This window comes from Filicampus tigris, chromosome 2, assembly GCF_054856515.1.
Source record: "Filicampus tigris isolate MCC_2025a chromosome 2, RoL_Ftig_1.0, whole genome shotgun sequence".
Taxonomy (NCBI): domain Eukaryota; kingdom Metazoa; phylum Chordata; class Actinopteri; order Syngnathiformes; family Syngnathidae; genus Filicampus; species Filicampus tigris.
The window spans coordinates 28936840-29225197 of NC_141218.1; the positions used below are offsets into that span (position 1 = coordinate 28936840).

Below are 288358 nucleotides of genomic sequence, written 5' to 3' on the forward strand. Positions count from 1 at the left end.
CTCTGGATCAGCGCGTTTATTAATGGTTAAGTCCCAAAAATTGGCCTTTGACTTCAAGTCATGATGCAAAGGTCCCCTTTGGTATAGGAGTACCTTAGGGTCATACAAAAAAATGTATCGTAAGACACAGAGCTGGGCATTTTACAAACATTTCCCGGTCCGTTTATCGTCATCCGTCTGGACCGTGGGTAGTACCCTTCCACCGTCCATTTATCCAATTTTTTGGTCCGGCCGGACGAAATAGTAATCCCCCATAGGCCGGTCCGACTATCATTTTAAACGGGCTTCCTTTCCGTCTACCAACTTTGACCAACTTCCAACTCCCCTCCCCACCCAACCACCGCTGAACGTTGTGTGAAACAAAAGGTTCACCGTGGTATGGAAGCATGAAAGCGCAGCTGGACTTAATACGGCTCCTTTTAGGACCCAGTAGCTTTCATAAAGCCACAGCCGCTGCCAATGGGAAACGGAAGCCTCATGGAAGCCATGTGTGTCAACTTCCACACCGCTTATCCTGTACAGGGTCGCAGGGAGGCGCGGGAGCCTATCCCAGCAGCAAAAGGCGGACTACACCCTGAACTGGTCGCTAGCCAGTCGCAGGGCACACACACAGATACAGTCACTGAGTGGGAGCCGATCCCACGCTGTGGAAGACACAAAAAAATGGGCTTTAAAATAGGCTGTCTGTTTTTTTTCAATTTCCCATCTGTCGTTTATCGCCTACAAAATGGGCTCTATCATGGTCCATCACAGAGGCAGAATTCCCATCTCTGGAAAGCAGGTATCCTAGATTGATGGGCGTCTCACACACACAGGCACATATATATGAATATATATATATCCAGCAACTCCCCGCGACCCTGTACAGGATAAGCGGTTTGGAAGATGACATGATGATGATATTTACATCCATTATCTCTCTCTCTCTCTCTCTCTCTCTCTCTCTCTCTCTCTCTCTCTATATATATATATATATATATATATATATATATATATATATATATATATATATATATATATATATATGTATATTTAGAGTGGCATAAAAAAGTGCCGATAAACAAGCGTTGAAAAGTGGCCAAAGTGGCAGGATGAATGGATGTGACCTTTGAACCCAGGATTTCTGCTTATTGACCTCATACAATACAACATGCCCTTCTTTGCGTGTTGTTTATCATTCAAAATCAATTGCGCTCTTGTCGGTTGACATTGTTTTGAAAGGCTCTCTCGGGCAACAGGGGATGCTACACTAATTCAGGAAGGCCTCTGATTAGCCACCCGCAAGGCGAGAAGGTTGCAGCTAAAAGCGAGGCATTAGGGATGAAGTAGAGAAAGACGAGGAGGTGGAGTAGAGAGAGAGAGCAAGAGAGAGCGAGAGAGAGAGAGAGAGAGTGTTGAGTCATGTGACCCGGTGGCACGTGTAAACCTTCTCCCTCTGCCTGTGCTTCCACTTGGATACAACAGACGCTCTGGACCAATCAGGGCGCGCCTTCTCTGTGTCACGGCGCTTAGCCGCCACCACCCCTCCACCCCCAATGTCACCCTCCAAGTGCCTTTAACCATATCATGCACAAGAAGTCTGACTGCATGGGCTCCAAACATTAATTATGCTCATGTGTAAAAACTGTTGATCAATGAATAAGCCCATTTAACAGCTTTCCATCAAACAGGGAGAAGCTTCATTTCATGCGCACAAGTTCCACTTTTCCATCCGCCCACACATTCTGTGGGAAGGGTTGCAGGTGTGCTAGAGCCGATCCCAGCTGACTTAGGGCGAGAAGCAGGGTACACCCTGAACTGGTTGCCAGCAAGTCGCAGAGATCCAGTTGTCCACAGCTTTAAGAAAATACCATTTTATGTATGTGAAATAATAATATATGCATACGCATATATGTATACCGTATATATATGCAAAGGCAAATTCACACACCATATTAGCTGTACGTCTTTGTTGTGTCGTTCAACTGTTGTATTTTACAATAAAATTGTATTCAAGGGTCAAAGAAAGCTATTAGAACAGACTTTGAATCAAAATATACTTTTTTCTTTTTTTCCACAGTAATAATCCATCCATCTATTATCTGAACCACTTATTCTCACAAGCCTAGCCCAGTCGACTTAGGGCAGTGGGCAGCTTACACCCTGAACTGCTTGCCAGCCGTAGACAAACAATCATTCACACTCATAGTAACAACTCAAGACAATATACTGTAGAGCATCCAATTTACGTACCACGCATGTGTTTGGAATGTGGGAGGAAACCGGAGTACGCGGAGAAAACACACGCAGGCGTGCGGAGAACATGCAAACTCCATACAGGAAGGCCGGAGCCCAGAATCGAACCCTCGACCTCGGCACTGTGAGGCAGATGTACGAACCAGTCACCTGTCACTTCTTTTCTGAAGCTGTGCCATGATTGTTTGTGAACTGAGCCCTGAGCAACTATGATGTCATCATCAGTCGACAGCAAGTGACAAAATGGCAGCCCCCTGAGATGGACAAAAATGTGTGGATTTTATTACTTAACTCAGATTCCACAACATATCATTTTAAAGACAATTTTGGGGTTGAGTTCCACTTTAACTTTGGTATTATTCAAGAAATACAAATACATATTATTGCTATTGTTTACGTTTGCTTTACATAGCATGACGCCATATCATTCTTCTTTTGATTGAAGAAACGCTGTTCCTTTCTGCTGTTCCTTTGTTCTGTTTTTAAAAAGAATGTCCTTTTTTCATCATTTGTCGTCATTTCTTGACACTATTGTCCCATCAAAAGTGTGCACCCGTATGTCTATTTTTATGTACACTGAACAGCTGAACATCTGTAGCGACTGGTCTCTGAACATGGATTGAGGTCTGTGCATCTGTCTTTCTGTTTGTCAACTTCCTCTGCGTCGTGCACGCCACGATGGCAAAGTCATGCTTAAGCTTCAGCAGATGGGAAGAAGGAGACCTCTCGGATACTCTGAACAGCTAAAAAGTATGTGTGTATGCGTGCGCGAGCGTGCGTGTGTGTGCAGGGGTGTGTGCGTGGGGTGTATGTGTGTGTGTGAGGACATGCACCACAAGACGATGACATCCCAGCTGTTTGTTTGTTTGTTTGCTGGTCAATGAATGCAGTGTGCAGTGTGACCTCATTCATATGAGTCATTGATCAGCACCCCCTCTGAAAACGCTAATACTACATCAATAACATGCACGTGTTCAACGTGTTCAACTTACTAAAGACACAACAGCATCAACAGCATGACTTTAACACTGGACAATATTATTTAAAAAAAACACAAACAAAACAAAAAAAAATTCTCGTGATTTTTATATAAGGAACACTCTATAGTACTAATACGCAGAGCTGGGCAGTCCATCGCGGGGGCGGAATGGTCCGTCCCTCCGTCCCGGATGGATGGCCATTTTCGGGATGGAGGACAGAGGACTAAGCAAGGGCAGAGGAGGATTTTAGTCGGGCCCAATAATCGTCCCTCATGTGTGTGACGTGGTCGTGAGGCGGCCAAAGTTCATCTCAACCTACTTAACCCAGAAGTGGGTGCTCATAAGGTAAGCGGATTTGAAAAGTCAATTAGCATCTCTTCCGCGGTATCATGCACGGACGCCTTTTTTTTAGGGTGGGTGAGGGCGGACGTAAGGACAGAACCGCTTTAAAAGGATGGGGTCGGAGGACAATAATTTTTATGAATAAGGCCCATGAGGGTACCGAGGTCCCGGACAGAGGATGGAGGACGGACCGGCAAAAAAGGGTCAGGTGCACAGCTCTGTTAGTGTGTGCTTTCATTTTCCAGGAGCAAAGGTAATTGTTTGACAATATTTATGCAACTTATGCTCATCATTTTGATTTTATTTAACAGTGTACATAATGATCACGATATCAAAGTGATTCAACACATTTGACTTACATTAGCATTACTGTGGCAGAAATGACAAACCCATTTTTTGTGTATATGGTGAGGGGCGGGCACCACGGTAAGGAGCGTTGCTGGCCGGCGTGGCGCATCAGGACGGCATGTGCCGCAACGGCAAGGCGCCTCAAATTGAAAAATGTTGTAATTGAGAGTGGTGGAGCCGTGTCATCAGACAAGAGCCTCCCATAAGAAAGGAGCTGGTGGAGTGATTGAGTGCTATTTTCCCTGAGTGATTTACATGTAACGGCATGAGGACAATGGAGGACACCTTGATAAATGCTAGCTCCACATATGTAAAAATTTGCTCTTCATTCCTGGCAACAAAAGGACTTTGTAACATCTATCCATCCATTATCGATACCGCTTATCCTCACAAGGGTTGCGGGCATACTGGAGCCTATCCCAGCTGTCATCGGGCAGTAGGCGGGGGACACCCTGAATTGGTTGCCAGCCAATCGCAGGGCACATAGAGACAAACAAACATACACACTCACAATAACACCTAGGAGCAATTTAGAGTGTCAAATTAACCTACCATACATGTCTTTGGAATGTGGAAGGAAACCGGAGTACCCGGAGAAAACCCACACAGGCACGGGGAGAACATGCGAACTCCACACAGGGAGGCCGGGGCCGGAATCAAACCCACAACCTCTGAACTGTGAGGCGGACGTACTAACCAATCGATCACCGTGCCGCCCGACTTTGTAAAATATAGTGTATATTTTTCTCATTGTACATACAGCTCACAGCATCAATTCCGAATTATTTTTGTAAGTTTGATCTTTATTTCATTTACCGTATGAAAATATAGGAGGAAAATGGCGCTGACTTGTCTCCTTCAAACTGGAGAAGTGCAGGTATGAAGGATGAGCTTAATTATATCTCTGCAGAGTCCATCTAACACTGTGATCAGCTCTGTGAAATAAGCCCTAGTCCTGACACAGTTTGACCCAGAAAATGTTAAAATGACACTTTTGGCGCTAAAGTCAAGTATTTAACACTGAAATTTTAACAGTTCCATTTTATCATTTGATCATGATTTATTGCTGCAATCACGTTCATTGTGCTGCTCCATCTGATGTGCCAGTCTTTGTCACTCAGTGGCACTATAATACAGTCATCCAAACACAAACAAAGAAGAGTAGGACTTCTACTGCTACTGTAAGTGCCTCAGTAAGATGTTGTAAAGTTAGTCATTTTTTGTAGAGGATAAAGACTATAGCGTCGATGTCCTGTAAAAAACACTTATCTCCAATTTAGGAAACTTTTTAAATTTTCACATTAATGCGATGTCTGTAACGCGGAAACACCATTCATGTAAAAATAAGAAAATGAAAAAAAATGGAAATAGGTGCTTTTCACATGACAGCGACAATATGCATGTGAGTATTGGTGGGTCTATTCGCGTTCAACATGCAGCCCTTTATCTCAAGTTTGCGCTTGCATGTCGAAGCAAAAGAAACAAAAAATCGTCCAAATTAGGGCTCAGACCACAAGAAATGTGTAAGTCGGGCGATCTCATATCTCAATCAGGTTTCCATCCAAAGTTAGGCTTTCAAAGTATGTAGGGTTTCAAGTCAAGCAAGAGCTAGGGTTTTACTTTCAATCACTAACCAAGATTTTACACCCTGTTTTGAAACCCACACTTGACAGTAGACCACAGAGCCTGGCAAAGTACGGCCGGGGGGGCCGCTCACAGTCTCTGACCCTGCTCTGACAGTGTCCATGAAGTCAAAGTAAAATGTAAAATATGCGCTGCTTTTTATTTAAAGTTGTGCGTTTTATGTACACACACACGTGTGGACGCTAGTACAAGCAAGATAGCAAACAAGAGCTATGACTCGTGTCTGAAGTGTTGCCAATTTAGCAATGTTTTTAATCTCTAGTATAGATTCTATACTGATTTGAAACTGTAATGCGAAACTTGAACGCTGGTTGGAAAACCTAACACAGACTTCAAACCCTATCTTGAAAACCCTAACCCAAAGATGAAATCAAACTTGAAATACTATCTTGAAACCCAAAGCCTGTCTTGAAACCATAATTTGAGTCCTATGAATGGATACCCTACTTTTAAACCCCAACCCAGAAACTTGTTACTTGAAACTCTACCACATGCTTGAAACCCTAACTTGAAAATGTATTTTGAAACCCAAAGCCTGGATTGAAACTCTAATTTGACACCCTATCCCTCTTTTGAAACCCTTACTCTGGATAAAAACCCTATTTTGAACTCTAAACCAAACTTGAAATTAATTTGAAATCCTCTCTTTAAACCCTATTGTTGGTTTAATATTACAGCTTCCATCCCCTCCTTTGGATAAAAAAGAAGCCATTATTGGAACCCTAATTTGAGGCCCTAATCCAGACTTGAAAGCCTAAATTGAAACACTTCCACATTCTTGAAACCCTAATCCTGTCTCTCCTTTGAAACTCAAAGCCTGGCTTGAAACACATATTTGAGACCCTACTGCTTGTTGGAAACCCTTATCTATATCTTCAAACCACATCACAGACTCAAAACTATATCCTGAAAACCTAATTAAGATTTAAAACCCTAACTCTGGATGGAAACCCTACTTTGAACCCCAAACCAGCACTTGACACAGTAACGTGAAACTCCTCCAGATGTCTCAAAAACCAACCCTTGCTTGAAACACAAACAAACCTAAACCCTACTTTGAAATTCAAAGCATGATTTGAACCCTTAATTTGAGACGTTAGCACTTTTTTGGAACCCTAATCACTTTCTTGAAACCCTAACCTAGACACACAACCCGAATAGAAAACCTGACCTGATTTAAAACCCTGTCCCTACCCCATACTTGAAACCCTAAAGGCTTAACGAAAGACTTCCAGATGCTTGAAAACCTAACCTTGTCTTAAAACCCAAACGTAAACCCAACTTTGAAACCCAGAGCACATCTTAAAACTGTAATATGAGACCCTAATGTTTGCTAGAAAGCCTAATTCCTGTCTTGAAACACTAAATCAGACTCAAAACCCTAATAGAATCCCAAACTTGAAATCCAGACCATGGCTTCAATTTTGACTTATTTTCTTATTGTCGAAGAATTACTTAAATTATTTAATAAGACAAATGTACAAAGTGTACATTTAAAATGAATAAATCATTTTCAATTTAATTGCTTTATGTTGCCCGTGGGCTATACTTTACCCCATCCCTGCTCTAAAGACAACATGTTGTGTCACATCAGCACGTCGCATCCTCTGCGGGCACCCACACTGCTGCTTTTCCTTTTTTTTCTCTCGCAGATGCTCAGGAAGCCTCGCGTTGCCCTCAACCCGACCTTCACATCTCATCGGCCAATGGGATGAGCTCAAACGAGCTGCACGACTTCACGTTTTCGCTTACTTTATGATTATCTCAGCAGTCTGCGCAGTGAAGCTGCTTCTACTCCTCGCTGGAGTGTTTTCTCCCCGGAATGTTGTGTTCAAGGTGCATCTGTCACGAAGGCGCTCGCTTTTATTTTTATTGTTGCAGTAAAAGAATAGAATTCTCAGTTTTCATCCACATCAAAGAGAATACAACCTGGTTTAAACTTTAAAATGCTGTAAACTGATGCTAACTAAGATAGCTACAGCGCTGTCAACCTATAGAAATTCAAACCCAGAACAATTTATCTGAATTTTCAAAATTCTCTCAAGAACATTACCATGCACACACACGCACACACAGCCAGACCAGGGACGACACGGATCCGAGCAGCAGCACGGCCACCGCAGGTAAACAAGCAGTGTCTGTCTGTTAAAATCCAAACCGAGACAGTTACATTTTTCTTTCACCAACTTTTAATCAGAAGGGTTCACTCTCTCTTGTGTGCTTGCTTGAAGCCGAACGCCCTCGGAGGAGATAATGTTAGAAAACAGGCGACTTTTCTGACATAACTTTTACTTTGAAGGGGGAATTGCAAACTTCCTGTTGAATTTAGCTGGGAATTGTCAATGTATGAAATGTAGGTTTTGGCAACTTGGTAAACAAGCCATCCTAGCTTGTTATTAGGATGCATGCATGCATCCAACTTTAGAAGCAATATTACGCTCTGCACTTACTGTGATACAAAATCTGTGGACTGTTAAGCTGAAACCTGTATTATCAAAATGTTTTTAAAATAATATTTGTGATCAATTTATGCTACACAATACTTACCATGGTGTTTTTGAAATCCTGCACACAAGTAAAACAATTTTGAAAAAACAAAACGAAACCAATACTAAAACGAAGTGTTTTTGATAAAACGACAACTAATAAAAAATAATAAAGCCACCATGAAAATCTCCTGCACAGTGGAGGGAAGAGGCATGGACGCTGGCCATCATGCGTCGAACGCCACCGCCAGTGGTGTGCGTGCGTGTGTGCGTGCGTGTGTGTGTAGTGGTGGTGGTGGGAATGGGGGGAGATGAGGGGCAGGAGGGGGAACGGCGGCCGTTACGTGCTGAAATGTGATCATTACTGCGGGGTTGGTTCACCATTCCTGAAATTGATGGGCCGTTCAAGAATCTCCGGAAATTTCACCATGACGCTTGTCCCACCATCTACTTACATCCATACATGTGGAAATATAGTTTCAATGAAAAGGCGATAAAATACTCTATCCGTATTTTGGCCCTATGGCCTCCATAATCTGTGCGAATGGCTGGGGTTTCCTTTGTTTTGGTGTTTAGTTAGAAGCGGGTGGTTTGCGCCGCTGTGGACCTGAACATAGTCTTCTAGCTTTGTGGCCAATGGAAGCGGCTGCTCTCATTCCCATTAAATTTGGTGTGTGAAGACAACACAGTCTTTGACACGATGGAAGCAGAAATTGTTTTGCAGGAGCCCATGCAGGAGATCAAACCATGTAAAGTACGCTTATAAGAAACTGCAAGCAGACCTCCAAGTTGGCCAGGGCTTCCCTGCTGTGAAGTGGGGGCGGGTTGTTGTTTAAAGGGAGTTAGAGAAGCCGATTGGCTGGGAAGCAAGTCAGCTGTGTTTACATCCACAATAGCACAAAGCGTCCGTTTATGACTGCACCGAGCTGCATGCATCTTCGAAAATACCAAAAGTAATGTAACCCGTCCATGTGCAGATTTACGCCACGCCGTGCACCGACTTGCGCTGGGCACGAATATAGAGCACTATCTGTCAGTGTATAACAGTACACAGGTATAACAATATATGACAGTGTGTGGAACGTATGCGATAAACAAGTGAAAGCAGACAACTGTATGTGACAGCTCGAAAGAGTCTGTATCATTCCGTAACAATGTCCAAGATACCAGTTGGATCTGGTACCAGTAACAGTACCGTGGTAGTATGTAACAGAATGGAGGCCAAACATATATAACATTGTATGTACAGTAAAAGCATGTAGCCGTATATAACAGTACGCAATCGAGGTTGTTTGCACTTCTGATTAACGAAACTGACACTGATGTTGACTAATTGCTGATGATGTCGCTGACATTTCTTCAGGACAGCATTGTGTTTTTTTTTGTTTTGGTTTTTTTTTATCACAGGAGAAGGGAATGCTATGTGTATTACGTAGCTGCGGCAGGATGCAACGAGTTGAGCTCGCTGCCAAGCAGGCTAAAGTTGAAGGTCGTCCTCCTGAGCCGCGGATTCAAGCATGGAGTGAGCGAGCGAGCAAGGGAGCCTTTAACTCACACAAGACGCATAAAGCTGGCGACGGTGCCCGACCATGTAAGTGTCCAAGCATGTTATTCATTTGTCCTGAATCTCCAGCTGCAGCCCATCAAGCGCAGCCATCAATCACAGCACCGGTGATTCACTCATAATCTCGATCTGCTTCCTCCCAGTGCAGCATCAGGACCACCACGCCCAAGACCCTGACAACGAGCGACACAGTCTGAAATGTGTCAAGGCCAAGCAGCACATTTTCATGCATCGAATGCATCTTTTTTTTTTTATAGGCCAAAATACATTTGGGTTGAGAATAGCTCACTTCAAATCAAATTAAATTTATATAGCGAGTATCATTAATTAAAAATGCAACACAACAACATATAAAAGCAAACACACCCATACGAACACACGCACTCGTACACCCCCCCACCCCACACACACACATAGCATATATCAAGTGATAGTGTAGGGCAGGGGGTCACCAACGTGGTGCCCGCAGGCTTCAGGTAGCCCCCAAGGACCACATGAGTAGCAAGCAGCAATGTTCTACAAAAAAGATGACCGATGATGGGACATTGTGGTTTCCTCGAAATGTTGTAGAAGTGATTTGAAAATGTTGAACATAGGCAGAGATTTATAGAGAAAATATTGCATATTGATATCTTTCCTAATTATTGGGAGAAATCATCATCAGCGTCTTCACATAAATGAACATCATACATTCTTAATCATAACATAGAATAATGTTATTAAAGGTCATTTGAGCACATTTTTTCTCAACGGATGCTTGCCTCAGTTGTACCTTCCGTTGCAGTTCTAAGGCAATTTGGCGAGTCCAGACTTTCAGTTCAGCGGTTAGTGCTCTGCGCTTCCAATCGATATGAACCGATATGAAATACTTTTATCATGCAATACCTTTAAGTCATATCACCCAGTTCTATCCCTTAATGTGACAGTAAATAGTGTTTTGGGGACATAGTATAGCATTTCAACATCACTAGCATTACCTTATCTCTTCTAGTAAACAAGTTGAGATGATATCATTCGTGAAAAGTGATCTCTTGGGCTCGTTGCCTTAGAATTCCGCTCCGATCTGCAGATTTATGGCGGCGAGGACGGGGTGTTCCCGGAGCGCCCCCTTTGCAGCGATGCGGGCTATGCAGCTGCCACGCATAGCGGCGAAGCTTAGTGACCGCTCGACCTCGCCGTTGTCGTGGTGGCGGGTGGGACGGCTAACAGCGAGAAGGTGACGTGAAGGCCAAACATCCAAATGTCAGTGTTCCAAGACTCACTCGCTCTCCATTTACAGCTGCTAGACTTGAAACAAAATCGCATGGGCTCAACCGCTCTTGCTCCCATACAACACTGCTGACTATTGTTGCCGCTGTTCACATTCACATCTCCATTAAATTCATTACATGACCACAAACGCATGCAAACCAATGTATCACCTTGGCCATCCTCCGATTGTTTAGGACACTGCATGTGCGTATGTGTCATAAATGTTCTTCACGGTTTTTCTCCGTCGGTTTGGCTCATTTCCTGAATCAGAGGTGACATTCTCAAAATAACTTGGACAAATCCACACACCACCTCGCAATCATTCACAACAGAATGTCATTTGTCATTGATGTCATCAAATTGAAAATCTCCTCGTACATGTCTCAAGTGTCTCAGAGCATCTTTGCGATGGTTTTGTACTTCATACAAGTAGCCTACAGTTAGCACACTGAGCGCACATTTCGCACATTTTCCAAATAAATAGATCTTTCTGATCTAAACCAATGGGTCGATTCTCAGTCTAATGGTTGTTCTCTCCAAAATATGACAGCATGATTTCATTGTGTAAGCCAATCGTCTGTTCAATTGTCAAAATTAGTCAAGAACATAATACCATGAACACTTTACTGTGTATCAGTTCCTCGGCACATTTGATAAATGTTCATAAAATGGCGCTACTACCACCGTACTCTCATTACCTCAATCTGGTTGCGGATGTTTGTTTTCCCAGTTAGAGGTGGAGAGTGTATGAACAACTCAAGACCAGAGGTCTCTGCTCCATGCAATGGATGCTCCGTGCGATGACATCACAGCGGATCGGTGTAGGGGATGGGTTGGGACATTTGCACCACACCTTGTAGCTGTTATGTCCTTGCTTGTGTTGTGTTTGCGGTTGCCTTGTGTATGATGTGTGCTGTATAAATGAAGCTGCTCTGCCTTGCCATGCCTAACAAGATCGGATTCAATAAACAGTCCGAATTGGGCATCGTGTCCTGCAGTGTGAACACAAGCTTAGGCTGACATAGTAGTAAAATAACTAGAAATGCATGTTCATAGACGATTACATTCTCCGATTGTTTACGATAATCTAAATATAAATGTGTCACATAAGAACTGAACAAAACAATCAAGTGTATGTTGGGCGGGTGATGATTGATGTACAACAGTAGTTAAATGACTAGAAACGCAACATATTATACAGTTGTTTTATTTTGGTAGTGTGTGCCATTATAATTGTCCTACAAAACAATCTGGTGCCCAGTGATGACTGTTTTAACAGCACTTTTACTATTCACCTGTCGTCAGACATGGCCGCTTCATTTGGGATAGCTTGTTCGTGTGCGTACGTGTGTGGGGTGTGCGTGTGTGTGTGCGCGCGCGTGTGCGTGCGTGTCGGCTCATGTAACACGAACTGCCACACATACACGCAAACACACAAACAGACAAACACACATTCTGGAAAGCGACAAGTGTCTATTATTTATTGCAAATGTTTGCAATGTTGCCATGTTTTATGGATGACAGAGGAGACGCATGCCGGTGCATGCAGGTGCAACATATACACACATGCACACACATTCACGTGCGCACTTGCACAGGCACGCATGCACACACTTAGCATTTGTGCTAAGGTCAGTAATGCCGGCCGGGCTTCGAACGACACGCTCCACTGTGGCCGTCACCTGTCTCAAAGTGTTAACCTTTTGTCTTTTGACACACACGCATGTACACGCACGCGCGCACACACACACACACACATATAACTCAGTCGACCTCTGCCAAGGCCCAACGAAAGTTGGGGAGAAGATAACTATGGGGGATGGTGACTCGAACAGAATGCTGCATTAATACAACTTTATTGAGTAGATAATCGCCAGACATTTTGCTCATTTCTGTTGTGCAAGGTAGCAGTTATTATGAACAACTGGTGAGGAACAATTGCATTACTCTAACTGTCATAGTGGGGGAACACTGCAATTCTGCTATTTGTTTGCTGCTATTTACTCTTTCACTATGCCAGTATGACTGTTGTAAAGACCCGTTTATATGCTGTAACTATTAAGATCATCAAATTATTCATGCCAAAATTTCCCCTCAGAAATTATGAACATATTTGTTTTGAGTTGCTTGCTCATGCTTGGCCGAGCATGTTGAAGCTTGTTCGACATTAGTATTAAGTTACACTTTAAGAAAAGCGACTTGTATTTTTTGCGGCCTAAAACAGCAATTTAAGTTGGAAACACTTAAAAGGTAATTGCTGACATTTATGACAACAATGTTAGCTTAATAAAGCAAGCAAGTTGTTTTTACTTATAGTTTTAAACCGTTCAGTGAACTCTATTGGTTTAGTAGGAAATGCAAGAAAGCCAATTTTCACAACACCAAAATTGAAAATATATAGTTGAATTGCCAAATTTAAAATGTTATCAAAGTTTGTTGCCTTGGAATTTTGTTTTTATGCAACATTTTCTTTTTTCTTTTTCACAGAGTAGCGGCTAATACTGCAGGGGAAACTATAAAATTATTAATATCAAAAGAGTCAGTTGTTAGTGGTGGTTAATATTCCTCTCCGGTTCAGTAGGTGAGGATACCTTTTATTTAAAGAAGATAAAAAGGCAAAAATTCCGTGCCAGCTGGTGATGATAATACATCCAGATTATACAAACACTGCTCCCAAACATTCCACAGCGTTGGTTGAGGCATGTCTACTGGAAAACGTGATCAACAAATTGATGATTCACATTTTGAGGAATGAGAAACAGGGAAGGAGTGGAGCTGGCTAGATCCATACAATGGGAAAAAGCAAGCCAAGTCAAGTTTATTTATGTAGCGCTTGATTACACAAGTAAAGGACTGAGAGAAAGGAACGTTTTTAATGTCTTTTCTTGTGACCACAACTCAGTAAAGACTCCATGTGTGCCATTTACTAGCAACTCATTCCGACATCCACATGTAGAAGTACATGTGTTAGCCATGTGTCATACTGTAGATCCTTTTTGAAGACCCGCCAACAGCCATACCCATAACTCCTTTGGGATTCCCAACTAGGAGTGTGCCCCCCAAATATCCGCTTCAAACCAAAGTGGTCTGTTCAAATCAGAGCCTGGCTTCTTGAGACATTTTTGTACGTCTTGTCATAAGAGACATGTCCATCCAATTTCATGTCCAACAACATGTAAAGCTGGTGTCAGGGGATGACTGGGTGCATTTTGGCGTATTGTGTTTGAGACCCCAAAAATACAACCATTTTCACCAAGACACAACATAAATCACATGGTTTAGGCTATTACAAGCTTTGGCATTACTCTAGTATCCGACCTGTCTAAGTTACCTGCTCCAGATTTGGTCTTATTTGGGGTGAACTCCCTGGAATCAGTTGCCACTTAAAAACCCAAATGACTGACTTCCTGTTTAATTTTGAATATGGGTCTTGAGACTTTTTGTGTGTCCACTTCTGATAGAAATGTCAACCAAATTCAGTTTATACTTAGTGAAGTGTTTATCTCAAACATGTACAGTACATGAAACCGAATGTCTATGAAATTGGTGCCAGCGGTGATTTTTTTTTTCAACTTTAAAGTCGTAAAATTCCCCTCAAATGGCCTCTTCAAACCACTTCCTCTGCAATTTTGTGCATGGGTCTTTGAGAATTTCATCATGCATCCTGTCACGACAGATAAATAAACTGAACTTCATGTTGATTGGTGAACCCGATGCTGAGGTCTGATTCAAATACGTGTGAATGGCCAAATTGACACTGGATAGGATGCTTTAAACAAAAATGGCTGACTTCCTGTTCAATTCTGGGTATGGGTGCTTGAGACTTTTTCGTGCATCCCATCATGACAGTCACGTCCACCTTTCATGTTGATCAACTCAACTAAAGACCGTTTCACACGGCAGGATTTTAAAATTGTCGACCGACTTCCAAACTCTGAGCGACCCCCACAAATAACTTGAAAAAAAAAAATCATGCGTATTACAGTTTTGAACGTACCATGTGTGGTGTGCAGCCACATGGCAAAATTGTCACTCATGAACCACATTCATTCACAGATACTCTCATGTCAGACGGAAAATCTCGCAAAACCCCTCGAGATTAAATGAAACTTCGGAGTGAACAAACGAGGCAGATGAAAAGGCAGAAGGGGTCTCAGGTCTTGTCTTGACGGTGGCGCTGGTTTGTGGATTATTTTTAGTGGGGAAAATTAACACAAATAGAAAATACGTTGGCCTCCGTTGTGCCATGACTGTTTTCATTTTGGATTCCCATCGCGCTTCTTCACCGCTCCGTCACCTCGCTTTCTGATTGACTGTCTATGTCCTCGGGGTACAGCAGACGCGGTGCAAAGTCGGGCCAAAAAAAATGAACATGTTGAATATCCCCGATTTGAGGTCGGAAGTCCTTGTGAGCGGCTGATATCATCCTGACCACACCACACACGACAGGATTATCTGATAAGATTATCTTTGGAGCCATTACGAGAGTCAGTGTTATGACTGGTTGTTATGTGATAGCTATGTGTAGCTATGCAGTTGCCATGATCCTTTTATGCTTGGTCCTTTATGATGTCATATATACATGAAGTCTTACAGTTTAAAAGTTTGAGTTACTCAGTGACATGTTGTTAGTACGTCACACCTTCTCCGAGTGACGATGCAAACCCTCTTCCGGTCCTGATCTCTGTTGTTACTTTCTATTTTTGTTGATAAAGACTTTTTACTCTTCAACTTCTGTGTCATGTCTGCGTATAGGTCCAAATCCTCATGTGACAGAACGTACTGACCAGTCGTGGACCCAGCAGACTCAGACGCAATCCCTCAAGCCGAAGACATCACCAACTGCTCCTAAACATCCCTCCACCTCCAATCAGGGAGTGATTGTCTCGGCGGGTGCTGCTTTGCCTTTTCACTGCAAACCTCTCATGTCGCTCCCCACGGTGGGTCGCAAGTCCCGGTCTGCCTCCAACCGCCCTCAGCCTGCCGACCACCCCCTAACCCTTCGTGTAAGTTCTGTCTTTTCTTTTACGTCTCTCTCATCTTTGCCATCTACTTGTTCTAGTTTTGCACATTCTCCTTCTAGTTTAACAGCCAATGTTTTGTTTTTAGACTCAGATTTTTCTGACTGTGAAGATGGCCATGATATAGTTAATCCCCTTTCTGATTCTGATTCTGACATTAATTTTGGGCTTCCTGTTTTTTAAGACCATGTCAGTTTTTGTCACATTTTTCCGATGATGAGCCCTTAGTTTCCAATTCAGATTTTGACACTGATTTTGGTTTTCCCTGCAACTCGTTCTCTGCGTACTTCTTCACATAGTTCCGTTCATCCCGTTTCCTCTAGTTTACCTTCCTCACTATCTGTACTCCCAACCCCTCGTGTCTCGTGTGCGTCCCAACCTCTATGGTTGCAAGCTGAGGCGGGGCCCCGTGCCGGCTCCCCGGCAGTGCCAGGCCCCCTTCCCGGTGCCTCAGCAAATGCAAGCCCCCGTCCCGGTGCATCGGCAGCACCGGGCCCCCTTCCCGGCATCTCAGCAACTACAGGCTCCCATGCCGGCTCCTCTGCACCCGGTACCTCGGCAGTGCCAGGCCCCCTTCCTGGCACCTTGGCAAATACAGGCTCCCATGCCGGCTCCTCTGAATGCCAGGCCCCCTTCCCGGCGCTTCAGCAAATGCAGGCCCCCGTCCCCATCCTTGCTCCTCAGCACCACCAGGCTCTGACTCTGCTCCGGCGGCGCAACCTCTGTGGCTGCCCTTGGATTCTGCTACGGCGGCGCAAGACCTTCGGCTGCCATCTGACTCTGCTCCGGCGGCACAAACTCTGCGGCTGCCCTTCATTTCTGCTACAGCGGCGCAAGGCTTTCTGCTGCCATCTGACACTGCTCCGGCGGCACAACCTCTGCGGCTGCCCTCTGACTCTGTTCCGGCAGTGCAACCTCTGCGGCTGCCCTTGGATTCTGCTACGGCGGTGCAAGGCCTTTGGCTTCCCTCTGAGTCTGGTCCGGCAGTGCAACCTCTGCGGCTTCCCTTGGATTCTGCTACGGCGGCGCAAGGCCTGAGGCTGCCTTCATTCCCTGTGTGTCCCTCTGGTCACCCACCTGACTGGCCCCGTCAAGCACCTCTCGTCTGGCCACTGGATTGGCCCTGCCAAGATTCTCTAGTCTGGCCTCCAGGTCACTCACCAGACTGGTCCTGGCAAGATCCTCTCGTCTGGCCTCCTGGACGCCCACCGGAATGGTTCCGCCAGGAACCTCTTATCTGGCCTTGTCCGATCTGTTGTTGATTTTGGTTTTGATTTAGAATTTAGTTTCATGTTTTCCTCATGATTCTTTTATACGTGTCTGTCTGGTTAGGTTATTGTGTCCACACCTGTGCTCGGTTACCAGATCCCTTGACGTACTCAATCAACTCCCTCTAACAATTTGTGTCTTGTCCAGGTGTTCCTCGTCTCATCTGTTTGTGTTTAATTCCTTGCTTTCCCTCAGTGTTTGTTGGTTAATTGTTTTTGTCACGTTTACCTGCTGTTTGTTTGCTGTTGTGATCAAGTACAACTGGTTTCCTAGTGTTTGTTTAATTTCTTTAATTCTTGTTGTTTTGTACTTAAGTTTATTTGGTGTTTTTGATTTTTTTTTTACTTTGTTTCTTTTGTTATTTTAGATTCTGGGCACCAGGTGGTGCCCCTCGAAGGGGGTGGGAGTACTGTTATGACTGGTTGTTACGTGATGTATCAGTTGCTATGCACTTGCTATGGTCCTTTTATGCTTTGTCCTTTCTGTTGTCATATAGGCCTGAAGTCTTACAGTTTAAAAGTTTGAGTTACTCAGTGACACGTCAGTACAGTACGTCAAACCTGGTTTGATTGAGGATGCAAACTCTCTTCTGGTCCTGATCTCTGTTGTTACTTTCTATTTTTGTTGATAAAGACTTTTTACTCTTCAACTTCTGTGTCATGTCTGCGTATGGGTCCAAATCCTGATCCTCACTTGACAGTCGGCCCCGACCTACGATTGCCGGGAGGGGAGATTCGGGGCTAAAATTGGGCCGATTATCCTGTCCCCGGGCTTTAGTGCGGGGGGCCATTTTTTTTTTTTATTCAATGGCACAATTTACTCTAAATGGATTGTGAAAAAAACAAAATGACTGACTTCCTGTTCATTTCCACGCATTGGTCCTTGAGACTTTCTCAAGCGTTTTGCCATGGCAGACTCGATTGGTGGAATTTGCCCTAAACGGCCTCTTCAAAGCGAAAATGACTACCTTCCTGTTGAATTTGGGGCATCCATTCTTGAGACTTTTGTCCTATCATGATGGACAGGTCCACCCAGTTTTGTGTCCAACTGTCTTATCAATGAATCTGGTATCAGGGGCTGATGTTTTATTTGTCCCCCACCAAAACTTTCCAATGGTTTCCACTCAATGACTTGGGGATGCTGTTTGGTACCCCTAATATACATACATTTTCAACCGGTTACACACAAACGTTTTCAAGGTTTGATTTAATTGTCAAATAATACGAATCAAAATAGATATTACATCAAATAGTATTAATCATATTTCACTTTCGTTGAGGTCTACTCCGCTCACTCTAATTAGTGTCTTAGGGGTGTTTGTTTTCATTTGGGATAGTCTAGTACAGGGGTGCCCATTACTCCGATCGCAATCGACCGGTCATCGCAAAGGTATTGTGGGTAGATCTCCACCCTATCATCCGTCCTCACTACTGTATTTCTACGTTCATGCTACGTTCACACCAACTGCTTTGGGAGCGTTTCTGGCGATGCGTTCGAATTGAAGTCAATGTAGTTCGCGCGGGTGGGCGCGGTTGCGTGCGGGGCGGCGCGAATGATGCGTTTGGAGTGGTGGGACGCGGAGCGAAGCACCGAAAATCTGCCCATTTGCTCCATTCGGCTTATAAAACAAGTCATCTTTTTTGCCATTTCGACTCGCGGCAGCCAATCAACATCGGGCATACTACGTTATACACAGCCACACAGCGTCCTGTTCACTCGGCTGCTTTTTTTTTTTTTTGACAGTTCCTGAACTTTAGGTGAAATGCGCCATCTCGACCAATCAAGTACGACGGATTTGGGCGGCTGAAGCGCAACCTCATTGGTTAACCTTGGTCGCCCATCGGGAGCGCGCAGAGCTTCATTTTGGTGTCTCTTACCGTTTTTTTTTTTTGTGCCATGCAGGGATATAATTGCATCTACCGCTGTGAAATACTGCGGTTATAGTACAACAATAGTCAATACGTGTACGATGGTCCCCTGTGTTGGTTAAAACATTTCTTAGATGAGTTAGCTGACCAACAAACGGCTAACATAGCGCTAACGTACGTGCGGTTCACAGGTGCACTCGGTAGTAATTACGGTGTGTGTGCATTGACTTTATATTCTTTATTTGCGTTATGTAGAAGGTTAAACGTGCACAACGTTGTAATCCCTATGTAATCGCATCACTGCAAAGTACTTGCTCTTAATTGTCGTATAGCGCAGGTGACTGCCATGAGGTGCACTCGACGTGAAATTAACATTAGAATTTAGCTTGGTAAGAAGAAAACCAAATGGGTCAACACCATTCCTCCTTCAGCCTAATTTTATTTATTTATTTTTTAACTCGGAGCACAGTGGCCCATCACCTGGAGTTTCAGGGGAGCAAGTTAAAAATTCTAGGGCCCATGCCGCAAACAGACTTCCATCCATCCATTATCCAAACCATTTATCCTAAAATTGAAAAGAAAAAAAAAGTCACTTTCTAAAATCTTAAGGGGGAAATGCCAACAGAGAATGTAGTCTTGTAGTCCTGCATTACTGGCAGACATAATTTCTACAATAACTACATAAGAGCAGTTGCTATTATTATGATTTGCAGAGTGGAAAATTTGCAGTACAGTACCACTACACTGAAGAAATGGTCTTGAGTCTACTCAATTTTATTTTGTCATTGCAAACAGTACATTGTGCACTATATAAATAAAGATGTACTGTATTGTATTATAGGAAATATGAGTAGTGTAAATGGCTATACGTGCATTTACCTGTAAGTGTGTGTTTGTGTATGTTTGCCAGTGAGCGTGATTCCATTGTAAACAAAAGCGCCCCCGTCGGCCGCAAGCGTCACTGCACCTATCCTTCTTTTACTCTGCCGCCTGGCTTCGCGGCGCTTCATTCACTAGAAGATGGCGGACTGCGCTCCACTATTAGATGAGGAACTCTCGTCCTTCGTCTTCAATTACCTGACAGAGAACCCCGACAGCCAGGTAAGACCTTCGGGTGGTGTGTGTTTGGGACTCGGCTTGGCTTTCCCCTCGGCTTCCTTCTTCGTCTTGGCTCGTCTCCACTTACACCATCACCACCACCGGTGCTCGGAGCGGCGAGAGGCCGCCTTGACAGAGCCCTTCGCCGGTTTGTCAGCAGCAACTCGCCGGCTAGGTGCTCCGCGGTGTCTTGACTTGCGGCGTTCACGTGGAGGAGGATATGTCATCATCTTCGGTTCGGAGGATTCGTGGCGGATAAATGTGTGGTTTTATGCTGTGGGGGTGTGCGTGAGGACGCCGAGGCCCCCCCTCTGCTGCAGCTGGGGGACTGCGGAGCCGCACTTCGGAAACTTTTTGACGCATTCTTCACGGGGGAAGTTAGCTGTCAGTGTACCCGGCGTGAACACGTGGTGGTACCTCCAACGCGTGCACTGAACCCCCGGCGGGTGCCCGCTGAACCCCCGGAAAGACTTTTTAGCGTCACTTTAAGTCATCACAACACACCTATTTGTACATTTGATTGCATATTTTTGTTGTTGAAGGCGCGTTGAGGACGGCGCGTATTGTGTGAAGCTGTTGCGTTGATGGTCCAAGGAGGGACTCTTCTTCCCGTAGACCGCCCGTTGCGCCTCCAAGTCGGGTCAACTGTCACGGTGCTCCGTGGCTGCGGGAGCCTCGCGGTTGTGACGAGACAACATTACTTGGCGTTTATTGGAAGCTTTAGTGGAAGCTGGCACAGTTTTTTTTTTTTTTTGCGTAATGGTTTGCGTAATATATTTTGTTGCAAAACGTACGACTGGCGTTCGTTTTGATTCATGCTATATATTGGCTATATGTGTGTGCACTGTTTCCCTGCCGCAATAAAATCACCTTTTAAGAGGATTTTCATGGTGCGTTTGTGCACCTTGCGGCTAAGCGCAACTTTTCCAAGATGAGACGTGGCACACAAATCCAACCCCGTATGGGATACTGCTGTGCGCCGATGTGTTCCGGAGGCCATCATCTGCGGTTTGGATGTAACACGTTGCGCAGAAACGTGCGGTAGTGAGAAGAAAGGGCGAAGCAAATCTTAAAGCCGGCCTCTTTCGGACGAAGCTGCGGCAGCGGGTGGCATATGACAGGACAGCGCGGCTAGGGATCAAGGCTCTAATCCCTCATCTTGCTCCTGGATGGACGCCGCGCTTCCTAAACACGCACAAACATGCTTACTTAGACCCCTAGTCCCTCCCCACCTCCATCTCATCACTCTCCAGGATGCTCCCCAAACCCATCCAGCCACCTTCCCTGATATAGCCACTGCATCACTGCTGTGTGACATTGGTGCCTGCATCATGTGTTCAGGCAGATTGGCACTTGAAGAAGGTTAAGTGTGGGTTTGTGTGTGCGTGTACATGCAGTGATCTATTTATAAAATGCTGTATTAACCTTTACATTGCATTGGATTGTGACATTGCAACATTCAGCATTTAATCCCCCCTCACACATACACATACTGGTTTATTTAGTGTGACCTTGCTCTTAATATACAGGCCTTGTGACCACATTGTTACGCTCCTGTGAGGAAAAACAAGCGTGACCAGTCCAATGTGTCAACTTCCAAATGAGGTCGACGTGCATGTAATGTTGCAGCAGGCCTCAAAAATGATCCGAAGTATGAATGATTCTGTACAAGCGTGTGTCTGAATTACAGGAATAACAGGTATCTGCTTTGAATCTTATCTTTTGCGTTAATATTTACTCTGGGTTATTAAACGGTGCTCTCTCACTCTCTGTCTCTCTCTGCCACTTTGTGCCTATGTTGCTCGCCCCCCTTGTAATACTAGTCCTCGTGATGTGTTACAGAACCGGGCTGCTGCAGTCATGTGAGTCGTAGTGGAGGAGGGAGGCAGGGAGGGAGGCGTTGACATGACGTAGACGGTGGCGCGCCTCCTCCTCGTCCTCCTCCTCTTTTTCCCTCCAGCATGTGACTCTTCCTCTTCTGTCTCTGGGCTGGCTGGCTGTCATTCCCCCTGTTGCACATTCACACACTTCCTTTTTGTTTTTTTGCCATCTTGAGCTACATTTGTCGCAGGAGGTGAGGTTTCAAAGGGGATATATAATATGGAAAATCGACTAATGTTTGTCCAAAGATAGTTGTGTCTAGAGTGACTGCCCACCATTCAAGTGTGAAATTAAACAACCTAGTACGCTTCGGATAGGGAGCCTCCTGCAAACTGTTGAAATATCCTTTACAATTTTCTGGAAAATAAACAAGGTTTTTCATTATTAATCAACAATACCAACACAAAATATGCGTGTGAGGCGCAGGTGTTTTTTTTGTCCACTTGGGGTCACCTTCCTCACATTCTGCACTGTCGTATCTGTGACTTTGAATGTGTGTGGCTTTTAAAATGCTGGACCTCGTATTGTGTGTGATATGAATGTGTGTACAGCTTGTTGATGTGAGCTCAGGTTAGCGGCTGGTTGTTAACTGGCAAACCATTAGCCAGCTTGTGCGTTGAGTCCTCGGGGGTCAGTTGTGGCTGTGCAGCTAGTATAGCAATGTGGTTGTTACATTTTTTTTGTTGTTTTTTTTGTTACTGTTTTTTTCAATAAAGTGAATGAAAGTGCACTGGCGGCTGTGTGTATCCTTGACCTCCTGTGGGGCGATACAATACATTCTAAGTAGTGGCGGTAGGCTATATTGTAGATGTGCTGATGAGTAAGACGGTTGCCCTTTATCTTTTTTAAGTGTGAAATGCTCCTAAACTTTGGACACTCCACTGTGTTTGACATACTCTTTCCTCTTGGCTCAGTGCCAACATGCCAACTTAGAGTCTGCAGTAGAATTAGTTCAGTAGAGATTTTGTCTTCACTTTTTGTTGTAATCAAATTAGTGGAGTTATTGGAATAATCGTTGCAGCACTGCTGAGAAATAAGGCGTTATACGACTTAGATTTTTTAAAATTCGACACTGTTGTAAGTTGAGTCAATGTCAACTTGTCGCTGATATCACTGATATTTTTTCAGCATAGTACTATAATTTTGGATCCGTCAAAATTAATCGTTTAACTGATAACTAATAGATGATCAAATTAATCAACAATTTTATTAATCACCGCATCATTCGGAGGCATTGTTTAACTTAAAATTGTCCAAATCTTGTGATTTCAGCCTCTCAGCAGTAATAATTACAATACAATACAGTACAATTTTATTTATATAGCGCACTTCATAACAGTCTGATTTCTGCAGTGCAGTAGACTGATTATCTTTTGTTTTTAATCAAAATATAATATTTGTATCTGCTTTTATACTTAGGAAAACAGTGACAGAACCAGTAACTGAATCCTTGTTTTAAAAAAATTGCTGAGTTGCTAAATTGTTGTTTAGGGATTTTTAATTTTTATTTATTTATTTATTTTTTTACTAAACAATACCAAATAGACAACAATATGTTAATTGACAGTAATTGGGGAAGAACTTTTTTTTAATACACTTAAATGCAAAATAAAATGTTTGCTGATTATTCCATTAATCAATGGAATGATCGATAGAATAATCGTTTCTGAAAATATTGGAAAAAGACGGTCCTCTATAATTTAGAAAAATCGCAGGAATTAAGTCAATTTAATTTAGTTAGCGTCAATTCCAAACAAAAGTCATCTAAAGAGACTTTCCACATTGAGCAGATCAAGAACCACACTCCTCATACATTGTCAGTTAGTCATGATAACAGCTGGAACACACAATAGAAATAAACAGAATGACTGGAAATACTCCACAACAAGGTCAGTCACAATGGACACGTTTGTGTTCTTTAATTCATGTGATGGCTCCTCTTGCCAGTTATTCATGCGAACCGCCACCTTGCACTGTAGACATAAAGTCACACAGAGTTACTTCCTGTCCACAAAGACATTTTAAGGTTACTTGTAATTCAAACTCGCGACCATTAAATGAACATCAAGTGACGAGCCATAGATTAGAAATAAGAAAAAAAAACACAGTGGGAGGTCAGAATAATTTGAAAACTTCGGTTAGCCGATGGCGACAAAGGACTTGCACTTTTTAAGATGACCAATCAAGCGCTGCGCAACCTTCATTTGCAAACTCTCAAACCACAAGTTCCAAATGGAAAAGTTAATAAAGCTTAAAGTCATTTCAGTGGAGGCCCCCTGCACTCCCACGCAATGTGAGTCAGCAATATAACCGGTGTGTGTGTATCATGTGACCATCTCAAATGTCAGTCCCTCACTGAGCACATTTATCCTGATGCTGCAGGTGCAACCAGGCACTGTTAAAATTAGGGTGACCAGATCCAAACTCACCAGATGTGGGACAGGGAGTATGCTTGTGGGGGACAATGTGGGACGCAGCTGACACTCGCGACGGACACCAAAAATGCATATGGCACAGTTTGTCAACTGTTCAGTAACATATTATATGATAAACTGCAACAAAATAACAATTATAGATAGACAAATAAAAACACAGAATTGCAGTTGAAATTATCTGCAGTTACAAAAATACAACACAAACTGCTAGTAAAAAGGTAAATATGAGGGACAATTATCAAAAGGAGCTCACAATGCTGTTGTTATCCTTTCGGCTTATCCCTAAAGGCTGAAATTAGTCTCATCATATCTTCAGGTAGATGCACTTTAACAATAGTCACACTCACACAATAGAACCTTGTCAAATCTCAAGTCAACATGTAGAGCATGAAGTGCAGTGACAATTTATTACAGTAACAGAGTTCCCTAAGTTCCCTAAGCAGCAAAATGCACTCGTTTTAGCCATCTCTTGGGGCAGCCATTTTTGTCTTCTGTCGACTGAAAATGACATCACAACTGCTCACAACGACCAATCACGGCTCAGATTCAGAGAACAGGTCAGCCGTGATTGGTCGTTGTTAGCAGCCTCTCACAGTCCCGCACACAGACAGTCACACCCGCCCGAACACCCCAACACACACACACACACACACACACACACACACACACACACACACACACACACACACACACACACACACACACACACAGACCGAGACCCGCCCCCATTATAGCCTCCGCCGTGTGTTATATGCTCTCCTCACACAGACGTTTAATAAAAAACAAGATTTTAGACGCACGTTTGAAAATTGGTGCCTGCCGATCAGACATGCGGGACATCGAGTCAATTTGCGGGACGCATCAAAAATTATTCAAATGCGGGACAGTCCCGCGCAAATCGGGACATATGGTCACCCTAGTTAAAATGCACCTGCATCTTAAAGTCACAGTATTAAATTGAAATAATAATAATTATAGTGTACTATTTTCAATTTTCATTGGAAGGGTCTTCTATGGTCTTAAATGAACTCGATTTCCACCGGGCAGCACAGTCAGTTCAATACATTTAGTTTTGGAAGAATGTAGTTTGATGAATAGCAATTTTTAGCAGCACTCAGCTGGACTGTAGTTAAGTTTGGTGGTTAGCGTTAGAGGATTATGATTAGGTTAGTGCTGATGAGTATTAGGATGTACCATACCAATACTCGATAATTATATAATAATTATATACAAATAACATCTTGCGAATATGACAAAAATGTGTTTTGTTTGTCCAACACACAGTACTGTTCAAAAATACTTTTGAGAGTAAAAACTAGTCATAGTGACATGTTAACATCCAAATGATTGTTTGTATAACAGTCTTGCGACACATTTCTCTTGAATGTATTTTGCAACACAAGGCATTTCAGTTATGCGGTGTCTCAGTTAAAACACTAGTGGCCTATGTAAAAGGAGTACAAGTGGACGGCCTGGTCCATATCCCCTGCCACTAGTGAAAATTGTTGAATAATGGTAATTGCATTAAAAAAATGTACTGTATTTTTATTTATTTTTTTAACCCCAAAATTATTCAGTGAGCAGGGATATACCGCCAATATGAAAAACGAGGGTTGGCTCCCCCACAAAATAAAGTAAAACAAATTTATATTTAAAAAAAAATATCGAAAACAAGTATGCAGGGTTCCACTATTCTTACAGTAGCTAAGAGAGGAGGAAGAATGTTGAGTCTGGTGGATAAACAAGTAGGGCAACAAATGCCATGTCCGTGTGCTAACTACAAAACAAAATGAGTACAAACAAATATAAAACTACTCCTTGCAAAGTGATACATGAAACTTTGACAGGACAACTGAACTGATACTTCATCAAGATATTAGTACGCTGTCGCTTACGTGTGTGTCCACGATTTTGCCATGCTGCAGCAGGTTGGTGATGGGAGCGTGACTGGCTTGGCCGAAATGAAACTGAGCTGATGATGAGGTTGGAGAACGTCTGTGCTTGGCAAAGGCCCGCTGCTGTCCATCCATAGATTTTTGACTGAGTTGACGTGACATCAGATCTCCAGGAGTGATTTTGCCGGCTAAAACATCACACTTGAGTAAGCCTGGTTTGTTCAAAAGCGATCAGGTGGAACGGCAACTGTGTGGGGCCTTCAGCACCAAAGTGTGCAGAGTCATTTGCGCTGGTTAAACTGCTTTGAAAAGTAATCTGACAGCTCTTGCCAGCCTGCATGGGGCACTCGAGTGCTGCTAGCCGCTAGCGCTGGAGTCGAGGCTAAACGCTGGCAACAGAAGCCGTACAATCCAGTGTCAGTGTAATTCGGTCGTTTGTTTTTTCCACCTAGCGATTGAATGTTATTTCAGGACGATGTTGTGTTGTTGACGTCGGTAGCAACAGTTTGTGGCGGCCCAAACACAGTCCGAAAGACGAGTCAAGTCAGCCTTTACGCCGCAACACGCTGCCGGGAACAACTTCAAAATAAAAGCAAACCAAGTCATTGATGTCCTTATATTTGGTACGCTAAGGTTTATTTTGAAATTGGACTCTCAATGCGTTAGAGGCGTGCTACTGTCATGTATAGCAGTAACCATTGTTGCTGCAGTCATCACGCAAATATGTAAATAAGCGAGTACCCAAGTCCGAAAACATGCCTCAAGAAATTTTTTGAACCGAGGTACCTTGATTACTCTCGGACTCGTTTCCGCCCTGATGTATGGCTGGTAAAGTGGTGTTGGTGTGTTAGTATTGGAGCTTGGTTTTTATTCCTTGTGCGTACATTGGTGCCTCTCCAGTGTTGTTTGTATTATTCTCCTTTAAGGTTGGTGTTATTACTAATCCGCTTTTGGGTTGTAGGTTGTGGTTATGTTTAGGGGCCTAGGTTTCATTTTAGAGGTTAAACATTAGTGGGGGTGTTTGAGAAACCTTCATCCTAGGCTCACTGAAGTCCCTAAATTTCCCACACATGTGATTGGCTGTGATTGGCTGTTTGTCTCTATGTGCCCTACGCTTGGCTGACGACCAGTCCATGTCAAACGTGGATTCCTTTTGATGCAAAATGTAGCTTTATTGCTATGCGAAAGAAGCTATTGCGAAGCCCTTTCAGAGCGCTAACGTTCGACGTGGGAGCGCCTGTGTGCTGGGAATACGCTCGCTTCCTCCCAAATCCTCAGAGGTTGGCGCGGCATCCGGCTCGGAGGCACGCCTTCCCCAAAGGAGAGCATCGTGTTTGCGCTCAATAATTCATCAGAGTGCTTACTCAGCTTCTGTTTCGCCTTTCGTGATAATAAAGTTGTGTGCGTTTGATTGATCATCCGTGGTTGCAGCACCAGGTTCGGCTTTGGAAATTTCAGTCCCTGAAGCCCGTTTCATTTATGTGGAGGTTGGTAGGCTAAATCCACAAAAAAGTCAAGGAGCCATGCCTGAAAAGGTACAGGAAGTCTGCAATTTTGCTTTGAAGCAGTCCAACTGATCCTTGCCAGTTTCACATAGCAACAAGAAATTTAATAGCAACATATATCGTGAGAATAACTACCAAAAAGTCTGATGAACCGTGCTCACAATCACACAGGAAGTCTGACATTTTGGTTTGAAGTTGTCATTTTCGGGTCATTTTCGCTGTTTCCAGGTTTGTCCTTGAATGTGAAATTTGGTGGTCACGTCTATCATGAATGCGTACACACCCTCACACACACGCACACACGCACGCCCCCCCCCCCCCACACACACACACATGTATACAGTACATATTATGAAGCTTTCATTTTTTGAGGAAATAACTAAAAATAGCAGCAAATGCTTTGTCAGGTGGACGAATGCAAGAAGACTCTTTGTGCTTTGGGGCGGGTGTGTGTGTGTGTGTGTGTGTTGTGGCTGTACATAATAAGTGCATGCTGACACTGCGCACACCAGTCTGTACCTGCCCATGGCACCTGGTTGCCACAGTGACAAAGCATGCTGGCACCTGCGTGTGTGTGTGTGTCCAATGGGAAATGGAAATTTCCTTCAACCTTTTCTCCATTTTATGTCTGTGCCCTTGAAAGTGTATACGCACGCGCGCACACCCAGATAAAGAAACCATCACAGTTGTGTTGTAACTACAAACCTTAGACTCAAGACCGCCAAAAACTGTTTAGTGGTGAATGTTGTGACATCATCCATCAATCAGGAAGTGGCTAACCCTAACATGAAGTGGCTGAACAAGTGGGTAAAATTCAGCTGTCATTTTTAGTAGTGTTTCAAAAACATGAGCAGCTTGGCTAGCGTGACCCCCTCCTGTGGTGGCATTTATCGAACTTCATTGCATTAACCATTTGATAGTTTATATGTGTTTGCACATTTGTTGATAGTTCAAACTGCTATCTTAGCTTGTTAGCAGCTCAGGTTTACTCTTTTGTATTCAGTGAGCTGATAACTCAGTGGTTATCATTTTAGCTATTAGCATAGCATGCAAACAGATCAGATTTAGGCATTGATTCTTCATTGTTTTAGGTGTTATCACCATCTCTACCACCTTGAGTTCACACTTTCATTGTTATGTTTGTTGGTTTAGAGTTCAGTTAGCCTGTTAGCAGGTCAAGTTTACATTTTCAGTTAGTTAGTTTGTTAGTCTTATGCTTCCTTGTCTTAACTGTTATCTTAGCATGTAGCCGCTTGGATTTAGACATTCACTTTCAGCTAGCCAACAACTCAATGCTCATTGTTTTTAGAAATTGGAAAAACCTGCCCTGCTAACACGCCTACCTAAGAGAGTTGTTTGACTAACTAAAAGAAATTTGTCAACTATGACGTTGGCACGTCTATTAGCAGCTTAACGTGATAGAATCATGGGTGTACATATGCACTGTATGTAATATGTAATTTCAGCGAGGCAACAACTCAAATCAAATGTCCATTGTTTATAGAACACATACTGTATAGGTAGTAGTAAAAAGTGGCATTTCACTTTATCACTTTAAAAGAGCTAATATGCTGCAATAATCAAACCAGTTTCTGTTTCATAAATCAAGGAAATCCAAGAAAATCTTTATAGTTAAATGTAATTGTAATTTTTTTTTGGGGGGGGGGATTTTAAGCACTTAAAAAAAGTCCAACAATTTCAAGTAAAAATAGTTGCAAGAATAACATTGATGTTGGGTTTTCAGGACAAATTTCTCCGTCATTGGTCTTGTTTGTTGCATATTCTGCTACGTGACCCTGTGTATGCCATTACCATGACGGCAGACAGTACTGCTCTAAATGCTAAGTGACTCTTTAGCGGTCCTCCTCGCTTCCTGCATGCGTCTTAGCAGCAGGTTGCTAACTTGACAGAGTGACATAACCCACCCACGCCCCCTTTAATCCCCCTAACCTCGTAGATCCCAAAGTCTTAATCACACACAATAATCCTGCTTGTGGATTACCTCCAGTGGAAACAACAAACTGGTGCATATACTGTACGTTGAACTTGTGCATGTGCGTGTATGTGTTCGTGCATGTGTGTTTCTGTTCGTGTGTGAGATTTTTGCAGCATTTGTGTGTTATAGTGTGTGTACTGTGTATGTATGGTAGCATGTCTCTGTGTGTATGTATACATGTGTGTTTGCATGTGTGTGTTGCTGTGTTCATATTAGCACGTGTGTGAGTTAGTTTATATATATTAGCATTTGTTTGTGTTGCATGTGTGAGCGTTTGTATATGTTAGTGTGTGTGTGTGTGTGTATTAGGCGTGTGCGATAGCATTAAGCTTTACACCACAAGTGTCAAACTCTGGTCCTCGAGGGCCACTAGCCTGAATGTTTTAGATCTTTCCCTCCTGCACCTGATACAAATGGTCAGGAACATCATCAGGCTCCTGCAGAGCTTGCTGATGAGCTGAAGTGATCTAATGAGTGGCCCTCGAGGACCGGAGTTTGATACCTGTGCTTTACATGATCAGGATTTTTGGGGCCGATCGCGAACACTGATTAGCGATTTTAAATAAACCCATTGCTGATCACCGATCCGATCACAAGATGTAGCAAAACAGTTTATCTATTTAAATAACTTGCTTATGTACTGTATATCAGGGGCGGAGCCATTGGTGGGCCTCGGTGTGCACAGGCCCACCCAGATTGACAGACTGCCCACCCAGTGAGAAAAATAAATACTTTTAAATTTTTTGTAAATTATTTAGAATTTTTTTTTTTAATTTGCGTTTCATTGTGTTTTTTATTTTATTGAATATTAAGAATAGTATATAGTTGTGGTTGTCTAAGGAAGATCTGAACTTCATATTACTCCCTTTGTCATTTTATTTAAATATACGATGTGTCGGGACAGGAAGATTGTGCTCAGTGAGAGAAATGTTCAGGCCCACCTTGATTTTTTTCCAGGCCAACCCAGTAGCCACGTTCTGGCTCCGCCACTGCTGTATATACAGTGGAACCTTGGGTTATGAACTTAATTTGTTTGTGGCCTCCATTTGTAACCCAAAATATTTGTAAATCAAAGTAATGTTTCCCATTGAAATGAATGGAAATGTGACGAGCCCATTGTCACCCCAAACATACTTAGTATCTTTTGTGTTATAGTGTGGTTAAAAATAACAATAGCGTAGGGGTGGGCGATATGACGATATTAGATCGTTAAGCGGTTTAACGTGTTCATGATCTCATAAAGCCGAAAGATCGTTTGATCGTCTACATGGCACATTCTAAACAGTTTAGCTCTCTGTAGGCGCAAAGCCGCTGACGCGTATACCCGACCAACCAATCACACCACACACAGTGCACCGTACGTGACACTCCCCACCTCCCTGTTTGTTTGTATAAAGCGGGGACCTATAGCGAAAAGTCACCACGAAGCAGAGTTGGCCCCAAAAAGAAACTCCATATCCACAGTGTCGATTTGGTTTGGCTTTTCCTCGGAGGAGAAAGTGCAAACCAGTTATTTGTAAAGTTTGCAGAGACTCGGTTCGGACGTCAGCGCCGACAGCCAAAGCAAACGGAGATCAGACGCATGGTAGCCAGAGGCAGCCGCTAGCTGCAAGCTAACGCAACCCACGGTAACACAGTCATTTAACGAGCACTCTATATGAGAAAACAAGCAAGGAGTGTGAAGAAGTAACTGAGGCAGTGACTTATTACCTTGCTGAAGACATGATTCCCATGAAAACAGTGGAAAACGAGGGCTTTAAAAGACTCTTCAAAGTACTAGACCTGCGTTACGAGCTGTGTTTTTATGTTTACATTATGTTAACTTTTTACATTCACTGCACATTTTGATAAAAATTGTCACTATTCAAATTAAAACCTGTTCAGAAAGCTTAGCTGACTTAAAGTCATTTTATTCCTTTTAGAGTTTTATACACACTTTAAATATGTTTTGTATGTTTAACATGAGGAAAATGGTCAGAAATGTGCAAATTAGTCTTAAAAAAATATGTTAAAAAAGAATCATGATAAAATCGTGATCGGGATTTTGTTTTTAAAAAATCGTGATATATTTTTTCCATATCGCCCACCCCTACAATAGCGTAGTATGTAAATGAGTGAAAACACACTATTATAAAGAAACAACACAATAAATATACAAGGTAACTGTTTATTGTTCAATAACTTTAACTAAGGAGGATAGGAAAGGGGAGGAGGACTGCAGCCCTTCATTGAAGAGGAAGGAGTCTTCTTCCATAAGAAATTCTGATTTGTGGTTTTTCATTTATTTTCTAATTCATTGGTTGAATTTGACACAACTAAACCTAGGAAAACTTGTTTTTTTCTGTTCAGGAAAAAAAAAAATCAAAAAGTGTGACTTTTTAGTCATAAAAGATGAATTGTCCTATTGGCCAATTTTCTGTACATTTGTTTTGTAAATTTATATCATTTTTTCATTGCCTCATTCACAATTTCTCAAGGGAGCACCTTCTAATTTTTGTCAGTCTAATAAAGGGCAAAAAACATGAACGACAAAGATGCAGTAGCCTACTCTACTTGGATTATGGGACTCACCAAGCCAATAATGGCTACACAACGAGAAAAGAAGCACAGCACAGATTTTCCCCCTCAACTCTGACAAGTACTTTCTAACACTGTTACAGTCTCCTCTTCTTAGGCGCCATTCTGGGGCTCCGGACAAAGATGGTAGTAGGACCAAAGTGGCGCCTCACTTGAAATTTTAGAGGCCCGAGCAGAAAATGTTGGGATGCACATGAATTACAAATTGCCTATTAGATTTGTAATAGGATGATCGAGAATTAAGAGGCGGAACCTGGGTCTACATGCGCACCAGCTTTCCGTTCACAAGTTTGTGAGTGTGTTGATCTCTTGTGACGTGCTTTGCTTGTTGGCCGCGTCAGGGCGAGCTCCAGTCAAAACACTGGCATCTTGTCAAGAGAGAGAGCAAAGGATCGAGAGTAACACTGTTTACGCCTGCGGCAGTCTCGCTTATTTTTTCTTCTTTTCTTTTATTGTTATTGCTGCGAAAATGAACACGAGCAATGAAGTGAGTGGTCTGCCTTAAGTGGGAGACACCAGGGAGATTTTAAGCTGTAACACAGCTGCAGGGAGAATCCAATTATTAGCAGCAGTAGCAATAAGGGACATTTTAAGCACAGACGACAAGGAGGAACGTCACTGGCAATAAAATACACTTAATAGAAACGGAAGCCTTGATGACTGTCATCCTAATTACGAGCTGCTCTCACGTGTCAGAAATATGTTAAATTCCATTTTCCGTGTTCATCATTTCATTTCTCCCACCTGTGGATAAATATTCTTGGGCCGAATTTTTGCCCCAGTATGTCCCTGGCTCAGTCAGACTTGTGCAATCCGCCTCTCGCCTCCTTTGGAAGTCTGCGTTTTGTGTGTGTTAAAAAAAGACATTTCCCTGGTGGAGGTCGCCAGCTTTCAAAGAAATAGGACAGCCAGCATGGAGGCTTGCAGCAAGCCTCTCTGGTGCTTCCTTTCACCGCCCTTGGATAACACTGAATCCACGTTACCTTTAACCGTCTGGCTGCAATACTAATACAGTTAATGTGTGTGTGTGTGTGTGTGTGCGCGCGTGGGTGTGCGTGCGTGTACATGTAGGTGTGCGACACTATCAATGTGACAAAGAGGGCCTGTAATGAATACACATGGCAGGAAAAGGTAAGAAACAGACACTCATGTCAACTTTGATTAGAGCAAGAATTTACTGTGCATGCTTAGCTTTTTTGCTGTTGACGTTTTAAAGACCTATGCACGCATACTGTAAATAAAGTTGCGTGAAATGATTGTCAAGTGGTCGCGTCGCCACGTTTCCTAGCTTGTTACCAAAGTGAGCTGTTGTTAATAACTGTGCTTAACTACTTTTTACCCTGAAATGCCATGAATATTATAAAATGAGAGGAGACAAATTTAAAATATTTAAACTACAAGAAAACTGTGCAAAAATGAAATAAAAAAATAATGAAATGAATGAAAATAAAAATGAAAAGAAAAACGTTTTTAATGAAGAAAAAAAACTAAAAATGAAATGAATAAATTAGTTATAAAAACAAATGCAGAAAAGAAAAAACAATGTATAGTAATAATAAATAAAAAAATATATTTAAAATAAAAAATAAAAAAAAGAATTTAAAATTAGGGATGCTCCGATCGATCGGGCACCGATAATGATCGGCCAATTTGAAAAAAAATGACGTGATCGGCACATTCGATCAAAGCCTTTTATTGCCGATCAAAGAATCCGATCACCCGCAGCTCGTGCGTTGACTATGGTGAGTTTAGGAGGCTCACTGCATTGAAGCAGCAGCAACAATGAAACGGCAGCTAACGCAGCCCATGCTGACCAACTCAAACCCATATCAGCGCGACGGGCAAAAGGCAACGCAAATAACCAGGAAAATAGTAACATTTATCGGACTTGATAAACAACCATTCTCGGTGGTGGAAGACACCGGATTCCGCCGTCTGCTCGCCAACTTCGAGCCTCGCTAGCTACACGATACCGGGACGCAAATACTTCACAGACGTAGCTATTTTACTTTTTGCATAGTTAAGTCTTTTGAGACTGCTGATTCTTTTGATCTGTAAAAAAATGTGTTACTATAAGCTGGTTTTTCAGTTATCTTTGCGACTGAGTAATTGTTGTATTGTGCCAGCAACCGTTTTGTATTTCTTCATGCTTTTGAAAATATATATAGGTTTTGGTCAAAATTACGGCAATAATATGGCTGTTTTTTTTTCCAGATGATATTGCATAATAGCAGTCACCATAAATAAATGGAAAAATATACCGGTATTCCATGTGATCGGAATCGGTATCGGTATTGGCCGATCTCACTCATCCATGATCGGTATCGGTGTCTTAAAACCTTATCGGAACATCCCTATTTAAAATCTATAATAAAGAACACAATGAAATGAAAATAATTAAAAATGGAAATAAACAAATGAGAATAAAAATAAATAGGTAAAAGAAAAAAATTATTAAAAATAGAAATTATAAATCAAAGTAAAAGAAAATAAACTAAATGAAATGCAATAAATAAAATAAAAATATAAAAACAATGCCAATACAAATAAATAAGAATACAAATAAGTAAAAAAGAAATGTTTTTAAATGAAAAAAATGTAAAAGTAAACAACACAACAAATAGGACAACTCATAAGGTAAAGAAAATGTACAAAATCAAATAAAAATAAGGGAAGCAAAATAAGAATAAAATGAAAACAATTTAATTAAAAAACTAAAAATGACAAAGAAAATGTACTTCCAATAAAATCAAAGAAAAACTCAAAAGAAAATTGATAATAAAAGTTGTCAAGCAATATTAATAAGCATTAAGAAGAAAAATTTAAAGTATTATTAAAATGTACACCTAAAAAAAAAAAGAGACAGAGAGAAAACAAAATAGTAAACTAAAAACACAAAAAGTAGTGTGTGGAAGATCTTGAAGCATGCTCGACACTCCACTGGAGAGCTCCAGTAACACTTCTAAGATTTGCATTATGCTTCAAGTGCAGTTTATGACACCAGGAACTCTGACCAACACCCCCCCAACACCCCACTCACTCCTCCACCGATCTGCCAAGATTAGTGTTGAACATAACCCCAGTGCTACTTCAAACATATCAGTTCAGTGCGGCCGGCGTTGCAATTAGCCACGATGGCTAATAAATGTCCCTGCGATTGGCTGGCAACCAGTTCAGGGTGTACCCGGCCTACTGCCTGATGACAGCTGGGATAAGCTCCAGCACGCCCGCGACCCTTGTGAGGATAAGCGGTATAGATAATGGTTGGATGGATAGATGGGCTAATAAATGGCAGCAGTGCGCCGACTAAGCCTCGGCCGGCCTGCTTTCGGAAAGCGGGCCAAAGGTCACTGGGCTGCAGTGCTGTGGGACATGCCGCAGACCAAATTCAAGAGGAGAGGAGATGTGATGGAGTTATATCAGTGAAACACTTCATATATATCAACCAATGAATTAGAAAATAAACTGACATAATAAAAAAGATTTGAAACAAAATGGCACCCATTCTTCATCTTTCCAGGTATGGCCCCTTGAGCCTCCGTTGTGGATGTACTCATGACAAACGTGCCAATTTTCATCTTAAGGAGTGAAACTGGCTATATAAAAACATTTTAAAGAATCCCGCAGGTTGCCAAAAATGGCCAAAGTAGTTATTTCTGACCAAAATGGCCGACTTCCTGTGTTTTTTCAGGCATGGCTCCTTGAGACTTTTTTGTGGGTCTACTCATGATGACATGGCTACCAAATTTCATGTCGCCAAGGGAAAATGGCAGTCCTGTGTTTTTTTCGGGCTGGGGTTCTTGCGACACAACACTATAATTAGTCTTAGTACAGCGTCGCCAAGTCGTTATCCGTTAGTGGCAGTTGATTGGCTCAGATGTGATGAGGTGAATGTGTGTGTGTCGCACTGCTGGCGCGCATGCACAAGCACGCTCACGCGTTGTCGTTGTGACGACCCTTAATGTAATAACACTGATTTATTCCCTCCTCGAATAATGTGTGATGACATTATAGTGTGTATTCATGAGGATAAACGCGCTGGGAGCGGCAGATTGGCAAAGCATAATGATGGAAAGTTTATAGCGTATGTGTGTGTGTGTGTGTGTGTGTATATATGTGTGTGGTGGCGCATGCGTGTGTTATATATGAGTATATAAGTACCTGCACACAGGATGAGCAGTGAGAAGCTTTTTGAGTCGTCCATCCAAGTCCAGTCATTTTTTGTGTATCTCAAGGAGCAATGCCTGAAGAGATGAAGTCTCAAAGTCCAAATGCCCATTTTAGGGGCATTTTGGCCATTTCCAGGGGTCCTTCAAAGGCAGAGTTGTTGTGTCTAGTATGTGTTCGGAACTTGAAATTTCCCCCTGATATCTATCATGAGCAGACCCACAAAAAAAGTGTCAAGAAGCCATGCCAGAGGAGACAAAACTGAGTCTGCTATTCTTGTACCAGGTAACCATTTTAGGGTCATTTTGGAGATCTCCAGGGTGTCCTTCATAAAAGAACTTGACCCAGCCTGCTTAATTTGAGCAGCATGTCAATCATGATTAGACCCACAAAACGTCTGAAGAAGCCATGCTGAAAGATTGATAAAATTCCGACCCTGAAGCCAGTTCCACTAAGCTACGTGAAATTTGGTAGGCATGTGCAAGAGTAGACCCACAAAAAGTTTCAAGAGCCAATGCTCTAAAACTACCTGGAAGTCTGCCGGATCTGGTTTAAAGCACCCATTTTTTCGGGATCTTGTCTTTGCCACAATGACAAACTCATCCTCGAGACTGTCTGATGCTACCGTTTTTAAACCTCCTACAGTACACCAGATAAATGAGTGGTGCAATATTGCAAAAAAAAAATTGAATTTGTGTCATTGTATATGAGAGCATGATGGCGATTTGACATCTTACTGTAATGTCTGAGTAGCACTCTTTCAAAGGAGTTAATATTTGCAATTATTGAGAGTTCATTTGTTGGCCTGCCTCATAATCTAAAGGACCACTTCCCGTTCTTTTCCTCTTCTTTTCTCTCTCCCTCACTATCTTTGAGCTTTTCTCTGCCTCGCTCGCTCATTGACCTACTTCCCAAAGGCCCGTTCAAGCTTGCGTGACCACAGAGCTGCAGCAGCATCACACCCCTCACTGCTTGCTGCTGTGTGATGCGTAGACCAGCACATTTACTACCACACATGCACACACAGACACACACACACACACACACACACACATTGTGCTGGAAGTGTGTTACCCGATGGAGGTGTGTTGAATTATTTGCTTGATGCCACTAACTGACTTACCAGACATGGGCAACTTGAGTCACATGACTTGACTCGAGTCAGAATTAAGTCAAACTTCCTGAGCTAAAACCTATGAAAGACTTGATAAATCTTGCCTGTTTATGTTTGAAAATCTACGTTTTAAAGGTAGAGCGCCATTTGTTTTGATTCTTAAAAGAGAAGTTCTTTGTTTCAGCGCGCAAACCCAAGTACTGTAACTTGACGTGTAGATGTGATTTGACTTGATCGATTTGTAAGAGACCTACTCCTACCACTATATGCCACCTTGTCACGCTAACCATGTTTTGGATGTTTTAACCCTAATCCTTTAGAGATATGGACTTGAACAAATAACATTGAATTTGATGACATAAAGCGCCATTTGTTTGTAATTGACTGCCAAAGACAGTGATATGGACAAAATTATAGGTACAGCTTCACTTTTTATGGCCTAAAAGTGTCCCACTATTTTTATCCATGTAGTGTCGTGGTAGCAGCAGCAGCAGTAGTAGTTGTAGTAGTCTTGTAGCGGTAGTGACACACCCACATAGTATGTACTTTTCCCTCTGCCAAGGGGATGGTGCGTCTGACAGCAGGAATGCCGTCGGCCACACTGATGCAATATAGTATGGGTAATGAGCCAAATTCTTGTTAAGTGAGTGTGTGTGTGTGTGTGTGTGTGTTCTCCTGAAGGATGCTAATAAAACATCTGGTATATTAGGGTATTTTGTCGGGTGTAAATATTTTTTACCTGTGATTTTTGTATAATTCAGAATTTTTGCTCTATCGAGGTTCCTCTGAACTTGACTTTTTGGCAGTAGCAGCTAGTCAATAGCGGGCACTAGGGCACCACCACACCACATGACTTCCCTTGAAGAAAATTTAAAAAAATTCTAAATATTGATTATAATAAAAATAGTTTTAAATGTATTTTTATCTATTTTTTTTAATCTATTTTATCTAAAATGATCGTTTTTGGTAGGCGTATCTTTAAAAACAACTATTGCCTGCATGTGCGCCCGGCTGTTTGATTGACAGCATACCCCTGCCTCTCACAGTCCCGCACACAGACAGTCACACCCGCCCGAACACCATAACACACACACACACACACACACAGACCGAGACCCGCCCCCATAATAGCCTTCACTGTGTGGTCTGCTCTCAGCACACAGGCGTTTAATAAAAAAATAAGATTTCAGACGCACGTTTGAAAATTAGTGCCTGCCGATCAGACATGCGGGACAGCGAGTCAATTCGCGGGACGCATCAAAAATCATTCAAATGCGGGACACTTGCGCGCAAATCGGGACATATGGCCACCCTAATCACGGCTCAGATTCAGAGAACAGGTCAGCCGTGATTGGTCGTTATGAGCAGTTGTGATGTCGACAGAAGACAAAATCAAATATCTAGTTGACCGATTAGAGCAACCATAAACAGCACAGGTGTTAACCATTTTTAGAAACACATAACAGACTTAGTGACTATTTTGCTTCTGTTATCTCACTCACTCGACCGCCTGCCCTCAGGCAGCATACAAATGTGACGTCACACAGTGGGGGGGTGATCTATTAAATCACTGAATATATTTTGGATGTAAAATGCTGCACCTTGCTGTATTACAAAAGTAATGTGAATAATTCATGTCTCACTCGCACCAGCACGAAGACATCTATGAAAATAGGCTGTTTATTCAACACACGTATTCTGTGTGTATATGTTCCTACTTCACAAGTGATGAGTTAAATATGAATAATTTTACATCCAGATGAGCCTGCAATTCTTTAGAATTACAAGAAAAAATGTTGCTTATATTTTGATTTTTTAAACAGTGAGGTATTTGTACAGTATCGGCATTGGCTGATACTGCACAGCCAGGTAGCGGAATCAGTATCGGAGCCAAAAAGTGGTATCGGAACAACACTAATAAGTAGTATGTTAAGGATGCGTAATGTTGTTTTGTTCATTCGTGTTCTTATTTTGTGACGTTCCGTTGTGGGGCGCACAAATCTTTTCCCATTGACTCTGGGAGAGAAAACTTAATCAGCTGCCATTGCTTTTTGGAATAAGAGGTAGGGCTGCTCGATTATGAAAAAAATATTAATCACAATTATTTTGGTAATAATTGAAATCACGATTATTTAAATGATTATTTGTTTTTTGCTACAAAACAAGAACAGGTTTAAACATGTAAAAAGTATTAAGACAAAATTCTTTGAAACGCTATAATAATTTAAGTTCGTTTTGGACCCAACAACATTTATTAAATTATTTTTAAATAAAAAATTTAAAGTGCAAATGTATAAATTCAAGTATAGTTTCCTTGTATAAACAAACGAGTTAACTTGCTATGAACTTATAAATTGCCAAAGTAGTAAACTGCTTGGAGTAAATTGCCAATTTTGACAGAATAACAGACATGCTATTCATCTATACATTTAGACCTTTGTCTGGAGCCTTTTTTGTTTTGTTTTTAAAGTAATATTTACACATAGTAAACAAAGATAAAGTAATTAGCTTCTGATAAATTATAAATTTAATATGCTGATTGGGTCAAACTAATTTAAATGTTGACTGTTACATACTAGTACGTAATCTATACAATACTTCTAAATTACAGTAGGCCATATATAAACTGTATTACAATATAATGATCAATAATATGTTTGCAAATTGCATTTGAAGCAATTTGAAACAAAAACGAACGCAAACATTTTGACTTCATATTATAGACTACACAAGAAATTTAACTTAAGTCACAGTAATAATGTTTAGCATGGTTTCTATTTTTGTGCTAGTAAAAGTAGTGTATATTTGCATAAGATATGTTATTTAAAATAAATCCCTCGTGCCGATGGCTGGCTAGCTAGCTAGCTTGGAGAAGGTGGCACGGCGGAGTAACTCGTGTGCGCATGGCTCAAAACAACTCAAAATTAGTATTAATCATTTTTTTAATGATTATGCCAATTTGTAATCGTGGAGTGTAATAATCGAAATCGTAATTGAATTTTGATTAATTGCACAGTCCTACCCACGCGGCAGACGGACAACGAATAACGGATGCTCAATTTTTAGTAAAATGCCCAGCTCTGTTTTCTTCAGTATTTTCCTAAATAAAAACAGCATATTTTTCCCACTGAGCACAGTCTAATTTATTTTCAAAGAAAATATTGAATATTTGGTACATTAAGAAACGTCTACCATGTATTATTTTGAAATATTTTGGTAGATAATTTTTTCTCATTTAACAAACTCATATTTTTAGAGAAAAATAAATACCCTACTACTGTTCTTTGTGATGTTAACATGTTTTCTATGCTAGCTAGCTCAATTAATATTTATTTCAGCAATGCAAGACACTAACTCGCAACTGTTGCAATTGTTTATTTGAAGACGCCGTTGTGTAAATACATTAATGTTACTTTGAATTTGTCAAACAGCGATGGGTAGTGCTCTTGTAAACGTGCCATCAAGTATTCCCTCCTTTGGCAGCCACTCTTATGAAGCATGTTTTGCAAGTGGGATAGCCTCCCTCCAAGCCACAGTCGCTGTCCTTTTTCGGTAGCCCCGAAAACTACCAACTGAGTCGTCTTTGTGCGTTTGTACGAGGGGAGTTTGATGGTTTCACCTCCTTCGGCCATCCTCAAGCTCGGTCACTGCTCTCGTCCTACCTTGAGCGAGTGCGACTCATAAAACGCTCTGTGATGTAAAGTAGTAGACCTTAACATGTTAGCCATGCTAGTTAGCCACCTTATCTACATTAATAATAGCCTTGGTCCTTATTTACACAGTATAATAAATTCCATGAAGCAGGAAGCGGCTGATTGGCCGCTGCAGCGATGGGAGGACTCACATGGGATTCACATGTGGCTGCATACTGCCGGTGCCGTTAGGCTGACGACTCAGGAGGTGGGGGGAAAGTACAACTTACTGCTTTCGGCAAGTTTGGGCGGTTTTAAAAAACGGTAATTTTAAAATTGTGGTATATCGTCAAAACGGTAATCATCCCATGCCTAATCGGGGCAGGCAAAAAGAAAACAAAATGAGGGTGAAGAAAACAAAAATGTGGACTGTGGAAAGTGTGCATGACTATCTGTCAAATGCTGTGATGCAATCGCCGAAGTTTACTGCACATTACTGGCAAACATTACTAGACGTTTGCCCGCACGTTTCATTTCTTTCGAACAAGACAAAATTGTTGGTGAACGTCTGGAGAACTTTTGGCAAAGTTTTTGCAACATTGAACTAACCCTGACGTGAACGCGCATTCGCTACCTTAGCCAACACTCGCAAACGCTCGCCCCTCAGTGGGATACGGGCTTAAAGCGGAAGTCAACCCAAACATATATTTTTGAAGCATATGTTCTACACACAGCATTCTGATTGATATGGTGTTTGTGGAATATGAGTTAAGCAACAAAATCCTCCCTTTTTTAGCCATCTCAGGGGTCGGCCATTTTGTCACGTCTGTCGACTGAAAATGACATCACACACCCAAAGGGCTCTGATAACGACCAATCATAACTCATCTTATAACTTAGAACTTCTTTCACCAAGACAAGCCAAAATAAAGCTAAGTCACCAGAACAAAACTCTTGTGAGCGACGTTGACATCACATATGACAGTTTGAATGGCCAATTTTGTTACTTTGGTGGCCTATTATTCTTGATGATTTGGGTAGAATTACGCATTTTGGTACTTCAGGTTCCTCTGAAATTCAAATTTTTGGAATAACAGTTTTTAAAAAAAAGCCTAAGAAAAAGCTAAATCTTTTTAAATTGAGCACTCCTGAGGTACGCAGTCAGGTGTCGACATTGTAAGTGACTTTAGTAGCGTATACTTCCCGATGATTTTGATTGTATTCAGATTTTGGTTGTTGTTGTTCTTCTGAGGGTCCTCTGACCATAACTTGAGTTGGAGCTTGACTTTGAGGATCTTTCTAAAGTGTCCGATAAGGCGTTCTACAGAGGCTAAGGTTCTACTGTACGTGTGCAATAATTAACATGCTATAGTTACTAAGTTACCCTGTCTGGCATTAGATTGTTAGCGTCAAGCTAATCTGTGATTTGCTCAGACTTCCACATGCTTGTCTTTTGGTGTTTTGTGTTTGCGGGGTGTGCCAAAGTCTCACGCGTGCACACACACGCACACCCCCACACCCGCACACCCTCGCCCACACACCCCTACACACACACACACACCTTTATTTAGTTATTCAAAGCGTTCCTGCTTGTCCTAACTAGCACTCACCCCTTTTCGCTTTTCTTGTATCTTTCCACTCGTCATCTATTTACTTGCACGCACACGCACACGCACGCACACACCCCAACACACCCACACACGCACACACACACACACAATGGTTTTGGACAGATTGGTTAGTCGATGCTGAGCAGGGCAGTACGTGAAGTGCCCAACTGGCCTAACTCGCTCTGATAGCTTATCGACTGTCCTGGAGGTGGTTTTTTATTTTATTTATTTATTTATTTTTTTAGGGGGGGGATGTGGTTCACAGGAAAAGAGAAAGTAGACAAAAGGATAAGCAGGCAAGTGAGAGAAGGAAGAGCAGGATGTTTTTAGCGCAAAAAAAAACCTACAACAACTTAACACCACTAGGTGGTGTTTAGTTTATACAGTCAGACTAATGTTGATGCTGTGATATTTAGACGATTGATATTGACTATTAATAATGGTGGGAATCACACAGTAACTGTGGAGGAATAGCACGGTAACTCATATTACTGCAATATTGTGACAATACTGAAAATACAGTGTTTAGGGGCGAGAACTGAGGAAGTAAGACAATAAGGGATGGCAGAATTTTGCCAATCATACCAATAATGTCGTGATTATGGGTGGGAATTGCACATCCACTCACGGTATTATTGCAAGATTTTGACAATACTGTAAAAAATAATGATGTAATACTGATAAAAATGATTACTTTCAAATTTTAAGGCATATTCATTATTCCTGAGGGGTCCATTTTTAGTAATTCACTGTGTTTTTTTTTTATATTATTATACATATTTTTGTACCGTTGAATAAAAATGTTTGAAATGAATGAAAAAAATGTTTTATGTTAATAAAATGTTGAATTACTCTATAATTATCTTTGTTGTCAGTACCAATGCTTTAAAACTGGCATTTTTAAAGCAATGGAAAAAAAAAAGACTTTCATAGGAGTCTGGTATGTACCTTAGGTGAAAACTAAGGTGATACATTACTTTATAAGCATTTTGTGTCTTTGCTAACCTGTGTGTAGCTCTGACTGCCTTTCAAGGTAAAAGTCTGCAGTTTTCATTGAATGGACTCATGGTGTTGTCGTGCTAAGCTAAGCTAAGCTTCGAGAAAATAGAAAAGTGGGAGACATTTGGGCTTGAAATATGTTCCATTTATGGCCTTGCCGTCTCCTGTGACTGAAACGAGGCTAATTAGGAAAAGGTGGGAGTGCTCTTGATGGACCTTTTAGGGTGAAGAAGAGCTCTACACAGCCTCCTCAACCTCATCCTCATCTTCATCCTCATCCTCGTCCTCGACCTCATCCTCGTCTTGCACTGCAGTGCAGGATAAAGGGCGCTCCGGTTCATTTAGCCTCCAGCAAGCCTTTTAGAACCATTCGCTGGATCGCAGTTGTCATGATTCAACTCTCCCGATTAGCACTTTAATAGCGACACATTCAACCCCAAGGCTACACGCTGCTACAAAGAGTCGGTTATGGAATCGAAAAGGCTACAAAATAGTACACATTTTGTTACTTACCATGTTATTTATTTTCATTGCTAATGTGTTCATGTCCAGTGTAACTTGGGTAATTTACATAGATGGGCGCGTCAGTAAATTTCACCGGTCCGTCATAATAATTTGCCAGCACCCGTCCATTATCATCAGTCCGTCTTTATTTCAAACTGAACCAAAACTGTCATCTCGATCCATAACTCTTTCATTGTTATTTTAACCACACTTTCGTCATCTCAAAATTAAATAGACTCTTACACTCTTCTAACTGACATTGTGAAGCATCATATTTTGTTGAATTTTGCCCATTCGGCAGCCATTGCAGCCTGGTCATCCTGGAAGAGGGATTCCCCCATCTGCTGCCCCTTCTCAAGGTTTCCCATTTTTCCCCAGATGGGATTTTGAGTTTTTACTTGCCCTTCTGTGGGGTTAAGATCAAGGGATGTCGCTAATATTTGTCAACTGTGGGCATGTCAAGCCCTTTAAATTAGAAGTCAACTCAAACATATTTTTTTCCCACTAGTTGAAACACAGCATTCTGGTTAATTTTGCGTTTGTAGAGTATAAGTTAAGCAGCAAAATGCACTTGTTTTTAGCCATGTCTGGGGGCGGCCATTCTGTCTTCTGTCGACTGAAAATGACATCACAACTGCTCACAACAACCAATCACGGCTGACCTGTTTTCTGAATCTGAGCCCCGATTGGTCGTTGTAAGCAGTTGTGATGTCATTTTCAGTCGACTGAAGAAAAAATGACAACAAAAATTTAAAAAAGAGACTATGGACCTGTTCCTGGATGGTGGGTGTCTAATTTTTAATTTTAATTTAAATTTAATTTTGTGGAATATAAATTAAGGCTGACCTGTTTTCTGAATCTGAGCCGTGATTGGACCTGTTCCTGGATGGTGGGTGTCTATTCTCCAAAAAGAACTTAAAGCGGAAGTAAACCCAAACATTTTTTTTTGCAAGAATATGTTCCCAGCAGGCCCTCTAGTTGAAACACGGCATTCTGATTTAATTTTGTGGAATATAAAGTAAGGCTGACCTGTTTTCTGAATCTGAGCCGTGATTGGTCGTTGTGAGCAGTTCTGATGTCATTTTCAGTCGACAGAAGACAAAATGGCCAGAGATGGCTATAAACGAGTGGATTAACACTTATTCCACAAACGCAATATTTATCAGAATATATAGAACATATTCTTGAAAAAAAAAAAATGTTTGCGTTGACTTCGACTTTAAGTCTCTTCTGTGATTAAGGGCTGTATGTTGCGTAAGCATACCATTCAGCCTGTTGTTGCCTCTATTCTATTTTTATTTTAAATTATTTTAAAAAATTCTATTTTTATTTTAAATTGTGTCATGGTCTGTGTTTTGAGTTTGGTTTTTGACTGTAGTTTCATGTTTTTCCTTGTGTTCCTTGTCTGTCTCTCGTTAAGTTGAGTCCACCTGTGCTTGTCATCCCGGTCCCTTGTCTTAACCAACCAGCTTCCTCCTACCCTCTGTGTTTTGTCCAGGTGTTCCTCATATCGTTAACTTGTTCGTATTTAGTTACCAGCTTTCTTTCAGCCCTTGTTGGTTCGTCTGTTCTATCCTGTCTTTGTAAGTCTTGTCAAAGTCCAGTCTCGTCATAGTCCTAGTGTTTGTTTTGTTCCTTGTTGTTTTTTGGAGACTTCAACATTTTGTTAGTTTATTATCCCTGTACCTTGTTTGCCTTTTGTTTTAAATTCACTAATTAATCTTGCACACAATTTTACTTCCTGCGTTTGTGTCCTCCTCCACAAAAACCTGACAAATTGTTCGTCATTTAAATTTTAAATGACATGTCTGTTCTTGGTGTTGGATTTTATCAAATACATTTCCCCCCCAAAATGCGACTTATTCTCCAGTGCGACTTATACTATGTTTTTTCCTTCTTTATTATGCATTTTATGGCTGGTGCGACTTGTACTCTGGAGCGACCTATAGTCCGGAAAATACGGTACAATGTGTCCCGCGACAAAAATGAGTTTGACACCCTTGCTCTAGCACATTACCATCTACCTGTGGTCAAACAGTGTTTGTGCCACTACCAACACGCCACAATAGAATCATATATCATACACATACACCGACTTTTAATGTCCTTCATCTTAACATTATCAACATATTTTATGCCAACTTGGAAGTGTCTATGTCTATTTTTAAATGGATGTATTCTACTGTTGAGATATGTGTGTGATATTATTAAGTGCTCAGGTGCTATAAGAGCTGTCAATCAAGCCAGAGAGCGTGGATGTGTTTTTGTCACACTCTCTAATCAGAGATGTCAAGTCTCTTTGCTTAGATGACTAAAGCTTGTGGAAGTGTGTCCTGCACACAAACGAATGGACAAACACTTTAACACACTGGACGTTTACGCTCAGGATGTTCATGCCCATCTCCAGCTAGGTCGAAGAGTTACTGACATGTTTTTTCATTGGTGGCAATAATAGACCCCACAGAAGAGCAACAACAAGGGAGGACACTACATATTTGTGGTTCAGGGAGTCGCATATTTCTTTTTTTTTTTGAGGGGGCAACCTAGCCCCTGTTATTTGCAGAACCCCCCCACCTATTTGTGGTATTCCTTACCTGATCCCCCGATTATTCATGTTTTTTTTTTTTCTTTTTGGAAAAGAACAGCAGACTAGTTATCTTTGTCATGAATCATATTTGGGGTATAATAAGAATTTCTGTGCATCAGTGTTAATTTTGACAAGATATTTTAATTTGTTTTTATTTCTCGTCTTTTGACTAAAATGAAAGTTTTAGTTATAGTCATCTGATTGTATTTTAGTTTTAGTCTAATGGTAGTCGACAAAAATAAAGGGCAATTTTAGTCGACTAAATGAATACCTATTTTGGACATTTTTTCCTTCATAATTCATTTCAACTTTTATACAGAAAGTATAACACACCGATTTGTAACTGTAATTTAACCCTCAAGACACACATTTAACACAACTGTGTCATTATTAAGCTTTGGTTCAATGAAAAATGTTGAAATGACAATATTATGCCATCTTAAAACTTGAAATTAGTTTTCGACTAATAAATGTAAAAAAAAAAAAAAGGGCTTGGGAAGCTATCATTGTCAACAGATCCAATGCTAATGGTGTCAAACTGCTGTAACTTACCACAGCGTAATTTGCACGCAATTATTTTCAGTTCTTCACAGTTTAATACTACAACAACGTCAGCAACGGCAGAAAATTTACCTTGGAGAACATCTCGCCGGGATGTACATTCTGTTGATTTTGCTTCAGTTCAAATTTGTCGTATTCTTCCTACGAACAACCGTTGCACATCATTTACACTTGGTCTTTTTTCTTCATCTTTGAAGTTGAAATGGGCCCAAAAATCCTTTTGTCGCTTTCGACCAGCATTATTATTATACAACGGACATAATGTCTGACTTTCATCATTGTATCTTGGTCAGACTCGAATAAATAGAAACACTCTTGTCTTATTGATTAAAGGTAAAGGATATTTATGATCAGAGTAAAATTCCTACAACACTCATATGTACCCACTAATGACATTCTACTCACAGCAAGGATGCTCAAAAAATAATCCAACTTTTAATTATGCTAAATCTCCGCTATGGGTTTTGCTTTTTTCTTGGGCTTTTTCTTTCCAACACCCCAGCGTCACCGTATACTGTCCATCATCTCTTAGTTAAGCTTTTACTTTCCACGATTTTCTATGAGAAAAAAATTGGAGGTCGCAGGAATGGAAAACTGGCAAACACACAGGATGGATAAGTAATGGGACACATTGTGACACTGAAAAGCTGAAGTGTATATTCACTAATTTGACAAAATGGCTGCCCGAAAACAATATTTTCAGAACGCTGAGGAAGTTCAAAGACCGCTTGACGGACGCACATGCACATGCACATTTCCCAAAACACGCAAGCACACGCACTGTCACACACATTCACGCGTGTTTTTGTAGTCGCCGCAGAGATTCTGCAATTTGTGCCGATAAACTTAGGGGAGGTCAAAGGTTATAGTTCAATGTCTCTATACTCTTTTATGTGTGTGCGCGTGAATGCGTGTGTGTGTGTGTGTGGGTGCGTGAGTGTGTGCGTATGGCTGTTGATGCCTAATAAGGAGCTGCTGGCTGACATGAGTCTGAGTGTCACGTGCACTGGAGTCCACTGCCAATCACGCCCATGCACGTACACACACATTCAAACACTTTCATTTTAGTTACTGTGGAGGTTATGTGTGTTTGCATGTGTGACCATAATCTCAAATAATCTTCCCACCTTTCTGGATTTTGTGCTGATTCATCGCTTTTTCAGTTTTTTTTGTCTTCGCCTCCTTTTCTTGTTTTCCTTTACTGCCTATGCTGTTTTCCTTTGTGTGTGTGTGTGTGTTTTTTAGCACACCTTAGCATACCTGTGCTGTGCATTCTACCGTAGTGATTGCAGTCTGCTGCACTTTTTCGTCAGTAAAATGACAGACAAAAGATGAATGGCTGACATGTAAACACATGATTGCGTGCCAATTTTAACTGGCTGCAAGGATAAATCTTGCACATTTTTTAGTCATATTTTCCTAAATTTGACAACTTTCAGGGCATGCGTTGCAATATTGTAACCACTTTCAGGGCATATTTTACAAAATGTGAGCCCTCTTGGGCATGTTTTACAAAATGTAGCCGTTTTCGGGACACATTTCCCCAAATTTGATCACTTGGGCCGGAAGTTCCCCTAATTTGATTACTTTCCAAACTGTAGCCGTTTTCGGTACACACTTCCCCAAATTTGATCACTTGGGCTGGAAGTTCCCCTAATTTGATTACTTTCAGGCCCTGATTTCCAAAATCCGATCACTTTCAGGGTTTAGTTCTTAAAATTGGAGTATTTTCTGTGAATATCTTCCAAATTTTGACCACTTCCAGGACATTGTTGCCAAAATCTTACCACTTTCTCAACCACTTTTGACATCTTTAGACTTATTTTTCAAAAAGGTTTTGCATACTTTGGGCAGGAAGGAACTAACTAAAAACAAGTAGAAGCCTCCGAGTGGAGCAATACAATACAAGCCAATATGTATATGCTGATACTGGATATACTTATTAATTCTTAGTATTGCCTTCCTTTAGGTGCCTTACTTTTTAATTCATTTTTTCCAGCACTCTAGGTTATTGATATTCAACCATAAGTCTATTTAGATTTTAAATGGAGAGGGGTCTATTACTGTTCCAGTTGTGTTAGAGGCAGCCAATGGATTTTCTCAGGTGTGTTTACCACGAAAATCGGACTAATTCTGAGCGTTGTGCGTTAAGCCACTTAGCCGTCGTTATCTTCTGGCATCGGGCTAAGCGGCCTAGTCGGCTGAGAGTCCGACTTGGACGCAGACATCTTTTTTTAATGATTGGCTCTGTCCCTCTCACTTCTGATGATGTCAGATGCTGTTAGAGATGCTTTTAAAAATGCTCTCATAGACATTTTTATGGTTGCTACTTACTCCAACGTAATGGCTAATGAAGTTCTAATTGCCCTCATGCAGTGGAAATAGAAATCATCTGTTCTTTTTTGTCAGTACAGGCACTGTTTAAAGTAATGTTTTTGTTTGTGTAAAGACATGTAATGGCCTGGTCACACTACATGACTTTTTTGTCATTCATGATGGTCAGACTACAAGATAATATCGTTCTGCGTCTTGGACCGGGCGAGACGTCACACTACAAGTCCGTCACCGACTCGACCCCGCCCAATCGTTGCGTACTTCTGTCCAGATTCTGTCCATCGACGCGCATCCTTCGGGGAGGCGGGACAAGCAGCTGTGTAGTCATGTCAAAGGGGGGCGTTATGTTCATGTGTGTTTGTCCTCTGCTCAGAAATGTAAAAAGAAAAAAAAAAATGTAAAAAAGAGACTATGGACCTGTTCCTGGATGGTGGGTGTCTATTCTCCAAAAAGAACTTAAAGCGGAAGTAAACCCAAACATTTTTTTTGCAAGAATATGTTCCCAGCAGGCCCAATAGTTGAAACACGACATTCTGATGTAATTTTGTGGAATATAAGTTAAGGCTGACCTGTTTTCTGAATCTGAGCCGTGATTGGTCGTTGTGAGCAGTTGTGGTGTCATTTTCAGTCGACAGAAGACAAGATGACCGCCCCCAGAGATGGCTATAAATGAGTGGATTAACACTTATTCCACAAACGCAATATTTATCAGAATGCCCTGTTTCACCGAGTGGGCTTGCATAGAACATCCATCCATCCATTATCTGTACCGCTTCTCCTCACAAGGGTCGCGGGGCGTGCTGGAGCCTATCCCAGCTGTCTTTGGGCAGTAGGCGGGGGACACCCTGAACTGGTTGCCAGCCAATCGCAGGGCACACAGAGACAAACATCCGCACTCACAATCACACCTAGGGGCAATTTAGAGTATCCAATCAACTTACCATGCATGTTTTTGGAATGTGGGAGGAAACCGGAGTGCCCGGAGAAAACCCACGCAGGCACGGGGAGAACATGCAAACTCCACACAGGGAGGCCGGAGCCGGGATCGAACCCACGACCTCTGAACTGTGAGGCGGACGTGCTAACCAGTCGACCACCGTGCCGCCCTGCATAGAACATATTCTTGAAAAAAAATATGTTTGCGTTGACTTCCACTTTAAGGTAACACATTTTTTGTTGAATGACACACGTACACCACGTTTGCTAATTAGCTACTGGATTTGCAGTTAGCAAACGTAGCATGAGTTGAAATGCTACGTTCCATTATTTTCCCCCTACTGTCCAGTCCTTTTTTCGCCATTTTGATTGTTTGTATTGCTACCTCGAATCTCTCATCATAAGTAGAAAGGCACTGTCTTTCTATTGGTCAATTCCGAAGAGCCAATTGAAGGATGACGTAGGACATGTCACACTATGCGCAAGACGAACAAAACTTCTGACATGCCAGACTTTCGTGGTGGTGGTCGTGAAGCGTCCCAGGCGCCAAACGACCAACAGCTGAGTGTGTCACACTACAAGGGCTATGATGCGTCAAGACAACTCAAAATCGACTACGAGACACTACGTTTGTCTGCGACACGTCTGTCGGCCCAAAATCGGGCTACATTCGTGTAGTCTGACATCGGCATTAGTCATTATACCATGAAACTTACATTTCAATAAATTACACAAACTGTCGTTCCATAGATAAAATGGCCACTTGACCCAAAATGGCTGACTCTGTGACTTCTTGAGACTTTTTTTTGTATACCCACGATAGAAATATTTTCCATATTTGACGTTGGTAAGGGAAATTCAACCTCAAAACGAACCTTCTTGTGACATGTCTGTCAAATCTCATGTTGCTAAGCGACATATAATCTCCGGTGGAAAATTATTATTATTATTTCCATTTTGGAATTTGCCTTTAAGGACCCCTAGAAATGGCCAAATTGACCATAAAATGTCCGCTTCCAAAATGGCAGACTTCCTGTGTCCTTTCAGAAATGGATTCTAAAGACTTTTTTTGGTGCGTCTCTTAATGACAGACGTCTCTACCCGATTTCTCTTTTCTGAGGGAAACTGGCTTTTGGGGCTGACATTATTTCTTGAGTTCATATGTGAAGGTCGTCTGTAAATGGCCAAATTGATCATAAAATGGGCACTTCCAAAACGAAATGGAAGGCTGTGTCTTTTCAGAGATAGCTTCTTGAGTATTTTTTGTGTGTCAAGTCATGATGGACATGTTTAAGAAATTTCATGATTCTGACGGAAGATTCAGGGGCTCATTATTATTATTATATATATATTTTTTTCTTAGATTTGGTCTTTGAAGGATCCCTGGAAATGACTACATTGACTATAGAGTGGCAGCTTCAACAAAAGAAACAGTGAAGTATTTTGGACATTAATATTTTAGATTACGGCAGATTTGTCTTGCATTACTTTCTTTGACTTCTTGAGGCCTATTTCCCAAAACATTTGACTAATTTTGGGTATTGTTTTTAAATTTTGACCACTTTTAGGTGTTTATTTTCTTAAGTTTTACTACTTTTGGGACATATTTTTAAAAATCTGACCACTTTCAGGTTATATTTCCAAAGTTTGACCACTCTGGGGATGTATTTGCCTATATTTGACCTCTTACAGTGCAATTTTCTAAAATGTGACCACTTTTAGGAGCGATTTTTGCAAAAATAATTAATACTTTAGGGTATTGTTTTTCAAAATTTTTATGTTTGAAATTTGACTACTTTTGGGGCATATTTTCCGAAATTCTACTCATTTCAGGACAAATTCTTCAATATTGCAACAATTTAGGGTTGCAAATTTGTAAGTTTTTGAAAATTTGGCTTCTTTCGCCCACTTTGGGTGTGTAAATACCGAAAGGTTACTATTTAGGGGCGTAATTTCCCAAATTTTGTGCAAATTTTGTACTATGTAAAAGAGTCAGGCTATAGAGGCGGCAGCATGATGGAGCACTTTGAGAAGGAGGCTCGGGTTGCAAAGGGCGCAAATGTTTGGCGTCGTTGCTCATATCTGTGTGAAATGTCAGGAAGTTGAGGGGAATTTTAATAGGGAACACGCAAGCACCCTTCCCTAATAATGTCACCACCATTGTGTGAGTATGGGGTGTGCATGTGTGTGTGTGTGTGTGTGTGTGTCAGCCCGACATACCTCACGTCTCAAGGACGGAGATGTTGATTACTCTGGCCTCCTTCCTGTACGTATTTGTGTGTGTAATGATGCATTAGCTACCACCTCCATATACCTACTATATGTGTGTACCTGTAAGTGTGCTTCAAGTGTGTGTGCATGCGTGTGTGTGTTGTCCTTGCATGTGTCAGGCGGCTGATATGTGGCACAGTGGGGGACTCAGAGGGGTGTTGGCCTATCGTTGGCTGATTGGTTTCTTCTGTGGGTCTCTATGTACAGTATGTGTGTGTGAAAGATTGGGTGTGTTTATAATCCATTGGTTGGGTTGATGTTTGATGAGGAATTGTTTTTGTTGTTGGGCACATTTCTTTTTGTGGAGCTGCAAAACGGGAAAATGCAACCAATGTGACCTGTGGGTTAACATGTTAAGAATAGGTCAAGTTTAGCATTACCTTGCATGGATGTGACCTATATACTGTACACACATGCATGCTTATATTCAGTGACAACATGACCTTGTGAATCTGAGTTATTGGAGTTTTGGGTTTGAGGGTGAGTGATCTAGAGATAAACTGATATGCTTTTTTCAGGGCCGATACGATACCGATTATTAGTAGTCAAGGGGGCCGATAACCGATATTTGGAGACGATATTCATTTTTAGTGAAAAGGAAAATATTGGCATCAAAATCTAAAGAAAAATGTACTCTTAACTTTGTTGTAATGTCTTTAAGCGGGTTTATTGAACAATGTTTCAGGTTTGCATAATGGTGATTTTTTTTTTAAAAAAGGCCAATGCCGATATTCGTCAAAAAGCCAAATATCAGTGCCGATAATCGGCCCGGCCGATAATCGGTCTATCCCTAGAGTGATCAAACTCAAATCCTAGACAATTTCACACAGTCTATGTTTCTATATTGCATGTTTCCAAGTTGGGGGTAATCAGACAAAATCTGTTTACCCCCAAATTTGGAACCAAAATGGCTGACTTTTTACCAATGTTTAGAAATCACATTCCTAAGTGAAACTGGCAATGACATGCCATTGGAGGACTCGGGATTACACCAAAGATAAGATTTTAAATGAAAATGGCTGACTTCCTGTGTGTTTCACAAAATGGGCTCATGAGAATTTTTTTTCTTTTTCTCTGATGCATGTGTACCAGATTTCATGGTGAAACTGATTTTGACATGGCTTTGAAGAACCCCTGGAAATTACCAAAAAGACCATAAAATGACCACTTTAAACCAGAATGGCAGAGTTCCTTTCACTTTCCAGGCATGGCTTCTCAATACTTTTTTTGTGAGTGTACTCATAAAAGACACGTATACCAAGTTTCATGCCTCTATGTGAAACTTACTAGGACAAGTCTTTGCATGGCCGCAGGAAATGGTCATTCAACCCCAAAATGTCCATTTTGATCCAAAATGGATTAATTCCTATACATTTTCATCCATTGTTTCTTGAAACGCTTTAGTGGGTCTTTTGATTAGAGACATGCCTACTGAATTTCATGTTGCTAAGTTTCAATTTTTGAGGCTTCTTTCATTGAAGTTCACTTAAAGGCATTCTTTTCACATGGCATTATTGGGGCTGAATGATAATCTAACCTACCAACCTAACCTTTTCCTGTGCGCTGCAGTGTTAAGATCTTCTGTGCGAGTCTGACAGTGATGGATCGACAGGGCTGCATGTGCTCACACTTGTGTATGTATTAGTAGCCGTGTGCGTGTGTGTGTGCGCGTGTGGGGGTTTGTGTGCGCGTGTGTATGTATACATGTGTTAAGTGTGCGTGCTAATTGCTAAAGTCCATTCTATTTCAGCCCGCCAGCAAAAACAGGCATATGATCTTTGAGACGGCCACCATTTTATTTTTAATCTGACCTTGTGAGACGTAGCGAACATCTCCCCTTGAGTTCTGTTATTTTTGGCTTGTCACCTAGCTTTAAAGTTATGACACTCTACGTCTTAGGCACGCGTACAATTATTTTTAAATCCACTTTGAGTCGCACGTGGAACTAGTTTCGGCTTGCCAACTTATGCAGCAACGCCTTGAAAACTTGTTAGCACATCTCAACAGCACCAACCCTATTGGTTAATAACATTTAAAACTTCAACCATGATGAATATAAGACACTTTATGGAGTGGTTAAGAATGAACAATTAACAGTTTTAACAATTCTAAACATTTTTTTAGTTTTAACAATCGATTATCGTTGTTTTTTTGATTCATTGATGAATCAGATACAAAAAATATTTACTTTAATTATTTCAAACTGACAGTGCAGAAAATGCACAAACACAAATGCATCACGATTCAGTTACTGGTTGCATGTCAGAAAATTGGTTTAAAATGTTGATCAAGTAAAAGCAGACGTTTGCAAAAAAACTTTGAAACAACAACACAAAGATAATCAGTCTGCTTTTGCGGAGGACAACAGAAAATGAACACTATTTGGTCTTGAGAGTACGGTTGTCACTATATAATCTTTTTAGAATTGATTATCCTACCGAATAACTGAATCATACAATTTGAATAATATTTTAGTGTCCACTCCAAACAATATTTCTGACAGTTAGCCAATTTGCATGGCTTCAAGTAGAGAAAACATGAGCCTACTAAAGTCTGGGTCCATATATGGCTTTGTAAGAACACAATGTGAGTAAACTCATGTAAATGAAATTTGAGCTACTGATGGTGCAAGCTTTCAAGGTCACTCATAGTTGGCTAACAGTGAATCCGATAGACAGATACTCAGCACAATAGCTCAGAGTAGAGCTATCATTAACCGCCTTTGGATTTAAAACATGAATTGTATTGCATATGGTTTTGTCACCTGGCTTTAACGAACGTTAGCCTTTCACCGCTAAGTCCGTTAGGCTGCTGCAGTTGTTGGTTAACGGCAGAATGTTTCCCGGGAGAGTGTGTGCGTGTGCGTTTGCGTGTGTGTTTTCCCAGAGGACAAAGTGCTGGTGTGGTAAAACTGGATCAAAGGTGCTTGAACAACACAAAAGGATGCAAAAGTTGTTTCTCTTGAGGAGTTGCACAGTCCATTACTGAGCAACCACTGTGTGTGTGTGTGTGTGTGTGTGTGTGTGTGTGTGTGTGTGTGTGTGTGTGTGTGTTTGTGTGTCAATGGAGAGGAGACCTTCAGCCGTCACTGGTTGGCTAGTACATGACAGCTTTTGTAACATAGAAGTGGAATCAAAGGACAGCGGTGTGTTTAGCTCCCTTTCTGCGACCAGTACTCAACAAAACAGCAAAATAAAGGTGGGCGATGCGACATTTTGAAAGCTTTTTAACACTTCTGTGCTTAACTATCAATTTGGCAGTTATGATTGCTATGAGTGAGACACACTAAAAAAATTCTCAAAAAGTCATGCTCAAACAGGCACGGGAAGTTGACATTTTCAATTGGTTCAATTGGCTCAGTTTTGCCCAATGGTATTAAAAATAAAGTTAGAAGTTTCACTTAGCAACATTCAATTTATTACCAATGTCTATCATGAGTTAATCCATAAAAAAAGTCTTAAGAATCCATACCTGGAAATTAAGACAAAGGAAGTTGAGCATTTTCTTTTTAAGTAGACATTTTAGGCTCAATTGGCTCAGTTGTGCCCAACTGGATTAAAAGAAACTCGTAAAAAACTGACCCCAAAGCCAGTTTCACTGAGCAACAAGAAATTTGGAAAAGACATTTCATTCATATTTGGACCCACAATAAAGTCTCAAGAAGCCATGCCCCAGAAGACACAGGAAGTTGGCTTTGGTTTTGTTTTTGTTTTGATATATCCATTTTGGGTCGACTGACCATTTCCCCTAAACACCACTCTTTAAATTTGTTCTATTGTAAATAGTGGTGCAACGGATCATCTTTGATCCGTAATCCGTATGGCTCACACATCACGGTTCGGGCCACACACGGCCCATGGATTGGTTGGTGAAAAAAAAAAAAAAATTGTGCGTGTTCATGTGAAGACATGACCAGTCCACATTCACTATAATAGTAGCAGAGGAACTTGAAAACCCTTGTTGATCATGTTAAGTCGCATGTATGGGAGCATTTTGGCAGCTGGGGGTGAAACGAGTACATGAGTAATTTGGGTACTTGCCCAAAAAAATGAAGGATTATTTTCTGCCTCGGGTAACAGTTTATTTGGTGTGCGCTATGATTAGACATGCCAGGAAATCTGCAAACATTGTGAGAATGTATCACACTGCCAATGCAAAGGCTAACTTCAAAATAAAATGTTGCCAATGCAATAGCCTCAGTAGGTTTTATTTTGAAGTTGGCTCATGTGGTGTTGTGACGGCTAGCTAGATTTATGTTTTTGGCATTTCGGCTTGCCTTGGACCAGAACCCCTCGCGATAGTTGAGAAAACGCAAAGTAGAGGTTGACTTATTATAATTATTATTATTTTAATTGTATATTATATTTATTTTAAAGTCGGTCGCTCTCGTGCCGGGAACCAATGTGTACCGTATTTTCCGGACTATAAGTAATACTTTTTTCCATAGTTTGGCAGGGGGTGCGACTTATACTCTGGAGCGATTTATGTGTGAAATTATTAACACTTTACTGTCATGGATTGTTAGTGCTGACTTGTGACTTGTGAGGGAGACAAAACATCATAAACACAAGTCAGCACTAACAAGCCATGACAATTACTTCTATATCATGTTATTGTAACCAACATAAAGAAACATAAGATACATCCTAAAAGCCATTCAAATGCATGAATAATTTAAACGGTTAAAGTCTAATGTTTTGTTAAACTAACAGGCCTTGCTAGTCGAGGAAGCCAGCTTATCCAAACAGCTAAACATTCACAAACAAACTCCACTGACTCCAAGTGTGCAGCGAAGTTGCCTGTTTACATTGTGAAACTGCACAAGAAACAGAAAATACTATCAATCTATGCTTTACATACACATGTATTTTCATAGACATGAACAAGATGAGCCTATGCTAACGATTAGCGATCGCGATCAGCATTAGCGATAGCGATTTGTATGTTGAGTCAACAACCTACAATCATCCACAATTCAGCTCGTATATAAATGTCATTACACACAATTGTCTAAGTTTGTTTCAGACGATGGTTGAACAGAGAGGAGAGGAAGACATAATTGCGACCGAATACATAAATACTTTTGGAGACTTGGAAACATTCTACATGGCCGGGGATGAATAAAAGACTTAAAAGACTTATTTAAGCGATCTACAATCGTTTAGATGAGTTTAAAGTTATCTTACCGTAATTTTCTTGTATGCTACATGTAGCATCGTAGCTCGGTGGAAATGATGTGTACTAAGCGCACAATTTCCCCCCAAAATGCGATTTATACTCCAGTGCGACTTATATGTTTTTTCCCCTTTATTGTGCATGGTGCGACTTATAGTCCGGAAAATACGGTATTTGTTTTATATGTATGTGTATATGTATGTATGTATGTTTTTTTTTTTTTTTTTTTTTGCTGACCCGTAAAAGTGTCCGTGACCCAAATCTGTGATCCGATCCGTACCGGAACGTTTTCAATCCGCTGCACCACCAAATGTCTACTCTTGAGCAATGTGGGGAGGACAGCGCCACCCTACACGAGTGAACTACACTTCTGCGACAACTAGCATACACTTCTGCGACAACTAGCATACTTGACACAATGGGAAAATGGGGAGATGCAGCATGCACACACAAACACACCCCCACGCACACACACAGGCATTTTTTGCATTTACGCCAGCATGTTGGCTGCTTCCCTGTCCTGCTGCATCTCCGTGGAGACTGATAATTGCGCAATCACACATGCACAGTGCACACACACACATTTACGCACACACGTACACACACATACAGACACTATCAATCATCTGTCATTCAGGTCTGTGAATTGTCTTCAATGTGATGGGGAGAGAGAGAGAGAGAGAGAGAGAGAGAGAGAGAGAGAGAGAGAGAGAGAGAGAGAGAAGAGAGAGAGAGAGAGAGAGAGAGAGAGAGAGAGAGACAGAGAGAGAGAGAGAGAGAGAGACAGAGAGAGAGAGAGAGAGAGAGAGAGAGAGAGAGAGAGAGACAGAGAGAGACAGAGACAGACTAAAATGTATCCTAGCACTTTGTTAGTTCAGTTAGTAACATAGCTGTTTGGATTTATCTGAATCGAAAATGTGCAAGCCATTAATGATTTGTTCATTTCATGTCACTACTGTTTGTGCTCATTGTTAGCATATTATAAGCCACTGTTTCCAAAACGTTATATAGCCAACTATTTCGCATTCAATATCAAATTATGTGTAACCCATTTGTTTTTTAAGGTCAATGTTGTAAAATTAGTTTGAAATGATAAGAAAGTGTTTTGGGATCAAGGTTTGTGGTTTAAACATTTACGCTTTACTTACTGTATCCATCTCTGACATTGAGCGGAATGTTTCCGACTTCCCAGCAGTCTCGAACGCATCGATACAGCTCAACTCATTCCTGTTTCTGGTGTTCCATCTCAAAGATGGCGTCTCTCTTCCTTCGCTACTTTCCACTGTTGCTGCCCTCGGGAGGTGGGAATGCAGTGTCTGCAGGCCGGTGTAAGGATGAGTGTCATGGAAACAGTGCAGCTATAAATACAGTGTGCATCATGCATGCTTCCGCCCTCAACTCGCGTATGAAGAACCCCAACGAAACACTGGAGGAAAGCACACTCCAGTCTTTCTTTATAGTTTTGGAGAGCGGTTCAGTAATTCATATTTGACACTTGCTATTTGGATGTGAAAACGACACATTGTGTTGTTTTAAGACGTCTATTGTTGGATTTAATTATAAAAGCACCCCATAATAAAAGTTCAATTGAATATGGTCATCTTGCGAGACGTGAATGAAGGATTACATTTTAATTATGTGCACTGTCAGTTTGTTCTTCAATTCATGTTAATGAGCAATTTCAATCCAATTGAAAGTGGATGTCTCCTTCAGTCTTTTTATATTATGGACGCCACATCCCAAGTGCATTTATGTTGGAATTACAGGTCAATTTGCTTGTTTTAAACCAAAATGACCGACTGCCTTTGTCTTTTCTGTTTTGGTTTCTTTACATTTTTTGTGGGTCTACTCAAGACAGACATGAATACCAAATTTCAAATTGCTCAGTGCAATTGGATTCAAGGGATGAATTTTTCTTGTGGCTATTAGAATTTACAGTAATGTTTTTTGGCCAGTCATCCAAACATTCCTTTCACACTCAGCCCACAATGTTGTGGTGGAAACTGAAATACAAACAATGGCAGACTTCCAGTGTTTTTTCGTGCTTGGCTTCTTGAGACTTTTTGTGGGTATATTCATGATGGCCATGCCTACCAAATTTCATGTTGTTTAGTGAAACTGACTTTGAAGGCTGAATTTTTAAAACGTTCTGGAGTGCGTCCCTTGGCAAACATCAAAAATTGTATTTACTGCTTTATGGCATAATTACTTCCAGACTCTTGTTATTGTATCAAATACATTATTGATTTTTTTGTTATTGATCTTCATAAGAGCTTTTGCACAAACATGCTCTTCAACTGTTCGTCACAAAAAGAATCTTAATACAAACAAATATTGGTAATACTAATAATATTACACAGTGGATGATCACATGATCTTCAAAAGCACCAAATTTATCTGGACTTTTATGGGAAGGAGTACTTGCATGTGTGCTGCTTGTGGAGAGTTAAACAATGGACTATTTTTAGCACTTCTTTGTGTGAGCTTGTGGGCTTCAGCGTTTGTGACATGCAAACATCAAAGTGGATGACAAAAAAAAACCACTTTGTATACAGTTAGCCCTCTAGAATGAAAATTCCAACATTCTTTTCAAGCTTAAATGCACCACTGTTAAAAAACACACAAATGAATAAAAAAACAGGAATTATAGAGGCACTATAATATGTTATATTTGCACATAACTCCAAATTAATCGTTGCTCACAAAGGCCCAGTTGTTCAGAAAATGTCATCTGGATCAAAATGATCCAGAATCGGAAATCCCATTTTTTGCTATCCAGGTTCAGGTGATCTGTCTTACTTGTATCCTTTTTTTTTCAAAGCAACAGTGGATTGATGATCAGTGATCACCCATACACCGTTTTTGAGATGACCAAAGTGCTCATGGGACAACATACCATAATGTGGGATAACAGCAATGTAGAGGATCCAACATGTGGTCCCGTTAAGTGTTTTTTTTTATTTTGTATTTTTTTTATTTTGAGACAAAACACACATAATATACACATCCACTTCTATATAGGATTTCTTTTATGAAAACTCATCTGAGCCACAACAAATAAAACATACACAGTACATTAAACAAATACATTATGGATATTTTGAAGATGTCTTAAATTAGTTGAGAAAAAAAAGACAAAATGTCCAATAGTTAAAATAAAGAATGTTGTTTCTTTGACATTAATATGCAGTGATGAATAACAGAAAAAATTATGATATCATTTTTGTTTGTTATGGAAATCTGTTTCAGGGTTTATTTCATGGGGACAAGATCGTTTTTATTTTAGTTTTACTTCACTATCCTGAAAGGATGAATTGGTAGCCTATATCTACTAAATGTACTTCATCACTGCAACAGCTGAACAAAGCCAGTGCAAACTATAAGTAAAAGTATATACACAAAATGATACAAATGTATTATTAGACCAATTGTAAAGTTTTGCTTCATTTTCTTGCAACAAACCTTGAAATCCTATCCCCTGGTGGAATAGATAATCCTGTTTTTTGGATCAAATTCATCCAGATGCTACTGAAATATTTTGAACAACACAAACAGAATCTTTCTATCCAGATTAAACTAGGATTGAAGTACATCATATAATCCGATTTTGGACAAACCATTTTCAAGATTTGATCCAATTCCATAGCCAAAATCTAGTCAGATTACTTTTTAACAACTGGCCCATAAATCTTAACATTAGTTAACCATTTGGACAAACCCAGATAAACATTACTGTAGCTCTGTTAGCAATCAAAGATAACACATATCCTTGTAAGTATATAACCCTTTATCAAATATTTTGGTACGTACAAGTGGCCAATAACCATATATCTAATTTGAACTAAAACTGCTTACATACAAAAATAAACACAGCTAGCAACAAGTAAAGATTAGTCATGCTAGCCTGGCAAGCCACACTCACTAAGAAAGTGGGTCTGGAGACCAAGCCCTTCGCCGCGGCGGGCCTCGGTTCACAATGAACCGTCCAATCGAATTCGTTTACTTGCTGTGACGTGTACTTTGTGAGTAACGTCACTCTACAGCGCCGGAAGTCCATTCTCATAACATTCAAAATGTTGCGTGGGAAAGACGACAGTTTGTTTTATTCAGCATTAAACTCAATTTTAAATGAGCAGAAACACAGTCATTAAAACCTCAGCAGCTGACGGGACTGGAAGCATTTCAAAAGATGTTTTTTTTTTTCAAACGTTATAGGTTCATTTCACTGTCTGTTTGGTCAGGTTTGCCGCACCTCAGAAATGCCTTGGTGTGACTCCCCACCAGACTCAAGTGAGTCTGGACTTCCAGATTATAGTCATGCAGCTAGCACTATCTAGCGCAGTGGTAGGGAATGCCGGTTCCTGCCTGTTTTGGATCTCTTCCTACTACAACACACCTGCCGTAAAAGTTTCAGACTTCTACCGAGCATGCTGATGAGCTGATCATTTGAATCAGGTGTGTTGTAGTAGGGAGAGAACCAAAATGGGCAGGCTATGGCTCTCAAGCTTTTTTCATTACAACGTTTTGCGTGTTGTGTTAAGTACTGGTCACAGAAGTACCGTTGCTGGGTAGATTTTTGGACAAATCTAGCTTGAATTATGAGTTGTTTGGGTAGACAAAGCCTTAAACAGTGTTAGTGTAGTCGAACAAGTAATCAAACACCTCACTCAAACTGTCGGAAGTTGAATTATTAATCTGTAACAGTCAGATTTGGCTGATTTTCTGTGTTTTAGCGAGAAGAGCAGACGGGGAGCGCTTAGCTGTGAATTGTTTGCGACGTGTCCATGTCCTCGTTAGTGTCATCTCACATTTGTCCACAGTTACGACAAAGTGCCTGTGAAAGTCATCACGTCGCTTGCTAACAGGGTCTCTTTTTTAAAACTTTATGAAAAAGAACAAGCAGGATTGGTACTTCTCCCTCTTATTTATAGACAGACAAACCTCTCTCGGTTGGAATTATGTAGTGTGTGTAAAGCTACTAAATCGAAGGATTAGGTCTTCCTTTTTTACTTAAAACTACCGTAAATTAGCATTCGCAGAACCCATCCAGACACAAAGCCAGTAAATGATGACCTGTGTTACAAGTCAAAGCTAACATACGGTTTGACAAGCTTAAAGCGAAACTTGGGTCGGGATGGCCATGTTTTCACCAACAAGTTCATTTTATATATTTTTTGATCAGGAAAATGGAAAGAGTTGTCATTTTCTATGTAATCTATTCATTTTGGAGAAATTAGGAAATAAGTGACGACATGAATAACCCCCTCTTGTTAATGAGGAGAACGGCCGCGCCCCCTACCGTTCTATCCTTGTTCGGTCGGAGTCACTGGAGGGACAGATTACACATTCTCCATTGGAAATCAGTGGACTTTCATTGCTTATAACGTCCTAAAACGTTGATCAATTGGCACCAAAATTCATGTGGACTTCCCTACCTATGACCACTTCAACATATCAAAAGGATTAACCTCTCCGTGGCTGATTCATATGAGAATGAGGAAATGTGGACGTGAGCAGAGCTACATAGATTTATGCTGGGACGAGCGCACACTGCTTCCTTGCTGATCACGGTTAGGACGGGCAAGGCATTAAACACCAGTCAGGATATTTACAGGGACTGAAGTGGGAATGAGTAGACGTGCACATTTATTTGGATGAGGAATGGCCCTGTTTTTTTACCTTTAACACTATAAACATTTTTTTTTTTACATTTTGTTACTATATTTATAGTTAAAGTGTAGTATATCGACTGCCTGTACAATAAAACTTATGCATATCTGTTTGAAGTTGTAATATATTTAAGGCTGTGTGTGTATTCTTTATCTATTATTCGTCAATTTATTACTTTTATGTATTATTAATCTATTTAACGTACTTGTCAATCATTTGTACTTGTTTATTACACCCCAAAATTATTATATGTTGTTTGTTCATACAATTCTGACATTCATTGCACATTACCATATTAATCTTTATCTAAGGAGGGTTAAAACAAATAATTCTTTACATACCAAATCTATCTCTGGCGTTGCCTGGTGGACAACAAATTTGTCATGCTGCTTTGTTGACTTCCACTATCTACTTTGGCAAGCGATATTACCTCGACCAATAACATAGGCGGATTCTGTATCGTCATACTCGTGTATGAATGCGTTGTCAGCTCATTGGTCAGAGAGCAGGGGAGGGCCTAGGACCGTTACCGTAAATTGTCATAGAAAGGGAACTGTTGTTCATTAATTCCATCAACATTTTACAGATCATTTTCTACTCTGACGATATTAAGGGACAAAGTGCGTCCCTTTACAACTCAATACGGGACGCTTGCTTACGTTCCTAAGTACGGGACGATTCCGTTTTTCAAGGGACGGTTGGCAACCCTATAGCTAACTAGACTTTTTGACAAACCTAGGCTAAACACTAGCAGTTAGCGACATGTGACTGGATGATTTGCTCTGCAAACAAAGCTAACCCATATTCTTGTACGTTTGCACTGGGCAGCTTTATAAAACCACTTAGCTGTACATGAAACCACAGATTGGTCACATAGAACCAAAACGTTTCACTGTGATGGAAGGCAACAATATGGCGGGAAACAAAAATTTGCTGACTTCGCAGCAGACGGCTCACTCGTCTGTCTGCGTATTAGTTGTATACACACATGCCCACACACGCATTATGTATTTTTTTGTTGTCTAATATTCACGTATGCCCAATTCCTCTTCGATACTAAGTCTGCCTGCATGTGTGTGTGCTTCCTCTTAGGCAGCAGGGAACATTGCTGACTCACACAATGCTCCAAAACACACACATACACCCTCACACAAGAAAAAGGATCTGTGAAGGCAATTGGTTTTTGATAAGAAATGATAGCATTCTTATTGCATTTGGATCCAAACAACACATTTGATCACGAAAACAATTGAACAAAATCAAACTCTGCTGGTGAAAAAAGTGTGCCGTATTTATGTAGTTCTGACGGCGTGCCCGTGTGTGTGGGTGCGTGGCCGTGTCCGTGTATGATGAAGGTTTTAGAATGCAAGATAAGACAAACATTTGACCAAAACAAATACTAGATTCATGAAAATGTTTTTTTAATAACTTAATGTATCAATTAGAAAATATATTAAACCTATTGCAATTCACAATGTTTAAATTAATTGTAAAAAAAAAAAAGATCAAACATAATGACTATAACATATCACTGTGTAACACACAAGATGTCATATACATAGGGCTGGTGGTATGGTTGAAAAGTGAAAAGTATCATGATATAAGTATTTCATATTAGTCGATATTGATATACTATATATACAGTATATATTGCCTGTATATATACTTACGAATGTCTCTTCATACGAAATTTTCAAGTTGCGAAACGCCTCAACAGGAAAATAGATAGATAATAGATAATAATAGATAATAGAAAAGTATGACAAAGGGATGCGTTTGGTTGATCACGCCAAAGAATATGACCGTAATGTATCGACAGTCGCCATGTTATTAAATCAGTTCTTTACAAAACGCCAGGCAAAAACCACTTCTTCACATTTTTTACTTGCCTGTGAAGTGCTACTCCGAGAGGGTCGGAGCTGGTTAACACCGGAGCTAACAAATTATTTAATTGTACGTCACACATCCACCCCAAGGTCTTGGCTCATGTTTGTATGCACCATACAATCTTATCGCAAGAGTTGCATTTATTTTAAAGAAAGTTAGAGCCACACTTTGATTCAGCCCCACACACGCATATCATAAAATGCAATTAATTATTTTACCTGATTTACAGGTATGAAATATTAGAACTTATTCACTGCTGGTTCAAAATGTTTTTTTTGTTTTGGAGCAGGCATTGCATTTATTGACATTTGGCTTCTTAAAACTTTTTCGTCAATGCACGTTAGCCGGATCACACAATTACGGCTTAATTGATTTTCACAAAAAATTGCGGAGGGGTCGGGATATGGTCTTTGCTACCTCTGCTATAACTTGTTTTCATCAATTGTCTCCCTGATCACACAATAATGCTGCCATTGGTTTTCAGGAAACTTTGTGAAGAGTTGAACACCATCCAAAGAATAACCCATAACATTTTGGCGCTGATCCAAATTGTAATTTTGAGTAGGTATTGTAATAATTGACGGCAACTTAAACGTTCCCAGTGTTTGTTAGCAGAATCACCCAAGAACAACTGAATCAGTTTTCACAAAACATTGTGGCTCCACAATCCAAAGAATAAACCATTAAATTTTGGCACTGTTGTGAGCAGCTATTGTAACTGTTGCTGTTGACTTAGTGACTTTATTTGGGAGCTTCATTGACAAGATTGTTTTTGTGAGCAGGTACTGTAGCGTTAAACGGAGATATGGAATGTTTTTCCTTCATTATTTTTAGCGGGATAACCAAAAAACTATTAGATTGATTTTTCACAAAACCTCACGCAGGTTTGGTCCAAGGGAGAAGCTATTACATTTTGGTGTTGATCCAAATTTTGTCAGAGAGCAGATATTGATGCTTACTTAGCCAGCTCCGCTGATGTTGTTTTCTTTGATATTTGTTAGCCGGAGCACACAAAAATGACTTAATTGACTTTCACAAAACTTTGTGAAGTTTCAGGGCATGGTCCAAAGAAGAAGCCATTAGGTTTGTGCTGATCCTGGATAATGTTGCAGATCCAGGCCAAAAAAGATTGCGAAAGAGTGCATTCGACCCCATTTCCAGTGAATAATGTATGAATCTTGATGACAAATTCCAACATGTAGGTATTGATCCAATTTGGATTTTTTTTGGAGTATCATTCCAGTTCTCATCTGATCGCTTCTTCAGGATAAACGACATTTGAATCATTAATATTTCCGCTTCACCCTGCGGGCTGAGAATGATCTTAATTGGACCCGAAGCGGCGCACTTAAGCACTAATGCAGGCTAACACTGTAGGAGTATTATGTATGTATTATGTAGATTGTAATTCCATTGGCATAGCGAGGCGAACCATGTATTGTGTGATGTCTTTAAGTATGCAGTATCTGTGCAACTGCAGCTGTAATCACCGCAGTGTGTGCATGTGTGGAGACATGTGGATGTGACAGCTGTGCTTGTTTTTGCTGTATTACGTCTCCACTGAGCCAAATGGTGAGGTGGTTGTGCAGAAACTGCGGATGGTGGCATGTGTTGTTGTGTAAAGTAGCAACGCCTCATTAAGGCATTGATTGAGCGAGCTGTCAATCTGCATCATCTGTCGTCTAGTAATTTTTCAGGAACGCACTAGTCGTCACACGTCGAGGATATGTGAAAAATCATGCAATGTGGATGCAGGCCACTAGTTGGCAATGTGTTACGAAGAAACAAAACACACACCAAAAAGTGTTGTGGAAACGGCACACAAACATTCGGATTATTTCAACATTTTGGTTGTTTTAAAGTGACTTTTTCCTTGGTATAGTACAATTGTCTTGTACGATTTTTTTTTTCTTCCTAATAATGCAACAACAAAGATAATGACTTTTTTTTACTAATATTGCAACTTCATTCTGCTGATATTGGGATTTGATTTACCTTAAATAATTAATTTTCTTTTAATTGGAGGTGCAACTAATGATTATTTTAATAATCAATTATTTTGTTGATGTTCGTAACATGTCAATAAATAGGCAAAAATGTTGATCACTTTATTCCAAAGTAAAAGCAAATGTTTCATTTTGATTCAACACAAAGGTAACAGTCTGCTTTCATGGAGGATTGCAGAAATTTGACAATATTTACTGTTGAGAATCTGAAATTCTGATGATTTGGACAATTTTAAATTTAAAAGGTCTATCTCAACGATTATCACAAAATAAATATGGATTAATTTGATAATTGATTGATGTTGAGTAATATGATCTAATATATTAATTGTTGCACCTATCCTCATAATATTGTGACTTTGATTTGGTAATATGATTTTATTACCAAAAAAAAACAGATTTGTATTCTTTTAATATTAATTTTATTCACCTTAAATAAGGATTTATTTATAAAACTGACTTTTTTCAATATTGTGGCTTTATTCTCATGATGTTGTGATTTTATTCTATACGTTTTAGCTTTATTCCTGTAATATAACTTAGTTCTTGTAAGATCATGACTTAAGATATTATTGTGACTTAAATGTGGTCATTTAGCGTTTTTTAAATAATATTTCAGGAGTGGACATCAAGCCTCGAGCCACCATGAGCCAAGTGGCCCTGTCGAAAGCAGTACTGGCCGCGTATATTCATCATGTCATACTTTGAGTTTTTTAGTGATTATTTCACATTTAGCGTTGTTATTTTAGTTGTTTCTGCCATTTTTTTTTCTTTTTTACATGGATGAATTAATTTTGTCGGTGGAGTGTGTGACGCTTGTGGGCATGTTGTGATCCAGTGACTTTGACAGTCGGTATGCCCCCCGAGGCCTCCATTCACTCGTGATATGTATGGGAAAAGACCGTCGCTGTTGTGAGTGTGTGACAGCTGTTTCACGCCACGTCCTTTTGACCTCCAGCCCGTCACCCCAACACATACACATACATGCACACACATTTTTAACAACACACATTTTGGCACCCCGGTCATCTCCAGAAGAGCTCCACCAGTCCTGGCTGTGATTGAGTTTCAAAACAAACCTACCCCCTCACTGCTTTTCTGGCACCATCTTTTCCCACCGCAATGGGGGTGAGGTGGCTGTTTATTGATAGTGACACCCCCAAATATCACACATGCACACTAGCGGTGAAGGATTAGATGAATTTTTCCCACACCTCGTCATCGGTCTTGTGTGCGCGTGTGTATCGAGATGGTTGTTGGGGGGGTTGTTGGTCTCTCTGATGTTTAGAAGTCTGGCGATGGTCTCGTGAGATGCTAGGGGGAGTGTGTGCCTCTGGAGGACCACGATGAAGGCTTCCAAAAGGAATTGCCATATTTAGATGCACAGCAAGGGGAAAATAAATAAAGAGTATCACTTGGTCTTGTGCTTTGACTAGAAGTATAAGTTTAGTACGCACAAGTATCCCAAGAATTCATCAAAATGGGACTTTGGCACGTCCCTGGTGGTGTTGATGCAGTCGTAGCGACTTCTCACATTTTGAACAATTAGATTTTCTACACATAAGATGCATTTGGAGAAGACATTCATAGTTAATCTTGGCTTTTTAAAATTACCTTAAAATAATATTTAAATGATAAATAATAATAATTTATTATTATTATTATTATTATTATTATTATTATTATTATTATTATTATTATTATTATATAAGGGCTGCAGCTATTGAATAATTGGCATTCCCCTAAAAAAATTGGTTATAAGTACAATGACAAAAAACACGTTGTCAAAAACCCCCCACAAAAGACAAGTACAAGACAAAAAAAAACATTATTAAATGTTTAAAATTTTAATTAATAAATTACATTTAATAATGAATGACCAACTGATTTTCATTTTTAGATATTCAACTATATTATTATATAGTTGTATTTTATACTTTTATACTATATACTTTTTATACTATATAATATTTTATACTTAAATTTAAACTGTGCATAGCAGCACACTATTTTCCTTTCTAGAAAAATTAGGAAGCTTTTAGACAAATCTCTCTACATGGAGATAGATTTTGGTCAATTAGACGGAAGTGATGTCAGAACAACAGTTTCGATTTTGCCTGATAAAACAATACACTTGAGTAAACCTGGCTTGTTAAAAAGTGACTGATTGGAACGGCAACTGTAACAAGCTGTCAGCATCAAAGTGTGCGGAGTCGTTTATGTCTACTGCCTTTGAAAAGTAATCTGACGGCTTTTGCCAGCCTGTATGGGGCACTTGAGCGCTGCTAGCATTTGCTTATACTTGCTAGCGCCGCTACCCTTTGCTAGTGCTGGAGCTCCCGCTAAACGCTAGCAAGATACGCCGTACAATACAGTGTCAGCGTAAGTAAGTCATCTTTAGCGCCCTTAATTAGTGACTCGATGTTATATCAGGACACTGTTGTGTTGTTGAAGACGAGAGCAACAGTTTGTGAGGGCAAATGCCCCCAAACAGAGTCAAGTCAGCCGTTATGCCATGACATTCGGCCGGGAACAACTCCATAGCTCGGCATTGATGCATTAATTGTTAAGACAAGGTTTATTTTGACGTTGGCATCGACGGCGTGTTACTCTCATGTGTAGCATGAACAATTGTTGCTGTGGTTAACTTTTCTCCTTCTTGGCAGTGTACAGTACACGTAAATAAGCGGGTACTCGAGGCAAAAAAAAACTTCTCCTCACGAGGGTCGCAGGCATGCCGGAGCCTCTCCCGGTTGTCTTCGGGCAGCAGGCAGGGTGCACCCTGAATTGGTTGCCAGCCAATGGCAGATGAATTAACATCTCCAATTCAAATGTTTTGGGCTTTTCTCCACAAGTGCACGAGACTTTCGATGCATGTGTGCTTGTTGATAAAATGGCAACATTGATAGACACCTTCGTTCCTTTTTCCTCCCTCCTCCCTGCTTGTTTTAAGAGTCGTGACCACACAGCTAGTTGCACACACGCACGCACAGACACACGCGGATGAAATGATGATAGGGAAGGAGAGGAGGGTGGAGCCTCACCTCCAAGACAGCCAGAGGAGGAAAGGAGGAAGGATGGAGAAGGAATGGAGGAAGAAATAGTGTGCACGTGTGTGTCCAGGCCATTTAGATTAGTCACTGTGATATAAATGCTTAATCTGCCCGGATACAGTCCGTTCCATGTTGTTTATATAGAACAGCAAAACGGCGGATTAAATGTTGCACCCCGTCATCCCGCCGCTGTGGAATACCTTTTCATGCAGGCGGTCACCGTCCCATCTCTGTTACGCTTTTGGTGTTATCTCCCTTATCGACTTCATCCCTCCGTTCCACATCGATTACATTTACCAGCATCCAGAAAAAAAGATGTTTGAACTTTGTTCATCACAAAATTCATACATATCGTAAATTGTACTGGAGGGTGTTGTCTATCTATGCCGATATACAATTTAATGCCGGAGGAGGTCTTCGTACCGGACTTTGCGTCCACTACAATCAGGAGCACTGCAGTGTTTTACTTTATCACTTATTGTGTAGCACATCAATTGGTTGGTTTGTTGGGACTGGCGACAAGGGGCTGATGCAAAATGTCAATTCTTGTTAAATCAGTCTTGTCCTCCACGTGTCGTGTTACTTATCTGTACATTTCCTAGAAATCCTACTCGACGACCTTGACTGCACAAACAGTGCATCGGTGTGTGTGCGTGTGTGTGTGTGTGTGTGAGAGAGAGTGTGTGTGATACGTGTTTTGTGTGCCGCAGGGCAGCTCACCGTATCACAGTGGAAACGAGACAAACACAATTTACTGGCACTTGTGATGTGTGGTTAGCATTATGATAACTGAACTATACTAAAGCTAGGACTGGCAAGGAAAATCCATGTTCATTTGGTTTATCCTTTAACCAGCGAATCTCGAATCAATGGGTTACTAATTGTACTTTTGTTGAAAAACACATCATTGTCCAAAAAAAGTAAAAAATCCAATTTTTATAATGATAAATTGTAACTCAAGTGTCCGTATATAACACTTTATCTACACCACAAACAAACATTGCACACCGACGTGCTAATGCAGCTGCGTCAACCTATGGAGAGATTTTCCTTTTTAGTTTAAAATAACTAAATATATAACTGAAACCTCCTGCATCTTTTGCCTGTACTGGCTATCGGCAAAACCCAGGGTGTTGTTTTTTGCCTTTTGCTTTTGGTAAAGTTTTGAATCCATCGAATTCTGTTGTGCCAGCTAGCTCACGTTAAGCTAACCACCTCCGGTCCAGCGTCCAAGTTTGCAAATTCCCTTCGTGCAACGACAGTATCAGAGGCCAATAGTGAAGTAACAACAAAGGCGTGGTTGATACAATGCCTACATGGGCTTCATTGGCTGATTGCTAAGCAGTTGAATTTGATGCTCATCAGCCGGCTTAATATTTCAAGACACGCACAAACGTTTCCGGGTTTCGTTCTTGAAGAGTGTGCTTCACACGACACTATGCATCCCCCATATACATACTGTACATACATACATCACACGTGTTGCCATTCAAACATTCCTAGTACACTAGTACACGTGACAATATGCTATGATTCATACTCATTTGCATTTGCTTTTAACGGCCAATTTACATCTCAATTCGGGTCACCACCGATTTGTGCACGGCCCTAGTACTGTATATACACTACTGTGTATGTATGGATGCAAAGGATATTCCCGTCCTTTGCTTTAATTTCTCAGTCAATAATGGATGAGTTATCAAACGCATATACATAACAAGATGATGTGCCCTTGGTTGAGGTCTCCGCTCCACTCAGTTAATATGTGACTCGGAGTCACACTGAGGCATTTACGGTAGTGACTTACTTTCGTCAACAAACACGACTCTTAAGATTTGTTCGTACTAAAATATTGGAACACAGCTCTGATTGATTCATCAGGGGTTCGAGTACTATAGTTAGCCTTTATTGTTCCCTAATGGGGGAGTATTGAATGTTTTTGTGTTTGTTTTTTGTCCTTAAAAACATTTACATTTTTTTTCTACCCCAATGTTTGTCAATGGGTATTGATTATAGACCCTACGTGTATTTTCACTTTCACGGGGCGGCCCGATCCCCCGCTAATGGTACCACTGGTTGCCCTGGTTACATAAATCACTAGTCTAGATCACGGGTGCTCAACCTTTTTTAACCCAAAATCTACTTTTCAAGTAGCCAAGATCCCGAGATTGACCACTTCAGTGTCAACATCGCAAACCCACACACAATTTCCAGCCTGCAGTAACTAACCTCCCAACACTTTTTCTTGTTGTCATACAATCACTAGACATCTCTCTGCGCCTCTCTCATCAGCACACACACGAGCATGCAGGCGCTACATACACACATGCACTCACGTATATACGACAATCTGCCTCATGAGTAATAGCCATAACGATGGGCGTAACCAGCCCATTTTTGGGGGTGCTCAAGCAATTCACGAGAATTTGAATAGAGACGATTTTTATCAAAATGTGCAGTGAATGTAAACATAAAAGGTAACGTAATGTAAACATAAAAACACAGCTCGTAGCGCACGTCTAGTACTTTGAAGAGTCTTTTGAACCCCTCGTTTTCCTCTGTTTTAATGGGAATCATGTCTTCAGCAAGGTAATAAGTCACTGCCTCAGTTACTTCTTTACACTGCTTGCTTGTTTTTTCATATGAAGTGCTCTTGTTACACAACTCTGTTCCCGTCGGTTGCGTTAGCTTGCAGCTAGCGGCTGCCTCTGGCTACCATGTGTCTGATCTCCGTTTGCTTTGGCTGTTGGCGTTGACGTCTGAACCGAGCCTCTGCAAACTTTGCAAATAACTGGTTTGCGCTTTCTCAGACGAGGAAAAGCCAAACCAAATCGACACTGTGGATGTGGAGTTTCTTTTCAGGACCAACTCTGCTTAGTGGTGACTTTTTGCTATTGCTGCCCGCTATACAAACAAACAGGGAGGCGGGGAGTGTCACGTACGGTGCACTTTGCGTGCTGTGATTGGTTGGTCGCGTATACGCGTCAGCGGCTTTGCACCGCCATAGAGCTAAACTGTTTAGAATGTGCCATGTAGACGATCAAACGATCTTTCGGCTTTATGAGATCGTGAACACCTCAAAACGCTTAACGATCTAATATCGTCATATCGCCCACCCCTAGTTGAAGGTAGGAAGGTAGGAAGTTACTTGACCCATTGTATTCAGTTTAATTCTTTGCACTTCAGTATTACTATTCCTTGAAAAGAAGTTGTACAACATATTTAGATTGGGTGTGTTTAATTTTTTATTTTTATCTTATTTTTATTTTTTATTGATTTGAATACATTTTACTCTGTGCTCTATACAAAATACATATGTATTTTATGAACAAATGAAAAAAGGATAATAGAATATTGCCATTCATTTCATGCAATTTTAAGGAAAAATTCTTTACTGGGAAATATTCTTTATATTCTATATTGCTGGTGTCGGTCCAAAGCCTTGTTCCTCCAAAATGATCACTTTCCAGGAGACCCCCAAAATGGCAAGTTTGTTCAGTTAGCATTGCATCGTGAAAGAGAGCAAGCCATTTTGGACTCTTTAAATTTGTCAATAATGTGTAAAATAACAAACCTATGACCGATAGTATAGATTTTTGAAAAAATATGAAATTCACCAAAATGTGACTTATGAGGTTTTGACCCGACGCTAGTGATATATTCTTTTAAATGAGCTGTACTAGGCTTTAGTCAAAATTGTATGTGTCAAAAATACTCATGGTATCGGTACTTGGTATTATTGGTGATTACTCAAGAGTTGAATACTCGTACTAATATCAGTTTGAAAAGAAGTGGTATCAAAAGTCCCTAATAATGTCATACTCCTAATACAGAAATGAATGTGTACAGCAGCAAGATTAGTCAGCAGCGTTGCATGTAGCAAAAGAACGATTATGACGGATGGACTACAAAACAAAGACATTTTTGGAGTCCTTTTGCACAAGGCCATCCTAAATTGTGTCATTTCATTTGATGTCCACGCGAGGCGGGACAATAAGAGTCACGCGCCACCCGCGGCATGTGACAGGAAGACCTGACAGAAAATGAGAAGCGTGGTGCCGTAGCGTGCACTTGGATGATGGAGCTTGTTCCCGTCGGTTGCCTCCTAATGAGCTTGTTCCCTCGCCGAAACTGATTGGGAGTGTTTGACCTACCAAGGACACTTTGTGTGCATTAATGCGGCAGTACTAGTGATATGTATGTAAGTGTTTCACCTCTACTATGCTAACGTGGATGCTAATGTCTTGCAGTAGAATGTATGTGGCAGCCTTAGCGCTAGTAGAACTCAAATTCTTGTAGGAAGCATCTGCTATATGTAAAGGCCTAGCCTCTGGTAAATGCGAAGGTTTTGTAGTCGTATACATGTAATTGCCTCACCTCCAGTAGATGCTAATGTATTGTACTTGTACAGTATATACGTAAAGGCTTCACCTCTAGTCAATGCTGACCTGTGGATTTAAAGGCCTCACTTCTAATACATAGTAATATTTTAAGGCCTCACCTATAGTTGAGTCTGACTTGTATGTAAAGGACTCACCTTCAGTAGATGCTCACTTTGTCATAGTATGCACACTGCACAGTATATAAAGACCAGAGGTGGGCATCGTCTATCTGTCACTAACTTCCTGTCTGTATTTCCGGCTGACCCACATGGTCCAAGTCCATCCCTCGAGTACAATCTTCACGTCACGAGCAGTCGCCACATGAGCAGACACGCCACCAGATAAAGAAAAATTCTCAAATAAAAACAACAGACGCACACACATCTTGTACTATGTACAGTAAAAGCCTCACCTTGAGTACGTCTCATTAAGGCCTCACATGCAGTAGATACCACAAAAACAGTTGGGTTAAAAATAACACAATTTTTAGTCAAAAATGGACCAACATTTGTTGTGTTACTTTGTATTAAAGTACCCATGATTTGAGTTGTTTTGTACAAAACTACCCATTTTGGGGGGTTTTCTGCAAAAGCAACCCAAAGGTTGGGTCAAATTGACCCAGGCAGTGGATCGATCCATTTTTGACCCCAAAATTTTTAACCCAACTGTTTTGGGAATGCAATGACTTGTAGTGTATAGATGCCTCACTTGTAGTTGATACTATTATTTTAAGGTCTCACCTCTAGTTGAATTATTTTTGTAGTTTGTGTGTAAAGTAAAGGACTCATCTTCAGTATAGATAGTCATGTCTTGTCGTAGTATGTACAGAATGTAAAGACCTCACCTTCTGTAGATAGTAGAATGTAAAGGCCTCACCTCTAGTCTATAACTTTGTCTTGTAGTAGTAATATCGTACATACAGTATATACTAATACAAGACATTGACATTTATGTACATATACAAACACAGATACAAAGAAATATATTACAGTAATAGTGTAACGAATTGGGTTATCTGTGTTCTTGTCGAATTTGTGTCTTGCCAAGTTGTTTTGTTTCCGAGGTTAATGAATGCATCGTGCTCGATGGGAGGGCGTGCGAGCGAGAGTAGCGGAGGACGAAGAGGAGAGCCGTTGCTCTTTTTTAACTGAACGGTTGTCGTACTGTATTGGCGTCGGAATGCGGCCCACAGTAGCCGGTTGTACTAATAAAAATGTGATAATTGAACTACATCTGTGTTCTAGGAAGACGCTACAATATATTTTAAAGCTCAACGTCATCGGCAGGCGCGAAGGACCCGATCACTTCTGCTACCCACACCGGCTTGCTGCGGGCCGGATCTAATAATAAAGCAGTATCATCCCAGGGGCCGTAGAAAACCTTCTAGCGGGCCGGATGTGGCCCGCGGGCCTTGACTTTGATATATGTTTACTACAGCATCTGCTGGAGGTGAGGTTTTGCATATCGTCGCTGTCCTGTGAAAGACACCTATGTCCATTTTTTTCATTTTTTATTTTTTTTTAGGTGAATGGGGTTTCCGCTTTGCAGGCATCCCATCGATGTGAAAATGTATAAAAAAAAATGACAAAATTGGACATGTGGTTTTAACAGGACAGTGATGTTGTACTTCTACAAGACATTAACATGTACTGGAGGCGAGTAAAGAAAAACACACTTTCCAGTCTTTATTAGGTCAGTGTCATGTAAACGCAACCTTAGACTCTTCATTTGAAATTTGAAACATGACGATTCCCATTGGCACACACACGTACATGCACATTGACATCAGTGTGCATGTGTGAGCGTGCGCGTGTGTGTGTGAGAGGTCATCTGTGTGTGGCAGACGCTTCTCAAGTCTGCGGCAGCCTGCCAAGAGCAAGTCATGAGACCCGTGCATGAGCTAAATATAGAACAACACTCACTCACGATGCAAGCCAATGAGGATTACGCTGGAGTCAATCATGTCCAATCACACACCAACGCTCCTTGTATATGTGTGTGCGTAAAATGTCAGCTTGTCTTTCTTATTACCGGCCTGCCGGCGGCTGCGTGCAGACTTACCAGTCGGCCAGTTTCCATTTCCTTTAAAGCTTATTCTCGTTTAATTGTTTTATCAGGTCATTTCTCTTGCTGGCAAGAAGTTTGTGTCGTTTGTTAAATCACACCTCTGTCCCGAAACGACAGCATTCCCTTTTACACTGATGCCGACCGTGATACTACCTCCAAAGCCTTGAAATTGCTCAGTTCCCTCAGTCCTCCCTTTCTGTGTTGGTGCCTTTCAAAGACAGCATGAAAGGCGCAGGGCATCCCGCAGTCAGCCTACTGGATGATGTCTAAAATTGCTGTCAATCAGCTTGCAGTTTAACAGGGCGGGAGAAGTGAGTGCCATGTGTTTAACTTCATACCCCTGTTCCGGAACTACCTTTCACACTAGTGCAGTCCTGTTTCTGATATTACCACTGAAGTCCGTAAATTGCTTGGTTGAAATCATCCCTTCATTCCGTGTCATTGCCATTCGCTACATATTTTGGTAGTGGAATAACACAGCTTTGAAGGGCAGTGTGAAAGGGGATATTGTTATTACCTGTTGTGGACTGGGACAACTGCTTTTAACACAGCAGGGTGGTCGAAGTCAGTGACGTGTTCAACTCTACACGCCTGTTGAAGCATTACCTCTCACACGGGCGTCATCCTGCCTCATATACGACCTCTGAATCCAGAAAATTGCTCATTCGACGTTAACCGTCCCTTCCATATTGATGCCTCTCACACAGAACAGAAGAAAAAGCAAAGGTAGAAGACAAGAAGGTAGGCAGTGTGGAAGGGGCTTTTGCGAGCAGCTTGATTTTATCCTCTTTTTGAATAGATCAGGAATTGATCCACTTGTACCTTTCAAACAGAATCTGGTGAAAGTGTTGGTGATTTTCACGCTGAACAAAAACACGGGTGGAAAAAGAGACAGTTGGGTGTTAAATTTCACATCGCTGTCTCCCGGCATTACCAGACACACTTCTGCCTCACATTCTACCCCCGAAACGTGGAAATTGCTTGGTCAACTTTGGATCCTCTATTCTGTGCTGATGCATTTCGCATTAAATAGACTACAGAGAAAAAGCATATCCAGAAGATAGGTAGCGTAAATCAGAGACGGTTAAGACGTTTATTTATCATTTGAGACGGTGCAATTTGAACGGAATGACTTTTGTCCGGCACCGTGACAGCTCGAGAAGACTGGAACGAGGGGTAGAACAATCCTGAGTGACAGATCCGTTGAGATGGCAGGGTGATAGGTTGGCGGGAGGGAAAAGCCGATTCAGGGCTCAGGAATAAGAGTGTTGCGGCTCGGCGGGTTGGTGACGTTTGCGAGGAAGGATGATCCATGACGATTGAGCCACGCGACAACCTGTCATTCACTTGCCGCTCAGTTGAAAAAGCAGGCCTACACCTGCACCAAAAAGTCATGGATTCCATCTTGGCATTTGAGTCGCACCTCCAATACATTTTATGGAAATGTACAAATCATTATTTTACGTAATGCCGCGACTTGACAAACAAGGGGATCTGTTTATTTATGTCAGGGAAAATAGTGGTCCTAAAGTCATCTTCTACAGGTTAAGTATTTACATACTGTATATGCTACTATGCGACATTGGTATTTACTGGTGTGAGGCCTTTATCAATATTGTACTACTCGACCTCACCTCCAGTAAATGCCTCATTGCCAGTAGATGCTGTCTTGTCGAATATAAAGGCCCCACCTCTAGTGGATGCCATATTCTTGTAGCCGTATAAAACTTGCCTCCAGTTAAGCCTGCTCGATTATGAAAAAAATATTGATCATGATTGTTTTGGTAATAATTGAAATCACGATTATTCAGGTTATCATTTATTTTTGTGAACAAAACAAAAAAATTTTTAAACCTAAAAAATATAAAAGACAAATACATTTCTTTGAAACACATTATGCAAGTTTCTTTTGGACCAAACAAAATGTATAATATTAGTTATTACAAAATAAAAAAAGGTGCGAATGTATAAATTCAAGTATGATTTCCTTGTGGAAATATAAATGCATAGTAATACTATTTTTTTTACGATTATGCCAATTTTGTAATTGTGGAGTGTAATAATCGTAATCGTAATTGAATGTTGATTAACTGCACAGCCCTACCTCTATAATATGTCTAATGATTAGCTGTCCACTATGTGTGTGTCTGTAGTCTGTGCTTGATGTTTCGAGTGTTGTTGTTGTTGTGTGTGTGTGTGTATGTGTAACGGGGGTGGGGGGGTGCGTGGGGGTGCGTGGGGGTGTGCGTGTGCATGCGTAAGTGCGGTCCCGATAATCGATAGTCCTTAGATGTCATGTTAAACCACTTCCTGTCAAAGTGACCTCCAAGAAAATAAGAAGGGTTGGGGAGTGGAGTGGGGTGTCATCGTTATTCGTCCATCTTCATGCGCTGCGAGGGTGTGAGGTAATTACAGTGAAGTTGCCTCCTCATCACCATTCCTCAACGTTTCACCTTCACACCGCGTGACACACTATCACTATACTCTATAAATGTGAGTGGATGTGAGTGTTTGTGCAGAATGTACTCCACTGGACACACTAATGGAAGGACTCCTATGTGCCAATTTAACTTAATTAACCACCAGACCAGGAAGCATATTAAACATGTTAATACTTTAAAACTAGGGCTAGGAGGTATTGCCTTTAAATATTTTTGTTCCTCACGCAAAAATCCAATTTTGCCTTTTTATTCAAATAAGGGGGTAAAATAACTTTAAAATTACTGTTTATAAATACGCAAATGATAGCGAATTAAAAAAAAAAAATTTATATTCGTTTTTTCCCTGTTCCCATATTTGCTTTCTTTCGCCTGATACTAAACATAAATAAAACACAGATGATTCTAGATAATGTGAATAAAAGTGTTTCCTCTTGGAAAAATGCCCCGCTCGTCAAAACTTGTATATTATATATTCAAATGTTTGGGAAGTGTATGCAGTATAGGCTATGTGAAAGACTGTATACATTTGGCATTCGATAGAGAGTTGACCTCATCAGACATTACGATCATGCTGGTTGATGACATCATCGTGTCTGCCTCAGGGGACAATGGCTTCAACAACCACATCTGACCAGGCGCTGCCGCCTGCCAGTAACCTGCATCCATGTCGAGCAGTCAACCACCCTCCCGGCTGCTCGGGAACTACCGGGAAACCCCAGACTATAAGCTAACTTGCGCCACTCCAGCGAAGAACTGGGTCTTGCGATTCGGTGAACGATTCTTTTGAACGGTTCTTTTTGATGAACTGATTCTACTGATTCAGTTCACTGAAAAGAACTTGTCATGCCCATCACTTCTGTACCAGCGATTGAGTCTGGTGCGTCGTCACATCAAGTGCATTTCTGAGGCGGGGCAAACATGAACAAATAGACAGAGAAATGAACCAATTAGCGAAGAGCGATCATCAGCTGCTGCGATGTTACTGACTATGTGTTTCTCCTCATTTAAAATCAGAGTTTATCGCTGAATGTCTCTACCACGTGGCATTTTGAATGTTATGAGAATACGCACATAAGGGATACGTCACAGCTAGTAAAATAATTTGATTGGATGGTTCGTTTTGAACCGAGGCCCAGCCGCGTTGAAGGGCTTGGTCTCCAGACCCACCTTCTTAGTGGGTGTGGCTTGCCAGCCTAGTACATTTGATCAGTGGGTGTTAGTTTATGTGCTCACACAGCAGCATCCACTGTAGCGACTGCTGCTCAACTATGTCATCAAGATTCGTGCATATCAGAAATTTTGAATAGCACTCTTTTGACATCAATAATTGTCCTCTGTAGTGTCTGATGCACAAAAAAACAAAAAAATCATCTACATATGGAATCAAACAGCTTTTGAACAATTGCTAAACCTAAAAATACCAAAATAGGCCTTATTGTACTGAGCAGTTACTGTCACATGCATTAGCAGAGTTATCTTGAATATGAGATGCCGTAATTTAAGCATGTTAGCTTAGCATCTAAATTGAACCTTCGTGAATAGTCGTCGTCATCTGGTCTTCGTCAAAGACAAGCGCCCCCTGGAGAAGAAAGCGTTTAAATTTAGCGACGTGGGACGTTGCAGAGAGGCCGGTCGGCTTTTCCACGCCGACACGCTTCTTTTAGCGCCGTAAGCGCTCCTACGTGCAGGCGGGAGCACTATAAATAGCTCGGCTTTCATGCGCCGTCATCCCGGCAGCCTCACTCTCACTCTCTCTCGCTCCCCCCACTGTTACCAAGAGCAGAGCTTGACCACACATGGAAGTCAAGACCATTTTGACTAATAATATACAGCAGCTATGAATGTCATAGGCAGTTTGAACCGCGGACTATATCTTTTACTCTGGCGTTTATTTCCAACAGCATGGTGGATCTAAATTGTCCATAAGTGTGATCGTGATTATGGTGAATGGTTGTTAGAGGCTGGCAACCAGTCCAAGATGTACCCGGCCTCTCTCCAAAAGTCAGCTGCCATAGGCTTCAGCTCACCCAAGACCCTAGTCGGCAGATAGAAAATGGAGTGATGAACAGATTTTTGTGGTCTTTTTCTTTATTTCTATTGTGCACGGTGGTTAGTGTGACTAACTGGCAAGCAACGATGGCATTTATTATATGCCATACTACAATGATGCCTTGAGATGCGAGAGACCCGACTTATGAATTTTTAGCGATACGAGCCGTCGTGTGGCCAATGTTTTGCTTTGGCTTGTGAGCAAAAATTGGAGATTTGAGCTTTGTGGTGGCAGTGAACTAAACTCAACTCATTTTCTCAACAGTAGTTTGGCAAATAATAGACAATTAATAATAAAAAAAAAATGCTTCAAGTTGTTTATTGCCTCCCACTTAAAGGTTATTATCAAATTAAACATATAACAAAGAGTTACATGTTATTTAAAACAACCACATAGCTTCATCTTAACTTAATGCTAACAAACGATGCAAAATGTCAGAAACGGGCTAACGAATAGCCAAAGCTGGGCAGCGACCCTCCCTCCCCGGTTTCCGTCCTGCATATTCAATCGACCCACATGGTCCCAGTCGGTCGGCCAACCGAACGGACTTTACCGATACAGCGTCACATGCAGGTGCCGCACTCCTGACACGCGGTCGAGTAAGGAAACAATAAAAAATAAAAGGGTACGGTGTACCTTGCGGTCCCACTGACGCAATGACATGTGTCCCATATTCTTTTTATTTCACCGCACAACGCTGTGCGTGTGTGTGTGTCAGTTGTTTTTGTTTGATATTTTTTCTTTGTTTGGCGGCGTGTCTGCTCGTGCGGCACCTGCGTGTGAGATAAGATTATGTAATCGACGCCGATTGGCCGTCGCCGGCAAAGGACAGGCCAGGACCACGTGGGTTGAATATGCGGGGACGGGAACCGGGGACGGTTGTGAAAAAACCCCGGCTACGCGTAGACAAGGCCTGAATGTCTGCATTATACTGCCCCCAGGCTGCCTAGGTGCGAACACTGGAAGGAGCAGCACATTGAATTGAAGCCCAAATGTGGCAAAACCTGATTAAATCTTTACATACTATTTAATGACATCAAAACAGTGTGCTTTTATGAAGTCTTTTATTTTTTTTCTTCTTAATAAAGAACAGAGAATTTTTTTATGCTGGAACGGGTTGAAGTCATTTCCATTCAATTGAGTATGGAAAGATGATATGAGTGTTATGATGTTATGGTCACGGAAGAAATTAAACTCGTATGTCAAGGCACCCCTATATCAGTCACTGAGTGTGCTGTGGACTATTTTCTGACGCTGTGGCTCATTTCTAGTCGTTCTGTTTATTTCTACCAGAGGTGGGCATCGTCTATCCGTCACTAATTTCCCGTCTGTATTTCCGGCTAACCCATGTGGTCCCAGTCCGTTCCTCGTCTGCAACAGTCAATGGGCATCGAGAACAGAATTTTCACGTCACACGCAGGTGCCACACGAGCAGACAGGCCGCCAAATAAAGGAAAAAATATCAAATAACAACAACAGACACACACACGCGCAGCAAATGGGGCACATGTCATTGCATCAGTGTGACCGCAAGACACACAACACTGTTTTATTTTGAATTTATAGCTAGCATGAATGACCGGCGAGGCGAATGACGGCATAAATTATCACACAATTGTGAGCTTGCATGTGACTCAGTGTTCCATGGAGTTTTTTTCTTTGTCTGCGTTATTTCTACCCGTCATGTTTATTGCTAATGGGAGTAGGAAAAGTTGATCAAACCTGAGTATGCATTCGAGCAACTCACCAAGTTGGCAGTGGGCCTAAGCATGGCATGGATTTCTTAATGTAAGTACACATACTTGTAAATTCCATAGTCCTTTTGGTAAATGTATAAACCTGCTGAACTCATTCTGAACTCAGATTTTCCCTGGAAGTGTTCCCTTTCAATAACATCAAAGGTATCAGTAGTCTCCCATATACTGTAATTTCATGCCCATTTTTTCCTTAATCTTAATCTGTCTTTTTTCCCTCTCTCCTAATGGCCTAGTTAAACCCTCATATCAGTAGCCAGAGACATACTCATGGATTCATTTAATGCCTGCTATTGTCTTTGTGGAAGACACTAAGGCCAGGAGAAATAACCCCAATTTTTTATTTGCATCTCGTTTTCGGCTTTTTTCAACCGCTCGCCGCAGGCAACTCGGGGTGCTCCTCGCCGCACCACCGGAATAATCACGGCATGAACTCTGACTGACCCTCTTTTGGCTGCATGAGAGAGCTCGCTTCCCGGGAAAAGAGATCCACTCCAGTCACGGCTGCTTTTGGATCGTTATACGTTCGTGTAGTGACTGATCCGCACCTTTGACATCAAGGGCCCTATTTTCATGGCCAGTCCAACCTTAGCGCAAAGTGCAGTTTAACTGACGTGCAGGAGATGGGTGAGCGCGGGGTACGTTTAAAAGGAACTGCAAGATCTCTACTTGTGGATGATGTAAAGTGGCCACTGTGAAGTGGACACCTGGAGAATGCCTTCCACCCCCAATTGTCACACCAGATACACCAATCCAACGTCGGAGGTCGTGAAGCGTCGTGGCGTCCGATTGCGCCGTCTGATTGGTGTAGTGACCGCCGTCGTAGTGTCGTAACCATCAGGAAAATTATCATAACCTGCTCAATACTACAGTAGATGTCACACTAACGGCTCTATAAACCTCTGTGCACATTTTCTACGAGTGATGTTTAAATAAATAAATGAATAAATAAATGTTTGCATTTAGCTTTCTTAAAGTATAATTTACATGTAGTCTATAAAATATAAATAATCAAGTATATATAGAAACTGTGTAATATATTTACTGTATGTCACTCCTTTGTGTGCAAATGTTCATAAATGTTTAACAATATTTAAAATGTTATTTTCTTTTCAAGCATATCCTAATTCAAAATAATAACACATTTTAAAACAAATTGAAGTTCTTTCGTCAGTTATAATCTTGCTGGTTTTGCTGATTTTAGACGTTTGTTGAGGTGCCATTTCGGTATCGGTATCGAGGTACTTTATGCAGGTATAGTATCGAAGTCAAAATTTTAGTGTCGTGACAACACTAGCCCACTGTAGTAACTGATGCAAAACTTTGACATCAACTCATATGCATATTGAGGGAAAACAGCTTTTAAATAGATGTCCGCTGTAGTGACTGATATGCAACACAAAACTAATGCATTTAAAAGAAAATTGTGTTTGAATAGTTGCTCACTGTTGTGACTGATAGTCAACACTGATATTCACAGTCCAATGCCAGTGAGTTTGTTTGTGCTAACTGCATAGAAAATCTGAAAACAAACAAACAAACAAACAAAGAACTCAATAATTCTCATAACAATTTGTGATTGGAGTGGAGGATGAACCAATTACATTTTGGTGCCAATCCTATTATGATTGCGGGGCCTTGGCGGAGATCTGCACTCCACTTTAGTGCTAGGATGCATGTTTCGTGAGATGAAAGAGAAGAAGGATGCGCCTAGCCAGCGAGCCGAGGGCACACGTGAGTGAGGGAGGATGTGATCAGCATTCTAAGAGAGTGTCAGACACATACACATGCACACACCTGCATGAGCAGCTGGTGGGAGATGAAGCAGTGGGAGGGTCTAATGGAGGGCGTCCTTTCCGCCACCATCCCTTCTTCCTCTTTTCTAGGGACCTGCTCATTCTTTTACCATGATAATGCAGATAAAAGATGTAAAGATATATTTTTATTGTTTTTTTTATTCTTTTTTAATCAAAATATGTCTTTGAAGGGCCGATGGAAATGGAAACCATGAAATGGTTGCTTCAAACTAAACTGGCCGGATTGTAGTGGGCATGGCTCCTTGAGACTTTTTTGTGGGTCTACTCCTGATAGAGATGCCTCCCAAATTTCCTGTTGCGTTGTGAAACCAATTTCGGGGGCTGAGTTTTCCTTAAAGGCAAATTCAACCCAAACATATTGTTTTCAAGGATATGTTCTATGCAGGCCTCACTAGTTGAAACATGCATTCTGATAAATATTGCGTTTGTGGATTAAGAGTTAATCCACCCGTTTTAGCCATCTCTGGGGTCGGCCATTTTGTCATTTCTGCCGACTGAAAATGACATCACAGTTGCTCAGGGCTCAGGTAACGACCAATCACGGCTCACCTGTTTTGTGATTATGAGCCGTGATTGGTCGTTACCTGAGCCCTGAGCATTTGTGGTGTCATTTTCAGTCAACAGAAGTGACAAGATGGCTGTCCCCTAAGATGGCTAACAAGGGGTGGATTTTGCTGCTTAACTCATATTCCACAAACGCAATATTAATCAGAATGCCTTGTTTCAAATAGTGGGCCTGCATAGAACATATTCTTGAAAAAAAATATGTTTGGGTTGATTTCTACTTTAAGGAGTTATTGGAGTTTTGAGTTATATGGCAAGACAGGCTCCTAAAATGGATGCCGCAAACCAAAATGGCTGACTAAATTCCCATTAGTCTGTAATTATAATAATAAGTAGCCAAATATGGTGATATCATGTTGACCCAAATAAACGCACACATAACGCACATACGTAGCAGTGGTTACCAAACTAAATCTCAATGACATGGCCATCATAATTAGCATATGCTAATCCATAATCACAGTTTGAAAGGCAAATAAACACTGATGGATGCAGAGATTAATGAATGTGATGAGCGAGAGCCGTTAATCTTTTCCAAATTAACGATGGTGTAAAAAAAAAAAAAAAAGGAAAGAAAGGCTTTTGTAGATATTGAGTACATAAAGCGTTTTTGCGAATTAGCAAATTAATAAATGCTAAATGAGTCATGGTGAGTGACTGGAAGTAGATTACAGATCAGATGTTGATATTTCCCACCGCTTTTTCATAATTTTAATTTAATTGATGAATGGAATGTTTATTAGGAAAGTAACATTTTTTACTTCCTTATAGAGTATATGTCAATTAGTGCCCATAGCAGTGACATTAGCAGCGTTTTTAAGAGTTAGCGAGGTCATTGTTGTTGTTGTCATTGTGCAAGCTTTTCTAGGTCAAATGTATGAACAAAAAATGAAAATATCTCAAAAAGCCATCTCTGATTAAAACTTGATGTTGACCAGTGTAATACAGTATTCACCGGATCAGCAACTTTAGCATTGTGCCAAACTGGCATTGTTGGCCACGTCAGCACATTTTGTAGCGGCCCCTTGGCTATACAAATGAAGATACAGAGGGTTTCAAATGAGTGTCGTGAATCTTTGATTTTTCAATGAGCAGCATAAGCAACTTCAACATCCTGCACTGTGAAAACTACAGACGAAACAAAACAATACAAATAGTTTCATAATTTCAAAAATAGTTCACATAATAATCATCTTTACATCACAATCATGTTTACCAAATACGAATATTTATGGAAAAATCTGAAATGAACTGTGTATGATGATATTGTGACAGTGTATCACATTTTTCCTTCAAATGAATCACAATACATTTCCAATACTTACACAATATATTGCTTCCATCCTAATGATGTAGTTTCACTGATAAAAAATGTACTGACATTCTCTTTCTTAAATATGTCATCCAACTAACAATAACTCAATTTACATTTCCTTACCTCTTTCCTTTCTCCAAGGGCGCTAAAGATTTCCACCCATCAGCTAGCATGACTTAGCTTGGTACACAGATCACAATTCAGAGCTACAACACAAAATAACGAGGTGAATCACAATGTTAAATATTTCCTAATAGAAATCAAACAAATGGATATGCTGTATAATTAGTGTGCTTATCGACAGTTATTACTGTTCTCCTGGCGACATATGAGCAAATGTTCCGAAGAGAAACAAACCCGAATGTTTAACATCGCAAAGACGTCAGAACAAAAAGAAATGTCTTGTCCACACACACAAACAAATCAGCAAAGGAGAACATCAGTGCACTTTATCGGGCACTTACACTTCCAACGTTAGCAACTTGGGTACAACTTATCGGCACGCTACATCAGTGTTGCCAGCCTCAATGCGGTTAGCGACATCAGTAACTTTCACAATGTTAGGGTCATTAGTAGGGGTGTAACGGTATACGTGGGTGTATTAACACGTTGCGGTATGGCATGTTCGGTTCGGTCCACCTTGCGTACCGTTTCTGATCAGTTTTTATTATTAGCACGAGCCTACGCACGGGCGCTATTGACTGTTGCACGCGGGAGCGGAAGGCCAGAAGCCGTGATAAATCATATATGCATGGATAAATGGCTTATTATGGCATTTGCAAACAAGCCAGAGCTTACAGGTCCCCCCTACACTGCGATCTCCTGTTTGGGAAAGGTACGTGGATAAGTCCCAAAGTTGCGTGCCGACATTGCTACATGAGATCGGCGGCTATGTTGCAGATACCACGTCTAACATAATAACGCACTTAAAACAGCTTCATTCTCCGCTGCTCCTCTCGCTAGCCGTACGATGCATTCAAGAACCTCGGAAACATCACAACTCAGCAAAACACAAATCCGACCACAAAAAGGATAACCCAATTTGTTACAATATGCTGTTGAACATTCTTTCAATGACTAAAGTGTATATAATTTCATAAAGACTTTTTAAAGTTATTGTATATGTTTTCATTATAAAAAGTTTTAATATAGATAGCAATAATTGTAACTGTTATTGTATGTATTTTTTTCATCGCAAAAAGTGTACACATGTACTGTAATGACAACTTGTCTTTAACTTGAATACTGAGATGTGTCATAAGCTGTTGCTGATGGGTGTTTAAAGATTTCAGTGTCTTAATAGTGTACAAAATTAAGAGATCTTTATTGTTCGTGATTTTTTTATTCTTAGAATGGTTAGCTTTTATTTATTTTTTCTAAAAAATGCACCGTTTACTTGTCATCTTTTCAAAATATTTTATTTTAAAAAAAATAAAAAATCATTTTTTTGTACCAAAAATATATCGAACCGAAGTTTCCAAGAAACGGAACCGAACCGAAATGTGATTACCGTTACACCCCTAGTCATTAGCCATTGTAATGAGCCACATCTTAGCATGTTATGCTGTGGTTTGTGATGTGAAGTCTCTATTAAAAGAACAGGTCCAACCACATGCATCAGTGTACCAGTTAGACATGTTCTCATCCAGAATACAATAGCACACTCATCTTTTTGTCAGTCTACAATGGAGACAATGTTTCACATGTAGTCTATACTCTGTGTTGTTATTCAACTGTTGTTACTTAACTACTTCCATTTTCATGATGTGTTATTCAATGTCTCCAGTGGAGCACACTTACTTCCTCCCACCGTGTCACACACTTTGCTTCCTTTTTTCACATTTTCACAATGACGTGGCTCAGTCTCTGTGTGTGGGCGCGTGTGTGTGCGTGTCTATGACTGTACACCACGAGGCTGTTAGCGTCCCATATGGAAAATCACTCCTGCTGCAACAGCAGATAACATTGATTCTTGTCGCTCTGTCATTATCCTGTTATGGCTGTGTGAAAGACAAAAGCGGATATATGAAGGGTCTTCAGTTTTATGGAATTTTTTTGCGGTCCACATGCAAACGGGGCGTTGATCTTTTTTGTAAATGACACCGACCCGGAATGGAAGTTTTGAAGTCAAAGGTCACCCATGTTAATTTCCTGCCTTCAAGCACGGGTTGCACCCCCCGACCCCCGGGGTAGTGAGACCTTTAGGTTTAGTGGTGGATGGTTAAGATCTTTAGCCCCATGTTGCTCGTCCATGTTAATGGTACAGACATGGACTTGGTGGTCGGGGTTGATGAGAACCGTCAAATTTCCTGGCTACAGAGGCCCTTTAAAGCTGTCTTTTCCCCATGCCACTGTTCTGTGTGAAAAGTACCAAGCCAGAATAGTGTTGTTAAATTTGACTCATGAATTTACAGGCATCCATGAAATATTTTATACATCAAACAAGATGCTGGTGCTGATGTCATCTGATTGACCTGAGACTCTCTTGTTTTTTCTCATCTTCAGTATGGGGAGGAGGAGGTGTGCTCAGACCGCCTGGACACCGACTTTGCCGACATTGACCTCTCGCAGCTGGACACCAGCGACTTTGACAGTGTCAATTGCCTTGGCGAGCTGCAGTGGTGCAGCGACCAGGCGGCGGATGCGTCGCCGGCCTCCATCCGATACAGCACACCTGACGAGCTTTTTGAGGTGCGCATCCATCTTGTCCTCATTTACAAACCAGAGTTTTGTGAGGCATGGTTGCTCTGTACATTTCACATCATCGGTTCTTCATTGTTTTTCGTTTGATTGATTTTTGACGCACTGTTGCCAGGCGCTAATATTTTTTAACATTCTATGGGCCGTTTCATGGTGAATCAAAAAAATTTGCCGCCAATCTCCGCCCACACTGAGGTGAAAACCTGCAATGCTCACACTTTATGGTCACCTATCTCTTACGTGCCTTGTGATACGAGTGACCTAGCTTAGGAGTTTTTTGAGATACGAGGCATCATTCGGACAATTTTTTTAAGTTTAGTTTAACAAGCACAAACATCAGATATGAGAGCTGTATGGGGTCGGTGAACTCATTTCAACTCGCTTCGTTATAAGGTGAACTTTGGCAAATAATAAATTCTTCAAAAAGAAGCTTCAAGCTATTCAATGCCATTCCTAATCAAAGTTTACTGTCAGACTAAATGTAAAACAAATAGATTTACACATTAAGTATTTAAAATAACCACATATATCTTTGCCTCAGGAAAGTTATCCTAACTTAATGTCTAAGAAACAATGCTAAACGCCAGTGACATGTTAATGTTGGCATCAATAATAACAGTCTCAACACAAATGGTGAAGAAGCACATGTCGACAGTTAATGAGTACTCACAGTCATAAACCCTTTATCCTCTCCTAAAGTTGACTAATATTACAGCATATTGCTAAGTAATTTAGGACTTTCAGTAGTGGTAGAAGAAGAAGTGTAATTCTTCTTCATTTGTGTCTGTTCGACTACTATTCTGCCTCCCATTGGCCAAGCGTGGCACACCAGAAGGAGCATCACAATGAATTGGATTGCAGCATCAAACCATGATGCACAAACTGTTTCATTCTTTACATTCTATTTAATTGTGGTATTACTGTTTTTATTTCGTTGGTTTTTTTGGAGACGGCACGGTGGTCGACTGGTTAGCACGTCCGCCTCACAGCTCAGAGGTCGTGGATTCAATCCCGGCTCCGGCCTACCGCTTTATTTCCCAGCATAGGGTCTTTATTGATGTTTTTACATCCAGCCATGATGAACGTGGTTGGCGGATTTTGATCGAATGGGAATCAATGATTGTTTACGTGATCGTGTTACAAGTTTAACAGGAAGGTCAAAAGTGTTTTCTGGCACCTTCCAGATTGAAGAGGAGAACGCGGCACTGCTGGCCGCTCTGACGGACAGCCTTGATGGCATGGTGGACGCGGAGGTGGGCGGTCTCTCCGTCTTCCCTGCTCTGGGGGAGGATGAGCCGGAGCGGGACGAGGACGACCAGGACCATCTTCATAATCTTTCTTTGGACGCAAACCACATCAAATGCTCGCAGGATACAGAGGACCCCTCTCTGGTAAGACCGCTTTCTGTTCTGCTCTCTCTACTTCCTGTCTGACTTTCTGTACATCCTGCTCTACTTTCTGTAGTTCCAGTTCTACTGTTTACTGTCAACTTCCTGTGCTGCTTTCTTTACTGTCTACTTCTTAGTGTACTTCCAGAATGACTTTTTCTACTTTGTGTGACTTTCTGTTCTACTTGCTAAACTTTTTTTGCTACCTTATTTACTTCCTGTTCCACCTCTTACTTCCTGCTTCACTTTTTCAAGTTCCTCTACTATTTTCTATACTTCCTGTTCGGCTCTTTACTTCCTGTATAACAAGAGCTTCTTCCTTGTTATGTTCCCTAATTTCCATACTGCATTCTCAACTTCTGTACTACTTTTTGCACTTGCTCTACCTGCTGTACTTCCTGTATGACTTTTCCGAAAAGTTCCTGCCCGACTCACATATGAATGGACTACCATTCGTCAATTGTCAGCAAAACGGGTGTCCGTCATTAATGGACTGACGGACCGCTCTGTTAGTCTGATGGAATGCCTACCTCTGCCGATGGTCATTAACCATGTTCGTCAGTGACGGGCTGACGCATGCGCAGAATGACCGCGCATGCATAATCCCACTCAGAAGTGCAGTGAGCAGCAGAGAGGACACGTGTCGCCCGCGGGAGGATAAAGAAGCATTTCGAAAGAAGAGGGCAGCTTTAAATCTCAGAAATGTGAATAAATTGGTTTGCCTAAGCAACTGAGGATGATTAGAGAAGAGGGCTGTCTTGTTTTGTGTGAATAAAGTCAGTTACCGTATTTTCCGGACTATAAGCCGCAACCATTTTCCTAGATTTTGAGCCATGCGGTTTATAGTCCGGTGTGGCTATTCTGTGGATTTTTCTTCCACCGCTCGGGGCGCTCTAACCAAAATGACCGTATAATTCAATACAATACATTTCCCATTAACTGCATATGACTGCAGCTGGAGGAGTTCAACAGGCGAGGGCGCCATAGACTAGGTTATTGCATTAGGTGCTGTAATGCTTTGATTTTATGTTTTCCTAGAGGTGCCTGAAGTGCACATGAATGCGATTGGCTGATGTTAAGTCTGTTCTGTTGTTTCGATGTGAGATGCTACTGTTGATTTAGCACGTTGTGTGTTAGATTGGCGGACTTAATTAACTTAAAACAAGACAGGTGTAGATGTAGAATGTAGTAGAACAATAGATGGTGGAGTCTGGTGGACATTAGCTGACAAACTGGAGCGGCAGTCGGCAGTGAAATGAAGTACTGTTTATTTTCTCTTGGTTCTCTTCTGTTTTAATCAGCAACGTTGCTGCAGTCTTAAAAGGCACTGTTAGGAAAGAAGGTGCTCAGGTACATACATGTACGTTTACAGTTCATAATCGTTCTGTAAATGCAGTAAATATAAACGTTTTCAACATAGATAGGTGCGGCTTATATAAAGGTGTGGCTTATTTAATTTTTTTCCAAAATGTTCTTTAAAAAAAAAAAAAGAGTGGGTGCGGCTTGTATAACGGTGCGGCTTATAGCCCGGAAAATACGGTAATCTAACACACTACGTGCTAAACATAACATAACACTCACCCGTCATATGAGCCAATCACGTGTGTGCACTTCAGGGACAATTCGGAAGACATAAACTCTAAGAATATTACAAGGGCCACATATAAATCTGTACATTACACACACGCGCGCACTTTGTTTGCACACATTTGAAATATTTCTGTCACTGTTCTGAGGTTCTTTTAGTAGTGAATAAAAATTGTTTGCTACAGAAAGAATGTTAATAATTTTAATTTAATTTTCATCTCATGAGGATTTATTGTTATAATAAAAAATACATTACATATGAACAATATGTTGAATGTATATATCCGTCTTGTGTCTTTTATCCTTTCCATTCCAACAACAATTCACAGAATTTGGGAGATGGTTCGAATTGCAATTAATTGCGAGTTGAGGTCCAGTGATCTGTGATTATAGCCATACATTTGTCCGAAGCCACCACCAAAACGTCCGAAGCCACCACCAAAACGTCAAGTTTGCTTTTCTTTTCACCGTCATACATTTTAGTCATCACTGCAGCCCTGCACAGTGGTTTGTATGATGAGTCATTGGATGCTGTTTGCAACACCTCAATTAATCCCTTGTCTCCAACTATGTTGATCGGCCTGCAGTTCATCACTATTCGCTTTGCAAAAAGATTCGTCAGCCTGTTGGTCGCAGACTTGCTCATGCGTGGGCTGTTCCCGAGTTTAATTGTTAGCGTCTTCGCTGCAATCGTTAGCTGTGCATTTAGGTTGGTTGCTGGTAAGATTGAGCTGCACCTTTGGAAAGCAAAGTCCTTACAGAGAAGTCATATCACTCTACCTTTATCAATAGTGCCGTCAGGGCGTTTTAAAAAAAAATTACCATTAATCGGATCAACAACTCTCACATGCTCTTCCATTTTGTTTTCTCTCGTGATGTGGGCCCTCCACCTACATTAGTAGCCTGTTAGGTAATGCCAAATATTGTGAGAGCCAATCGGTGTCCACTTGTGGGTGTGACTGTCACTGACTGACCACCGTTTTACAGTCCCAATTTAAGCACAAGCCCCACACATCAATACCGATCTCATCGTCATCTCATACAAACACAGTAAATTTAGAGTGTTGCAGTCCCACGGAATGAATAAATGGAGATGGAGAACTTCAAACGGGTGCGTTTGTTCATTACTGATTGAAGCTTGATCGTTCTATTCGTATTGGTAGCACAACATAGCCTCTAGCACGAAACACTTTGAAAACTATAAATAGAAAACAACACATTTGGCCTTAAGGACAAACAACTTAAACAGTGACTAATTACGTCAAGTGCAAACACATACTCGGCATGCATACAGTTAATAAACACACCGCCGCCCAGTACCAAACAAAACAGTCAAGAAAATGGGTGAATGAAATGCACAATAGTTATAAATTTGAATGTCCATGATTACATAAAAACACACCTCGCTCCGCTTCCTGGGGCTGCAAGAGTGTTAGTCACCACCGCAGCTCATACGTGCACCCAGCTATATAGCACAGTTCAGCTTCAGAAAACAGATCAGCTGTGATTGGTTGTTTCCCTTAGCCTTGAGTATTTGTGATGTCATTTTCAGTCGACAGAAGTGACAAAATGGCTGCCCCCTGAGATGGCTAAAAACGGTTTGATTAACTAAAATGGGTGGATTAACTCTTATTCCACAATATTTATCAGAATTCCTTGTTTCAAATAGTGGGCTTGTATAGAACATAGTCTTGAAAAAAATATGTTTGGGTTGAACCTCCTTTCTGCTTGCTGTACTACATTCTCTACTTCTTTTACAAATTCCTGTATTAATTACTGCTTGTTGTTCGTCAGACTTCGTAGGACTAATCATAAACAATGAAAATAAATCACGTTTCAACTTTATTTACAAAGGGTAATTGGTAACCTGAATCCACAGATGACCACTTGTTAATTGAAACATTGGCGGAAGTATACTTTCGCTTGTTGGCTGTATTACCACGCATACTTAAATCCACATCAGTGTGTTTGGTGTCCAAGCACTCTCTTCTAGTTTGTTTTCCACCAGCGTGCGCCCCCTCTTTCACTTTTCGCACGTCATTGTGGGATGCCTTAGTGGACCACCCCTCCCTCTCCCGCTTGCACCCACTGTTATTCCCCCAAGTCCTAAAAGTTCCAGGAATCGAACCTTGTTTGTTTTGATCTGCACCTGCAGATGCTAAATATCCTAAACCTTGATAGACTCCAGCTACGATGCTAACATACTCTTAAAGAAAGATGATAATTCATCATTCACTTAAGATGAAAGGCTTTTTGTGTGTCTGCGTGTGTTTATGTGTGTGTGTGGATATGTGTGTGCGTGTGTGTGTGTGCGTGTGCGTGCGTGCGTGTGTTTGTTTGTGTGAGTGCTGGTTCTGGACTACAAAGATGCTTTTGTTCCGGGTGGCTGAAGCGTAAATATTCACTCAGCCTCGTGCCCTTGCCGTTTGCAAAGTGGTGTTCTGTCAATCTTCGAAATTTTAATCAAGACGTGCTAATTTTCAAAGATTTGGGGAATAAATCAAGGGGTGTTAGGAGGTACACGACTCTAATGGCGTGTTGAAGGGATCAAAAAGTTTTGGAAAGGCTGTTCTATGATGTAAAATCAACCTAGCCATATGTTTATCAGGCTTTGTTTTGGTTCAACAGGGTGAGAAGCATGGGGGTGTGCCAAATATTATGCTTTTGAAGACTTATGTGTCTTAAAAAGTTGTGTTATGTCAGTGGAGCTGTATGCTCACTGGGGTTTCTTTTTTGGCACTGACTATAGGGGTGCACCAATTCTCTTGCTGTGCATGCATGTCTTAAAAAGTTTGGGAACAGCTATTCTTTGACACTAAATGCAATACACTTACTTGCCTAGCATGCCTACGACCCTTGTGACGATAAGCAGTTTGGATAATGGATGGATGGATGTTTTGCGACATAAAATCTATGTGGCAATATACTAAACTGACTTTTTTTAGTGCAGGAGTTAATGCGGGTTGGGGAGCTGTGGCTCCAAGAGGACGGGTGTGCCAATTCTGTCATGATGTTGATTGAAAGGGTACATGACTTAAAAAGTTTATAAAATGCTGCGTAAGTGGTGTTAAAGTCGATGATTTTCCAACTCCAATAAAAGAATGGAATGTTGAACTTACTCAATTTTATTTCATCAAGTGGTTGCGCAAAATATGATCATATAGATCCAAATATATTTTTTAAGGAGATGTATAGTCTACTTAGATCTCGTTGGATCCAGACACATTTTTGAAGGAGATTTATACTACATAAGAAAACTATCTGGATTCAGATGATTTCGTGAAACCACTAAACAGAATAAAATTTAGTCAATTCAACATTTTTTTCAGTGCAGTCGAGTCTCACGATACAAGCCACACACCAAATGTGTAAACAGGGCGCTAAATGCTGCGGTGGCATTGTTTAGTCCCTAAACAAGGAGTCTCATGACGACGATATCTTTGTGTTTTGACAAAAAATAACGAGTGCACCCCTTCCCTGCCCTTGGGTGACATTCAGAAGTCGATCGAGGCGAGCAGGTTAATCAGTTACGTTAAGGAAAAATAGGAAGAGACAGAGAAAATCATTACAAGTCAAAGTCACTGGTGCTTGAAATCATACAATGTTGGAGTGTTTAAAAAACATTCCTTCATTGAGCCAACTTCAGTAGATGGCAAGAACAGAAACCACATGGGGAAGTTAAAATAAAATATTTCATTTTCCTGGGGTTTTCTTACTTGGGGAAAAAAAAATCAGCATTAGAATGTTTTTACACGGGTCAATATAGTCCCTCAGCCTCGAAGGTGCTTGAGCCCTCTGTTGGCGTGAATGTGAACTACAGTTGCCTCACATGTGCCAGTCAGTCTGATTGAATGAGCAGGAAAGGATTACAATTCATTGCAGTTATTTCCAAGACAAATTGTTCTAATGAAATGTGTCGATAAACTAAGTGTTGAATCAGTTGAACACAATTGATCTTTATTGCCTGTTTAAATGGTGGATTTGATTTATTGGATTTAGCCCTCATACATGCAGGCACACAATTTACTATTTGTTTGTTGTAGGTAGGTAGGTGGGTAGGTAGGTAGGTAGGTAGGTAGGTAGGTAGGTAGGTAGGTAGGTAGGTAGGTGGGAAGGCAGGAAAGGCATGTAGGTAGGAAGGAGGGGAGAAAGGAAGGCAGTTAGGTGGGAAGGTTCTGAAGTGTTACTGCATGTGTGCTTTCACATAGGCTTGAATGTGAGGCTTCGGGGACAAGGCCTTCATTGATTGTCCTAGGAAGTCATCCAGAGTGGAGCAGAGTGTGTTTGAGAGGCCCTGGTCACTTGCTCATGCTTCCGCATGCTTTTGTGGGTTTTTACATGTGGCCGCCCGTGTTGTACTTCTGGATCCTCTTCAGTATCCTCAATGGAACCCCACAACCCCCACCCAACACCTTCTTCCTCCTCCTCTCACCGTCTGTTGCTCTCTCAGCCAAATTGACTGGCTTTCGAGTGGAGGTCATTCATCCCACAAAGCTTTTCCTCTGTTCTTTAGACAAACTCTGTCAAGTGCTCATGTTGCACACTGTGTAACATTAAGTTTTCGTTGATTATGGCTGTGCCATGTGAACAAAAGTGGGAGTGTTTTGACTGATGTCAACCACATTTCCCATGAGCGCCAGTGGTGCAGCACTTAGTGGTGTACTGTCGTGAAATCTTGAGCTCTCACTTGCCTGCAGTTGGACTAAATTGCGTTCCTGATTCCAGTGTCTGTGTTTAGGATAAATGGTGATGATGTAGTGAATCTAATTGTGTCTAAACAATAAAGTATAGTGATGTTGAAAATGAACGTTTAACTTTTGGTTTTCAACCGTAACCCCCCCCGAACAATACCCAATGATGTTTGGCGCAAGCGCCTAATTTGATCTACTCATTCAAAATGTGGTAGGCATCTGGAATGGGAAAAAAAAATTAAAGACGTTTTTTAGCACTCTAGATTAGTATATTCCAATGATCTAGGTGTGTTATGTCTTTTGGTGTTTCTCTTTAGGGCTTGTGAGTGCTGAGATGTCAGAGTTCGATTCGTCCCGATTCGAATCGATTATTCGATTAATCGGTTTGAATTCATCTTTACATCCCTAGCAATCACTGTAGTCAACAAAAAACAAAAAAGATTCCCATTTTTCTCGTTTTTCACCCAGTGTAATATAAGGCTGGCGGGTGTTGGTCGTGGCCCCTCCTCTGAGGAAGCAGCTTCAGACTTCATAACGCCGGTGTGATGACGAACGAGCCATGCAAATGCTATGACATTGCACTGTGTCGTTACTGTCATAATATATATAAACGGCCTTGTTGAAGTGCAGATATTGTAAGTGATATTTTTAATCTATTTTATTTAGCCATTGAAAATGTTTTCATATGAAATTGACCATTAGCACTAATGTAAATATTGTACACTTGTACCCAGTGTGGTCGGATGTGTGGACCGCTGCGGCTACACACTGACGTAAATGAAACATTTATTATGACACCCAGTCGGCTTCTCTGCCACCAGCTTAAGCACGTTTTCTTGGGGAGACATTGCAGTATGGCTGATCTTTCCACAGTAGTTTCCTATATATTTTACTCAAACTGTGTATTTGCGGTTTGCAGTCATCACATTGTTTTTTTCTTTCTACAGTACTCTTGAGTTTGTTGCATGGCTGGTCGTGTCAGTGTGGAATAGTGAACTATCAATCTGATGGCTATTTGATGCATAGCACCCAAATTTCAGATAGCTAACATTAGCATTAGCATTTTGATTTGAGCACGGAAATCTACTTACTAGTCCAGCAGGAACAGAGCAAATGCAGCGTCGGTCAGATATCACTCCCCGTTTTTGAAAGCCAGGCCAATGTTGATCCTTGATTGTTCTTTTATCCGGGTAGACTCCCTTTTTCTATTTTTTTGTCTCTTCAGACAAAACTTTGTTTCTTTGGTTGTTTTGCAGCTTCTGCCTTGACGCCAGTAATAGCACGTGGACGTGAGAATCAACTACGGTCATTGTAACCAATGGGGAAAGGGGGGGAAGTGACGTATGCCCTAAAGCAGTCAGCACATTTGCATTTTTTTTTTTTGTATGGCAGGGCTGGAGCCACCATCCTCAAAGTTGCTTAGTGCCAGTAAAAGTGATACAGACATGTATCAGGCCATGACAAACGTACCATTTAACCAGTTGTACATCGATGTTTCATCAGAAGTTATGAAAATGTTTTAATGGTCAAAAACTTACCCGGTGTAACTCTAATTACAGCAGGGGTGTCCAAGTCCGGTCCTCAAGAGCCCCTATCCAGCCTGTTTTAGGTGTCATCAGCTCACCAGTAAGGTTTGCAAAAGTCTGATAAAGATCCTGATGATTTGAATCAGGTGTGTTGGAACAGGGATACACCTAAAATAGGTTGCATAGGGGCTCTTAAGGACCGGACTTGGGCAGCCCTGAATTAAAGCATTGACACTTATATATCTGCCCTGCGACTGGCTGGCGACCAGTCCGGGGTGTAGTCTGCTTTCGCCCGTTGACGGCTGGGATAGGCTCCAGCAACTCCCCGCGACCCTGTATAGGATAAGCGGTTTGGAAAATGACATGACATGACACTTATATATCATATTTTCCGTACTATAAGTCGCGTTTTTTGTTTTTTTTTCCATAGTTTGGCCGGGGGTGCGATTTATACTCTGGAGCGACTTATGTGTGGAATTATTAACACATTACTGTCATGGCTTGTTAGTGCTGACTTGTATTTACTGACTTTATTGTGCATTTTATGGCTGGTGCAACTTTTACTCCGGAGCAATTTATAGTCCGGAAAATACCGTACAGGATGTACAGAACAGTGTGCCAGACTCATACAAGACTTTTACCTGACTAGAATCCGTCTGAAGCGAGACTGCTACAAGACTAGAACCATACTATTACCAGACTAGAACCCAACAGCAACCACAATTGAACCAGATTAGGCCCAGACTTCACCCGGACTAATACCAGACCAGCAACAAATGAGAACTAGACTAGTACTAGTTTAAAACCATCATACGGGTGCCAGACTAGAACCTGACTGCAAACACAGTAGAAACAGATTTGTACCAGATTAGAACCATACTAGTACAAGTATTAAACCAGGCTTTAGCCAGTCTCACACCAGTCTCTTACTGGACGAGTACCAGACAGCAGCCAGACTAATACTAGACCAGTACCAGACTACAACCATATTATAATCAGATTAGAATCAGACTAATAAGAGACCACGGTCGAGCCAAACTGCTACCAGACCGCAGCCAAATTAGTACCGAATTAGAACCTGGCTGGACCCAGACTAGTACAAGAGAGTACTGGCCTAGCAACGGGTTAGAACCTGTCAGGTGCCATACTAGTAACAAATGAGTACAAGACTAGTACCAGACTAAAACTACACTTGAACAAGGCTAGTACCCAAATAGAATCAGGCTAAAAGATGTCTAGGCCCAACAAACCAAATTTGTACCAGATTTATACCAGACTTCTTACTGGATTAATACCAGACAGCAGACTAGTACCGGACCAGTGCCAGATAAGAACCATAACCAGACTAGTCACACAGTTTTACTGGCTCTTCCCTGACTACAGTAGAGTCAGACCGCAACCAGACTATTACCGGACTAGAAACAGCCACCCTCCCCTAGGGAACATACAGCGCCTCAGACATAATCACAGTATTTTCTCCCTAATCTGATATCATCTGATACATCTGTCATGAAGACAGCCAGCCCGCTGCTGATGGTGTTGATGGTGGTGATGATGATGCTGATGATGACGTTGCTGCTGCTGCTGCTGCTGCTGCTGCTGCTGCTGCTGCTGCTGATGATGATGATGATGATGATGATGATGATGATGATGATGTGAAGACCAAACTGGTCGCTCCACAATGTAATAATGATCTGATAGCGTCTTCCTCGTCTTGTGTTACCAGCTGAAGATCTTGCTGCTGACTCCGCCCAATGTGCCTGTGGGCAAGGATGGCGTCCACGGGCATCGCTATAGCAACAGAGGATTGCACTCACGGACAGTCAGACCTCCGGTTAAGGTGACGAAAAAATATTATAATAAACCAAGGTCATAGTACAACTACACTAGTGCCAAACTGGGGAACACATTAAAAAGACGATGGGGCCAGGGTTCAACGATGCCTCGTAGCGGTGTCCCGATACAACTTTTTCAACTCCGATACAATATCGATATTGCAACATAGAGTGTCCGATACCAATATCGAGCTATAACGATATCGGCTGGTATGATGCATGCTTTTATCTATTTTTTAGTATGAAATGTTAGGAGCGACTTGATCAAGTGATATTATTCAAACTAAGAACATTATTCAGCTGCAACGTCTTTATCCAATTTTAATGAAAAATACTCCCACATGGCCAAGATCTTCAACTCCTTACTTCGTTAGCTTGTCATATTTTGACTCTAAAAATCACCCACTGGATTTCGAATGTAACACACAAGATGTGTTTTAACTGCAAACTTTCATCTTTAATTTGAGGGTATTTAGTAGGTTTTTTTTACCACAGGGGCCGGCTAGCTGCATGCTAGCATCGAATATATATTAAACCAAATTTTCGTGACAAACAAAACACCTGAACGTAGCGATTTTCCAGCCAGTGGGAATTATGTACTAGAGGTCTTGTGCTGGATATATAAAGACTTGGTAGTGATGGCTCACGATGCTTGTATTCATTATGAATACAACCCATTTAGGAGGACAGTAGGACCAGGCTAGTACCTGAGTAGAATGTGACTGCGACCAGACAAAGACAGACTGAAGCATAGCAGGAAAGGACTGTTACTAGACTATAACAAATGGTTTTGTGTTTTTTCACCTGACCTATACCACAAATTACACTTGTTTTATTCTAACTTAAAAAGTCTATTAAAGAGTCTTTACTCGTAGAGTTAGGGATACAAGTTGCGTTTATTAACGTTTCCAAGAATCACAAATGTTTTCTTTAGAAGTGACACTTGCTCTTTGTTGTTTTTGTTGTTGAGTATCAGACTTGCTATTCTATTAAATTAGTCCGTCTGGGAGACTTTTAGCATCATTGCATTGCAATTGAATTTCTTTTCCTCATGCATAACGACAAGAAATGATGGCGTATATATACTGAAAGAGTCTCTTTAAATTCGAAACACAGCCAAGCTGAACATGTGACTGATGTCTTTATTCACTTTTCAATTCCACTCTTCAGTCGTCAGGAACAACAAGCAACAGCACTGTCGTCTCATTTTAGACCTGAGTGTGGTGCACAAAGAGAGGCCATCGCTCATCAACAAATGTGGCATGGGGGGAATGTACACGACTGCTCTGATTGTGGCATTGCTCGTCCAACGTGGAGCAGCAAAGCTAAAGCCCTCAAGGGGCGGCTGTTTGGAAGGGAATGGCACAAAACAGAGACCCTTTAATTAACTTTATTTGAACACGGCCAGTACTTTTAGAAACCCAGACTAGTACCATACTAGAAGCTGGTTATTGTCAGACTATTACCAGGCTATTATAAGACTATAACCAGGCTAGCACTAGCAATGTATCAGTTCGCTGCTTTCTTTGTGAAAGACACATGTGATGCGGCAGTTGGATTAACTGTGTGAAACGATTTAAATATTTGTGCGGTTAATCAACCAGCTTGTCTCCGCCCACAGATGGACCCTTCTCAGGTGCGGAAGGCGCGTGCCGTGCGTCCGGCGGGCCGCCTCTGCACCGAGCTCCACCGCCATCTCACCACATCCCGACGGGACACCAAGGAGCCCACAGCTGCCGATCCGGAGGACGAAGACGAGGAGGAGGAGGAGGAGGAAGAAGACGAGGACAGCGAATCAGATGAGGACGATGATGAGGAAGAGGAAGAAGATTCTTCCGGTAGCGAGGGGGAGGCAAGGCAGGGCAAGGCCCCCGCCGAGCCAGCCAAGCCTCAATTCACATCGGAGAAAGAACTCCGCTCTGTGGTGGAGCTTATCACCTATATGCACACATACTGCATGCCTGTGCGTAAGCAGCAGGGTCTGGACCGCAAGGACCTGTCCAGGCCTCGGGCTCGACCCGACGCCACCCGCCCGGTTATAGCAAACTCTCACAGCCGGGTGGTCCTGGTGGCTCCACCAGTGAGCGGCGGGCTGGGGGGTGCACGACGGAGGCTTCCCTTCGCGAGGCGGAGGGAGATGAAGACCGACTCGCTTCTCCGTGAGCTACTGCAGCAGAGTAGCTCCTTTGATGTGAGCAAGCCTTATGGACTGCACAGTCCACCGTACATCCAAGCAGGATCGGGATCCCCATCTTCGAACCGGCCAACCGGCACCCCGAAACCGCTTCTTTGTAAAGACCCTTCCTCACCCACGAGGAACTCCTCCTGCGAGGTGCCGCAAAGCCCCGCAGAGGACAGCGGCTCCTTCTCAGTTCGCCGCTCCAGGCGTCTGGCTTCTTTCCCCAGCCGCTTTGCCAAGAGGCTGAGGCCCGGGCAGGCCAGGGAATGCGACAAGAAGGAGGAGCAGAGTGACGGGAAGGCGGGATGCAAGTTCTCGCCAACTCAAACGGGAGGGGGAACCACGACGGAGGCAGGAACGCAAAGTGACACAACGGAGGTGACCAAAACCTGCTGCCACAACGGTGAGACCGTGTCCACTTGCTTTGTTTGTATTTTTCGGGGTTGGTATCAGTGTTTGTGGTGCCAGGAATAGCGTTGTTAAATTAACTGATGACGTCCGATGTAGTCTCCCTTTTGTCCATAGTCAGCTGGGATAGGCTCCAGCACCTCCCTGCGACCCTGCACAGGATAAGCGGTGCGGAAGATATGACTTAAAGTGGAAATCAACCCAAACATATTTTTTTCAAGAGTATGTTCCCAGCAGGCCCACGAGTTGAAACACTGCACTCTGCTAAATATTTTAGCCATTTTAGTGGGCGGCCATTTTGTCACTTCTGTCATCTGAAAATGACAACAAAACTGCTCAGGGCTCAGGTAACGACTAATCACGGCTCAGCTTCAGAAAACAGGTCAGCCGTGATTGGTCGTATGGAACATATTCTTGCAAAGATATATGTTTGGGTTGACTTCCTCTTAAAGTAGTTTGGGAAAAGGCTGTCCCGTGACATAAGATCCTTGTAGCTGTCATTTAAACAGGTTTTAGTTACAATTGTTAAATTTTTGACGGGGGTGTTGATGATAGGAATGTGTCACAGGGTGCGTTGCTTTAGAAGTTATATTCATATAGTCATCATCATTCGTTAAACAGGGTTGGGGGATTGAGCTGTGCCAACTGTGTTGGGTTGTTAGACGGGTTTGTGAGTTTAATAGTTTGGATGTTCTATGGTGTAACATCTGTAGGTATATATGTTTTGACTGAATTGCCAAGGATTGGGATGCACCAGATGGTGTATGATTTAAGACATCTGGAAGAAGCTGTATGCCAACTCTGCTCTGACAAAAAAGGGATACATTTACACCTTTTAACCTAATGCACCACCCACGCTGGGCTCAACACCATTTGGCAATCCCACACCAAAAGCCTATGACACACCTAAGTATTCAAGTTAAAGACAAGTTGTCATTACAGTACATGTTTACTTTTTGTGATTAAAAAAAATACATACAATAACAGTTACAATTATTGCTAACTATATTAAAACTCTTTTTACAATGAAAGCATTTTAAAAAGTCTTTATGAAATTGTATACACTTTTTAGGCATTGAAATCTTTGAATGTTCAACAGCATATTGTAACGAATTGGGTTATCTGTGTTGTGGTCGGATTTGTGTGTTGCTGAGTTGTAATGTTTCCGAGGTTCCTGAATGCATCGTACGGCAAGCGAGTGGAGCAGCGGAGAAAGAACCACACGAGCAGTTGTACTTGGATTAATAAAAACGTGATAATTAAACTGAAAGACGCTACAATATGATAAATCTCGCTATTTAAGTTTGGCGTTTTGGGCTAAAAAGACTGCTTGCTTCCTCGTCTAAGAAACATTCACAGTCGGATGATGCCGTGCATGTTAGACATGCTAGCCGCAACATAGCCGCCGATTTCATGTAGCAGTGTCGGCACACAACTTTCAGACTTATCCACGCACCTTTCCCCATCGGCGATGGGGAACAGGAAAGCCAGAATGTTCCCAAACAGGAGACCGCAGTGTACGCGGGGACCTTCGAGCTCTGGCTCTTTACTGGCTCTCACTGTTGTGCCGCCACTCTCGTCTCCCGCACGCAACAGTCAGCGTCCGTGTATAAACTCGCGCTAATAAGTGGACCGAACCGAACATGCCATACCGAAACGTAATAATGCACTCGAGTGTACCGTTACACCCCTAGTGGACAGGTTTGGTAAATGAGACTTGACTACTGGATGTTGTGACACTGTGACGTAAATTATTTGTGTAAGGAGGACAGTGCTTGTCATTGTCGCTCACATGCTCCAGTCCTTTATTGCTCAAATTGTTTTTTTGTGTGTGTGTGTGTATGTGGACAGAGAAGCGAGCCTGCCTGTGTCTGCCTCTCGACGCCAGCAAGTCCACAGGGTGAGAATTTCTCTTTGCTTTGTCACACACATGCCGGCCAGCTACAACATAGTCCATGCCATGGAGGAGCCAATGTGTTTAGGATTCTCTGTTTGTAGCCACAAGCGGGCAGCCTATCATAAGAAGTGAGAGCACATGCATGAGCAGTTTACTTAACAGCACACACACATCCGTTTTTACTCAAGTGTTTCAAGTGCCTCTGTAGACCTTGAATGAGGTCTGTGTAGGAGTCCTCGGTCTCAGTCCGAGGCCTTGAAGGAGGTCCCTGTAGGAGGCCTTGGTCTCTGTAGGAGATCTTGAAGGTGGTCCCTCTAGAACAGGGGAGCCCAACCTTTTTTTACCCAAGATCTACAGTACTTTTCAAGCAGCCAACCTCCCCTGATGGACCTAACTCAGGGATTGCAGGGCCAACACATCTCTGATTTGTGAGCACAGAGCCCTGACCAGTCAGCTAAAACTCCGGGCATCGCTTAGCACCATATTTGAAGGGACAGAAAGTGGTACAAAGGTGACGTACTTTAAAAAACAAAAACATGTGCGTTCGCAGGCTATAGCTCACACGAACACAAAATATAGATAACAAGGAAGACAAAATGAACTTAATACAACACAAAATATATAGTAATGATAATCATAACAGGCACAAACACACAATTTTTTCCCCCCTCTCTTCTTCTTATACTCCTCGCGGTAAATTTGGGAGCAGTCCACGGTCCACCAGTCGACCGCTATCGACTGCTTTGGCATTATTGCTCAAGCGTCCTTGACCTTTGTAGGAGTCCTTGAAGGAAATCCTTGTAGGAGTCCTTGGAGGTAGACTTTAAAGGAGTACTTTAAGAAGGTTTCTGTACTAGGTTCTGATTGAGCTAACTGGACGTGTCCTTGAAGGCGGACTTTGTAGGAGTACCTGAAGGAGGTCTTGTATGAGCCTTGTAGGAGTCATTGAAGGAGGTATCTGTACAGGTCCTTGAAGAAGAACCCTGTAAGGACTCGGAGGTCTTTAAAGGAGGTCCCTTAAGGAGTCCTTGAAGGAAGTCTGAGTCATTTTATAAGGTCTCTGTGCTTGAGGTAGGTTTCTGTATGAGTCATTGTAGGAGGTACTGTATGTATGTATGATTACTTGAGGATATAATCCTGCATCCGATTTAATACGTGCGACTTTATCAGGTTGTCATTTTTCATCCCAGCAACCTAATATTGAGGCATTCTAATCCAAAACAGATTGTATTCCAAGATGCTTAATGATTCTGACTGTAATCTGAGCCCAGACTTGCGTATCCTCTCTGTCCTCGCTTTTCCACATTAACCTCCTGCTGGCGTCCCTGGAGCATCTCCAACTCAATCCGGCCGCCACACTGAGCGCTTTCCCTGGCTTGGGTCCATTCTTCTCATTAATATGCCTTTTTAAAGAGCTGGCCGTTTTTTTTTTTAATTAATATTCCCATGGCGCACCGGTCAATGTGCTTGTGGTGCCCAAAAAAAAAAAAAAAGAAAGAAAGAAAATAGATGGGACAAGAATGACAGGCCTGCCTGTGTTGTCTGTGCTAAGAGAGTAGGCGTCATGATGAAATCTTACATGATTCTCTTCTTTTGTGTTTTCTGTGACTGAAGAGAGTTCAGCAGCAAGGCTTTTGAGCAAACCCTCAGCATGGATCTGTGTGGAACTGCAGGTAAACTTTGAGATTTTCAAGAAGGTATCTCTATGAGTCCACAAAGGAGGTCTTGCTGTTTCTCCTAGTATCCCTTTGAAGGAGAACCCTGTGTGAGTCCTTTAATGAACCTATGAATAATGTCCTCTGCAGGACTGACGCCTCCCACCACGCCGCCTCACAAGCCGGTGGAGGACGACCTCTTCAAGCCACATGAGGCTAGGAAGGATGGCGAAAGAAATGGCGATGGCGAGGAGTCCATCCACTTGTCTGTCCACTCGTCTCCCAGCAGTGTCGGTGGCTTCCGAGGCTCCTGGATGAGCCGTGTGCATCAGCGTAAGCTTCCGGAACAGACGGAGCTTTATGCCCAGCTGCGGCGCATGGGTCAGGCCGGAGACGGCGACGCCTGCCGTGGCTTCGGCGACCACGACTACTGCGTGCTGAGCCTTGGCGGATCTCGCAAGCGCAGTGTTGCCATGCTGGGCGCCATGTTGCAGGGGTCTGGAGAACCCCAACTCGATGACACAGCGCCAGAAAATGGCATCCAATCAGAAGTCAGCGAGTCTGTGACATCATCGCAACACCCGTCCGACTGCCAATCAGCAGTCGCCACGCCGCCCGCCTCAGAGGAAGAGGCGGAGTGTTCTGCCACGTCCCGCTCGCCCTCACCGACCCTCCACGTTTGTCCTGACTCCCCCGTCAGCAAGGCAGACTCCAGGTAAACATCCCCAAATGGTTTGACTTTTTGGATTATATTTAGTCGGCGTATATATTTCTATTGTGCAAGGTAGTGGCTATCCTGAATACCTGGCCAGAGAAGCGATCGCATTAATTATATGTGAACCGGCAGGAAGTTTTGCCTTAATCAAAAAAAAATTATCTCAGCTTTCCAATAATGTATCAACCTAACATTGCATTAAGCTACTCATTACATCATTATTTCTCATTTCATTATTGCCACAGATATGAATACATAAAGACAACACCCCCCCCCTCCCCCCTTTGAGCTTTGTGGCTACGTTAACGCTAAGCTAGGAGGGTCAAAGTCAGATAACTCCATGTGTGTAGCCAGCAAGAAAACAAAACAAAAAAAACATGAAAACCATGTCCAGGCTTTGCCTTTTATTGGAAAGTCGCCCGTGCAAATACGGAGGCCACGTAAGCATGGCAGTTAGCTGGGCTGCTACAGCGCGCTGGCGTATACTGTATCTATGATCATTACGCATGATGTTAATCGAAAGAATGGCCAATATTTTGGGTTCATGAACTCTAGCATAGCAACATGGGATTGTTTCTGGAAATTCCCACAGATTTGTGGGATAATGACAGAATTAATTATTAAAATGAGTATGCAATTAGCAAAAGAGAATCGTTAGCTTGACACTGATACTCGTACGTTGGGGATTCCCTGCATGGATATCTACGACAACGGCAAGGTAATGACCAATTGTTTTGCTACATCTTGAGGTAATTGCTGACTTCTTTGTTGAGTACCTTTTTCAAAATACAATTATTGAACACTTGGCAATGTTTGTTTCATGAAAATAAAACTTTGAATCGATGAAAGCGGTAGAAGTTTGACTTATTGAAACACTATTGCCTTGTATCTTGGAATCTACCTTTGCGACTTCCAACTCATTTTGCTCTGCCAGGTCACATATGGGGATTTTTGGTTTAGACTGTGGATTATTTCCAGTGGTTGTGTTTCTTTGTATTCTGCAATGTGCTTCGTGGTGTGTAGTCAGTCTGTCATGTCATGATAGAAAGCAATGGACCAATGCACCTGTTCTCTTTTCTCTCCCCGCTGTTTCACCTTTTATTGTCCTTTTTCCTCTCATCCTTCTCTCTTTTTTCTCCCTGCTGTTTCACCTTTTATTGTCCTTTTTCCCCTAATCCTTCTCCTCCCTCCCGTCTTTTCTCCCATCCTCAGTGAACACTCTGAGATGTGCCCAGATGACGAGGAAAGGAACAAAGCCAAATCTGACGAGGTACACAGTGTTCCAACTCCAACCTGTAGTGAATCACATCACATTTTGTGTGTGTGTGTGTGTGTGTGTAGAGACAACATCCGCAATGCTAAAAAACTCCCACGTCCATCTGTGTGTTTTCTCCCGCCCGTTGTTAACTGTTGCCATGGTTTCCCTGTTGCCAGGAGAACTGTCAGGTGTTCTACATCCACAACCTGCCCAGCAGCATGACCCAGAACATGTTGAGGAAGCGCTTCCAGGTCTTTGGCACGGCCGAGGACTGCAAAGTCATCATCTGTAATGAGTACGTAAACTACTCCCAACCAGACCAAATACTTTTTAAGCTCTCAAAAAACCTTGTCCATAAACGCATATGAGATCTTCCATTTCTGTTGAAAGCACCCATTTTAGGCTCAGTATGACAATTTTCTGGGATCCTTCAAGAAAAAATGCCCCAACCAGTTTCACTTAGCCACATGAAATGTAATAGCAATGTCCATCATGAGTAGACCCACAAAAACGTCTCAAATATATGACGCCAGTCGTCGTCTTCTACCAAGCAAAAGCTCTCCATCTCCGATGTGCGCGAATGAAGCGGCTGCGGCATTCAGGTTTCAAATTTTCCTGCGGTCAAACGCCAGTGCTCCGTCTTCTTTGTCTCATTCTTCTTCTCCTTCCTTTTCTTCTCCCCTCCGTGCCGAAGGAACGTGCACAGTGCACAGTGCACAGTTCCCACCGGGGCTCCCAATGCGAGTGTAACATATGATTTAGTTGCCAGTTAATATTTTCATTTTTGAATATTAATTTGGGGATTGCATATATTATTTTGTATTTGTTATTTTTCTAACATGCTGCAATATTGTGTTGCGAGTATATATTTATTTTTATCCTGCTTAAGTATTTGTTCCTGTCCTGCCGTGTCGGTTGTTTTAGTAGGGAAGACGGCAGAAGAAGTGCATGTACTCGACTTTGAATTGTAACCCGTCATACAATGGCCTCCGGAAAAATTGGAACAACGTTTAAGGGTTACAAACAAGTACGTACAGTTGGGTAACTAGTGGAGCGTTCGGAGGCAATTCTTGTCGTTTGCCCTTTTCGGGCTTCTTTATACTTCCAGAGGCGACATCCGCGAGCACGTCACTGCAGTAATGCTGCGCGCAGTTTGCGTTTTTACTCACGCACAACCCACACGCATTCTTTTAAAAATGTGTTCCGGTTTCATTCCAAGTCGGGGGGGCATTGCTACGGCTATTCACAAGGACACCGCAGAGCGGAATTTCCTCTGTCTTTTATGGCCAATTCCGGTCGGCGGTTTTACTGTCCAGCAATGATCAAAAAGACCGTAACAATGGATCTCGTGCCTGCTACAGCAAAGGGACCTAGATGACTAGACGATGCATTTAATTGTATTGCGAAAACAATGTGGAAGGTGGCAGCGAAGGTGGTAACGTGTGTGTGTAGCTTCTTTACACACACATGCGTGACATATCACCCACGCCGCTGCCAAACTAGTTTGTTTAGCTGCAGCAACGAGCTGCATGGTGGCTCCTCCCCACCGTGGCAACAAATCAACTGTACGTCATCGCAATATGTGACATAACGGACCGATCACGAGAGAGAATGCATTGCGCAGTGTCGTATACGTATAAGAAGGCCGCCATTTCAGTTCAAAGCAGCCATTCATTCAAGCTCATTTAGACTTTTCAGGACTCCTTCAAAGATGAACTCCTGCTAGGGATTTTGTCTGATTGCTACCAAAATTTAACCTCATATACTTAGATAGACGGGCAGAAAAGTTACATTTTCCGTATTGCATGATTCCACAAGGTCCTAATTTTTCTGATTTGTGTCCTCTCCACAGGGAGCGTTGCGGCGTCATAAAAATCCGCCAGTCCGGCATCCAGAGGCACCGGCGGGAGCGTGAGAATGTTTTCCAGAGCGCACCCGTGAGCGGGAGGAGACTGACGAGGAAGCGCTACATCGACCTTGGTGACTACTACAGTACACATAATAAGATGCAACTTCCCTTATGCTAGGCTAATGTTAGCCTATCATAAAATCTGGGCCTATTTGAACATAAAGCAAATATTCCATTGTGTGAATGGCGCCGGAGCCCACCAATGTTCCCTCTCATTTTCCATGCGTCTGAGCATTCATACAAACTCCCTGAGCCTTGGGCCACCTTCCTTGGTCCACGGTGAGCAACATCAAACATACAACACGTATGTGCTCAAAACCTGAGATCATAAGTTAACTTGATGCATGTTACAAAAAAAAAAAACCTTTATATCAAAATAGAACATGTAATTGAATAGAGATTTGTGACATGAATAAAATCAGCCCTACTTTTTGTTTCAGCACATAGGTCATTTCAAGCATAATTACTTAAGGGTGTATTCACACCTGCACTGTTTGGTCCACTTTAAACCAGAGTTTGTTTCCCATGTTGGTCTGGACCTACTGTGAATACACACAAACAAAATCATAGTGCGGATCAAAGAACCGGAACAAGACCCACTTTTGAGGTGGTCTTGGTGCACTTCCAAACAGACTCAGTACTGTTCGCTACAGGTCTGAATACAGCCACTGTCGAGCCACACCAAATACAGGATAAGAGCAACATTTTGGACTTAACAAGCCACCGTAGCTTGGCATTGTGGGAAATATTATCCCGTAATGAATGTTGATCATACCTGATCCTTCGTGTTCTGTTTAGCCGCTCTGCTTCCAGCATGTTGTGGGTCAAAGCACGCAGAGAACACGCTCCTGCGGGTTACTGGCACACATTCACCGATGCTGTCGCAAAACCTGTACAGGAAGTCCTCGAATTACGATGTGTGCAACCTACGACGTTTCGTCTTTGTGCCTCTCCCGCCATTTTGGCCCCAGCACCATAGTGACTACGTTTACATGAAGACAATATTCGGTTTAATGTCAACATCCCGATTTCTGAAATATTCTGAATAAACATCTTGCACAAACTACGATGGCTTACAGGATACACCCAAACATGAATAAAGTCACAAGTCTACATATCATAGTGATGAATGAGTGGGGGAAATGCACTTTTCGGTAAGTTGCAGCTTTGTTATTCAACTTTATTCTGAATACGGTGGCCAATGTATGAGAATGGTTGTTGTCACACAAATCACATATCAAATACATTTATTTCCCATTGTGATTGCTGTAGTTGGCAGTGGTACACCAGTACTTACTTACTCAGCTCAAAATGTTCTGGGTGGTAAATATAATTTATTTATATATGTCATATTATTATGGAATAACAGCAGAGACATTTAAATGACAAAAATATTCCCCAAAATTAATATATGTCTAGACATAATTTTTAGTTCTTCATTGTTAAACATTGCCATAGAATATGGTTATGTTTTGCACAAGCTGTTTTAAGCATTTGAAAATATAAACAAGAGCTGTTGTTCACAAACGCTGTCTATCAATAATTGTTCCGTGAAGCAAGTGCAGATTTAAAATATTTTTTTGTATAATATCGTCAAATTATCGTTATCGGATTAAAAAAAATATATATCAAGATATATTTTTTTAGCCCATCTCGCCCACCCCTACTGTTTACATGAATGCAGTCTGCAGTCTGTCGTCAGTGGTGAGTGTGTGTGTCAATGTATGCTTCAAAGTAAACTATAGTAGAACAACTGAGTGCGCACCCTAGGTCGCACTACCGAAACAATAAGGGCGGTGGGAATGGTGTGGTGTCCTGTTTGTAGATTCTTCTGCATGTTCAATTCATCATGAATAATTGTGTGCACAGTTCACTCACTGACTTCAAAATGTACACTTATTGTCTCTATTGACAATATTATATATTTATATATAAAAATCTAATTTAAAACTACAGTGGAAAAAAGAGGATTTTTTGACTGAGCAATGAAAATACATTTTCAAAATAACTGCCTGAATATTTATTTGACCTGGTTAACGGGACCTCTGTTCCTGAACCTCTGCGAACAGCATCTGCAACTCAGCGGCTGTAGAAAGACACTTTCATCTTTACGCAGGACTGTAACCTGACATCTTTTTAAGAAAAAATATTTTTTTCTGTGTATGAATTCATATACATTATAAATGCTCATTTCATGGAGACGTCACTAAAGATGACGTCATGTCATAACCACGCATAAAAAATGAGCCAATCGAGCCGTGGCTGAATTACCACTATCACCAATGTGCACTTTATGCTTCATGTTTCAAGTGGATTCAATAAAAGTCAAATATAAAGTCAATACTGTTACTTAAAAACAACTGCAGAGTCGATCTCCCCTCTGTCAGCTCTGATCCCTACGCCGGGCTGCGAAGCGAATTTGGGGCTCCTGACGTCAGTGTCGGACGTTTGCGACCTGGAGGTTCAGACCGCGGTCGCATTGCAGAAAAAAAAACAGATAGCTATCCGATCTAGGACCACATTTGACAGTGGCCAAAAACTGACTTACTAAGAAGACATGATGCACATTTTTGGGACAAATAACATGCACTTCAATCGGACACTTATAATTTATTTTCTCAAGCCACGCAGAGCCGCAACATATGGATGGATGAAAGAGCCGCATGCGGCTCCGGAGCCGCGGGTTGCCGACCCCTGCATTAGACATACGATAATGACATATCACATTTATAAGAGTGTGCGAAGATTATAACTGCCCCTACGAAAAAGTCTCAAAACCTATTGAAAAAAAGCGCCTCATATATCCCTGCTAAAAAAAATGCATAGACGCATGGTTTTATTGCATTTTCGTGCTGGTCTTCCTGTTGTCACCAGCAAGACCAGCAGCAAAAGCAGAACAAAGCAGCCAAGATTCAAACAGCTGAACCCTCGGCCACCGGGCAACCCGCTCTATGAACGGGGCCAGCATGTCTTGCTGGTGTCACCAGCTACCAGCAGGGCGACAACAGCATGTTGGTCTTGCTGGGTAGCTGGGGCTCAGTTGCTTGAAGTGTTTGAATCGTAGATGTGTCTATTGTGCTTTTATGTGCTGTCACTAGCATGAACACCAGCACGACCGGCATGCTGCTGTTACTCTGTTAGTAGCTGGTAACACCAGCAATACCAGCACAATAACATAACAAAACCATGCTGGTCCAAGCTGGGTTTTTTTTGTTTTTGTTTTTAGCAGTGAAGTAAAAAAACTAAGAATAATAATAATAATAATTTTCAGACCAATTAAGTGGAATTGAAGCATTTTCGTTGGCACACTTCACTTCACTGCCCTAGGCTATCGTTAGCATTTATCCCCTCTTGTTCCAGATGAGGCAGGTCCGGGCCCAGTCAAGAGCAAGTATGACGCGCTGGACTTTGACACGCTGCTGAAGGAGGCCCAGAAGTCGCTGCACCACCGCTGACTGTCCCGCCGCGCTGGCCCCACGCCACGCTGCGACTGTCCCGCCTTATTAAACGCCGCGCCCCGCAACAGCAGAAAGAAGCGGTACGCACCTCTCCACGCAAAATGTTTACATTTTTAAAAACCGTTGGGAGAAAAGCGACGGTGAAAACGTTTTTTTCGGGGAGGCAAAGGCGGCTACTATGTATTAGCTACGAGACCAGCCACGGCGGTACATCCTGCCGAGAGACCTCCGTAGCAAATCCTCGTTGTGTGTGTGCGTGTGTTTGTGTGTCTCTGTGTGAAAAAAAAAAAAAAATTGGGTGGCGGGCGGCGTGCTATCGCCATAAAAAACAAAAAACAAACTTTGTCTGTGGTTGTTAAAAAAATGGAAAAAAGATACCCGCTTTGTTGGATGTTCTACATGGAAAAAAAACCTGTGGTGTGTCTGCAAAGAGTATAACGTTCAATGTAAAAAGGTTGACAAAAGTTTACAAAAATGAAGATTTTATTTGTTGTTTTGTAATTGTAGTGCTTCCTTGATTTGATCTATGCACCGTTGGGAGTTTATTCGGCTTTACCCGCTGTCACCATCAACGCTAAATCCCGAAACCCCAGGTTTTACCCAGGCGCCCCCTACTGGCCTGTGTTTGTTTAGCGACATGGATACACCCTAAATGCTTTGTGGGAATGTTTCACCTCAAGAGTAAGAGGCTAATGGTTTTTTTTTTTGTTTAATCAGGTTCTTAAAAGGTTTTTAGCATTATCTTTAGCCAGCAAACACTATCAAACAGCACAGCTGTATTTTAAGGTGGTAAAAGTTTGTTAGTTGTAGCCAGTTAGCCTACAGCACATCTCTGTTGTACGTACACTCTCGACATTAGCTTTCTAGCATGACCACAATAGGAAAGACTATGTCCATGGCCTGGGAACGTCCGAGGCTAGACAAAGTGGCTTGGGAGAGGGAAGTCTTGGCTTCCCTGCTTAAGTTGCAGTCCCCTTAACACAATCCCGGATAAGCGAAAGAAGATGGATTCATAATAACATGCTCTTATTCTTGGTGCATGAAATACAGTAGTGCAGGACGTTTCAAGCAAGAACCTGCAAAAACTGCAGCATATGCAAAACTGTGCTACCAGGATCCCGACAAGAAGTCATAAATATGACCATATAACACCACTTCTCCAAACCCTTGATTGGCTGCCGATGCAAATCCATTTCAAACTCTGCCATCTTACCCACCGGTGTCTGTATGGAAACGCACCCTCATACATTAGCGAGCTTCTGAACCCATGCACCTCCACAAGAAGCATCTGGTCCTCCAACACACACTCCCTCCTCCAGCACAGGATTAAGCTTGCCACCATGGGAGACAAGGCCTTCCAGTCAATGGCTCCGCGGCTCTAGAACGCACTCCCAGAGTCTCTTAAGGTTCCTCAAAGTTTGGCTAACTTAAAAAAAAACACCTAAAAAGTTTTCTTTTTGAAATTGTATATTAAAAGCTTATTTGCTTTTTGCCCTCTTTTATAATTTTTTTGAGTCACTTTGATTTCTTTTTTATTTTATTTTATTTAAATCCAGTAGTCTGCTGCAAACTTTTAGTTCCTTAAAGCCCTTAGTTTTAAACATTGTTTATAAACTGTCTGCAGCACTTTGAGATTACTTTGTAATAATAAGTAGCAAAATGGCCGCGCTCGAAGATGGATTAAAACAGGTGGATTTTGCTGCTTGAGTCATATTCCACTAATGCAATATTAATCAGAATGCTGTCTTTAGACAAGTGGAGTGCATAGAACATATTATTGTAAGGAACATTTTTGACTTGACTTCCTCTAGGTATATTTGGCTGTTCTTGAAAGCATTTATGAGTACCCAAAACATTGAAATAAGGCCAATGACAGTGTGATAGGAAGCCTGGTATCAGTATTCACCCATCCCTACTATGAAGGTTAGCTTTATCCATGTAACACAACCATCCATTATCCAAACCGCGTATCCTCACAAGGGTCGCGGGCGTGCTCGAGCCTATCCCAGGTGTCTTCGGGCAGTAGGTGGGGAACACCAGGAATTGGTTGCCAGGGCACACAGACACAAACAAACATTCGCACTCACAATCGTACCGAGGGATAATTTAGAGTGTTCAGTTAACCTACCACTCATGTTTTTGGAATGTGGGAGGAAACGGGAGTTCCCGGAGAAAACCCACGCAGGTACGGGGAGAACATGCAAACTCTACACAAGAAGGCCGGGGCCGGATTCGAACCCACAACCTCTGTACTGTGAAGCGGACGTGCTAACCAGTTGTCCACCGTGCCGCCCTGCAACACAACCACATCGCATTTTTTTGGTAGCATAAGCATTAGCCATATAGTTCAATTATAGAGCACCTGCTTTACATCCAATGTTAGTATTAGCTTTAGCTTTAGCTTACTAATACAATCAGTAAAGGTGGAACATTCCCACATAGAAAGTTGCAGCCTGGTCCACTTTGCCGATGCAACATGTCTTGTTTACATTTAAACAGCAGTCTGTGTCGTTCAGTGGGGGTGAGGGGGTTGTAGGGGTTAGTATGGTTGACAGTGGCGGGGGCGCCATTATGAGAAATAAGTCCCAGTCCCCTTCAAAATGTTCCGACTGACTCGTGTTGGTTTGATTTAATGGAATGTATTGGTCATTCTGAATGTAAACACCCCCTTTAGCGACAGTTTGTTGTGCCCAATGCAGCCAGTAGGAGGCACCGAGAAAAAAAAGGGAAGGGAGCGTTGGAATTAAGCAAGTAAATGACACGGGTGGTGTCAGCCGAGCATCTCTACCTCACGTCCATGCGCCGATGCTCTCGCCGCCGCCATCCTTTATCCTGTCAGGGTTCATCCTCCAAAGCCTCTTCTGCACGCCACCATGTTTGTAGTCTATCTAGCCTCCATTTTGCTATAGCCATCCAGCCTGACCACAGCATAGCTCTGTTTCACACAACACTTAGCATTAGCGTTAGCTTAAAATATCTGCCACGTGCTAACGCCTTGGCCCCAAAAATGGCGGCATGTGGAAGGCGGTTCATGGTTTTGATTTTCTGGGTCCTTCCACAGCTTATCACCTCACACATACACGCACACAAATACGCACACACTGGTACGTTGAATGTTTACATCAAGGTTTACATAGAGAAGCTCTTGTATAAGATAACATATATATATATATATATATATATATATATATAATAGATAGCATGGTCTTATACGTAATGTGTACATAGCACTAAACATGTATTTTATTTGGCGGCGGCGGCGGCAGGATTTTGAGGGAATATTGACGTAACTTGGCACACAAAGTCCAACACTGTTTAAAAAAAAAATACAGTATATGAAAAATCCCTTTAGACGATTACATTTGTTTCGGGTTTTTGTTCCCCCCATCTTGTTGGATGCAATACATAAGAATGGTCACCAGGAGGAAAGTGATCAACGCGTGTACAAAAATCAATAGTAATCTTGCACACTTTACGTCCCAACTGGGATTGAGGGGGTGAAGATACAAGGGGAAAGGGAGAGGGATGATGATGATGATGATGATGATGATGATGATGATGATGATGATGATGATGATGATGATGATGATGAGAGGATGGAGAAATCCCAGTTAGCAGTTGGGAATTTGTGGCAGAACAAATTTGGCTTTAATTCTGATGCACACTTATATCTAAAAGTATTTTCAGTTTGAAATGTACATCCACAAACTTACACACATACAATTACATACCCGTGATCTTACATATATCACTTGCAGTACCAACGCAAACATTCATTCATATGTACACAGAAATGTGCACAATCTTGCAGACACACTTTTTTTTTACACATTTACCTAAACATGCATGCATAAGCGTACAAATATGAACTTGCATTCACAAACTTCAATGTACTGTCCATTCATAAACTTACAAACTCAAAGTTATAAACATTTACATACACAAACATGTATTCATATGAATTTACAGATTTACCTATGAATTTACATATACATGATCTTGCATCAGTATTCATAAACGTACATCCACAATTTACATACATCAATTTACATTAACTTACATACAAGCCATTATATCTTAACTTACATAGATTCATATAAATAGATAATAAATAAACTTTCACCAAGTTACATACAGTAAGTATAATATATCAAATTCATCAATTGGCATAAACCAACGTACACGTCATACCTACTTACTACATACCTACATTCCACAACTTACATGAACCAACACACTTAGATACATAAATGCCCACACATCCACACACATGCAAACGTGCAAGTAAAATTACAGAAATAAAAAAATACCTTTTAATTAAAAAAAAAAACACACATCAATCAATCAATCAGCTCTTACATTAAATCTTACATCAACTTACTTCAACTTGCATTTCAAATGTTTTCACATGTATGCAACATTTGCATTACAGTACAATAATGCACTCTACAAATAATACAATCTCACATAATATATTCCAATTGCATTTTTTTTCTTTTTTTTTAACATTTGACAACTTTTCAACCCCTTGCCATCTCCTCATCGTGTCATCACGTCATCGCGTGATCACGGCAAAGCCTTAAAATCAGCAGGAGGGTCTTCCCCTTCCACACGGCACCCCTCCAATCCAATCCCAACCTCCACTGAGGACGTTTTATTTAAAAAACTCTTTTTCAATAGCCATATTCTAAAAAAGGTATATACATATATATGAATATACGTCAATATATATTTGTGTGTTTGTGTAGATATATCTAGATGCTATACTTTCTTATAGAAAACTTTGATGTTGACCTTTTTTTCCCTCAAGTGTTTTGAGAAGGCACATTTTCAAGTGTAATAATAAGCACTGTCCACTTGGGCTCGTTCCAATCAATCCAAATATGAATAACGATAATATTGAAACCTTCCAAAGGGAAAAGATTCTCGCCACAATGCAATACTTCCTGCTCTTCATTTGGGAAAAGTGGGAGAAAAAACGGCAAGAAAAACTGTAAAACTTGACTCACACACACACAAAACAATAAGTTGGCGGGTTCCATGTTTTCTCTTCACATGCTAAAATGTTGATTTTTTTTTTTGTTTTCTACTAAATCATTTTATCACACAAAATAAACCTTTAAGGATGTCAAATGAGCACTTGGTAGGCAAATGATTCTACATGAAAAAATAAATATAAATTAAATGAAAATAAAAGTCAGAAAAATAAATGTGAGCGTGTGGAACAATATAAGTTAAAGGGCATATGTTTTATTTTGACTTCTAAGGACTATCACACGCACCTGATTCTCTTTTTTTTAACAAAATATGCTACATACTTCTAGTGAGATTTTATATTTTTACATGTTTTTTTTTTTTTTAATTTATGCTCCACTTAGCTTGGATGCTTTTTGAGGTGTTTTGTTCTTGTTCTCTTTTTATTCTCCGTTTTTTTTTTTTTTTTTTTCCTTTGGGTGTGATTTCACGTCAGGTGAAGAATGTGGAGAGGAGAAGGGCGGGGAAAAATGGCATTTCAGTATTTTTGAATTGTTCAAATCTAGTTTCATAGATGTTCTTCTTATAAATTATATTTTAATTGGTGTACATAGTTTCAAACAGGAGACGCTGGCTTCCTTTTAAACTGAATACATTTTTCTCTTCAGAGATTGTTTACATTATGAAACTGTAGAGACGTGCTCCTCATATACTGTATAAAGGACATATATTCATTGATTTGCCTCCAGAAATAAAACCCTAATGAACAGCACTTGCTTGCAGCACTCCTCGTCTTCATTTCAAGTTTTGTAGTTATGACAGTGAACAGCTATGAATGTGCATCAGTCACTACTGCTATTGTGTCATCCCATACACTGCCACCCACAGGCCAACTGTTGTTTGTGCAAAAAAAAAAAAAAAAGGTCTGCGTCACATCAATCACTATAGTCCAGGGGCTGGTAACCTAATATTCAAAGATATTGTGTCACCCAGTGAGATTCATGAAAAAATATCTATATATATAATATTTATTTTCTTGGATTTATGGTTTACCTACCGGGTACCATTTACAATTGCATTTAGAAAAGCATCAAACTACTGTTTGAATTTAAATGAAGTACAAGTTATTTTCCAAAGTCACAGAGAGCCACGGCAGAAGGATGAAAGAGCCAGATGTGGCTTTGGAGCCGTGGGTTGCAGACCCCTGGTATAGTGTAACATCCACTGTGGCGTCACCCCATTAACTGCCAAAATGGGTAAGTCTTGATGAATTTTGAAATGTTCAATTTGTGAATCAGTCACGATGGGTGGTTGAAGGGGGGCTGACGCATCTCTCTCTATATATATAATTTTATGTACAGCGATCCCTCATTCATCGCGGTTAATGGGTGAAAAAACGCGAAGTAGCGTCGGACTTGTTATTATTATGATGATGATTATTATTATATATGATATTTATCGTGCAGTTTTATTTGATTTGCGCCTCTGTTGCGCTGTTGCAAACCCGACATGGTTCCCACACTTCTAAATACTTGTTAAACAATCAATTTAACTTTAAAAATGCAAAATGAATAATGAATACGAAGCTCCAGCCTGTGATAAGAATTTAGCATCGACCACCGCAGCTGACAGTCACGACGGAACATTCACTAAAAACTACGTAAAAGTTTTCATTTTATCATAAAATTGACTTACCTTAACTAGAATGCCATAGTGTAATTTATCAATCCTGCACTTTAAAACGCTTGTCGTCATCACCGTCGTGAAAAGTGAAAGTAAAAACGGCCGCTTCTTCTTCTTCTTCTTCTTGCCGCCTACTTCATTTAAAAACGAAGAAGAAGCCTGGCCACCGGAGAGGGATCATGCATTAACTTTATCTTTGCACAACAACATCAATCATCAAACATCAATAATGTCCTTTGAATAAAATGCTACGCGGGATTGTAGTTAAGGTAAACTGTTTTAAGACAACCTAAGACAAAACTAACAAACACTTTCACACTTTATTTGACGATGTCTAAGTCGTGCCGGCCGGGAGCGCGCTGCGTACACGACATGTAAACACAGCTGTTGTACTGTACTATCCGATTTTTACAAAACTTTATTAGAGCAAACACATTTTGGCCACTAGCAACTTTCCATGAGGCTGCCGTGTGATGTCTCAGTGATGATGATGATGCTCCTCAGTCACACTCACGGCCAATAGTCACTCCATCCAAGTGCAATTGCAAACACCAAAGTACGACATTATAAGTCATTTTTTTCTAAAGTCAAATACGTATCAAATTGTAGTCCTATTTATCCCAGAGAATGAAGGTATGTTCAAGAATGAGAAGCGTAATATTACAAGAGTAAAGTTGTATTTTTTCAATTTGTTATAATGTGACTTTCTTCCCTTGTCAATCTTTGACTTTATTTTTTTTTTTGAATACTTAAACTTGACAGTGATTCTTGTAGCAGTTTCTAAATGAACACGTATCACCAACCACTCGCAGTTTGCAACTAGAAGCACAAACTTCTTTCATACGGTGTTTGTAATTTTGCAACACATATTTTTGCAAAAGTGTGAGTACAATCCACTCTTTTTGCAGAACCGCAAACAAAGCTCACCGCTTCACAATTTGCGAATGATCAACACACGCCTTGCAAAAATGTACACATCTATGGCGATTACTGCATGACACCATTTTGCCAACTGTCTGGCCACAGTGTCACAGGAGAAAAGTGTTTTAGATAATTAGTCCACTTTGCAATCAGCCTGAGCGCGAGAAATAAGCCACAGGTAAGGTGTTGGGTGTGGAGTACAATGGAGGGAGCAGGAAGAGGGAGAATTAGAGGAGGCCGAGGAAAAAGCAAAAGGGAGAGGAGGAAGAGCAGGAGGACAAGAAGGTGAAGGAGGAAGGCGAGCAAGAAAAAGAATTACTGATGACATCAGAGCTGCAATAGTGGACCATGGAATCACCCAGAGGGATGACACCATATAGACGGATTTTTCTCTCTCTCTCCATACAAAAATACAATATCACGAAGGTTTGAAGAGTTAGGCAAGACTTATTTGCTTTTGTGAGAGAACTATGATGTTTTGCCAATATGGCGAAATGTTTTCTTATTTGTGTGGGGAGTTTTGCAAAAAAATAGCCAATAGTTACCAAAAATATGCTTAAACCATCAGAAAAAAACGGTAATACCACACATTTGTGCCTTGAGATACAAGTTCAGAGTTTTTGTAACGTACTGACGTCTCCTCTCGTCGACTCTGCTGGAATGTTTCAAGTGTGTTTGTTTGTGTGCGTGTGCTAATGCATGTGTGGCTATGTAAGAAGAGTGGAAACAAGAGGTGACGCGAGTGTTGGAATTCATCCTGTCAAGTACTTCCTCTCCTGTCCGCTGTCCGTCTTCTTCTTCTCCACTTTGCTGTGACCGCAGCACGTGTACATCAGCAACAACAACGGCACGGTGAAGAGCAAGGAACTCACCAGACATGTCAGGGATAACATTGTGAAGAAGTTTAAAGTGTGGTTAGATTATACAATGATAAAACATAACCGGAACTTTGGACATCTCAAGGAGCACCGTTTTATCCATCATCCAAAAATGGGAAAAGTTATGGCACAACTGCGAACCTACCGTGACATGAGCATGCGCCTAAGCTGACAGAGCAAGCGAGAAGGAAGCAGCCAAAAGCCTCAATGGTCACTGCTGCAGAAATCCACAGCTCAGGTGACAGAATCTCAACACAAGACAACGTCTTGCACTCCACACATCTGACCTGTGTGGAAGAGTGGCAAGAAGATTTTTTTTTCCTGAAAAAAAAAGGCATGAGACGGCCCAGAGCTGGTGTCAAGATGGATGGAGCTAAAAACTGGGCAGTCCTGGAAGAAAGCCTGTTGGAGGCTGAAGAAGACCAATTGGGAAGGAGAGTCATCGTCTAGCCAGAAAACGACCCGAAACATAAAGCTAGAGCTACAATGGAATGGTTGACATCAAACATATTCACGTGTTAGAATGGCCCAGTCAAAGTCCAGACCGAAATCCCATTGAGTGTCTGTGGCAAGACATGAAAATTGCAGTTCACAGACGCTCCCCATCTGAGGTTTTTTGGGGGGGGAGGGAATGGGCAAAAGATGCAGAAAGGTGGGCTCTACATACAAGATTTGGATGCAGGAGTTGTTTGCTGAAAATTTTGAAACCTATGTCTCATTTCCATTCCAATATACAATTATATGCTACTTTGTGCTGGTCTATCCCAAGGGTTGGCAGCCTTTTACACACACAGAGCGGTTTCCACGAAAAAAAAAAATATATATATAATCTCTTCATCTCTTTCCACTTGTAAAATAGTGTGTTGCTTATGTAATCGATGCAGTCATCCATGTTTCAAAAAATTAAATTGTATTTAATAAATGAACACATTTTGAACTCTTATAAAAAAGAAAAGCGCAGAGTTGAAGGTCTCTTTCAAATGAAATAAAAAGCTGAATTTAAATTATCCATCTGGTACAAAAATGCCTTAATCTAAACATACAGTAGAAAAAAGAGCACCATTTGACTGAACAATGAAATAAATATTTTCAAAATAACTGCCTGAATATTTATTTGACCTGGTTAATGGGACTTCTGTTCCTGAATCTCTGCGCATAGTGTCTGCAAATCAGGGCTGTAGGAAGACACTTTCATCTGACTGTAAATGACGTCTTTCAAAAAAAAAAAAAAAAAATTGTGTAAGCGTTCATATGACATTATAAATGCGACCTCGTTCTCTTTGGTGTGTGTGCGCGCCCCTAAAATGACCCGCACACGCAGAAGAAGAGACGGTCACTCACGACGTTGTGTTTCCGGAAGTAAATGTGGTTTAGTGTGTTGGGGCATTTCGACAGTGGAGCGATTTGGTCAGAGGTAGAAATACAGTATTTGGGGGAAATGATGAGGCGAGGCTTTTTCGATCTCATTTCATGGAGACGTCACGTAACCGCGCGTAAAAAAATGAGCCAATCGAGCAGTGGCTGAATTACCACTATCACCATAAATGTGCATTTTACCTTAATTATTGTTTCAAGTGGGATTAAAGTCAAATATAAAGTCAATAGTCACTCAAAACAACTTCAGAGTCACTGTCAGCACCAGTTGAATCATTTTTTAAATACAAATAATATTTTGGAGAAATATCAATCTGGTTTTAGGATGAACCACAGTACGGAGACTGCTCTTTTAAGGATCTTAAATGATATTAGGTGCACTGCAGACGTGAGAAAACTCACAGTCTTGGTGCTACTGGATCTAAGCGCTGCTTTTGATACAGTAGATCACCAAATTTTATTAAATAGACTTAAAAATCTAGTGGGCATCTCTGGTACTGTTTTTGACTGGTTTTATTCCTATCTCACAGACCGATATTTCTTTGTAAGTATGGATACTTGTTCCTCTAAAACTCATGAAATTAAATGTGGGGTTCCTCAAGGTTCGATTTTAGGCCCCTTACTTTTTAATCTTTATATGCTTCCCCTCGGGGATGTCATCAGGGGACACGGCATCAGCTTTCACAGCTATGCTGATGACACGCAGCTGTATATTGCCGTGTCTCCTGATGACACAGGACCCATTGATACCCTTTTAAATTGCATTTTAGATATCAAGTCATGGATGGCAGATAATTTCCTACAGCTCAATCAGGACAAGACTGAGGTTTTAGTTATCGGTCCCGAAGGTCAGAGAGAGAAGCTTTTACCAAAACTACACATTTTTAATCCCTCACACTGTGTGAAGAACCTTGGCGTCATTTTTGACTCTGAGCTCAGTTTTATTCCTCATATTAAAAATGTAACCAAGATTGGTTTTTATCACCTTAAGAATATCGCCAGAGTCCGCCCGTTTCTCTCTCAGGCTAACACGGAAGTGCTGATGCATGCCTTTATTTCCTGTCGTTTAGATTACTGTAATGCCCTGCTCTCTGGCCTCCCGAAAAAGAGCATTTCACCACTGCAACTACTGCAGAATTCGGCCGCTCGGGTGCTGACGAGAACCAGAGGGCGGGAGCACATTACGCCAGTTTTGAAATTGCTGCATTGGCTCCCTGTGTGTTTCAGGATCGATTTTAAAGTACTTTTATTAGTTTATAAATGTGTTAATGGTCTTGGGCCATCTTATTTATCTGATTTGCTTTTATCATACCAGCCCTCGCGGATCCTGAGGTCCTCTGGCGCCGGCCTTTTATTTATTCCAAGGGTGAGGACCAGAATGCATGGCGAGGCTGCATTCAGCCGTTTTGGTCCTCACCTTTGGAATAGCCTGCCAGAGGATGTCAGGTCTGCAGAGACTGTTGATATTTTTAAGAGGAAGCTCAAGACACACCTTTTTAGTTTGGCTTTCAACAACTTTTAAATAATTTATCTTTTCTTTTGATTGAAGATAATTCTATGTTTTGCTTTGAATGTTTTAAAGCACTTTGAGTTGCATTTTTATGTATGAAAAGTGCTATATAAATAAAATGTGATTGATTGATTGACAGTGCTGGGTGGCGAAGCGCATTTGGGACTACATCGATGTCGGATGTATGCGACCTGAAGGTTCAGACTGTGGTCGCATTGCAAAAAAATCTGCTAGGTATCCGATCTAGGACCACATTTGAAAGTGGCCAGAAACTTCGACTTACTAAGAAGGCGTGATGCACATTTTTGCGACAAATAACACGCACTTCAATCGGACACTTCTAATTAGCCTGCACGCAGAGCCGCAACATAAGGATGAAAGAGCCGCATGCGGCACAAGAGCCTGGTCTATCCTATCAACTCTCAATTAAAAGAACATTGAAGTTTATGGTTGTAAGGTGGCAAAATGTGAAAAAGATCAAGTCTATGAACACTTTTCAAGTCACTGGAAGTCAAAGCTCCTGTCCATTTTTGTGTAAAAGTAGAGCCGAGCACCGTGATGAATTCCATCAGCATTCATCAGGATGAGACGATCAAAGTGAGAAAAACATGCATAGAAATGAAGACCAAGGGGTCATTAACTAAAGACAACTGCACTGATTGATGAGAAACAATTAATCGCACACAAACACACAACATGTTCTGAAAGTGGAAAATAACTACACTGATCTTATTTTTCAAAATATTAATGCACCATTTTACACACAGGGACCATCAATCAAAGGTAAGCACATTTCAATATAAACTCAAACATGGCCAATATAATACTTTCATAAACATAACTTTCGAATCATGTAGATACTTTTTTTAAGTATGCTTTCATCTACATGGCCTCTTTTTTACCTTTATATCAAATCTACCTTTCATGCATATAAACCTTTATGAACAGTACCTGACACTTATACAGCTTTCTTAAACATGCCTTTCAAAAATATAATATTGGACCTTTCACACAAACAAATATGTGCCTTTCTTTCTTAAACATACCTTTCACTTTTATAACTTTACAACACACACCTTTCTTGGTGAGAGATTGTGAGATCGATCTTGGCTGCACAGCGCACATGGCAGAGAAGTCAGTGTTTATCACAACAGTCAGGGTTTTATGAAATGAAATATACATACACGGAACTATGGCAGCTCGATTAAGCGATTTTGAACCGAAACCGAATTTTCTGGATAAAACGATGTTAAAAACGTTCAAATCGGCACGTTCGATTTTTTTTATTTTTGGTATCTAATCCACCGTAGTTTCCTCTGCATTTCCGCTTCCTCCCACGAGCGCGCAGTCCGGAAAAACTACAACAACACCGGCGCTACCGGCAAGTGATCGTTTAGTTAATAAATCGGGCAAATATAGATCTGTAGTGTAGTGTGTGCCCCGCATGTACAATACAACCCGTGAGCAAGTAACTTAACGTCTGAAAGGCGTCCCTTTTTTTCTCCTCTACAACGGACCTCCGGTCATGACTATGCATCTGTGCATTGTATTATTGAGTGACAGTTTTGCACTAATCATTGATTTATGTTTAAGTAAGACCAGGGAGAAAGGTGAAAGGCTAGTCACTAGCTGGTTGGCAAAATGACTTGCTGACAGACTGTTTGGTTTACAGACTTGACTGTCTACCTTCTCTCATGTTGATGATTTCGTTTCAGATGGTATATGCACTTTCTTCTTTCATTTTTGGTTTAATTAAGAACAGATCTGAAATCTGTTGTGCAAGTAAAATGCTGTTAATCCCAATGGATTGTTCTGTGTGTATTAAGTTAAATTGACTGGCAATTTGAGTTCAAAGAAAGAAAAATTAAGATTAAATAAAAGACATTCAAAATACTTAATTTTTCATTATTTTTTTATTTTATAAAGAAATTGTAATCGGAAAATCGGGTTTGAGAGAAAATAATCGGGATTTTCTTGTTAGGCAAACTCGAACAGCCCTACACGGAACCTTGCCCAACACAGTGGACACACACATAAAACAAGCAGGAACAAATCCAAGTAAAAAGCAGTGTTTTGCTGAGGTTGAGTACCAGATAATGTCTTTTTCTTTGCACTTGTGTCCTAGCTCAAGGTCCACTTCTATCTCATGCAGGGATTTGCCAGGTATAATTAGCCTATCATTGATCAGTTTTCACCAGCGGCCGACAACGTTTTGCATGCCGCAGGTCCATGGCTCATTCTTTCAAATGTTATGTAAGACACACAATGACTGGGAAAGATACAACAATCTCTAAATTCTTCACAATTCCAAACATTGCTTTTGACTTAAATACAACTTAACTTATAGTTTTTGTAACACACTTCACACACATATTGTGCCTTTTATTAAATAGACCTTTTGCATATAGCCTTTATAAAACATGCCTTTCACACTACACAGTCTTAATGGAGCATACTCTTCCTCTTACATATCTTTATCAGACATACCTTTCACGTGCAAGTGTAAAAAGAAGTTAGCCATTTGTTAATATTAAAGAAAATGGCAAACAAAATGCATGTTTTCATTTTTTCTTTTGGCAGACAACACTTCCAAATGCCTTCCGTCACGATTCGAATTTGGATGCTAACGCTAAAGCACATCTTGTAAAATGTTAGCATGTGATGCTAACATACGGTGACAATTTCGTGCATCATCGCAAGCGCCTCACCGCAGCCAGCTGGTCCTTTCGGATCCTGCTTGGGAAACGAGAGTGAGCACCTAAAAATAGTTGTCACAGCTCCAGCTGCCCCCCTCCCCCTCCCAAAACTCCCTTTCGCACCCCCTCCGCCCCCTTCCTCTCTCTGCGGCAGTCACGGGTTGTCCCTGCGTCACGGCTCGGCCTGGCCAGCATCATGGCCGTATACGGCAATCCTTTGAGCCGCAGTCTTATGTCAGCAGCGCTCACGTCACGAGGTGGTGACGATACGCGCTTACGTATGCGCTACTACAAAGCGCGGAGGGGGAGGAAGGATGGATTTAGAGCGCGTTTGACCCCCTTTGCAGGCTCCATCCGGTTTATTAACGCTCAGCTGTCATGTGCACTGTTGTGAAACACTGACGTGACCCACATATGAGAGGATGCTGTGCATACTGTATGCAGCTTCTTTCAAGCAGGGAATCTCAAACTGAACTGTGGTTCAGGGAGAACATTTTGCAAGGACACCCGTCATAATGGTAACACCAATTAACCCTTCCATACATTTTGGGTGAACTTTGACCCAATTTGACTGCAATAAATATGCGCTACAGGTGCTACAAAGTTGGTTTACTGATTTGACCAAGTCCCGGGAACCGTCTGTGTTACCACCACAATTGCAGGGCTCGGCCACTATCACCAGCGAATAGCCGTGTTCAAAAATGTACAACTAAATGCATAAGTGTAAGACTGTAAATTATTCTTGGAAAGAATACAACTGTCCTAGGCAAAAAAAATGACTTTAATGTGAAAAATAAAGACTATTCTTGATGGATTCTGAAAACAAGTAATTTTATTCTACTACTTTCTGTTTGAAAATAGAAAACACTTTAAATGGAAAAATTCAATGACAGTGCTTGAAAAATATACATTTTAGCTTTAAAAAAATGCTATTCTCCAAAGACTCCAATTTTTTAAATATGAAAAGTTATTTTGTTCTTACAATCACTCTTTGTTAAAAAAAAACAACTTTTTAACAAAACAAACAAACAAACAAAAATCAACTATAGTCTAGTTAGTATGAGGGATTTATTTCTTGTAAGAGCAAAACTTAAAAAATTACAAATCGCAAGATTGCACCTTTTACACAAAAAAGACATAAAATGAAGGAAGATTATGACACTTTCCCCATTGAAATTGCCCTTAACATTACAACTTAAAAAAAGCAAAAAAATATATTTTTATAAGATTCCAGCTGTTTTATTGTAAAATTGCAACTTTTTTTCTGGAATAATACAACTAAAATTTTGTAAAATGCTGACTTCTGCCTAAAAAAAAATAAAATACAAGTTTGAATTTGCATTTGTTTTTAATCTTATGTAAGAAATGCAACCTTATTCCCGTGGATTGCAAATGTTTTCTGCAAAGTTTGGTTCCCTCTTTCCAACAAAAAAAGAAAGACAAAAACATTTTCCCATAAAATGTATGACTTTAATATTATTTCAATTTTGGTCTAAATTTTTTTTTTTTTTTTTTTTTATAATATTTTTTCAATCTTATAGATTCTCAATTCACAATTTACTGCCCAAAGTCAGCTGGGATAGGCTCCAGCACAGCCCTGGTGGTTTATACCTTTACAATGGATATTTTGTTCCCGTAAGGCTAAATCTTTTTTCTTGTAAAACAATTACTTTTTCTGAATGTTGTGACTTTTTATAAAAAGTTTTTACAACTTTTTATAATATGGAAACCTACAACTTTTATCATTATATTTATGACTTTTTTTCTAGAAAAAAAAAAAAACCTTGACCACGGCTAACCACCTAAAATAATAATAATAATCACAGCAGCACAACACACTTCATAAGACAAACATGTTTATGTATGAAAATAGCATCATTTACTATTCTTTGAAGCAAGCACACAAAGCATCAAGTACATCAAGTACTTCATAAGTGTGTGTAGAGAATTGGTACATAGATTTTAATCAAATGTGTTGTAATTTACTATTGCAGTATAAAGTTTAGCTGGATCTAGCAGCGCATTAACAAGTTCTCTTCTCTCTCTTCTCTTTTAGTGATTCTCAAAGTGTACCACTAATACTACATGGGCTCCCCCTAGTGGCATGTGAAAGAATCACTGAATTAAATATTCAAACTGTACCCTGTTGCAGTGCCTTAAATGTTTTTTTTAAAAATCCACTCCAGTACCTATGTTAAATACAGTTCAGTTTTATTTAACTTTGAAGTACACAATACATTACTGGTTAAAATTTTAGAGCTGCTTCTTTCCAAACATTTAATTTATTTTGGGTTTTTTTGTTTATTACTCACTGTGTGTGCAATATAATTTAACGTAATCATTATTTAAGTGAGTCACAGTTGTTTATTTTCCTATATTAAGCACACTTAATGTTCAAACTGTGCCAAATGTTACAGTAGCTTATAATAATATCAAATATACCTTAAAGGAATAAAACCCATGCTATTCTATTTAAATGTCGTCATTATGGTAGTACGTATTTTTTGATGTAGTATTTGGTGTGGAAGGTTTTGAGACGCGCTCTTCTAGCTGAGAGTACAAGTCTTGGACTGTGCTGCACTCGCTGCAGGGAGAAAAACATCGGATTAGGTTTTGATGAAAATGGATTTTGGGATAGTTTGGCGTCGGTGGCGACCTTGACCTTGTCTGGCCGCTGCTGCTTTGCCAGCCGCCTCCTCCTTGGCCTTCTTGGCTGCCTCAATGGTGGCCATCTTGGCGTCATGCTCCTCCTTGAGGGCGTTCCACTCCTTGCGGTTGTTGAGGAGACGATCCAGCATGGGCGTGATCTCCACGTGGAAGCGGCTGAACTCCTGACACCAAAACACGACAACACCTAGCATCATTGTCATGACTTCAATTGCATGTTGTAAATGAAGTTTGATTGGAAAAAATACAAATTCATTCTTGTAAAATTACAGCTTTCTTTAAAAATTATGACTTTAATTTCATATCATTAAAATTGTTTTCCCACAAATAATGACATTACTGTTGCGCCTTGGCACGATGACCATCCTTGTAAGTCAAAACACTTGTTTATCAAATCATCTTTCTCCATTGAAGAGAATGTAAATGCCATTAATCTGTCCCAGCCTTCCATGTTAGGTGGAATTAGGTTTAATTCTTGCAACATTGTAACAGTGCAATTTACATCAAAGAATAACTTTATTGTTTTTAGTCTCTCCAGATTTCTTTTCATCGCTGTTAAATACTTTTCATAAGGGTTTGTTCAATGCACTTTCATATTTCGTGCTCTGTACTGTCTGTTCGCATGCTTGTAGCAATAAAAAAACAAAAAACTACACCTTAGAGCTACTACTCCCTGCGCACACTCAGGCAATTGACAACGCAACTGGAAATTTCTGTAGTGGATGTACAATTACATTTTATTCTACTAAGGGGAAAAACAAAACATGTTCCCTGGGGTTACACGAGCTCACCCTGGCATTGCACTGCACTCCCTCAGGGTGGCTCTCCATTCTATTTGAGAAGCATTGCTTTAATGTCATAAAATTAAAACATTTTCGTCCTAAAAAGGAGTCTTGAGTCTCATAAAACTATATTTTTGGAATAACTATTTTCTAGAAGAAAATGTGACTTCTATTCCCAAGATTTCTTCTTTTGGTCTGAAAATCCCTCATCTTATTTTACTGGAAAACTAAACCAATGTATTCTCCTAAAAACGTTATGTCAAAAATACACATCTTTATTATCATGAGGTTACAACTTTTTCTTGAACAAATACATTATTTTTGTAATTTTATGAGCGTTTTCTCAAAAGCAGTCCATCCTCAGAAAAATATGACTTTAATGTAAAAAAATTCTGATCATCCCCACCACCAACCCCCCAAAATATGACTTTCTTTGATAAACACTAATTCTTCTCCTAAATAATGACTACTTCCCCAGACATTTTTTTAAAAATTCTTTTAAGATTAAGACTTTTTTTTTTGTGAGGGGAAAAAAAGGGTTTATTCTTTTCAATGGCATGATATGACCTTGTAAACAAAAGAGCAGACAAAGTCGATGAAGCCACACTGCAGCTTGGGAAGCTCTTCTGCTTTGTTTCTGTCCATCATGGGCTGAAAAAGGAGACAAAAAGCAAGCCAGTAGTTGAGATTCTTCGTGCTCCACTGGACACTTTATTCGGAACACAGCAGAGATTCAATACAAGACTTGCCATGTATTGATTGCCATTTCACAAACACTTACAATGGGTTGTTGCTCCAGAACGGTTCTCTCCAGGTCTCCTTGCTCCCAAAACTCAGCAGCTACAGACAGCGCCACCTGCAGGTGGGGTGGGAAATAAACACTTGGTAATTAGCCTTTTTTCCATTAATGAAATACAAATGGCATCTCCCAAGACAACACTGGTGGTGTTACTCTGATAAATTTACAGATTTTGTCCTAGAAAAAGAATAGTACTATCAATCTATCTATATACATTAACACACACACACACACACACACACACATATATATATATAATATAATATAATATATATAATATATTAAAATGACAAAACAAAAAACAAGTTTAATCTGTAAAATTTGTAAATAGTGATTTACATTTACATTACATTACATTTCGTAAAAAATAAAACATAGTTTTACTTTATTGTTCCTTTTTCTTCAAAAACGAAAAAAAATCCTTTAAAAAAAATACCACTTTAATGTCATAAAATTTAAAAGATTTTGAAAAGACTTTTTTTTCTGTAAACTTTTTCTAGCAAATGTATACTGTACAAATTGTGACAATTTGGATGAATAAAAAAAAAAACACACGCACACGCAAAAGTGACATTCCACTGACCTTGCTCTGAATCTCCCAAGGCTTGGCGATGGCCGACAGGTCGCATGCCGTCATCATCATGGCCCTGCGCGGTCGACACAACTTGGTTGATTAAATTGTGTGTGTGTGGTGTGTGTGTGTGGCGTGTGTGCGCTTACATGACAATCTCCTTGCGCGTGGTCTCCAGCATCATGTATTTGGTCCAGTCGTTCCAGTTCTCGTAGGTCTTGGACTGGTCCACGATCTTCTGGAACATGGTCCTCTTCCTGCACAGGACAAGGACACCCACATTGCATCATGGGATTGACCGACAGCAGCAGTGACGAGCTGGCCTGACGCGCGATACTGACTTGAAGTAGAGCGCCAGGTCGGTGGCGATGATGGCGATGTCCATGAGGTGGATGACGATGTCGTGCTGCCGGCGGTTCAGGTTCTGGTAGATGTTCAATGACTGAAACAAACCAAGATTTCAAAACACACACACACACACGCACACGCATGATGCTGCATAAAATGTCAGCCTCCCTGGATGGCTGAAAATTCTTATTTTGCAAACGCAAAATTAATCAGAATAGACTTTGGGGGGCACATAGAACATGTTAGTGCAAAAAAAGAATTTGACCTGAACCTCCCCTTTAAACATTAAAGTGGGGAAATTATGCAAAAAAGCAAGACTTTGAGAAGAGGACAAAAACTTTTACACTGTACTGTTTCAAAACTGAATGAAAAGTGACATATTTTTCATCATTTAAAATTAAATGCATTTTTAAAAGTCGTAACTGAAGCTAAGCAATCGTGCCAAAAATTTAAAAGAAAATATAAACGTTTTTATACTGTATTTAAAATTCGACAAATTAAGTTTCAAAATTAAATGAACTGAAAACATCATTTTAATTTAAAATTAAATACATTTAAAAAATGATCAACACCACTATTTTTTAAATATACTTGTATTTAAAATTAGATTTTTAAAATTGAATAATTTAGGTTCCAAAACTAAATGTAAAAAGTAAAAGTTCTTTTTTTTAATGTAAATTAAAATACATTTAAAAACTTTTTTTTTTTTTACAAAATTACCAATGTTTTGTTTTAAATGTGTTAGTATTTGAAATAAAGTTGTTGTTGTTTTTATTAAAATAAATGAATAAGAATGTGAAATTTAAATGAAATTAAAGTTGTTTTGGTATATTAAGATTAATCTTCTTTTTTTTTTTTTTACACAAAAATAAGTCTAAAAGTATTTTTTAGACATTTTGTTGAAACTTTTTGTGTCTAATATATGATTTTTAACATTAAACAGCGATATCACATTGAATTAAAACAAGTGTTTTTTTTTTTTTACTTAAAACAATATTTTAAATGCTTTTTCATTTAATGTTTGTTGTTTTCTTTCAATTCTTGTCATTCTTTTTTTTTCTCATTTGCATGTACCTGTATATCATTCGCACATTATTTATTCTATTGCCTTATTTATTTGGCATTCATTTGGCCGCAAGTCAAATGCATCATGCTGGCGGACTGAAACAGAAGCTGTCAAGGTGAGTTCAAGTCAAGTTGAGTCTGGGAGTGCGTGCGTGCGTGTGCGCACACTGCAACACACCTCATCCCTCAGGAGAGTCTTGCCAAACTCAAGATGGTGTCTCTCCAAGATGGACGAGCCGTGAAGCTTCGCCAGAGGATTTCCAGACCTGGACACACACATTAAGGCTGGGAGGTTACATGGTGCTAAATCATGAATGATCATTTCGGGACTGGCTGGACCTGCTGCACGCTGCGGTTCGTTTTACTACAGGTGATGAATTGCGTTTGGATGAGCCAGCGAATGACAACAAACAAACTTGTGCGCTCACTTCATCTGGTAGAGATTGTTGGTGCCTCGGTGGTCGATGTCGTGACAGAAGCCGGCGGTCACCATGGCCATGCACTCCAGGTCAGTGTAGTAACGCTTCAGGTTGCCCGTCTGAACACACCAGCACGCACACACGTATGCGCACTTCACACTTTGATTGATGACGCTCTGTAGGAAGTTTCGTCAAGATCTGCCTTTTTTTGCGAGTCAGCAAATTTACCAGCCACCCTCTGCCCACATGCAATGATGAAAACTAAAAGGTTTTATAATTTAGTCTTGTCCAACTGTCCAGTGGATGAGGTTGAAATTTTGTAGCAATTGGGCAAAAGCTGTGGCAGACGTTTGCCTTTGGATAACCATTTCGAATGGCTCAAAAACGACTGCTTCAAACTAAAATGGGAGACTTCCTGTGTCTTTCAATCAGTTTTTTTTTGTGGTGTGTCTACTTGCGACAAACATGCCTGTCAATTTTAAGTAAAACTGGTTAACAAATGTTCATCTTTGTAAAATGAGCCTAAAAATGCTGTTTCCAAGCCAAAATGTCATACTTCCTGTGTGTTTTTGGCATGGCTTCTTGTGACTTTTTTGTGGGTCTAATCATGAGAGATGTGCATGTGTGTGTGTGTGTGTGTGTGTGAGAGACCATGAGCAGTGTGAACATGGTCTGCCCAACGTTGAATCCATGTCTCCAGTTGTGATAAGTGATCTTCCTGTAGCCTTTGCTAAGTGAGTACATGAACCTCACCAGCACCTACGAACACACACACACACACACACACGCACGCACACAAACACACCCATTAGGCTTCCATTTGTTCAAATAAGCATTAAAAATAGCTTTGAGGTGAGTTTATTTCGAGGAGGACACACAGCAGGCGTCCGGCGATGTTTCATGATTAATTAACTAGCTGCATTGGAGTCGATGAGGGGCTAGCTAGGTGCCTCTAAATAAAACTCTGAGACTACATCTGTTTTATGCCTTCACAGGAAAATTTTAGTCAAATCTCTCCCCCAAAAAATCAGTTTGCAGGGGAGTTTGTCGCCATTCCGTTATGAGAGCATATAGACAACACAACTAGTGATCTGAGAAGCCCTTTAATTTGATATGTGGTTTATTATTATTGTTTTTAATGTGATTCCTGGTGAATTCTGAACTTAAACTACTCAAGTTCAAAGGCGTTTGGCTCCAAAAAAGGTGGATCATTACGGACTACCCGAGGTGGCAAATCGGATATGTACGGATAAATTAAGGTTGTTGACCTTGACATTTGAGATAAACATTTATGCTCCAACCAGCACAAAGCTCTAAAACCTGCTTGTGTGCCGATTTGCATTTGTGCAGGACTGAAAGGCATTAGACGGAAAAGTATTTTGCCCCCCCCACAAAAAAAAAAAAAAAAGCCTTAAAATGAGGTGGTCACCTCTCTGGGAATGTGAAACTTGTCCACCACTTTGAGCTCGTAGTACATCCTGATGCCACATTTGACCAGGTCCAACTCACTGTGCTCAAAGTCGCAGAAGTGAAACTCCAGGATCTCCGATTTCTTGGCGCTGGGGAGGACTTCCGACTGGAAACGAGACCAACATATCATTTATGATCATGTCGGAAAAATGGAAGGCGTGTGTTGCATTTTCGGATATGTTGTTTGTATTTCTGCTGATCACCAGGATCTCCTCCAGCTCCTCCTCTTCACACTCATCCGGTTCTTTGCCCCATCGCTCGCGGGTGTTCTGAGGATGCAACGCAAACACCACTTAGGAACTGTGACATCATAGTTGCCAAGCTACGCGCAATGACAAAAACACAGAAATATTGCAATTTAGCTTAGTTCATCCGTCAAGAATAGAAGAAAACAACTGTCACAGTGATGTGAATGGAGGTCTCTGAATCGGCAAAATTTGATAGCAATCGGGCAAAATTTCTTGGGCAAGTTTTTCTTTCAGGGAGTCTTGGAAATGCTCAAAATGACCATGAAATGGAATTTTTATGTGTCCTTTCAAGCATATTTTTTTTTCTCTCTCTCTCTTAACGTATTTGTTATTCTACCCACGACAGACTTGCTGACCAAATTTCAGGTTGACAAGTGAAATTGACTTTGGGGCAGAATTTTTTTACTTTAATCTGATTGCGTACAACTGAACCAATTGAGCCTAAAAATTCTGACTCAAACCAAAACGGCAGGCTTCATGTGTCTGAATTTTTGAGACTGTGGATCTACTCATGACAGACATCCCTACCAAATGTCATTTTGCATCCAGCAAAAAGGCCCGCTTCAAACCTAAATGATCAACTTCCTGTCTCTATACACATATGACTTCTTGAGACTTTTTGTGGGTCTACTAATGCTAGACGTGCTTACCAAATTTCATTTTGCCAACTGAAACGAGCAAAGACCTGATTGTATCTAAAGAAATGACCAAAATCACCCTAAAATTGTTCATTGCTTTAAACCAAAATGGTGGACTTAGGTCTTTTCAGAAATTGTTTCTTAAGACTTGTTTTTGGCTCGACTCATGATAGACATGACTACCAAATTTAAAAGGACCCTTAGAATTCCTGTCTGTTTATTTTTTTTCATTTTTTTTTTTTCATGGCTTATTGAGACTATTTGTGCGGGTCTACTTATCATAGTCAAGTCTACTAAATTCTATGTTGCTAAGTAAAATTAGCTTTGGGGGCTGCATTCGTTAATTCGCTTAAATGTCCAAAATGACCACAAAGAAAAATGGCAGAATTTCCAGTATCTATTCAGATGTGGCTTCTTGAGACTTTTTTTTTGTTGTTGGTCAACTCATGATAGACGTGCTTACCAAATTTCATGCTGCGAAAAACTGGCTTCAGGGTCTATGCAGTGATCCCTCGCTACTTCGCGTTTCTATACTATACTATACTATACTATACTATACTATACTATACTATACTATACTATACTATACTATATCATACTAGTAAACACATTACTGGGGACTTAGTGTATGAAAATGATGACTGATCTTCATCAAGAAATTGAGGCGTTCACTGACCAGGACATTCTGTATCTCGTCTTTGCGGCACTTGACGTGGTAGAGCACCATGTCCTGGAAGATGTCCTTGCGGTTCTCCAGCTTGTTCATCTTGTCGTACGTGTCTGGGTTGAGCACCGACCAGCCCAGAAACTGCGTCAGAGACTGCAATGGGGAGGCACACCGTCACCAACTAGTGGAGGCTGACAGCAACTAGTGCAGTGCTCGGTCCTCGCCCAGCCCGATATTATTTCATTTTTACAATAGGTTCAACTTGTCTAATGCTGAAGAATACCGCAGTACTTGATTTATTTATATTTTTTTGTGGTAAATAACAACAACACGATGAAAAATTGGTAGACAACTGGTTGAACACTCAGGGAAAGAAATGCACGTATTCTTATTTTTCATTCAAGATAAATAAACATTTTAAAATAATTACCAGTAAGTGACAATTGGTAGAGTATGAGGAAAATAAATGTACTTATGTTTATAATAAATGAAAAACATTAATAAAAATTGACAACTGGTAGAGCACAGAGGGAAAGAAAGAAGAATTTCATTTTTTTCAAATGTTGAGATTTCATCGTGAACCATGTAAATAAAAACATAATTATAAATAAGTGCAGACAGAAAGAAATACTACTATTACCAAATGGATGAATAAAACTGGTTAACAGCAAATTTGAATCAGAGGGACCTTTTGTGTCCCTAAAGGTATTTTGGACACTCATATAAAATGTCGTGACTTTTTTTTTCCGCTTATTGAGATATTTTCATTTTTCATTTGTAACTATGACCTATGAAAAGCTTGCACAATTTGGATTTAACCATGCATTGTAATTTGTAGCTATGACGTTTCCCTCCAAAATTCCACTTGTTGCTGAACCTCTCCCGTAATTTATCAATATTACAAAACCTATTCCAATATTACAGATTATATTAGAATAATAATAAATATTATTATTATCGTTGTTATTATTATGAAAACCCGATGTGCTAGAGAATTCAACAAGGGCACATGATGAAAAAGTCACTTTGGTTTGTGTGTTTGTATTGAAAAAGTGACACATGGATTGTTGTTCAAATGAGAGCATTCGAGCTTGTGAACAAAGTAGACGCAGAAAAGCCTCCGGGGCTAATAAATAATGGAATGCACGGCCCTCTATTTAGAAAGCTGTGAGTCACCCACGCACACGCACGCACACACACACACACACACACACAGGCACAGATTTTAAACTGTAGACACTCCACCTCCATCAGCGTTTCGTCCATCTCGTCAAAGGGTTTCCCGTCTTTCCTGTTATAGAAGGTTGCCACGCCCACAATCTCCTCTTTCTTGTTCACGATGGGCATGGACAAAACATTGCGAACTGTCCAGCCTGAGTTGTCCAGAGGTTCTTTCTGTGAAAAGTATATATAGTACACTTATTTAACTTCAACCATTAAAGGCACTGCATACTTACTGTACCTAGTAATTAACTTTACCTACAGAAAAAAAAATCAAATAAATAATATCACCAGAGACCACTTACAAGTTCAAAGCAGTAAAATGTACAAAACATATGTACTAAGTGTTTAATAAACAATGGAAAAACTATATTAAATATGCATATCTGGCTCATTAGTGTGTCACAAAACATGTGGCATGATTTTAGTATGTGCAACGTGTAATAAGTGTGTAATGAAGGTTGTAACAAATTGGTCATAAATGTGTAACAAGTGCATCATTAGTGTATGAACGCATACTATGGTTTATACTAAACGTGTAATGTTTTGTGTGTAATTAATGTGTAATAGCCATAACATAACGTTGTGTGTAACAAATTGAAACAATAGTGCTTTAATAAATATTAAATACCTGAGTTTTGATTGTGTCATAGATCTGTAATAGCCTACTTATGTGAAAAAAATCATAATAGTTGGATTATAAGTGCTTAATAAATTCACACACACACACGCACACACCCCCATACACACACACACATATATATACACACACACACATATATATACACACACACACACATATATATATATATATATATATATATATATATATATATATATATATATATATATTTTTTTTTTTTTTTTTTTTAAAGCGAATTAACAAATGTGAAAGTGTAAAAACGTGTAATGCACACAATTATAGTGTATAACTGTGTCATAAATGGGTATATAATATGTATGTATAAAAAGTGTGTAAAATGTCTAAGAAATGTACACACACATCAGAGTAGGGCTGTAATAATGTGACATAAATGTGTAATGAGTGTCTGTGTTATACATTGCATATTTTGGAGGTGGGGGGGGGATTGTTGCAATGATCAAAAGATACCAAAGATGACATGACTGATTTCTGCTTTGGTCCTGTGGTGGCACGGCTAAATAGTATAGTGGCTAAACAGCTAATGAGACGTCAACAGCCTGAGCAAACTCATTTGGCATTATCATGCTTTCCACATCATCACTTGGGTGCACCTTGTTCAAATGACTCAACGGGATTGTTGCGTTGCCTGTTTATGAGGCCGTATCTTGCGCAAACCGAAGTACAGAAGGAAAAGTTGGACCTGCAGACTTGGGTCAATTAGTGGTGCCCAGAGTTCCAAGTAAACACGGTGAAGTTGCATTTAGCTGTTATGCTGCGCACACATGGAATAAGCTGCCAATAGAGGTGAAGTCCTCTAAGCAAATTGAAGTCATTTTTTTTCCTTTTCTATATATTTCAGAAACAGACTTTTATTTCTTGACTTTACTCTGAAATACTTTTAAAAGTTTTCTGCAAATGTGTTTGAATTAATTTCCTATGGACATATAGTACATATATACTGCATCCATCATTTCTTCTGCTTATTGGGGTCTGAGTTATAATTGTAATTTAATTCTAATGAAAGAATCTATCTGAAGAAAATCCACTAGATTGGCCAAGTTGGCAGAGAACAAGCGCGTGATGGGCTCCCAAAAATGATGAATTTGGTCGTTAGAGTTGGCGCACCTCCCCGTGGCAAAGTGATTGCAATGGGACGAAAGATGAGCAGAGCTGAGCGGCGCATCCTGCTGGAAAGTCAGTGAGGAAAGATAAGGAGATCATTTATTCCCTTTATGACTGCGGCTCCGCCCCACATGCACTCACATGCACGCACACATGACATCATGTTAGTGCCACAACACCTGCACAATTTATTGACTTCCACTTCTCTAAGATCCCTGATGGAAAACGGTGCCATTAAATCTCCTTTATTAGAGCTTGTTCAAATGTGCGGGTGTACTTAATGGACTGCACGTCCATGTGAAACTGCGACACTTACTTGGAAATTGAAGAATTCGTCCTCAGCCGCATTCATTATGTTGCAAATCTGTTAGGAACATGGAAATAATAGTTATTGTATGTACATGTGCTTGAAAATGCGAACAAAGACGATAAATGTTGAATGTGTTGTTTCAAATGTCGAACTCCATTTTCACAAAAGTGCTCGGACTGTATGATAATTATGTGAATAGGGATATACATGGAAATGTGCAATTAATGTATAAATAAGTGTTCAAATATTGTATAGTAAAGTTGTTGTACATGTGAAATAACTATGCAGTATTTCATGTGTAATAACTGTATAATTGTGTAAATGAATGTTAGATGCCTGTTAGATGAACAGGAGAAGATGGCCCTCAATGTGTAAAAGATGTGCACATAATGTCTAATGCATATGGAACAAAGGCGTAATAAGTGTGTAAGAAATTAAGCATATAATAAATGTATAATAACTGTCTAGTTACTGCATAATACGCATGTCATAAGTGTATTAAATGTGTATGGGCGGTATTTAATGTGTAAATCATGTGTAACTAATCCTCACTTCTTTAAGGAGGTTCTCCCGAGTATTAGTGAATCGGTTTTGGCCATTATCAACAGCAGCCTGTCTTCTGGTTTAGTGCCCCAACATTTTAAGCATGCTGTAGTGCAACCCCTGCTCAAGAAACCTGGCCTTGATCAAGGTTTGCTGTCAAATTTTAGACCCATTTCCAAGCTGCCTTTTACCTCTAAAATTCTGGAAAAAGTGGTTCACTCAAGGTTAAAATCTTTCTTGGGTGAACATAATGTCATGGAGGTTTTCCAATCAGGTCTCAAGAAGATGCATAGCACAGACTCAGCCCTGTTATGTGTTTTTAACGATGGCAAATGACATTTGAGATCGTCTATGTCTTGTTTTGTTGGATTTGAGTGCAGCGTTCGACATGGTGGACCACAGTATTCTTCTGGCTCGTTTGCAGCACCTGGTGGCTACTACTGGAAGCGCTTTAGAATGGTTTGGATCCTATTTGGCTGGCAGGACTTTTTCTGTTAGCTTTGGTTTCTCTGAGTCCTGCTCTGCCCCTCTATCGTATGGTGTTCCACAGGGTTCTATTTTGGGGCCATTGCTGTTCTCGTTGTGTTTGCTGCCCCTGGTTTCCATTCTTCGAAAACACGGAATCGCCTTCCACTGCTATACGGACGAAATCTTACCAGTCCATTTTCTGCAACATAGGTCGGCAAGCCGCTGACCAGAGCCCAGTGGTCTGCTGGAGGATTCCTGCACGCACGTCAACAAACAACAGCATTTGATTCATAATAATTCCCAAACCATCAACAAGACTGATTGTATTTGCGACTGACGGGATGACTTTGATGTCTTCTTTGCCGTGCAGGATGTAGTCGATAATTTTGTAGAAGACTATTTCCTGCACAAGACAATACAAAAATGGTGTTCAGTGTGCTTTCATTTCCTCCAAAGAACCCGTAACAAATTGTTATTACATGTTTAAATCGGAGATGCAAGTAAGATGATTTTTTTGCACTGATTGTGAAACTCCCGCAACCCTCGTGAGGGCAAAGCGGTTCAGTAACCAAGAATGCTTCGTTAAGAAGGACTTACGAAACACAAAATTTGATGGCCCGCCCCGTCATACAGCATGTCAAAAACATAAGATCGTTGTTGTCCCAGGTTGAGATGGTACAGGCCAAGTTTGTAGTCAATCAGGTTAACCGTCTAAGACGCGGGTGTCCAAACGTTTTGCAAAGAAGGGCCAGATTTGGTGAGGGGAAAACGTGTGAGGGCCGACCAATCAGCTTCAAGTTGCTTAAAATGTTCACGGCATTTGTTAGCAGTCACCTTGTCGTAGTTTGCACGACTCGTCTGCTAGACACCTTACGCCACTTTAAGAATGGCGTTTTTCGAGAGGCGGAGCAAGCTCAGGGCTTATTTCAGAAAGAGCCAGTGAGAGCAGCCACACTGCTGCTGCCATCTAGTGGTGAAATGCATTTTCTTTTTTTCTTTTTTTCCATGTGTATTTTGTATTGTGGTCAACACTACTGACAGGCCGCTCATTTTTAATTTCATGCCAGAGGCTGCGGGCCGGTAGAAATTTGAGCACGGAACATTATTTATCTAGGACAAGTGGTATAGCCCCTCTAAATATGCAAAATTGTGCATGCAAACACTCGTAGCTCACTTCCTGTACAGTTTAGGGTGTGGCTACCGATGTCTTTATTGTACATCTCGGAGTGCTACACGTGCCTCCTGGTTTTTGTAGGCATAAGTCAAACCGGGACAGGGTCCATTATACCTCTGTAGAGCACTGCAGACCCATTTTTTTTGTACGCATGGAAGGCAACTTCAAAATGTCCTGTTTTTTTGCCATGTCCAGCGTGTGTGCAAAGTTTGGTGAGTTTTTGTTCATAATTAGTTGCTCAAAAATGTGATTCTTCGCAGAGAACAAGGATTTCTACAGAAACAATAGGGACCTCTGTGTGGTCTCTCCTTGGGCCCTATGATAACAATCATTTATAATAGTAATATCGTAATATATTGAAAATTTTGGTAAAGTATGTAATGCGCTTTTAAAGGTCAAACTTAAAAACATCAAATTAAAATACTGTATTGCCAAAACCAGATGTGCTAAAAGTAAAGGCATTTTTAAATCAGCGTCCAAAATATGTTTATGGACACACATAAAAAGGCATCTCTGATTAAAATCTGCTGTTGAACTGTGTAATCATTTTCACTTACCCGACCATCAGGTGTTTTGGGTCCGTCGTATGGAGGAACTTCTCCCATCAGGACAGGCCACAGGTCAAAGAACTCCTACAAATCAAAAAATGAAATGGGGCTAGCGTACGCATGTTCAAGCCTTTGATGCTAGCGTTGGCGGAGTGGATGTTGGTCACCTTGGTTTTGGTCATGTCCAGCAGACCCACAGAGTAGCGGTCGCAGTTGAGGAAGGCTCGCACCGTGTACAAGGCCTTGTGAAACTGCCTCTCAATGTCCGTCAGCTCCTCAAACACCTTGCTGGCCGACCACAGCAGGACCTGTTTAACAATCGTGTAATAGATGCGTAATAAGTGTGTAATGGGTGCATTAGCAACAGTGCAATCAATACATAATAAGTTAGTGATAAGTTCATAAAAAAATATCTAATAGTTTGGTCGGACAGTAATGTGTGAGTGTCATACGTGTGTAATGTTCAATATGTAAAATGTGTGTAATTAATGTGTACTAAGTGCGCAATGACCTTGACATCTGTAATAAGCGTGTATTGAATACTCAATGAATGTGTATGTGCAACAATTGTGTTTTAAGTGTCTAACGCATGTGTAATAAGTGCGTAGCAGATGTGTAAGTATAAGACTGTAGAAATGTGTGACAAATTTATGACATGAATGATAAGTGTGTTATAAAAATGTCTAATAGTGCAACACGTGTACAGTATGGTACAGAAGTGGTAAATATGTAATATGTGTTTAGTAGTGTGCAAAAATGTGTAAAAAAGGGGAAAAAAAACAAATGTGTAGATGTAATGTGTGTACTAAATTGTAATACATGTCTATTAAGCGTGCAATACTGTAAATGCATAAAGTGTGCTAAATGTTTCACAAATGTGCAATAAGTGTGCACTATGTGTAAAGTTTGTACTAAGCTTGTAATAAGTGTGACAAAATGATGTGTGTTATGAGACTGTAATAAAGATGTAATAATGCAATATAATACTGTATGTGCACTTAATATGCAATATGCAAGTATGAGATAACTTCAATTTAAAGTTGTATGTTGATTTCAGAGTGACCCAACTCACGAGACGAGACATCGCTTGGCTGATTTTTTTTATGCTTGAGTTACGATCAACGCTTTGAGTTATGAGCGCTAGCTGTGGCAGCAGCGAACGCCGCAACAAACAGCGACTATGGAGCATTTGTCCAAAAAGAGGCCAAGTACTTGCTTTAAGCTGTAAATTGCCATTCCCAGTTCAAGTTTAGCGGAAAACTACATGTTAAACAAAGCGAATTACATGTTTTGCACTTAACCAAACCGCACAATTAATAAAAGCCTCCTAGCAAAAGATGCAAAATGCCAGAGATGGGCTAACAAAATAAGTCAAGGCACCACTGTATAACGATTGTGTGATGAGTGGGTAACATGTGTATCGTGTTAAAAGGTGTTCGATAAATGGGGAAAAATAGACCAAAAATTGCGATACGTGTGAAATAATCATGTAATAAATGTGTAGTTCTTAATAAACTGTAATAAGTGTGCAGTAAGCGTAGTAAATTGTGTAATTGGGCGAAGGTGCCGAGCGAGTAAGGACACGCCCCCTCCTGCACATCTCAAACTTTTGACACTAACTTGAACTTCTTCCGATCACCTTGAATCAGACCAAAAAACACCCCATCAAAAGCATTCTCGCTGTGAAAAAGAACAATGATAATCCCTCAAAGCCTGAAAATAATGACTTTCCCCGCTGCCTCCAACTTCCTCGGGACTCTTGAGTTGCATCCATCACTGCTGCAACTTTGTGTTACTGCTTTGACTTTTATTGCAGCGACCGCTCTGAGTCACGAGCTGAGCTGCGACGGTCCGCGAAGCCATCGCTCAATGTGAGGGGGCATACGGGAAAAAAAACTCACCTGCCCTCTCCTGGTCTCACAGTTGTGCAGGTAGCTAAGGTGGAAAACCCTCAGCACCAGGTTGGCAAAGTTCAGGTACTTGTTCAGAGTCTGCGGGCAAATGGAGATTCATTTTTAGGATTGAAAAAGAGGTTTTGTGGTTACAATCCGTTCTAAACGCAACATCAAGGCAAGGCAGCTTTATTTATACAGCGCGTGTCCCACACAGGGTAACTTGCTGTGCTTTATGTAATTAAAAATACATGTAAAATCATTTACAAACAAAAGAATGAATCTAAAAACAAAGGACAAAAACACTAGGTAGGTTTAGCTTAGTAAAATTATGAAAAGAACATACGATGCCCTTTTTTCGTTCTGTGTGCGAGTCTGGCACAGTCTAACCATGTGCATGGGTGTCCCTCATGCGCATCAAAATCACGGCGGTCGAAGCACAAACCTGAGTATGCCGTGCGTGACATTGTGGAAACAAAACCAACACCCAACTTGGGGATGGTGCGCGGGCCGTCAGGCCGGAAGCGCAGAGCAATAACCGCTGAGCTAAAACTCTGTGTCGCCATCTTGCCGATTTGCGCTCTAACCCAAATGAAAGGTAAAAGTGAGGCCGGCAACTGTTATACATTTTATTATACGCCGTCTCCATCCCAGCAAAATGCCCCTTCAACATGCACATGAATCCAGTCATTCTCAACCGGTGTGCCGTGGCACATTAGTGTACCCTGAGAGATCATCAGGTGTGTCGCGGAAAATTATTCAATGTCAATTATTTTGACAAAAAAAATTTTTATTCGTGTGCGCATTCATGCTCTGGTCCGCTTCAGCTTGTGAAAGTGGAGGAACAATCGCCACGGTATTTTTTATTTTGTGGAGGTGATCGTGATGAGATCACGTTTTTTATGTCAATAAATCCAAACTATTGTGCAGAACACTTTTATACTTTCACAGGTTGAAGTGGACAAGAGTAGTAATGTGCACTTGCATTTTGGTGGCGATCGGTCACCGTTTTAGACAACAGAACCGACAAAGCCAGCAATATTACCAAGCATGCCAAGTATTTGTCCCCATGTTGGGTCAGATGTCCTTCAAAATCAATAGGATTCTTGCTGTAATATCCATTTCAAAGGATCCATTAGTAGGCACCAATCCGTACCCATCTTGGGTAAGACTTTAAAATCAATAGGTTTCTTTCCATGCCAGAGAGATATGGATAAACATTCCCAGAAGACTGGTCGGGAAGCTTCCACCTTGAAACAGATTTTTCAAATCAATAGCTTCCTTAGATGCTGGACAGAACGCGCCTTCCAATGTGCCACCCAGTATTCCATGTCAATCGGATTGTTTATTTCATATGGGACAATAATCCAGGAGGGGTTGAGGAAGACCAGTAGGTGATATGACCTCTGCTGCGACCTTGGAGCTCATCTTAAAACCAACACATTTTGGACAGTAACTACATGAGGATATTCTTAATCAAAAACAATTCTGTCTGGAATAATTGATTTCAAAAGAGTTGTTAGTATTGTCCATCCAAACCCTTCAGAATCATTAGGCTTTTTCCCCCACCTCAAAATGCTAAATGGGATCAAAAACAGATAGGAATCATGTGCCTAATTAGGAACAATCATCCTAGAATATTAGTAGGGAAGTAACAGGACTCCTGCCAACGCCATTGGAGCTCAATTTTTAAATCAATAGATTTCTCAGAGTAGATATCATAAAACTATTGAAAATGAATAGGATACTTGCATCATCTTTGATCAGTCATACTTCAAAATGAAAATTATTCTTACACATTGAAACATGCCATCCCCTCCCAAGTGCCACACAGAACCCAAAATCAATTTCTCTGCCGTGGAACAAGGCGGGCGCAAGGCGGTCTCCCAATTGCCATTTGCAGCCATGACTGTCAAACAAAAAGAAAACATAAGTGGAAAGATAGCTTTGAGTTTTAGAGCGAGAGTTTCAAGGTGACTGATAACATTTTCTCTTTGATTCTGTGGGCCACAGACAAGGATTTCAGTTGTCTATTTTATTTCTAGTTTAGCAGGAGAAAATTGTTTTGCATCCACACACAGATCTGTTCGATACGGTGACAGAGTCAATCTACAGGCCCAAATTCACCTGACATCAATGACACGTACAAAGATCTGAGTCTTGTTTGCATAATTGTGGAAATGCACTTAGCTGTGCATTAGATGGCCTACTAGAAGCATGTACGGATTGAATATTAGCGGTACCACCAGGATTGACTCATCCGTTCGGTTACCGGGTCGGTTACCATTTTCAACAAAGAACGTACTGTCCACAAGCTATGACTTGAAGTAGTTTAGAGCAGTGTTTTTCAAACTGGTGTGCCACGCGATATTGTCAGGTGTGCCGTGGGAAATGATCTCATTCGTGTGCCTGTGCGGTTTAGCGCCTGGCAGCGTAATCATGTCTTAACCCCGTTGTAGTAGTCTTTCATACCAGCAGGTGGCAGCAGCAGTAGATAGCCAATTGTCTTTGTTTAGAGACAAGCGAATTAGTGACGCATGTTTATCTAAACAGGCCCATGTTTCACACTAAGTATCAATATTTAACATTGTAAAATACTTTTTTCTTTGTCTTTATTTAATGCCTATTCAAGACGTTATAATATAACATCATTCTTCGAGGTTAAAAAATGCTTACATAATATAACACTTACATTGTTAGAATAAGCTTTTTTTTTTTCACAATTTCAGCTGGTGGTGCGCCGTTGGGTTTTTTCAATGAAATCAATGTGCCTTGACTCCAAAGAGTTTGAAAAACACTGGTTTAGAGTAGTACCAGAGATTCTACTTTATTTAAGTGTGTATTTGTCCCTCTCTTGGGTTAAATGTCCTTCAAAATCGATACGATTCTTGCTATGATATCCATGTCAAAATCTCTGCAGTGTATCTCAAGGCACTGCTGTATATTATCAAAGGAAATACTACACTATATGCACACGATTACCTCCTCGTCCGTGGTGGTGAAGTGCGGAGCGTCGTCCATCTTGTTGACTGCCATCATGACGGCCATCATGTCCTTGCCGTTCATAATGGGCACGGCCAGCACGTTCCTGGTGGTGTACTCGGTCAGCTCATCCACAAAGTTGCTGAAGTGAGGATTCTAAAACGCCAAAGGAGGAGGAGGAAGATTTAAACATTTAAAGCCAAACCCAATGGACCAGGTCAACAGTGTGGTCCTCAGGCGAGGAGGAGACCTCATTAAATGACAAGAGAGACTTAAAACCTGCAGATGGACGGATTCTCCGGGGATAGAATCAGTGACAAAGTCTTTTGTTTGACCATCACCGCTGTCAGATTCTTTTTGTTTTTGTTTTTTTCTAAGTCAAACCAATCGCGAAGAATTGCTTGAGGCTAGAATTCACAATTTCAATAAACTTACAATAAACCTGGTAAGTAAGGCTCAATGATTGAGGTGCGTTCCATTTATCATACATGATATGTATTTATATTTTTATTGTAAATAATACTTGTAAATTGCAAACATAACATTAAGGTATTGAAGGAGCCATTTCAATTCTGATTGTAACTGTAATTAATTATAGCATTATTGTAAACAATATGCTTTCCATTTTTATGACTGCAAATTGAATCATAACTCATATTTGTAAAATTCGGAATAATTGTGAAATAATAAACAATAGAAGTTTTCTTTAATTACTATGAATATAATTTACTTGTAGTTCATTTGGTAGATTGAGAATGATTGTTAATATCCATCCATCCGTCCATTATCCAAACTGCTTATCCTAACGAGGGTCGCAGGCGGGCTGGAGCCTATCACAGCCGTCTACGGGCAGTGGACGGTTTACCCTGAAGTGGTTGCCAGCCAATCGCAGTAATTGTTAAATAAATTCAATAAAATAAATAAATAATGTATGCAGAGATATTTATTATTATTATTGTTATTAATATTATTAGATATTATATGGAGTTTTTTTCATTTAAATAATTAGAATATAATGGTAATTCATGTGTCATTTACTATAAAGCAATTGTAAATTATATTCTAATATTGTAAATGAATGCTAAATAATTATTTGAGTTTTTAAAAAATAGGTGTGTTTTTTTTTTCCATTTCATGACGAAAAATAATCTTTTTTCATGACCGAAAGAATAAGATCACTTATGCAAAAGGCCTAATTGAATTTTATCCGCAGCGTGTCAGGGCTCTCCCTCAGAGTTTGCGTAAGGAGCTTGGCCATCCGGTAGGGGCTCAGAGTAGAGCTGCTGTTCCCCCGCATTTACAGGAGCCAGATGAGGTGGTTCGGGCATCTGGTTAGGATGCCTCCTGTGCTCAAGGCATGTCCTACTGTGAGGACGACCCAGGCCACGCTAGAGAGACAATGTAATTCACCAAGATGACTGTTAGGTGTCACCATCATATTTGTTTTCAAACTGATTTAAATCGGAAGTAATCATTTAGCAGGTGTGCAATTAGACAGACGATAGCAATACAGTTTTTGGACCGTATCTAGTTCGCCAACATTACACTTCTCAAAGGATTTATCAACGCAATCGAGCACATCCGACACCCCACGTCTAGTCACCTCAGTGGCTTAAAGCTAAACTTAGCCATTACATGATTATTTAATAGTGTTTTAAAACGGCAAAAGAACAGCATAAAGCACTGCTTTGCATTAAAATACCGACTGGTTTCTTTTTTATAACATTTTTAATCATAAAAACATCTCACAATGTGTAAAAATAGATTATGAATCCAAATCGAATCGAATAAGTCACGCCACTAAAGAAGTCAATTTTGATTGGTGCGGAACAAGAACGTGGTCTTAAAATGGCTGCAGGGAGTGTTTAGTGCTGTTGCTTCTGCTGCTGAGTCAGTGAACAGGACTCCACTGCAGGCCTGTGTGACCTCTGGCTGTAATCTGGGATCGCTCTAATTCGGGACAGATTAACCAGCTTCATCTGGAAAACTGCCCCCCATCACACACACACACGCACACACACACACCTGGATACAAAACCCATCTATCTCAGGGTGGTGACAAGCGTGTGAATGATATAAAGATTAAAAGGGATTTGAGGAGAAATACAGTGGAATAAATGTGAATGGAAGACCAAAATTCCAAACATATTATCTCAACCTTCAAAGGAAATATAAAGTCTCTGCATCCCGCCTGAAAGGCCGCTGCACTCACCGCATTAGCATCACAAAGCAGACCAATTATGAGGAAACAAGAGCTGTCACTAGTTTTAATTGCCGCACTTTTACTCATGGTGCGCCCATGAGTCAGGCCCAGGGAGAATTGTTTTTACTGCTTCATGTGGGAATAAAATTGAGCAAACACTTCCAAATGCTAAGGGAACTATGTGACGATGACATTGCTTTGGAGGCAAATTGTGGTGTCACGTCGCTCTCTGGTGGCTATTTTGGTGCAAAGCATCAGGGAAAGAAATTAATTGCAAACTGGAAGATTAAGGCTGGCGGGCTGGATTGAATGAGAATTTTGTGGCATTCATCCCACCCACGATGGATCAGTTACATTCTTACACCAATACGGGATAAGAGGATTACTATAAGGGTGGCGAAGGCACTGGAAGAAACTTTGGGAGCGCTTCTGTGCTTTAGTTATCAAAATAGGTCAAATTAGATATCCATCCATCCATTATCCAAACCGCTTATCCTCACAAGGATCGCGTGCGTGCTGCAGCCTATCCCGGCTGACTTTGGGCCGGGGCGGAGCCATGGGTGGGCCTGTGCACACCCAGGTATGGTGTAAACAGTATATTGATATCTAAGCAAAAAATTCCACCTTCACACAGATATGAATGCTCATGTTTGTTGGTTTTGCCTGGTTCTATTACTGTGGTATGTTAAAGTGTGTAGGCGCGTCAACATATTACCTGGGACACGTCAGGCACGTTGACCATCTTCTTGGTGGAGGCCACGTGGCCCACGATTCCCAAATCCAGCGGGTACACAATTTCACTATCTGGCTGCACCAGGCAGTCATCCAACACGGAATCTTTATGCACATTAAATAACCTGCAAGGCACAAGTGATGACACTATATCAATAATAGGAGACCGTTTGTTCCGCATGCATTTAAATTAGTAGCTACTTTAAAAAGTTTTTTATTTGGGTGCAGAGTCACAAAAAGGTACAGTTGAAGCTAAAGAATTTATTTTCTCTTTTGAATGGTGCCGGCCGCTTAGTGCTGGTGAGTGAGTTAGAGAGCTAGACATAAGATTTAATACTTTGGTTTGGTAGTGAGTGATTTTTTTAATCAGTTAGTGAGACAGTCTTAGCGAATGAGTTAGTTTGTTAGCTAGATATGTGTTTGTGAGTTAGTTTGACTAAGTCCACGAGTTAGCGACTTGCATAGTGTGTAAGTTAATGGATGATTTAGAACAGGGGTCCTCAAACAGTAAACCAGTAAATTTGGTACCCCACCCCGTCGGGGCAGTGATATGTACATTATGTATAGCGTCTGCACAAGCTCCCTGCCCCGCCCCCCTGTCGGCGGTTACTTTCCAAAGTGGAACATGCATCTGAATCAGCAGATTGAGTCGTTAGTTCGCAGTATGGACCACCAGGTTTAGGTGCAGCGCTGGATAAAAGTGCCGCCCAGGTTGATTTTTTTTCCCCACTTTTGTACCTTACAGTCTGCTTGCATCGGGGTCAGAAGAAATGATGCAGCAGAGGTTTTTGGAGCGTTTAAATGTCAAAACAATTCAATTTGGGGTTCGCTAAATAGATCAAAACGTCGGAGGATCAACCTGGTGGCAAGCTCAGCCACGCCATTCCTCTGTCGGTACATGAAGAGGCTCATGCGGTCGGCCCTCAGCATGAAGCAGAGGTGCCTCATGAGGTTGAAGAGAGATTTCTCCATCTGCAGGTTGTCCTGGATGTCTCGCACCAGGTCAAAGAGGATCTCACTCTCCTCTACCGCAGTGAGCCGGTGATAGTGGCTCACGTCCACTGCTGTGGCGCGGCCGTTGTCCAGCAAGTCCGACACCACCTTGGGCCGGAAGTTGATGTCGTAGTATTGCTTGGCGAACTGCGGATTGGCGTCAAGGAACTGCTCGGCCGTGGCGGCATCCACCATGACTGCGGAGCAAAGCGGGTATCAATAATAAACAGTGGAGCCTTGAGATACGAGTTGTTGATAGAAACATACGAGTTGTTCATAGAAAGATATGCTGCCACCCATCAATGTGCTTTTCATGGAGGCCCCAGTTTATTTCAACAAGACAATGCCAAACCACATTTGGCATGTGTTGCAACAACGTGGCTTCGTACTAAAAGAGTACGAAGAGTGCGGGTACTAGACTGGCCTGCCTGCAGTCCAGACCTGTCTTTGAAAATGGGTGGCACATTAGCAAGCGTAAAATACAACAACGGAGATCACGGACTGTTGAACAGCTGAAGCTATTCATCAAGCAAGAATGGGAAAGAATTCCACTCAAAAAGCTTTAACAATTAGTTCCCAAACATTTACAGTATTGAATGTTGCTAAAAGAAAAGCTGATGTAGCACAGTGGTAAACATGACCCTGTCCAAGCTTTTTGGGGAAGGTGATGCAGCGATTGCATTCTAAGTTAATGATTACTTAATAAAAACAATAAAGTTGATCAGTTTGAACCTTGTCTTTGTGGTGTACTCAATAAATATAGGTTGAACATTATTTGAAAGTCATTGTTCTGATTTATGTTCAAAACAACGCACTGGAATTGGGTTTGTAGTTTCAGTTAGTTTTTCATTTTTTGAAAACCTTTTTCGCTTTTGTTTCACTTCGTTAAAAAAATACTTTTGCAATCACGGTTTTAGTAATTTCACAAGTTTTCATTAGCCACAATAACCTTGATCATCACAACCCTCACCACGTCAGTAAGTACATAAATACTGTAGATGATAAAAAGACAAACGGTACCTGATGAAATGTCCGTAACGTCTCCAGTAGCACAGCGTCTAATCCCTCTGTTTTATCATACGGTCTGCAGGTGGATGAGAGAGAGCAAAAGGGATTATTACAAGGGTGCTTTTAAATGATCACATGCGCACGTAAAGCTGCACACCAATGCAATCCTGAGATTATGATACCTTCTAGTATTGAGGGCCACCACCTGGGAATCCTCCCTCGTTTATTGTTGCAACATTGGCACTGTTCTCTCATATTCATAATGCACGATCATTATGACCGGACACAAACATCAACACTGAAACAAAGCTGTAAATGCAGAGGTAGTTGGCGGTTTTGGTGTGAATCTAAACTTTGGGGAGAATTTTGGCCATTTCCATTGTCCAATTATTGGACCTCTTCCCAATTACGACAGGCTATTAAAACAAATAGGTGACCTTAAATTGCTAGATAGGCTTTGCCATGATCAAGATGTAATAAAAAATCTCGCCATTTAATATATCATACAAGTAACAATACCAGACACGACGATAAAAACATTTCTTTTAGATGGTGTACCTAATTGAGTGTCCAGTAAGTGCGAGTCTCGTCGGAGTGACAGTTTGTTGTGCGCGCGACCTATCTTTGTCCGAGCACCTCACGTGACCCGGTTCTCACGTTGCGCCGTGACGTCACGCCAGCGGCGGAGGTGCTTCTGCATTACATGATATTGAAACGGAATGGAATAAGTAAGAAAACGCTTCTCTTCTCCTCACGTTGTTTGCCAAGAATTCCAACACAGGTCAGGTTAGTAACTTTAACGTAAACATTTTAAAAAACGATCATTTTGTCCCTCGCTGTGTGGACCAAATGTGACATAAATCGCTTCTTCAAGTTTGACACGTTGCCGAATGCCGACTTGTTGTTGACAAAGGCGTTCATTCATACTCTTGAGTAAACATGCTAGCTACCTTATTAGTCGGACAACTTCTAATGAAAAGGACGTTTAAAGTTCTTCTTTTTTTAATCGTGGTTTCTCGGCATTAGCTGTTAAATATAGCCTGGACCAATAATCTCATCAACGCGGAACAAACATTGGCAAAGTTATTGTGGCGAGTGAGTCATATGCTTAGAATGATTTTAAAGAAAGAAAAATTTGTATTCAGTGTTATAATAGTGTGTATGGAAAAGACAGACATCATTAGTGTACTTTTGTAAAAATTGCTCATCTATACAGCAAGTATTTAAATTTTTTAAATGCCGCTAAAAAATTGCTCAGCAAGTATTCATCATATTTTTTTCCGACCTTACCACTCGTGGGAGGCCCCCACGCCCCACTGACTTGATCTGAAATATGATGACGTCTCCGAGGGGTTTCAAGCCCAGTGAAAGCTTTCATTCTTTCAAACTTTTTTTTTTTTTTTAATCCAAGTTCTTGTGCGCATGAGTCCTAACTTTTACCTTCCTTATTACGGAAGTCTCTTCACGTTCCCTACTGAAAAGTATTTAAACGTTTTATTAGAAATATATAATAATGTATAATATATATAATACTTTCTCCACCATAACCACTACATTGCGCAATAAGAGTCAACAGAAAAACACCAAATTATCCAATTAAAGCAGCTCAGGTAGTTTTTAGAATTGGGTGTTCTAGCTATTATGCCATAATGAATCAAGTAATCAACTAAAATGTGATTTTGCATCACTAAACACAATAACATTCATGTGAAGTTTAAGTTATTATTTTTGTCCACCTTGCGTCACCATCCACACTGTAGTATCCGTGACTTTATGTGTGTATGGCTTTAAAATGAGAATGAGTCGGCTGGCTGTTAACTAGCTAACACGTTAACCAGTGTGCATGTTCAGTGACTCAGAGTTTGTTTTGACAAATCAGCATCAGCATCTCGTGAAGGAATGTTATGCGTTTGTTCAATAAAGTGACCGAAAGTGTTGGGAAAGCTCATTTTCTTTGCATACTGGTTCAGTTCATACTTCTACATTTGGAACAAAGGTCACTGTTCCACAAATGAACCACTCCATAGATTTGTTTTTGTTTCTTGAATGGTCTTTTTTGTTTTTTAATGAGGAATTCAAACAAAAGCAGGGCTCTAGTCCTCAGAAGTGGTCATTTTACAAAAAATTGTAGGTCCGTTTATCGCCATCCGTCTGCAGCCTTGGTACCCGTCTGCCGTCTGTCTAGCCACCTTTTCAAGTCAAAGTCAAGCCGCATCAAATAGTAATCGCCTATTGGCCGGTCCATCCATCATTTTAAACCCGCTTGCGTCGCATCTCTCACCCCGTAGCCGATGTGGAGCGGAAGCCTCACCGCGGCCGGACTAAATAAATCCCCTTTTAGGACCCCTGAGCTGTAGCACTGCAACCCCTGCCTCCCAAGGCGATACAGAGACGGACCAGAATAGGCACTTCCGCCTATGCTTAGCCCGGCTTTTTGTTTCCCGGCTATCATTTATCGCCTACAAAATGGCCATACGTCATAGGCGGATGGACGGACCGGTCCATTGGATAGGCGGAATGCCCAGCTCTGGTAGTCCTTAATGTGCAAGCATAAACGCAATCTGAGGTAGGAATTGGGCTGAGGTAGGAATTGGGCATCATTGCTGCCCAGTGCGGCAACCAATTGTTGATGTCCGTCCCTCTAACTGCTGAACCCTCTCATGAAATTCCCCTCCCACATGTCTTCAGGTGAGTATTCATGAGGAGTTATTGCGCAGCGTGTCTCATAAGACTGGTAAGGCAACCGTAAAACGGTGAACCACCAGCGACTTTGGAGTGCTCCCAAATCCCCTGCTAAATCTGCTTTCGTCACCGCGCTATCCACCCCTCAGTGAAATCCAAAGGGAAAATGCTCTTATTCCTCCCAGGGACCAGCAAACAATACCTTGCCTTGCAATTTGTCGCCAACCAAAATAGATTTCCCGACTGAGGTAACCGGGGGGGTGGCTGGTGGCAAGCTTTATGTTATGGGGCTGTGTGAGTGTTGGTGGCTGGGGTTGCCAAATGAGGCATTTTTCCCCCTACATAATGAAACTCATTTATTGTGTTTTGCCGGGTTTTCTCTCCAAGAAGTCTAACAAAACCTGGCACTCTTGAATAAAACACCCATAAAGTAGAAATAGAATATGTTCAGTTCACGTTCACACAAAGTATGAAAACGTTTATGAACTTTCGTTCTTTATTCAGGTACAACACTGGCGATTGATTGAACATGCTTTGGCGGCTGTGTCTGCATGTGAACACTTTAATACGTTTTAATAAACTGTGAAATGTATTACAGTACTTTGTATATATACATTATATTAAAGTTAAAGGTTTTGTGTTCATGGACCTCATGGACGTGCACATTGCACTTGATCTTCCTTGTTATGTGTGAAATAATCTAGGGCTAATTTTAGAATCGATTATTCTAACGACTCTTCCGTTGAATAATCGAGTTATCAGAAGAATTTTGCCTCAGCCGATTTTTCTGATCGATTTGGTCCAACTGGTCGACTTTTTTTCCCCCACCCCTTAAAATGATCCCAAACTTTGTACAATCTGTCTTTTACAGACTCGTTCCTCCGTGCTCGCAGCCATCGCGCCTACTTATTTCTACACGGAGTGGTGTGTGCGACTGCTAGAAAATGTGTGTAAAATTAATCGTTGTAGACTTGAATTCAATCAATAAAAAGTCAACCACGTAAAATGGACCTCGTGCTCGGTCACGCAAGACAGGTGTTGTGCGATTAATGCAATGGCTTCTCTGGCCAGTTATCGTGATCCTAACTTGGTTTCTGTTGACCGTAGAGAGCTCGATGATGCCTCATGAAGATGCCTCCTGCGCGGCATCAGGGGACAAGATCAAGAATGAGCAGCGTGAGCCGCTCATCCTGGAACGAGTGCCAGAAGAGGCGGGACAAAGCTGCCAGATGGTGTTGTCCCGCCACTTCAGGGAAGACTGCTCCTGCTCGCCGCAGAATTTCAAGTCCAAGGTCCTGGGCTTCGTCCCCATCTTGAAATGGCTGCCGCGTTACCAGCTGAGGGACTGGCTACTTGGGGATGTCATGTCGGGACTCATTGTTGGAATCCTATTGGTCCCCCAGTCCATTGCTTACTCCTTATTGGCCGGCCAGGATCCCATCTACGGGCTCTACACCTCCTTCTTCTCCTCCATCATCTACACGCTGCTGGGCACCTCCAAACACATCTCTGTGGGTATTTTCGGTGTGCTTTGCCTGCTGGTAGGGCAGGTAGTGGAACGGGAGTTGGCGTTGGCCGGATACCTTCCGGAGGGCGGCGTTGGCAGCAATAGCAGTGCCGCCCTGGGAGGCAGCAACAATAGCATGGCGGAGGCATGCGACAGGAGCTGCTACGCGATATCCGTGGGAGCAACTGTCACCTTTATCGCGGGGGTCTACCAAGTGCTGATGGGTATGTTCCAGGTGGGCTTCGTGTCCGTCTACCTGTCGGACTCGCTGCTCAGCGGCTTCGCCACGGGAGCCTCGCTCACCATCCTCACCTCCCAAGTCAAGTACATGCTGGGTCTGAAGCTCCCCCAGGCGCAGGGCTGGTTCACGCTCTTCAAGACCTGGTTCAGCGTGCTGGCCAACCTGGGAAACAGCAACCTGTGCGACCTGATCACCAGTCTGGCGTGCCTGCTGCTGCTGCTGCCCACCAAGGAGCTCAATGACCGCTTCAAAGACAAGTTGAAGGTCAGTCATTCACTCGGGAAAATCAGCACCACACTCAAACAGACGCATTTCTTTTTGTTAAGGCACAGGCCAAGAAATTAGTTGAATTAGATGCCAGGGTTATTCGTTGACTTCAATATTAAACACCTCCCTCAAATAAATATCTTCCTTTAAACTTTGTTGCAGGTGAAGAACTTGACTATATTTCCTCAAATAGTCACTGTCACTCCACAGGCATACACCATTACCAAGTTAGGCCTGGCTATGTCATTCACTTAAAAACATAATCACCTTCCTCGAATAGATGCCCATCTTTAAATTATGGCCTGGGTCAAAAAATGTGTCCATATTTCCAGAGGTAGGCATTTTACTAAAGTTTGCTGGTCCATCATTGGTCATCTGTCAGCAGCCTGGGTACCCGTCCGTCATCCGTCTATTTTTCAAGCCGAACCAAACTGGAATCGTCTGTCGGTCCGTCATGTTACCCTATTTTAACTGCGCTTCCGTCAGTAAACATCAAAGGTCCACCAGACCGTCAATCGTCAATCCGGAAAAAATAAAGGTCCAACAGATGAAAAATCCATCCATCCACTCATCCATTATCTGAACTGATTTGATTGAAATGCTAAATGGAGTGCACCATGTACATCATAATGCGTCGGCTTGCTGCTCAAACAGCTTTTTACTCTTACACATTTGACATTTCACATGTCGCTTATTTGCGAAAACTATTGAATTATAAGTGGGAGCCTGCTGCCACTTTCAAATCAAAAAGTCAAGTCATTTTTTTTTAATACAGCCCTTAATCACAAGAAATTCACAAAGGGCTTCACATGCCCATGCTTTAACTCTCAAAATTTTTACTTTAAAGCTTTGCTTACCTTAACCAGAATCCTGTCTCAGATTGTTGCCAAAGGTACAATCCTGGTTGAATAAAATAACTTCCTAGTCCTTGTGAAAACTGAAATAAAGTACCCATTACAATAAAAGAATGCTTTTTTTTCTTCAAATTCCTCTTCTTCTTCTTCTTCTGTTTCTATCCTTAGTGAATGGAAAAGTTTTAGTGCATTACTGCAAACTTCTGAATTCAAGTGTGGGTGGCAGCAAAATACCATTTCACAACCCCCTAGCACCAAAAATAAAAATAGGGCAAGGCATGTACTATTTCTTCAAGTAACAGAACGCCTTGCCGCAGTTAGTCGACGGGCACTAACGATCACTTATTTCAGGTAAATGGACGCCTCCTTCGGAGTGTAAATTCCCTTTAAATGTTAGTCAAGAACTGTTTTGTTATCTCCTCAATTAGTGTCTCTTGAATTGACGGCGTGCCCCAGTTAGATGCCAGGTACGCTTGAGACCAGTAAACACCTCCCACAAATGGACTCGTCCCTTTTACTCACCACGACTGTAATTAATGTTTGTATTTTTTTTGTCATTTTAATAAGCTACTTTTATTTTCTATGTGCTGAGAGTGTCTTCAGTTGTTCTGTTTGTTAACCCATGAAAGGCTAAAGCGCCTGGCTCAACAGCTCCCCAAAACCTAAGGTCGTCTTTACCATTGAAAACCAGAAGTTGTCCCAGAAATTCAACACCTTAATAATTGATATCTCAGCCCCTGTGGCAGATCATTCCAAAAGAATCAGAGAGCTTAGACATGTGGCTTGCACACAGGCCTGAGTTGATTAATCTTTAATGTTTCAATCGAAGATGTAAAAAGAAAGTGTCAGTGCAAGAGTAGCATCCATCCATTATCGATACCGCTTCTCCTCACAAGGGTCGCGGGGCGTGCTGGAGCCTATCCCAGCCGTCTTCGGGCAGTAGGCGGGAGACACCCTGAATTGGTTGCAAGCCAATCGCAGGGCACACAGAGACAAACAAACACACACACTCACAATCAGACCTAGGGGCAATTTAGAGAGTCCATGCATGTTTTTGGAATGTGGGAGGAAACCGGAGTACCCGGAGAAAACCTACGCAGGCACGGGGAGAACATGCAAACTCCACACAGGGAGGCCGGAGCCGGGATCGAACCCACGACCTCTGAACTGTGAGGCCGACGTGCTAACCAGTTGACCACCGCTCCGCCTGCAAGAGAAGCACAAATTTTCAATTTTAAAAATCAAGTGGTAATTACCATCCTCTATTCTGTTACAAAGACGCATTGTCTACAAACATATATCTTAACCATACATCGACTGGTTCTACTGGTTCAAAGTCCACAATCGCGTCGTCTTTATCACTGCCGTTACTCATTTCAGAGCTCCCGCGATCGACGGGCGACCGCCATTATGACTCACAAAAATTCCGGAATATCCTCTGCGAACTTACGACACCGTCACGTGTATATTCTGATGCATTTTATTGGTTAAGAGACCGATAATTAAATAATAAAAAGAAAATGAGGTGTACGCTCTCTCGGCTTTAAGGGTAGAGAGACACAACAGCGCTCCTGGCTCTAGTAGCAGAAATGCAGTTATGCGCTCCCGACCTTAATGGTTTAATGCTTTTAGATGTTGTGCTTTTGGTTGTGTGAATCACTTTGAGTTGCCCCGTGTATGAAACGTGCTATTGAAATAAAGTTGCCTCGCCTATCGACATTGTTCGATAATGGTTAACTGATGAGTCCCCTTTGAATGATGTTGCTAACCAAAACGGCAGTACCTACTGCCTATCTAAGCACATATTCTGTAAATGAACACCTCCCTCAAATAGCGCGTCCCTCTGTTTGTTACCTAGGCTCCAATTCCCTTGGAGCTGTTTGTTGTCATCATCGCAACGCTGGCGTCTCACTTCGGCCGCTTCAACGCCAACTACGGCTCGGCCGTTGCGGGCGATATCCCGACGGGCTTTCTGCCGCCGCAGCTGCCGGCGTGGTCGCTCATCCCCAGCGTGGCGGTGGACGCCTTCTCTATCGCGATTGTGGGCTTCGCTATCACCGTGTCTCTGTCGGAGATGTTCGCCAAGAAGCACGGCTACCAGGTGGACGCCAACCAGGAGATGTACGCCATCGGTTTCTGCAACATCTTGCCTTCCTTCTTCCGCTGCTTTACCACCAGTGCCGCCCTGACCAAGACACTGGTCAAGGAGTCGACAGGTTGCCAGACGCAGGTGTCGGGCCTGGTCAGCGCCGTGGTGCTGCTGTTGGTGCTGCTCGTCATCGCGCCGCTCTTCTATTCCCTCCAGAAGTGAGTACGGGTCACCTCAAATTCATCAAAGCTTCGGGCAACCCATTCAGGCAACTCTGGCTTCCCGTCTAGATGTGTGCTGGCTGTCATCATCGTGGTCAACCTCCGCGGCGCCCTGCGCAAGTTCGCCGAGGTCCCCAGCATGTGGCGCGTCAACCGCGTGGACAGCGCCATCTGGCTTATCACCATGGCCACCTCAGCGCTGATCAAGACGGAGCTGGGTCTCCTGGTGGGCATCCTGGTGTCCGCCTTCTGCGTCCTGGGACGGACGCAGCGGGCTCAGGCTTTGGAGCTGGGACGGACCTCCGACAGGGACCATTACGAGGTGCTGTCGGCGTACCGCGGACTCCACGCTCACGCGGGCGTGAGCGTCTTCAAGTACCCGGCGCCCATCTACTACGCCAATCAGAGTTTGTTTAAAAAGTCTTTGTACCGGCGTGCGGGGCTCGACCCGGTCAAGGAGAAGGCGCGGCGCGTCAAGTTTGAGAAGAAGCTCAAACGGCAGAACGCCGAGCAAGAATGGGCCCGCAGAGAGGAGGGCGATGACGCCGCCGGCATCACATTGACGCTGGAACAGAAACCTTTACGCAGCTTAGTACTGGACTGCAGCGCCGTCTTGTTCCTGGACAGCGCCGGCGTCAACACCCTGAAGGAAGTGCGCAAGGATTATGGCGAGCTGCAGGTGGCGGTGGTCCTGGCTCAGTGTAACACGGCCGTCCTGGACGCCCTCCAACGAGGGGGGTACTTTCCGGAAAAAGAAGGAGGGAACAGCGGCTTGACCTTCTTCACCATCGCGGATGCCGTCAATCACCTGCAGCGTGCGTTGGCGCCAAATGGCGCATGTTGAGATTCTCTGAGCCGATATGTTTACAAAACCAAATTTGTTATGCTGACGTTGGTTACTGATTGTGCCTTCTGGCGCTGGGTTTAAACTGCAGGTCTGTGACTGTAATGCAATCGTCTCTGCCAGATAGTCCTTTGCACGATACAAATCAACACCGCTATCTCAGATAATCCCAAATTCGTATTGTCAGATATTCCTTTCATCTGATTTTTTTTTTCTTTTTCTTTTTCAGAGCTATCTTTTAAACACTGTTGTGATGCATATCTGAATTACGTGAACCATGTGGTGTACATCCAGTCTTGGACAATTCTTCTCCATGTTTTTATCTATCAGTTTCAAGGGTTTGTTCAAAAAGTGGAAACTACTTCGACTCCACACTGTCAACTCTGGACTATGTAAGGGCCTTTTTCCAGTTTCAAGGTATACTGCAGTTTTGAAAAAAACTCTCCATCTGTTGTTGGTGCGAGAAGTCTGTTTACTACTGGAATTACATAACATGTTCACTGGGAAAAAAGTTACTCACCCTAATCCAAATAAGTAATTCTTCATTCTAGAGCAGTAATTGCAATACCCTGAAACATATTTTTGCTCATGGTTATCATACGGTCAGAATCCGATACTTGCTCATGCCTAGTATGGACAAGTCTCGCTTTTTTGGAGAACTACTGAACATGATTGTTCGTAACCTCCGGTCCACAAGGGAGGCAACTTTTCCGTGTTTATAATTTATGCTGTTGTTACTGAAATGACACCGTTTAGTGCATTGCCAAAGTTTTATGTTAAAGCCAACGTAGCACGGCAGACTAGTTACTGACATCCAAATGAGTGTTCGTTTACTTAAATACAAAAGCTGCAAGATGTCATTTATTATTACATATTGACAAAGCTAAAGCAGGCGTTTCCTCATCTGCCCGTGTTCGATTCTTTCGTCTGTGTGTTTGTCTAGGGTGATGCACTTGCCAAACAAACACATAGCCGAGCAAAGTTCACTAATAAACCCAAACCACCCCCCCCAAGTAAAAAAAAGTAGAAAGAAGTGTTTTGTTTTTCTATATATTTATTTTAAAAGTAAAGTCCAAAATGTGGAGCTGAAAGCTTGATTGTGACATATCAAAATGATAACTCGTTCTCAGGTATTAGCTACTAGTATTTACACAGTCTTGTAGTATGTGTATTTTTTTATTTATTTTTTATTTTTTTGCCATACCTGACCCAAATGGTAACACATCATCCTTGACCAGCCACGGTTGGGAAAATCTAAGAGTGTCTTGTGTAGGGGCAAGATCCTTATTGGTTTTTGAACAATGCAAGCTGCTTGATACAGCTGACATAAAAGGTCAAATGAGTCAATTCTCGGGCGGCACGGTGGTCGTCTGGTTAGCACGTCTGCCTCACAGTTCAGAGGTCATAGGTTCGATCCCGATTTCCGCCCCCTGTGTGGAGTTTGCATGTTCTCCACGTGCCTGCGTGGGTTTTCTCCGGGTTCTCCGGTTTCCTCCCACATTTCATTAACATGCAAGCTAGGTTAAGTGGACACTCTAAATTGTCCCTAGGTGTGACTGTGAGTGCGAATGTTTGTTTGTCTCTGTGTGCCCTGCGATTGGCTGCCAACCAATTCAGGGTTTTCACCCCGCCTACTGCCCAAAGACAGCTGGGATAGGCTCCAGCACCCCCGCGACCCTTGTGAGGAGAAGCGATATAGATAATGGATGGATGGAGTCAATTCTCATTACTGTCAACAATTTGAAGATTTTCTTTTAGCATAACTGCGCCAAGCTGCTTGGAGGTAGCTGCTTGTGTCAAAAAAAATAGTAAATACCGTCCACTTCCAACTGGAAAGATTATCTTGTCCATATTGGCGTTGAACTATGCTTGATGCAACTGGTGTTGCTATAGTGTGAAAAATGCCTCATACCGTCCTCGACCAGCCACAATTATGCTAGAGCCCAGATGATTTTTTAAAGGTGTCCAATCCACAATGCTGGAGGCTACAAATTAATATTATAATTATGCTGTTCTGCACTATTCAAACTCAGCCTCGAACACATGTTTTTTGCACGTTTTAACATGCACTTCTTGGGTGTTCACCAACTGACAAAGGTGATGGCTACATAATGACAATCATTTCTTTTAAAGCGAAAAGCTTTTGATGTGTCCAAATATCAAAAGTGAGTTAAAGTGGATTCATGTATAACAAGTGCCTTTCATTTCATTGTGAAAATGTATCATTATATTTCCTTTATGCCTTAATAAAATGCACAACACATGTTGTCTTTTCTTGTGTGTTTTTTAACATCTTGGGTTGGTCCTAATGCACAAACGCCTTACTGGAATGTTTCCACGACGTCATTTGCACGTTTGTGTGGACATGCAGAATCTATTCATTTTCGCTGAAGTCTGAAGCAAGCTTGCACCACCCTTTTCCATGAATCAATGAATGGTGTCTATTTTCCAAGTCACAACTTGTGAAGAACACAAATATGACTTATTTAATCACTATGATCATTTCAAAATATCAAAAATTGTTATGCGGTTTTCTTTCTTTCTTTTTTTATTTCTTTCAAGCAAAAATACTTATAAAACATAAATGACCTGTATACAAACAAACAAACAAAAAAGACTTGAGCAATACTTAAAGCAGAAAATACACAGGTTCGATATTCAAATCAAATCATTAACACTTGAAAAGGAGTGGGAAGAAGAAAAACTTATTTAATCATACTTAACAGTTTAAATGCTTCCTTCTGTCCTTTAACATCACCCAGAACAATAAACACAAAGGCAAGCCAATATTGACCACATTATTGCAATATATAACCAAAATATGAATGAAAATAAGAGCAATATAGTTTCGTTCATTCATTCAGTTAACTGTTAATTTAGATGAATAATAATACATACCAGCCGTGGTAAGACAAGGACATACCAATAATGGTAAGAAACAACAAAGAAAAGATCATACCAGCAATGGTAAGAGACTACATAAAGAAAGCACATACCAGCAATGGTAAGAGCAACGATACCAGAAGGGTTATCGACAATACATACCAACTTGGTGAGGAACAACAAGCACACATCAACATTTCAAGACAGAGAATTGATTCCATATTGCATAATAGCATATTGCAGATAAACAATGCATGGCATTAAGACCCGCTCTCACTATCTTGTGACCAGAGCATATATTTATATAACTGTTTAAATCTGTGAATATTTTGGCATTGCTTGTGTTGGATATCCAGGCTGTTCCAAAGTTTCACACCACATACAGATACACAAAAGCTTTTCCGAATAGATCGGACTCTAGGTCATGTGAAATCTCTATATCCTCTCAAATTATGTGTTTTTTCCCCGAATTGTGAAAAACTGTTGTATGTTACTTGGTAGTTGTTTGTTGAAAGCTTTGAATAAAATTATGAATTTATAATATTTTACAAGATCATGTATTTTTAATAGTTTTGACTCAATGAAAAGATTGTGAGTGTGTTCAAAAATCCAACCTTGTGAATAATCCGCACAACTCGTTTCTGTAAAGTAACTAATGGATTGATTGTAAATTGGTAATTGTTTCCCCACACTTCAATACAATACGTAAAATATGTTAATAAAAAGGATTAGTATAAAGTACGGAGTGTATTTTCATCAATAAATGGTTGAACTCTATTTAGAATTGACAGACTTTTGGAGATTTTTGTTTTTATGTGTCTGATGTGGGCTTTCCATGATAATTTACTGTCTATTATAACCCCTAAAAATTTTAATTTTCTAATTTTACGTCTAAAAAGTTTAATAAGAATCCACACACTGGCCAAAATATTAGGTACTCCTGCATTTCTGGACCTGTGTATTTAATATCAGAAATTTGCTGCCAAGGTATTAATTTAACAATGTGTTCATTATTGAGGCTTCTAATAATGTAATATGTTAGTTAGCTTATCAAGCTGCACGCGCTTAATTAAAGTGAAAGTCAAACCAAATATATCTTTTCAAGAATATGTTCTATGCAGGCCCACTAGTTGAAACACGGCATTCTATTGTTTTTTTTTTGGAATATGAGTGAAGCAGCAAAATCACACTCACCTTACAACATTAGCCTTAAAAATGAATGCCACGTACTGAGCAGAGCAAAAACACACTTTTGGCGTACACTCTGTAATTCTGTTAAAAACCCAGGCAAAACCCGACATACAACGTTCTTAAACATCTTATCCTCACAGTGGAGATGTATCACTTCAAGGTTCATCTTCATCCCAATTATTAATTTTAGCCGGGGTTTTGGCTCCATCTTGGGGCATTTTAAGGTGTTCCAGAAGAAGCCCCAAAATATGCAGATTCCATTTTCATGTGACTATAGGCTGTTTTTTAATTTTCACTTTTGTCCTCTAGATGGTGCTGCTTTCCTTCCTATTCAAAACATGCCGAATTTCATTGAAATAAACCATTCTAATAAAGCGGCATTTTTTTACAAACGTATTAGGGAGACATTTATTTATTTATTTATTTATTTATTTATTTATTTATTTATTTATTTATTTATTTATTTATTAGAGATTTAGAGATTTGTGTGTGTGGGTGTGCGTTTGTGTGTTATGTTATCGTTTTAGAGTTGTACAGCTGTCCAAACCGCATTACCGAAAACGCATTCGCCTAGACCGAATGTCGATCACGGAATAGGTAGGTGGAAAGGTGTCGACAAAGTGAAGAAAGCCAAACCATGGGAAGACATGGGACGCATCTGGATATATGCACAAATGTTTACTGTTATACCTGAGTTGTACAGCAACCAATAAATGCCATGCGTGTGTAATCTTCCACGCTGGGTCGTTGTAAAGGGTCGCGGGGAGGCGCAGGAGCCTATCCCAGCTGACTACGGGCGAAAGGCGGACTACACTATGAACTGGTCACCAGCCAGTCGCAGGGCACACAGACAGACACAGTCACTGAGTGGGAACCTTCCCCACGCTGCCCACACACACAACTCAGGCGGGTGTATACCTGCCCCATCAGTGACCTTACCACAATGAATGTGCAGATGTTTTTCTTTTTAAATAAATAATTCTTAAATATTTTTTGCTGCTGTCAAATTGCTCTGGACATCAGCCCGTTTATCAGTTACAGAGTGAACATGAGCGGGATAAATATTTACTTTGCAAGTTAATCTACGTTGCGTGCCCCTAAATGTTTTACTTGTGCCCTTAAATTGCAGGTTATGGTGCTCCTATAGTAAACAAAGTTAGTCTGGAGCCCTGATACATCATCAATATTCACGATGGTGGTCTATTGTTGTTGTTTTTATTCCTATGACTGCAGACTTGATTTGGACAAGCTTATAAGGCATAGAGCTTAATTTGTTTTCTCGTTGTCTTCCAGTTAAAGAGTTAAAGAAGAAGCGGGAGCCTGTGCGTACTCAATAGTCTCGCTACAAAAAATTGCACCCTCTGGAAGCTGTGGGACAGACATTACAGGCCGACAGAAGGTACAGCACCAGCTCCAGAAACAAAATAACGGGATAGAGTATCTCTTTGTTGCGTGGCAGTTTTTGCAGAATTAGTTGTATGTGGCAGGGAGGCTTGCTGCAGGGATAGTTTCATGATCAGGCCCCTCCTTTCCATGTAAATGTCGCAGTTCTGGGTCCGCAGGTAGTTGTGAAGAGCACAGTAAGCCAAAACAATGCCCTTCACTTTGGCAGTGCCCCGAATGTTGATGGTGGAGAGCAATACTCGAAAGCGATTGGCAAGGACGCCAAAAGCATTTTCTACTACTGTCCGACCGAGAGCGTGACAGCCTGTAATTGAAAACGCGCCTCTCTTCAGACAAACTGCGATTCGGGTATGGCTTCATGATGTAATCCTTCAGGGGAAATGCCTTCTGGCGGTTGCTGAGGCAAAAACCCGGGTGTGGGAGGAGTTCGGGGAGGCCATGGAAAATGACTTCCGGACGGCTTCGAGGAAATTCTGGTCCACCATCCGGCGTCTCAGGAGGGGGAAGCAGTGCACCATTAACACTGTTTATAGTGGAGATGGGGTGCTGCTGACCTCAACTCGGGACGTTGTGGGTCGGTGGGGAGAGTACTTCGAAGACCTCCTCAATTCCACCGACACGCCTTCCACTGAGGAAGCAGAGCCTGGAGACTCTGAGGTGGGCTCTCCTATCTCTGGGGTTGAAGTCACCGAGGTAGTCAAAAAGCTCCTCGGTGGCAGAGCCCCGGGGGTGGATGAGATCCGCCCGGAGTTCATAAAGGCTCTGGATGTTGAGGGGCTGTCATGGTTGACACGTCTCTTCAACATCGCGTGGACATCGGGGACAGTGCCTCTGGATTGGCAGACCGGGGTGGTGGTCCCCCTTTTTAAGAAGGGGGACCGGAGGGTGTGCTCCAATTACAGAGGGATCACACTCCTCAGCCTCCCCGGCAAGGTCTATTCAGGGGTGCTGGAGAGGAGGGTCCGTCGGAAGGTCGAATCCCGGATTCAGGAGGAGCAATGTGGTTTTCGTCCTGGCCGTGGAACAGTGGACCAGCTCTACACCCTCAGCAGGGTCCTCGAGGGTGCATGGGAGTTTGCCCAACCGGTCTACATGTGTTTTGTGGACTTGGAGAAGGCGTTCGACCGTGTCCCTCGGGGAGTTCTGTGGGGGGTGCTTCGGGAGTACGGGGTACCGAGCCCCCTGATAAGGGCTGTCCGGTCCCTGTACCACCGATGCCAGAGTTTGGTCCGAATTGCCGGCAGTAAGTCGGATTCGTTTCCTGTGGGCGTTGGACTCCGCCAAGGCTGCCCTTTGTCACCGATTCTGTTCATAACCTTTATGGACAGAATTTCTAGGCGCAGCCGAGGTGTCGAGGGGGTCCGGTTTGGTGGCCTCAGTATTGCATCTCTGCTTTTTGCAGATGATGTAGTACTGTTGGCTTCTTCAAGCCGCGATCTCCAACTCTCGCTGGAGCGGTTCGCAGCCGAGTGTGAAACGGTCGGAATGAAGATCAGCACCTCCAAATCTGAGACCATGGTCCTCAGTCGGAAAAGGGTGGCGTGCCCTCTCCAGGTCGGGGATGAGATTCTGCCCCAAGTGGAGGAGTTCAAGTATCTTGGGGTCTTGTTCACGAGTGAGGGTAAGATGGAACGGGAGATCGACAGGCGGATCGGTGCAGCGTCTGCTGTGATGCGGACCCTGTATCGGTCTGTCGTGGTGAAGAAGGAGCTTAGCCGAAAGGCGAAGCTCTCAATTTACCGGTCGATCTACGTTCCTGCTCTCACCTATGGTCATGAGCTGTGGGTCATGACCGAAAGAACAAGATCTCGGATACAAGCGGCCGAAATGGGTTTCCTTCGCAGGGTGTCTGGGCTCTCCCTTAGAGATAGGGTGAGAAGTTCGGCCATCCGGGAGGGACTCAGAGTCGAGCCGCTGCTCCTCCGCGTCGAGAGGAGCCAGTTGAGGTGGCTCGGGCATCTGATTAGGATGCCTCCTGGACGCCTCCCTGGTGAGGTGTTCCGGGCATGTCCCACCGGCAGGAGACCCCGAGGACGACCCAGAACACGCTGGAGAGACTATGTCTCCCGGCTTGCCTGGGAACGCCTTGGGATCCTTCCGGAAGAGCTGGAGGATGTTGCTGGGGAGAGGGAAGTCTGGGCTTCCCTGCTGAAGCTGCTGCCTCCGCGACCCGACTTCGGATAAGCGGGAGATAATGGATGGATGGATGGATGGGAAATGCCTCATCTGCTACAATCCAATAGGGAGTCAGTTGGTCAGACCCAGTAAGTAGTGCAAGAGCAGGCATGCTCAATGTCCTTCTCTCTAGGGCATCCTGTCGGGTGCATCCTCCAAATAAACCACCATGAGAAATCCTCCCATTACAACCCACATCCACATATAGGAATTTGTAGCTGCTGTTGAGCAATGCCACTGGCACTATTGAAAATGTGCGCAGTGTTAATAAAAAGGTGAATTTCACAATGAGACATTATTTGTATGTAATTTTAAATTGTAATTTTAAATCAACATATTACATACACCACACATAGCTGCAGGTACTTCTGTTTTAAAACCAAGTATAGACCCTTTCGGAGTCTCAGGTTTACTACCCCGCGTGCCTTTTGGATGGCTTCCTCCGCTACCGCTTCACTTGTTACTGTTCCGCGAAGCAGGAAGGACGTTTGCCATGCCTACTACATGGGTTGTTGTTGGCTGTGCAAACCGAGGGGGGAAAGGCGGAAAAGGATTCTACAGATTCCCGAAAGTGATCACCAATCAGGGTGACCAGAAAAAAGTGAAAAACAAAGACGATTGTGGCTTGCTGCAATAAACAGAACCAACCTATCGAAGTCGTCGTAATCCCGTAAAAGAGTCCAAGTGACCAGAATGGACAATTACGGGCTTACGTCAAAATGTCACAATTCAAGATGGCGGTCAAGTCGGTGAAAACGAACTCTCCGCTCGTTGGAAATTATATAATATTGGGTCATTGTCATTTAATTTGTGAGGATTATTTTGATTTCAAAATGTGATGAAATGTTGTTTGACTACAATCTGTCTACACAGGCAAAAGTGTGATTTTTATCACACTCGAGAACAATTCTTACTACTTAGAAATGCTCACCACAAATCACTGCGGTCTTGGTTAGCACCATTCCAAACCGTCCAATCCCACTTTCTTCACGCCTTTTATCTACTTTCTCCGACGTTCACAGTCCACACAATAATTGTGGTGTAACCTCTACATCCCGTTTTATTGTGAAAAGCCAAACGGGAAGTGCCTATGTGATTGGTGATGGGCATCACAGTTCTTTTAAGTGAACTGAATAATTTGAATCAGTTCATCATGAAGAACCGTTCAAAAGATTCGTTCGCAAACATTCGCTCCGAGTCGTTCGCCCCCGAGTCACTAGCGGGTCACTGTGGTGTAAGTTCGATTATTAGTTCAGAAAAAACAACTCAATGCGTGTTCGTTTTATCTTTCAAGACGGCATCAAATGGAAATAAATAGCAAATCACACAAGTTGATTTAATGTGCTCATCTATTTCGTTCAATCTCTGGAATACAGGAATCATACAAAATCAAATCGGGGCTGCTTTTCTTACCTTGCAAACACACACACCCGTAAAAGGGGAAGTCAGAAAAGGACGCGGTCCAAACTGCAACCCTCACATTTATAATGTCAGCAAAACAAATCGCATGATAAGCCACTCTGCACATCGCTCCAATTCCCTCTCCAAGTCCAGGCTCCAACTAGTGTTCTATCTATGTGCACACTGACCAGTGACATTCCTCATTCCACTAAGTGAATACATTCAGAGTCCCAGACTACAATAAAGTTGATCCTAAACATAGAATGTTGATCACTCGCCTTCAGTGGTTGCTTAACAAATTCAAAATCCTGGCACGTCGCGGCCCTTTTTTTTTTTTTCAAACAATAAACCAATGACATTCAGTACAAGTGAGAGGAATAAGCCGGGCGGAGTACTTAGATGTGAGTACAGTGCATCACTGTAAACCAGTGGTGTCCAAATTGTTTGCAAAGAGGGCCAGATTTTGTGAAGTGAAATTATGTGTGGTCGACCATTCAGATTGCAGTTGCTTTAATTTTTCACAGTATTCATTACCAGTCACCTTGTGGTAGTTTGCATGTTTCGTCTGATAGTGACCTTGATATTGAATTCCTTGATAACAGCCACAGTCTCTTACCGAACTAGACAGATGCAGTTGTTTTGAATTTCAGTGAAATAAAATCCGCCAATTTCCACTTATTCTGGAAGCAACGGCCCTATCTTGTCAACTTTCTCTTTCTTCACTACAGTCTCTCAGAAATGGGCTGGAAAGGGCCACACAAAGGTCATGTAGCGAGGGGTTCACGCTGACACCTAACCCGACTTTGAGAGTGGTGTGTTTGGAAAGACTGGGCGAGCTCGGCGTTTATTTCCAAAAGCACCTGAGACTAATGTAAAAATAGAACTATTTTTGTACATGTGCATTTTCTATTGTGGTCAACAATACCGACGGGCCAAACATTAGTCATTTTATGCCAGAGGGTGCGGGCCGGTGGAAATCTGAATACGGGCTGCATTTGGCCCCTGAGCCCGACTTTGGACATGACTACTGTAAACGAACCGAGCAAAAAATATTATGCCAGATCCTACATTTATTCCCTCTCTCGTTTCTACAGTTAATTATTGTAAATTCATTCTTGTCAGTTAGTTCGTAGAGCCATCTGACTTGTACCATATGCCACACCATAACTTTATAGACTACTGGGGTCGGTAAACAAAAAAGAAAACGTGTTCAGTTTGAAGGTGTCCGTGTTTATCATGGATAGCGGCGAGGTTTAGAAGGACTATAGCCCCAGTTAAACCTCCAGCATTTTGGCTATTAATAAATTATTTGCTCAGTTCATCGGTCAAGCCCTCGTTTACCCCGGGAGAGAAAAAAAAATCCCGGAGCCGTGCCTGATGATTTTTCTACCAGAGGGCAGCATTGTCTAACATCAGATGAGTCACAGGCACAGCGACCATAATATCTCCTCGGCGGCAGGCCAGCTTTGGTCTTAATTATCAGTTACAACGACACTTGTCACACTGGGGGTGTAGCTCAGTGGTAAAGCGTGAGCTTCACATGTACCAGCTTCTGGATTCGATCCCCTGCATCTCGAAGTTCATGCGCTTTGATGTTTATTTTCCCTCTTTCTCTTCTCACAGACACCCTCAACATCTTGAGCCAATCGCTGACCGTTCTTTGGCCATAAAAATATGCAAAATTTGTGCACGGCAATGTGACTACGAACTGTACTATTCCCCTGAGGACACTAGACATTTTCATACAAGTTATACACTTAACGAGGAAAGTGATTGTTTCTCATTTAAATGCTGTATTTTCCTACTAAAAATGTTTGCTCACAAAAAGCTACATCAGGCACATGTTTTGACTCACCATATATTGTGTTTAAAGGCTCTATAACGCCATTAAAACAATATATGTTTTGCTTTAAAATTCAGATTTCCCATTACAGTATGCAATATTTTACCAGGTAAACATTTGAGTTCCTCCTAAACAAATCCACATTGGCATTAAAATGTTATATGTTTGCTAAGAAACACAATTAGTTTAGGAAAAGGCTACACAGTATGTGACAGCTAATATATTTTGATGAATTTTGTCTGAAACTGGCTAGTTTCCCATTCCAGCGCAACATTTTACCTTTTTTGCTTGAAAAGACACAGGGATGTGATATTTTGTCATGACAAATAACAAACAATATAAAATGATTTGCAACAGCATCATCATGGCGGCACACACGTCGTCTGTTTTCCCCCACTTGGCACATTAAAGTTTTACACTCTGAATCTGAATACAAATTGACTCATCATAATGCTGTTGTTGTTGACATAAGTCAGTTGCTGAGCTCCCAAATTTGCGGTGATTTATTGCTGCATAAAAGTTGAACAGATCCAGCTAACTAACTTATTAAAAGTTGTTGGTGTTCCAGCACAAACAGATGATGAGAGCATGACACACTTGCAACAAGAACACTTCAGTAACCATCAGCAAATGTATTCCTTTGCATATAATCATTTATCCCCTGCAAAGAAGTACACTGAAATGGGGGAGTGGGGGCTGGGGGAATGTTAGTCTTACATAAATAAAATATGAATATAAGTTTCTTTCGGAATTACTTTGTGACAACTGCAATGCCTGATCCATGGAGCAAATGATCCATCCATCCATTATCTATACCGCTTATCCTCACAAGAGTCACGGGGCGTGCTGGAGCCTATCCCAGCTGTCTTCGGGCAGTAGGCGAGGGACACCCTGAATTGGTTGGCAGCCAATCGCAGGGCACACAAAGACAAACATCCGCACTCACAATCACACCTAGGGGCAATTGAGAGAGTCCGATCAACTTACCATGCATGTTTTTGGAATGTGGGAGGAAACTGGAGTACACGGAGGAAACCCACGCAGGCACGGGGAGAACATGCAAACTCCACACAGGGAGGCCGGAGCCGGGATCGAACCCACGACCTCTGAACTGTGAGGCGGACGTGCTAACCAGTCGACCACCGTGCCGCCCGGAGTAAATGATGATGATGCCTATTTTGTCTCTCTTCACATCTCCAATATGTTTTCCAGACACTTTTAATTTGCAAGTTTAAATTTCCACAGTCATTTAATATTTGTGTGTTACATATTTAGTTTTGCTGATTGCGTAAAACCACAGACAAAAAAGAATGACATGAGTCGGACAGTGCAAAACAACAAAACATTTTTTTTTAATAATACACTGCATCTACTATTGTAGAACTTTATAAAAATATACAGTAGAATTAAAACAAATTTATTTGCTATTGACATCACAACAAACAGATTCATTGCTTTAAAGCGGAAGTCAACCCAAACATATTTTTTTCAAGAATATGTTCCCAGCAGGCCCACACGGTATTCTGATTAATTTTGCGCTTCTGGAATATAAATTAAGCTGCAAAATGCACTCGTTTTTAGCCGGGGGCGGCCATTTTGTCACTTCCGTCGACTGAAAATGACATCACAACTGCTCACAACGACCAATCATGGCTGACCTGTTTTCTGAATTTGAGCCGTAATTGGTCATTGTGAGCAGTTGTGATGTCATTTTCAGTCGACAGAAGTGACAAAATGGCCGCCCCCGTGCCGTGTTTCGACTAATGGGCCTGGATAGAACATATTCTTGCAAAGACATTTTTTGGCTTGACTTCCTCGTAAGTGCCTCCAGCAACTGTGAACATAACGTAACAGTTGGCGAGAGACCTCACGCAACAGACGTTGCTGTTTGTCTATATTTCACCAATATGAAAATTAGGGCTGTCAATAAATTTAAAAATTGGCGGACCGGTCCGTGCTATAGGCGGAATGCCCAGCTTTGGTGACCACTTTTTTTATATCAACCTCCGACCCCCACTACATTAAGAAGCGGGATTGAAATATTTTATTCTTTTAAGGTGCAACAACTGGTGTATTTGTACTCAACAAACAAAAACAATAATCGGCTATTAGTGTTGGTTGAAACTTTTTGTATCGTGCATCACTACTCATGAGGCATTCAGACAGAGATTGGATTTAACCACGTTTACCTCCATACCTTGTATCGACATCTTTGGTTGGATTTTAGATGGTAGATTAGTTGCTTAGCAACAATCTGTTCAAGCACTTCTGAGACATGGAAGGATGGCAATGAACCTGTAGTTGCTGGCTATGTTCCTTTCCCCAGATTTGTGTATGGTTGTGACAACTTTGATCTGCCAGATTTGTAGAAATTCCTTTGATCCCGTTCAAAGGTTAATCAGATGTGTAATTGCTTCTAGTAGCTGGTTCTGATATTTTTTATTATTGCAACTTTAAGATTACGGGTGTCCTTTGATGTTGAGTTGCTCATGTTTGCAATATTTTTTGTCACTTTTTTTCTGCAGAGACCTTGATGTTGAACAAGTTAGTGTGACGGCTTGTATCATGAAAAACGCATTAGTCATACAGTAACTCAAGTAAATTGTATTTTAAGACGCCACTACCACTATATCTAATTAAGTCTGACTCACTGTCACCAGCCACAAAGCCCGCCAATCACTTGTCTTTCTTTTACTTTCACTTTCTCTTCCAAAGGTAGAATAGTGGAGGAATCTTGTAAGCGGATTCCAGCTGCACTCCTCGATGCAAATGTCAGTGTCATGTGGCGCATTTCATTCACTGTTAGTCAACATGGCCACCTTTTGTCCGCCGCTAAGCACACCTGAAATGTCAGAGCAGGCGGGCGAGGAGAAAAGGCTGTATTTATGCAGGCTTCTTTCTCCTTCACTCATTTATGAAGGAATAAGGAATAATGGCTGGCATTCCTCGCTTTCCCATCGATTAGCGTGTGAAAGATGAAGACAGATTCTAATTTTAGCTGCCACGAAATTCTTCTCTTCGGCGGCCTGTACAATTGCGGGGATGAAAGGTGAGACACTTATACCCAAGTGGCGTCTCTGTGGGTTTGTGTGTGGACAAGGACACATGCTGCTCAGTGGATGTCAATCACAGCATGCTGCTGAAGTGTTCTACTGCACGTCTTCATGACACAAAGACATTTTCACGTGGCAAAATACGGAGTGTATGTTTATGTTTAAAGAGTGATGTGAGAAATTAGGGTTTCAAGACAGAGTTAGGGTTTCAAATTAGGATTTTAAATTAGGGTTTAAAGTCAGAGTTGGAGTTTGAAATAGAATCTTGTGTAGAATAAGGCCTCTACACACCAGTCCGACATCCGGCGTTGAAAATTCGGTACATGCCGTCTGTTTGGTGTGGCGTGCAACGTCGTAAAGTCGGAGCCGATGTCGGGGGGGGGGGCGGGTTCGGCTTCAATATGTAGAATCAGGTCGGGCTGTTGGGACAAATGATCACTGTGATTGGCTGTTAGTAAGGATGGGACGAGATCTCGTGCTACGAGAACTCGCGGGATTAGAACACCACGAGGTGTCTCGTCCCTGCACAGCATGAGATCTATTTTCTTTTGACGGCGTTTTGGAGTCCGGGTGAATATAGCAGATGTCCTAAAAGGAGCTGTCACCGAATGGGAACTTCCGAGGCCAAATCACGGAGTCGCTGTTGTGACCGACAACGCTCGCAACATGGATGTGGCGATACGTGAGGCTGGCTTTGAGCCACAGATTAAGTGCTTATCGTGCAGGCAATGAACGCAACGCTAGTGCGGCTGGTCCAAAGTTGGCCGCGTATCATGTTTGTTTAGACTTGTCAAGCGTATAGTTTCTTTGTGTCCTTCTATTATTTTCCGTTGCAACGTGCCGACTTGTAGGCCGACGCGACAGTTAACCACGACGGCTTACGTCGGATTGGTTGGTGTGTAGAGGCCGTTAGGGAAACCCTAAACCAAGCTTTAAAGGGTTTCAAGTGAATGTAATGGTTTCAAACAAAGGTTATGGTTTGAAATTTAAGAGTTTGAAACCAAGGTTTGGGTTTCAAGCGAGGCTTAGGGATTCAAATAATGTTTTCAAAGTTAGGGTTTTAAGACAGTGTCAAATTAGGGTTTCAAACCTGGGTTAGCGGCTACCGTTAGTGTTTCAAGCCAATGTTAGGTTTTCAATTAGGGTTTTATCATTTCAAATAAAGGTTTGAAACCAAGGTTGATTTCAGGCGTGTTTCAAGCCATATATGGGGTTTTAAATGAGTGTTTCTTGAAAAGATTAGGGTTTCAAATTAGCCTGGGTTAGGGCCTCAAGATAGATTTCAATTTAAGATTTGGAAGTCTGGACTAGGGTTTCAAAATAGGGTTTTAAGTGAGGCTTAGGGATTCATACCTACGTAGGGATTCAATTGAGGGTTTTAAACCTGGTTTACATATATAATGCACATTTCCACACATAGAAAGCAGAGTGGGTGTCGATAAAATCTCTTTTTATTTACATTATTTTACAACCTGCTCACTCACTCACTCACTCACTCACTCACTCACTCACTCACTCACTCACTCACTCACTCACTCACTCACTCACTCACTCACTCACTCACTCACTCACTCACAACTTAGTCTCTTTGTTCTCATCAGCAAAAACAACAACAAAAATAATCCAAAAGCAAAACAAACAAAAAAACCCAATGAAAATTGATTGAATGAATAGATTTTTAACATAATTTTTTCTCATATTGTCTGTGTGTGTGTGTGTGTGTGTGTGTGTGTGCGTGTGTGTCAAAGTGCTCGTGCTTCACACATGGATGAGCTCACAGTTTGAAATGGAAAAATAAAAAAACAACAAAAAAAAACAGATATGAATCATAAAAGTAATGCAATAATCCATCAGAAGTTAAACTATACAAAATAGATAAAAGTATTGGGACACCTTCAAGTCATGAAAAGTGCACACCTTTATGGACCACACAGGAAAGTAAACACTTACCAATGCGACTCCTCCAAATTGTCTTTTTTCCGGGACCGATATAAAAGTGAAACTGGTTTTGGAGGCAGAATTAATTTGAATGGCAAAAGTGACCCTAACATTTCCTCTTTGAAACAAAATAGCAGACGTCCTGTGTCTTTTCAGGCATGACCTCTTGAGACTTGTTTGTGAGTCGACTCCTGATAGACATGTCAAACAAAGTCAAACTGGTTCAGAGGTGAAATTTTCAAACTTAATTTATTAAGAGTTGACACTTTTGTGAATCATCAAACTGCTGGCATGTACTGTCCACACGCAATGACGAAAACTCAAATGTTTCCTAATTTAGTACCATCCATCTGTCTTGTCTAAGAGGTTAAAATGTGGTAGCGATCAGACAAAATCTGCAGCACAAATTTGTCTTTGAGGGACTCCTGCAAATTGGGAATGAGCCTAAAATGGTGGGTTTGAACCAAAATAGTAGACTTTCTATGCCTTTTTGGGCATGGCTTTTTGAGACTTTTTTGTGGCTCTCCCCATGATAGACATGCCAACCAAATTTCATGATTCTAAATCAAATGGCGTCAGGGGCCTGAATAGAAGACACAAGAAGCCCCCGCTCCACAAAAAACCCAACAACATAGGTTACTAATGTTGCATTATGTAAACATGTTTGTGTACGTTCCTAGTCCTGAGGCTGATGGATCATGTGACACGTGGAGGAAGCGTGGGAGCAGCATGGAACCATGGAAGAGCACCGTGAACACACCCGCACACATACGGGTTTGTGCTCAAATAATTTGAATATCGAGGGAAAGATAATCTATTTAAATAATTTGTTTCAAAAGTGAAACTTTTATGTGCAACAAAAGTTTCACTTTTTGAATCAAACTATTGAAATAAAGGCGTTTTCCCTCGACATTGTCATTTTCTGGCACTCACCTGTAGTTGTAAGAGACAGGAAACAAAAAAAAAGCACATTCATCACCATAGAAACACACATGCGTGCATGCGCACACTCATTGTTGTAAGAGATGCACACACATTCGCTTGCACATATATGAGGTGTGTCAGAAAAGTCCCAGGACTGGTGTCACAAAAGATAATTTTCAAATGCAAACTACAAGTTTGCCCCTTTGATAAGTGCAGTCAGGACCATAAATATTGGGACTTTAACGCAATACTCATCTTTTTAGCTCTACCACCACAATAGATTTGAAATGAAACAAGAAGTGCTTTAACTACAGACCTTCATTTTGAAATTGAGTGGATTTACATCCAAATCAGGTGAATTTGTATACAATTTGTATATACAGTATGCCTCCCACTTTTAAAATGACCAAAAGCATTGGGACAATTGTCTGCTCAGTTGTGCTATTAATAATAATAATAATAATAATGATAATAATAATAATAATAATAATAAAACTGTATTTAACCAGGTAAAAGCGTATAATAGCTTATTGAGGGATTAAAAAAGGAATAAAATCTCCCTTTTCAAAAATGACCTGGCCAAGGCGCAGGCCAGGCATGTATAGCTGCCAATGGAACTGATTTTCTTGTATTTATTGATGATGTGACTGCTGACAAAGGCATCAGGATGAATTATGAAGTGTTTCGGGCAATATTATCTCTTCATATTCAGTCAAATGCTTCAGAGATCATTAGATGGTGTGTCACAGTGCAGATGGACAATGATCCAAAGAATACAGGAAGTCCTCAATTTACGGACGAGTTCCATTCCTACACTGATGATGTAACACAAATGTCCTCGTATGTCAGATTTCAAAATTTACCTCAAAATACTTTGTATAAAAAAAACTAAATACATTAAAATAAAAAACATAAGATGCTGAACTGATGCGTTACTGCTGAGAAGTGGATGGAGAAGGAGGAGAGGAGGGCGAAAAAGGCAAAAATACTGCCGGTGCTCAAATAGACACGATCGAGACAATCTGCACATGGTCAACCGCAAGTAATGCTGGTATTTGTAGTACAGGAAGTGCTTGTATGCGGAAGTGCGTTGTTTGATGCGAAACCCATCGCAAATACATAAGCAGAGGTAAACAAGCTCAGAGCAGCACAAAAGCACACTTTTGGGAGCGAGGAGGAAACCGGCCGCTTCATTCATGTGGTAAGTGACATGACTATCAAGTGTTGTAATGACAGTTGGAAGTAACGAGCAGAAATTACCTCAGTTTGAGTCATGACGCTGTGTGTCGCCATACACAGTGGATTATTCGAATGCCGGAGCAACTTTGTCCGCGCAATCATGTAAACGGGTTATTCAAAATGTTTCATAAATCGGAATTTTGACTTTAACCCGAATATTGACTGCATGTAAACGTAATCACCACTTACTCACGTACTTACCCAGCTGCGTGTACGTACTTCAATTGCGAGTCTGCAAGCATTCAACAAGTTACTTATTTGCCACACTTCCCCTCCCTCCACCGATCCGGCCCAGGGACGGACTACCCAGCTCTGGTAGTCACTTTGGGGACAAAATGGAGGTGGAGGGACGGGTGTCGTAATACGAAGACTTCCTTGAAAGAAGTGGAATGTTATGCAATGGCCAAATTAGTCACCTGACCTGAATCCAATTAAGCATGCATTTCACTTGCTGAAGACAAAACTGAAAGGAAAACACCACAAGCACGAGCAGGAACTGAAGACAGTTGCATTGAAGGCCTGGCAGAGCATCACCATTGGTATGAAATCCAGCTTCTGGTAATAGCAGTAGTTGACTGCAAAGAATTTGCAACCAACTATTAAAACGAGAAGGATGATTAATGACTGTCAATTTGCAGAGCTGGGCATTCCGTGTATGTGACTGACCGGTCCGTCAATCCGCCTATGACGGACGCACGTTTTGCTGACTGTTGACAAATGACGAGTAAAATGTTAAAATAGACGGACTAAGCATCGTCGGAAGCCCATGTATTTAATCCGTTTTTCGTCTGTAGTCCGTCTTTACCGGTAGTCTATTTTTCACGGCGAGGCTTTGATGGCCGCGACAAGGAACAATATTTAGTTGTTGTTGCTTGGGGGACAGATTTGAGTGAGGGACCATGCTGTGAACAGGCTTCCATGGCTTCACTGTGAGTCACTCTTTCTGTTCCAGTGAAGGGGGTGCTATTGAAGCTTGAGTTGGAATCACTGACGGAAGCCAGTTTAAAATCAGCGGCGGACTGGCCTATAGGCGGGTAGTATTCCCCCCCCCCCCCCGAAAAAAAGTGATGACAGAAGGCTACCCACGCTGCACACAGATGACGAGTAACGGACGCTCAATTTTTTATTTAATTTGTTCCATTACTTTTGGTTCCTTAAAAAATGGGAGGCATATATCCAAGATGTTGTAATTCCTACACTATTCACCTGATTTCAAATTAAAGTAGAATGTCTGCACGTAAAGTACATCTGTTCTTTTGTGTGCGCCCACACACACATGCATACAATACATACACATGCACACGCATTCGCACAAACGCACGCATATACTCACACACACGCACACCCCTGCACACGCACTCGCACACACACTCTTGTAAGAGACAGGGGAAAATTAAATTCAGAAAAGTTGCATCACCATGGAAACACACACGCACGCACACCCCGACACACACACGCCGAAGTGATGTAAATGTTGTACGATTAAATTAAATACCATTATCAAAATGAACAGAGCTTTGGAAACATCACACCCCCAAAGTCCCACAGGAGGTGCTACTCTGTCAGGACCGCAGTCTCGTTGGGGCGGGAACCAGAATCAGAACTGGTTTGGCCTCTGTCCACCAGTCTCCCTTGGTTGCTTTGGACCTGGGCCAGGTCATCGCCGCACACTGTTCCTGCATATGGGCTTGGCGGAGGTGTGTGACGGCGCGTCACAAGCAGGACTCTGCGTGGTCGTGCATCATTTTCTTCTCCTGCCCTGCGTGGTTCCCGTTGTGAAGCACAGAATACCTGGCACGCACCACATAAAGAAAGGCACAACATTCATCAATAATTCAAGTCACAAACATACGGTGGCTAGCTAGCATGTGAAGTTGAGGGAGCGGTACACAGTTCCATTCAGTGCAGTGCATCTACTTGCCCATTGTCCCAAACAGATGCACTCATCTAACACTATACATTAAATGGGTCACACAGGATACACATTAAAGTCCTTTGCTCACAAAGCATAGGTCAATATGACTCTGGCTGACAGTATCGAGCTCACAGGAATGGGGACAAAAACTGTACGTACTAACACTAACTGATATTTACCCAAGTCAGTCACTTAGTACCTAGTTCAGTCAGTCACTCATTCATGAATTAGTTTACTATCTCATAAATTCACTAACTCATATCTCACTCATTCGCTTGTATCACATACTTTCACTCATATCACTCACGAGAAACTAAACAACACTCACCTACTCATGAAATTACCTTCTTTCCTCCACAACTTACTCGCACAGCCACAACTCACTCACTCACTCACTCACTCACTCACTCACTCACTCACTCACTCACTCACTCACTCACTCACTCACTCACTCACTCACTCATCTGTGTGAAGTTGCGCTGAAAAGCAACAGAAATGACGATGACTGCGGTGCAGTCTTGTTATTCCTACACCCGTGGAAAACCATGAACGCATCACGCATTGGATTTAAAGGGGAAGTCAAGCCAAACATATTTTTTTCAAGAATGGTTATATGCAAGACCACTAGTTGAAAGAAGGCATTCATAAATATTGCGTTTGTGGAATAAGAGTTAATCCACCCATTTTTAGCCATATCTGGGGGGGCCATTTTGTCACTTCTGTCGACTGAAAATCACAAATACTCAGGGCTCAGGTAATGAACAATCACGGCTCAAATGTTTTCTGAAGCTGAGCCGTGATTGGTCGTTACCTGAGCCCTGAGCAGTTGTGATGTCATTTTCAGTCAACAGAAGTGAGAATATATCTGCCCCATGGGATGGCTAAAAGAGGGGTGGATTTTGCTGCTTAGCTCATATTCCACAAACGCAATATTAATCAGAATGCCGTGTTTCAACTAATGGGCCGGCTAGGAACATATTCCTGAAAAAAATGTGTTTGGGTTGATTTTCCTTAATGAGGGACAACAGAGGGAAAACTTTCTACTACTTGAATGAGTGTGCTTGTATGTATGTGCGTGCGTGCCTGTGTGTGTGTTGAGCATCTCCCAGTAGATTAGAGGTTCATTAATTCCGGATGAGTGACAGCCGTGACGCACCATTACACAACTAATCACTTTCAGGAGAGATTCTGAGCGTGTATGTGTGTGTGTATTTGGGTGCGCATGCGTGTATGTGTGAGTGCACGTGTGCTCAGCAACCATGACGGCATCCAATGAAGCATTAGCAGGTCAACACCCTAACTTGTTAGCTTGAAGTTCAAGTAAACAAATGCAAAGCGTGCACTTTGTGTACTATTTGATGTGTTGGAAGGGCAACAATCAAATTTGCGTTTACTGGAACAGTTTTTTTTTTGTGTGTTTAATGTGACCACAGTAATAAGCAACAATTATGCCCAAACGTCACCATACAGTGTACAGTATGTGCTCAAAATAAACCCCACTCGGTTAACTGTAGAGTACATTTTTAAGCCTTTCGTTAGCTGGTCAAATGCTGTTTATAATGTTGATGGTAAAAATGTACATCAGTCACCAAAGTGTACTACAATTCAAATGCTTCTCTATGCATTTAATGAGTTTTGTTGTCAAACGTGCATCAGTCACTACTGTAGAAAGTTATTCCAAATCTGTTTTCTTTTGTATGCATTCAAGTTTTCATGTGATTGGCACCAGTCGCTACAGTGAAAAGCTATTCAAAAGCTGTTTCATTCAATATAATTCAATATGTTGAAAACTAATGTTTAAAAATGTTCAGTGTTTTGGTTTCAAATGTTTTGTGTTCAAAAAATATATACACATATGTATTTTATTGGAAGTACCTTAATAGGCAGAGCTGGGCATTTTCCCCAAAATTGAGCATCCATTATTCATCATCCGTCTGCAGCGTGGGTGCCTTTGCACTGTCCGTCATTCCCCCTTTTTTCTGGGGGGAATAGTACCCGTCTATAGGCCGGTCCGCCTCTAATTTTAAATGGCTGTCCATCGGTGAATCCGACTGAACTTTCACTCGCCACCCGCTGGATGATATTTTAACAGAAATAGTGACTCACTGCACATTGGAAGCCTGTTCACTGCCCTGGTCCCTCACTCAAATCTGTCCCCCAAGCAACAACAACTCATTATTTTCGATCCCCGCGCTCGCCGCGGCCATTGAAGCCTTGCCACAAAAAATAATGAGGGACTGCAGACAAATGGCGGACTAAATAAACGGGTTTCCATCTATGCTTAATCCGTCTAATTTCCCATTTTCCCCGTCATTCGTCAACCATCAGCAAAACGGGCATCACATAGACAGAATGCCCAGCTCTGTTAATAAGTATCACAATAGTTTTTGGAATGAAGAAAAACACATACAGATAGAAAACAAACACATTGGCCCTAAAATAGTAACTATGAATCAGAATTGCAGACTTCCTGTGTCTGTTCAGGTATAGCTTTTTGAGACTTTTGTGGGTGTACTTATGATAGACATGCCTACCAAATTTCATTTTGCTGAGTGAAACTAGCCTCAGGGGGTTGAATTTCATACAAAATTGAGGGACAAACAGAGGTGATCCAAGTTTAAATGTCAAAACAAGTTCTTGTTACTTTTTGGCCATGGCTTCTTTTTTTGTTGGTCTACTCATCGTAGCCATGGCTATCAGATTTCATGTTGCTAAGGGAATTTGGCTTTGGCGACTGATTTCTTTTTTCAAATCCTGTTGAGCACAAGCAAATGAGTCAAGCGATCCTAAAAGGGCCGCTTCAAATGAAAACAACAGACCTCCGTTGTCATTCCAGGCATGGCTTCCTGAGACTTTTTTGTGTCTACATGTGAAAGATGCGGCTCCCAAAATCCAACGTTACTAAGTCCAACCAATTTCGGGGGGCTGTATTTTCAAATCATGTCAAGCGGAGTAACCAGCCTGCCTGCTTGGTTAGAAGAAATGTTCATATTTTGACACTGGCCATCTTCAATCACAAGACAGGATGTGATGATGAACATGGACCTTCATCTTCAGCACCACAGACAAAGCAAACAGAGCAGAAAGCTCCAGGAGCTGAGCTAAACTGCTTTACTTGCAATCACACTGCATCCAAGCTTCAGCGTTGCCCCCGGCAACAAGCGCTCCTCAAAAAAGAACCATTTGTGCCATTAAATGTGACGCTTGGTGCCTTTTACCCTTTTTCAACTAGCCAGCGGGGGCACACATGCATGGGCACACACACGCGTACCCGCGCACACAGAGCAACCAATAACCCAATCAATTAAAATAGTTTGGTATTTGACATCAATAGGATGCACACAGGATGCATAGGATGCTCGGAACACGTTAAGATGCTAAGGTAGAATAGCGTGCAGATGGCAGAGAAAAGCTCAACAGGATGGTTTGTCTCTTAAAGGCCACTTTAATTCCTGGTTGAGGCTAAGTTTATCAAACATTTGCAAATTACCTTGAGACACAGTTTAGGTTACATATATGCAATAGACATTCTATGACACACTGGCACATATGCACACACGCGCGCACGCACACTCCGAAGTGTCGAACAAAATCCGTCTCTGTGGATTCTCCTCCTCATCCTGTGGCGTAGGCGTGGGGTGCGGGCGGGGTTTGGACACGTGGCCGCTCAGCTGTGTGCATACTGCAGTACCATTCAAAGAGCTATGACCACGGGCACTCACTTATAGCTCTGAAAATGGCGCTGCGATCTGCAACAGAGGCTCGTCGGGCAACCGGTGGTTTCATTCCCGCAAAAGCGTGTGCGTGTGCACACACGTGCGCACACACACACACACAGAATTATGCTTCATAGTGGCAAAAACATAACAAAACTGTTTTTGTACATAGCACACAGACATCAACAATTGTACACTGGTATTGGGACTACAGATGCATTATTTACTTTTCATGTAGTCCATTCTCTAAGTAGGCTACAGGTTAGTTGTATTTAACTTTAAGGTGAGTACAATACATTGCATTTCTTTATCTCCTTTAACAATCTTTAACAACTGTTTTTAAACATTTATGTAAATACATTTTTATTCAAAGCGGAATTCAACCCAAACATATTTTTTTCAAGAATATGCTCCCACAGACCCACTAGTTGAAACACGGCATTCTGATAAATATTACGTTTGTGGAATAAGTGTTAATCCACTCGTTTTTAGCCATCTCAGGGGGCGGCCATTTTGTCTTCTGTCGACTGAAAATGACATCACAACTGCTCACAACGACCAATCACGGTTCAGATTCAGAAAACAGGTCAGGAGTGATTGGTAGTAAAAATAAGTGCATTTTGCTGCTTAATTTATATTCCACAAACGCAAAATTAATCAGAATGCTGTGTTTCAACTCGTGGGCCTGCTGGCAACATATTCTTGAAAAAAATATGTTTGGGTTGACTTCTGCTTTAATTGCTATGGAATACATTTTGATGAAATAATTGAATTGTTACATCATCATTACACTTACAGTATTTACTTTCCTATATGTATGTGTGAATGTTCTCACTGTCCATAATGTTAATGTCTTACAATTAGGGTTGAGCTACATTTCGGTGATACGGTATCCCGCGGTACCTAAAAATAACAACGGTGTCACTCTCATCTCCGTCATAAAAAAATGCAGCGCATGAGGACCTAATATGTAATAAAATCTTATTTTTTGATACCACATACTTAGCAACCCTAACCTTAATTTACCCTAAACCCTAATCCCAAATTACCCTAATCCTCAAACACAACACTAATTCTAACGAACCCAAATGAAAAACGTCAACCAATCAACAGAGACCATCAAGAAAGCAAATATAATGGCGCCTTGAGATAGAAGTAGAATTCGTTCCATGACCACGTTTATAACTCGAAACAGAATCAGTATCTGATAATCCTCTTCCCTCTTTAAAACAAATGGAAATGTCATGAATCTGTTCCAATCCCCCCCCCAAAGAATAACAAAAACCCTTGAAATGCGTGTTACCCATAATATCCATCCTCCATATTATCCTACTTTGTAAAAACATTCCTTCATTGAATTGATAATAATTGAATAGCATTGGGAAGAGCCATTTTTGTCACACGGCATCATTGAATGGCCATTGTGCTGCTCTTTCTGGTGTGGCCATCTGGGGGCAGTATAAAATAGACAGAAGGATATACTGTTCAATGAGACCTCAACTCCTCTCAGCTCATCAGTACGGCAAGAACATCAGGGGTTCTTCACACAGGATAAAGAATACGACAGTGAGTTCTGTTATATTGTCTTTCTACGTGTGTTGCTTCACTGTTAGTGGTTCAGTCAATTGCTTTAAGTTATATAGCACCGCAACATTGATGCTGAATAGGGTTAGCATTAAGATAGAGGACTGAAAGGATGTTGTTTTATGTTTAGTTTGACAGTAAACTTCAACTGGGAGTGGCAATAAACAGCTTGAAGCCTCTTTTTGAAGACCTGTCCACTATGTGCTATGTATTCATAACTATGAAATCTAACAGAGAACTTGTTTTGTATTCATTTACCCTGACCCAAATTTACCACAATTCCCAAAACTTTCATTACCCCAAACCTAATTTATCCAAATTTACTCGAATCCAACTCTAATCCTATTTAGCACGATTGATCGACAAATGTAACCATTTAAGAGCTATGGGCAAGACACTGGGCTCATATCAAATTCAATGGGAGACATTTTGCCCGGTGGGGGGGGGTGATGGTGTAATTAATAAGGCATAATTGTATGAATGTTGGTTCATCATGACGGAGGATTTAGGAGCCCCTTGAGGTCAGCAAAAAGCAATCATGACGCACACATTAATCACACTTAAGTTTGTCTTTGTGCACATTCTCGCCCTTACTTTGTTAGATTCAATGGTCACAAAAAAGTGTTGACACAGAATAAACACACCACCCGCCCTCTTGCTAACTCATCGAATTTCCTTTCTCATGTGATTAATAGACACCATTATGCAGTATTTTTGTATTTAATAAACGATTTTGCACTTGGTGATTTGCCCTTGACGGATTTAAATGTGTACAATGTCATGTCATGTCATCTTCCAAACCGCTTATCCTATATAGGGTCGCGGGGAGTTGCTGGAGCCTATCCCAGCCGTCAATGGGCGAAGGCAGACTACACCCCGAACTGGTCGCCAGCCAGTCGCAGGGCACACATAGACACTGTCACTGAGCGGGAATCGATCCCACGCTGCCCGCACACAACTCAGGCGTGTGTACCACTACACTATCAGCGGACTAAATGTGTACAATAAATTAAAATAACATAAGACAAAAAAAAAATCAATTCAAATGTAAGTATTCACCTTGAATATTCAATACAATTATCAAAGTAAAAAACAACAACCTAGTCTTGTCCTAGTGGAATTAAAATGAGCAAGTACAATACAATTAATCAGCAATATATACATATTGAAATAAAATTCCTTTATTCCCTTTGAACGATTGCGATTAGTACAATAAATAAAATGAAAACAATAAAAGTAAGTGTTATAATAATACAATTGATAAAATGGCATTTTGTTTTAAAATGTTTAGTTTTGAAATTCATTTTGGTGAGCAACTTTTATAAACAAAGCATTTAGATTTGAATTTCCTGCAAGTTTTGACACGCTGTCGCACCGGGTAAAGATGATATTCACTCAGATTTTATTTAATCGGTAATTGATGTCAATAGGAAAGAGATGTGTGTGCGTGTGTGTGTGCGCCAGACTCACTTGAGCGAGCGAGCGAGCGAGTGAGCCTGCAGGTGAGGCTTAGAGCGGCTAGACAGGCACTGGCCTGGTGTTGCACAACCAGAGCAGCAGTTTGGAGGCAGAGCAGCAGCTGCTGGAGACACGAGCAGGGAGGACGAGGAAGAGGAGGAAGAAGAGGAGGTGGACAAAGAGGTGGGACGTGATGAAGGGGGAAATTTGGGTGAGAGATGAAAAAGGATGCAAGCAAACGTAAAAACGGGTGTTGATGTGCAAAATATGAGGAGAGGAAATGAAAGGATGGAGGAAAAGTGGAAGGAAAATAAATAGACAGATGGCAGGCAGAGACAGTGCAGACGGTGGAAAAAAAGCAAACGAAAACAAAATGTCACAATAGGTTTTGGATGAGGAAAGGGAGAATGGAAGTGAAATGGGGGAAGTAAAAAAATAGAGGGAAAATAAAGTGTTGAAAGAAGAATAAAGAGTGGGGTTGGTGGGGGGAGGGATAGCGAGGAAGGGGAAGAAGGATAGAAGGAAAGGGATGATGGAAGGCAGAAGAGGAATTCAAGTGGGGAGGCAAAAGGGAGACGAGGGGTAAAGAAGGAAACAGTGTGAGATGGAAAGAGGGATAAATTGCGAAGGAGGTGTAGGAAGAAGGAAAAAGAGTGGGGGATAGATGGGAGAGAGGGATGACAGAAGGGATAAAGAGAAGAGGATGGATAAGAAGATGGGAAGGAGGGAGAGGCACAAGAAAGAAAGGAGGATGAAATAGGGAAGGGGGAGAAGAACAAGGTTAAAGTTCACACGTACAGTCGACCAATCAGAGAGCAGATGTGTATTTGCATTGCAGAGATTGCTAGCTAGACATGTGCGATATCGATTCCTCTATTAAAGATCCAACTCATGCAAATGTATCCTCAGAGAAACTTGTCCGATGGGAATGTGAATTTAGAAAATTGTGAAACATTATGAGAGCAAATTTTTAGAGAACCAAAAGTTGCAAGAACTTAGAAATAAACTTAACATAAATTTACAAAACACAAATTTACTAGTAAAAATGTAGATAACATATGTTCAGAGCGAAAATAACAAAAACCTTTAATATCAAATTCAACAAAAACTTAGAGGCACAACTTTCACATAAAAAGTTGCTCTTTGCTGTTTTAGTGTGTTGAAATCTACAGCAAAATGTTTGAGAGAAACAGCTATGGTATGTGTATTCGCGACGCATGTTTGTGTGTGCATGCGTGTGTGTGCATGAGCATGACTTGTTGTGATTGGCAGCCGAGAGCAACATTTCCTGTTAGGATTTTTCTCTTTGCTTTTGTTTACGTCTGCAAGACATTGTTATCCACACATACACATGTACATGCGCGCATGCACACACACACAAACACCCCCCCCCCACACACACACACACAAACACGCTCTAAACACTGCCGGAGACAAAAAGGTCAAACATGCATTTTGCAGCCAAATATATACAAATAATAGTCAGAAAATGTCAAATATTTTTAATTAAGACCACCACTAAATTCCTATGTGGGATTTGACAATAAAATATTTAAAAAAAACAACGTGTGGTTAGTGACTGGTCAGCGAGGAACATCTGCGGGAAGTTGAAACAACAACAACAACAACAACAATTTCCTCACATAAAACCAAGGAAAAAAGACAGTTTTAGGCCCTAAAACTATTAAGACCTAAGACCATTCATCCAAGTACAAATAAAAATAATCCCAAATCTTAAATTCAAACTAGGACCGTAAATCCAAATCATTGAATTAAAATCAAAATCAAATTAATTCATCAAACATTCATTTATTCATTCATTAAATTCAAATCAAATAAAGCGCTAAAAGTAAGGCCTTTAGTACAAGAAACCCCAGATCCAGTCCTCAAATCCAACACTTTAAATCCAATGCCTTGAAGCTAAGACCTTGAATCCAAGGCTTTGAACATCGCTCTTTAAAAACAATGCCTTTAAAAGGCAAAAATTTAAATCCAAGTCCTTAAAATTAAAAACTTAACCACCATGTGACCTGTTGTTCAATTCTCGATTATTTTAACCACTGGTTAACCCCTAACCGCCGGTTAAATTCTTAACCCGACGTTAGCTAACCGAGTGTTAAATATGCGTTGTTCAAAACATGGTTAGTCACATTGTTAGTTAATGGCAGCGTCAAAGTTAAACGCATGCTTAACCAATATATTCCACAATTCCTCATTTTGTTTACTTACGGTTTTGTGAAAAAATGGATGGACAAACGATCCGAGCAATATTTTTCAGTGTTTTTGTAAACAAGCGATGAAGCATGAACAAATACGTATACAGTACCTAAACACGTGAAATCATTACCACTGACCTTGCTGATCAATGTTATTGGTTTCTTCGTCTAAAATATTAAATATGCATGCGTGTAATACGGTAATAAGTGCAACTGGGTGGCGCTTAGTAACGACCACACTGGAGAGTATCTTCTAAAACTGGCCTGGCCAACCCGCGGCTCTTGAGCCGGTTTCATGCGGCTCCTGAAACCCTTTTGGTGCGGTAAAAGTTCCTTCTATCTCACTGGTCTTGTTTTGCTGCAAGATAATGAGCAGTTCTTCTTAAAATGTAATTTTGCTCAGCAGGGTGGCATTTCAGCGTCTCCCTTCCGGGTTTGTGTTACGCAGCCAATGCCTGTGCAATACAGGCACCTGATTGGCTGTAACCAACCTGATAATGTGACGCGTCTGGACAAATACACTGACGATTAGCCGACTGGAGCATGTGACATTTATTCCGCCAACTACATAAACAAATGCCAGTGTGCGCTTGGAGTTACAGAACATTGATCTTCCGATTAAAAAAACATAACTGATGTGAATTGAACCACACGTTGATTATGGGCACTTTCAACGCATTCAGTCCCTCGCGGGCTACCCCCTGTGTTCCCGTGCCTTCGCATGTCACTGTATCACCGTGATGTGCCGTTGTCTGGTGGGGAGCGGTTGAGCGGTTGAGCTTCGCCTGACTTCCACCTCTTGCCTCAGACAACACAGAGATAAGTTGCCCTCCAAATTTAAGCATCACATTGTAAAAGAAACTTAACAAGGTGACTATTTTATTTATTGTTACTTGGCTTTTTCAATACCTGTTGCCCAATTTATTTAGAGTGTTCCTGTGTTTCTGACTTGATAAGCAAATGAATCACTGGCAGTAGGCAGTATCAAATTTCTAATGCTGTAAATAAGAAATATGATACTGTCAAATCAGCAAACTTTCTACCGTGAACTTTCCAGCAATACAGTGAGGCTTACTGCAGTGCTGTGAGCTTTCACCCGACATTGCAATAAATATCATACTGTGACATCAATACCGTAGTAAAACCAAGCCATCAGCTTTTGATATTAAGCTCAGTGATTATTATTATTTGATACAGTATGTTACAGCAGGTTTGTCTGATGAAAATGTAATTTTGGCCCTGTTAGGAAAAAAATTGGCCCGCCGCCAAACTAAGTTGCTGATCCCTGTTTAAACAAAGTGAGGAATACACTGTGTGCGAGGGCTCGTTTGAACGCGGTGATGGAAGGGATTACTTTTGGCAATCAAGGTACCAAGTGCCTGCCTAAGACGCTTTGACAAGTTGAGTAGTGTTGGCCAACCAAATACGTGATGGCAAGCCATTCAACCCGGGCATGATGAGAACCTTTCAAGGCTTGAAATCTTCAGCGGCACTTGAGTTCCCTCCATTCAAACATCAACCAGGAATGAACTTCTCAAGCACCGGTTGTTCACTTAAAGGTCAGGCAGAAAAGTAGACATTGTTGTCCCCCAAATTTATGAAGCACTCATATCAACTTGCTTGGAACATTTCACGGACTACAAACGTATACAATTATTAAAATGATCATTTTCATAAAAATAAAAAAAATCGGTTTTAATTCTATTACTAGAATTCATTTAATTATACTTAATGAACCAATTCATTAAAACAACACATTTTAAAAATCTAGGTTAAAAAATTGTTTATTTTACTAACATTTAGTATTTCATTTTCAATACATCAATTAACCAGATCTAGCTAATGAGATAAATTAATACAAAATCAATCAAAGAAAATAACAACAGACAAATCAAAACATTTTCAATTCCAAATTTGACTGAGAAAAACGGTCAAGTTAATGCAAAACCTATTCCCGCAGTGTTGATAATGTAAATGCTCAGTAGGCCTGACAAAAGAACTCCTGTTATGTGGTTTTTGCAATTTGGAAAAATGGTGACTGGAAGAGCACAAAAGCTGTTATGTGCTTGTTTTCTGTGGCTGTATTTACACATAAGGTCACCCATACTGTTCGTCTGTCCGTCTCATCCTTAACACCTGGAGACGGCCAGCACGGCCTCACAAATGATGTTCGAACAACAAAACATGACTTTTCTCGACAGCACATCTGTTGTGCCTTAAATGGTTTGTCTCTGGTTAGAGAGGCTGCACATGTACACGTGTCCGTTTCATCTTTCTCCTTGTCAATAAACAGCTGCGCTTCACGCCCAGATAGCATCTTTCCATCACGTGACGATGAATGCACGGTATGTCTTGTTGTTGTCACGCTGGAGCATGCAATTTACTCCAAGATCCAGATTGCCTTTAGAGAGTCTCTGGTTATTTAATTTTTTTATTTACAGTATTTATTTTACCAAGTGCATCGTAAAGGCTTCTTGTGAAAAGAACGAAGATTTATAGAGTCGGTGGTCACTAATCCTGTGTTGATGTACTGCTATAATGATTATAAAGTTTCACTTAGTTTCCTTGTCTGTGGGTGAACTTGTTTATTTTATTTTATTTTATGTTTTTTTTAATATTCTTTGACATAGAGCCCACCCTCAATGAATCACATACAGTCTAAGAATTATTGCTCTTGGGTTCAATGATAAACTACTTAGTAGTCAAAATGCTGCCACAGAGATATAATTCATGAATGCTGTTTGGCGTGTAAGTGGTCTACAAAGTAGAAATGCTCAAGTAAATAATATACAACATGAACAAAAGTATTGGGACACAAAGGGGTAGGAGAATAAACTCAAGTCCTTAAAAAAAAAAAAGGCTGAATTTTACAAATGGTAAATTGAGTGCTCTTATTTTTTTAAGAAAAACATCTTCAAACAATAATATTGTATTTTTTGTTAAAAAAAAAAAAAAAGCTAAAAGGCAAACACAAATACTGTCATACTGTATTTCATTGAGGAAAAAAAGTCCTCATGTTGAGAGAATAAAAACAAGTCTTTCAAGGCAAACTTTCAAGCAAAACTAACCTCATTCTTTAAAAATATGTTAACGAAGATTTTTGTAATAGGTATATTCCATAACTCGGAGCTGGTGACTTTCAAGAAAATGGAAATGGCATTGAAGTATTGACCTTTTAAAGCCGAAGGAATAGTTACTCCAACCCTGTCGGCCATCATGTTCAGCTTTTTATTTGAAAACATTGACCAGTGAGCCGGTACTACAAAGGAGATAGAACGTTTGTACATATAGTGAGACAATTTAACCATTACATCATCAAATTCCTCTCCATGAGCCATCACTTTAGCATGGTGAAGGGGTTTGCGTGTCCCAATGATCCTAGGCGCTAAGTTGTCTGGGGCTATATGTCCCTGGCAGGGTCACCCATGGCAAACAGGTCTTAGCTGAGGGACCAGACCAAGCACGGCTCGAAAGACCCCTTATGATGAAAAAAATTAATTGACCACGTTTTCCCTTGCCCGGACCGGGCCCACCTCTGGAGCCAGGCCTGGAGGTGGGGCTCGTTGGCGAGTGCCTGGTGGCTTGTACCCATGGGCACCAGCCAGGCTCAGCCCGAAAAGACAACGTGGGTCCTCATTCCCATGGGCTCACCACTGGTGGGATGGGCCAAAGGGGTTGGGTGCCGTGTGAGTTGGGTGCCGTGTGAGCTGGGCGCCGGTTATAGGCAGGGACCTTGGCGGTCCGACTAGGTTCTTGGGACATGGAATGTCACCTCTCTGGCAGGGAAGGAGCCCGAGCTGGTGTGTGAGGCTGCGAAGTTCCGACTAGATATAGTCGGGCTAACCTCCACACACAGCTTGGACTCTGCTACCAGTCCTCTCAAGAGGGGTTGAACACTCTTCCACTCTGGGAGATGCCCAAGGTGAGAGGCGCCGCGCTGGTGTGGGCATACTTATTGCCCCCCGGCTTGACGCCTGTACATTGGGGTTTAGACGAGATGGTAGCCTCCCTCCGCCTTACTGGAAGGGCGTGATTGGGAGGAAGTTCTGAACCCGAGTGGTGTTCTGTCACTGGACTTCTGTGTTCGCCACGGATTGTCCATAACGAACACCATGTTCAAACATAAGTGTGTCCACATGTGCACCTGGCACCAGGACACCTTAGGCCGCAGTTCGATGATCGATTTTGTATTGGTATCATTGGATTTGCGCCCGCATGTTTTGGACACTCGGGTGAGGAGAGGGGCGGAGCTGTCAAATGATCACCATCTGGTGGTGGGTTGGCTCCGATGGTGGGGAAGATGCCGGTTCGACCTGGCAGACCCAAACGTATTGTGAGGGTTACTGGGAACGTCTGGCAGAATCCCCTGTCAGAAGGAGTTTCAACTCCCACCTCCGGCAGAACTTTCCCCACGGGGCAGGCGGGGACATTGAGTCCAAGTTGACTATGTTTCGTGCCTCCATTGTTGAAACGGCCGATCTGCGCTGTGGCCGCAAGGTGGTCGGTGCCTGTCGTGGCGGCAATCCTCGAACCCGCTGGTGGACACCAGTGGTAAGGGATGTCCAGCTAAAGAAGGAGTCCTATCGGGTCTTTTTGGCCTGCGGGACTCTGGAGGCAGCTGGCAGATATCGGCTAGCCAAGCAGAATGGAGCTTTTGCGGTTGCCGAGGCAAAATCTCGGGTGTGGGAGGAGTTTGGTGAGGCCATGGAAAATGACTTCCGGACGGCGTCGAGGAAATTCTGGTCTACCATCCGGCGTCTCAGGAGAGGAAAGAAGTGCGCTATTAACATTGTATATAGTGGGGATGGGGTGCTGTTGAGCTCGATTTGGGACGTTGTGTCGGTCATAAATTATAAAACAAAAAGAAAAAAATTCATGTTTCTTGATATGATCATGAATGATAATGATGTCATATTTATAGAGAAAATGTAAACGTATGACATTGTCCTGGAAAAATGGTTGTTTTATAATCAAACAATAATAATGTCTTTTGTTTTTAAAAAAATCACAATTGCATGAGAATATTTTGTTTTCCAAGAAAATTGTAATATGACAAGGTCATATTTTTTATTTTTCAAAGGAAAGTTTTAAAGAATATTTCTTTCAAGGGAGCTCGATAAAATTTCTAATTAAAAAATACTTTATATACAGCAATTGTTTTTATAATTGTAAAAATAACAATATGACAATTTTACGAGGTCATAATTTTTCAGCATATATTTTTTTGGGGTCAATTTTTGCAATAAAAAAGTCATGATCCAGTGGTGAGACTTAGTGTATCAGTGACAGAGTGGCACTTACTTGAGCACGTGTGTGGAGCCGTTGATCCGCGTGGCAGCGCAAGGCGGGCGCGGGCCCACCAGCACGGAGGGCCGGCGGTAGCGCTTGCGCCCGCAGCACAGGATGCTGAGGAAGGCACGGCGGAAGGACTTGTTGAGGAAGGCGTAGAGGATGGGGTTAAGCATGGAGTTGATGTAGCCCAGCCACAGACAGGCCGCCCACAGCTGGTCGGGCACCGTGTAGCCGATGAAGGGGTCCACCACGTTGGTGACGAAGAAGGGCGCCCAGCACAGGCAGAAGCAGCCCATGATGACGCACAGCGTCTTGGCCGCCTTGGTCTCCACGCGCATGCGGTGGTTACGCTGCTGGTCGGCTGAGTCCGACGACGATGAGGCGCCACCGGCCCGCTGCAGAGCGCCGATCTGGAGCGCGTGCGCCCGCGCCGTCACGTAAATCCGCTGGTAGGCTAGCACCATCAGCGCCAGCGGGATGTAGAAGGCCACCACCGAGCACGTCACCGCGTACGGCTTGTTCACCAGGAACACACACGACGTGGAATTGCTGCCCTCCGTGTAGCGACGCTCGTCGATCTGTGCGCAGGCGGGACACGTTTAGCGAGACTTGATACATTTGGGGGGAAAAAAATGAAACTGCGTGAAACAGCACGTGGCTCACTGTCCAAGGTATGCCACAAATTGTTACAGCGTATTTATCAACAATAAAAATAGCACTACTGTATAATATTCTACTTTTGAAAAACAGAATAAGTACTTAATTTAATAGAATGTGAACAATTTTGAACAACTGTGAACAACAGTTTTTGCCCCATTTTTTGTTTCAATTCATTGGACTGTGCTGCTCCTTTGATGTGCACACCTTGGCCGCCTGGTGGCAGTATACTGTCATGGCTTCTGCAGGGAGCCGCAGTATTATTGGTCATTCTCTGCAGAGAATAACGAATATATGTCTGTGAGTACTGTTTTATCATTTATCTACACATGTGTTGCTCCTCCGTTTGTGTTAAAGGATCTTTTTAAACTTTGAAATCATCAACATTTTTTAAAATTTCAATTGACCGGTAATGGACATTGTAATTCTCGTTCTGGTTGACAGATACAGTGGACCCCCGCATACTCGCAGTTTGGTACCCACAGATACACTTATTTGTGGATTTTTTTCAATATATATATATATATATAAGCACCTGGAAAAAGTCAGATTTACCAAATAAATGATATTTTGCCATTACATTTGGCAAAATGACAAAATCCGCAGAAAACCACAATTTCTATTAAAACAAATACACAGAAGTAGTACTCATCATTATATAAATCACTGAGATAAAACAATAAAATGGAGTTAGCCCACTCAGTTCACGGTTCATGTATGTGCAGGCTAATTCATAGGATCAAGCTCTTCCCCAATAAAACATCATTGACAGCAATGCAAACAAAGTAAGGCCGTCTGGCTGTTGGATTTCTCCAGAACAGAGTCGCTGTCAGAACTCAGCACTTTTAATTGGATCCTTAGAGAGAAAAAAAGTTACAAAGCACACTAAACCGCTCTTTATGTGTGTGCGTGTGTGTGTCAAGTTGGACTACGAGCCAGGTCACTGAGCGAGGGCAAGTGAGGGCGAGCGAGGTTAACAGAGGCTGGAGAGTAACTCGCTCTCTGGTTTGACGCCTGCCTTGAATTATATCAAAGCAACAAATAGTACTAAGTACAAAATATCTGCTTAAAACAGCTTTTGGGAGACTATTTAGTAACCAATGGACTGATTGAAGGATTGATGCAATGTTTGTGTTGTTATTAGGCAACAATTCAAAGACATAGTTTTGGTAGTTCCAAAAATTCATTGTTGGTCAAGCAAAAGTCATAATGGGGATTCAGGAAAAATGTCAGATATTTTTGCAAAAAATGGTATGTACTGTATGAAAATAAAGTCACTTTTTTTTTTCAGAAAAGCAGTTGTAATGTTAGATGTGGACGCTCACCACGTGGTCGATGCCGATGGTGTTCCATCCTTGCATGATGGGCAGGAAGGAGATGAAGGTTGGGATCACCCAGCATCCGCCGATCATCAGGGCCACTCGCATGGGTGTCATTTTGTTGCGGTACACCAAAGGCTGGCAACAGATGGCATAGTACCTGCAAACATACACACTTCATACAGTTACATTATTTTCAAAAACGACTACAATCTTAAAAAGTGTAAGCATCATTATAAAATGACATATAAATATTAGGAGGCAAGCAACGAAGATGGAAAAAAAAGGCTCAGCCTGTGTTTCCTGGTTATGCAACATGTTTGTTGCTAGGCAGAGGTCAGACTACGAAACAAGTTACAACTGCACTGCATTAAATATAAACTAGGCCTTTGAAAAACAATGCAGAATGTGATGGGGCACTGCCCTAATTGTCCCTCATGTAGACTCACCACTTCACATTTGCTTCCATTAAGGATTGTGTTGTCTGATGCACCTTCCACCCATTTATTGATTTTCAAGTCCATATTTGCAGTGACACCACTTCCTGTTTATGTGTGACAATTGATCAGGATTGATTGGAAACACAACAACAGCACGGTGTTTCTCATCCGGCGATTTTAATGTGTCACGAGTATGTCTCTTCACATGTAGACTAGATGTAGCTTACATCTGTACCACAGGTTGGACATACGGACCGGAGTTCGACACCTCTGCCTTAGATCGGTCGTGTTCACCCAAATCCCAGCCCCTCACAGCTGCGCTGGCCAGTGCGGGCCAATTATGAAATAGAAAGTTAAATGAATATATTCATCTGCTCGCCAGGTTCGATTGTGTTAGTGAGCATTTATGTGCTAAGTATCTGGCAACTCAGTCAGTGTGACTGTAGTCAGGCCAACCTCCGGCCGAAATCAAGTGGGCCATCAAACCGATTGCTGGACCAAACGTAGACTATTGCAGTTACAGACCAAGCCTGGAGCACATGTAGACAACAGGTGGATCACACATAGGTTGCATTATTCAGTTGTCTAATTGTGGTCATTACTGTATCTGTACTGCTGACTATCGAGTACAGGGGTTACCAACATGGTGCCCACAAAACCAGGTAGGCCCAAGGACCGACCTCATGAGTAGCCTGCAGGCCTGTTCGAAAAGTGGCTCACCACTGAAAATATCATTTGGGAAAGTAAATATTTACATAGATTTATAGAAATAAAGTGTTGCATATCGACTTTTATCTGTTTCCTACCATATCAAATCATTGTTGATAATTATTGTAAGAAATCATGAACATGATCAATGTCTTAACGTCCATCCATCCATCCATTATCGATACCGCTTATCCTCACAAGGGTCGAGGGCGTGCTGGAGCCTATCCCAGCTGTCTTTGGGCAGTAAGCGGGGGACACCCTGAATTGGTTGCCAGCCAATCGCAGGGCACACAGAGACAAACAAACAACCGCACTCACAATCACACCTAGGGGCAATTTAGAGTGATGTCTTAACGTCTATACTGTAAATATCATTAATCGTTATCGTATAGTTCAAGGCAATTTTTAGCAAATGTGCAATTTCAGAAGTGCGTATGAAACTGGTAGGCCTTCACATCAGTCAATCCCCAAGAAGTAGCTCTGACTTTCAAAAAGTTTGGTGAGCCTGGATATAGTATATGTGGTCACTTAAGTTTATTTTGTGGTACAACAACCATGTCAACACATGTCAAATTGTACAAGTAGCACAACTTAAAAATAGGGTGAAAAAACACATTTGGTTTGTCATGATATGATTTCGGATATTTGAGCATGTGGTCTGTCTTCATTCTGGTCTTTTGTAGCGCAGCATCTGTCTTCATTCATTCTCTGATACCTCCGTTGCTCTTTTTTGGAAGGAAGGAGAGGTTTTGCGGTGCAGCTGTGCACTTTACTTCTGCTTTCTTCTCCATTTCCCCTCCTGTTGTCTTCTTGCCCTCCCATCGCTTCCGTTGAACAAGAGACGATAAGCCCGCTGCAGGCAAAATGCTCCATTCTTTTGTGTCTGATAGTGAAAGCTGCTGTACACGAGCTGACTTAATGCCTTTCTCCTCGCTTTCCACATCTTCATTCAACAAAGCACTCCATACTCTTTGACAGGAAAAACATTCGAGGGTTAGGATTTTTAAAGATCACATCTTGACCACATGTAAACCAGATGCGGATCACACATGGCAAGTACAGACTAAATACAGATCGCACCTGGATCACATGCAGCATATGCTAAATGTTGATCACACCTGGAGCACATCTCCACTTATGAAAATCGTAACTCAATCACTTTTATGTAGAGTATGGGCTCCATTTCCGTAGATGGCACTTGCAGAAATGTTGGCGTGTTCCTGATATTCTTCATGCAGGTGCAAGCCTCGCTGTGTCTGTTTGGGAATTTGAAAAGAAAAAATCTCCTATACAGTGTATCCCAACCTTTTTTGGTTTGTTTACCCACAAACCTTTTTGTCACATTGTCACACCATGATTACGCCCTCAAAAAGTAGAACGTAACACATTTGACTAAATGAAAATCATTTTAGTTCGTTTCCTCAATTTCTATATTTAATTCTCAGGCAATTTCAACGCAAACTGAATATGAAATTAAATATGTTGCCTTGAAAACAAATGAATATACATTTTGAAAAAATCAATAAATCTGCTTTTTGTTATATATAAATTTCAGAGCTGGACACTTGACCCTTTTTTGCCGGTCCGGCCGCGACCCTCCACCCTTGACCTGGGTACCCTTCCGGCCTCGACCCCCCACCCTTATTCATAAAATTATCAACCCCCATCCCGTACTTTTATAAAACATTTACCACAAACAACTTAAATATAAACAAGCATTTACAGTAAACTTTAAATTGGATTTTGTGGTTTTGGTGGATCTGTGCCACAGGTTAATGAGCTGGGGAATACATTTTTAAATGTTTCTGCGTAACCCCTGAAATGTGCTCACGTAGCCCTGGTTGGCTAACACTGTCCTATTACATTTATAAAAATAGGATTATTTTTCACAAATGTAACTTCTCTACCTAAATTTGGGTAGATAAAGGTAAAAGGGTAATAGGATTTTTTTGTCTCTAATTTGTTGTTTCTTAAGTGTAATTGTATTTTAATACAGGATCCCTCCCATTTGCATTGTTAAAGTTACTGCATAATGCTGCTAACACAAATTTAACATGAGATAGCATTCTTATCAAATTGTATTATTAAAACGCCTATCTTAATATTGCTTTGATTGTAAAACATCTGCAGGAAGGTGCTGTGGAAAAACTCATTAACTTCCATGGCTCTCGTTAGCATTTGAAAGCTACTGTTACAAAGAAGAAAAATGAGAAACACACAGAAGAAGAAGAAGAAGAAGAAGAAGAAGAAGAAGAAGAAGAAGAAGAAGAAGAAGAAGAAGAAGAAGAAGATTGTGGAATAAGAGTGAATCCACCATCTCTGGGGAGGCAATTTTGTCACTTCTGTCGACTGAAAATTACATCACACACCCTCAGCTGAAAAGTTGTGATGTCATTTTCAGTGTGTATTTCTCTGCTCAACTCATATTTCATATTAATCATATTGCCTTATTTCAACTAGTGGGCCTGCATAGAACATATTCTTGAAAAAATATATTTGGGTTGACTTATGGGTTGAAAATAAGAAAACATAATGTTTGGATTTACACAAGTAGACTGTCAGCAGCTTCTGTGTTTTTTTATGTGGGCAGGCACTCTCAAACAACGCCATGAAACCGGCACACATGCAGCGGCATTAAAGCACCAGGCACCAATCATCAGTTGACTTCTTCACAAGAAAATTGTCCAAGTTCAGGGGAGCACAAGATCACTTGCTGGCCACATGTCAGAATTCAGCACCTTGCCTCCATGCAGACATGTCCAATGGGGGTGGAAAGCAGTCTCCAAGTGCCCACTTCACTGCTTGAACCTCCTGCATGGACTCCAACAAATCAGTTTCTCCTTCCGCCATGTCATGGATTGTGCGCCTCTCTTGTGCACTGATTTAAAAGTGAATGAGAAGAGCCACTTCTATTGCCGACTAATTAAGTTGGCTGTGTTTACGCCAACAATGGTGGAAACATACATCTGCGCCAAGCTATGTGCGTCTGCAAAAATACCAAAACAAAGTCTAACCCTCCCCTGCGCGGATTTAGGGATAGGGTGAGGGTTGATCAGAAAAATAGAGCCTAATATGTCAAAACAATCTAGCCCAAATGTAGACAATACATGTACAGCATATGTAGCTACATTCACACTGAGTTCCAATTTTTTTGCCCATATTGCAACACATATCAGATTTTTTTTCATGCTGCGTGACCAGTACAATTCCGGTGTTTTCAAATCTGACCTGGGCCTCTTTCGTATGTAGATATAAATCGGATATGTATGGGATGCGTATGAACGCTCATCCGCACACATCCGACTTATGCGTCATCAAAAGCCTGATATTCCCTCCGCGCGGTCGGGGAGAGTACTCACGAGGCTGTTAACTGAATCGTCAGTGAATATACATTGTTTTGAGTAACAGTGTTGACTTTACATTTGAAACATGAAACAAAGTTGATAATTGTGGTCATAGTAGTAATTCAGCCATGCAAACACTTAATTTATTACACGCGGCAATGGCGTGAAGTTATTTATAGTAGACGTCTCCGTGACGTGACGTCATGTTTAGTAGGCGTCTCCATGATATGAAGGGATCGAAAAGTGTCACCTCATTCCCCCAAGATATTTCTTCCACCTCCGGCATCGCTCCTCTGTTGATATAAATTGACAGAAAGATAAGGCCCCACACGCCGGACCATTCTTGCTGCAAGCCACATCACGGCCGCGTTGCGTTCGTATTTGAAGTCGCACTTGCTTTTGCAATGTGAACAAATACAGAAAAAGATTACATTTAACAAAAAGAATAATCTGAATTGGGCATCACGCCCTGCAGTGTGAACAAAGCCTATGTGAACCACATCTAGACCAATTTCAGACAGTATCTACTGTTGATCACATCTGGACCAAATCTAGCTGTGATATGTAGATCATATCTGTATCACATGTAGATCACAGGTGAAACACATGTACCGTAGACTACAGTATGTCCCAGATTAACGATCCACAGAGGCGTCATCTTGTAGCGTTGAGTGACTCTTGCAAGGTGACACATGTGGGCCATAACAACATGGATGCTCACTGAGAGACAATGACTTTTGTTGATCTTGCCAAGGTGCCCCAAAATGACTGCTGGCCACTGTCTGGATCACTATGCAGTGCTAATTACTGTCCTGGCCACAGTTTGACCTGAGGGGGGCAGTCCGTCACTGCCTCAACCCTTCGTTAAGGTTTTAGCACCAGTGCATCAACACACAAGGTCACTTAAAAAAGGCAACTGCAGCAGAGTGTAAAAGTCGGGCAATGCTAAGCAGGCGCGACACCCAAGTGACATAAAATTGAAACACAAAGTGATCCACGCTAGCCAAGTAGCTCGTCTACATCCTCATGTCAGTGATCCTTCTTGTCAAACAACTGCATCGCGGTGGTTGTCGCGAATATTACTTTTATTAAGTTTACTGTGCATTATTTCTCATCATTCTCTTTGTTTTTATTATGAGAAGTGGCAGTTGTCATGAATAACTGGCAAGAAAAAATTAAATATAATGAAGAAAAAATGGCAGTGAGAGGGTAGATGAGACAAGAAGTGATCCCATGTGGACTAATAGAGACCGATTATCTCACAATGAATTGGGAACAGATTGTCCTGAGGATGCGGGGGTAGCTGCACAATTTAGACCAGCGTCAAGCCTTCTTACCACCCCCGGTCACACAAACTCAATTAACAGTTCATTTCCTGTCGTCATCCTTTGTTTTTTTTTTTACGTTAGTCACCAATGACTAAAAAAGCAGCAAACGAGAACTGGTGCAGATAATGAATGTTTCATCATGTTTTCATCAGAACTCGGTCAAATCTGACACATATCAAGACCAAAGGGTTTACTGCTCCCTCTGAATTCCATCATTCCACATGGAGAGAAAAAAAAATCATCCCCAGTGAATGCTTCAACAGACTGGCAGACGTCGTATGCGTCACAAGAAAGGCCGCCAGATCACCGCTTGCCGGATTGCTTGGTGACCCATCTGGACCTCAAATCATCACCAGTATTCTGCTCTAGAGAAGGATACTGTACTAAGCCATTTATACATCCAATGAAAACTGTGCTCAGCTGTCTTGTGGGTCAAAATATCCAAAAGGTTAAGAATTAAAGTACTTTTATCAAGCTCTCTAAACATCACTCTTGAAATAAGCCAGTTTGAGGAACTCTTAAGTCACCAAGATACGTAAACAATATGCGGCCCAAAAGGCTTTTCGTACAATATTAATTGTTTGTAGGTCGTTATATATTAGATTTTAATCTATAAGCGTTAGCTTGATTTACTTTTTTTTTCCCAAGGCCGCTCCAGTCGGTACACCTGCACCACTTCATCCAAAACGGACGTGGCGAACAAGATCACGTTTGGCTATAGAGTTGGCCTCCTTGCTTTTTTTCAAAGTCTGTCCATCCTGCCATCCATTTTTGGCACAGTGTATCCTCACTAGGGTTGTGCATGAGCATGCTGGATTTTTCAAAGTCTAACTTTGAAATTTCACTCTTAGATTTTTTTCCCCAACTCCATGCCTTGATAAAATGTAATATCACATCATCATCCTGTACTGTGAAATAACTACAGGTGGGTATTATATACATTTTTCAAAACAATTTGTGAATGTTGATATGGGGATGTGAAAAACGAATAGTACAATCGTTTTTAGTATGATACCTCTTCAGTTGATAATTTTGCACATATTTATAATTTGTGTGATGATTCAACTTAACACATTTAAAGACGACTTTAATGATTGATTTACGTCAGCGTATGGCCCAACTCTAGGCTTAACACACATTATTCACATACACATTTTCTCTAACTCAGTTTCTCACCTTAATTGGTTGTGTGCTCCTGACAGACCTCGCTCACAGACCTTGACTATTTGTTGAGAGTGCATGTTACTTTCAATGCTTTCCACATATAATTGAAACGATACAGTCGTGAGGTGCTTGTCAATGGATGACTTTCTTTTATAATCTATTATTTACACTGCATTTAGAACAAAATAGTTTACCCCTGCTTTCGTGCAGGAGGTCCGCATATTGTTTTCCACGGTCCTATGCCGTGTTTTTAGTCGGCAAATGCATGGCGTTTGTCTGCTCTACGTCTCTCTGCCGTCAACGGGCGTCATCGTCTGAAACAGGATGTGATGTAGGGATTTTCTTCTTCGTGAATTCAGCTACTGCTACTACTACCAGTATGTCGCCTGCGCAGCCATTTCAGGCAAAATAACCCCCGGAAAGTGCTTGATTTTGCGTTAATAGTTTGCGATCGCAACTTTGCGAAATCCTGGAGGGACTGATGTGGTATTATATGCATGAAGCATTAAAATATATACAAATGATAAAAGAAATATTTGGTCTCTAATTTGTGGATTTCATCTATTGCTGGGATGATCTGAATCGTAACCCTGTGATAAATGAGGGCCTACTCTCCAAAACTGACTTAGTTGTTAGTCTTTGCATTTTAGGCAAGTATCTTCAAACCAGTATAATGTATTTAGAAACAAATCTCTGAATTCGCTTGACAGGACCTTTAAAAATGAGCTAATGAGAGTTTTTTTTAAACAGACAAAGAGACAAGTCCTTTAAAAGTTGCACGTCTTTTTCAAGGCTGTTCTGGGAAATTGAAGCACAGCATGAGAAAGCCTTTCTTCCAAGTTCAGTCCTGAAACCCGGAATAGACAACATCACCTCTTGAGAGCCGACATTATAATTTATAACATAGCTTTGTACAATCAAAGAGCAGATGTAAGCCGTCAGGACACCTAAGGATAGCCTTGTAGATGAAAAGATACCAACGATTTAGTCTCCATATGGCAAGTGAGGGCCAGACAGCCTTGGTGGTAAATTGTGATATATTAAGGTTTTACAATCCGTGGTAAAACCAAGTGTGCTCTGATACTGTATGTGGTGTCTAACGTACTGTACAGACAATGGGCATGTGTGTTCATATAAAAAAGGCCGCCACAGATCAAAAATTTGTAAAGATCAAACATATTCTGGCTTCAAAAAGAAAGCAGACTTATTTAGGAAATAAAATCCGCATTATAGTGCGTATACAAGTAAGAATCAACAGGGGATTCATGTCTCTACGGGCATAAACCACCTTTGGATTTCTTGAGCAAAAATTGCATGAATCCAGTTTTGTTTTCTTAGGACATGAATACATATTTTTCTTAATAACTTTGTCAATAACAGTATCTTTTGATTTATTTTGACCATAATTCCACCTGTTATCTATTTGAGCATAAATGTTAATTCATTTCTTGTGCCGCTCTTTAATTACATTGCATGAATCCATTTTTCAGAGGGTTAGTCACCGACTTCCCATCTGCACATTTATTAAACGACCCACGTGGTCCCAGTCGGTCCGAGTCAGCCAAACGGCATTAAGAACGGACTTAACCTGTACCACATCACAACCAGGTGCCGCACACCTGACACGCGGCCGAGTAAATAAAAAATAAAAAATAAAACATTGTTGTGTACCTTGCAGTCCCACACACGCAATGACACGTGCCCCATATTATTTCAATTTCACAGATCACCACGCTGTGGGTGTGTGTGTGTGTCTGTTGTTTTTGTTTGATATTTTTTCTTTGTTTGATGGCGTGGCTGCTCGTGCGGCGCCTTTGTGTGACGTGAAGATTATGTTCTCGACGCCGACGTGGGTTGTTTAAATATACAGATGGGAACTCAGTGGCGGTTAGGCGATGCCCAGCTTTGCTATTTTTGATATCTGAAGACATAAATGTGTTCCCCCACCCAACGCATTACAGTTGCTTTTGTAGTTCGCTTTAGACTTCTTTGGGCAAAATTCCGCGATTTTAGTGTCCAGAAAAGCTCCATATAAATCGGATGTATTATTATTATTATTATTATTATTATTATTATTATTATTATTATTATTGTTATTATTATTTATTCATCATAAAAAAAACTCTGCCTGTACAGTTGCTTTTGATTTCTGTAGGCATATATCCGCTTTTGATTTCTTTGAGCATAATTCCACTTGTAAAGCCTTGAGCTTGGTTCTGACCTGTCGAGTGCAATGCAGCACAGGTGCATAATGGAGGCAGTGGTGAGCAGCACATCCAGCGAGGTGCGCACCAGGCAGAAGGTTTCGCCATAGATCCACTGCTGGTGCACCAGGTCGATTGCGCCAAATGGCATCACCAGCAGCGACACCAGAAGGTCGGCGAAGGCCAGCGACACGATGAAGTAGTTGGTCTTGATTTTCCTGCGTTGGACGCACACAAATGATGACATCTAAATAGCAAACATTCTTAGGTCAGTATTGACAATACAGAGCGGGTCAGAGGGGTCTTATTGCAAATGAGCCCTCCGATGATGCAACCCTGACTCATGTAGGCTGAAATGCTGAGTCATACGGGGCTGTTATTAACAAAATGCACGCCCACATTGAGCTTTTTGTTTGTTACTCACACTGCAGCTTTTTACTAAGGCAACAGAGTGTAAGATTAATGTTAGATTTTCTTGTTGTTTTTTTTAAATATTGTACATAAAATCAAATAAAAATTCCCTTCACTCTCAGAATGAAAAAACTGCGGGCTGTTACATTAAATTAGAATGGCTTGTTAAATTAAATTAAAATGAAAAAAAAAATAAAACAAAAAGTATTTTTCAATTACTGAAAAAAGGAAAACAAAAAAAATAATTAAAGTCGCAATCATTTCTTTATGGGAATTGTAATTATAAAACGAATCACATTTCTCTTCACATTCATTAAAAAAAAAACACCTTCAAGTTAAATTTAATTCCCCCATGTTGGTGTGTGATCATATCCATGTTAACTAGTCATTTTTAATTAAAAATGACATGAAATTGTACTATGTATTGAGGTATTAAATCAAATCAAATAGAAATAATAATAATTGATGGTCCCGGTTCCTTGTTAGAACTAATATTTTTTCACGTCATTTGAAATAATTGTGTGTTTTAAATTAACATAAACCAACATACATTTTCAAAATCATATCTGGTTAAATCTCAAGGATCCAGGTCCCCTCTTGGCAATTTATTGAAAAAAAATTAAAAGTCACATTTCAAGTAACATTAGGTTAGAGACCTCAAAAGAAATATTTCTGGTAATTTTTTGTTTCATTCAAATGATTAGAAATAGGGGTTCCCTCTTGGTCAGTCTGCGCTGACAGTCCACTGTTGGTTGGAAAAACGTGTAGGGGTGTGTGTTTAGGTGTGTGTGTGGGTGTGTGTGTGTATGTGTGTTTTCCGGTGGACCAAGAGGCAATGAGGCAAGAAGAAGACAGAAAGATGGTGTGTCATTGTTCTCCCCTTGGGGAGGACAGACGTTCAAGCCCACTTTGCCTGTTCGTACACGCCACACACACGTACACACACGTCCTGCTTTCATCCTCACATGTGGCACACACCTGCCAGCACGTGAACCCCACTGCACTACTTTTTTTGTACCTTGTCCTAACTCCATGGTTTTAACCCCAAACCCCAAGTTTGCACAAACACACATACAAACATACAAATGTGCGCACACCCCCACACGCACACACACACACCCACGCATACACACACACACACACACACACACACTCAAGGACATTGAGTGACCGCCATGTTAAAACAGGAAGTGAGACACAAAGACAAAATGGAGGTTAGGAGAAGGAGGGCACAATAGATGTGACAGCTTTCTCCCATGGGACAATGGCCAATCATATCATTACACTTGTACATTTGAGAGGGGAAATGAAGATTAAAAAAATGTAAATAAAAACATGCAATCAAAGTTATATAAGTGACATTTATAACATAAAGTATACACATCAAAATAGTACAATTCACTTAGATTTTACATTTACAATTTAAAATGTGAACAATAAAATCCAAATATTAAAAACTAATAAAATCTACAAAAATAGTTAATACTGTTTAAAAATATAAAAAATACTGAACACAATTTAACTACATAGTACAATGAAAAAAATCACCCCCCAAAAAAATCAATTTATCATGTTCCAATGTTTTGGAGGTCTCGAGGGCATAAGCCCAATTAGCAATTTACAAAACAACTACTTACTCAATGTGTGTTTGTTTTATAATTCAAGAAGGTATCTAATGTAAATAAAGGCTCACACAAGTCGATTGAATTTTCTCATCTGTTTTCTGTTCCATCTCTGAAGTTCAGGAATAATACAATAATCAGATCTGTGTAGCTTTTTCATCTTCAGACGAGCGAAGATAGAAACGGGCCTCACATTTATACTGTCTTCAAAATCTAAACATAATGTGGGCTGGTCTCCTTCCAGGCTGATCCTCTCCAGCTTGGTCAGATCAGGGCACACTGACTTCTAACACTTTGAACTGATTATGCGACGTCCGTAAATGTGGAATTGCCATATTGGTTTTTGGTTAACCTATTGGCTAATATAAAGCCATTCATATAGATTTAGATCCTTCAATCATTCAAAAAAAAAAAGCAATTGAAAATATGAATTTGTTTAACATTTTGTTTTAGAAATACATTTATATTAATATTAGAAAATAAAATTAAAAAACGATTGAAAAAGCATGTCAATAGGTAAAATTTTAAATAAAAATATGACTTACATTTCTAATTTAAAATGTAAAAATAAAATAAAATAAAAATATTATAATTTACATTTCCAGTTCAAAATATAAAATACTACAAGTATACTGTAAAGTCTACACACCCCTGTTCAAATTCCAGGTTTTTTTTTTACATGAAAAAAATATACCAAGAGAAATCACTTCAAAAAATTTCTCACCATTAATGTGACCTAAGTATACTCCGTACAATTCAAAATTTATAAAAAAAGTATTATTAAAAAAATATTATTATGTATATTATTAATATTATTATATTATATAATATAAAAGGGGAAGTAAAGAAACAACTGAGAGTGGTTGCGCAGGTGTGCGCACCCTCCTTTTACTTTGGATACGGCTGTGTCCACAATGATCACATTCAAACTGTTCCCATCCCCCGCGAATAGTGGGGGTCCACTGTATGTATATTTTTTGCTTTCTAGCAGGAGTCTGAAGGGTTTGTGCAAACATTTCAAAATATTAGCTTTTTCCTCCACCTTGACAAAGGCCTCGGTTCCAACTGAAGAAAATCATTCCAAAAGCACCAAGGTAAAAAATGTGACATTCTAAACGAAACGGTGAGGTACCTGAGTTGCCTGTCTTTGCAGACGGCCACCATGACCAGAAGGTTTCCCAGGATGCTCATCGACATGACTAGAGACAGGAAGCAGATGAGGGCCATCCGCTTTGGCATGCTGTTGCTATGGAGACAACAACACAAACACGTAAACTGCAACTCTTTTTTTTTTTTAAACATTTCCTGTCAATCACAGAAATAACTGATAAAAGTGGTTTGAAACTGGTTTGAAAATGGACTTTAGACTCTTGCATGTGACTGAATTAACAAGCGCATTAGGGTTAAGATTAAAAATGTTATTTTTAGTCTGGGTTAACATTAGCAGGATTTCAAGCCATCAAACGGGTTTTGAATCAAATTAGGGCTTCATGTAGGCTTAAGGTTTGAGAATTGTGTTTTAAGACAGGTTTAGGCTTTCAAGTGAGTGAGTTACTTTTAAAACTGGATTAAGGGTTTCAAGCCAGTCATGGTTTCAAAGTTGGGTTTTAGCCAGGGTTAAGGTTTCAAAGTAGAATTTCATGCATGGGTTAGAATTGAAAATTAGGGTTTCGGGCCAGTGTTACAATTACCAAGTATGGTTTCAAACCAGAGTTAATGGTTTAAAAAAGTAAAACTTAATGTTTAAAATTAGGGTTTCCTCTGGCCTGTTTTAGATGTCTCCCTCGTTACATCGGATTCAATCGTTATCAGGCTTCTCAGAGCTTGCTGATGGGCTGATCATTTACATCAGGTGTGTTGGAAGTGGGATTCATATAAAACACGCTGGATAGGGGATCTGAGGATGGGACGTTTGCACCCCAGATCTAGGGTTCAATAAGAGTTTCACCTGAGAAGCTTTGGGTAAGTGTCGCAAATTATTATTTCAAATAAGGGTCACGGTTTCAAATTAGGGTTTCAAGACCAAGTTAGAGTTTCAAATTAGGGTCCAACCCAGGGTTACAATTTCAAAGTAGGAATTTAAATTTGGGTTCCAAGCCTGGGTTGGGGTTTCAGGGTTAGAAATGCAAAGTAGGGTTTCAAGCCTAGTTTCAAGAGTTGGGTTAAAAAAAAAGGGATTAGTGTTTCAAATTACACAACAAACAATGACCTCCCTGCCATGTTATTAACATAAGCATATCACAGAGTAGGCTGAGACGAAATGTGGCTGCTTCGTGACCATGTCACATGCATGAGGACTGATTAGTAAACTGGACTAAAATCCACTTCCGCCCTTGCTTAATTGAGTCCTTTTTTTCAAACGTGTCACCCCTAAAAATGGGTGTCTGACCAGTCCGGCCCCGGGAGGGAGTGCCCAGCTCTTTTCTCAATTATTACCATTGTTTTCACCCAATTTGTTGTCTTCATTTAACCCTTAAAGTTGGGTCAAAACTGAATAACCCCCCTGCCTGATTCCTATGCCATCCAGCTATCACCAAACATTCTTCCCCCTTTCATGTTGGTCAACTCAAGCAGGATCTTCTGAAGAGGTTGAGGAAACCAACAGCAAACATGGACGTGATGTCTTGGTCATGCGACATAGCATTTCTAGTAGCCCCTGGAGTCATTTTGAGGTTGTTCTCTTATGGTGCCCTGTATTGGGTGTCCAGAGGGCTTGATGACCACGAAATGTCATATTTCCTTGACTGGAAGACCTCTCTTTCAGCATCTGTGAAATCTGGGTACTCCTCATCAGATGTATGGTCTTTTTCAGTGTCATACCGAACCCTGTCCTCATCCACATCTTCCTCAGCTTGGCTTTTCTCTCGGTATTCAGTATCACTGACTGTCAAGACCAAAGATATGATCCAAAATCATATCTTAAACTGTACACCTCTTGCTCATGTAGACTACAGCTCTAACAGAATGCAATTGATAATATCTCACCCAAACCCTGCTTGTATATGCCGATGTTATCTTTATTCAAAATGTATCAATATGCTGCAAGAAAGCCTGACTTCAATGTGTGAGTGCGCGTGTAACAATAATTTACGAGGATGCGTGTGCGCATGATAGTGGGTGTGATGTGGGTGTGCACGTGTGTCTCCGTCTGCCTGTCTCTCTGTCTGTCTATTGTGGAGCATGTTGAGCCATACTTGATCCACAGAGCAACAGCTTTTAAACAGCCAGTATTCACTGATGGGTCAAATTGGATCCATAACACCATAAATGTCACCTTTTCTTTTTTTAGACATTTAGAATTTGTTAAAATGGTGAAAATTAATTTTGTTGCATTAAAATAGTTGTGTCTGAGGATTAGATGAAGCCTCGTTCCGGTACAAAAAAAGCAAATGGTACTTTTTACGTGCCTAAATTTCAAAACGGGTCAATTTTGACCCCAACACAATATAAGGGTTAACCCCAAAATAGTTATTTTTGACCCAACTGTTTTTAGAGTGTGGTGTCATAAAATATGGTTGGGGTTTTAAGCCAGTGTTATGATTTTAAAGGAGTATTGTGCTGTCGTCTTCAAAATCCCAGTTTTGCTGGTCTTTGCTGGTCCTGTTAAGCGCCGCACAGGGAATCCCAAATTGTGAACAAAGGCCATGCGAAATGCCGGTGTTCCCTCTCAACGGGCAAACACACAGCCACCTTTGTGAGGCTTGGCGGGTATCAAACGCCATCTCAGCGCAAACGTGTCAGAGTCCGCGACCAGGTCACGATGAATACCAATGAATGCGAATGGTATGCTCTGTGGTCTGGGGAATAAAACAGCATGGACAATGACCAGTGAACTAGGCTAGTTAGCATGAAAGATAGTTATACGGTGTCACTAGTTGCCAGGTAGAATTTCCTGAGGCGCAGTGAACAAAAATGGGAAATGAAAATATGTTATTTCCACAGTAATCTGGGGCGGGGAGCTCCGGTGTAAAGATTTTTTTCAAGACATATTGTATGCTGTATGTATGTTAACATTTTTTTCAAGAATATGTTCTATGCAGGCCCCTAGTTGAAACAAGGCATTCTGATAAATATTGCGTTTGTGGAATAAGAGTTAACACTAGAACGTCCAGGGGTTTTTACAACTTTTTTTGCAACAACTATTGAATGACAAATCTGGGTGATATTTGACAAACAACTCTGATGGCTATAAGTAGATGACTTTAATTTGTAAATTGGCCATTCCCTTCCAAAATAGCAGGTGATATGGCGGGGTGACATCGTCAAATGTAAAGCATAAGTAGTCAAATGACCGCCTTCTGGGCGTTCTTAATCCATCCGTTTTTAGCCATCTGCGGGCGTGGCCATTTTGTCACTTCTCTCGATTGATAATGACATCACAGTTACTCAGGGATCAGATAACGACCATTCACAGCTCACCTGTTCTCTGAAGCTGAGCCGTGATTGGTCGTTACCTGAGTCCTGAGCAGTTGTGGTGTCATTTTCAGTTGACAGAAGTGACAAAATGGACGCACCCAGAGATGACTAAAAATAGGTGGATTTTGATCTTAACTCATATTCCACAAACGCAATATTAATCAGAATGCCGTGTTTCAACTAGAGGGTCTGCATAGAACATATTTATTATCCATACCGGTTATCCTCACAAGGGTCGCGGGCATGCTGGAGCCTATCCCAGCTGTCTTTGGGCAGCAGGCGGGGGACACCCTGAATTGGTAGCCAGCCAATCGCAGGGCACACAGAGACAAACATCTGCACTCACAATCACACCTAGGGGCAATTTAGAGTGTCCAATCAACCTACCAGGCATGTTTTTGGACTGTGGGAGGAAACCGGAGTACCCGGAGGAAACCCACGCAGGCACGGGGAGAACATGCAAACTCCACACAGGGAGGCCGGAGCCGGGATCGAACCCACGACCTCTGAACTGTGAGGCGGACGTGCTAACCAGTCGACCACCGTGCCGCCATAGAACATATTCTAAAAAAAAAAATGTTTGGGTTGACTTCCACTTTAAAGTAACAGTCCTCTTATTTGAGTACAATTTTGGACTATTGTAGCATGGGGGCAGGCTGTTGCGCGATGTGAAAAGGCCTTTGGGATTTTAAACACAGGCCATCATCACCGAATAAAACTGACAACATTTTCTTTAAGACTTGCTTGGTGTGCTACAAGAAACTGCTTTCATTTCAACTAAAAAGTCAGATAATAAATAATTCCTATGAACAATACGAGCCTCAGAGTCGACGTCGTCTCATGTCTAGTAGATATAACCACATGAAAATGACCATTATCATCTTTGTCATAATTGCATGGCTCATTGTTGCCGCGGGTCAATGAACACAATAAAAAAAATTGAATTATAATGTTGAAGCCTTCCATGTGGATCTGTAATGAAGCTAAGTTGAAAGAGTGAAAGAGTGATTGACAGCTGTGCGAACATGCTGTGCCTCCACATTGTTAAAAGTGAGATTAACATCAAATCATTTTCTTGCCGTGATAGAACATGTTATAACCATCATTAAAATCATTTCCCCCTAAAGCCATGAGCAGCCACTCCAAAATGAGAAATACTACACTGTGCGTCACACTATCACGTCAAAGCCCAAAGGTAAGCAGAGCTGCGTTGTGTTTTGTTGATAGGGTTTTAGACGAGGTTAGAGTTTTGAAGTAGGGTACGGGCCAGGTGTTTGAAAATAATGTAATGATTCTAATTAGGGTGTGAAGACTGGTCGTGGTTTCAAATCAAGGTTTAAAGGCAAGGAAAGGTTTTTCAATAGAGGTTAGCGTTTAAAACCAGGGTTAGAGTTTTACGCCAAATACAGCTTTAGGCGAAGATTTGAGTTTTCAAGTGGGGTAAAAACCAGGGTTGTATTCAATGGTTATGATTTCAAATTAAGGTTTGAAGGTAAGGTTAGGGTTAGAATATAAGGTCTGTCTGAAATGCGACTTTCAGATTTGTGCCTTGTAAAATATGATGGATCATGTCAATATAAATTACTGTAAGAGATTATTTTTTATACAATCACAGTACAATGAAACCCAATCCCTGGGAGGGCGTAAAAAACATTGAAAAACTGCATTGAATGGTATCATAACAGGAGTGTAGCAGGGTTTTAAACAAGGGTTAGCGTTTTAAATTAGGTATCAATGCCAAGGTTAGGGCTTCAAACACAGGTGATGGTTTAAAATAACGTCTTTAAACCATGATTAGAATAGCAAAATAAGATACAAACAAGGTTAGATCCTAACCCTAAGACTGAAACTGAGGTTTGAAGCTGATTTCAACCAAATGTTAGGGTTTCAAGTAGCGGTGCTCCTATCAATCGGCCACAGATCGTGATCGGAACTGTACATACAATACAATACACTTTTATGTATATAGCGCATTTCACAACAGCTACAGCTGTAACAAAGCACTTTACATATAACAACAACATAGCCATAATACAACAAGTGAAATCAATAAATTAACATAAAACACTATATACAATAGACACTGGAAAAGAGCCAAAATCTGTCAGTCTCAGGTCGGATCAAAAGCCAGAGAATTGAAATCTGTTTTCAAATGGGTTTTAAGAATGGACAGAGAGGGGGGCTTGCCTAACATTCAATGGAAGGTCATTCCAAAGGGAAGGACCAACAACAGAAAAATCGGCATATGTCAGGTGTGGGGTTTGAAAGTCGGGTACAAACCAATTTTTCAGCAGGGTTCCATATTAGGGTTTTAAGATAAGGTTCTGGTTATGAACAAAGGCTATGGTTTGAAATTAGGATTTCAAATCAGGGCACGGATTTCAAAGTAGGGTACAACCCAGGGTTAGGGTGCAGGCCAAGGCTGTTGAAAAAAGACAGGGTAAGAATTTCAAATCCGGGTGCAAACCAAGTCACAGGTCTGAACCATTGCTAGGTTTTGAGACAAGGTCTTCAAACCTGGGTTAGAATTATATATCACAATTGGAATGAATCAAATCGTATTTTAATTGAATCATATGATAATATGGCTGAGTCACCTTGTGATTAGAATGGATGGAAATAATAATTAGAGTAAATCTTAATAGTATTCAAATAAATCATATCATATTGTGTTTGTAGTGAATGGTATTGTAAATGATTGCTGTGACAAAAAGCTAGAACTATGCTGTAATATTTTGCCTCCCTCCACAGCAATTATAAACTTCACAGTGGCTTGTTCCATTCAACAAGAAAGCACAATGTTTGCTATGACATTGATGTTTGGAAACAAACACCTTCTCTTCGTATGCATTATGATAGTGTCACTTGACGCCTTACAAGCATGATTTATTTTAAACCACATTGTCTCTTATCTGATGACAGCACAACGATTATATCATGTGTCCAACCACTCAGCAGCAAATGGATTCTCACATTTACATCTCCCACCATCACCACACACACACAAAAATGAGCCATCAAGTCTGATTACACCTTAGTGTTTTATTTACATACATAAACATTCACAGGTATTTCATATTTTTTATAAAATGGGGATCCTATAGCTCAAAGACTTGACCTGATAGAGAAAAAATGAGATCAGTTTTGGATTCTGCACCCCAAAATCTATTAAAAGAGTTGTCACATCTAACTCAACAAAAATGGTGTTCCCCAGTGTAATTAGCATGTTAACGTGTTAGCATGTTCACCTGTTGTATGTATGCCAACATTCTAACAAAGTTCCACAAATATCCTTTGCTTATCAAAAGCTTCTCTGATACATTTTTTGGGGCCCAATTTTTGATGGCCCTCTTTTGGGGGCACTGATCTACCTGCCCCACATTCAAAATAGCACCTAATTACCATTTCTGTTTCAAAACAGCAACTAGCAACAACCAAAAACAATGTCAGTGTCATGAATTTCCTTATGACACTGATTACAGCAACTAGGTGCAGAGGGCTCCGCTGCCCAGCATACCAGAAAAAGGACATAAGGAACACGAAGCCAGAAAGATGCACACTAAGTAAACGACTCACAGCAGTAGACTACATGGATTATATAACACATTGTACACATCAGTCCCATTTAAACTACTATGTGCCATGTTGTGGTTCTGGTGGGGCACTATACCACTTGCCCCAAACTCAATTGTAGGTATACAATAAATGTCATACACCAGTCAAACTCACTATACTCTTTGCACACCAACTTGGGGCAGAGGAGCCACTGCCCCACATATCTGAAAAATGACTCCATATACAGACTACAGTGTTCCCTGACTGTATTGTGGTTTGTAATGCGCAACCAAGCCCCCCAACCCCTGAATATATCACATCGCTACACTGCCCCATCCACTCACTGTGGTGGCACTACGCTGCTTTAATTACATTACATAACATTGATTAATGTTTTGTGTACAATTGAAATAAAATAATTTTCAAAACAACAAGGAGGACAACGCAATTCCATGTTTACTCTGGCATGTGAAAAGTGAACGTTGAGCTTTTAGCAAGTGGTCATGTTCGCCTCCCGTCCACTCCACCGAGCATCTTCCTCGCCTTCCGATTCATTAAAACACACAAGCGAGCGACTTCGCTAGTGCGCTACATGACAACTGTGTGTGCGGCCGCATCAATGAGATGATAAACATACTCGCGCCGCATAGGAATTCCATGGAGAGAGAAGAACTCCAGGCGGTGTTTCGCTCAGAGCAGCTTGTCAGCACGCATTAGCGTAATGATTTTATTACGCCGACATGACATGTGAACTGTTTGCAACACCAGAAGAGCACATGACACATTTTCCATTTGCAGCCACTGTATATGGAAACATTAACTTGTTTTCACGCCCTATGCATTTGTATCAAGAAGGCTACAATTCTTTTTTTTTTTTTTTGACTGATGGTACTTTAAATTATAAGTCACTTTTATATGATCCCTTTTTGAGAGGCAAAATTCCTGGGTCTCCCTCATTTGAGGCCCAACCCCCCAAAAACAGAATCCTTTGTTACCCAAACCAATATTTTGCAACAATACAGCAGCTCAGTTGTCACTGCAACACAAAAACACACCATGAAAAGAAATAAACGTCGCTCTTCAAAATGTTCCACGGCGCAATCATCCACAATCAAGCAAATCAATCACGTCTACAGACCCCGTTTAATAGTGCTCTGGTCAGGCTGCGTTGGAAATAATGGAACATTTTTCCTGCACAGCTGAGCTAGCTAATTTTACGCTTCTGACAATCAATGATGACCATTTACCAGACATATTAGATATCATACAGGGTGGGAAAAGTAAGTACACATTTTACTTTTTTTTTCTTATTAGGGAAATGACACTTTTAAGTTATAGTAGTATTAGGGGCTAGGGTTCCAAAATAGGGTTTTAAGCCCAGTGTTATGGTTTTGTGGAAGGGTTAGGGCTTCAAAGTAAGGTTTCATGATAGTATATAGCAATAGTATTGCATCATAGCACAATCTTAAATATTCTCGTGATGTCCCCTAGCTAAATGCTATTTTGTAAACAATTCAATCCACTCACGATACTCCCAGCTGCTAAGTGGATGTGAATAAGAAATTAGCCAGCTAATAAGCTTTAAATAATGTTTATGAATTATGAAACATCTGCCCTTACCCACTGCGTCATGCACGGGGGAGGGGCCCAGACTGATGGAATGTAAGATGTTCTTTAAAAGGATGAGGACGGACAGGGTCGTAGGAGGATTATTCTTATGAATAAGAATGGAGGAACGATGACGCAAGGGCGCACAGGTCGCAGACAGAGGACAGACGGACAAAATAGGGTAAAGTGCCCATCTCTGGTGGTGTTTCGAGTCCGGGCTCCGACCTTCCAGTGTGAAGTTTGCATGTTCTCCCTGTGCCTGCCACGGGTTTTCTCAGGGTGCTCCGATTTCCTCCCACATTCCAAAAATCCGCAGGGTAGATGAATTGAGAACTATAAATTGTGCCTAGGTGTGATTGTGAGTGTGAATGGTTGTTTGTCTGTTTGCCCTGCAATTGGCTGGCCCAAGACAGCTGGGAAGTTGGTCGAAGTTGATAGACAGAAACACTAATGGAAGCCCATTTAAAATGATAGGCAGACCAGCCTATAGACGATTACTATTTGGTCCGGCCGGACAAAAAGGCGGAAAGGTATCCTGGCTGCAAAGATAGTAATTTTGTTTTGTTAACTAACTGTTAACATTTTCTACATACCTTATGCCTTTGCATGCAAAGTATGTCCTTGTCTGGGACATCTTTAGAGCGAAAAACTTCTCCAATCCGTCATTCATGTCAGCGCAGTACACTTAAACCTACAACTCGGAAGTGGAAGTCTTTCATTCTCCTCCTAAACTAACTGCGTTATTTTGCAGTAATTACAGTAAATTTAGCAGTTTAAGCGGAGGCAGGCAGCCACCGTATGATGTAGATACACTGATAAATAGTGCACTCCATTTACCATTTAAATCGTCTGTCGGACTATGACGTTGACGATGATGGTTTTTTTTCCAGACTGACAGACTGGGAAGTTTACTAACAGAAGCTATGACGGATACGTGGTAAAAATAGCATGACGTGCTGACAGACTGAGAATTACAGTTTCGTTCGGCTTGAAATAATGACGGACTGATTATGAGAGACGGGCGCCCTGGCCGCAGACAGATGATGGACCGGCAAATTTGCTGACCTCTGGCAAAAGACTTTTAACAACTTTTAACTTAATACAACTATACAACTATTTACAAGCATGTTGGGAAGTGTGTGCCTGCACCACCGCTACATTATTTAAGGGTGCCTGGATGTTTTTGTGTGTGTGTTGATCTGCTGGTGACCCCAAAACTCCTTTTTTCTTCCTTCCTTCCTTCCTACCTACCTGACTTCCTTCATTACTCCGTTCCTTCTTTCCTTTCTTCCTTCCACTTGAACAAACACACACAAATAAAGTGAGCGCCCATAGTTATTCCGTTGCATTATAACATGCGGCCTTTCATGACCAAGCCAAGCCAATGAATTACACTTGTCAATGAATGAAAAAGCTGCGGCTGGCTGGCAACCGGTCCAGGGTGTACCCTACCTACTGCCAAAGACAGCTGGGATAGGCTACAGCACGCCCGCGGCCCTCGTGAGGATAAGTGGTTCGGATAATGGATGGGTGAATTCATGAAAAAGGTACACGACATCGCTAAACCTGACCTCCAGATGACAGAATCACAATTTCTCAGAATGCAACTGTCACTTTGTTGTTGCTTTTATTTGAAATTAACCTTCAATCCAGTCGATTTTCTCAACTCAAGTTTAAATGGAGACGCTTCAGGATGATTTCTTATGTGATTGGTTTACAAGTCATAAAAGAAGTAAATTGAGTTTGTCTCCAGGTAATCACAGTTATTATTGCCCAACGGCCTTCTGAACACTCTTTGTCCCTAACACTCGACAAATAAGCAGAAGGACAGCTATGCAAGTAGCAAACAAAAGTAGAATTGAGGTTACAAACAATACAATACAATACAATCCATCCATCCATCCATTATCCAAAGCGCTTTTCCTCACAAGGGTCGTGGGGAGTGCTGGAGCCTATCCCAGCAGTCTTCGGGCAGTAGGCGGTGGACACCCCAAATTGGTTGCCAGCCAATCGCAGGGCACACAGAGACAAACATCCGCACTCACAATCACACCTAGGGTCAATTTAGACATTCCAATCAACTTACCATGCATGTTTTTGGAATGTGGGAGGAAACCGGAGTACCCAGAGAAAACCCACACAGGCACGGGGAGAACATGCAAACACCACACAGGGAAGCCGTGGCCGGGATCGAACCCACAACCTCTGAACTGTTAGGCGGGCGTGCTAACCACTGGAGGCAGCCATCCTGTTAGGCGGACGTGCTAACCAGTCGACCTACAAAGAGTTTGCCTTTGAAGGACCCCTGAAAATAACCAAATAGACCTTGAAATGAACTCTTGAAATTAAAATGGCCTTTTACAGGATGGCTTCCTCAGACTTTTTTCTATTCATGATAGAAATGCCTACCAAATTGCATTCCAATTTAACATCATGCATCACTTTAATATATGACGTTCAAATTTGGTAGCAATCAGACAAACCCTTTCCTAAAGGATTGCTTTTGAAGGACGCCTGAAATAGCCCAATGGAACAGGAAATGGTCCCTTGAAATAAATGGCCGACTTCGTGTGCATTTTACAGCAAGGTTTATTGAGACTGTCTTGTGTTTCCTCACATGATTTACATGCCTGCCAAATTCCATGTTGCTCAGTCAAACTGGCTTCTGGGGTTGAATTTTTAAAAACTGCAGCGGTGTTGGGTTGGGTGGGGGGAAATAATGAGGTGGAAACAAAACAATTTCAAGAAGGCCTTGGCACCTTGTACTGTGCCCGGCCCGGCCCGAACGATGCCCTGTCTGAGATGAACACACGACTTTCCCGTCAGGAGCAATCATTCGGAAAAGACAGGATGCCCAAGGCAGGAGCGCAAAGGTAAACATGGTGAAAAGGGCGAAAAGACGAGCCTGGGAGAGGAAGAGAAAGTGCTTATATGTTATCTACTTTGGTATAGTAGAAGTACTGCAAGTGAACACACTCAGTGGAATCGTTATAATGATATTATTGATAAGTATTACACTTCTCATTGCTTAAGCATACAAAGAGTCACAGCGTGTATCGTACTGGAATTACAATCCCTGAGGTCTAAGTAGGGTTTCAAACGTGTTCGGGATTCTAACAAAGACTAGGGTTTCCAATTGGGGTTTCAACTTCAAGGCAGGGTTATGTTTTCAAATTGATTGTGAGGATAAGCGGTTTGGATAATGGATGGAATGGTGGGTTTTAAGTAAGTAAAGTAAAGTAAGGTTTTAATATAGGGTCAGTGTTTTAAAGTAAGGTAAGGGTTTCAGAATAGGATTTGAAGACAGGGCTACAAAGTAACGGTTTAAGACAGGGTTAGCATTTCAAAGCAGGGTGGAAGCCAGGGTTTTAAACAACAATTAGGGTTCCAAAGTCAGTGTTCAGACCTGGATTATGGTTTCAAATCATGCTTAGGGTTTCACATTAGAATTTTGATATTGGTTTAGGATTTCAATCAAGGATTACGGTTTGAAATTATGGATTTCAGACATGGTTTGAGTTTCAAACTAGGGTTTTAAGACGAACAAGGGCTATATTTTCAAAGCAGGGTTTCAGACGTGGGTTAGGGTTTCAAAGCAGTGTTTCAGGCAAGGGAAAGGGCTTTTAAAATTAAGATTTCGAGCCAGGGTTAGGGTTTCAAATTGCATTTTTAGACCAAGATTATCAGTCAGACTTTAAAGACTTTAGAGTTTCAGTGTATATTTTCAAACTAGGGTTTGTAATCAGCGTTAGGGTGTCGAGTCAAGGTTTAAAGCCGGGTTTAAGGTTTCAAATTAGGGATTCACACCAGAGTTAGGGTTTTAAAGTAGGGTTTAAAGCTTTCAATTTTTCTGACGTTTCACTTTTCTTGTCCCAATAGTTTCGGATGTTCCAAATGAACACATTTATGAGGAATTATTTTCCTTCACAGAAATAATGAAAAGTAAAAAGATAAAACATTGACCCAAATGAACCATGCACTGTTCTCTTTGAAGACTGACAACATGTCCTCATCACATAATTTCCCCCCCCCCCCCCCCCCTCCATCATCATGCTAAATTGAACATGAGCCAGAGTGGTCTGCGAAGATATAAATAAATAAATAACTCTGCCATGATTGCGGCCATCTTTTAAGCAAAACAAGCTGCAGGCTGAGGGATGTTTTGTAAAATATACAAAAAGAAAGAAAAGAAAAGAAATAATATGTGCTTGCTCTCCATTAAACCACACTGCCTGAGTGAGGACAACACAAAAGCAGCCTGAGCATGAAACCATTAAAGCACACATTTAATTTATACTATTTTACAGAGCTGAGCATCGCCTATTTCCCGTCTGCAATTTTAATCAACCCACGTGGTCCTAGTCGGTCTGAGTCAGCCAAACAATGTTGAGAACGGACTCAACCTGTACCACATCACATGCAGGTGCCACACTCCTGACACGCGGCCGAGTAAGGAAAAAAATAAAATAAAATATATATATATATATATATATATATATATATATATATATATATATATACATATATATATACACACACACACACACACACACACACTATATGTATGTGTACTCACCTGTCAGTGAAAAGCTCCTCCATCCCTGGCATGTGGCCTAAAGGGCTGATGCTCATGTGACCATAAATACAGAGAAGCCCTGCAGACATGACATCTCCATTAACACCATCATCATCATCATCATCATCATCATCATCATCATGAGCTCAATTGCACCCCATTAGATTTTTTCATAACAGAAAAACAAAAGCAAATGTGACGTTTATGCGGCACTCAACTGATGGCGCCGGATTAAACGGATGATTTAGTCACCACAAATTAGCTTTTAACCAAATCTGGCACGGTTAATGAAGTGACGCTTGCTATGAAGCAAACACTGAACATTTTGTCTTCTCAAATATGGCTGGCTATCTAATTCAATGTAATGTAATGGTTAAACACACGCACAGACACGCACACCCATACACACACACGTTCATTCATATTGTTTGCGGGTCAAGCTGCAATAGGGACACATTTGGATCAAGAGGACTCCGATTTAAGGAGCTAATTTTTTCCCCACCATTAGTCTAAGCAGTATGAGTACTGTAGGCCTAGCCTTTGGTCTGTCATGTAACCAGACGTGAGTTTTTTTTCCCCCCAAGGTCTGTATTCGACTTTGATTTCTTCTAGCTTAGTATTAATTGCTTTTTATATGCATTTGCAGGGTATGCAGAAAATGAGAGAGGATTCTTTGAACCCACCCAAAGACACTAAGATAGGCATTGATGGAATTGGGTCCAGAACAAGTTTCCCTTATTGTTGAAGTACAATGTAAGCTATTTGGCCCGAAAACGTTCAGTGAACAATAAAAAGGTTCATTAAGTATTTTTTGGGGAGTATGAAGTCAGCCCCAAGTGAGAATGCTTTATACTCCAGGTTAAAAACTATGTTTATTTTCCCATGCCTGATTGAGCTCTTATAAAGCTTTTTTTGTTTGTTTGTTTTATTAAATGTTACTTTAAAAATATTTTTCTTTCATTGTATGTTCTTCACATAATTTTAGTAAGTCTTTTATTTCTGTACTTTGTTTTAAATGTCTTTAGTTCTTTTATTTTTAAATGCTTTTAAATGTTGCACTTGTAATTTTGTGCAATATAGTAAATCAAATTTCCTTTCCCTTGTCTTGCCTATCATTTCAAATGTATTCAAAGCATTTTTAAAATGTAATTTTGCATTATGAAAATGTTAAATCTTTGAGACAAATCAAAAAAACATACTTTGTCCTAATGTACAAATATGGTTTACATAAAAGAAAAACTTTCAGGTTAAATTGAAAGATTTTTTTTTATATCTATGGCGATTGCTCTTAAGGCCTGGATAGACCAATCCGACGTTGGCCAACTCTGACCGACGCTTACCCCCTGTTGCGTCGGGCCACTGTCGGCATGTCGCGCTAGAAAAATTCACCGCAATGACAGACAGCAACGTTGACCATTAAAGTACCTTCTGCGCATGCGTGAGATGTAATACCCTTCCATACCATCGGTAGCGGTAGTCACTATTTCTCCATCCAACCATCCATCCATTATCTATACCTCTTATCCCCAACAAGGGTCGCGGGAGTGCAGGAGCTTATCCCAGCTGTCAACGGGCAGTAGGCGGGGGACTCCCCAAATCGGTTGCCAGCCAATCGCAGGGCACACAGAGACAAACAAACATTCACACTCACAATCACATTGGGCAAATTTGCAATTTGAGTGACCAATTAACCTACCATGCATGTTTTTGGAATGTGGGAGGAAACCGGAGTACCCGGAGAAAACCCACATGGGCACGGGGAGAACATGCAAACTCCACACAGAAAGGCCGGGGCAGGATTCGAACCCATGACCTCTGTACTGTGAGGCGGACGTGCTAACCAGTCGCCCACACGACCAATCTTGGCTCAGCTTCAGAAAACAGCTGAGCTGTGATTGGTCATTACCTGAGCCCAGAGCAACTGTGATGTCATTTTCAGTCGACAGAAGTGACAAAATGGCCGCCCCCAAGACGGCTAAAAATGGGCAGATTTTTCATATTCCACATAGGCAATATTAATCAGAATGCCATGTTTACACTAGTAAAGGTGCATAGAACATGTTATTGCAAATACATTTTGGGGGTTGACTTCCACTTTAAAAACAACTAGTGTTGTGTTTGGTGACTCTCTTCTGTCACTCTGCCAAGCAGCACACTCACAGCCAGCCACACAGTAGCCTCGTTCCGTAGCTCCACCTGCTAGTGGGCTAGATGATGACTTAAAAAGTGTTGCTAATATACACCAATTTAAAAAAAACCAAATAAATATTTTCATTAAAGAAGCTAAATAAATATAATATAATGCACGTGGGGTTTTAGTAATTTGTGTTCTGGCTTGAAAGATTGAGCAGCTCAGCTTGACTGTGACGGATTACCTCAATAGTTTTAAGTTCATCTAGTGTTTGCTTTTATCATTTCATAAAACAAAGGAATGAGTTGGTCATTGTGCTTGGGTCATCGGTTCAGAGATCCACTTCACACAATCCCAACCAATTAGCTCTTAATGTGTTCCCAGAATGCAACACAAGTGCAGGAGTTCCACAGTAAAAGCAAAGGCCAGCTGGCGGCCAAACGTTGTTGAAATGATTATTTTATGAGACTCTCTCTGCTCATTGGCAGACATTTTACTTTAAATGCGCTTTAATGACAGAGAGAATAAACAGACTTCAGCTCTGTTTGGACCCGCTGTCTCTTGACGTCACATATAATTCATCTTTGGACTATCAGCTACTAGCTTCAGAGAGGTAGAATGTTCTAAGGATTTAGGCCAATTGCAACCAAAATTCTTTAATACGACTAAATTGTGAAGCATTTAAGTTTTTGTCACGGCGTGTGGAGGGAACATGGTGACCAAGTTTGATGAGTCATAAAACATGAAACTCTAACAGCTCCACAAACTCAGAAGTGATTTACTTAGCAACATGAAATTAGTAGGGCTGTCAACTTAGCGCGTTCTTCTCGGCGTTAATCCAACCCCCTTTTGACGTTGTCAATTTTTTTGATCGCGTGATTAAGGTTTCCATAGCAACCAGCGGCTGCATTGATAAAGGCTACAGGTCACCATGATCTATACTTGTATATTTTTAAAAAAGCTTTAGAGTAGAGGAAGCATTACATCTGCTTCAGAATATTGACGATGAGGATGAATTGCTCAACAGGCACATACACGGCTGAGTCCCCCTGCCCCGCGGTGATAGTCATGACGTACGCGTTGGTAATGTAACGTTTAAAATGTGTTCTTCCTTATCTTCGGAGGCCGTGGTATGGCGGGTTACAATATAGGTTTGACTTTATGTATTTCCTCTGGCGTCTTCGTTGCTAAAGAACCAAGACGGCAGGACAGTGTTTTGTTCCGTCTTCGTATTCAGACGTGAACGGTCCCGCTCTAATTCACCTCTCTCTCTCATTTCTTTTTAGCGCCGTACCAAACCAAATCAAAAAGGAACAAATACTTAAGCACAATATAAATACATACTCACAAAACAATATTGGGGCATTTTAGAAAAATAATAAATACAAAACAATATGCTGTTTGCTCCAAAGCAGCTGTATTTTATAACAGCAGGAACAATGCAGCGCGGTCGAGAGCCGCACGGGACAAGCTCAACGTTGCACCAGGTGACGGGCGTAAAAATGACTGCTCTCGTATAGTTCTAAATCCACGCGGCGCTTGAGCAGCAAGTTGCTTTCAAGACGAAATAAACATATCTGTCAGAACAACACTAATGTAAATGGTTGTGTGTGTGCGGGTGTGTGCATGCGCAGGTGCGTGCGTGTGCGTGTAGGTGTGTGCGTGTGTGTTTGAAAGAACTGAGGGTCTGTTTGTGTGAGTTGAATCCAATGCTTGTTTTTTCAATTGAAGTGGAAGTCAACCCAAACATTTTTTTTCAAGAATATGTTCTATGCAGGCCCCCTAGTTGAAACAAGGCATTCTGATTAATATTTAGTTTGTGGAATACGAGTCAAGCAGCAAAATCTAGCCATCTCAGGGGTCGGCCATTTTATCACTTCTGTCAACTGAAAATGACGTCACAGATGCCCTGACGGCTCAAATAACGACCAAGCTCAGTTTAAGAAAACAGGTGAGCTGTGATTGGTTGTTACCTGAGCCCAGTGATGGCTAAAAACAGGTGGATTAACTCTTATTCCACAAACACAATATTTATCAGAATGCCTTGTGTCAACTAGTGGGCCTGCATAGGACATATTCTTGAAAAAAATATGTTTGGGTTGACTTCCCTTTAATAAAAGATTTGCATAATAAATTCAATCCTCTTATTCATGTTAAGGGTATTAAAATTCAAGAAAATAAATGGGACAGAAAAATCAAGGGATTTATTTACAATAAATAAAATGTGCGATTAACTATGAGTTAACTATGAAAAATGCGATTAACTATGATTAAATATTTTAATCGCTTGACAGCACGTACAGGTAGGTACGGATATTATCATGTGTGGACACTCCAAAAATGTCTCAAGAATGCTTGAAAGGCCCAGAAATTATTCCATTTGGGTTTGAAGCGATCATTTTAGTCTTAATTGGCTGTGATGACCAACAGGGTGTAGGGGGAGGGGGGGGGGAATCAGCCTTCACTTTGCAACATGACATTTTGTAGACATGAGGATATGCAGCCATACCTCAAATGACACAAGAAGCCTGGCATTTTGGCTTATAGTGACCACTTTGGGCTCAATGGTGCCCCAAAAAGAATCCATTCATCCATCCATTTTCCAAATCTCTTATCCTCACAAATAAATTCAGCACGCTGAAATTAGTTTCACTTAGCAACATGACATTTGGTAGACATGTTTATGATGAGTATATGCACAAATAAGTCTCAAGAACCCATGCCTAATAAGACAGGAAGTCTGCCATTTTGGTAGAAATAACCATTTTAGGCTCAGTGATGCCTAATAAGATAAAACAAAAAAACACAACTGCCCTTGAAACCAATTTTACATGGCAACTTGAAAATTGGTGGGCCTGTTTATTAGGAGTACACACTAGGGCTGAATGATTTCAGGAAAAGGCTGAATTGCAATTTTCAATTTTATTTTTTACTTTAATTGAAAAAAATCAAAACAAGCTTTAGGGCAATATTCACTATGTACAAAAACATTTACAAATATTATATATGCGCATATTTGTGTAAAAGCTCTTTTGGCAGACACCGTGTGATGTAGATGGTGCACTCCATTTCCCATTTTAATCAAATTGGTTGAGATAATCGATGGATGGATTTTTCTTCTGTTGAACCTTATGGGGTGTGTTGGAGGAGGGAAACATCTAAAAAGTGTACGATTGTGGCCCTCGAGGACCGTATTTGGACACCACTGCCATAGATCTTTGTCCAAATGTTCTGTTCCCAGATTGGAGCCTCATATACTAACCAAATGGATGATGCCAAATTGCAAAAAAATGGACTTTCTTGTAAGTGACTTTGCTTAGTTTCTATATCTGTATTAACCTCAAATAGCCATTTTAGACATTAGAATAGAAATTATCATAGACATGACCTTAGATGTGACCAGGCTGTATGCCTAAATGTCAAATTCCATTTTCTTGGTTTTTTTTTTTTTTTTTTGTTGCAGGAAGCAGACAGTCAAGTGGGCTGTAGGATGATGATGATTGAATCAAACTCCCCTGAGAGACCACATGATGTAACATGTCAATAATTCGACAGCACTCAGTCTCCTTGAAGTGATTGGCATCACTTTATGCATTTGGCATCTCTCTGCTTCTCATATTAATAAGATTTACCTGATGTAGTGCAAAACAAGCACTTGTTTATAGACAACTGCATGTCTGACTTGAAAGAGAACGTATAGTCCCAGCATAGTCATCACTAGTTGGGTTTCCATTGCAGTTTTTCGCAAAATAGAAGCAATATTTCTACAATTTCGATAAAGTGTTTCCCTTCTGAAGCATAATTCTCGGAGCGTCCCATTCCGTGAGGTCTCGTAGTTCTCATGAAATGTTCTCGCGAGACTCGCGACCTGGCGTGAAACCATTGAGAGGTAACAGGATTGGACCCGCGTACTGACACAGTCCGCACAGGTGACTTAGCCCGGCGGGTGCAGCGGCCGCTGCGTTAGTGTGGCGGCGACCCGGGACGTGCGGGTTCACCCTCCCCGGTGATCCCCGCCCCAGAGCACGGCGGCCCCGTGACCTGCCCTGGAAAGGCTTGGAAAGGCTTGGGGCGACATTGGCGCGAGGAGACCCGGGAGTTTTGGTCTTCGCTGCCGCTTCCCACGGGACCACAGGACAGTGATTGCTGTGCCCTCCACTCGGAAGGAGGCCCCAGCTCCCAGCGCAGCCACCCACCGGTGTGGAGTGGTCTCCCCAGTTCTCTGTCAAACCAGCGCTCGTCACTGCGGCTGCATGGAGGCATTGTCAAATGACAAGTGGAAACGTAAAATATGTTTCCATTACACTTTGGTAATATGCTTCTACAGGTATATCGGCACATCTCAAAAGTCACCTTATGAAAGTGTAAAAGCTTTTTGGCGATATTTGAGGGTTTTTTTCCCCAGAATTTCCGTGTTTCCATTACCAGTTTATTATTGTGGAATTTGTATTTTGCGCATTTCTGAGGTTAACGAAAAGTGAGTTTATGATATCTTACAAAGAATAAAACTTTGCTGCCATACTCTGCCCAAAAGCTTAACCACACTAAAAACAGTTGGGTTAAAAATAACACAAAAATGGACCAATCAACTAATTGCGTCAATTTGATCCACGTTCTTGCGTTGTTTTGTACAAAACAGCCCAATTTTTGGGGTTGCTTTTGTACAAGACCACCCATTTTTGGGGTTGTTTTCAGCATAAACAACCCAAGAAGTTGGGTCAATTTGACCCAAGTGGTGGATTTATTTATATGGATTTAATATTTTTTTACCCAAAATTAGTATACAGCCTATTATACAAGGTTCAAATATGGTTGTAGTTGGACAAAATCTGAAAGTATGTCTTTCAAAACAATGGTCATGGTCAAAACAACCCTAAACTGCCCACTTCAAACTAAAATGGCAAACAGCTTTTTCAGGCTGTGTGTACTCTCAATAGACTTTTCTATGAATTATCTTGTAGCTAGGTCAAACTTGCTTCTGGGACTGAATTTTCTAATAATTGCAGGATGGCCAACTAAGGATCATCAATGCCTGCTATACTCCTCCCACACACAAGGATGAAAACTTAATTTCTTTACCGTTTATAGTTTTTGCTACTTTCTAGTATTTGAGGTTCAAATGGCTGTCATTGGAAAAAGAAATCACTTTGTCTTGGAAGATCTCTGAATATGGGCAAAAATATTCTAAAATGCAAGCTTCAAAGAAAAATGACTTACAGTTGCTTTTGGAGCATAACTTAAGGCTTTTCTATGGGTTTACTCATGAGTGAAACTGGCTTCAGGGGCGAATTGTTGACAACATTCCAGGAGAAGAGTCATCAAACTAGGCTACCGTGTTTCCACCCACACGCCACCATGGAAATTCTAATTCTTTGTAGGTTAGTGTCGTCCATTTCTCTACTAGACAAGGCTGAAAATGGGCAAAATCTCAACAGCAAGCTTGTCTTTGAAGTACAGTATACCCAAGAAGAGGGGTGTCCAAACTTATTGCAAAGTAGGCCAGATTTGGTGAGGTGAAAATGTGTGGGGGCCGACCATTCAGCTTCCAGTTGCTTTAATTTTTCACGGCGGTGGTTACAAGTCACCTTGTCTTAGTTTGCATGTTTCTTCTGTGAGTGACTCTTGATACTGAAGTATATAACAGCCACAGTCCCTTAGCGAATTAGACAGATGCAGTTGTTTTGTATTTTAGTGAAAAAAATACACTCTAAAAACAGTTGGGTCAAAAATACCTATTTTTGGGTTAAATTTGACCCAACTGTTGTGTTAAAAAAGGACCGACCCTGACTTGGGTCAATTTGAACCAAAAAATTGGGTTATTCAGTTTTGACCCAACCTTTAGGGTTAAATGAACACAACAAATTGGGTTATTCCATTTTGACCCAAAATTAAGGGTTAAATTAACACAAGAAATTGGGTCAAAACAATGAAAATTTTTGGGTTATTCCACCATTTTATTTATTTATTTTATTTATAATGCTAAGGATACTGCCCGTTCCCCAAAAATGTACTAATAACAACAAAGGAAAGTTAAAAAAAAATGTGTCTTTATCTTCAAGTTCTTCATTCCTGTTGACATAATTTCAGCAACAATAACAGTAGGGGATGATGAGTAAAAAAAAAGGGCTCAATTTAGCAAGGGAGGAAGTGGATTTTAGTACAGCCCACTAATCAGCCCTTATGCATATGACATGATCATGAGGCGGTCAAATTTCATCTCGGCCTACTTGGTGATATTTGTATGTTAACATGACAGGGAGGACATTGTTTGTTGTGCGGTCCTCAGTTATGGTTTCATAAAGTAGAATGCATACGTGTCCAGAATTTTGTTCAGCACATTCACGGTGGAAATGAGAACAAATCTAAATTAAAAAGTAGTGTTTAGAATTGTATCAAATTTGTATATTTTGTGGCACGGTGCTTTTTGATATGAATTGAATGAATAAGACACCAACTGCAGTCTGCAAGGTGGTGTCAGTGACAATCACTCTGATTAGCTGTCAGCCAGGAAATGCAAATCAGTCCATGAGATAGATGAATTTGTAAAATCCATCCATCCATTTTCTATACCGCTTATCCTCACAAGGGTCATGGGCGCGCTGGAGCCTATTCCAGCTGTCATGGGGCACTAGGCGGGGTACCCCCTGAACTGGTTGCCAGCCAATCGCAGGGCACACAGAGACAAACAAACATCCGCACTCACAATCACATCCAGGGGCAATTTAGAGTGTCCACTTGACCTACCATGCATGTTTTTGGAATGTGGGAGGAAATCGGAGTACCCAGAAAAACCCACGCAGGCACGGGGAGAATATGCAAACGAATTTGTAAAATAGTATACAATTTATTTCCGTTCTTTAAACCAAGCATTGCTTCCTTGCGGTCATCACCAGATAACTGCCTCACACTTTCACACGGGCTGTGATGAGTTGTGGGCCTATCTTGAACAGTGTGTTGAGATACTGTATATTTTCAGTTTTCAATCTCCAAGCAAGGTAACCAGAACCACTCTGGTAATCATAGAAATGTTCCCGTGGATTACAGTAAACACACAAAGTTAATATGGAACATTATTTGGAGAACGCACTGTTCTTGTGAAGTATCACATCCTACAATGGCGGCAGACTAATGCCTTTTTTTTTTTACGATTCCAGCACCCGTCCTGTCCTACACACACGCTCAGTTACGAGGCAACTCGTTTTCAAAAGATTACAATGTGTGAAGTACTTACCAAAACAGTGTGATAAATGAATAAATTAAAATGTCAAAAGTGTCGTTGACTTGACCACGATGCTGCGTGTGTAGACATATGAACGGTATGTCAGTGGCTGTCATGGCCGACAGTCATACTTCATTCAAGTGTACATCTGGCACTTGTGTATGGGCCTGTAAGGTTGATTTTTGTCCCAACATAAAACATTACTGGCATATAACCCAATATATGGGCCATTCTACTGAATTAGTTCAAATTCAGAGTTGGAAAATGTGTGAAATGTGTATTTTACTTCAGAAAAACTTTTATTGTATTCCTGTTGCACCATATATAAGAGGCACAAATATAGTAAAAGTACAGTTAATTTTCAAATACTATTTTCTTTGCATTGTAATCACTTAACTACTTTTGCTATATTTTAACTTTTAACGTGTATTATAACTATCCATCCATTATCTGTACTGCTTCTCCTCACAAGGGTCGCGGGGCGTGCTGGAGCCTATCCCAGCTGTCTTTGGGCAGTAGGCGGGGGACACCCTAAATTGGTTGCCAGTCAATCGCAGGGCACACCGAGACAAACATCCGCACTCACAATCACACCTAAGGGCAATTTATAGTGATCAATTAATCTGCCATGCATGTTTTTGGAATGTGAGAGGAAACCGGAGTACCCGGAGAACACCCACACAGGCACGGGGAGAACATGCAAACTCCACACAGGGAGGCCGGAGCCGGGATTGAACCCACAACCTCTGAACTGTGAGGCGGACGTGCTAACCAGTCGACCACCGTGCTACCGTATTATAACTAATGAAACATTATTTTTTCCATTTTTACTGCTTTGTGCTGTACTTAGGGTCGCAGGCGATTGGAGTTGATCGCAGCTGACTTAGGGCAAAGGCAGGGTTACATGCTGGACCGGTCACCTGTCCATCACAGGGCTCTTCATCATTAAAAAACAGTGGTTTCACCTTCCAAATTAAAATTCAATTGGAATGACAAACATTTTTGTAACATACATTTGCCTGTATGTATGTTTCTTCTTTCTCTGTTTTTTGAGAGACATCCGGTGGTCTTGTCTTTTCCTCCATGCTCTTCTGACTTTCCTTTGCTCTCTGCAGGATAATTCATTGGTAGACTTCAGCTTTCCTTCTTCCTTCCATCTCTTATTTCTTTCTCTTTAGTTTATCAAATATTCTTTGGATTTCACTGGGTCATTGTAACCCTTCGTCTGTACTCTCTCTCTGCCAGGCTTTTTGGCATTTTGGTGTTTTTCCCTTCAAATGAAGATAAAATATAACATAGAATATTGTTAAAATCAGAGAGATCTATGTATGACATGTATCTATGTATTATATTATTTAAAACTTACTTTATTCAAAAATAAACATCATATCGTCACTACCGAAACCGTTGTCACCACCCAATCCTTTCGGTAGTGATGTTTTATGATAGTTGTTGACAATACTCAACAATGCTAGGAACAACGTGGCTACCTCAGACAGTTTTGAGCATGTGTACAGGGATAGAAAAGAGTACATTTAGCATTAAAATCAAAAGTGCTCATTTTATTGCCGAAATGAGGTGTTCGGTAGTGACGGTCCTTAAAACCACATGCTGATTTTCAGACGTTGGAGGGCACATAACTTAACAATGCTGCCAACTAATTACTCGCCATGTTCCCAGTGATGAACATGAAGGTAATGACTTTTACTGGTGAAATTTCTGGGGATGTGGCTAAAACCAAGCCCTGCCTACAGACAAATACTCTTTGCGTTTTGGTACTGACATGAAAAGTTGGGACAGATTTTTTACATAAATACCTCTAATTTGAAAAAAATCTACAAACTCAATGTAAATCTTTCACCATACATTTAAAAGAAACCAAAATGTTCTATTAAAGTAAAGTAATTTTTAATTCTATTTATTGTATTCTTCTACATTTTTTTTTTCATGAATGCAAATTTAGGAGTTAAAGATTGGGACAGCCACCTCCCTATAGGAAGTGACATATAAAAGATGACTTTGGTTTGCTCTGACACCTAACACGACCGAGAGTGTTGTTTGGTGAGGCAGGGTGCGCTCAGAATGTTTTTCCGAACGCCCTCAAAAGTCACAAGTTTGTTGCCATCTTCTGGTGAAATATAAAATAGCTTTTTTGTACATGTGTATCTTCTATTGTATTTTGGGATTTTAGTATGATTTTTGCAATTTCCTAATATTTTGTTCATCTTTGTGTAATGCCTTTAGTGTTTGATGTAAAGCACTTTGAATTGTCTTGTGCTGAAATGTGCTACACAAATAAACTTGCCTTGCTTTAAACCAAAATGACCTCCTGTATATTTTCAGGCATGACTTTTTGAGACATTTTTTTGTGGGTCTACTCATGACAGACTAAGCTAAGTGAAACTTGCTTTGGGGGCTGAATTTTCACATAGCTCCAAAAATACAGACAAATAAATGAAATTATTTTAAAGAGAGCTGAAAACACCATTAAACCAATTAGACTAGTGATTTATGATTTGCAGAGCTGGGCAGTCCATCCTAGGGGCGCAACGGTCTGTCCCTCCGTCCGCTCATTTTTGGAACGTAGGACGGGGGGGCGACACATTTTAAAAAAGGGACGGACTAAGCAAGGGCGGAGGTGGATTTTAGTCCGGCCCACTAATCGTCCCTCGTGTGTGACGTGGTCACGAGGCGATCTCAACCTACTCGGCAAAATGGGCAAACGACAGAAATTGCCTCGCAACACTTCAAGCGTGCCACTAGTTACCCAACTGCGCAGGAGATTTTTCAACACTAGATACACTAGTATGACAAGTAATTGGACCCAGTAGCGTGAGCAGCGGGTGACGCCAGCATGTCGCTTGACTGTCCGCTGCTGGAGGAGTACGTAGCTTTAGTTGTGTTAAAGCTAATGCAAAGAAATATTGCCGTCTTGGTAAAGTTCAACAGCTGTAAAAAACTAAAGAAAGTCAAAACATACCAGGTATAACAAGCTTCTCGCTCATGGTTCTCCAAGTAGGACCTTTTTTGTCTTGTTCCGGTAGTGGTAGCTGGCCGTGTCATATAGCCCGTGGTGTCCACAAACCACAACAATAATCTTTTCCTTCATTTTGTGCTATCCACAAAAGACCCGCCGAGTTTACAGGGCACTGTGTGAGACGTAGCACTGATTGACTGCCGCGACGCGAAGAGGGAAAAAAGTTCATTTATTTTAGCCGAATGGGTGGATTTTTGGTGCTTCGCTCCGCATCCCACCGCTCCAAAAGCATCATCTGTGCCGCCCCGCATGCAGCCACATCCGCCCGTGCTAACTCTGAGCTAACCAGCCAATCAGCAACCCAAAGGGCTGACCAATGGAAGCGCTCCCTGGACCGGGCGTCTCCACCCATCAGTTCAGAGACTGACCTCTTTCACGTTCGCTGCATTGACATATAAACAATGTCCGCTGTTAGATAAAGCAGTTACATTACAACTCTTGACTTGTTCACATCGCCTCCTTACACACATACACCGCAAGCGGTTCTTCAAACCGTTAACCCAGAAGTGGGTGCTGAAGGACCTAAATCTATATGAATGGCTCGATATTAGCCAACAGGTTAACCAAAAACCAATATGGCAATTACACAATTGCGGACATCGCATAATCAGTTCAAGGTGTTAAGAGTCAGTGTGCCCTGATCTGACCAATCTGGAGAGGATCAGCCCTACAGACAGAGGCCAGCCAGGGAGGAGACCAGCCCACATTATGTTTAGATTTTGAAGACAATATAAATGTGAGCCCCTTTTCTGCCCTTGCCCGTCTCGAGTGAGAGCATTCGTGAGGATGGAAAAGCTGCCCCCATCTGATCATTGTATGATTCCTGAACTTCAAAGATGGAAAAGAAAACAGATGAGGAAATTCAATCGACTTGCGTGAGTCTTTATTTACATTGGATACCTTCTTGAAAGATAAAACGAACACGCATTGAGTAAGTAGTTGGTTTGTAAATTGCTAATTGGGCTTATGGCCTCGAGACCTGCAAAACATTCCAACAGTGCCCATAAGGTAAGCGGATTTGAATCGTAAATTAGCCAGCTAATGAGCTTTAAAGTAACCTCTGCCGTTAGCATGCGGCATCATGCACGGATGTTTTTTTTTCTTTCTTGGGTGGAGGCGGACGTAAGGATGGAAGCGATTTAAAAGGACAAGGTCGGACGGGGTCGGAGGACAATAATTTTTATGAATTAGGACGGAGGAATGAGGACAGAAGGGTACCCAGGTCGCGGACGGAGGATGGAGAGCGGACCGGCAAAAAAGGATCAAGTGCCCAGCTCTGATGATTTGACTATAACGCTCAACATTACAACAATGACAACTACTAGAGAAATAAAATAACCACACAACTCAAATAAAAACCTCAAAATATTTAATAATGCTTTATAAAAGCACCGTTTCAGGGTTAGGATGGGCTATTTGTTCCCGGGTCGCACAGAGAGACTGAACAAAAATATCTTAATGATGATCATAGTAAGAAAAAAGTTTTGTTTTTGAAATCAGTTGTCTGAAATGGTAATTAAAAAGTGAGGCCAGAAGTGAAAAACAAAAGTCCATTTTTGTGAAGCAGCATTTTCTGCAATGACAGCAACCAAAGCAAAATTACAGAGTAGATTGGAAAAAAAGTAAAACACCAAAGGTGTCCTTGTCTCCCATTACCCACAAGATGGGAGCATCTCGCAGACAAAGGGATTTCACAAATTACAACAGCTATATTCAATAGAATAATGAGTTGGGGTTTTCATCAGTTGTTTTTATTTCTTTGTTGCTTTAGGTGAAACCGGTCCGTGGCACAAAAATGGAAAACTTTGCGTTAGGGGGTTTTGGTTGCAGTTAGGGGGCTATTGATAATTGGCGTTATGGTTAGTGAGTTAGGGTTAGATATGACTTTTAAATACCAAAGCTTTCTTTCTAGGAAACTGCTTACTCCACAAGTATGACTACACTACTTGCTCATAACACAAAGGGTTAGACCCAAACCTGCAACAAAAACAACAACAAATATTCGACTAAGTGATGGCTTGTAACTCGGAGAACTTGGAAGTTGGTGCACGCAGGTACTTCAGGTACAAAATATGTTTATGAAAGGTTAATCACGCCCCCAATTCTCATTTTAGATTCCCTCCTACCAGCTGACATAGCAGACACTTCATCTCTCCAGCTTGCTTGCATTCTTTCAGCGTTGACTCTAATGAGTTGCATGACCGTCAAGGCCTAATTACAATCCCACATTTGATACCTGATAGCCTAGCACTTTGGGCGAACAATTTCACTGGCGAGTGCAGAGGCGCTCTGTGTGAGATTGGGTCCAAATCAGTCCAGTCCAGTCATGTGTGAGAGGACTAAAAGGAGGTGTCACCCATCTCTCTAGCACAAACCCAGAGGAGGCCACCAACTAGCAATTAGTATGTAAATTAAAGGGGGAAACTTCATCAAGGAGCACTCACACACACGCGCTGGTGCGGGGAAAGTGTCCTATGTGGACAGGACGTAACAAGAACAAGGAGGCCTCCATCCACTGGCTCACAAATCTGTCAGCTGGGTCACCCCCTGGTCAAGGAGCCAACTAGTAGGCACTTTTGATTTTTGCTATCAAACAAAGCAAACACACTCCTCTGTGTCATTCCACTGAAGCAGACAAAAACTCAATTGCTGCACATGTCTGAAGACCAGTGGTGTAGAAATACTTTTTGACTGTACTGAATTCTGTTATAAGACTGAGATGGTTTGGACATGTCCAGAGGAGAGATAGTGAATATATTGGTAGAAGGATGCTGAGTTTTGAATTGCCGGGCAGGAGGCCTAGGGGAAGACCAAGCAGGAGGTTTATGGATGTAATGAGGGAGGACATGAAGGTAGTTGGTGCGAGAGAAGAGGATGCAGAGGACAGGGTTAGATGGAGGCGACCCCTGAAGGGAAAAGCCAAAAGGAAAAGAAGAAGATACAAAGAACCGAGAACTATGAAGTAAGTTGTGGAGCTATAAGTGTTCTACTGTTTTTCACCATTTCGGTTTAGCTGATTCATGTGGACATGGCTAAAACGGGGCTAAGTGGGCCCCAGCATGAATCCCCCCTCCCCCACTATATAAGAACTTGAGCACCTCCGTTCGCATCAGCAGTTATCTGGCATGATAGTGACATGCAGGCCCGCCTTTACCAACGGGTTTACCTGGGCAGTTTAGCGGTCAACATTCTGTCCAAGTGAATTCACATCTCATTTTGATTGAAAGGATATAATGAGATACATGTACAAGCTGGACAGGTTGGATATCACAGATGCACCATGAGTCTTTTTCAACAATCACGGCAGCAGATATCACTACACTGGTGTACCCTTGCGATCATGCAAAGGCTTGTTAGGTTACAAAGTTTCAGTTATGGGCCGTGTATACTTAGAATTGTACGCCTTTAATCTTTGAAACAATCATACAGGCAGAATCAACCAAATTAGCGACAGATTTTCTACCCTGCCAAAATGACGTTGTTCGCATTTGGCGCAGGGCATTGTGGGATGCGTGATGCCAACGTCCAGAGCTCTATTGTGTTTTGTACTTTATTTATTCCATACTACAGTATTGTGATCTGAGCAAGTATTGTAGGCGCAAGAATGCACTACGTGTGCTTATTTGGTTAAGTGTAGTTGTTTGTCACATAAGTGCAATACTATTAAAACACAAAAAAAAAATATTCATTGAGGTGATTGAAATTGCCCTAATGGTTTATAAAAAGTATAGTCTGTGAACCTTTTAATTTGTTGGCTTTTTAATTTTGTTAAAATTTATGTAAAGCATAAGTATACTGTATGTGTGCCGATTTTGTCAATGTTGAAAAATGAGTTGAGCATCTCAGTTGGAGTTGGGGAGGGGGCCTATATTTGATGGTTGGCTTCGGGGCCTATGAGTAAGTAAAGGTGGCCCTGCGACATGCAGTTAGCGAGCTACTACTCTGTCTACACTCCCAAAATACATTTTCCTTACAGATATTCTTCAGATACAGCAGAGCACCTCATTTCCAACCGTGACTGTGCATGTCATGGAGAGAAGGCGGAAGAATGTGAGAAGTTATTATTATTAATGCTGTCACATTTATGGCGTTATCGGGCGGTTATTAAACTTTATTATTGATCGCATTAAAATATTTGATGCATTTAACGCATGCGCAGAATGATCGTCTTTGCATAGTCCTACTCAGAAGTGCAGTGAGCAACAGAGAGGACGCGTATCGCCCGCGGGCATATAAAGAAGCATTTCGAAAGAAGAGGGCAGCTTTAAATCTCAGAAATGTGAATAAGTTGGTTTGCCTCAGCGACTGAGGATGAGTCGAGAAGAGGGCTGTCTTGTTTTGTGTGAATAAAGTCAGTTAATCTAACACACAACGTGCTAAACAGAACATAACACTCACCCGTCATATGAGGCAATCACATTCGTGTGCACTTCACGGACCACTCGGAAAACATAAATTCAAAGAATATTTCAAGGGCCACATATAAACGTGTACATTACACACACACACACGCACACACACACACTCACGCACCGACACACATTGTTTGCACACATTTGAAATATTTCTGTCACTGTTCTGAGGCCCTTTTGCATTTTTGTTTTTGTAGTGAATAAAAATAGTCTACTACAGAAAGAATGTTAATTTTCATCCCATGACGATTTGTTGTTATAATAAAAAGATACATACATATGAACAGTATGTTGAATGTATATATCCGTATTGTGTCTTTTATCTTTACATTCCAACAAAAATTTACAGAAAAATGTGGCATATTTTGGAGATACCGGTAGTTCGAATTGCAATTGATTATGATTATTATTAAAGATGTGATTAACTCGATTAAAAATTCTAATCGTGTGACAGCCCTAATTATTATGATTTTAATCTGATTTAACAGCCAGCGTGTGGACGGAGGCTTTGGGATGGCTTTTCTGCCTTTAGAGCACCTTGTTTGCACACCATTAACAAGTCCCACGACAACCCATTGGGATATTTTAGCTACTAGAGGCTTTCACCAGCTATGTTTTCTCAACTCAAAAATGTAGTTATGTGTAGGCATATGAAAAATGCTACAGACAAAGTATCATCTATTTTTCCAGATTGTAGCAACTGTATTAGATTGGCAGTTGACAATTCACAGTTGAGCGGTGCATTATTTCAGCGCATTCAGCGCAGACACGCCCACATCATCTCAGAATTTAGAGATGGAATTTATACATCCTGCACTCTTGCCTTGCTTCTCCTGCTTCCCCAAGAGTGGGATGGATGGAGCGTGAAGTGCGTGAGTGACGAGAGTATAAACCGGAAAAGGTTCCAATCACTAAGTTAGAATCTGAGCTGACCCCTTTGAGCCAAATTGTGGCAAATTGGCCACGCTTGTTCATGTCAGGTGGGAATTAACTCCAAAAATTAAGGCACAATAATCCCACAAGCCCCTCAATTATAATATGAGCAATTAGAGTTTCCAGTTTTACAACTTACGACAATTTCACCGACACGCAATAATGAAAATGCCAACGCTTCTCAATTTACCATCTAGCATATCCATCAATCCATCCATTATCTGAACTGCTTTCTCCTCACATGAGCCTATCCAAGCTGTGTACGTCGCTGTCTGGGGCATACGCTGAAGTGGTTGCCAGCCAATCGCAGGGCACACAAAGACAAACAACAATTCACACTTACAATCTCACCTAGGGACAATTTAGAGTGTTCAATTCACATACCATGCATGTTTTTGGAATGTGGGAGGCAACCGGCGTACCCGTAGAAAACCCACACAGGAGAACATGCAAACTCCACACAGGCAGGCCGGAGCCCCGAACCAAACCAAGGACCTCTGAACTGTGAGGCGGACGTGCTAACCAGTCGCCCACCGTGTCGCCCACATCTTCCATATATCTAGTGCAAAAGATTCTAATTTCGTAGTGGTCATCATCATCTTGGGAAGGAGTACATTTTTTGAATGTGAGCCTAATTCAAACCAAAATGCCAGACTTCTTCAGTATTAGATTTTTCCATGACTCATTTATGTTGATGGAACCATAAATGCATCAAAGTTTGCATAAAAGTTCATGTTGCGAAGTGAAACTTTTGGTTGAATTCTGGCCTGCAGTTGGATTATTAGAGTTTTGTGTTTTCTAGAGCAAACACCCCATATAAATGGCAATGATTGCCATGTCATGGTGCCAGTAGAAAACAATTTCAGGTGGCACTGGAAATGCAGATAGTGCAGCCCAAGGTATATAAACTATAATTATCGTGAAAATGTCCTTTATTTTCATCTTTGTCAATTAATTGAATACATGAGATTTGGGGTTAATTTTGAATGTATTTATTTTGGTATTGCTCTACATGCTGTACAGAAGAAGTTTAAGAATTGCAGTTGACTTTACTTTGTGACACAATACTTGCCTTCAAGAAATACTCCATACGTAAAAAAACTTCTAAAACTACTAAAGACTAAACTAAAACGATGCATTTCTGAAAAAAAAGTAAAAATTAATACAAACAATCAAACCTGCTCTACAAATATATTGTTTTTTTTAGTTCATATACAATTAATTATAAAATTAACTAAATTTAAAAAACAAAAGTCAAAATGAAATAAAAACTTAATCTAATGAAAAATCCAAAAGTATTATAGTGGTGCCACTGTTTGGTACAGGTATAGTCACATCTTTGATTAATCTTTAATCATGCCCATTGTCAAGTATGAACATTTCTTTTTTATGACCATGTCTATAGTCATGACTAGAAGCATGTCTTTTATTAGTCTAGTCATGCACATGGTCATGACTATTCTCAGGTCTGTGGTCTAGTGTGTGAGTGTGTATGTGTGCGTGAGTGTGTGTGTCCGCACGTGTCTGTATGTCACAACAGCAGCTAAGAATTGATAAAGAAAAACAAAGCACACTTGACCTCAAAGTCCACTTCCTTCATAGTATGATAACGGAAGATGTTATCTATACAGCTTGGACTGTTACATCAACATATCTTTGGATTGCGCTGAGTTCTACAAAGTGGAACCATAAATGCATAAAAATGTTCCCTCCACTGCTCGACTCACTGCTCAATTAAGAGACAAAGAAGCGGGGGGTGGGGGGCAACATCAAAGTTTGACTGCTGAGTTGATGATCAACCAGTCGAACCTCACTCTATTGATTTTAGATGTTGCAATAAGAACCAGGATGTGTCTTGTGGTTTTTGGAGGCGCATGCGGCAAAGACTTCCGTTAATAACCCAGACTACCGGTACACTGAGCTCTTCAAGATGCATCACTTCCACATACAGTGGTGCCTTGATATACCAATTTAATTGGTTCCGTGACCAATAGAAATGGCATTAACGCATTCCAGCCTTCCTTGACACCAATTACTGTACTACTTTGCTTTAGAGACGGTGCTTTGGGTACATCTTATGGCATCTTGGGGCGTTTCAGAAAGAGCACAAAAACAGCAAATGGGTTCCACTCCACTTGGCACAACAAAAATGTCAGTAAAAAAGGTCTCTCACTTCCAGTGTAAATTGTTAAATGTAACATTTCTGTCTCTGATGGATTGTTGTTCTCTATTGATTTGATGGCTCCAGATGAGGTAAAATAGCTCAATGTCCTTCTCTGCCAGGTTATGACAGATCTTTACCATTAGTTGTTTTAATGAATTTGGAATTTATTTTGGATGTGTATTTTTTTTTTAAGCAGCAGCAGATGCCGAGTTTTACCAATGCAAAACAAGGTGGACTCATCCAAACTAGAGACATTTTAAAAGTCCATAAAACCAGAGAAAGTGCTTAGTGATTTATTGACCCCGGGAGACATGGCCGCTCCCACGCAAACAGACGCATGCACACATGCACGTGGTGCACTTTATCCGGCAGCAGCTTTCCCAGCTGTAAAGCTTCTAGACCACTCTCTTATCTGCAGATAGATGCGACACAACATTAGGTAGACCTGAACATAGGATACAAGGATAGCAATGGTGTGAGAGTTCAGTTCAGTGAGCATCAACTGAATTTTATATAAACAGAATTTGATTTATTTTTATTCAGAATGTGAGTAGCTACGGCACCTGCCAGTTAAACCACGTCACTGAAGCTTGCAGAACAATGGGTGCCCTGACCCGTTAAGGCCTAAAGCGCCTGGCTAAACATCTCTCTAAAGTAAGGGTCACCAACTCCGGTCCTCGAGGGCACCTGTCCTGCAGGTTTTCAATCTCTCCCTGCTGTAACACACTTGTTAAAATGATCAGGATTGTTATCAGGCTTCTCAAGAGCTTGCTGATGAGCTGATCATTTGAATCAGGTGTGTTTCAGCAGGGAGAGATTGAAAACCTGCAGGACAAGTGCCCTCGAGGACCGGAGTTGGTGACCCCTGCTCTAAGGTCTAAGTTTGACTTTGGAATCACCCTCTGAATCTGAATTTTTCCCAGAAACTAAACATCTACCAAATAATTAATCTCAGCCCCAGGAGCAGATAGAAACATCATTCCAAAAGAATTTGAGATCTTATACATGAGTTTCACACAGACCTGAGTTTATTATTATTTACTGTTTCAATCACAAATGTAAAAATAACGTATCAGTGGAAGAGAAGAACTATTTTTAATTTAAAAAAAATTTTTAAAAAATTGAGCGGTAATTACCATCCTCTACTCTACTCTACTCTACTCTATTATAATGCCATCAATATCGTCATTGTCTACTAACATACGGTATATCGTGATTAACCATATTACACGTTCGACTGGTTCTACTGGTTCTACTGGTTGAAAGTCCAGAGGCGCGTCGTCTTTTACAATGCCGTCACTTATTTCAGAGCTCCCGCAATCATCTGCATCTGCCATTACGGCTCAAAAAAATTCCGGACAACCTCAGAGTGCTCACGACACCGTCATGTGTATACGCTCCCGGCTTTAAGGGTGGAAAGAGGCAACAGCGGCTTTAGTGGTAGAAACGCAGTTATGTGCTTCCGGCCTTATTGGGTTAAATGAATGCGTGCTTACCATATTGTCACTTTCTTGAAATTACTTTGAAAAGTCATATTTTGACCCCAAAAAATGTTTTTGTCTTAAACATCTCTTCATGAGGGCAGCATGGTGGCCGACTGGTAAGCATGTCCGCCTCACAGTGCAGAGGTCCTGGGTTCCGGCCTTCCTGTGTGGAATTTGCATATTTTCCTCGTGCCTGCGTGGGTTTTCCGCGGATACTCCAGTTTCCTCCCACATTCCAGAAACATGCATGGTAGGTTAATTGAACACTCTAAATTGTCCGTAGATGTGAATGCGTGCGTATGTTTGTTTGTCTCTGTGTGCCCTGCGATTGACTGGCAACCAGTTCAGGATGTACCCCGCCTGCTGCCCGAAGACAGCTGGGATAGGCTCCAGCAGCCCAGTGACCCTCATGAGGATAAGTGGTTCAGCTAATGGATGGAGGGATGTTTTCAGGATGCTGGCCACCTCTGCTACATTCTTAGTGAAACAGATCATTTAATTCTACCCCTGAAATCAAATTATTAATAATTATAATAGGGGTGCCCCGATCCGATATTTGTATTGGATATCGCTTCAATGTCAGCCCAAAAAAACATTGTCGGATTTTATCAGTCCACATCCAAAATCTCCGGTATTAGCACTCATATATAAGCAGTCCGTTTCAGAATTGGCTCCAGGTCTTGTATCCATCAGCGTCTGAATCTAGCATGCGGAGCCCAAGTGATCAAAACAACCAATCCGGTGAAGGAGCTTAGGAAGATGTTGGCTGTGTGGTCATACTTTACAGGGCTCTAGTACGCCAGATTAAAAAAATGTTTCTTTCTTTAAGTAAGTATTGAATCTTATGGTTAAAAAATAAATAAAATCACGAGTGCACGCTGCCTTGATGGCCCCCGGGCACGATGGTCGTAGGCCCGCCTCGGGGGTGGAGTCTTCATGCAGCCGGCCAGCAGAGGGGTCGGATGCAAGTGAGTGAGGACGGCCGAACCATGCCTTTTCCTTTTTAATGGCACTTATACTTGCCGCTGAATATTATAATCGTGTGGACTTAATCGACATTGGATTACAGTACAAACGATCGCTTTCAACATCCAGGAGGAGATAGGGCGACCAGAGGTATCTCTGGGAATGGCTGCCGGGTCTGGCAGACTATTTAAGCCGCGGAGGTCATGTAAACAAAAGCGGGACTACGGAGCTAAAATAGGTACGCAAGCCTGTGTTGTCGAGCCTCGGGCTGATTTGGAACTAGAACAAGCGGGAAATCGCTGTTTTGGGAACTGTTTAATTCATTAATCACTTAAACCTGGCTCCCTGCTCAGATTCTCCATGCTTCAATGCAACTGTATTTGAGGCTAACCACAGCACAAAGTGAACTTTTCATCTCCGGCTTATGATGTCCGGTATTGCGCAGAGTACAACAAACGACAACTTTATTGCACGCTTATGATCCTGGTGAGGTTAAGTGCTTCAGAAAAATGGATGGATGGAGAGCAAAGACTGTGACGTTCCTTTCATAATAGTCATTAAGAGAGCTAGGCATTTTACTACAAATTTAGCGTCCGTCATTCGTCATCCACCAGCAGCGTGGGTACCCTTCCGTTGTCTGTCATTTGCCTTTTTTTCTGGGCGGGAAAAAAATTGTCTATAGGCCGGTCCGCCTCCAATTTTAAACGGGCTTCGTCTGCGATTCGACCTAAACTTTTGCTAGCACCCCCTTATGGGGGCCCTTCCATTTCTTTGAAACAAAACAAAAGACTCACCACATATGGAAGCCTCACTGCAGCATGGGAGCATCAGCCCCGGCCGGAATAAATATGTCTCTTCATAGGACCCTGAAACTGCAAACCTCGGCCGTGGCCAATGGGAAACGGAAGCCTCTGTTATCGGGATTGCGGTATTGTAACCTCCCCCTCTTGTAATGGTATGCCCCAGCAGCAGAAGGGATGGGCTGTGTAGGCTATGTGAAGTCAGAATGAGGAAATACAGGTACACTTGAAAGCACACTACTGACTCGTGTCTCTTTATACACAGCCTCATCGCAAAAATAAACTATAGACGATTATAGGTGATATTTGAACAGAAAAGTGTGAATCACTGCGCTTTGTAAGCCTGTTCACAGCCTGGTACATCACTCAAATCTGTCCACCAGGCAACTACAACTCACTATTGTTTCTCGCCGCGCTTGCCGCGGCCTTTGAAGCCGCCAAAAATAGACTAAAGACAGACTACAGACAAATGACGGAACAAATAATGGGGCTGACTATTCTTAGTCTGTCTCTTTTAAAATTTTATTCATCAACTGTCAGAAAAACGGGCATCCGACAGTGGCGGGTAGCCGGAGAGGTCCGTCACATAGATGGAATGCCCGGCTCTGGTCATTAATACTTCTTGGAATAACGGCCATGGCTCATTGCAAGTACAGCCATGGTGAGTGATATTTTAAATCATTCATTTTGGTGTTTGAGCATGTCTTCATTATTTTATTGACGTACAGTGCATTCTCATGTTTGTGGCTGAATTTATGGGACCAAAATGTTTAGAATAAATGGGTCATATTTTCTTGTTACTCCGATTTCCTCCCACATTCCAAAAACATGCACGGTAAGTTAATTGGACACACTAAATTGCCCCCTAGGTGTCATTGTGACTGCGAATAATTGTTTGTGTCTGTGTGTCCTGCGATTGGCTGGCAACCAGAGCAGGGTGTCCCCCGCCTACTGCCCGAATACGGCTGGGATAGGCTCCAGCACGCCTGCAACCCTTGTGAGGATAAGCAGATTGGATAATGGATGGGTGGATATTTTCTCATACCTACCATTGCTGACTTTTTTCTTTTTTTTTTTTTTTTGTACTATAACTTGAAAAGTTTCTTCTAACAATTTATACTAAAAAAAATAATGAAAGCATTGTGAGTGCGGATGTTTGTCTCTGTGTGCCCTGCGATTGGCTGGCAACCAGTTCAGGGTGTCCCCCGCCTACTGCCCAAAGACAGCTGGGATAGGCTCCAGCACGCCCCGCGACCCTTGTGAGGAGAAGCGGTACAGATAATGGATGGATGGATGTATAATTCCTGCTGATATTATACCGGACAATATTGGTATGAGACAGTAGTCTAGGCTGCAATATCGGTATTGTATCGGCGGTGAAAAAAAGTTGTATGGGGTCACTCCTATAATATACTATCATCAGTATTTGGTTCAGTTATTCACGTTTTTTTTTAAAATCCCATAGGCCATTATTTTAGGAAGGTGATGATATTTTATTTATGAATGTATGTCTGTATGTACGGTACTCCTTTAATTTTTAAAGGTTGTTAAGACTTTTTGTTAATAAATTTATAAACAATCGAGTCACGACTTCTGGCCCGCCATTTCATTCTTCGACAAAGAAAAATGTTCAAACGTGATTGAAAACATTTGTCTTCACACTTTATAAAATTATTTATTTATGATAGTGACAGAGTGACTTGGGAAGAGATTCCATTTTTTTTTCTTTGAGATGATAAAACTTGTTTTAATATCTACACAAACAGATGATGTGTATGAGGATGTGGTGTGGGTTGACTTAAGGACCTCAAACACGTTCACTTGGCAAACACAAATGAAAATGACATGCACGCTCTATTGACTCTTGGCTAAGTCACTTTGCAACGGGTGCTACTGCGGAGCTTCTGTGCACATGCCTCGCATACAAGGTACAATAACAAAACACTTCTTCAGAAAAAAGCCTTGAGAGAGACTGTGAAGAGAAACAATTTTAATTTGTCTTCTAATCTTCTGTTCCAGCCTCACAAAACAAAATATGTCTGTGTTTTAGTTTTTTAATCAGGGAAAATAATACTCTTTATTATTGTACTCATGTACGAAAAAACCAAACAATAACATAATTAAATACAATCTAAAGTATTAAACAGATTGTGAATCACATGCCTGTCAACCCCGGGCTGTGCTGAATCTTGCAAAAGTTGTAATTTGCCCGTACATATCTGTATATAATCTTACACAGTATCTATTTTTAATCTTACACACTCAGCGGGAGAGGTGGGGGAAACGAAATAAACGGATATTTCTATATAGAATCTTACACATTTGTTTATCGCTCAACGGGGAGGGCACTTTGCTCGTGAAAGTCGGCCGAAGTTTGCAGTCGGAATTGCTCACGGACGCTTCGTATTAGAGCCGAAATGGGCAAGACGAGATCGGTCTAACAAAAAACGTTTTTTTAATATTTGTTTTTTTTTGCCGTACAAAAATTGTTATACGGCGTACACAATTTGAAATGACATGAAAAACATATAAAATACGGGGAAAACGTACAACTTGACAGGTATGGAATCATGATTTAATGCTGCAATCCAATTGAGTCTGCTGTTCTCTCTAGGGTGCCCACCTGTATATTACATGTGGAATGTGTACTGTATGCATAATGTTTCATTTGCACATTGAAACTTGAAAGAAATAACAAACATTAAAACAATGTGTCACCTTCCACACCGCTTATCCTATACAGCAGGAGTCTTCAATCCTGTTCCTCGAGGGCCTGTATCCTGCCTGTTTTCCATCCCTCACTGCTACAGATATTCACCAAAGGTCTGCAGAAGCTGGATAACGATTCTGATCATTTGAATCAGGTGTGTTGCAGCAGGGACAGATGGAAAACAGGTAGGACACCGGCCCTTGGGGAACAGGATTGAAGCCCCCCTGCTGTACAGGCTCGCGGGGAGCTGCTGGAGCCAATCCCAGCTGACTATGGGCGAAAAGCGTACTACACCCCGAACTGGTCGCCGGCCAGTCGCAGGGCACACACAGACACCGTCACTGAGCAAGGACCGATCCCACGCTACCCGCACACAATTCAGGTGACTGCAGTACCACTATACGCCATCAGCGACTACTTTAAAATAATGAAATGTAAATTTGCAATAATGTAAAAATAATAGTCACATTCTGCAGTCACATTTGAACAATGAATGTGAATTACGAGATATAAAGTACAGTATTTACACGACCTACATTTGAAGTCCATATCTGATATCAAAACAAGTTAATGATGACATATAAGTAATACAAATGTGAAACTAAGAATAAGAATTCTGATATGTTGGCACTGACTGAATGTGGATTTAGTCGGTCCATTTACACTGCAGTCACATTGGCAGATTCTAATTCGGGTTTCCATTTAGATGACATACCAAGTGAGATATGAAGTATTTAACCTTTATTGAGTCAAGGCACATATTTTACACCGAAATGTACACTTTAATGTTGTCATTAACATCCAAGCAAGATTCAATGAATTTGCATAAAAACTTCATGGCTTTTTCCTCGGCTTTGTTCCTCTGTCAGGGCCCGTTCTAACTTGGATCAACATCCCCCCCCCCGCCCCCCTGTGAATTTTGTCTAAATGGATTTATTATTCATTAAATACAATACAGCAAAATTTACATTTTTTCTATCCACAAACTATAAATAAGAATGTCCTCCCTGGGAGAGGTCAAGCATTGACTGTCGTGGACAGCATTCAATTACAAAAAAAAAAAAGAATAATAGACGGCTATCAATATTCAGCTTCAGACTAAACTTGGTTCTGTGTCAATATAAAGGTCAAGGGTACTAAAATATTAGGAACAGCTCTCACTGTGATCCACTTTTTGTATTTACAAATAATATACTTTGCTTTCTTCATTGTTCCACTTCCTTGACAACCCCATATATGGGCAGGTGCTGTGCTTACAGTTAAGTTCCCATCAAAACAAAGTGCATATTTCCTCTTTAAACACACACTACAATGTTGATATGGTTCAAAATGAGGAAATGAGACGACACCAATAAATAAGAAGGTTGTTAAAAAGGAGAGTAAGGAAGAGGAAGAAGAGGAGGAGGAGAAGAAAAAGAAGGGACGAGCGCTCCATTTGGAAAACTAGATTCCTCAATTCCCAGCAGCCTTTGATTCGATTGCGTTGGTAATCAAAAGGCATGATTAATGCCACTTGTTTGTTTTTGCACATACTATTAACTTACTTGACAGTTTCCCAGAGAGATTGAGTGGACATGTCTGTCAAAATAGCACATCAAAAAGACGCAAGGAAAATTGAAATTGCCTGAAATTCAACAGGAAGTCGGACAATTCCGTTTGAAGTGGCTATTTTAGGGGAATTGCAGGAATTCTACTTTTCAGAAGAGAGAATTTGCCCAAATAAGCCCCGAGCTGAAGCATGCATACTCCAAAGACGGGTGATGCTTCAGTTGGCAAGCTTTATTGCCTACGCCGTCAAATGTGGCATTGAATTTTTAATCAAACGATATGTGATGCTAAATTAACAATCTTATCTGACATGCTGTCGAATGTGGGTGAAGCATGCTGCCGAAGTGTGATTTTAATTGATATGAAAGTAAAAAAAAATAAAAATAAAATCAAAAACCCAAAAAACAGCCCCCAACATCATCAATCAACACAAAATTGTGTGGGCATGTCTATCATAACAGAACACAAAGGTCTCAAGGACCCAGGGGTGCGGTTGCCATTGGGAAAATTGAGAAAATTCCCGTACGGCCGGTCTATTCCAGGCTGAAATGGGCGCGGATGAGGTAGAACACACGGTCATCAGACTGCGCTTACCCAGGGCACTACTGCCTACATCGATACCAGCAGAAATGGGAAGTAACAAAGTACAAATACTTTGATACTGTACTTTAGGGTTTTTTTTCCAGTACTTTGTGCACTGGATATTTATTTTTGAGGATACTTTTTACTTTTATGTTACATTTGAACACCAGTATCTGTACTTTTTACTCGATATATTTTCGAAACAGGGTCATTACTTTTGTCTTACATGATGTGTGACGATTAAAGAATAAATTGGACTAATGGTCGTGGCTCCGCCAATCATATGAAGGATTACACCTGGTCCCGGACTTCCCAGCTTGTGATTGGCTCTGTCTCAAGCTATGACATCACCCGAGAAGACTCTATGCCAGCTGCTACAGAAGATAATTTAATTGGAAGGTGAGAAGAAGCAAAATGATCGACGACGTGGAGTACGTCGACGTTGAAACTGTCAACAATATGGGCTCGACTCAGAACGAGCCAACGCCAGCAGCTAGCAGTCGCCCGGCTATGGCCTTATCTGAGAAAACATATCAAGGTAAAGCTAAATGATTACCCTTTGGTGACCTTGGCCCCGGTTAATGACATTAGTTTTATACTGTTTGAATGAAACAGCAGTTCATTCATAAAAACGTGATTTCAAGAGGTGGGTCGACCTGCATGGTGTATTAAGTGACGACCGTTCAAATTTAATAGCCTTCAAATTATATGACATGAGGAGGAAACATCCAGTGAAATACGCTTTTCACTTTTTCTCACGAAATACATTTTAGAGCCTGTATATTTTTTTACTTTTACTTGAGTAAGTATTTGAACGAGTACTTTTACTTGTATCAAAGTCATTTTTTAATACAAGCAATTGTACTTTTACTCAAGTACAGAATGTCTGTACTTTTCACTTTTATCCGTTACATTTTAACACCGGTATCTGTACTTTTTACTCAATATATTTTCAAAACAGGGTCGTTACTTTTGTTTTACATGATGCATGACGATTAAAGAATAAATTAGACCGATGGTCGTCGCTTCGCCAATCATATGAAGGGTTACACCCGTTCTCAGACATCCCGGCTTGTCTCGAAGCTATGAAATCACCCGAGAAGACGCTAATTGGCAGGTGAGAAGAAGTAAAATGATCGTCAACGGGGAATGTGTTGACGTTGAAACTGTCAACCATATAGGTTAGACTCAGAATGAGCCAGCACCAGCAAGTCAGCAGCTGGCTGATGGGAAGGAAGGAACCATTCCACCATTTTGTTTTTTTAATATCTCAGGACTCACACTTTGAAAGTCCTCCTAGGAATATTTTGCCCAAATCAAGGCTTAATTGGAAGCAAGTATACTAGACAGATGAACGATGCTAAATTGCAATCTTTTTTGCCGATGCCTTTGAATGTGGATGAAGCATGGTGGCAAAGTTTGATAATTTTGAGGATTTTCGGTAAATTCCACTTAACCATCTGCATTATTTTCTTCTGGCTACATTGTATCTGGCTAAAAATGGTGAGTAATTGACAAACCTGCTTAAAAGGGATTTGTAACTATCTTTAGATGCCACGAGATCCTGGCAAAGAAAACGAAGAGGGGATTGAATTGTCCAGATTGACAATGTATGGAGGGCTGTGCTCACACAGGCTGGTATTCTGTTTGGATTCATTTACCGGTATTTAACACAACGGAGAAAACAACACCATGCATTTAGCATGTTCACGAGCATGAACATCCATCCATCCATCCATTATCTGTACCGCTTCTCCTCACAAGGGTCGCGGGGCGTGCTGGAGCCTATCCCAGCTGTCTTTGGGCAGTAGGCGGGGGACACCCTGAACTGGTTGCCAGCCAATCGCAGGGCACACAGAGACAAACATCCGCACTCACAATCACACCTAGGGCCAACTTAGAGTATCCAATCAACTTACCATGCATGTTTTTGGAATGTGGGAGGAAACCGGAGTGCCCGGAGAAAACCCACGCAGGCACGGGGAGAACATGCAAACTCCACACAGGGAGGCCGGAGCCGGGATCGAACCCACGACCTCTGAACTGTGAGGCGGACGTGCTAACCAGTCGACCACCGTGCCGCCTGAGCATGAACATATGTTACATAAACAACCGCATTCAGTGGTTAAATTATTCAACACAAACCACCTTCACATTAGGCTCATCAATAGTGTTAGCCAGCATACTAGCCTAAATTTCACATTAGCGCCAACTCACGGGACATCACACATTGGCAGCCAAATTTGCAAGTTAGCACTTTACGCAAACCGTATGAATCTGTCATGATTCTGTTCTGTGTTCCTGTCAGGAGGCTTATTGGGGGGGCGTGTCCTTCAGCGCCACACCTGTTCGACATCAGTAATCAGGGGCTTTAAAAGGACTGCGGCGTCGAAGGTTCAGTGTCAGACTATTCTCCTTGCTTGCTGACAGTGTGTCAGTGTGTATGTTCGTGATTTACCTCGATTTGCTATTCGTAGTTGTGTCCGCATGTTTTTGGTCGAGTATAGGAATTTTGCGTTGGTTTTCTCGTACGGCATTTTTGGTTTATTTTTCTAATTGGAGTTTCCCTGATCTTGTTGTGACAGGTGATTTTGCGTTGTTAAGTTTCCTTGCCTTATTTGCAAGCGCTTTTTGTTTGTCCCCGAATTTTCCCCAGGCAGTCTGCCTGCGATTTGCTTTGTCCTTGAATCGGTATAGTAATCATTTTTTTAAATAAATTTTTATTAATTCATTTCTTGTCTGTCTGCGTTTGTGGGATCCCATCACTTCCGGTTTCATCGGAACCTTACAGAATCACTTCACAAGCATTTACACAGAATAAATGCTGAGCAATACAGGCAAATTATAGAGGTAAAGTAGACTAGATACAACATAAAAATATAGTTTAGGCAAGTTTTTCAGCATATAATGGACAATTGGTTAAAAAAAATCTGGGAACACTCGCATGTGCAAATGCTGAACCACAAATACGCTGAGGTTCACTGTTTAAAAATAATGGGTTGGAGATAAATGGGAAATTCCCTGGGTTTCGTTTTTGGGCTCTCATCCTACCACGGATGTCGGGGACCTCCTTGGCAGGAGGATGTATGACGTACGACAACATTCCAAGCGTGGTGGGCCATCACGCTGCTGCTGTGTTTATCTTTGCAGGGGAAGGTCGGCCTCAGTTTTGGCCGTTGGAGACCAGTGTCGGCTCTACGCACTCACAGACAGTTGACCTATTTGGGTCAGACATCTTTGTTTGCCGACACTCATCACACGCAACACTTCCACTCTTTCAGGCTTCAACCGCATTCTTTTCTGTTACTCTATTTGTACTTTTTCTATCATGTTTTGTCATCGTAAAAATACATTTTGGGTCACTGAAAGTGGAGCCAAGACACACAACCAAACAAAAACGGCACCGAAGTATACATACTGAATTAATGATGAGCCTGTCTCACAAATGTACTTTTGTGAAATCTGGGCCTGTTCAGTTGAACACAAGGCTTCATTCTGCTGTGCGAATAGCAACAGGTGGCTATACAGGTTGATAGTTGTGCCATCCAGTTATTGTTCTGACTGGCACTATACATTATTAGAAAAGAAAGACGGAAAAAAAATACATTTGTACACAACACATTCTTCTATTACACTGTATAAACATGACATACTAAAACTATACTACATACACAAAACAAACTACAATTACACTGTAAACACTTGACATACTACTGTTATACTACGTTATATATGCAGTACAAACTACTACTTCATTCTACACTCTAATATACAGTGGAACATCTACTTACGAAATCTGGAAGAAATTTCTTAAGTCGAAAATTTTGGAAGTAGAGACGCTTTTTCCATGTAAATGCCCTAATCCGTTCCAAGCCCCCCAATATTCAGACATAAATGTTTTATAAAGCATAAAAATGCATCAAAACATGTAACAAATACATGTTACAGTTTGATAATTGCACAATAAATGAGAGTTGTGCATAATGTAAAAAACAAAGAATAGAGTAAAGAATAAAAATGATGGTCGTTTATTTGCTGTCTTTTATTTGCTGTCCTCATCGCTTTTTGCCCTCTTTGGTTCATGTTCTCTCTGAAGTGGTTTTTGCCTGGCGTTTTGTAAACAACTGATTTAATAACGTGGCGATTGTCGATACATTGCGGTCATATTCTTTTCAACCAAACGCATCCCTTTTTCATACTTTTCTATTATCTCTTGCTTTGTTTATATGGACAAAAAAACAATTTTCTCATTTTGTTTCTTTTCCTCATTTCTAATTCACGTAAAACTATCGGAACACCACATGGCCCGAGGGGCGAATGACGAGGACGCTGCATAGACATATCTATTACATATATATCTTTATACTTGTCTATCTACACACATAGACACATACGGTAGAGGTCCCTCTTAGCCAATGGGATGCCAGGAAGATGCTAGGTAATAGCCAATTGCAGAGCAGCTATGAATATGTTGCGTCCAGGAAACTCTGGAGCTGAGAGTATCAGTCCATACTGTATTTTTACCTTTTGCATCCTGAAATTTCTTTCGTAACAAGAGGCAATATTTTCTTGTTGAGGCATTTTGTAACTTGAAAATTTCATATGAAGAGACGTTCGTAAGTAGAGGTACCACTGTACTACAAGATGCACAGTACAAACTATTATCATAACTATTACTCTTACACCATATACACTACTAACTATTATTATACACCCAGCATGCTATTGCTATACTATGTACTCAGTTTGAACTAATGTTCCCTCAAATTTCCATGCGTTTGAGCATACACAAACTTTCTGAGCATTCCTTGGACACGGTGAGCAACATTAGACATGCACACAGCAGCCAACTCAGGGTTTTATACTTGTCCAAACCTGAGATTGGACGTTACATGATCTAAGTATGTTACAGTCAAACCAACTATATATTGAAATAGGTCATATCAGTGAATAGAGATTTGTGACAGTAATAAAATTAGCCCGAGTTTATAAGAATTGGTTAAGGATTTTTATGCCACTTTTTATGTTGTGGATTCGCCCTAATTGACTTGTCTAGAAATCAATGAAAGTGTTTTTTTTTTAATTGGAATAAATAGAATTGTGAATAGGTTTGGGCTTCATTATATTTTAAAACAATGGATCAAGTGGTGAGTGACATGAGCGACACTTTTCATCACAATATGTTAGTATAAAGTGGTTAAAAAAGTAAACAAAATGCTAAATGATGTTACTATAAATACTTACAATAAAAGTGCTATATTGTTTCCTTGTTAGATGGAAGAAGGATTTTAAACAAATATGATAATATCTAAAATTCTTTAAATTATGCTAAAAATGAGTATTTAAAATCTTGGGAGGTAAATATTTGTAGATAGTTGATTGTAACACATTTTGAAAGCAAGACAAAGTGGCCTATATTTCCTAACTCACTGTAGATTGTTAAAATGACATTTATCACACATGGGCCGCCATACCGCTTGACGTGTTTATGGCTAAGCCAATCACCAGGGCTTGGGATGACTAACGCGGAAGTACATACGCCATGCCATAGTCACTATGCCACTGGTCTGTTGTTTTGGGGGTTTTTTCTAATTAAACTAGTGCTTTACTCATCAAGAGTCTGATCCTTGACTCACTGAAAAAAACAAGTTTCTACACTCACCTTTTGTAAAAATTGATCTGAAGTACAGGACCCCGAGGACCGCCAGTATAGTATATACACAATTTACTTCTGCAGTATATCCACAGAGCAGATTACTAGTAAACCCAGTACAAACTAATACTGTACTTCATGCACACTACTGTTAAACCCATATTGTACAACTGATTGACATTTTTTGACAATTACTTTCTTGCCTGGAAGCATGGAAACATGCTGTTCTTAATGAACTGAAGGCACACACACACACACACACGCACAAGCTCCCTCCCCCGCTCTTCTTCCACTTGTGTGGTGTTTACTCTGCAGGGGCCGCAATGCTTTTGCTCAGGCCGCCGCCTCCTCTGTGTTTATCTCCCGCCAAGTGGGCCTGCCCTTGGTCCAAAATGGCTGCTTCATAACTTTTTTTCATTTCCTTTTTTTAAATTTTTTTTTTTAAAAGAGGGCACACGGACAACACTTCCACTGTTTGTTCAACGAGTTGATAAGAATACAACATGGGATTGGTCTAGCTGCTAAGTGCAGTACAATTACTGTATGTCTTCAAAGGGTAACTACTTTATGGCACTACTACATGACCACTCTACATTTTTTTTTTTTATAAAGTCAGATACAATTTAATAGTCCTACAATGGGCTAATATGCAGTGTTTCAGCAGCAATTGTGGATACAAGAAATGAAAAATTAAATAGGGTGCAAGAGAAGACAAGAAACACATTGCCCAACATAAGAACCTAAACTACCGTCCGTGCAACTATCAAATCCATCCAATCCAATCTATTCAACTATACAATGTTCTGGTTGCATTGAAGGATCTAAATCTATATGAATGGCTAGATATTAGCCAACAGGTTAACCAAAAACCAATATGGCAATTACACATTTACGGACATCGCATAATCAGTTAAAAGTGTTAGAGTCCGTGTGCCTTGATCTGACCAAGCTGGAGAGGATCAGCCCTACAGACAGGAGACCAGCCCACATTATGTTTAGATTTTGAAGACAGTATAAATGTGAGGGCTACATGTTAGACCGTGCCCCTTTTCTGCCCTCGCCCGTCTCGGATGAGAGCATTCGCGAGGATGGAAAAGCTGCCCAGATCTGATCATTGTATGATTCCTGAACTTCAGAGAAGGAAAGAAAACAGACAAGAAAATTCAATCAACTTGTGTGAGTCTTTATTTACACCTTATTTACATTGGATACCTTCTTGAAAGATAAAACAAATACACAGGTAAGTAGTTGTTTTGTAAATTGCTAAATGGGCTTATGGCCTTGTGACCTGCAAAACATTCTGACAGCTGTGATTAGGAAGGTGCTTCACTCAGTGTGGGTGCAAACGTCTGTCTCTGAAGGAGCTGTGTACTTTCAGAGTGTCCTGGAAGAAGTGGGGGTTATCCAGCAAGGTTGACAGTTGAGCCATCATCCTGTCCATCACTGTGTCAGATGAGTCCAGGGACCAGCCACCTGATTGTACAACCTCCTTCAGACCACTCATATGAAAAGGTTGCTGTCACCACAGAGTCATTTAAAGTTTTTCAGGAGTGGTCCCTGAACATTGAAAGCCCTCAGCATAATTCAGACCTTTTTCTGTAGAGAGCGTCTGTGTTTTTGCTCATGTCCAGTTTATTGTTTAAGTGGACACCAAGGTACTCAAAAGTTGAGACTCTCTCAAGGTCCGCTCCCTGGATGTTCAGCAATACAGGTGGAGAGTGACAGCTCCTGCTAAAACCGACCACCAGCCCCTTTGTTTTGCCAAAGTTCTCTGTACTCTTGGTCGTCTCCATCAGTGGTCAGGCAGTCAGTAGCAGAGTCAACAGAGAACATCTACAGGTGACAGATGGGGGTGCTGTAGCTGAAGTCCGCTGTGTACATGGTGAACAGGGAAGGAGCCAGGATAGTTTTTTATGGTGCCCCAGAACTGCAGGGAAGCATCTCACACTTGTGTCCTAACAAACTGTGGTTGGTTGGTGAGGTAGTCTGTAGTCCAAGCTATTAGGTCATGTGCCACCCCTGCACACTCCAATTTGTCCTCCATTTGTAATGTGTTGAAAGCATTGGAGAAATCAAAGAACATTATCCTCACAGTGTTCCTGGCCTTCTCCAGGTGGTCAGTACAGTGTTAGGACATACAGTAGATGATCGATGCAAATGCAAGGCTGATCGGAAAACTGAAGTGACTCCATCGAGGAGTTAATTTGAGGGCACAGGTGGACATGGACCAATCTCTCTAGGGCAGGGGTCTCAAACTGAATTTATGTGGGCGTCGCATCAGGTATCCCACAAAAAAGGGTTCAAGTATTCCCCAAAAAATACAATTAATCCAATCTTCTCGATCTTTATCAATAACAGTTCAGAATTTGACTGGTTCTTCACCAATATCAAACTTTGATGTGAAGGAGGATCCAATAAATATCATCCTGCTTGCCAAAGTGGCCACGATGCCACGAATTTGAGATCCCTGCTCGAGGGCCTTCATTAGATCGGATTACCAATCAGGATGTCTTCAACAGGTAAGGGACTCTACTTAGTGTCAGGCTCATTTTGAACATTCATTCATTCATTCATTCATTATCTATACCGTTTATCCTCACAAGGGTCGCGGGCAATGCTGGAGCCTATCCCAGCATTCTTCGGGCAGTAGGCAGGGGACACCCCGAATAGGTTGTTAGCCAATCGAAGGGCACACAGAGACAAACAAACATCCGCACTAATTTTTACACTTCAGACAGTTATACATATATTTTTTTTTCATTTTTAGTTTAAAATTTGACCAAAAAAAATTCCTCCAGGGTTGAAGTTTTTCTGAGGGTAACAGTTTGACCCATAAACAGACTATTCCTTACATCCTTATGGGAGAAGATTTTTTTTTTTTTTCTGTGTGATTTAATTAAAAATGAAAATGAATTCCTTTGCTCTGCAGGTTAGTGTCAAGGCTTCCAACAGGTGTTGGTGTGTTGCCGTGGCGACCCCTTTTAAAGGGACTTTATTAGCATATCATTCAGGTGGTCATGTGGAGTAGGATGAGGGGGGGAAAAGACGCTCAGGCTGTCTCTGCAGCTTCGGGGGCAGGGGCGGCTGTTGGCTTCAAAGCTTTCAGAATATTTCCTTGATTTATTTTCCTCTAAATGAGGGGTGAGCAAACTTGTATGCTCAGGGCCACATTTGATTTTGGCCAAAGTCATTTGTAGATGAGTTAACAAAAATATAGGCATCAAAACATGTATGTTAAATACTTATATTTGTTTTGGGTTTTTTTGTTGCTATAAATTAGCCTGAGATATGGCTCCCAAGAAAGTGAAACGTGCAAGTAATTGTGGTATTAAAGGAAATGTGTCATGTACTGAAACAACTATTTTGAGCTTTGAGCCATGTTAAAATGCTTTTTCCTCATCTTAAAGCATTTCTGCTCTTTCCTTCTCTCGAGCCTTGCCTGATCCAAAAAAAGACAGGGAACTCACGTTGTGATGTCACAATGCCACCGATGTACCGCCCCCGCCGAGTAAACACAACGCCCACTTTCTCCACAAGCCAGCAGTTACTGGGCAGATGGCTGATGGGCAGTGCGTGCCGCTGGCTTTGGGATGATGTCATGAAAGAGGCGCGGCAGCCAAGACGGGGGTTTTTGGTGAACCAGGCGTCATATTCTTGGGATAAAAAAATTGTCACCAAAATAACTCCGATTTCGGAAGACATTTGATTGCCATTGTGCTAAAGGTAAAATATTGTCATGTATATGCCTATAGTTAACTGTAGAAATCTTAAAATAGAATGCATGATTAGGGTGATGTCCCGATTTGCGCGGGACTGTCCCGCATTTTAATGATTTTTGATGCGTCCCGCAAATTGACTCGCTGTCCCGCATGTCTGATCGGCAGGCACCAATTTTCAAACGTGCGTCTAAAATCTTGTTTTTCATCAAACGCCTGTGTGCTGAGAGCAGACAACACACAGTGGAGGCTATTATGGGGGCGGGTCTCGATCTGTTTGTATGTTTGAATGGTATTCGGGCTGATGTGACTGTCTGCGTGTGAGACTGTGAGACGCAGGGGTATGCTGTCAATCAAACAGCCGGGCGCACATGCAGGCAATAGTTGTTTTTAAAGATACGCCTACCAAAAACAAACAAAAACAAGCATTTTAGAGACGCGAGTAAGAGTAAGAAGACTGCAAAGAAAATGAAATGCAGTTACAACAAGGTCTGGGAACTCATTGTCCGTGGGTGAAGCCAGATAAAGTCAGATAAAGCTTTCTGTGAACTTTGTGGCTGCTGTTGCTGTCATGGAGAAAACTGAAAGACTTGAGTTGTGATGGACATAACCTAAAGTGTTTCATCAGTGCTTTCCTTGCTTCTGGAAGTGCATAGTGCTGCTATGGTGGACACGTTTGTTTACAACTGAATTTATTGTAGTACAGTATTGTTATTTACTGACTATTTTTGATATACTTCTTGTTTTATTTTCATTTTATGCTGTGGCTGTTTGATTTGAAAATAATTTGAATTGCAGTAGTTGTAGTAGCGGCGGCACGGTGGTCGACTGATTAGCACATCCGCCTCATAGTTCGGACTAGCGGCACACTGCTCTAGAACAGAGGTGTCCGACTCCAGTCCTCGAGGACCCCTACCCAGCATATTTTAGATCCCTCCCTTCTCCAGCACACCTGATTCAAATGATTAGGCACATTATCAGGCTTCTCAGAGCTTGCCTATGAGCTGATCATTTGAATCAGGTGTGTTGGAGACGGGAGATATCCAAAACATGCTGGACAGGGGCCCTCGTGGACCGGAGTTGAACACCCCTGCTATACTGTAGAACCAACCTGCTGGCTTCTTTTATTAGCGCTCAGACTCACCAAAAAGACCAGAATGTTGTAAGTGTAAGGCTCAGGATGTAGTCATTGGTAAATGGGTCATTTCTGGCACACCGGATGATCTCTCATGGCACACCTGATGATGTGCCACGTCACAGTGGTTGGGAATGACTGCCCTATATCGCATGTTAATTGACACCTTGTCTGACCACATCCAGTGCTAACATGCGAATGCTATCATAGTCACATACTAAAACTAAATAGTGGGGTGAATCAGCATGTATTTTTCCCACTGTCCACTCACCCCAAAATAACTGTGGTTGCGGATTAAGGTCCAGTGATCTGCGGCTATAGCAAATTTGTCCGAAGCCACCACCAAAACGTCAGGTTGTTTTTTTTTTCACCGTCATACATCTTGCTGATTTTAGTCATCACTTTGACACTGCTAATTATTAAGTTTTAATAGCAAATCATACCAGAGTATAAACTCACAACTAAAAAAGCCAACCAACGACGGTGCAATAAGACTGCTAGAAGTTGAGCATTGACTGCGGTGACAGAGTAACACATGCTGACAGAGTCATGGATGATTTCAAAATGCCAGTAGCATGACAATTATATTCGTAAAAACAAACATAAAACTATGTCTTGCTTATCTTTTTTTACAGCCATGTGGCTGAAAAATGACTTTATTCTTGTAGTAATGTGCCTTATCTTACAAAAATGATTTAATCCGTGCAGCAATGCATGAATAAAGTTATGAAACTATAGGCTTAGCGTAAATGAAATGTAAAAAGATTGAGTAGCAGGTGCGGGGGCGGTCGGCAGTCTCACATGCATAAAAGATGAGTGAACACACGTTAGCTGCGGCACATTTTGGGAGGTTTTTAGCGGCAGCTCTCATCCGGAGCGAGTGGGAACGAGAGGGAGACTTCAGCACTCATAACTTCACATTTACAGACGCTCCAGTGCTCTTAGACGCCACACCATCATCTCACGGCAGCTCAAAAACATGAGACTCGGTAGACCCCCAAGGACAAAGAAATGATCCTCATTGAAATAAATGTCAAATCTTTTAGAATTAGTCATTAACATCACGTATAGTCATTGCACCAGACATTGCCTTTTTTATTTCATTGATGTCAATATTCCTTTGATCCTTCCTCAAGTTATTTACCGTTGCAATTATCCGCGTGATGTACCGTCTTGCACTATGGAAATAAAAAATGAAATAATCCACAAACTCCCAGTAAAAAACAAACAAACAAACAAGCAACAAGGCATGCATAATTAATGCAACTCTACTCCCACAAATTCATGATGCCAGCTTGAACAATAAACAAATGCAATAAGTAATCAACAGAGTAAATAAAAAAAAGCACACGCCTCACATGCGGACAAAATGCATGTCATGTAACTACTATAGTCACTCATCCAAACTGTAAAAAATAGAAATAAACATGACTAGAAATAATCCACACACGTATGTACATGTGCAATTTGCACACAAAGGTGCATATTATCCGGTGTGCTTGAATCAGTAAAGGTGCACTGCTACGCATTTTTTCGGCTGCACAGATTCTCCCATTGACCTAAGTGTGTCACTTCACGAAATGTGACCGCTTCTTGTGAGGAGAAGCGGTAAGGATAATGGATGGATAGTTTCTATTTGACATATTCCGGTCATGAAATCGATTGAGGTGACGCAATCGCGCGTGCGATAAGAAGCATCGCTAGGCAGGCTGACTCGCCTTTCAACTAACGGAACCTCTCCAAATATACATTCCGTCATGAGCACAGTTCTCTGATTAAATGGCTTTTATTGTATTTCTTAAATATAAAATGCAAATAACACATGGTCTTTCAAAGCAGCCAGTTAGATGATCGATCTACAACGATCTGGAGGGAATATAACTTCCGGATCCATATGCAAGTGAATTTCACATTTAAAGTTTGACATATATTCCAAGTGGATCTCTATGAAATTCACGTCTCAGGCATTTGCAGGCATCCTCAGAATCCAATGGGTCACATCTCTTTGCTGGCAAAGCGAGTTTTCACACAGGTGGGTGTGTTAGAAGCCTAGAGGGACAATCGTTGTGTCCTGAAAGTGTGATTACTTTCACCAATTATTCCCCCATCGTGCACAACACAACAACTAGGAATCCATCCATTCGCCCAACTGCTTAGAAGCCACAGAAACAATTAATAAAACAGTCCCCTGCTCTCTCAGGCATACTGTATGTGCATGCACAATGTATGTGCCTGCCAAGTGATTGACTGGATCAGACATAAAAAAAACTCCATGGTAGAAAATGACATTTTGGACACTTTTTTCGCTTGTTTTGCTTGCCCCCTTTTAGGACATAACATTATGCATCAAGACCTCCTCACGTGAACAATGTTATTGTTATTGTGTGTTTTCCACATCTTTTGTCTTTCTTTTGCTTTCTGATTAGTTAAAATGGCCATACAAGCAATTTGTGGCCGAGCAACACCTGTTGTTTTGGCACGCCTACCAATGTTTTTACGGAAACACTATTGATTTAAAGGACATGTTGAGCCTGGATTAGGGACGACAAATAATATTTTAAAAGTAGCGGTTTGAGGATGAAATGTAGTTGCAATCTGTGTTAGTGCTTTATCACTGGCATACAATCACTTTCTGTGATTGTGTGACACATGTACACAAAAAAAATAAATAAATAAACTTTTTGGTGTGTTATTATTCCACCACAGAAGTGGTTTCTGTGATACAGTGGTCATCGGGCTGAAATAAATCAGGTTAATTTGCATACATTTCCATCCCTTAATTTTCTTTTTTGGCCCGCTAACAGAAGGGGTAATGGTGTTTTCTTTGTGAGCACACTTTCATTGCTGCGAAGCAATCTGGGGACATGTACAGTGGCCCTAAAGGGAAGAAGAAGAATAGAGTGGTTCATTGTAAAAAGCTGTGATGAGTTTGTTCAACTCCATCGGCCGGATTTGACGAGTTGCTGTACACGCACCTTTCGCCTCAATGCAAGTGGACTGTAACTGCTAACAGTATTTACATTTTAAAAATTAGCAATAAAAAAAACGTTTGTTTCATGGAAACTGCTTATAGGGGCATTGTGTAACCACTCACCTTGTGCAATAGCAATAAATACAATGATGAGAAATAATCCACAGAGTGAAAACAGAACAAGTCCACAGCTCGTTAAGTCTCATGCATGCACGCAATGAACGTCATATGACTAATGTAATCATTCCTTGCCAGTTTTCTTTTCAGTATAACTGGCCCTTTGAACAACAGAAATAAACCACAGAGTAAAAAAAAGATCACTTGCTTGATCACATACTTGCACATGCAGACAAGTGTTGTATGATCAATGAGATAATTACTTGCCAATTATTCATGCTAACCGCCACCTTGCACCATAGAAATGAACTGAATGACAAGAAATAACCCACTAAGTTAAAAAAGTCAACAGTATGCTTGGTCCCGAATGTGTCATATTTTAATGTGATCGCTCCTCTCAATAGGTATTCACGCTAACACAATAGAATAGTAAAAAAAAATAATCCACAGACTGCTTTGGGAGCAGTGCGAGAGCTGGCGAACGGGGCACAGGCGAGGGAGGGGCCCGGTATGCCCTCACACGCTGTCACGAAGCGTCTCAGGTTGGTTTGTGAGTGGGTGAAGTCATCAAACAGAAGCTTTGTGACTGAACTGCCCGAGGTGCAACAAACTAAAATAACTCCCGCACTCTTCGTCGTCCTTCAGACGTCTTCATCTCGGCCTCCCGCTGAACCCTCCCGCTCCTGCATCTCCTCTCCTCTAGCGCTTTTACTCATTGCTATCCAACCTTTCTTTACATGACTCAATGGCTGCTGCCGCACAATAGTGCCCTTTATGAATGCAGAGGATTGTAGAGGGAGTCGACCTTCGTGATAAAATAGTAAATAGTATCCCACAATCCCATACAGTTGACCATAGTGGCGGGCAACTTTGACTTTTCATTGCAAACGCCGGCCTGTTGCTAAGTGTAAATATTCAAATTAGTTCCCGTGACAACAATTTTTTTGTGGACTTTGGCAATCTGTAGTGATGGAGAAATACACTTTAGATAGGCAGGCGAGTGAGTGCGAGGTAAATTGCGTTTCATTGGAGATTTGGATCCTGCAACAGCAAGACTGGATTGCTGACCCGAAAGTACTGTCCAGCATGACTTATATCAATCTTGTCAATTATACACAGCACAGTATATCTCCATCCTGTGTTCCTGGGTCTAACAATTAAGGAACTCAGCCAACTTTGCAGATAATCTCCTCCTACAGGTTTGTGTTTTTCTGTGTCTACAGTACATGTGCTTTTTGATCTCGGACCGGCACCTTTATTAGACATTGAAATATACTGCATACGTGCAAGCTTTGCACACGGTTACCTTTATCGTGTGGTGTCACTGTTCTCTGCTCCAAACTGTAATTGTAACGCACCTCTCGGTCCAGTGACTTCAACCACAGCAGTGAAACAGAGACGAATGAACGGGATCTCATATTGCTTGCTTAGTCAACTGGGGCTTCATTCCATCCCATTTCAGCAGCAAACAGTTTTCTATGGCACTCACAAAATACATTTACATGCAGTCAATAACCCTTTAAAAATCTGAATATTGGCAGTACGTAAATGTACCAATAACCCAAATATGCCCTTATTCTACTACCTTTTCTAACCCGAATATGTGCGCATGAATACCCCGACTGCACGGGACACTCTGTGCATGTTCAACTGCTGGGAATCTCAGTCTTTGTAGTAATGGAAGTGCTTGCATACACGATGTTTGGTGCGCAACCGAGTGACATACAAAACATGGCGAACACTTTTGGAGCGAGGAGGAAACAGACTGCTTTATTTCTGTGGTGTGTGACACGAATATAATGTGTTTTAATGACGGTTGAAAGCAACAAGGGGAAATTACGTCTATTTGCCTCATGACGTTAGTGCCTTTCTGCTTGAATCTTTCAGAAATCGGAATTTTGACTTTAATCCAAATATTGACTGAATGTAAACGTAGTCACACTTGTAACGGGGCATGCACACGCGCGAGCACGGGCACACACACACACTTGTGGTAAGTGCCACTGCCTTGTCTTCCGGAATCTCAACACCCCGCCCCCGCCAGTGTCCACGTCACACACGCCACATGCCAATAACCAGAGGTGGGCATTGTTTATCTGTCCCTAACTTCTCATCTGTATTTCCGGCCGACTCAGCCTGAAAGTTGCATTGACGGCCAAGTACGGTAAATGGTCAAATAAACTGAATTAATGATGTTCCAAAGCACTGACATAAAAAAAAAACATTTAATTGCTCTCACTAATTTTGCTCAATGAGGGAACACATGGTGGAAAGTTTAATTGTTCATAGAATATTAAATGTGCGTTTTGCAATTCATTGAAGGCCACTTTAATCAAATGACAAATAGAAATTGAGCATTACCTCATGTGATGCACCACTGATATAACCTCACCTATTGATAATTCAATACCAAATTAATTAATATATTTTTTTAGTCAATTATTTTTCATTCCATACTTTAATTTGTACTAGATTTTCCTTCCTCAGTTAAATAAGTGACAAATGGCTAACTTGCAATATAGTGATGATCATATCATCACAAATGACCTGTATTACGAATATTACAATATTGCTACCCCTAATCACAATACAGTATTATTTGGATACTTTCCACCTCTACTTGTGATATGTTTGGTATTGTTATATTTCCACCAGTGATTGTGTTACTGTAATATTCATATTGTTGGCAAAACAATCGTCATCATACCATGATATTTTACAGAGCTGGGCATTCCGTCTATGTGACGAACCGGTCCATCTATCTGCCTATGACGGACACCCGTTTTGCTGACGGTTGACGAATGACGGGAACATTTTTAAAATAGTCTCAGCCTAATCGGAAACCCATGTATTTAATCCGTCTTTCGTCTGTAGACCATTTTGAGTCTATTTTTTGCGGCGAGTCCGTCATTAGTCTATTTTTCACGGCGAGGCTTCGATGGCCGTGGCGAGGAACAATAGTGAGTTGTTGTTGCTTGGGGGACAGATTTGAGTGAGGGACCAGGCTGTGACCAGGCTTCCGTAGCGCAGAGAGTTAATATGACTCACTCATTCTGTGGGAGAACATTGCTATTCGGGTCAATATATGCGGAAGTTTCAAGTCCTTTGCAATCACAATAATATTGCAAAGGAAAACGGCTTACTTCCTCCTATTAATTTATTTCATTTAGGTGCAATCTCGTGAGGGAGAAGCACACTTAACAGCTGTTGAAATATAAAAACATTGTTCAAAACAGTTAAGACCTTGGCATTATCTCATTGAAAAAAACGACGGTTGAATTTACTAAATTATATTTCCTCAGGTGATTGCACAAAATAAAATCATCCGGAGCCAGATACATTTTTTAAGTAGATGTATAGTCTACTTAAAAATATATATGGATTCAGATGATTACGTGCAACCACGTTAAAGAAAATAAAATTGAGTAAATATTCAACAGAAACTTATTGCAGTGTATGTAGATGATGGACTGTCACGTGAAACGGTACCGCTCAAAAATATTTTTTCTGGAAATGCTAAAACATCCCTGCGCGGTCTGCTCTTTCAACATGCGTAGTAATGCTGCACCTTCATCCACGTAAGGAATCATTATCATAAGGATATGTCACGTTTGTCTCCACTTACACTGAAAAAATGATGTGTTGAATTTACTCACTTTTATTTCATCAAGTGGTTGCACAAAATAAAATAATATGGATCCAGATACATTTATTTAGTAGATGTATAGTCTACTTATTAAAAAATATCTTAGTCCAGATGATTTCGTGCAACCACTTGATGAAATAAAAGTGAGCAAATTCAACAGAAACTTCATACTGTGCTTAATGGACTTCTCATTTATTGACTCCGATTTTTTTTTTTTATCACAGACGGCAGAAGTACGATATGACAAAACTCGCCTGGACAAACTGAAGGAATGAGTAAATGAAAAGGAGTGTGTGGGTCAGAAAGAGGGCGGAGACAGAGCGAAGCTCAAGGTTCACCGCGATAAACCTGCTCGCGACCAGGTTAGTTCAGAGAGTCTGTTACTGCAGTAATTGACCGGAAGCTTAAGTTACCTCTCTCTCTGAAACCGGATAGCGTTAACCCTCTTTCTCTGGTTTGAGTTACCTCCCTCCTTGAAACGGAAAAGTCAGAGTTTCCCTCATTTCAAGGTTAGCAGACTCTGAGTTTTCACTAAACCTGCTTTGTGAAATGGACCCCATGGTCTTAATGCTCAAATCAGATTTTGGGGTGAAAACAGATCTTTTGGGGGTAAGCATCCACATTACATATTAAATGCGACCTCGGTCTGTCTGGTGTGCGAACATACGCGTCCCCAAAGTGACCCGCATGCACAGAAGAGATGAAGTCACTCAATTTTGTATTTACGGAAGTAAATGTGGTCGAGCGTGTAGCTCATCTTTTCCTATCTCATATCTACAGAGGAGCGATTCAGGAGGAGATAGAAGTCCAGTATTTTGGGAAATCAGGCTAGGCTTTTAGATCTCATTTTATTGAGAAGTCACCAAAGGTGACGTCAACTCATTGCCGTGCGTAATAAATGAACATCCGCTTTATGCTTCATGTTTCAAATGGGATTATATTGAAGACAAATTTGAAGTCAATACTGTTACTCAAAACAACTTTACAGATTCACGGAGTCAATCTCCCTCCAAAGCAGTCTTGTCTCCCCGCCTACACAGAGCGCATGACGACGTCGAAGACGGACATATGTATGCAGCCTGGCTGTTCAGACTAAAAATTAGATACGTATCCGATCCAGGACCACATATGCCAGTGACCCGTGTTGGTCTTGTAAAAAAACAAAAAACAGGATCGCAAAAATAACTGCCAGATGGAAAGCAACTTTCTGATCCTTATGAGCTTACAGAGTGTGAGGAGAATATTACTAAGTGGCCCGATTTTGATCTTTATTTAGTGGGGAAACGTAGTGTTTTCACTAGAAAGAGTACTGCGAGCCTTGCTTGGGCCATCATCAACAGAAAGGAGAAGTACATCCTCACTGCTAACTATACTTGCATAGCAGGGTGAGTCACAGAACATCACACTAGTCTTCTAGTTTTTTTTTTGTTGCTGCTTTTTATATTATATAAAAGGGAACTGAGAATAGTGTCAAATTGTTGTGATGACAAACTCTGTGGGATCGCATTGTTGGGCTACTTTTAAGTTGCTGAGGTGTTCTAGGATGCTCAGGGAAAAACAGGTTAATGTAAACATCACGAACAATAATTCTCACAAGTTAAGATCTTAAGTTACATGGATCTATTGTGCACCGAAGCTCATCGCTGAATGAATTAGCTACCAGTTACTAGCAAGCACTATAGTAGCAAACACCCTGCCATTATTCCACAATTCTTGACCACTTGCTCAACATTCCAATACGATACGTAAGAGGTTAAGTTAAGCCAAATGGCCACAATAACTTACCAGATAAAAAATGATCACCGCAAAAGCACGCAATCCTAATTATGCCCTCGGTCCGGCCTCCGATGTTTCTGAAATGGCCTGTTTCCTCTTGTAATTGAGAAAAATTTCAACTCCTTTCGACTCCGATTCGTACACATAGACACACAACAGCATGGCGTGTTGATATTGTTTGAAACTAGGATAAGCAATTCAGATAATAGATGGATGGATATTCAAAAACGATAACAACTCCATGCTCAAAAAACAAATTTTCACAGCACTTATGTCTCCTGTCGTTTTGAGCCACTGATGAGTGCACAGCCTTTGATGTAGTACGGAAAATGGTCTACACGTCATCAGAGCTGGGCACTTGACCCTTTTTTGGCAAACCGGCCGCGACCCTCCACCCTTGACCAGGGTTGTTGGTCGAAGTTTGTAGACGGAAACGCAAATGAAAGCCAGTTTAAAATGATAGGCGGACCGGCCTAATTACTATGTGTTCCGGCCGGAGAAAAAGACGGCTAGACAGACGGCGGAAGGGTACCCCGCCTGCAGTCAGAAGGCGATAAATACACCAGGAATTTTTTGTAAAATGCCCAGGTCTGCAAATTGGCACGCCCCCTTTTGGAGCTTGGCTTGTTATTTCTTGTCTACATCACAGCGGGGAGGCAAGCATTCAAATGTACGTTACTACTCTTTTCCACTTGAACCTGTGAAAGTATGAAAGTGTTCTGCACAATAGAATGGCTCAAATGCAAGCTCATATGTGCAAAAACCATGATCACCTCCACGAAAATAATTTTAAAAAAAAACATGCCTGTGGCTTCTTCACTTACACAGCTGAAGTGGACAAGAGCATGAATTCGCACACGAACACCGGTGGCGACTAGTTGTAGTTTTTGGATAATTAGCTATGCTAAAGCTTTTTTAAGTCTCATGAGGCAGCCGGCAGCCAGCAGGCTGGATGTTGCTGAATGCTAACACTAGCCTCTGCGGTAGTGTTAAGGCAATATAGTAGCAATTCCCAAAAGCTGCACTTGCTTTAATCAAATATGTAAAAAATAAAAAAGGGGGGGTCAGTGCAAGAAAATCACTGTTTTCAATATTAAAAAAATAAAGTGTCTGTACAAAACAGCAAATGATGACTGTAACAATTTGTTGTGTTCCCTTTTTGTTTCAATCAAATAATAATAATAAATAAATACTTATTATAATAAATAATTACAAATATAGTGTAGGTGCGAGAGAAGCACTATTTTTAGAAAATATACACATACACATACAGTATAAAGTGTCAATACAATTGCAGCATGTGATGACTAACAATTTGTTGAGTGCCCTTACTCTTTCAATCAAAATGTAAAAATAAAGGCAGTACAAGAAAAGCACTTTCACTCTTTGCCAGAGGCGGAGTGGGTTGGGTACGGTTACTGTAAATATTGGTTTCAGTAACGAGCTCGTCCTACATATTTAATCGACCCGGCCCATCTCACGTCAGCGACTGCCAATCTGCGTCTTTGTTTTTTTTCGCGTCACACGCAGTCGCTGCATGGGCAGACACGCTGCCAAACGATGAAAAATTATCAAGCAAAAACAACTGACACAAACACACACAGCGTGGTGATCTGTAAAATAAAAAGAATATGGAGCACATGTCATTGCATCTGTGACCGCAAAGTACACAACATTAATTTCTTTTTTCTTTTTTTCCTTACTCGACCATGTGTCAGGAATGCGGAACCGGCGAGTGAGGTGCTATCGGTTTAGTCGTTCACTACGCCGGTTGGCTGACTGCGACCAACTGGGACCACGTGGTTCGATTAACGGAAAATCGGGGACGGAGGGACGATGCCCAGCTCTGGTACGCCCAGAGTTCTTCTGTAAAAGTGTGACTAAATACCTGCAACGGTTTAGCACCTGCGTGTATAATTACCAGTGCTCGACACTTGACCCTTTTACAGCATCTTATGTTTTTTTATTTTAATGTATTTAATTCTTTTTATACAAAGTATTTTGATGTAAATTTTGACTTTAACGGTGAAATCCAACATAGGCGGAAATTTGTGTTACATCGCCAGTGTAGGAACGGAACTCGTTTGTAAATTGAGGGCTTCCTGTGTACAGCTTTTTGCATTTGCGTCTGGAGGCAGAATTAAATCGTACAGTCCTCAACATGTGGACAGACTGTTTCTGCAACAGCTCCACATGGGGGGCACAGCCAAATCCGCCAAATTTGTCCTCTGAGGCTGCGGTGCCTGGGAGGTCTCCTTTGATTGCCCACAGAAGCAGGACACAGCGGCAGGGTCGATGCCGCTTCAATGAAGGAGCTAGTGACAAGCTACAGCTTGACTTCGGTGGGACGCTGGCTGTTGCCTGTCTGTGATTAAAAAGCAAGTCTATCTTAGTCATTTTAGCGTCAACCTCATCTTGCTTCTTTTTGTCCTTCCTTTCTTTGCATGCCACATTTTGAATTAATTTGAATTTGAATAATTCTTACATCCACTAGCTACACTAGCTATGAGCTTTTTTTTTTTTTTTTTTTTTTTACTGAAAGGAGAAATAAAATCAGGTGTTTGGACAAATTATCATTTCCTCCTCCCATACCAGCCAATCAGTGTGACTGACCCGCTTGAAGCTATTATATTTACAAAACCAGGGGTCTGTGGGAATTCTGGACCGCTTTTTTTTTCTTTCCTTCATGAGTCCCAAACGGCATCAGGGACCCGGTGCATCGCACTGGTAGCACTATCGATATTTACGCCATTGTGTTTCACGCTTAACAGTCGTGACTGGTCACATGTGACAGTGTAACGTCACAGGAAGCATTTTGATTAATATTGCATTTGTGCAATATGAGATAAGCAGCAAAATCCACCCGTTTTAAGCCATCTCTGGGGGCGGCCATTTTGTCTTCTGTCGACTGAAAATCACAACTGCTCACAACACCCAATCACGGCTGACCTGTTTTCTGAATCTGAGCCGTGATTGGTCGTTGTGAGGAGTTGTGACGTAAAAACAAGTGGATTAACACTCATTCCATAAACGCAATACTTATCAGAACGCCCTGTTTCAACTAGTGGGCTTGCATACAACATATTCTTGAAAAAAATATGTTTGCGTTGACTTCCCTTTAAAATCCTAACCCTAGTTAGAAGTTTAACACTGTCATGATACCCTATTTTGAAACCTTAAACCAGGATTGAAACCCAAATTTGAAACCATAACTCAAACTCTGTCATGACTCTCTTGTTGAATTCAAAACCATAGCTCGAAACCATAATTTGAATCCACAACACATCCTTACACCAATTTGAAACCACAACCTGGTTTGAAACCCCAATTTACTCCTAACAATTTTTTAAAACCCTAACCCAGGAATGGAATCCTAACCCAAGTTTGCATCCTTACCCCAATCTTGAATCTTTAACTGGATATCAGGGTTTCTTCTTCACCTTTGTGGAAGTTTAATGAATTACAGAATGCTTTCCTTGTGTATTTTATCAAACACAAGCAGCATACTGAGCGTGTCCTCTTCAAAGTAACTCGACACATAGGCTACTTTAAATTCATAGCACAACAAAAAGAATACAAAAAGGTGACGTCCTTGTCAATGTCTAACTTACCTTCAAGATGCTCCTCAATCAAATCCACTCATTCCCACCTGGCGTAAGCTCTAGCTTGCTGATCTACATCTCCGCAATGTCACTCCATGCCACTATCAATTGTGCCTGTCGCTGTTGTGTGCATGCAATGAGCGTGGCGTGCAAACGAGTTACGTGCAAGCGGGCCAAGGTGTGAACCGCCAGCGCTCCCTCGTAGCGTAATCAGCACCTTCGACCCCGCCAGAAGCTCCATAAAATGTTGCATAACCATAAAAAGCAGGACGGAGTGTGCACATAGTTTTCTATTGTCAAGCCCTTGAACTAGAGTATAGCAATCAAATACAGTATAGAACTTTATACTGTGCATACAGTGGAACATCTGATGGTTGATAACCATATGTCTGTCTAGCATACAAGGTTTAGATGATGTCAGCTCCAGGATGAGTCCGTCTTTGAAGGACCCCTGGAAAAGGTCAAAATGACTATAAAATGTCAACTTTAAACCAAAATTAAAGACTTTTTGTAACTTTCCGGACATAGCATCTTAAGACTTTTTGTGGGTCTACTCATGATAGATGTGACTACCAAATTTCATATTGGGAAACTGTCTTCAGGGGCTGAATTTTCTTTAAAAATTCCAGTGGGCAAAAATCACTAAAAATGACAGCTGAAACGTCACTCCAAATCAAAACGGCAAATTTACTGAGTCTTTTCTCGTCATGGTTCCCTGAAACCTTTTGATGGGCCTGCTCATTTTTTCCAAATTTCATGGTTCACGTTTTGAAGTGAAACTGGCTTTAGGTTAGAGCGGGTGCGATAATTCAATATCAATATGTATCGCTAGTCATAATTGATATCAATAGACCCAATATATATATATATATAATAAAGACGTAACTATTTTAGAGAAATACAAATACTTTTTAATCTTTATATGCTTCCCCTCGGGGATGTCATCAGGGGACACGGCATCAGCTTTCACAGCTATGCTGATGACACGCAGCTGTATATTGCCGTGTCTCCTGATGACACAGGACCCATTGATACCCTTTTAAATTGCATTTTAGATATCAAGTCATGGATGGCAGATAATTTCCTACAGCTCAATGAGGACAAGACTGAGGTCTTAGTTATCGGTCCCGAAGGTCAGAGAGAGAAGCTTTTACCAAAACTACACATTTTTAATCCCTCACACTGTGTGAAGAACCTTGGCGTCATTTTTGACTCTGAGCTCAGTTTTATTCCTCATATTAAAAATGTAACCAAGATTGGTTTTTATCACCTTAAGAATATCGCCAGAGTCCGCCCGTTTCTCTCTCAGGCTAACACGGAAGTGCTGATGCATGCCTTTATTTCCTGTCGTTTAGATTACTGTAATGCCCTGCTCTCTGGCCTCCCGAAAAAGAGCATTTCACCACTGCAACTACTGCAGAATTCAGCCGCTCGGGTGCTGACGAGAACCAGAGGGCGGGAGCACATTACGCCAGTTTTGAAATTGCTGCATTGGCTCCCTGTGTGTTTCAGGATCGATTTTAAAGTACTTTTATTAGTTTATAAATGTGTTAATGGTCTTGGGCCATCTTATTTATCTGATTTGCTTTTATCATACCAGCCCTCGCGGATCCTGAGGTCCTCTGGCGCCGGCCTTTTATTTATTCCAAGGGTGAGGACCAAAATGCATGGCGAGGCTGCATTCAGCCATTTTGGTCCTCACCTTTGGAATAGCCTGCCAGAGGATGTCAGGTCTGCAGAGACTGTTGATATTTTTAAGAGGAAGCTCAAGACACACCTTTTTAGTTTGGCTTTCAACAACTTTTAAATAATTTATCTTTTCTTTTGATTGAAGATAATTCTATGTTTTGCTTTGAATGTTTTAAAGCACTTTGAGTTGCATTTTTATGTATGAAAAGTGCTATATAAATAAAATGTGATTGATTGAAAGATGACGAGTGGCTGATAGAGTTGTAGAAATACTGGTTATATTATAGGAAATATTGTCTAATTATATTATCATTATTACCATTATTATTATTATTATTATTGTTTTTGTGTCATTATGCGAATTTATTTGCTTTTATTACTAATAATAGGTGTATCAATCCTTATTATTAACAGAATCCTGTATAATCCAATAGTGAACTACGCTTAAAAGCATTTATAAATATAGTAATCAGTAGTGGATCGGGAAGTGAATTGCCTGTAGTTTATATTGTACATAATACTATCTCTTGTCATGGTATTAGCGGAAAACATTAAAGTATTGGAATATTTTGTTGATGAAAATGGAGATAAAGGGATAGGAACATAAAAGTTTATACCTCTTCCTACTCCTTTTCGAACATGTAATGTATGTCTAAAATACTGCCGATAGATCGACCACTCTTTCTTTTGCACCTCTCAATTGATGACCACTTCTGTTTGGATATTTGTTTTAAATTTTGTTGTTATTGTGGTTGTTTGTTTCAGTTTTCTATGCATTTTGAATGACAGTTTTTTTCTTCTTGTGATTTATTTATTAGTTTGTTACATGTTCGAAATAAAGCAAAAAAAATGCACTAAGCATTTACAGCTAAGCTAAATTAAAGCCACAGTATCTCCTTCAATTTCAATTACTCCATCATTTATAAACATGTCAGGAATGCTGGTACAAGCTGCAAAGTTATTTTAAATATGTAAATAATTAAATAAATACTGATATTGTAATATACTTAACAGTCATATCGGCCAGCCCTACTATAGGGGATGAATTTTTCAAGATTTTGCTTTGGGCTAGGATGCCTGGAAATTAGGCTTGTGACCGCTTCATCCCTTGAGATGAGATAGGCTTCCTGCCTTTTTTGCTTTCTTGAAACTTTTTGTGGGTTTGTTCATCACAGACGTGCCTTCCAAAGTTCATGTTACTAAGTGAAACTGGCTTCACAGGGTGAATTTTTGAAAAATTGATGGGAGCACTACTGAGCCCATTTTTGTGGTCTAACAAATGAAAAACAATTACGACAACAGTAATGACAACACACAGTGCAGAATTAGTGCAGCAATCAAAGTGTACACAAACGAACATAATCTCTTAGAATTATAGCTCTTACGAGTGCTGATTTGTGTCAGTCAATGAAAAGATCCATGGATTACCGATCCCCATCACGTAGGCATATGCACATGCATGTCATCTCATTTGACTCTTGACAGATGGCAGAAAGCTTTTGAGTCACATTGGGGTCACACACATACTGTACATATATGCTGTAACACTCCCACAGACCCCACTGCTCATAGATGTAATTGCAACGTATTGCGTTGACTCATAAAATTGCTTTGTTTCATCATCGTTATTATTCTCAGGCCAAATAAAAGGCCTTTGCGCACATTACGTGTGGTCGGGATAGTGGGCATGAACCCCCAAAATTGCAAGGATACATATGCCCACTGCAACTTTTTAAAAATGTATACAGTACGCACACACACAATGATAAAAACCCAAATATTTCTCCATTTTGTGTCATCCATCTGTCAAGTACACACAAGGTTCAAATTTGGTAGCAATCGGACAAATTCGAGACATTTTTGATTGATGCCTGTAAAAGTTCTATTGAAATAAATCTATATCTTTAAGAGGGAAGTCAAGAACATCATTGACCATTTTCTTGACAACATTATCTTCTATGCACCCCCCACTAGACACGGCACCAACACACAATCACAGCTCACCTGTTTTCTGAGATGGATAAAAACGGGTGGATTTTACTGCTTGATTCATAATCCACAAAAAAAATATCAGATTTGCATAAATTGGAAGGATGAAATGCCCCTAAAATATCCACGAGACTAAAATGCCACTCTCCCTGTGTCTTTTCCAGCATGGTTTCTTTTTATTGTGAGTGTTGACTCGATATGGGTATGCCTACCAAATTTCATGTTGCTGCATGGAATTGGCTTTGATAGCTGATTTTGACATAGTGAACATCTTGCCCAGTATTCTTGACTCTCTTCCATCATCCATATCCTGGCTCATTATCCATGTGGGTACGAACGAGACAGGACTTCGACAATCGGAGCAGACAAAGAAAGACTTTCATGCCCTCTTTGCGTTGCTGAGAACGTGCGGGTTGTCTATTTGGATTTGCAGCATTTTATCAACGCTCTCTCGCGGCATCGAACGCTTTAGTCGTCTTCTGGGCCTGAATACATGGCTCCAGCGCACTTGTGGCTATCTTGACTTTGATTTTATTGACAATTTTAATTTATTCTGGAACCGCCATTCGTTTTACCAGCCTGACGGGGTTCATCCGAACTCTATGGGCAGCTTGATTTTAGCTGCTAATATCCACCATGCCGTCATCAACTCCACCCCCAGCTGACTCTTATCTAGTAATCACCCTGCGCATGGTCTCCCTTCCTCTTCTTCTACCTTCAACCACTGCAATAATGATACCCTCACTAGCTCTCCCTGCAAGCTCCAGTTATCTTCACCACCCCAATCGAACAACTTTTTCATTCAGACAATAACAGGCAGACGACTCCTACGCACTCACGAACAATGTGGTTTTAACAGTGACAATCGTATATATGTCAACACACATCACCCGTGCAACCATGAGCGCACGTCCGGCACATACATTAACCTGGCTGTGCTGAACGTGCGCGCCCTTCTAAACAACACTTTTATTATAAATGACTTGATTTTAGACCTACAAGGTATTCTTTTATCTGAGACATGGCTTGGTACAGATGCTCCAGTTGTTCTCACTGAGGCTTGCCCACCGAATTTTAACTTTTTATTTTCTACCAGGGATGGGAAAAAAAGGAGGTGGGACTGTGTCCATTTTTAAAAATAGTCTTATCTCAAAGGAGATCATTTTTAACAGATATTTATCATTTGAACATCAATCCTTTGTTTTTAGCAGTCCTATAATCTGCGTCACTATTTACAGACCTCCCCATCATTCCACTTCTTTTATTAGTGAGTTTTCTGAATTTTTATCGATTTCATATTCCATTTACAACCTAATTTTAATAACAGGCGATTTTAATGTACATGTTGACGACATCTGGAAAGGTTTGACCTGGTTGATGCAAGGACACTTGGTCGAGTTTTCGCCCAGGTAAATCCCACAACCTGCCTTCTTGATCCAATTCCCACATCTCTTTTAAAGACATTTTATGGATTTTTTGAGGAACAGATTTTAAATATAGCCAATTTCTCTCTTCAGACGGGAGTCTTCCCGCCGCCTTTAAAACGGCGGTGGTGAAGCCCCTTCTGAAGAAGAGGAATGTGAACCCCAGCATTTTTAACAGCTACAGACCAGTAGCTTACCATTTTAAGTAAGATTTTAGAAAGACTGGTCTTTCTCCAAGGGCGGCACGGTGGTCGACTGGTTATTAGCACGTCCACCTCACAGTTCAGAGGTTGTGTGTTCGATCCCGGATCGAACCCACGACTTCTGAACTGTAAGGCTCACGTGCTAACCAGTCGACCACCGTGCCGCCATGTCTCTTACTATTTTTATCCAATCTCATTGTTTCATAGTTCTTAGCTTCTTTTATTGCTTTGTCTTTTTAGCTTCATTGTCATTGTCTTTTAGCTTCATCCAGTTTTTACCTCCAGTGTTACCTCAAGGGGTGCCTCCGCGCTGGGAGTTATGATGGCTTCCATGCGCTATGTTTAGGGTCTGCCCCGGGGGTCTCTTTGGTGGTGGTGCTACCCGTGGCCATGGGCTATCATTCCTCTCAGCGTAGACAAGCTCCCCTTGGGTACTCTTTCCTCATATGGTTTCTCTGTGGCTTGCCATGTGGCTTTTTAGGGTCATGTGTGTGTGTGGGGGGGGGGGGGGGATTGGGGCGTGCGTGTGCGTGTTTGTGTGTGTGTGTGTTTGGGTGTGGGTGTGTGTGTGTGTGGGTGGGTGTGCGTGTGTGTGTGTGTGTGCGTGTGTCAGTACAGGTGTGCTTGTGGATGTCTGCCTTTGCGTATATTGCGAGGGAGGGAGGGAAGGCGGGAGCGGGTTCTCTTTTTATGTTGTATTATGACGTTTTTAATGTACAGCACTTTGAGTTGCATCATATGTTTGAAAAGTGCTATATAAATAAAATTTTATTGATTGATTGATTGATTGATTGATTGATACATGTATTTGTTTGCGTAAATGGCCAAAATGCACTTAAAATAAAAAAAACTCTAAATCAAAATGCCAGACTTCCTGGCATAGCTTTAGAGTCTTTTATTCTTTTGAATCTATTCATAATATACATATCTACCGGAGGCTGAATTTGAAAAAACAAATAAGATTATTAAATGAAGAATTCCGGTGGTCGCTAAATAGCCTAATGTGGGACTTTGGGGCGGGGTGGCGGGTGGCGGGGGGCGTTCTCATACTCCTATCTAACAAAATATTGTCACTACGCTGAATACAATGAAAAAGACCATTTAGAATAAAACCGAATTTAAGCCATTTCAATTTGTAAGGCGCATTCCTCCATACTTACACCCTAAAAATTAAAGCACATGTTTTGTGAATGAAGGTTTTTAAAGTGGAGCTCCTTTCGTCGCTGCAAGGAGGAGGCATGCTGAACGTTCTGATTTGGGGCATTCTGACAAACCTTTAACTTCACTTAAACCTGATGAGACTTGGAAGACTGAGCAAGGTCAAAATGCCGCAAAGGTGGCGAGGAAAAGGAGACGATACTCACCATGACTCCGCGCGCTTCCAGCCTGTCACGGTGCTAAATCCAAACCCCCTCCAAAAATTACATCGTCCTCCGATCTCGGAGCTCCACACACAGACCACGGAGGCGCGCAGGCAACCGAAACGAGAGGGAACTGAGTGACTTCAACCAGGCGAGTCCAGCCAGCCAGCTGCGTGTGCGCGTAGATATTTGGGAAGAGTGCCTGACGCGAGAAGAAGTGGATGCAGCGCGGCTGTCTGTGCGCGAGTGCGTACGCGCCCACTCTGATCCCTCCTCCGCATGTGAGTGACACATGCTTCCACGCAACGTGCGCGCGCTCAAACCGCCACTCCTCATTCATGCAGACTGGACGTGCACGTGAGGAGGGGGCGTGAACGCACTCGTTGAGAAATTAATGAAAAAAAATAATTTATTCAAATTAATTAACACAAATAATATGATGACGCGCACATGGCTCAAAAATTATGTAAATTCCAGAGCACCGCCAAAATTGGTGGCTAAAATGAAATCAAAAGTTAAGCACAGGTGTTCAAATATTTCTGTCGCCCCCTGCTGCGAACTGATGGGAGTGAAAGTGAGAATTGTTAGACACTTCGATCCACCAGAGTTTGCCGACCTTCACTGAGCCAAAAGCGCATACTTTATAGTAGAATACAGTAATACTCTCACAGCACACTACCAAACTAAAATGTGACAAAAAGGATATACAATACTGTGTATTGAAATAATTGTGATGTGTGATAGTTGTGGAAAGGCGCTGAATTGTTCTTCTCGTCTTCTGTATGTCACGGGCATGGATCGATGAACAAAGACATAAAAATGTTTGAGCAAATAAATAACACACTGCACAATTTGGGGGAATTCCTAAGGTACACGGGCACTTGGAGAGAGCTATTTGTCTATATACATATATATTCATAAAGTACAGAGCTAGAAATTTTACTAAAAATTAGAAGTCCGTTCATCGTCCTTCTGTCTAGGCCAGGGTACCATTCCGCCGTCCGTTTATCCGCCATTTTGTCCGGCCGGACCAAATAGCAATCGCCTATACGCCGGTCCGACTATCATTTTAAACGGGCTTCCGTTCGCGTTTCAGACTACCAACTTCAACAAACTAGAGAGTCAAGAGTTGAGCCTTGTGAGCGGAGCATGCTCAGCCACCCAAGCCTGACGCATTCAGCACAGGGACGATGAAACAACATGAACTTGCCATGATTACAGAGTTACTTCTTCTTCGGTTTGAAACATGACAACGAAGAAGAAGATAATGTAGCCGCCCCCAACAACAAAGGAGAAGCAGTCACCACAAGAGCACAAGTATTGACAACAAGGGTTAAAAATTGCATTCATCTCTACTAGGCTTGTACCTTTGGCTAAAATGCACCGCGGGATTCTAGTTAAGGTAAGCCAATTTCAGGATAAAAATTAAAACTTTAATCGCTGAGCGATATTTGAAACGAAAGACTGAAATGCGGTGGCACGGTGATTGACTGGTTAGCACGTCCGCCTCACAGTTCGGTGGTCATGGGTTCGACCCCGGCCACGACCTCCCTGTGTGGAGTTTGCATCTTCTCCCCGTGCCTGCGTGGGTTTACTCCGGGTACTCCGGTTTCCTCCCACATTCCAAAAACATGCATGGTAGGTTAATTGGACACTCTAAATTGCCCTTAGGTGTGATCGTGAGTGCCGATGTTTGTTTGTCTCGGTGTGCCCTGCGATTGGCTGGCAACCAATTCCCGGTGTCCCCCGCCTACTGTCCGAAGACACCTGGGTTAGGCTCGAGCATGCCCGGGACCCTTGTGAGGATAGCGGTATAGATAATGGATGGATGGATGGACTGAAATGCGTAAAGAAGCTGCAACAGCAGCAACAAGAGAATTCTGTCTCCTTTTAGCACCATCCAGAGATGACACGTTTTTCAAATCACCGCAACTCCTGAACCGTTTAAGACAGAAATGTAATTACAGCGGATTCTGAAAGCAGAGAAGTGGAGCTTTCTGTCGGTACCACATACACTACGGCGCGGAGGCGGGGGAAGTCATGTGTCATAATGGAAAGTGACAAAGATGATATGTTGTTCATATCACCGTAACTCATGAACCGTTTGTCCTAACAATATAATTCCAACACATTCTAAAAGCAGAGAAGCGGCGCTTTGCATCGATACCATTTAAGTGGGTGGGGGACCGCTAAAACAGACGATTTCATCGAAGGGAAAAAACGGAATTCCGACTACGCTTATAGTCGACTATAGTTCGACTATTTTTTTAAGTTTCCCGTTTATCGCCTGTAAAATGGGCATCCGTCATAGGCGGACCGGTCTGTCACATAGGCCCAGCTCTGATTAAATATCAAGACAGTAGAATGGCGTTAAAAATACAGTAGCACCGTCAGGAGTCAAAGTAAGCATTGCGTAAAAGTCAGTTTGATCTAAGGTTCAAATTTCATGTGTTTGTTTTCGGCATGGCTTGTTGAAACATTTTTGTGGATATACTATCTAATGATACACATTCCTACCAATTTAAAAAAAGATCCATGCTTGCCTGATTGCTTGCCGATATTGTGACATCCTTAGTACAAACTCATCGTATAGTATTTGACAATCTGGCCGTGCGGCAGAGTCTGAGGCTGGTGCATGATTAGGGCAGTTGAAGATGGGTTACAGCTGCCAAATATATTTTCTCTCTAAATTTAAATAAATAAATAACTCAGCCTCTTGTCATAGACACATAATTATATTTTTGGACGTTCCACACAAGTAACTGGTCATCATTCAATTTAAATGACTACATTTTCGCAACATGAGATTTTTTTTTCATTGAAAAAAAACCCCACATTTAATCTAAAAAAAAAAAAACATCTAACATCATTCTCATGAGATTGCAACGTCTTGATAGAACTTTTATCTAGAACAACTATATTTTGCTTGAAAAATCCTCTCTTTGGCTACAAAAAATGGTATTTTTCATAATATCCTTAATCTTGGAAAGAATTATTAATATTTCATCTGTATTCTTTAAAAGAAAAAACCTTAACGGGGAGTCAACCCAAAACATTTTTTCAAGAATATGTTCTATGCAGGCCCACTAGTTGAAACAAGGCATTGTGATTAATATTGCTTGTGGAATATGAGAAATCCATCCATTTTCAGCCATGTCAGGGGGCGGCCATTTTGTCACCGCTGTTGTTTGAAAATTACAGATGCATAGGGCTCAAATACCGACCAGTCATGGCTCAGCTTCAGAAAACAGGTGAGCTGTGATTGGTCGTTACCTAAGCCCGCAACTGTGATGTCATTTTCAGTCAACAGAAGTGACAAAATGGCCACCCCCAGAGATGGCTAAAAGCGGGTGAATTTTGCTGCTTAACTCATATTTCATAAATGCGATACTAATCAGAATGTCTCAACAAGTGGGCCTGCACAGAACATATTCTGGAAAAAAATATGTTTGGGTTGACTTCCGCTTTCAAAAACTATTGCCCTCTTCTCGTGTCAAAACGTTGACAACCTGGGAAAGACCTGGTGACACCCTAAAGAGACTGCTGGCAGGAGGGAACAGACCCCAATGGTCTTGCATTCGTATCCATGCTGGCAGGACTCTTTCACTAATAAGTGACATGGATTCACCAAATCATTGCTCCAAAAAGCCCAAGCGGAAAAATACCCTTGAGTCTGTGTCAGGTTCACACCAAGTGAGACATTCGTAAACAATGCACACAATGAGGAGAGAAGACGCTCTACAACAATATTGTCTTTTTACTTGCAAGGAGAGCGCAGGGAAGTGTACGATTACAGTTCCTAAAACCCTCTGCCCGGCTCCTGCGCCCCCTCTCTTTTTATTTTTCTTCGGTGTCACTGATTACAAAGGTGTTCCAGCTCTAAGGGGAAGGGGAGCGAAAGCAGCTGGAACACTATGAACTTGTTTTGTCTATGTGTGTGTGTGTGTGTGTGTGTATGTGTGTGTTTGTGAGCCATTAACATACATATGTGAAAGCAAAGCACACCAAGTTGGCCTAATGATAAAAATCAAACACATAAATAATAAAATGCATTATTATTCTTACATTCCCCCCTGTTTTTATATAATATAAAGCTAAACCTACAAAGCTAACAGGCTTAACCAAGAAAAATCAAACACATGAATAATAAAATACATCATTATTCGTGTATAGTATAAAGCTAAACCTACAAAACTAACAGGCTTAATCATGAAAAATCAACATGAATAATAAAATGCATTATTATTCTTACAGTCTGCAAGAGCTGGGGTGAAAGACTGACCGCACAACAATAGACCCTGGAACGGAAATGACAATGAATCAAAAATCAGCATGCCAGTGGATGGAGGAACAAAACTGAAGCCGAAAAAAACCCATAAATGCAGGCATTGATCTCATTATTTTTCAAAAATGACATCCTTAAAATCAGGATTGGCTAATTCTGTGTCCAAAAAGCATAGAGGCTATGAGCTGCATATCTGGCCATGAAAATGATCATAACCTGCTCAATACTGCATTACAGTAGATGTTACACTAATGGCTCAATAAACCTCTGTGCACATTTTCTTCTAGTTACATTTAAATAAATAAATGCAAACTAGTTTTCTTAACCCCGCGACCCTTGTGAGGATAAGCGGTATCGATAATGGATGGATGGATAGTTTTCTTAACGTTTGATTCACATGTAGTCTATAAAATATAAATATTAAGTATAGAAAGAAACAGTGTAATATAGTTTTTGTATCTCACTCTCTGTAGTGTGCAAATGTTCATAAATGTTTAACAATGTTTATAATGTTATTTTTTCTTATCAAGCTTATCCCAATATTTTGAATTAACAACAATTTTTGTCTAAATTTGGAGTTCATTTATTCGTTATAATTTTGCTGCTTTTGCTGATTTTACATTTTTGTCTAGGTACAGTTTCGGTATTGGTATCGAAGTATTTTATGCTGGTATAGTATCAAAGTCAAAATTTTGGTATCGTGACAACACTAGATTCTAATCATTATCATCTCTTCAAAATGGTTAAATAGCACCCCCAGCACTATTGTGTTGGGATCACACATAGACGCAAAATTGAGGTGGTGTCTGCCCATGTCACATGCACTGCTGACTACATCATCATCATCAAGTGAGATTTTGCAGTTTATCTGCCAATGCCATTCACGGACCCTATCGAGTCTATTTCTGTTTCCGCAATATCAATCACATACTCGGGCGTACTGATTTTGGAACACCCTGATTTTGATGCAAATGAGAGATACCGTATGGATTGGCCGGGAAAATAGTACTTCAATCCCACCACAGTGCACAAAGTCCCAATTATACCTGTGCAAAGTCTAGCAAAATACCAAAACATAGCAAACTTCACCCATGCTCGATGTTAGACTGCGCTTAGCGCTAGACTTAACCACGGCATGAAAATAGGGCCTGGTATCTCACTGAGCAGTGAATGCTTGTGAACGTGAGCATAGCAAATTTGGAGTTTTTGTCAAGGCCGTAAAAGGTTGCAAGGATGTTTGCAGATACCTTTTACGTGTCCCAAACAGTTTTTCTTGTCATTGTTGTGTGCCTGGGACAAGAAAAAACTATCAGCAAACATCTTTACAACTGTTTGCAACCTTTTGCGAACACTAAGGAAAACCCAAAATTCGCTACGTTCGCAAGCATTCACAAACATTCAGAAGCTTCATCTAGTATTTTTTTCAATTTTTTAAATTTCATGGTATGAAATATTTATTCCCAAACATCCTAAAAAAAGCTTTTATCATCTTGAAAAATGACGGCTTTATTCTCTGACTTTTTCAACTTTTACAATTTACAATTTTTTATCGCAAAATAATGTGACCATAATCTCATAACAATTGATACCCAAAATATTATTTGTCTGGCTTCCTAGGACTTTTTTTCCCCCGAATTTCACACAGCTCTAGCAAATCCTGCAAAAGATTGTTTTCGTGCTGTTCGTGTTTATAATCATTACGGGCCACTTTGAGGCAATTTTTCACCCAATTTGCTGTGTTCTAAAGAGCTGGACAAGAAGTGTTGTCACATGACCTCCACTTTTCTACCAGCGAGTAAAAAGTTGTGTGAGGAGCTTGCTGTACACTCCGGCATCTTTCACAAACACCATCTGTGCCTGGTAGGTGGCGAGCGTGGCAAGCACTGCGCTGATTGGGATGTCTGATGATTCACACTTGCACGTCTATAGACGCAGCGTGGGGTTGCCCCTTCATTCATTTCTGTTTGTCACTCCTCCTCCTCTTCCTCTTCTTCCCCCTCCTCTGCGCTCTTCCTCGCACTGCATGCACGGCACGCGCAGAATGTCTTTCTGCCAGAAATGTTTTCTCACAAGGGTTTCAACTAAATTGACTCTTTCAATTCTCACAAAACTAATTTCAAAACGTTTTTCCTCATAGAAAATAATGGAAACACAGGGTCAGTAAAAAATTGACTTTATTTGTAATAAAAAAATGACTACTCTTTACAGAAAATATAACTTTTAATCCTCAAAGAAATTCAATGATTTTCACCACCATAATGACCAACATTAAAATACAATTAGCTTATATGGTATAAGTGAAAATAATACTACTGCAAGTCACTGTAACATTATGAACAGTTTGAACATTAACACTGCTCCTAAACATGGGGAAAATGTACTAAAAGCTAAATACAACTGAACTTGGGCAGTGATTCAAGTACCAGTCGAGTACCACTAGTAGTAATAGTACCATACTTTAAGAGTCACT

The 288358-nt window shown here is 41.2% G+C and overlaps 4 protein-coding genes across 11 annotated transcripts; 2 read left to right on the plus strand and 2 right to left on the minus strand.

Moving 5' to 3' along the window:
- The first annotated feature begins 19980 nt into the window (after positions 1–19980).
- Positions 19981–120243, plus strand: ppargc1b (peroxisome proliferator-activated receptor gamma, coactivator 1 beta). Of its 5 annotated transcripts, XM_086023324.1 has the most exons (14): positions 20029–20109; positions 33467–33526; positions 76528–76732; positions 89797–89982; positions 91176–91382; positions 100910–101023; positions 102640–103600; positions 105457–105505; positions 107117–107175; positions 107308–107872; positions 109085–109142; positions 109307–109425; positions 110983–111110; positions 114400–120243. In XM_086023324.1, exons 3-14 carry the CDS (start codon positions 76679–76681, stop codon positions 114492–114494), a joined length of 2595 nt encoding a protein of 864 aa, XP_085879450.1. In that variant the 5' UTR covers positions 20029–20109; positions 33467–33526; positions 76528–76678; the 3' UTR covers positions 114495–120243. The 5 variants fall into 5 exon arrangements, with proteins under 5 accessions (XP_085879449.1, XP_085879446.1, XP_085879450.1 ...); XM_086023320.1 differs by lacking the exon at positions 76528–76732 and having other exon boundaries at positions 20001–20109; XM_086023325.1 differs by lacking the exon at positions 33467–33526 and having other exon boundaries at positions 20055–20109.
- A 10129-nt stretch (positions 120244–130372) lies between these two features.
- On the minus strand, positions 130373–154295 carry pde6a (phosphodiesterase 6A, cGMP-specific, rod, alpha). Of its 2 annotated transcripts, XM_086023332.1 has the most exons (25): positions 154229–154295; positions 154059–154122; positions 152905–153235; positions 152029–152170; positions 149111–149266; positions 146138–146227; positions 144404–144544; positions 144246–144320; positions 142853–142917; positions 142703–142769; positions 141510–141557; positions 139453–139602; positions 138217–138360; positions 136858–136923; positions 136614–136760; positions 135836–135943; positions 135194–135303; positions 134944–135031; positions 133694–133794; positions 133502–133609; positions 133365–133428; positions 132764–132838; positions 132550–132633; positions 131196–131364; positions 130373–131117 (listed from the first exon to the last, which is right to left on the minus strand). In XM_086023332.1, exons 3-25 carry the CDS (start codon positions 153231–153233, stop codon positions 131080–131082), a joined length of 2565 nt encoding a protein of 854 aa, XP_085879458.1. In that variant the 5' UTR covers positions 153234–153235; positions 154059–154122; positions 154229–154295; the 3' UTR covers positions 130373–131079. The 2 variants fall into 2 exon arrangements, with proteins under 2 accessions (XP_085879458.1, XP_085879457.1); XM_086023331.1 differs by lacking the exon at positions 154229–154295 and having other exon boundaries at positions 154059–154196.
- Positions 154296–154708: 413 nt separating this feature from the next.
- On the plus strand, positions 154709–165014 carry slc26a2 (solute carrier family 26 member 2). Of its 2 annotated transcripts, none has more exons than XM_086023333.1 (4): positions 154709–154832; positions 157836–158740; positions 161456–161904; positions 161977–165014. In XM_086023333.1, the coding sequence occupies exons 2-4, from the start codon at positions 157844–157846 to the stop codon at positions 162749–162751; spliced, it is 2121 nt and encodes a 706-aa protein (XP_085879459.1). In that variant the 5' UTR covers positions 154709–154832; positions 157836–157843; the 3' UTR covers positions 162752–165014. The 2 variants fall into 2 exon arrangements, with proteins under 2 accessions (XP_085879459.1, XP_085879460.1); XM_086023334.1 differs by having other exon boundaries at positions 154730–154827.
- A 16849-nt stretch (positions 165015–181863) lies between these two features.
- On the minus strand, positions 181864–281851 carry htr4 (5-hydroxytryptamine receptor 4). 2 transcript variants are annotated; one of them, XM_086020111.1, is made up of 7 exons: positions 281607–281851; positions 224336–224414; positions 211313–211426; positions 208165–208365; positions 198966–199119; positions 196993–197561; positions 181864–182593 (listed from the first exon to the last, which is right to left on the minus strand). In XM_086020111.1, exons 2-7 carry the CDS (start codon positions 224389–224391, stop codon positions 182515–182517), a joined length of 1173 nt encoding a protein of 390 aa, XP_085876237.1. In that variant the 5' UTR covers positions 224392–224414; positions 281607–281851; the 3' UTR covers positions 181864–182514. The 2 variants fall into 2 exon arrangements, with proteins under 2 accessions (XP_085876237.1, XP_085876229.1); XM_086020103.1 differs by lacking the exon at positions 281607–281851 and adding an exon at positions 241121–241150.
- Between the last annotated feature and the right edge of the window lie 6507 nt (positions 281852–288358).

Bases quoted from the DNA above. Each gene is read 5' to 3' on its own strand.
- slc26a2 (XM_086023333.1), top strand. From the start codon at position 157,844: ATGATGCCTCATGAAGATGCCTCCTGCGCGGCATCAGGGGACAAGATC. The intron at 158,741-161,455 runs GTCAGTCATTCA...TTTGTTACCTAG, and splicing joins GCTTCAAAGACAAGTTGAAG to GCTCCAATTCCCTTGGAGCT. The intron at 161,905-161,976 runs GTGAGTACGGGT...CTTCCCGTCTAG, and splicing joins CTCTTCTATTCCCTCCAGAA to ATGTGTGCTGGCTGTCATCA.
- ppargc1b (XM_086023320.1), top strand. From the start codon at position 20,029: ATGGCGGACTGCGCTCCACTATTAGATGAGGAACTCTCGTCCTTCGTC. The intron at 103,601-105,456 runs GTGAGACCGTGT...GTATGTGGACAG, and splicing joins CAAAACCTGCTGCCACAACG to AGAAGCGAGCCTGCCTGTGT. The intron at 107,873-109,084 runs GTAAACATCCCC...TCCCATCCTCAG, and splicing joins GTCAGCAAGGCAGACTCCAG to TGAACACTCTGAGATGTGCC.
- htr4 (XM_086020103.1), bottom strand. The intron at 211,427-224,335 runs GTGAGTACACAT...TTGTCTCCATAG, and splicing joins GAGGAGCTTTTCACTGACAG to CAACAGCATGCCAAAGCGGA. The intron at 208,366-211,312 runs GTACCTCACCGT...CGTCCAACGCAG, and splicing joins TGCAAAGACAGGCAACTCAG to GAAAATCAAGACCAACTACT.
- pde6a (XM_086023332.1), bottom strand. From the start codon at position 153,233: ATGGTGGATGCCGCCACGGCCGAGCAGTTCCTTGACGCCAATCCGCAG. The intron at 146,228-149,110 runs GTAATCGTGTGC...ATTTGCCCGCAG, and splicing joins TCACCACCACGGACGAGGAG to ACTCTGAACAAGTACCTGAA. The intron at 135,032-135,193 runs GTGAGCGCACAA...GTGTGTGTCCAG, and splicing joins AACAATCTCTACCAGATGAA to GTCTGGAAATCCTCTGGCGA.